This window comes from Quercus robur, chromosome 11, assembly GCF_932294415.1.
Source record: "Quercus robur chromosome 11, dhQueRobu3.1, whole genome shotgun sequence".
NCBI classification, from domain to species: Eukaryota; Viridiplantae; Streptophyta; class Magnoliopsida; order Fagales; family Fagaceae; genus Quercus; species Quercus robur.
Window position 1 is genome coordinate 17394611 of NC_065544.1, and position 288358 is coordinate 17682968.

General features: G+C 35.4%; 9 protein-coding genes, 5 long non-coding RNA genes and 4 pseudogenes across 30 annotated transcripts; 7 read left to right on the forward strand and 11 right to left on the reverse strand.

Moving 5' to 3' along the window:
• Window positions 1-8107: 8107 nt before the first annotated feature.
• LOC126706550 (uncharacterized) lies at window positions 8108-15942 on the reverse strand. 4 transcript variants are annotated; one of them, XR_007648642.1, is made up of 11 exons: window positions 15753-15942; window positions 15622-15656; window positions 14581-14782; window positions 14247-14477; window positions 13545-13829; window positions 12411-12532; window positions 10993-11069; window positions 10358-10494; window positions 10147-10282; window positions 9903-10034; window positions 8108-8478 (listed from the first exon to the last, which is right to left on the reverse strand). XR_007648642.1 is itself a non-coding variant. In XM_050406081.1 (10 exons), the coding sequence occupies exons 7-10, from the start codon at window positions 10360-10362 to the stop codon at window positions 8197-8199; spliced, it is 555 nt and encodes a 184-aa protein (XP_050262038.1). In that variant the 5' UTR covers window positions 10363-10494; window positions 12411-12532; window positions 13545-13833; window positions 14247-14477; window positions 14581-14782; window positions 15622-15656; window positions 15753-15942; the 3' UTR covers window positions 8108-8196. The 4 variants fall into 4 exon arrangements, 1 of the variants encoding a protein (XP_050262038.1); XR_007648643.1 differs by having other exon boundaries at window positions 10147-10239; window positions 13545-13833; XR_007648641.1 differs by having other exon boundaries at window positions 13545-13833.
• A 13340-nt stretch (window positions 15943-29282) lies between these two features.
• LOC126704780 (uncharacterized) lies at window positions 29283-29867 on the forward strand. The gene has a single exon (XM_050403787.1). The coding sequence runs from the start codon at window positions 29283-29285 to the stop codon at window positions 29865-29867; it is 585 nt and encodes a 194-aa protein (XP_050259744.1).
• A 13898-nt stretch (window positions 29868-43765) lies between these two features.
• On the forward strand, window positions 43766-49745 carry LOC126706555 (uncharacterized). 4 transcript variants are annotated; one of them, XR_007648647.1, is made up of 5 exons: window positions 43797-44282; window positions 45242-45499; window positions 46430-46548; window positions 48096-48347; window positions 49290-49745. It is a non-coding gene; the product is annotated as an uncharacterized LOC126706555 (long non-coding RNA). The 4 variants fall into 4 exon arrangements; XR_007648648.1 differs by having other exon boundaries at window positions 43802-44282; window positions 46430-46486; XR_007648645.1 differs by having other exon boundaries at window positions 43766-44282; window positions 46430-48347.
• A 1822-nt stretch (window positions 49746-51567) lies between these two features.
• On the reverse strand, window positions 51568-55307 carry LOC126704781 ((-)-germacrene D synthase-like; annotated as a pseudogene).
• Window positions 55308-57011: 1704 nt separating this feature from the next.
• On the reverse strand, window positions 57012-61787 carry LOC126706545 ((-)-germacrene D synthase-like; annotated as a pseudogene).
• A 4976-nt stretch (window positions 61788-66763) lies between these two features.
• LOC126706557 (uncharacterized) lies at window positions 66764-68418 on the reverse strand. Its single transcript, XR_007648651.1, has 2 exons — window positions 67547-68418; window positions 66764-67457 (listed from the first exon to the last, which is right to left on the reverse strand). It is a non-coding gene; the product is annotated as an uncharacterized LOC126706557 (long non-coding RNA).
• A 344-nt stretch (window positions 68419-68762) lies between these two features.
• Window positions 68763-70708, forward strand: LOC126706556 (uncharacterized). Of its 2 annotated transcripts, XR_007648650.1 has the most exons (4): window positions 68763-69159; window positions 69243-69422; window positions 69486-69883; window positions 69949-70708. It is a non-coding gene; the product is annotated as an uncharacterized LOC126706556 (long non-coding RNA). The 2 variants fall into 2 exon arrangements; XR_007648649.1 differs by having other exon boundaries at window positions 69243-69883.
• Window positions 70709-90544: 19836 nt separating this feature from the next.
• LOC126706540 (chaperonin 60 subunit alpha 2, chloroplastic-like) lies at window positions 90545-175006 on the forward strand. 7 transcript variants are annotated; one of them, XM_050406066.1, is made up of 9 exons: window positions 90545-90803; window positions 90886-91060; window positions 168729-168850; window positions 168951-169158; window positions 169276-169421; window positions 170544-170850; window positions 171912-172162; window positions 172475-172675; window positions 174310-175006. In XM_050406066.1, the coding sequence occupies exons 1-9, from the start codon at window positions 90750-90752 to the stop codon at window positions 174595-174597; spliced, it is 1752 nt and encodes a 583-aa protein (XP_050262023.1). In that variant the 5' UTR covers window positions 90545-90749; the 3' UTR covers window positions 174598-175006. The 7 variants fall into 7 exon arrangements, with proteins under 7 accessions (XP_050262023.1, XP_050262026.1, XP_050262028.1 ...); XM_050406067.1 differs by lacking the exons at window positions 90545-90803; window positions 90886-91060 and adding exons at window positions 166492-166689; window positions 166768-166942 and having other exon boundaries at window positions 171966-172162; XM_050406065.1 differs by lacking the exons at window positions 90545-90803; window positions 90886-91060 and adding exons at window positions 166495-166689; window positions 166768-166942.
• On the forward strand, window positions 124717-132966 carry LOC126706539 (serine/threonine-protein phosphatase 7 long form homolog). Of its 2 annotated transcripts, XM_050406064.1 has the most exons (8): window positions 124717-124964; window positions 125417-125523; window positions 125607-126364; window positions 126537-126624; window positions 130181-130579; window positions 131729-132413; window positions 132514-132573; window positions 132653-132966. In XM_050406064.1, the coding sequence occupies exons 2-7, from the start codon at window positions 125419-125421 to the stop codon at window positions 132561-132563; spliced, it is 2085 nt and encodes a 694-aa protein (XP_050262021.1). In that variant the 5' UTR covers window positions 124717-124964; window positions 125417-125418; the 3' UTR covers window positions 132564-132573; window positions 132653-132966. The 2 variants fall into 2 exon arrangements, with proteins under 2 accessions (XP_050262021.1, XP_050262020.1); XM_050406063.1 differs by having other exon boundaries at window positions 132514-132966.
• LOC126707751 (U6 spliceosomal RNA) lies at window positions 127745-127855 on the forward strand (annotated as a pseudogene).
• Window positions 132672-135037, forward strand: LOC126706553 (uncharacterized). Of its 2 annotated transcripts, none has more exons than XM_050406086.1 (4): window positions 132672-133208; window positions 133860-133963; window positions 134120-134188; window positions 134761-135037. In XM_050406086.1, the coding sequence occupies exons 1-4, from the start codon at window positions 133126-133128 to the stop codon at window positions 134763-134765; spliced, it is 261 nt and encodes an 86-aa protein (XP_050262043.1). In that variant the 5' UTR covers window positions 132672-133125; the 3' UTR covers window positions 134766-135037. The 2 variants fall into 2 exon arrangements, with proteins under 2 accessions (XP_050262043.1, XP_050262042.1); XM_050406085.1 differs by having other exon boundaries at window positions 132675-133208; window positions 134750-135037.
• On the reverse strand, window positions 157107-158527 carry LOC126706549 ((-)-germacrene D synthase-like; annotated as a pseudogene).
• LOC126706554 ((-)-germacrene D synthase-like) lies at window positions 158588-159281 on the reverse strand. Its single transcript, XM_050406087.1, has 2 exons — window positions 159020-159281; window positions 158588-158841 (listed from the first exon to the last, which is right to left on the reverse strand). Exons 1-2 carry the CDS (start codon window positions 159146-159148, stop codon window positions 158722-158724), a joined length of 249 nt encoding a protein of 82 aa, XP_050262044.1. The 5' UTR covers window positions 159149-159281; the 3' UTR covers window positions 158588-158721.
• Window positions 175007-175791: 785 nt separating the features above from the next.
• On the reverse strand, window positions 175792-178107 carry LOC126706546 (probable E3 ubiquitin-protein ligase ARI5). 2 transcript variants are annotated; one of them, XM_050406079.1, is made up of 2 exons: window positions 177888-178107; window positions 175792-177670 (listed from the first exon to the last, which is right to left on the reverse strand). In XM_050406079.1, the coding sequence occupies exon 2, from the start codon at window positions 177663-177665 to the stop codon at window positions 175989-175991; it is 1677 nt and encodes a 558-aa protein (XP_050262036.1). In that variant the 5' UTR covers window positions 177666-177670; window positions 177888-178107; the 3' UTR covers window positions 175792-175988. The 2 variants fall into 2 exon arrangements, with proteins under 2 accessions (XP_050262036.1, XP_050262035.1); XM_050406078.1 differs by having other exon boundaries at window positions 175792-177685.
• Window positions 178108-187360: 9253 nt separating this feature from the next.
• Window positions 187361-189241, reverse strand: LOC126704782 (AAA-ATPase At2g18193-like). The gene is made up of 2 exons (XM_050403788.1): window positions 188744-189241; window positions 187361-187936 (listed from the first exon to the last, which is right to left on the reverse strand). The coding sequence occupies exons 1-2, from the start codon at window positions 189239-189241 to the stop codon at window positions 187361-187363; spliced, it is 1074 nt and encodes a 357-aa protein (XP_050259745.1).
• A 1709-nt stretch (window positions 189242-190950) lies between these two features.
• LOC126706405 (uncharacterized) lies at window positions 190951-193660 on the reverse strand. The gene is made up of 4 exons (XR_007648587.1): window positions 193214-193660; window positions 193021-193088; window positions 191707-191875; window positions 190951-191342 (listed from the first exon to the last, which is right to left on the reverse strand). It is a non-coding gene; the product is annotated as an uncharacterized LOC126706405 (long non-coding RNA).
• Window positions 193661-261960: 68300 nt separating this feature from the next.
• On the reverse strand, window positions 261961-263390 carry LOC126707308 (uncharacterized). The gene is made up of 2 exons (XR_007648895.1): window positions 263358-263390; window positions 261961-262456 (listed from the first exon to the last, which is right to left on the reverse strand). It is a non-coding gene; the product is annotated as an uncharacterized LOC126707308 (long non-coding RNA).
• Window positions 263391-272062: 8672 nt separating this feature from the next.
• LOC126705938 (protein CYSTEINE-RICH TRANSMEMBRANE MODULE 11-like) lies at window positions 272063-275221 on the reverse strand. The gene is made up of 3 exons (XM_050405176.1): window positions 275014-275221; window positions 272620-272734; window positions 272063-272472 (listed from the first exon to the last, which is right to left on the reverse strand). The coding sequence occupies exons 1-3, from the start codon at window positions 275030-275032 to the stop codon at window positions 272346-272348; spliced, it is 261 nt and encodes an 86-aa protein (XP_050261133.1). The 5' UTR covers window positions 275033-275221; the 3' UTR covers window positions 272063-272345.
• Between the last annotated feature and the right edge of the window lie 13137 nt (window positions 275222-288358).

The window sequence follows — 288358 nt, forward strand, 5'->3', positions numbered from 1 at the left end:
TGCCACGACCCTGAGTGACTCAGATTCGTCTGACTCAGAATTTGAAGAAAGCTGTGATGGAGAAGGGAACTACTCAGCTTTCATGACTATTGCTCATGTTGAGTCATCGGATGAATTGAGTTTGCTTGTTCAAGACCTTGGAGAACATAGTGAGAATGACTCACTAGGAATTGTTGAAGAGTCGGAAGCTGAAGAAGAAGAAAGCACAGCAACTCTTCAAGAAAATTACAACTCACTTTTGGAGAAATCAGGTGAATACACAAGGGTAGCCAAGGCTGCTGTGAGAAAGATGAAGAAGGCTGAGGAGGACTACAAAAGTCTCCTAATCCGGTATAGGGAGGCCAAATGCGAGATTGAAACTCTTAATGGTGAGCTGTCCGAAGCCTACACTAAAGTGAGATTCCTTGAGAATGAGGTTGTTCAAGCAAATGCAAAAATAGAGAGGGTCACCACCAAGAAGCTTGATGATGTTATATCATCTCAAAAGAGCTTCTCAGACAAATCCGGACTGGGATATACCGGAGGAAGTAGCTCAACTGGAAATGTCACTAAAGAAGTGAAGTTTGTGAAGTCCAAAGATCCAGTTGTAGCTGACTCTACTAGTGTGAACCTCGAGGTGGAGAAAAAGAAGAATGTGGTGGACCAACGGATGATGAATCATCAGAATCAGTCTATGGGCAGGTCCGAGTCTCGTGCCAAGTCACGTCCACGACCACAAAGAGGTCCTAGAGGAATGTATGTGTGCCACTATTGCGGACTTCAAGGGCACACTCGACCAAATTGCCAAAAGCTGAGGGCAATGAACAGTGCAACTCCTCAAAGATCAGGAGGACCAAGAGTTGATAGGAGAACTTGGGCAGGTGATCAACCTAGAGAGCAACATGGAGATCCCGGAATGGTGAACGTGATGAAGATGATTGGTGCATTCACCAACTGCTTGGAAAGCTTCTCACGAAGGTTTGAAAGCCCTAACTCCCGTACCCAATCCTTTAAGGAAATCACCCCAAACGCAAGTGACGTGTGGGTGAAAAGGGGTACTCATGCATAAGCATTACAACATGTCCATGCATTAATACTTCCTATGCTTTGTGACTATGGTTGTTTGGTATGCTTGTTGTTTTTGTTTGATTATTCTTCTTGTGAATATTTCTTAATTGTGTTTTATCAGTCTTTTTGTGTCTTGAGTCAAAAATCCAAAAATTACATAAAAATTTGAAAATCAAAAAGCTTGATTGACTTTGTTGAGTTTTGTCTTAAAACTCGTTTTGCCTTGTACCTTTGTGCTAATGGCTTTGTGCATTTTCGAGCATTGCTTGTTTTCATGCACTCATATCACTATGGGAAAAATCTTGAAATCTATGTGATTGTTGTAAATAGATCTTCAAACTTGTCATGAATGATTAGTGAATGGTTATGTTGATCTTGAAACATGCATAGACTTGTGTCTATATCTCTTCCCATTTTTTAATTTTTTGCGAAAAAGAGCTCACTAAATGTAAATCTCCAAATGAAAAGAGATATTGAGCTGCAAAAGCCTGTCGCACATTCTAGTATTTGACTAGGAAAAAGGGTAAGCGACCTTATATCAAAAGTGAAATTTCTTTCAAAAAGGCCAAAGGCCTGTTATTCAAAGAAAAATGTTGTCTATACCTCTCACAATGAGAGATGATTGCCTCAAAAGATTAAATGTTATGGCTGAAAGTGGAGTCAAATGAAAGGCTCCAAGTTATGTTATCAAGTTGTGTGGGAAGTCATATATTCATATTTCTATAATTGAGATTGGTCATATGATCTAGTGCTAATTGTGTATGCCTTGGTTGAATTGATCATTGAAGCTTCACATTAGACAAAGGACTATTTCATTGTTGATATCCACACACAACACACAAGTTTATGTTCAATAAATGCCATATTCATTTGTGTGATTGTACTTGATAAAATGTGTTTTCACATGCTCAATCTTTGTTAATTCAAGCACAAAAAGATTTTTGAGTGTTTTAGGTGTTTTTGGAAAGTGTTTTGTTGGAAAAATCTGAAAATTTCAAAAATACAGTTTTGCCCTGTTTTGGCGGCTCAGTCGCGGGTATGTCAAGTCGCGAGTCTCAGTCGCATCTTCGCTGGTCAGCTTTGGCGACTTGTTCGCGAGTGGAAGGTCCAGTCGCGAGATTCACTCAGAGATTTTCGCGGCTTAGCTCGCGACTTACTCGCGGGTAGACCTTCCAGTCGCGAAAAACACTTAGAAAAATTTTTCAAAATTTTCCTCTTGAGTGCTTTGGCGGCTTGAGCTGGCGACTATGTGGCGACTTAATCTAGTCGCGAAAATCGCGTGTTTTGCAGAAACAGGAGCAGTTTTTAAACTTTTTTCAGTTTTTCCCTCGAATTTTTGTGACTGTTCATCTTCTCTCTAAACACTCTTCCTCCCAAACACTCCGTGCTCCCTTTTACAATCTCTTGTGTTGCGCTCTTACAGCCCAAAATCGTCAAGATACAGGTATGGGTTTTTCTGATTTTCACTCTTTTCTACTTGATTCTGTGCTTTTACCCTTGATTTTTCGCATTTGATTGTGTTTTTGAAATGGGTTTGTGCTTCGGTCTCTGCTCTTTGTTCTTGCTTAGCTTGTGGATGTTGTTGATATAGGTTGTGTTAATGATAGTCATATTCCTATTGCTCTTGTGCTTAGCTAAGTATTCCTTTCATTTCAATCTGAACTTTGAGCTGTTGAGTTGTTACTCTTGGTTCTGTTTGAGGTTGTGAGTTTTCCTTTGCTAGATTTGCATGTCTTAGTTTGTTAATCTGTGGGCAGATTCTGTTAGGCTCAATATATTGTGTGTATGTCATATCATTTTTCCATAATCTGCCTCAATGTCATTTATTTGCCTTCAGGATAGCTTCATCATGTTGTTCATGTGTTTCCTATCCTAGGCTTGGTTTATCCATATGTTTGAACTAAATTGCTTGCTGTTTAAGTGTTTGAAGTTCACTTGTTTGGTTGATATCTCTCTCTGTTTACTACATGGTTCTGACTGGTTCTGCACATATATTGCTATATGTTGTTGTGGCCTTTTCTGATTGTTCACAGATGGCTCCTTCACCCCAGAAGAAGAAATCTACTGCGAAAAAGGCTGACAAAAGACTTAAGATGGATCCTAGATTGTTTAGGTCAGTTCATCATTTTGAGAGATACAAGGATAACTTCTTGAATGCAGGAATCATTCAAGAAAGATTTGTGGATTTGGAAGATTTAAGGCAAACTTTTATTCCTAGTTGTTTTGAAGGAAGAGGATGGGAAAAACTTTTGGGTGGTTTCCCTGTTGTGTGTGAACCCTTAATAAGGGAATTCTACTCAAATGCTGTGATAAAGGACAATGAATTGAGTTGCTGGGTGAGGGGTAAAGAGTTTGTCTTAGATGCTCATGTCATAGATGATGCATTAGGACTTGAAGGATTAGATGATGAAGAATTCATCAATTACAAGGATAGGAGTGTGTCTATTGAAACAATTCAACAAAGGATAGGTGGGCAGAGAGAAGGGAAATGTTTGAATACCACTGCCTTTCCAGTGGACATGAGGTGCCTTACCATAATCATGATGTTTAACCTCTATCCCATTAGGAAATTGACTACAATCAACTGTGCTAGAGCAGTCTTTCTGATGGATCTCAAAGAGAAGAACTTCATAGACATAAGTTCCCACATTTATGACACCATTGTGGATGAGACTAGAACAACCTCTAGGCCTAAATTGATCTTTCCAAGTTTGCTTATGAGGATTTTTAGGAGTAAAGGAGTTCCAATCCCTCAAGACATCAGTCCCATGTCTACACCCTCTACAATCAACAAGCTTACCTGCAAAAGGATAAGTGTGAGGCTTCCAGGAGAAGAAGATGAAGGTGATGAAGGAGAGGCTGCTCCAATGGAGACTGAAGCAGAAGCAGCTGGACTTGCATCAACTTCAACACCTAGGAGAAGTGGCAAAAGACACAGAGCTTCAACCTCTGCAGACACACCTCCAGATGCTTTCCAGATCATTCTGGAGAGGCTTGATGGGATCAGGGCAGTCCAGACTGAACATTCTGACAGGATGAGAGCCATGCAAGACCAGATTGATGTCTTGGCTGCTACACTTGACAGCTTCACAACTCAGCATGACAAGTGACCCTTTGGCCTATTCCATGACAAAAAGGGGGAGTGATAGGCATAATCAGAGGGGGAGGATATTACCCTAAGGGGGAGTGTCACTATTTAAGGGGGAGTGTCTTTATTTTTTTGTTTCCTTCTTCTCTTTAAGTTGATATATTATGTTTTGTAAAACTGTTATTCAGGTATTTGTTGGTTTGTACCCATATGCTTCTGTAAGCTTTCAGGGTTTATGTTTTATGCATAGTTTGTAGGCCTTGTGGTATGTACCATGCTTAAGTGCAGCCTTTATGCTATGTTGAAATCAGTACCTTAATCTAAATGTTCTGCATTGTGATTATTGTACTGTCACTCTTGTGCCCTTGTAGGATTGTTCCTAGATGCATATGCCATGTGTGCTATGCATTGGTTGAGTGTTGAGCATACAAGTGTCTTGCCTTGTGCTTGTTAACTTGTATGTTCTTGTGTTCATTCCAAGTGTGAATGAGCACTGTGATCACTACTTTGTGGTGTTCACTTGGTTGATCAAGCCATGGTTTGTTCATTAACTCCATCTTATGCTTGATCTCTTTTTGCCTGTTTCATATGCATTTATAATTTTCTGCTTACAATGATCATGGTGTATTGTTGTGTTTCAGGAGTTTATGTTCATATGATTCAAGTGCTTCACAGCTTCTAGAATTAGGTGTGAGTGAGTTTTGATCAACTGTTCCCAACTCACATGTTAAGTCTAGAGTCTGTTTTAGGGTTTTGTCACGGAATAGCCAAAGGGGGAGATTGTAAGGTTGAAATTATTCAACCATCTAATTGGCTTTATTCCGTGCTAAATTTGCTTGTAATTCAGCATTTAGTAACCCTGTATTTAGGTGGGATTGTTGTAAGGGTAGTGAGTGAGATAGTGTGAAGATTGCTCAAGAGTGTGCAAGAAAACAGAGTGTCGCGGCTGGGACTCGCGGCTGGACTCGCGGCTTCAACCCGCCAGAAGATGCACACGTGCCAAGCATGCTGGAAGATGAACAGTCATGCCAGCTGGAGCACTACAGGACAAAACAGGACAACTGGCCATACGGTTAACTCGCGACTGGATCTCGCGACTTAGTCAAGCCGCGAGGTCAAGCCGCGAGCCACCCCTGTTTTGGAAAAACCTGACGTTTCGCATTCCTCTTCACTCCAGTATAAATACCCTTTTAACCCACGATTGAAAGAGAGCTTCGAGAGAGAATTTTGAGAGAAAAACCCTAAAGAAAAACCAGATTGTTTCACCCACAATCTCTACCTTAGAGTCTCATCAAATTCCCTCACTCTCTTCCTCTCCATTGTCAAATCCTTGAGAGGCCTTTATACCAAACCTGGTTCTCACCATTATCATCTCTGTGAGACAGACGTTTGGAGTTCTGGGAAGCAGTTAGGAAGGAGCCAATATTCATTGGTTGATGCTACGGTGTAGTAGCGGAATCCGGAAAGCTAGAAAAGAAAAAGGTTCGGCGCAACCTCGTTGGAGCAAGAAGCTTGGAGGGCTTAGGTGCATTGGGTAGATTAGGCTTGGAGGGTCTATTGCTGTCCTTGTATCCCAACTGTATTTTCTAGTGGATTGATTACCGTTTGGAGGGCGGCGGAGAGGTTTTTCGCCGAGGTCTTCGGTTTCCTCTTCGATAACATATCTGGTGTTATCGCTGTGTTTGCATCTTCCTTCCTCTCTATCTCTGCCTTTACATTATTTGCTGTGGTTTATATTGTTGTGGCTTAGATAGTTGTTTAATCAATTCCATGTTATAGCATATGTTAAGTTTCCGCACACTAGTTGTTTAACATATTGCATGTGTTGATTAAATTGGTTTTTGGGGGTCTAAACGTTCAAAAGTGTTTTTGTACACGTTTTTGAACTTTCATAAGAGCGTAGGGTGTCAAACGTTTCCTTGAGATCATCCAAATGGTCGTTCTCCCTTCGGCTTTTTACTACCATGTCGTCAATGTAGACTTGGACATTTCTCCCAATTTGGTGTGCGAATATCTTGTTCATGAGCTTTTGATATGTAACCCCCACATTCTTGAGGCCGAATGGCATCACTTTGTAGCAAAAGAGGCCTTGGCTGGTAACGAACGAAGTCTTCTCCTGATCCGCTTCGTCCATTTTGATCTGGTTATAACTTGAAAAAGCATCCATAAAGCTCAATAATTGGTGTTGAGCCATAGAGTCTACTAGGACGTCAACCTGTGGGAGGGGATAACTATCTTTAGGGCATGCTTTGTTCAAGTCCGTAAAGTCTACGCACATTCTCTACTTCCCGTTGGCTTTCTTGACCATCACCACATTCGCCAGCCAATCGGGGTAGTAAACTTCCCTGATGAAGTCTACTTCTTGTAACTTATAGACTTCTTCTGCTATAGCTCGGTCTCGTTCTTTGGTGAATACTCGTTTCTTCTGACAGATGGGTGGGAAGGAAGGCGACACATTCAACCTATGCACCATGACCAAAGGGTCGATTCCTAGCATATCTTCATGGCTCCAAGCAAATACATCCAGGTTCTCTTTGAGAAAAGTCACGAGTGCTTGGCGGACTGCCGGACTGGCCATGGTGCCGATCCTTGTTGTTCAGTCTAGTCTGGAATTGTCGAAGGGTATTTCCTCAAGTCTTTCAACGGGTTCTGCCACCGCCCGCTGCTCTTTTATGTTCATTGTTTGTAGATGATCGTCCATCTCCAACATTGTGATATAACATTTGTGTGTAGCCACTTTATCTCCACGTACTTCCCCTACCCCGTACTTGGTGAGAAATTTGATCATCAGGTGGTAGGTCGAGGTCACGGCTTTCCATGAGTTGAGGGTAGGCCGTCCAATGATGGCATTATAGGCGAACAAGCAGTCAACAACTAGAAATGTAACATCTTTAATAATTTGCTGAGGGTAATCACCAACCGTAACGGGCAGCGTGACTGCGCCGAGAGGGTATACTTTAGACCCCCCAAAACCAACGAGTGGGGCATTGGTTGGGACCAGCCGTTCTTTGTCGATCCTCAGCAAATTATTAAGAGTTGCCCATGCTATTGATGTAGCAATAGGTAGATATATCGCCTAAATATGCAATCTGCAAACATGCAGCACATAAAGCTGCAGAATTATATTAAGGACAAAAAAATAATTGTAGAATTATCTTTAGTTAGAATCAGATTCTTTGTCTGTTTTTTGGAATGTTATATATGGAGTCTCATTGAGAGGTATTGGTGGGGATAAGATGTGCTGGTCCAGCTGGACACCTGCTAAGAGCAAGGGTTTTGAGGTAAGTAGTTACTATCAGGCTTTGCTAGGTGTATGTACTCAATCCTTCCATTGGAGAAGTATTTGGAAGCAAAAGGTTCCCTCTAGAATTGCATTTTTTGTTTAGACTGCAGCTTTAGGAACGATATTGACTATTGATAATTTACATAAGAAGAAGGTGTTGATTCTAGATTGGTGTTATATGTGCAAAAGTAATGGAGAATCGGTAGACCATCTTTTACTACATTGTCCTATTGTTTATGAATTGTGGTCTATGGTGTTCACGTTGTTTGGTATCCACTGGGCGATGCCGAAGACTGTAGTTGAGCTCCTTGCTAGTTGGCAAGGAAATTTTGGTCATCATCATAATGGTGTTATTTGGATGGCTGTCCCTCATTGTTTGATGTGGTGCATTTGGCAGGAGAGAAACAATCGGTGTTTTAAAGATTCTGAAAGGACTATAGCTTGTTTAAAACTTTTCTTCTTTAAAACTCTATCGGATTGGATGTCTATCATAGGAAGTCATTCTATTTCTTCGATCTATGATTTGATGGATGCTTGTAATTTATGTATTTGATTATGTTGATCCCTGGCTGTATACTTCCTGTATACTCGGGTGACTCATTATTAAGTTTTTGAATAAATTTCCTTTTCTTATAAAAAAATAAAAAATAAATAATAATAATAATAATAATAATAATAATAATAATAATCTTTAGTTACAGAATCTATATCACTTAAAGCTCCAAAATTTTCACTACCAAATGTATGTGGATTACATAAAACATATTATTGTTAATGCCTAGTTATATGTGCTCAAATTAAGGTTTCTTCTTCTTCTTCTTCTTGGACTGCACCCTTGGAATGGCCTTTTCCACAGTTGGCACCACCACACGTTGACTGTTAGTACCACCACCAGTTGTTGAATTCCAACACTCGTAGCATCAACCACTGAATCTCCAGAACTTGCAACAACAACCCTTGCTTCTCCAGCCCTTGCAGTTGTTTCAGTTACAGCAAAAGCACTTGTAGTAGCAACAATTCCACCTCCAGCACCTTGCTTTCTGTTAGCATTCTTCTCGTTCTACATCACAACATTATATTAGTTATAGTTGAGTAAACAACAATCACATTAAACTATTATTAAACCTGCATTATAACAACTGCATTATTGTTATTAAACCTACAATATAACCTACTGCTAGGGGTGGCAATTGGGCAGGATGGATAGCTTTTGGGTTGGGTCATAAATGAGTGGGGTTTATAATTACCCATTTAAATATTTATTATAAATTTTAAAAAAAAATTAAATATCCACTACCCACCCATTTAAGCAATTATAAAATTCATATTATAAATTTTCTCACCCGTACTACACAAATCATGAGTTTTTTTTTCTAGGCAAAACTAATTCACCTTTCTCTCAAAACAATCAGAGCTAGGAGAACAAAAGTAAGAACACTGAAACTGAATCTAACTTGCAGATTTTCTTTTCTCCTAACTTTTCTTGGCAACCAAACAGAGGATAAGTAAAAAAAATATATATATTATAAGAACTGAGGAATTATTCTCAAATCTATCCATCTTGATCTAAAATGTGCAAACCATATAAAATTTTCAATCAAAAACAAATTCAAATTTTCCCAAAAAATACTTTCCTTCAGTACAAATTGTGCCCTAAAACAGAGCAAAATAGCACATACACAACCGTCGAACTAAACCTAATCTAACGATTTTTCCCTTTCCCCTAAATTTTCTTGGCAACCAAACATAGGATTAGTAAAAAATTAAGAAAAATAGAGTAATTACAGATTCGTAAGTGGATTTGAGTGTCTGAATCAAAGCACGACGTTTTGGATCCCTCCAATGTTGCTTTTGATGCCATGGAATCCGAATCATAGTCCAATGATTTGCCAACGATTTTCATTCTATGATTTCCTTCTTTCTGTGTGAGTGAGTGAGGTTTTGTGGTGTGTTCTACAGGACAAAGTTGAAGAGAGAGAGGTTTAGATTGTTTGTTTGGTAGTTGAGAAAAATGCCCAAGAAAATGAAGGAGAAAAGTTTCTGTTAGATGCAAGAAGTGGAGAAAGTGGCGGCTAGTTAGCATGTAAGGTTTTACGTTTCTTAGGCTTTTAGCTGTTTTTTTTTTAGTATTAAACTTTAAATTTTAGATGGGTAATTGGTATTCAGTGGTTTAACGATTAAGATATATTTAGTTGAACTACCCATTTGGGTGTTATCCATTGAATCCAAATATTTAATTGGGTTGAGTTAAGACTTACCCAAATTAAGTGAATCATTGAATGGGTTAATGGGTTTCGATAAAATGTAATTTCTCAAAAAATTATCTATTCCCTAGTTTCATTTATTTCAAAATCAAACATTTCTGCTTGGTGTTAAAATATAAAACATCCAAATAATTTCATTTTATGGATTGAAGAATAAATTGGAATATTTAAGAAAGAGGACACTGCACAAAATTAATGCTTATTACAATGAAGAACTTACCGATAGTTTATGCCAACAATTTGTCAAAATCATAAGGGATTGTGCTACACTTTTCCCACAATCTTTGATGTTTTTAGGATTGCCTAGCAATGACTTGAATTCTTTATTGCTAGGAAGACTTTCAAGTAAATTCTGCAAAGTCAATATAGTCAATATATACAATGATAAGACAAATGCTAGATAGGTACACTAGGAAAGATGACAGTTAGAATTTCTTAGAAATAGAATTTCGATGGAAGCATACACTGAGTTTCTTTAGACTTTTCAAGTCTGGATGGTCCCTTAATAAGTTGCTATAGGCAGTTTCAAACATTCTTTTTACATCACCATCAGCATTCTGAGCATAAAAGTGTAGAATAAGTGCTACGAACTTTAAAAACCTGAAATATTTTACAGATATTATGAGTGGTATATGAGCATGTATAGGCAAAAAGCAATTTACCAATCATAGTTACCTCATTAAAAAATTGATTCAACTTGTACAATTATCCTCCGCTAACTTTGTAGATGTGCTGCTGACATTGTCATCTTTAAATATCCACACCAATTTTCTATATTTAAATTGATCTTGTAGAAACTTTTATTCCACTGTCTGCAACGAGGAAGAAAACTAATACTCAACTATGCCAACAGTTAATGACAGGTTCAATTTTGTTTAGTGGAGTTCCACTGGTGGTTGACTGGATTGTTCATTTATATTCTATCAATGGCATTATGCTAGAGCTGATCTAATTAATGTAGGATATGACTGGTAACAAAAAATAACAGATGAGTATGCTTCATGGAAGATTTTTTGTTTAATACAGCAAGAAATTAATAGAAGACTTTTCAAATAAGAATTAATAGGATGTATTTGGCTTGATATGGTTTGATGCGTCTCATAGGGACAAGGTGGACCAATCATATGTCAGACGAGAAATTGCTATGCAAAATGAGTTGGCCATATGAATAAGAACAATGTAAGACTTTTCAATAAAATGCATTCAGTGCAATTTGTCATAGGAAAAAATAGCATAATATCACATTATTGATTTCTGGCTTAAATCTAGACCCATAATTTGAGCTTCAATATTCAATGGGATGAACTTACAAGAATTTGGTCCTTGATCATGGTCAAAAGGCTTGAAATGGCTTCACATTTTTCAGCCCTCGTATATAAATAAATATCTGGCATCATATACAATGCAAATCTTTTAGAGCATCCACAACAGTGGAACTAAATTTTTAGCTTTTTAGCACCACAAAAAGTCATTTATCTATTTTACATTCTCACATCCTACAGCAATGGAGCTATTTTAGCTTTTAACACAATAAAATAATATAAACACTACAATAAACCCATAAAAATCACTGCACAACCACAACCCCGCCATGCCCATCAAAACCAGTGAAGAACAAAAAAAGAAAGCAGAAAAATTGGCACAGCCAAACCGAAACCCATGCCCGAAACAAAAACCCAGCCTGAAACACAAACCCAAAACATAAGCACATCTCGAAACACAAGCACAGCCTGAAACACAAACCCGAAACATAAGCACAACCTGAAACACAAGCACATCTCGAAACACAAGCCAAGACGCCGAAAATAGAGAAGAGAGGCCGAGATGGGTCAAGTTGGCGGCCGAGCGTGGGTTGGCGGTGATGGGTCTGTGGCGGCTGGGCTCGTGCAGATCGGCAATGGGTTTGTGGAGGAAGAAAGAAGAGATGGAGAGGCAGTGAGGAGAGAGACACGGAGAAAGGAGAATGAAAGCAGAAAGAATAAAAAAATAATAATAATAATGTGAAAGCAAAATATATATATATATATTTTTTAGCTTTCAACTATAGTGCATAGCCATACATAGCTGTGCACTATAGCAATGAAGGTAAAAATTTTACCTTTAGCTCCACTGCTGTAGTGTGGATTTTTGTGTTTTGGTGAAGCTAAACTAGCTTTTTAGCTTTTTAGCACCACTGCTGCAAGTGCTCTTAGTAAGTAATTATATACGACCATCAATGCATCAAATTGTACCAACACTACTATAATACACGTAACAAATGTTACTTTTTGTATACCATCCAAGATCACTCCCAAAATCTTTGTTTGCATATATAGGAAATGCCAAAAGTTAAAAATGGTAAGCAATATATAGAGAAAGTAGGAAGAACCAAGGAAGTTTATAAAGAGTTTGAATTAATGCAACCTCGACCTCAAGGAATTCATACGCCAAAATGCACAGCTATAGATAGAATTTACTTTTCGCTTTTACTATCTGTCATATAAGTTCAAAATTCAAATAACCGGTGAAGCAAAGATTAATCAAGCAAACCATATTAAACTCAATTCTGTTTGTTTTCAAAAATAACTTGTTACATAGCTTTGTCCTTCCTAATTTTGTCATTTTCTTAATAGGCCATTTTGGGTTAGAAAGATTACTTAACTGTCATTGCATCTTTCTCACTTCAAAGAGGATGTATTACAAGGCACACACACATCACAAAGTATTATCAAGAGATGAACTACCATACCTATAAGAGAAAGAAATGATCTGCATATTTTCAAGAAATGCTCTGTTGCCAAATCATCATTTTCCAAGATGCAAAGCTTCAAAGTAGCTCTCCAATGACTGAGTAGATCTCCATACTTCTCACTAATATATTAGTATACAATAATCAATTAATTAGTACATGAAAACAAATGCTTTTTATTAAATAATATCTCATAATTCAACCTAATGGGTTTAACACCTTATTAATTTTTTTCTTCCAACAGTGGGTATATTTATCTATCTTCTAGGAAGGTTTTCTTCAAGGGACCATATATATTACAAAACACTTTTGATACACATATAAATCTACAAATATTGAATCATGTTTATTACAATTAATTACGAGAACAATTACTTGCATTGATCCCAAACATCTATTCCCTCATCAATTATAAATGAGTACAACCTTGTCAACAATTGTGGGAAGTAATCATTCAACTTTTTCTTAACTTGCTCACTAGTTTTCTGTAACAATATAAACAAACTTCAATGTATAGTATTTATAAAGTGATAATCATGCATTAAAAAATTATTTACAAAAAAAAGTCTTATTACTAAAAATACACCATCTAAGTATAAAGGAAGTGTACGAGAGAATCTCTTAAAGAATTGTAATTAAAAGTACATAGATTCAACAAAGTCAAGAAAAAGAGAATAATAAGCACTATCAAATACATTCCATTCCGTTATGATCATTACATTTCATTTCATTCCCTTGTGAACTCCCAAACGAAGCCTTATTGCAACCCTTCTACACGCACCCAAATCAACCTAGACATCTCTTGGAAATTTGATAAGCATTCAATCTACTTTTTTCATAAGCAAACCAAAAAAAAAATTGAAGAACCTCTCTCACTCTCACATGTAATATTAATCTACATATGATTTCTACAAAAGAAATAGATAAAAGAAAGTTAAAGGATAATCAACTAATATGCATTTAGTCAATAATAATAAGAAATTTGAAAACTTCTCTCACTCTTACTACCACATGTAATATTAATCTACATATGACTTCCGCAAAAGAAATTGATAAAAGAAAGTTAAATGATAATCAACTAATATGCATTTAATAATAATAATAATAAGATGATAGACAGATAAGAGTACATACACATTGCCTATCATCATTAATGTGTATTATGACATTCCGAGAGAAAATAATCTGGCTCGATGCACTATTTGAGAGAATTTTGTACTCGAACACCTTTTTATATTCTGGATCCTTCTCAACTCTTTTCACTATGTCAACCTTTTGCTCTTTATATAGACCATCATATTTAGCTCTCCAATCTGACGTCTTTCTGTCATAATTAAGCGACATAAGTGATAATACTTGGAATTGAAGTCTCTCTTGAGATGTCAACAGCATTGGATGATCTCTCAAATGAATAAGTTTCTGCCTTTAAAAAGTAAAAGGTAAAAATAATCAGAAAAGAAATTGACTTAGACATTGAAAAAATAATTTTATGCACATAAGAAAAACTATTTGTTTCAACATAAAATATTTCCCTCCAAAAGAAGTTTTCAACTAAAATTTTATGAGGAAAATAAGTTATTTACTTATTTTCAAGTGGAAGAAGAGTTTTAGTTGATTTTGTTTGGTTGAAAAATTTACAACATGAAGATAAAAGATCACCATCTAAAAAAAATGTATTACCATTTTCTAAGATCTTATTGGTTTTTTCAATTAATCCTAAAAATGTTTTTGTTGACTATGATTTTCAGTTTACCAAATATTGAAAAATAAGAAAAATATTTTCAAGAAAATACTTTATACAAAGCCAAACGGGTTTAAATGTAAATGAGTACTTACATTGACATTGTTTTCATATGAAAGTACAAATCGTTCAACTCCTTATTGTTACGATCATTTCCCAATAAGTCTTCCAATAGTTTTTGTAATCGGTCCCTTAGCTTACTCACTCCAAGTTCATTTGAGATTCTCATCAATTTGGCACGACCATTAATAATAGCAATGTCTTGAATCTTTAGTTCTCCCATATATCCTAGATTCACCAATTGAATAACACCAGCAATAAGGTCCCTTCAAATATGAAATTAAAAAAAGAAGAAGTGATCAATAAATCATTATATCACATGTTAATTTTACAAAGATCATGAAAATAAATTATAAGCTATTTTCATACCTTACAATGATCTTGTACTTATCATCCAATTGATAACAAGATCAAATCTCAGTCTTTATCTTTTTAAATTGGCCTAACGTGGAATCTATTTTCTGCACCACTAACGTGGAATAAATGATGCACAAACACCCCTCAAGGAGCCAGGACATACATCTCCACCTGAGTTTGAAATTTCGTACTCAAGTGTTGCTATACCTTTTTCCTGTAGTAAATAGAGAAGAATACCCAACTTTCAATTTAAAATAGAAAGCAAAGCAACAATTTAGGGAGGTGTAGTGAGCACAAGATAAGTTAATCAACTATCCATATGCTTTTAAAGAATGATTTACTATGATTTTTTTAGATATGCATTTTGGTTTAATTAATATGATTAGAAATATAGATCAATATGATGGACAGTCATATGAAAGTGGGCTAAATTTGAGTTACAAACATGTGCATTTCCCAAAAAAAAGACTTTAACAAGTGGAAGAAAAAACTTACCATTTCATTTTAGAATTTTGATGTATCGTAAGAATGAAAGTAAAATCACACACATGCATATAAGAAGTGTAATTTGAGAACATGTATAAAAAAAAAAATTGGCATTGTGAAAATTTGAACTATAATGGATCTATTTGGGAACAACTTATTTAATTGAAACTAAAACCTTTTTATTGAAAGGATAGAAAAAGAAAAAATTAGTTGAATAGTAAAAAGAGACCCATAAATAGTAAAAAAAGTACAATGACATTCATGAGCAGTAAAAAAAGATACTAAAAATTCAAATAAGCTGAAATTGCATTACATCCCAAACGGATTGAAGGGATGTTGTATATAATTCAAAACCCCGATCCACTTCAATTGAATTTTTTTTTTTTTTTTAACGAACAATTTAATTTAGTGATTCTTTCCAAATTCTTTTAATAGTTTAAACTAAGTAGCATCGTGTCCAAACAAGATCATTAGGTGAATCAAATGCCATAAATTTTGTTGATATCTTTCTCAACCTATTACACTAATTTAAATTTTGTTGTGCTGGAGCATAAAAGGAAATCTTACCACAGCAGGTTCTGTCGATGAAGTCTCAAGTAGCTCTGTCAAGACGGAGAAACAAAATGATAGTCAAGTTTTCTATAAAGCAAGTATATATATAATTGGAAGGAAAAGCCAAGGGTAAATCGGTAGCTTACTCGAAGAGGTTGACAAAGGTATTGAGGGCTTCGAAAATTCTGGAGATTCATTCTTAATTTCCTGTTGTCTCGCGCTTGGAGAGCTTGATGTTTTTTTTTTTTTTTTTTTTTAGCGAAAAACGGTAGTTGGAGAGCTTGATGTTGAAGCCTCTTTTTGAGAACCAGACAGTGGCTTTAGGATTTTTTTCTAGAGAGGTCAGCAGTGACAAAACAATGAATTTGTTGGTGAGGAAGTAAAAAAATAAAAATTATAATTATAATTTTTTTTCCTGTATATACTGCTTTTATTCTGTATACAATAACCTAAAATAGTATATATCGTATATTCTAAAATAGTAAATTTTTGTGACACCTGAGAGTTTTTGACGTACTTATTCTAAATTAGCTTTTTTTTTTTTTTTTTCTTTTTTCTTTTTTTAAATTTGATATTTTAAATAAGCTGTATTGAGAGTGTTATATTTGTTTTGTTCTGTTTTTAAGTTAGGAGTACAGGATAACAATGGGTGTCCGATTATTATTTTTGAAAACTTTCCATTGTTAAGGAATTTTTCTTCGTTGGCGTTTTGAAATCAAGAGGTATATAATATTATGAGTTTTACTATACAATTGGGTTTGGTTAAATGATCTACCTTTATGAAAGGGAGAGATTAGTCGTGCGTTTGGATACCGCTTATTTTGCTGAAAACTGAAACAATAAAAAAATAATTTCTAGTTACTGTTTATTATTGTTCACTACTGTTCAACACTGTTCATTGGCCTAAATACATTGTTCATGTGTCCCATGAACAGTGCACTAAGCGCTGGTTAAAAAAAAAAAAAAAAAAAAAAAAACGCCTGGAACACAGAACGTCCAAAACATGGATGTGATCCAGACAAACACCTAGGTGTGTGTTTGGCATAGCTTTATTTTACTAATTATTTTACTATTCAGTTTATTTTTGCTATTATTCATGGTTTCATTGTACTTTTTGGTACTATTTATTGGTCTCACTGTAATATTTCAGCTAACTTTTACTTTTATTTACAGTATTTTCAGCAAATTTTTTTTAATTTCAGCAAAATAAACAGATTCCAAACAAACCTAGGTAGGTGAAAGAAAACACGAGAGACTGAGAGGAACTGAATATCACATGAGAGGAATGAGTTCCAAAGAGAACAAGTGAGGGACTTGTGATGTTTTAAGAGATTAAAATGGGGGCAATTCAGTCTTTTGATATTGTAGCTGTCATGGTGCTTGCACGTGAGTCTAAATTCCTTCTATATTAATGGCTAACTAAATAGTGGGATGTAAACTGCTTAGGCATAATAGTTTAGGGAAGAAATTTATCTATTCAAAAAAGTTAATGCAACCACCGTGTATCTTTGGTTCGATGATCACTTCACAAATATAAGTATTTGTAGGGTGTAAAAAATAAGGGTCAGAGTTCAAGTTTTCAAAAGAGAAATTTACGCACATATAAAACATTTTATAAATTGACAAATAAATTGGTATATTTAAGAAAGACAGGACACTGCACCAGGGATTCTGCTACACTTTTCGCACAATCTCTGATGTTTTTAGGATTTCCTAGCAATGACTTGAATTCTTCGTTACTAGGAACACTTTCAAGTAAATTCTGCAAAGTCAATATATACAATGATAAGACAAATGCTAGATAGGTACACTAGGAAAGAGGACAGTTTAGGAATAGAATTTCGATGTTAGCATACACTGTTTCTCTAGACTTTCCAAGTCTGGATGGGCCATTAATAAGCTGCTATAGGCAGTTTCAAACAATCCTTTTACATCATCATCATCAGCATTCAGAGCATAATTGTGTAGAAAAAGTTCTATGAACTTTAAAAACTTGAAATATTTTACAGATATTATGAGTGGTATATGAGCGTGTAGAGGCAAAAAGCAATTTACCAATCATAGTTACCTCATTAAAAAATTGATGCAATTTGTACAACTATTCTCAGCTAACTTTCTGCAGACATTGTCATCTTTGAATATCCCCTCCAATTTTCTGTATTTGAATTGATCTTGTAGAAACTTTGATTCCACTGTCTGCAATAAGGAAGAACACTAATACTCAACTCTTCCAACGGTGAATGACAGGGTCAATTTTGTTTAGTGGAGTTCCACTGGTGGTTGACTGGATTGTTCATTTATATTCTATCAATGGCATTTTGCTAGAGCTGACCTAATTTATGTAGGATATGACTGGTAACAAAAATAACTGATGAGTATGCTTCACCGAAGGTTTTGAGTTTGATACAAGAAGAAATTAATACAATACTTTTGGAATAAGAAATAATAGGATGTATTTGGCATGATATGGTTTGATGCTTCTCATAAGGGCAAGGTGGACCAATCATATGCTAGATGAGAAATTGCTATGCAGTTGGCCATATGAACAAGAACAACGTAATATAAGACTTTTCAGTGAAGTGCATTCAGTGCAATTTGTCCACATAACATCACATTACTGATTTTTGGCTTAAATCTAGATCCATAATTTGAGCTTTAATAGTCAATGGGATGAACTTACAAGAATTCTGTCATTGATCTTGGTCACAAGACTTGAAATGGCTTCACTTTTATCAGCCTTCATATTTGTCATATGGATATAGATAGAGTTTTAATCAATGCAACCTCAACCTCAAGGAATTCATACGCCAAAAAGCATAGATATAGATAGAGTCTACTTCTTGCTTTTACTATCTGTCATATAAATTCAAAGTTCAAACACCTGGTGAAGGAAGATTAATCAAGCAAACCATAATAAACTAGGATGTATTACCATACCTATAAGAGAAAGAAATGATCTGCAAATTTTCAAGAAATGCTCTGTTGCCAAATCATCTTTTTCCAGGATGCAAAGCTTCAAAGTAGCTCTCCAACGGCTGAGTAGATCTCCTCCATACTTCTCACTAATATATTAATATACAATTATCAATTAATTAGTACAAGAACACAAATGCTTTTTATTAAAGAATTTCTCATAACTGAATCTGATAGATTTAACCCTTTATTAATTTTGTTCTTCCAACCAGGGGCATAGCCAGGAATTCGTACTTGGGGGGGCCAAATTGCAATATTGATAGAAAAATCATAATTCATAAATTTATAAATAAAAAATGATCAACTTTGATATGTTGTCATATTCTTAAATATTAATGGAAGTACAAAAGACAGTCTATTTTACCATACACATATACAAAATTTGCATACTATTATTTTAAGCACCATCAACCCATCATTATCCATAATATTGAAAATTTTCTTATTTTTTAATGAATTATTCAGCTCCTAATTTCAAATTAAAAAAAAAATGATGATATGGAAAGAGATATAATATATTATCATATAGCAATACAACAAATTGAACAACTTAATAAACAAAGCACATTCATAAAACTAAATGACCATTATCATATATATAAAAAGCATAAATCTAAATGCCCATATGATGTTGAAGAAGCAAACAAACTTGAAATACTGAGACACAAGAAGAAGTTGGAATTGAAAACAAATATGGATAGTTTTTTTTTAGATGAAAGGAGTTTATTTGATTTCTACCCTTATTGAGAAGAGAGTTAATGTGTTTAGAGCAATCAACAATGAGAGTAAAGAAACATGAAGCAGTGTGGGCTTGTATCAGTAGGAGAAAAAGTAGTAGTGATTACTTCTATTTTCTTTGAGAATTTCGTAGGTGGCTTCTTGAGATTGAGAATGATTGAAAAAATAAAAATAAAAGTAAATTTTTGTTTGAAAATGAGTGGTAAAAGATGATATTTTGAGGGTGTGGATTATTGTCTATTGGATATTTGGATCGACAACAAATCATTTGGACAATTGGGAGAGCTAACTAGTATTTTATTTGAGGACTCGGGTTATCTATTGGACTAAGTAGAGATCCTAGAAAGAATTGGGGGGGCCGGTCATTATTTTCTAGGGGGCATAGCCTTTTACCTATTTTTTGCTATCAGACTCATAACCTAAAAGTAGAAGAAATCAAAATTTTAGGGGGGCCCCCAAGAGACAACGTAGCTCCACCCCTACTTCCAAAAGTGTGTACATTTCTCTATCTCCTAGGAAGGTATTCTTCAAGAGGCCGTATATATTACAAAATACTTTTGATACACATATAAATCTATAAATATTGAATCATGTTTCTTACAATTAAGTAGGAGAACACTTACTTGTGTTGATCCTAAACATCAATCATAAGTGAGAACAATCTTGTCCATAAATCTGGGAAGTAATCATTCAACACTTTCTCAACTTGCTCACTAGTTTTCTGTCACAATATAAACAAACTTCAACGTATAGTATTTATTAAGTGATAAATATGCATTAAAAAATGATAAAAAAAAATATTATTACTAAATATAGTCTTAAGTATAAATCATTCCTTTACGATCATTTCATTTCATTCCCTTATGAACTCCCAAACGAAACCTTATTGGAACCAAAAAAAAATTAAAAATTGAAGGACTTCTCTCACTTTCACCGCCACAGTAATGTTAATCTATCATATGGCTTGTACAAAAGAAATTGCTGAAAGAAAGTTAAAGGACAATCATATAATATGCATTTAGTTAATAATAATAAAAAATTTGAAGAACTTCTCTCACTCTCATTGCCACATGTAATATTAACCTACATATGACTAGTTCTACAAAAGAAATTGGTAAAAGAAAGTTAAAGGGTAATCAACTAATATGCATTTAATAAAAAAAGAAGAAGATAGATATATAAGAGTACATACACATTACCCATCATCATTAATGTGTATTATGACATTCCGAGAGAAATAAATCTGGCTCGATGCATTATTTGAGTAACTTTTGTTCTCGTACACCTTCTTATATGCTTGATCTTTCTCAACTTTTGATGCTATGTAATTGACTAATTTAACTTCTCTCTTTCGGTAAATTTTGTACTCGTACACCACCTTATATTCTGGATCCTCCTCAAGTCTTTGGGCTTTGTTAACTTCTTCAGCTCTATATAGGTCATCATATTTACCTTTCCAATCTGACGTCTTTTTCTCATAATTAAGCGACATAAGTGATAATACTGGGAATTGAAGTCTCTCTTGAGATGTCAACAGCATCGGATGATCTCTCAAATGAATAAGTTTGCACCTTTAAAAAGTAAAAGGTAAAAATAATCAGAAAAGAAATTGACTTAGACTTTTTTTTTTTTTTGGGGAGAATCCAGCCGAAGCTTTTTATTAGATTGAAATAGAAATTTTGTCAAGAATTACAAAGCTGTTAGCCTCATAGTGAATATCTTCCCTCCATATCTGTGGAGTTGAAACTTTTTTGGCTAATTTAGCAAGCTTGTCCGCTACTGTATTACCACTACGCTTTACATGAGAGAAAGAAGCAAAGCAAAATTGAGAAACTAAATTTCGAGTTTCATCAGTTATGTGACCAAAAGAAGCCAAACTTGGCGAGGGTATCGTAAGGTGCTTGTATACTACTTCGGAGTCCCCCTCAAAAATTACCTCCTGGAAACCCAGTTCAATGGCAAAAGTGACTGTTCTACGCCAAGCCAAAGCCTCTAAGTCATCCACAGATGGAGGTAGCGCTACCTTCTCTGACAGAGCTGCAATCACCGATCCTTCCGAGTTCCATATCACAATTCCCAGGCCTGCACAATCCAAATCATTGAAGATTGCTCCATCACAATTGGCTTTAAGCTAAAGCGGTGAAGGTGGGAGCCAATGTGTTGGGTGACTTGCTGTAGCGAGAAGGGGCGATGGAATTGTGGCAGCCTGAAATTCATTAAGCCTCTCCAGTGCATCCTTGCAAATCTGAGACAATGGCAGCGATGGACTGCCCATTCTTGCTGCATTTTGGTTTGACCAAATTCTCCAAGCTACGTAGGCGACTGTTTTGGGCAGATTGGTTTCATTTAGAAGCAAGATGCCGTGAAACCAGTCCCTGAAGTTGACAAACCGTTCCGATAAGAAACCTCGGCATTCCTCAATTTCCCACCGAATCTCCTTCAGCCCGATACAACCCCATAATGCATGTGCTGAGTCTTCCACCTCACTGCCACACCTCTCACAGAGGGCATTTGGAATGGAAACACATTTGATTAAATTCATTTTTGTTGGGAGGGAATCAGTGCAGGCATGCCAGATGAAGTAACGTATTTTACTAGGGACATTGAGAGACCAAACTTGCTTCCAGAAATTTTTATTATCACCTCGGTTTGAAGGACCTGCTGTAATCTTTTCTCCCTCCTCCATGAGTAACTGGTAGGCTGTTTTTGTGGTGTAAACACCATTTTTTGTGGCAAACCAGATCAGTTTTTCTGCTGCACCACCTTGGTTGAGAGGTAAGCTTAGGATTGCGCTTGCTTCATGGGGTAGGAACTCACCTTGGACACGATCCTCTATCCAGCAAGGGTTTTCTTCATCAATCAAAGCATAAACCCAAGCATTGTTTGGAAAGTTTCTTTGTGGTGAGATTATGCAGCTGGCATGTGGAGTTGGCGGCCACTTGTCCTTTCTAATAATAACCGATTCCCCATTTCCTATCCTCCACCTTGCCCCCAATCTCACTACCTGCCTAGCTTTTAAGATACTTTGCCAAGCATATGACCCCTTTGTCTTTACTTCATCATCTAAAATTGAATAATTTAGGAAGTATTTCGATTTTAAAACTTTGTATAGTAGGGAATCGGTGTTGTGAAGAAGCCTCCATACCTGTTTTCCCAACAAAGCCAAATTAAAATTCACAATATCCTTGAAACCCAAACCCCCATTGTTCTTTGATAAACAAAGATTTCTCCAAGCTACCCAATGTATTTTCCTTGCTTCCCCCTTATACCCCCGCCAAAACTTCCGGATTAGAGTTTTGATATCCTTGCATAAAGATTTTGGTAGCAAGAAGCAACCCATGGTGTAGGTTGGCATGGCTTGAAGCACCCCTTTGATCAGAATTTCCCTACCCCCGTGTGAGAGTAGTTTTTCCTTCCACCCTTGGATCTTGTGCCAAATTTGCTCTCTGATGTAGTTAAAGCTTTGTTTTTTTGCTCTGCTTACAAAGGAAGGAACACCTAGATAGGACTCAATATGGGTGGTGGCTGAAACTCCTATTGCTGTTTTATTTGATCTCTCATGGTTTGATCTGTATTGGAACTGAAGAAAAGCTAAGTTTTGTCCCTGTTTATTTGTTGACCCGAAGCAGCCACATAAAGTTGTAGAATTTCTAGGATTGTGGTACATTCCTGTTGTGAAGCTCTACAAAAAAGCACGCTATCATCTATAAAAAAAATAGGTGAGTCACCTTAGGGCCATCTCTACATAGGGAGACTTCATGGAGGGTCCCAAAGTCTTGTTTTTGCTGAAGTAGAAAGTGTAGACCTTCTGCACATAATAGAAATAAATAAGGGGATAGGGGATCCCCTTGACGGAGTCCTCTTTTAGGAGTAAAATGACCATGGGGTGCACCATTAACCAAAACAAAGAAAGAAACAGAACGAATACATGAGCTTATGAGGGAGATCCATTTGTTATCAAAACCTAATTTCTCCATCATTTTTTTTTTTTTTAATACTAAAAAGACCCATTCCACCTTGTCATATGCTTTACTCATGTCAAGTTTTTAGGGCCATATAACCGGATTTCCCTTTTCTTTTATTTCTGAGGTGGTGAAGGGTTTCAAAAGCCATTAAAATATTATCTAAAATCAATCTATTAGACATAAAGGCACTTTGAGTTTCGAAGACCAGTTTTGGGATAATTTTTTTCCAATTGGTTTGCAATGGTTTTTGACACAATTTTGTATAGGACATTACAAAGGCTTATTGGTCTAAAATCCTTGGCTTTTTCTGGTGATTTTGTTTTTGTGATGAGGGAGATAAAAGTGTGGTTTAGGTTTTCTGGCATGTTCTTTGTATTTAGGACAGAGAGAGTAGCTGCAATAACCTCCTACCCAATAAAATTCCAACAAGATTTATAAAAAATTGGTGACATACCATCCGGTCCAGGAGCTAATAATGGCTTCATTTGTTTCAAAGCTTGCTCCACCTCATCTGCTGTAAATTCCCAGGTCAAATTTGAGTTCATGCTAGGAGTAACCTTCTTTTCAATCCCTTGGAGGATCGGCTCGAAATCTGTTGGCTGTACCGAAGTGAAAATATTGGTGAAATAATTCACCAACTCTTCCCCAATCAAATGTTCTTCCTCAATCACCGAACCATCTTCCCTCTCCAACTTTGAGATGTAATTTCTTCTATTTCTTTAAGTAGCTTGGCTGTGGAAGTAGGTAGTATTCATGTCCCCACTTTTTAGCCAATCCACCCTAGACCTTTGATGCCACAGACAATCTTCCTTCACCATAAGATCATATATTTCACCTTTGAGAATCTGTACCTATTCGTGATCGCCTCCCCTCATTGATAGTGCTTCGTCTTGTATCAGTTGTTTCTTTTTTCTCTCAAGCATTTGCCTAATATTGCCAAAGGATAATCGGCTCCAGCTCCTTAGGCTTGTGCTGCATGCATCGATCTTCCCCATCACTTTTTGCATCGGATTTCCTAATTTTTGCCTCACCCACGCATCCTTGATTACCCCCTCACACTTTTATCTTTCAACCAGACAACCTCAAAGCGAAATGGCCTGTTTCTTTTATAGAATCGAATATTTTCATCATCCGATCTTATCCATAAAGGGCAATGGTCCGATAAAGAGCCTTCTATATGATGAATCCTAACCGTAGGGAATAATTGTGACCATGCGGGTGTAGCTACTCCCCTATCCAATCGGATCCAAGTCACCATTTCATTAATCCTGTTGTTGCACCAAGTGAAAGGTGAACCCACAAAGCCTATATCTCGAAAACCACAGAAATCTAGTGCTTCTCTAAATTCTATCATCAATCTTTATCTTCTAGGTACTCCTCCCATTCATTTTTTCATCCGCTTTAACTATCTCGTTAAAATCCCCAACATAAATCCAAGGGAGATCCATCTCTTGAGACGAAGATGCTTTAGTAGTTCCCAAGAGTGTTTTCGGTTGGTTGTTACCAAATCCCCATAGAAACCCGTGAACTGCCAAGCGTCATCCTCTCCTGGGTTAACTACTGCATTAATATAGGATGTTGAAGAATTCATGACTTTGAGATCAATACCATTCCTCCAGTATTATGCCAATCCACCACTTGTGTTTATTCTTGGCACAATGAAAACATTTTCAAGATGGAGTTTAGCACATAACTTTTTCAGATAACCCTCTCTTGATTTCGTCTCCATAAGAAAAACAATTGATGGGGAATATTTCTTGACCAAATCAGTGAGCTCCAGAACTGCACGTGTTTAGCCTAAACCACAACAGTTCCAACTTATGCAATTCATTGTGGTTGGTGGGGCTGGCTGCCAGCCTCCACCACTTTGAATGAAGCATTCTCATACTTCTGTAATTTCTGTTGTTTTTTGGATCCCTGCTCTTGCCCAAACTCTATCAAGGTGAGCTTTCTTTTTTTTCCTATAGCAGGTGTGAAGGAATTGCCGAGTTCTGGGCGTTTGGACGAGATCTGCGTGACCAGGAAGGCTGTTTTCAAAAATTAGATGAGGTGTCATCAACCTTAGCCTTGGTAAGTGACTCATGTGCTTCATAAGGATGGGGTGGGTTCGGGATAAGTGTGTCACGTGCTAGGGTAGAGTTTGTTACCTGCTGCACCTCAATCTTCTTATACTTTGACAGCTTATCATCAATGCTCTTTAACTCGGATTCAAAACTAGTTTTAAGGCTCTCCAAAACGACATTAGTGTTTAAAACCCCATCTGAAATAGCAGAGTGATTACCATTTGTAGCAACGGTTTTCCTTGGTGCCACTTCAGGTAACGTTTCCCCCTCTTTATTGTCTTGACTGTTGGTTGAACTATCCCTTTGATGACTTTTCGGCTTCCTCACATTCTCATCAGAGCTTCCTTCGCCACACCCAGCCACCTGTTCACCACCGTGACTTGGGGAATGCTCGTGTGTTTCGGTTTCCCTTGATGGTTTAGGCACTCTTTGAGCACATTTTATCTTTGTTGAATAATATCCCTGCACCGTTACACAAGTGGTTCAAGACGGGACAAAGGCAAGTGCTCTTAAGTATGCCCTGAGTTGTCTATCTTCCAATTTTAGAGTTCCTTCACTATTAATCCAGTTTTCACAGTCTTTGTCATCATGAGTGAGTCATCCACACCAGTAGCACATGTTAGGAAGTTGTTCATATTTGAAACTCACCCATGTTTGTTTACTGTTTTCCAGAGAAATGAGTCGCCCTCGACACAAAGGCAAGGAAAGATCAATTGAAATTTTGAGGTGGAGGAAAGAGCCCCCATCGAATTCTTCTGGAGAAATAGAATGAGACACCTCTCCAATGACTAAGCTTATCTTAATCGCCGCTTCCATAGTTCTGTAACATAATGGAATGCCATGCAATTGAACCCAAAAATTAGTTCTATTGAAAAGAATTTCTTCAATGGCCGTTTCTTGTTCATACCTTTGCATAACTACTAGGTGTTTACCAAAACTCCATGGTTCACTTGCAAGAATACGATCCACATCAGCTTTGTTATCGAAAGTAAACAGCATAACGTGATCACCAAGATTTTGGATTTTAAAGCCATTATGAGGTCTCCATAAAGGATTGAAAGTCCTCGCGATGATATCCACGTTTAGAGCTCTTTTTGTCAGAAATTTGGCTACTATGGAGTGAGTCATGACGTCTTCCTTTTTGGTGAGACTGCAACCAGGGCCCTCCCTATCAGATAACGTCAGACGACTCCAATTTTGTATCAAGTCCTCCATTGACAAGTTGCTTGATTGTTGGAAGTACCAGACAGAAAAACTCCTAGTTCCCAATCCCCAGAAAGAGAAAACCCAACTAGCCTAGGAATAAACTTGTTATTCCAAGGAAACCTTACTACACCTTCGTGATGAAGGGACTCTAATTCTAATTCTACTGAGCACTAGGAAGTTGTCCGTATGCTTCAGAGAAACCTTTGCTTTGCAGTTAATGATTAGTAACTTAGTATGTGTATGATCTTGACTTAGACATTGAAAACATAATTTTATGCACATAAGAAAAACTATATGTTTCAATTTCAACATAAAATATTTCCCTTCAAAAAAAGTTTTCAACTAAAAAATTTTATGAGGAAAATAAGTTATTCTCAAGTGGAAGAAGAGTTCTAGTTTGTTTGGTTGAAAAATTTTACAACATGAAGATAAAAGATCACTATCTAAAAAAGAAATGCATTACCATTTTCTAAGATTTTATTGGTGTTTTCAATTAATCCTAAAAATGTTTTTGTTGACTATTGTGAGGGCTAGGGCCCAAAATAATGTATTGGGCCTTGAGCCTTATCTGAGGACACTAACGAGTCCGAGGAGAGAAACACGACTTAGATGATCTACGTTGCAAGTCTCATCAGTGGGAGACAAAGGGGAGAAGGTCCGAGGAGGAACTCCTCCTCGGACAAGTAGACCAAGTGTATACTCAAGCAGTTGAAGTATGCCCCCTGAACACGTGAGAGGGAAGAAAACTCAAAATATCTAAGGAAAAGCTGTCACCACCACATTAAATGCACTGCAACTACTTTTCTAGCTGCATTAGTGTGGAGAAGACCCCTGAACAGTGCTGCCTTGGCTGCCGCAACTCATAAAGGACTGAAAGGGGTGTCTGATGGGATGGGTACTCAAGTGGGGATCCAGGTGATCAACAAGTGTAAGGTCCATATGATCAGGAAGAGCCTATATAATGTGGAAGAGCCCCCATGAAGAAAGAATAGAAAAAGAGTGAGAGAGAATATTGTAGTATGCTAAATAACCATAATGTGGTGATCTGTATTTATACGTTAAATTCTAGTCTCCTCGGATGGAAGGTCCTTTAATCATAATAGCTTTTATTCGTGTTTGATTGCTTCTTAACTCCATGCAAGCCGTTGCTTAACTCATCTAAACCTAGTTCTTTGACCCATACTCTACAAAATTCATTGTATTGAGTTTTTTGGACCAGGATTCCATATAGTTTGTGGGCTTGGGCTCCAAACTTTTTCCCTACAATTGACACCGTCTATGGGAAGGAACTCGTGTGTTAGTGAGTGCGACGGTTAAACATGGTAAGGTCAGGTCCACACCAAGAAAACCCATGCCAAATAGATCCCCAGCGGACAAAACCCATAGGGCCTTTACAGTAGAGTAATCTTCCTGACCCTGAGCAAAATCAGGGCAATGAAACGAATCGAGAGGGGAGTGTGCATACTACCTAAACGAGCCAAAGCCATTCCCAAGTAGGTAGTCGCATATCCCAAAGACAAAACAACCGTCAGGCCATGCAGCGAGAGATAGACAACTTGAAAAAGAGACTGCGCCATGCACAGCAAAGGCAGTCCCCTTCTAGCTCCGACATATCCTCTAATGAGGAGGAGGACGTCAGTTACAGGCAAAGAACAAGAACTCCCCCAAGCGAAACCTTCTCTTATGAAAAGGAGCAGCATCATGGACGGAGACACAAAAGCCCATCTGGTAAGGGCCTGGGTAATGATGCCATGAATAAAGCTCTAGATCAGATCTCTAAATCACCCTTCACACACAAGATAGAAGGGGCTAGACTACCTTGGCGTTTCCACCAACCTACGTTCGCCATTTATAATGGCCGAACGGACCCTATGGAGCATGTGAGCCAATTTAACCAAAGAATGGCCATCCGTTCTCAAAACGAGGCTTTGATGTGCAAGGTTTTCACATCCAATCTAAGACCTGTGGTGAAGAGGTGGTTCAATAGCTTGAAAACAGACTCCATAGATTCCTGCAAGCAGCTCACCCAAGCCTTTGGCTCTTGTTTCATTACGAACAGCAAGGTTCCTCTACCTCTGAGTTCATTGCTGTCATTGTCTATGCGTGAAGAGGTAACTTTAAAAGCATACTCGGACAGATATTAGGAAATGTACAATGAGATGGACGGTAACTACGACGATGTCGCCATCAGCACATTTAAAAGTGGTCTCCCCACCGAGCATTGTTTGAGGAAATCCCTAACTAGTAAGCCTGTTACCAGCGTTCATCAACTTATGGACCAGATTGACAAATACAAAAAGGTGGAAGATGACCAACTGCAAGGGAAAGGAAAGGAGAAGATCATCCCTCACAAGAGGAATGATACAACAATAACCATCCTAGGAAAGATTTTGCGGGGCAATCTGGATCAGCCAACACGCAAACGGTTAACGCCGTATTTAGAGAACCGGTACAACAGGTTTTGGAGAAAGTAAAAAATGAGCCATTCTTCAAGTGGCCAAATAAGATGGCCGGAGACTCCTTAAAGCGCAACCAGAGTCTGTATTTTCAGTACCACCAAGACCACGGACGTACCACCGAAGACTGCAGGAACCTATGGAACCACCTGGATCAGTTGGTCCAAGAAGGAAAATTGTGGCTCCTTTAAGACATATCTTTAAGACCTCCCATGGGCACGATAAATGTTATCCTTGCCGCTCCAGGAAGAACTGGCTCTTTTCCCTCCAGGGTAATGTCTGTGGCTTGGCTCTCCACCGAGGACAACGATCGGGAATCCAAAAGGTATAAGAAGGGAGCCTCACCTGTTATGGGATTCTCGGACGAGGATAAGATTGGAACCATCCAACCCCATAATGATGCTCTGGTAGTTACACTTAGGATTGGGGGGTTTGACGTGAAGAAAGTACTGGTAGATCAGGGTAGTGCTATGGAAGTAATGTACCTTGATCTATATAAGGGGTTGAACCTAAAGCCTGAAGACCTAACGGCGTATGATTCCCCTTTAGTGAGTTTCAAAGGGAAGACTGTTACACCAAGGGGACAGATTAGATTGCCCATACAGACCGGTTCAGACGTGGTGGAGGTGGATTTCATTGTGGTCGACGCCTATTCGCCGTACACAGCCATAGTGGCCAGACCTTGGCTCCACGCCCTAGCAACCGTTTCTTCTACACTTCACCAGAAGTTGAAATACCCGTCGGAGGGCCAAGTAGAGGAGATTGTAGGAAATCAGGCCATGGCTAGACAATGCATGGTGGCTGCCATCTCACGCCAATCCAATGCAGAGTCCTCGGCCTCTATAAAAAAGGACTTATAGCAATCAACCACCTCGGCAATACCCGTTGATGAGCCAGCCGAGGAGGTGAAATGCGAGAGTCTAGAAAGGGTTAATTATTGACGATGATCCAGAGAAATTCTTTCAAGTTGGCTTAGAACTTTCCCTCTGAGAGAAAGAAGAATTGATTGGGTTTTTGAGAGAAAATGTTGACGTGTTTGAATGGGACGCCTACGATGCCCCAGGGGTTGATCTGAGTTTCATTTGCCACTACCTAAACGTTAACCTATCCTCCATTCCCAAAAAACAACCACCCCGACATCCGTCAAAAGAGCATGCCAACGCTGTTAGGGACGAAGTAACAAATCTAAAAAAGGCAAGGGCTATCAAAGAAGTCTTCTACCCTGAATGGTTGGCAAATATAGTGGTGGTAAAAAAGAAGAGTGGGAAGTGGTGAGTTTGCGTAGATTTCACAAACTTGAACAGGGTGTGCCCAAAAGACCCGTTCCCAATGCCTCGAATAGACCAGTTGGTAGATGCAACTGTAGGCCACCCTCGAATGAGCTTCTTGGATACCTTTTAGGGTTATCATCAAATACCACTAGCCTCGGGAGATCAAGAAAAAACAGCATTCATGACTCCTATCAGAAACTACCACTACAAAGTGATGCCTTTTGATTTGAAGAATGCAGAGTCTACCTACCAAAGAATGATGACTAGAATGTTTGAACCACAACTGGGCATGAGTATTGAAGTCTACATAGACGACATGGTAGTAAAGAGTAAAGTGGTATCCGAGCATGTGAGAGATCTTGGAGTCATCTTTGGCATCTTAAGAAAACACAAATTGCGTCTCAATGCCTCTAAGTGCTCATTCGGTGTCGGGTCCGGCAAATTTTTGGGCTATATGGTAACTCACAGGGGAATTGAGGTGAGCCCAGATCAGATCAAAGCGATTCACAATTTACAAGCTCCTCGGAACCCAAAAGAAATCCAGAAACTCACTGGAATGATCGCGGCTTTGGAATGATCTAAAATCTCCTGAGAAGATTACCATAGAAAAGTCATTGAGACTAGGATTCTCGGCTACAAACAACGAAGCCGAGTATGAAACTTTATTGCAAAAAATGGCCATGGTGTAGAAAATGGGAGGAAAGGCATTAGAAGTGTTCTCGGATTCCAGACTGGTTGTAGGCCAGGTGAGGGGTGAGTTGGAAGCCAGAGATGTAAGAATGCAGGAATACCTTAGTCAATTCAAGCGCTTGCAATCGGACTTTGAATTCTTCAACTTGACGCACGTCTCTAGAAGCGGGAACACATATGCGGATTCATTAGCCACTCTTGCCACATCCTCGGAGCAGGGTTTACCTCGACTCATCCTCATCGAGGATTTGTACAAGGCAGACATAATAAAAAAGGACATGGTTTGAATCCATCAAGTCAAAGTGAGTCTGATCTGGATGGATTCCATGGTGAGTTTTCTCAAGGATGATGTATTGCAGAAGAGAAATCAAAAGCCGAGAAAATACGAAGAAAAGCCCCTCGGTTCTGGCTATCAGAGGATCACAAGCTGTACAAGCGCTCCTATTCTGGGTCATACCTATTATGCGTACACCCCGAAGCATCAGAACTATTACTCGAAGAATTGCATGAGGGAATTTGTGAGAGTCACACAGGAGGAAGATCATTGGCACACAGAGCCCTCACTCAAGGGTACTGGTGGCCGGGTATGCAGAAAAAGGCCCAAGAATATGTCAAGAAGTGCCATCAATGCTAGAGGTTTGCCCTAAATATCCACCAACCGAGAGGGGTCCTTAATCCCCTCTCCAATCCTTGGTCATTCGCTCAATGAGGCCTGAATATTGTAGGTCTTTTCCCTAAAGCAGTAGGAAACAAGAGATACTTGATGGTCGACATAGACTACTTCACCAAATGGGTCGAAGCTGAGCCCTTGGCCAACATCAGGGACGTGGATGCAAAGAAATTCATCTGGAGGAACATCATTACACGATTTGGAATTCCTCATGCCCTCATCTCGGACAATGGCCTTCAATTTGATAGTAAGACCTTTAGGGGATACTACTACAACTTGGGAATTACGAACCGATATTCCACTCCAGCCTACCCTCAAGGAAATGGTCAAGCCGAGGCTATAAATAAGGTCATAGTTAATGGATTAAAGAAGAGATTGGATGATGCAAAGGGAAGATGGGTGGAAGAGCTGCCACACGTCCTATGGACCTATCGAACTACACCACGACGGTCAACGAAAGAGACTCCTTTTTCTATGACTTACGGGGCCGAAACTGTACTCCCCCTAGAGACTAGCTTTCCAACGTTGAAAACGGGCATCTTCACCCCAGGCAACAACAACGAACTGCTAGGAAGAAGTTTGGATTTAATCGAGGAGAAAAGAGAAAAGGTAATGATCCAACTGGCCTATTACCACCAGAAACTCAAGCAGGGGTATGATGCCCATGTAAAACTATGGCCACTGGTGCTAGGGGACCTAGTGTTGAGAAAAATTTTGGGTAACGCCAAGAACCCATCTTGGGGAAAGTTGGGACCTAATTGGGAAGGCCCGTATCGCATCACTTCAGTAGCAGGAATAGGTGCATATTATTTGGAAGACTTAGATGAGAAAGCTGTACCCCACCCATGGAATGTAAATAACCTAAGAAAGTATTATTATTAATAAAAGCGGTTTTGCTTACACTATATTTCATGGTAATTGCGCGTTATCTGGTTCACCATTATCCAAGTTTTAAACAGAACCTGAGTCCTGCATGGCTCTTCGGACCACACTGCATGGCTCCTCGGACCACAGGCTTAGGGGAAATTAATAACTTATGGCATCTATCCAAGTTTTAAACAGAACCTGAGTCTTGCATGGCTTCTTTGACCACAGGCTTAAAGGAAATTAATAACTTATGGCATCTATCCAAGTTTTAAACAGAACCTAAGTCTTGCATGGCTCCTCGAACCACAAGCTTAGGGGAAATTAATAACTTATGGCATTTATCCAAGTTTTAAACAGAACCTGAGTCCTGCATGGCTCCTCGGACCACAAGCTTAAGGGAAATTAATAACTTATGGCATCTATCCAAGTTTTAAACAGAACTTGAGTCCTGCATGGCTCCTCGAACCACAAGCTTAGGGGAAATTAATAACTTATGGCATCTATCCAAGTTTTAAACAGAACCTGAGTCTTGCATGGCTTCTTTGACCACAGGCTTAAAGGAAATTAATAACTTATGGCATCTATCCAAGTTTTAAACAGAACCTAAGTCCTGCATGGCTCCTCGGACCACAAGCTTAAGGGAAATTAATAACTTATGGCATCTATCCAAGTTTTAAACAGAACTTGAGTCCTGCATGGCTCCTCGAACCACAAGCTTAGGGGAAATTAATAACTTATGGCATCTATCCAAGTTTTAAACAGATCCTAAGTCCTGCATGGCAACCTTCACTTCCTAAGATTCGTTGCACAGTCCTACTCCTAACACTTAGTTATATTGGCAAAATGTTATTGTAAACTTCAACTAGAGGCACAGTTACATTTACTTGGAACAATGCAATAAAATCCAAACAACATCAAGCAGAAGAACAAAGAATGAGAGAAAGAGCATTCACATTAAGAAACGAAGATAATACAATACTATCGGATGAAAAGTCTTTGAAAAAAAAAATAAAATACAACTCCTCTTCAAAATAATACAAAAAGAAAAAAGAGAAAAACCCTAGGTACTAAGCCTCAGCAGAAGGATCTTCTTTTTGCTCTGGCTGAGAAGGAGGAACATCCTTGGCTTTTGGGTCAACCCCATAACCCTCAGCCTCAGCAACTTTCTCCTTGGAGGGATCCTTCGATTTGGAAGAGGGTTTTTTCCCTTTGTCCTTGCCTTTGCCTTTGCCTTTCTCTCCCTCGGCATCCTCACCTTGGTCGGTGACCTGGCTAGAACCCTTAGTAATCTCGGCTATTGGGATGGCATCAAGGGTAGCCGCAGGTTGCTCAGAAATTTCAGGGGCAACAACAAGGACCTCCCGAATCTCTAGAGGATAGAAGACATTTTCAGGCAGCCTCCAAGCAGAATCTGCAGGGACACCTACAACGTTGAGAGCCTTATCCCATGTAATGCTACAGTAGTCCCTGCATAGTTCTGACAGTTCCTCGGCAAGCCTTACTTGCATCTCCTCCACTCCAAGTTGATAAGCAGCCCTCTTCTCGGCCTTGGCTGCTTCCTTGGCTAGCTGGGCTTCCTCCTTAGCCTTCTACAACGCGGCTTTGAGATCTAGAACGGCTTGCTTCTCGATGGCAAGGTTGATCTCAGTCACGTACAACTTCTGGCGTTGGTTCTCAGCTTGTTTCTCAACATTTTTCAAGCCAGCCTCAGGGCTCTTACAGCCTGATTCCACCTCCTTAAACTTCTTAGTCAGCTCATGTTGTTCTTGCTTGATGGCCCCTAGCATCTTCTTTATCTCGGCACGAGAGAGGGCTTCAACATCAGCCAGCTTACGAGCACCGCGATACCACTTCTTGGCCACAAAAACCTGCTGAGTAATCTGCCCAAAGATCACAAAACGACATGAGTTAGAATAAAGTATGATTCAATAATTATGCCTGTAAAAGGTTAAGTTGCCTTACCATCACAAGGTCCCTTTTCAGGGACAGGAAGAGTTCATTCTGCGAAAAACGCCTGTAAGTGTCCATGTCCCTAGGAAGGAGCATGGGCTGCTCCAGGGCTTCAGCGATGTACCTTGCTCGACCCTTTTGGTATTCTCGGACCGAGGAATTATAGGGAATTGATGCCCCATCCACCTCGAGCCGAGGGCTCCAAGTACGTTGTGCCATGCACACTTCAGCCCTTTCCAGCTCATCGCGACTCTCCACCAACAGGGCCCTTTTGTCCTGAGGCTCTTGAGTCACCTTTTGTTGTTTCGCGCCATGGCGAGGATCCACCTCGCCTTCCTCAAGTGACTCAACTAGCCTTTTCTTTTTCAAGTCAGGATTAACTTTCAAGTCGAGGTCGGTGGGGACCTGTGGCTGTAGAGGGGCAGGAGGAAGGTTGGAGGGAGCTTGGGACTTAGTGGGCGCCTTCAAGGTTGACCCTTTACCTCGAGCAGCCATAAGCTCCCTTAAGCTTTTATTGCCTTTGTTTGAAGCCATATTGTCTACCTCTTCGTTGGAGGAATCATCCGGACAGGTAATAACAAGGGGAGAAATGCAAATGGCGGAGTTTCTATCTGGCTCACTCTCGGCGTCCGAGAGTTCAATCAGAGGAGCTTTTGGATTATCTTCCTCAAAATAGAACTCGTCTATCTCCTCCTCTAGTGAAAAGCGAAATGACTCAATCTCCTCTTCAACAGATGCTGCGGCTCTGGGATGGTCTTGTGGAGGTGGCTGTGCAGCTAGTGGAGGATTCTGAAGAATGGGCAAGGTAACCGGTGGAAGGTCCTTTCGAGCCAAAAATCCCGGCTTCGACATGTCAATCCGGGATAACCTTGAACTACCAACTAAGGCTGTCCAGACCCGACCGGAGCTTGACAACCTGGCCAAACCGCCCAACGCCGACCCGATTCCGGCCCGAATAGAAGGTCCAGTCGGTCGGCGGTGGGTTTCTATTCTTAAGAACCGACATCGGCGAGTCGAGTGCCGGTTTGCTTCTCCAAAACCCGAGCAACCCGAACCTGACTGGAGTTGTATAAAAAATTTGGCCAAATCCTGCAAAATCAAGCCAGATCCGACGAGATCTCGACCAAATCTGGCAAGATCTCGACCAGATTTGGCTAGATCTAGTGGTATTTAGCCAGATCCGGCCAATTCCAGCAATTTTTAGTGAAAAATTTTAGATTCTAGCGAGAAAAAATGAAGAAAACGGAGAGATTTTCCAGATTTCGGGGTGATTTTCCAGATCCCAGCAAGATTTTCCAAATTCTGGCATGATTTTCCAGATTCCGGTGACTTTTTTTTTTCATATTTCGATGATTTTTTTTACTCTGGCAACTGACCGAACCGACCGACACTCACCCTCACCCGAAACCGACTCGACTGATTTTTCCGGCGATCGGTTCCGGGTTCCTCTGCCCCTTCACTTGACGCGGTAGGTCGAGTCCCAGTTGGGCCCAAAACCGACCCGGCTCGACCATTGGACAGCCCTACTACCAGCACTTATTGATTGGCCGACGTCCAGGAAAGTGTGGGACAAGGGCTCGTAACCTAAGATCAGGTGAGCGGCACACAATTGTCCATCCTCGTGAACAAAAATCTCCAACCTCAGGAGGTAGTTAAGGGCTTGAACGTTGGTATGGCTGAGCCGAGGAGCAACGTAGGCTTTATCTGCAAAACAGCTGAGAAGGGAATTATGGTCAGATCGCTAAAAAGATATTTTCTACAAAAAAATAAAAAATAAAAGTTTGAAATTCCAAGCAAAAGGAATAAAACTAAAAGGTTAAATCCCCTTCCTAAGGGATTGATCCTAAAGGTACCGCACTTGGATTTCCTGCCCGAGTTGGACAATGAAGACCGTCGCTCCATTCCCCCGGACAATCAGGTAGTCATCCTTCATACCCTTATTGGACTTGGGAAGACAGGATATTAGCTTAATGACCTCGGACCGAGATTTAAGATAGTACCCCGCGTTGGCAAGTTTGTGGCACTCGTACATGTAAATCACATCGTGTCATGTGAGACCTAAGCCCATTTGCTCGTTCAAGGCATCTATGCAGTCCAAGACCCTAAATAGGTTGGGGGTGCACTAATAAGGTGTCAACTTATGGTTAAGCAAGTAATCTCGGGTAATCCTACGCATGGGAAGCATCATTCCTCCCTCTATGAAAGCAATCATGGGAATGACGACTTGACCCACATCTCTATCTGTCAGTACTAGGTCCGGAGGGCAATATTCTAAAACCACCTCCTGCAGAATACGGTACCTAGCTCTAAAAGCCTCCATTGTGGCTGGTGTATCTACTAAACTCTTGAATTTTCCCATCTAGATGAACTGAAGGGCCGAGGAGGAAGGCTGAGATGAAAATAGGGTAATGTAAAGGAATGAGAACTTACGAATATCCGTACAATAATCTCTAAAGCTTTCAGAGATCTTTTCAAAGAAAAACTTATCACAGGAATGACTACGGGAACTCGAAGGTCTGGTGTGTTTTATGAAGACTGGGCACTGAAATTCTCTGAAGTTCTTGGATGTTCGTAAAAAAGAAAGGCAAAGAGAGTTTCTTCAAGGCTTTATATAGCAAGAGAGGATGGAAAAGATTGCTCCTGCTCAAAATACTAGGAGGAATGCCAGCCATTGGATCTGCGCTTCGCCGTTGGATGTGGGGAACACAAAGCCGCCTAGAGCAATTAATAGCGCCTCGTAATCTACAACGCGTCAGAAGAAATCACTCCCACATATGTGAACCAAAAATTAATTGGTCTTATCTCTTAAAAAATCGAAACCCCGCTTTTCTCCTCGGATGGAAGAGAAAAATCGAAATTTTAAGGGGCTATTGTGGGGGCTAGGGCCCAAAATAATGTATTGGGCCTTGGGTCTTATTCGAGGACACTAACGAGTCCGAGGAGAGAAACACAACTTAGATGACCTTGCAAGTCTCATCAGTGGGAGACAAAGAGGAGAAGGTCCAAAGAGGAACTCCTCCTCGAACACGACAAACGCAGACCAAGTGTATACTCAAGCAGTTGAAGTACGCCCCCTAAACATGTGAGAGGGAAGAAAACTCAAAATATCTAAGGAAAAGCTGCCACCGCCACATTAAATACACTGCAGCTACTTATCTGGCCACATTAATGTGGAGAAGACTCTTGAACAGTGCTGCCTTGGCTACCGCAACTCACAGAAGACAGAAAGGGGTGTCTGATGGGATGGGTACTCAAGTGGGGATCCAGGTGATCAACAAGTATAAGGTCCAGATGATCAGGAAGAGCCTATATAATGTGGAAGAGCTCCCATGAAGAAAGGGGAGAAAAAGAGTGAGAGAGAATACTGTAGCATGCTAAATAACCCTAATGTGGTGATCTGTATTTATACGTTAAATTCTAGTCTCCTCGGATGGAAGGTCCTTTAATCATAATAGTTTTTATTTGTGTTTGATTGCTTCTTAACTCCATGCAAGCCGTTGCTCAACTCATCTAAACCTAGTTCTTTGACCCATACTCTACAAAATTCATTGTATTGGGCTTTTTGGATTAGGATTTCATACAGTTTGGGTTTGGGCTCCAAACTTTGTCCCTATAACTATGATTTTCAGTGTACCAAATATTGAAAAATAAGAAAAATACTTTCAAGAAAATACTTTATACAAAGCCAAACGGGTTTAAATGTAGATGAGTACTTACATTTGCATTGTTTTCAAATGAGAGTAGAAATTGATCAACTCCTTATTGTTAGGATCATTTCCCAATAAGCCTTCTAATAGATTCTGTAGTTGGTCCCTTAGCTTACTCACTCCAAGTTCATTTGAGATTCTCATCAATTTGGCACGACCATTAATAATAGCAATGTCTTGAATCTTTAGTTCTCCCATATACCTTTGATTCACTAATTGAATAAGTAATACCGGCAATAAGGTCCCTTCAAACATGAAATTAAATAAAAAAAGTAATCAATAAATCATTATATCACATGATAATTTTACAAAGATCATGAAAATGAATTATAAGCTATTTTCATACCTTAAAATGATCTTGTACTTATCATCCAATTGATAACAAGACCAAATCCCAGTAGCCAAACGTTGGGTTTACTTATAACCATGAGGGGATAAACAAATTCACCAGTTCTAAGTCCTTGGAGAAGGCTTTTGCTCATTTGAGCTTTTTCAGTATTATCAAATTGAATAAATGATGCACAAACACCACTGAAGGAGCCAAGACAAACATCTCCACCAGATCGAGTTTGAAATTTCGTACTCAAGTGTTGCTATACCTTTTTCCTGTAGTAAATAGAGAAGAATACCAAACTTTCAATTTAAAATAGAAAGCAAAGCAACAACTTAGGGAGGTGTAGTGAGCACAAGATATTTAATCAACTATCAATATGTGTGTGTTAAAAATACTTAATATTGTTAAATAAATAAAAAAACTATTAATATGCATTTTGTGGGGCCAGAGGATTTGTGACCTTGGCCCACTTTACATTGGGGCCCAAGGCCCGAGCCGAGGAGGGATATAGCCGGGGACCTACAGTGAAAGTCCAAATAGCTTTGAGACATGGCTGAGGATGACTCTATCCTCGACATCCCCAAGGCACTCCTAAAAGAAAGGGCAAGAACGGCATAGGAACAGTTTTGGGAAGAGCCGAACACATCCACGTTGATAGATAAAAGAGCCCTGGACAATATGGTGATAAAGGACAAAGGAAAGGCTCCCATTACTACAATCAAATACTCTGCGCCAGACAGAGCAATGCTTTTCAGCTTTTACAACCACCCCTAACCACTTTGGGTATGGGCTGATGGGACAAGTATCAGCCCTGAAAAGTTGAACCTATACGTGGACGTTGGAGGAGGGGTAAAGGCTAATATAAAAGGAGAAGTAAGCAATCAGAAAAGGGGGTTGGAAAAAAAAGGTCAAGAACCAGACCCTCCCAGATCGTATTGAGGAGAAAGACTCCTCGAGCGAATATAGTTTAATTTTGTATGAACACCATGACTAACCACCGTTCGATGACCAAGACTTAGCCTTTCAAACCCACGCTCTACAAATTATATTGTTTGGGCCCTTAACGTACGAACCCAATATCATTTTGGGGTCGTTACAAAAATTGAGTCCTTACAATTGGCGCCGTCTGTGGGGAGGCTTGTGCGTTGGCATAGGCGGTGGGTCGAGAAAGTCCCTCCACCACTTCCAACGGCCCGTTGTTATGCCCTAACATAAAGTTCCACTAGGAGCTACGCTTCGAAGTACCAGTGGCACGGGCAGTTCTTGGGGCTTCCAACGTTAGATCAACGTCCCACACCTTGGCTGAGGGGCTGGTCCCCCCAAACTTAAAGAAAATGTCTAAGTTTTGGACAGAACGAAGGTATTGTATGGTCCTCGGACTCAAACCTATGGGGAAACCAACTACTTAATGAAAATATCTAAGTTTTGGACAGAACTAAGGTATTGCATGGTCCTCGGACTCAAACTTATGGGGAAACCAACTACTTAATGAAAATATCTAAGTTTTGGACAGAACCAAGGTATTGTAGGGTCCTCGGACTCAAACCTATGGGGAAACCAACTACTTAAAGAAAATATCTAAGTTTTGGACAGAACCAAAAGTATTGTATGGTCCTCGGACTCAAACTTATGAGAAAATCAATCATTAGAAAATGGGTTAAGTCTTAGACAGAATGGAAATCCCGTCCTGTTCTCGGATCCCCAGCTCTAAGGAAACAAACGTAAACGAGTATTTAGGCCTGGTACAGTCATACCTTGGTCCTCGGACCGGATGCCAAAAATGGTCAAGACCATGAATGTTGTTAGGAACGTGGTAAAGCACCCTAGTACATAGCGACCATCTCGGATAGTTCATTTTGAGTTACCCATCCTCGGATGATCGCCTCATACGCAATACAGAACGTTCAGCTGTTATCTCGGTTAGTCTTATATGTATAACATTTTTCAGGTCGACATTATTGTGCCTGTTAGTCTCAGTAAGTTCAAAATAATATCTTTTTGTTAACAAGGGGTTCGGCCCTAAGTATCGTTCAGAAAAAAAAATATATATAGCACATCCATTCACAATATAGTTATTGCAGAAAAGAAAGAATGTTTAGACTAAGATAAAGTCATCTTTTTTTAATATCAAGAAATAGTACAGCATACAATGAAGGGCTTAAGCAAGCTTATACCAGAAGCTAATTACAAAGGCAAAAAGAGAAAGCAAAAAATGAAAAAGATACAAGGGAACGGTAAATCCTTCAAAATTCTGCTCTTGTGGTGACTAGGCGTGTCGGGTTGACCCCTTTCGACGGAAGGGGGGAAGAGGCAGAAGAAGAAGAAGTAGAAACACCAGGATGTCCCTAGTGATGGAAGAGAAGAAAAAGCGGAGGCAAAAGAAGGCACCAGAGAAGGAGAAGAGAAGGAAGCGAGGATGCCCAATCCCCGCATCAGCTTTGACTCCTAACACACGGGTGCCATATTAGCAGTGCTCGAGAGAGAGCGGATGGTACCGACGATGAGAAACCCCATTGCTATCGCACCGAAAATCTGGTGCGACCAGTATCTGCTTTGGATTTTGGCTGAAAGAAGAGGAGGCTTCTCCCCCGCCTTGCGAAAGGGGAGAGCTGTCTTGAGTCTCCGTCTCCCTTGCCCTGACCGCGCCATCTTGAATCTCGGAGAGATCCAGTGCTTCTGGAGAGGGTGTGGTCCCTTCACTCCCACTTTTGCCTCAAACATATCACTCACTAAGGCTTGAATTGCACTAATAATGAAAACTTTGAACGCAGCTGGAGGTTTAAGAATTTGAAAAGACTGAAGGGCCTGTACGTAGAAGAAGTGACCTCCTGCCTTGCTTCTTATACGAAAGGCAAGTCTGGTGGCATTTAATCTGTACAGATTTTCAAGAAAAGTTACAAACGAGATAATTCCCACTCAACTCCCAACGCCATCTACAACCGTTGGATGGGTGTTGCCTCGTAAAAGGAACTTATTAAAAACGCGCCTCGTACACTGAAACGACAGAGGCGCGACGTGAGTGAAGTTAAAGGAATGTCTCATGACTGGGAATGTTTCCCAGGCAAACTAAAAGACACCGATATTAATGAAGGACGAAGTTGGGCAAGCCATGATATAGGCCCGACATCACCAAAACCCTCCTCCCCGACCAAGAGGTCAGACAGTAGGATTTTGAGGGGCTATTGTGGGGCCAGAGGATTTGTGACCCTGGCCCACTTTACATTGGGGCCCAAGGTCCGAGCCGAGGAGGGATATAGCCGGGGACCTACAGTGAAAGTCCAAATAGCCTTGAGACATAGCCAAGGATGACTCTATCCTCAGCATCCCCAAGGCACTCCTAAAAGAAAGGGCAAGAACGGCATAGAAACAGTTTTGGGAAGAGCCGAACACATCCGCGTTGATAGATAAAAGAGCCCTGGACAATATGGTGATAAAGGACAAAGGAAAGGCTGTCATTACTGCAATTAAATACTCTGCGTCAAACAGAGCAATGCTTTTCAGTTTTTACAACCACCCCCAACCACTTTGGATATGGGCTGATGGAACAAGTATCAGCCCTGGAAAGTTGAACCTACACGTGGACGTTGGAGGAGGGGTAAAGACTAATATAAAAGGAGAAGTAAGCAGTCCAGAAAAGGGGGCTGGAAAAAAAAGGCCAAGAACCAAAGTCTCCCAGACCGTATCGAGGAGAAAGACTCCTTGAGCGAACATGGTTTAATTTTGTATGAACACCATGACTAACCACCATTCGGTGAGCAAGACCTAGCCTTTCAAGCCCACGCTCTACAAATTATATTGTTTGGGCCCTTAACGTACGAACCCAACATCATTTTGGGGTCTTTACAAAAATTGAGTCCTTACACATTTAAAGAATGACTTATTATGATTTTTTTAGATATGCATTTTGGTTCAATTAACATGATTAGAAATATAGATCAATATGGTGGACAGTCATATGAAAGTGGTCTAAATTTGAGTTACAACCATGTGCATTTCCAAAAAACACTTTACCAAGATGAAAAAACTACCATTTCATTTCAGGATTTTGATGCATAGTAAGAATGAAAGTAAAATCACACACATGCATATAAGAAGTGTAATTTAAGAATAAGAAAAAGGTGGGGGGACTGTGAAAATGTCAACTATAAAATTTAAGATAATTCTCACCAAAAAAAACAAAGTTAGTATTTTTTTTTTTTTTAGTATTTTTGTAATTTATTTGTATACGCTAGCAGTTATTGAAGCATCAGTTACGTTAACTGTAATAGGAAAATCAAAATCAATCATATCAACAGGTAGTTACAATATATGAAATCTACCTAAAAAAAAATACTCCCTTCTCAAAAAAAAAAAAAAAAAAAAAAACCTAAATAAATACTCCTTTTTTTAAAAAAAAAGCACACCCCATGTATTATATATATATATATATATATATCGTTTCCAACAAGATCATTATGTTAATCATATCCCATAAATTTTGTTTGTAATTAATGGAGCATAAAAAGAAATCTTGCCATTTGGGGTACTGTCAATGAACTCTTTGGTAAACCTGTCAAGCAAAAAAAAAAAAAAAAAAAAAAAAAAAAGAGTCAAGTTTTGTATAAAGCAAGTATAATTGAAAAGAAATGAAATAGTGATCGAAGCATGGAAAATGAGACTGAGCTTACTGGAAAATCCGGCTGACAAAGCTATCGAACATTTCCGCAATGGTTGAAATTCATCATTCTTATTTTCACCACCTTGCACTCTCACGCTTGGAGTTGGAGAGCTTGATGTAGAATCCTCTTTTTGGGAACTCGATACATTTTTAAATAGTGAGACATATGAACCCCTCATTTTGGGTGCCGCTTTGCAGTTGATTCATAAGAGCTTAGAACTTGAAAGCTTGTATGGTGAACGTGAACGTGTTCTTGGCAATATAACATGAGGGCTTACCTCACAAATAGCTTTTTTTTTTTTTAAATATAAAAAAATCCGTAAATATGACACTTGGCTCGTAAATAGGATAGTGGGTGGGGCCCTACTTGCATTGTTCCCCTTTGAGTAAGTATTTTGTCTTTTTCTTTTTCGCTGTCAATTGTACGCAACGGAAGATAAAATAAGGATTTAATTTTTCGTGACACTTTTTCCAATATTTTTCTTCTACTGGTCAATGAGTTTTTTTTTTTTTTTTAATTATTATTTTCTTTGCGTGCTGAAGTCAAAAGGCCTGATATTAAATTCATATTACTGTTTTTTATTAGGTTATTTATTAGGGTTCGGGGTTATTTATTTCGTTGACCTTTTACATCAATCGGCTTTATTTATCTATTTATATTTTTTAGTATTGTTTTTGATTTTGGGATTTTTGAATTTTAATAGCATGTTTGGATGAAAGAGAAAGAAGCGGAGGAAGAGAACAAAATAATGTAGTCTAAAAATAAGTTAATCCTGTACTAAATCTACTCTGTACCCTTCATCCAAACGGACAAGGTTTTAATGGAGGAATTGTGTCTTTGTTTACATATTTAATATTTGCAATTCAGAATCGAAGATGAGCATGGCCATGGCGATACGATGGTCTCCCCTTCCTTACAGAACACCCAACCGCCTCCAAAATTCTTTTCTCCTAACCCTACCAGGTATTATTGTAAGAGAAACAAAAAATATAGTGTTGCATGTTTCCGTTGACTCTTGAGGGAGAGAGAAACAGAAAAAAAGCCTTTTTTTTTTTAGGGGTTCAGATTTTAAATTTTCATCCAAACATGGCTTCAGGATCTCTGTGTTCCACCGAGGCTCTGCTTCTGGTATTTATCGGACTTTGCTTTGATGGGTTGTTCTTTATTTGCCTTTTATATATCAGTCAGAAAGACTCAGATGTGGATTTGGATCTCTCATTTATATTTTTGTATTAGTTGCTTGAAATGGTTGATCTATGATTCTTTGATCAGAATATTGGTTTTTGGTAATTTTTTTTTTTTTTTTTTAGTTCGTCATTGGCATCATATTTATTTACCAAATTTTGATTTTGATTAGTTCTGAGGTCAGTGGGTTCTTGAATCTGGATATTCATATATCAATATATTGTCTCTCTGTGTGAGGTCAGTTCATGTTGTACTGGAATTGTGATTAATGTTAGGCCAATTAGTACCATAGATCACCTAAACTCTTAAGAACCAGTGGGTTCTTTTCATTGTGATATTCTTATTATTGTGAATTCTACTCAGGTTGAACAGTCTGCTTACAATATAGTTCATCTCAATTCATCATTTGCACGCACGAGTGTTTGGATAAAGTTATGTAAAGACAATAGGCTGTTATTTTTTAAGTGTTCATACTCTGATTTCAAGGACCTCTCCATCTCAATTCAACTATTTACTTATATGAAAAAGCAGCTTATTTACTACTATTATTTATGATGCTCCAACAGTATGTGAGGGTGTCAAGAGTATTGTAAAAAAAAAAAAATGTAAAAGGGTTTTGAATGCTTCTGCAAGCATAACAAGCAACATTCTTCATTTGTCAGTGCATTACTCAGCTCTCTCTCTCTCTCTCTCTCTCTCTCTCTCTCTCTCTCAATTTTTTTATTGGAGTTTTGTTTTCTCAGTGCATTACTCAGCATTCTGCAATATCTTTTCATTTCTAGTTACAGAATCACTTTATTTAATATTGATTTTGGGAATTGTTGATATCACGTCTTTGTTGGATTCTTTGAAAATTGACCTACCTATTGTGCTTATACTTTTCTTCTGCATTTTACGTGCAGTTGTGAAGGATCTTAAGGATCTTGACTCTCATGAGTGGATTAACGTTGAGGGGAATTCTGATACTGTTGGCATAACCAACCGTGCTCAGGATTATTTAGGTGATGTTGTCTGTTGAATTACTAGAAATGGGGGCTCCTGTATCACAGGGCAGCAGCTTTGGTGTGGTTGAAAGTGTCAATACTACTAGTGATATTTATTGTCCCATTTTTTGGAAAGTGGTTGAAGTAAACTAAGAGCTCGATGACTCCCTGGGTCTGGTGAGTCTCCTTTTCTAATTTGAGTTTCAGTGCCTTATGCTATGTAGGTTTTTTTTTTTTTTTTTGGGGGGGGGGAGGGGGAGGGGGGGGGAGGGGGGTTGTCTGGATCCACATGTAAATTTATAGATTGGAACTGGAGAGAAAAGATAACCATATTTTCTTTTTCATTGTTGACTGAAACTGAATGTCTCTATATTGCCAATCATCTAGAAGCTACACTAGAGTTTCAGTACATTGCCAACCAATCTGAACTTGCTTTTGCATTTGCTAAGGATGTGATACCTGATGTTATGTTTGTTTATTTTACATGAGAATCCCTGCACAAGTGCTCTTGAGCCTGTTTTTTTCTTTCCCAATCAAAGTTTGTAGAGTCAGTCAACAAGCTTTGCTTACCACATTAAGCTGACTCTCTCATCTTTTATTCTTTTGGAGGTTCTTCTTTTCTTCGCATGTGTTGAAACATTGAAACACGATCACTTTCTGATAGCCTATTATATCCTTCCCTACCCCTCCTTGTCTCTCTCTCTCCAATGCAAGTAGCTCAATCAAACACCTATCTTCTTTTTATCAAAACCCTCCGCCTATCTATAGCCTTCCCATTAAGGGGAAGAGGTGCCACTGGGGTGCAAATGCTTGTGGCAGGTCAAACCAGCACTAGTTTTCTCCATGCTTGTGCTAGGTACCACTGCCCCTAAAACAGAACTAATGTTACAATTAAGTTTTCTGCCTTTCATTTCTAGTTTTCTCAATTGTTCTCGTGATAAATTACTTGCAGTTAAAGGCATAATATTATGGGTTTTATTATGCAATTGGGTTCAGCTTGATGGTTTTGTATTAGGGTTTCTGGGGTTAATTTATTTCATTGACTGTTTAGTTTAATTGGCTTTATTTTTTATGACTCTTTTTGATTTTGGGATTTTTGAATTTTAGGGTTTTATTGGAGGAATTGCGATTGCCATCATTAGGAGTGAATCTTAGCAAGCCTCTGTACGTTTGTGTCTCTGTGTACAAGGGCATTTCCTCTTATATCATCTATTCCATCAAATTGAGTAATGTACTACCATCCTGCAATGCACCAACATCAACATTAACCCAATGCCATATCAATTAGAAAAGCTGAGATTTGGATTTGGATCTCTCATATATGCATTAATTAGTTAAAATGGTTGATCTATGATTCTTTGATCAGAATGTTTCGTTTTTGGAAATTGGGTTGGTTTGTTTTTGTCATTGGTATCATATATACCATGTTTTTTTTTTTTAATTACTGCTGAGGTCAATGGGTTCTTGAATTTGGGCATTCATAAATCAACATACTCTGTGTATGTGAAAGCTATACTATACTGCTGTCAGTTTCTTGTTGTGCTGGAATTGTGATTAATCTTAGGTCGATTATTCCTATAATTTTTTTTTTCTTTTTAATGAAAAATGAAACCTAAGCCATTGTCTGTCACATATAATTTGTTGAAAATTCAAACCCAAGTGTGATTGTTTGGAGGTAGTTGCTGTCAGTATGGACAATGATCTTTTGCTATAGTGGTGGAAAGTGTGGTGTGTATTTTTTTAATTAAATCATATGAAATATAGGCTGTGTGATATCTCAAATGTAATATGATTGTTGAACACACCAATACCATGATTATTATTTGACTTATTGAACACACTTCTTTGAGATTTAAATTTGTCATGGGACTACTTATCCAAAAAAAAAAAAAAGGTCATGGGACTAAGATACTAGTGGCTCATTTTTTAAGAGAATTTCTAAGAACAAAGAAGGAATTGTATAGATGTAAAAGGGTTTTAAATGTTTTTGAAGCTTAACTCGCCAAATTCTTAATTTGTCAGTGCATTGCTCATCTCTCTCTCTCTTAATGCTTTTATTGGAGTTCTGTTTTCTCATAGGAAGTTATCTGATTAAATTTCTAATTGATATATCCATATGGAATAAAGATGGTTCTCCAATACAAATGATAATCTAGTTCATTGTCTTGTAGTATGCAGCAATATCTTTTCGTTTCTAGATATAGAATCACTTAAGGGGAAGAAGCTTTACTATAGTGGAGTGATGTTGTGTGTGTCGGTGTAGTGGAGAGGCAGTGGATCACTTGTTGGTTCACTGCAAGGTTGCGTACCAATTGTGGAGTTTTGCTCTGAGATCTTTTTGTGTCTCTTGTTTTACCTGAGAGAGTGGTTGACCTTTTGTTTGGGTGGTGCAATTGGTTGGGGAAGCACTCCTCGGGTATTAGGAACTTGGTGCCATTAAGCTTGATGTGGACAATCTGGAGGAACGAAACAGGCGTACATTTGAGGATTTGGAGAGTATGGGGGACAAGCTCATTGCCTCATTTATAGACACTTTGTTTGATTGGTCTCATGCTTAGGGATTCACATCTAGTGACTCCATTCCATGTTTTTTGAGTCTCTTTCTTGTTGTACATAGCTTCTGTTTTTTTGGCATAATTATTTTTGCTACTATATGGTTTCTTTTTTTAAATAAAGTATTCTTGTCTATCAAAAAATTAATTGTTGAGATGGGATCTTTTTTGGTTTATTAGAAAATTGATCTGCTTTCTCCATGTTACATGTGGTTGTGAAGGATCTTAAGTACCTTGACTCTCATGAGTGGGTGAAAGTTGAGGGAAATTCTGCTACCGTTGGTATAACCAACCATGCTCAGGATCATTTAGGTGATGTTGTCTACATTGAATTACCAGAAGTGGGAGCTCCAGTATCACAGGGCGACAGCTTTGGTGTGGTTGAAAGTGTCAAGGCTACTAATGATATTAATTCTCCCATTTAAGGGAAAGTGGTTGAAGTAAACGAAGAGCTCAATGACTCCCCTGGTCTGGTGAGTCTCCTTTTTTAATTTAAGTTTCAGTGCTGTATGTTTTTTCTTTTCTTTTTTTGTTTTGTTTGTTTTGCTTCTTTTTTTTTTTTTTTTTTTTTTTTTTTTTTTTTTGGTGTATTGGGTCTGGATCAACAAGTAAAGTCATAGATTGGAACAGGAGAGAAATAATAGCGGTATTTTCTTTTTCATGGTTGAATGAAACTGAATGTCTCAAAATTGAATTTTGTGCTAATGCACTTAAGAGTTGAGATTTTGGGGGAGGAGTGGTTATGAACTGATTTGAACCATGCCCAATCTTCATCTTTTGACATCAATGCATAAACGAAACATGTCAGAGGCTCAAATTTTGTCTCTGTTTATTTAAATGCTCTGAATTCAGAGAGTTCTGACTATGAACAAATTTTGCCTCCTGAATTGTGTGCTAGCTATTATAGCTGGGCATATTTTACTATTTCTCTTTGTTTTCTTCATCTTGCCCTGCATGTCTTGTCCCCATGTCGCTTTTTGTCTGGTGTTGCATGGTTCTTCTCTCCTTTTGGGTAGGGCTTCTAAGTCAAGTTTCCTTCTTCTTCCTGAAATATTTTTTTAGTTACCTTAAATGGCCTATAGTTAAATATAGTTCCTTCTAGTATGCAAGTTGTTAGGCAATGTCCCTAGTAGCCAATATTTGGAACACAATCAAGAGCAGAATAGACCATAAGGGAAACTCTCATGCTACTAAACTTATTGAGCTTAAGGTTGATGCTGGTAATCATCTGAATAAATTTATGTCTCTGAAAATGTTGGTTAACCACCTTCATTGTGTTAAAAAATTCATTCACAATTCCAGTTTCCTTTAATTGGTGAAGTTTGACATATTTGCTGCCATGAAGAATATGTTTCTTCCTTCATTTCTTTTATGCTTATTTCTGATGTATCTGTCTTGATGTGGATTAACTCAAGCCCATATGACAAAGGATAGATAATTAAGGTTGAGGTGAGCGATAGTGGTGAATTGAAGAGCTTGATGGATGCAGATAAGTACACCAAGTTCTGTGAAGAAGATAATATTCACTGAGTGACTATGGCCATGAAGAACTTTGGGCAATTTTCATGTAGGGGTTGTTCATGGATAATCACGATAAATTACACAATCCTTGAAGTGTGTGGTGCACATATCTTTCTTTCTATTTTTATCCAAACGTGTGCTTTCACGGTTCTTCTTTTGTTACCTAAGAGCTATAAATTTAGTGGATTTCTTAAGCAAATAATCATTCTGGGTTTTTAGTTTCATCTATTGGTGCTGTTTAGGCAGGTTTGTGGTTTGAGAACCATTTTCATAATATTCGTTTGAGTTGAATATTTATTCAACATATGGGATCTCATTTTCTTGATGCATGGAGAACGCTTTCTTATTCACTTTCTCTTGTTAATTACATGAAGTTCAGGTGGATGTCAAGGGATGCTAAAGAAATTTATATTCTTTGGAATTAAATCATTTTGGCTAAATATCATCGTTCACTAATTGCAACCTGTATTGCCATTTTTCTATATTGTCAGTGGTTTCATTCTCCCAAATTTGGTGTTAGGTTTTAATGACCAAATCACATTAATTTATTCAATTCCATTTCCATCTACTTCTTTTTCCCTGGATATTTCACTTTATCATTGTATCAAAGCAATGATACTGAGTTTGAATCTTGTCTCTATTTTAACTCCCGTTTAAAAATTAAAAATTTCGCATATTAGGTCTCACTTAGTGAAGGAAGCTTATACCCACGTGTCAGGGAGTATTAAAACAATGATTTGTGATTAAATTCATACTTTTTATCAAGCTTTAGGAATTGGCGATACTTTCCATTTTAAGTATTAGTCCTTTTCTTTTTCTTTTTTTCTTAAAAAAAAAAAAAAAAAAGATTGCATATTCATATTGAGCTTAAAATAAAAGTAAATAAAAACAGAACATGTACTGGACCCGTTAAGATGGTGACATGTGTTCAAAAGTGGACAATTGTTATAATCTCAACGGATCTAGTGCAATTGAACACTTGACCCAAACCTCACTCATAAAAACAAAGCTAAAACTACGAACAAAAGTAAATATAGATATAAATATGTGGAAGAGAGAGCCTTGGCACATTGAATAATCTCTTCACTGTTAGAACACATGCACAAGTGGAAAGTAATGTAGAAATAATACTTGTAAGTTAATCACTTATGGAAATTATACATTTTTTAAAGTACCAACACATACATATATAATCCACGGAACACTTACTTAAAAGTTCAAAAGCATTGAGCTCCTAATTTTAAGAGTAATTTGGAGTTCACATAAATTTGTGATTCACTCTAGTCACACATTTATTTTATTATTGAGTTGGTAGGACATCAAACCTTTATTTAAGGAACCAACTTAGTTATAATTTTGAAGTCATATTGAGACATTGCATCAATATCTTCAAATTGATACTGGATCAACAAGCATTAAAGTGACACGCTCTACCATCATTCCTCCAAGTTGTGTGTGCATATTCATCTTTGTAAAGTAGATCCATGACTCATGCGAAATTGACAACATGTGTGAGGAAAGGTACTGGCACTTTAGTAGGTCTAATGCACTCTTTGTTTATATCCTTCCATTTCCATACATTCACAGTTTGTTTCTGAAATTCGGCATGCACCTCTTGCTTTGTGGGTCCATTTGAAATGAATCCATTTCATGTTTTAAATAGTATAAATTAAAGGGGTATCTAATAACATGTTATTTAAAATTTTAAAATACACTACACTCTATACACTATTAGATTCAATAAAGTAAAAATTGAACCATGAAATAAGTCCATAGACAAGGATCATATTCCTTGCAGTACTAAACTAATGTCTCATATACCTTGTTGAAGTAAAGATACTGGGAAAAGAAATAAGATAATTATTTTGACTGAATTAGTATATCTTCTATATTATATATAATTTCAGTACATGTGGCAGTGACAAGACTGCATGTGAAGAATCTCTTAATTGGAATAAAATTCTGCACTATGTAGGGTTTTGCTGAGTCCCATATCACGCTTATATTGGGTTAATATGAGATTCATTAACAACTACAAAAGGCACCAATTGTGATTAGACTAATCTTTTTAGAGTACAACACAGATGTAACTAGCTTTTTTCCTCGGGTCAATAATTAATGTTCCTTGATTTTAGTCACAATCAAGAGCTAACATGTGCTCAATAAGATCCACTAACAATATATGCTATATAACATTTGTGAAACAAGGTCATCCATTAGCCTGTTTATGATTGATGCTGCAATAACAATCTTTGGCTCCTTGAAGACCCACTCCAACACTTCCTTGGTCACGATATCTCCCATGCCAACAAAAGATTTGGTGCCAAGTATGGGGTAACCACAGGATATTAGTGCATTACTCATATATCCCTCCATTGTGGGAATATATTTTTCTTTCAACCATATGGCTTCTTCAAAGTAGGCTTTAACAAGTTTTTTCATCCAGTTACATTAAAACATGGTTTCAAGTGAATTAATAGTGTCATACCGCAACTTTTGAATAGTGAACGTATAATTTTCCTTCTTTGCACATCTTTTCCTCAATTTCTTCAAAAACATCCAAGACTGCTTTATAACACAACTTCATGTAATCTCTGAGTTGGTCTATGCAATTGATATCCCACCTATAATTTAAACGTTGAAATGAAGCGTGTAATGTTGACTTGAAATTGAGAGAATCTTTGTCACAGTTAATACTTTATTTTTTTGATCTGGCAGTATGTATAGAATGCCACATTAATTAAAATTTTAAATGACATGGCACTAGATACATCTTTAAATTTATAATATTTTGAATGAACCATGACATGAATCCATTTCAAATGAAGAGAATTATATGTGCTTTTACTAAATCTTTTAATTGCATCTGTGAAGAGCATGAGTTCTTCATGTGTGCCATGTACATCATATATGTCATCTATAATTGATGTCATGCAAATTGTTTTAGTTAGTATCCTCCTAGCAAGAGAGTATTGGGATTCAAAGTACACTCCCAAAATCTAGAAGTATAACTCCACCACCTTGTCTATTGCAAAAGATAAGTTTGTGGCAACATCTATACCTTTACACCACCTAAATTATAATTTCAACAAAAATTGTCTGATCAAATCATGTCTTATGAAAGTGATGATCATGAAATATATACAATAAAATACTTTCATATTTGCATATTTAGCTGCACTTTTATATTAATTTGTGACTGATGGTAAGTTGTCCTTGATTTAGAGGTAATAAAGGCTTTACATACAAAGTGGCACCAGGCCAATTGTCAAGCTAACTTATGACCCAGATGTGAAGCACGAAGGAAAGATTCAGCCTAAAGTAAAGATCCAGCCCAAGTGTGAATTCAAGAGAAGACAGAAACAAAGAAAGAAAAAAAGAAAAAGAAAAAAAAAAAGCCCAAGATTCAATCCAACGTGGATGAAGTGTGCAAGGAAACAAAACTCAAATCAAACAATTCTTACACAGTTGACGTGGTGGGCTTTAGGGTCCAAATCAGTAATTGTATTGTTGTTGTGGGCCTCTTGACTTGTTCACCAAAACATCTACTTAGGGAGTACTTACTTTTGGGCCACGTTGGTTTTAATAATGAGCTTTTAGGTCTTAGTATAAATAGAGGGAAATAAGAAATATTGGGGGCGGGTAGAGGAGAGCTGAAACGCAGGCTAGAAGAAAGCTGAAACAGAGGACGGAGAAGGCTGAAACGCAGGAGCCGCATGTGGCTTTTTTCTTCACCCTTTCTCTATGCTAGCACTGTAGCTTTTCTCTTTCATTCTAGTTAGTAGTTTAATTGTCTAGTTTAATGTTCAATATTTATTTTGTGTGTCTTATTTCAGCTACCATGAATAGCTAAATTTTCAATTAAGGTTGAGGATGAAACATTCTTAAAGATTATCAATTTTATTTATGTGATTTGATTTTTCCCAAAATAGTTGTTCTTTAATGATTTAAATTGTTCTTGCTTCATTACAATCAACTAAGATATGATTCTTAATATGAGTTCAATCATGTTTTTCTTATGATTTTGGATTTATCTTAATAAATTGAATGCTTGTTTTATTATTGCTTTATTATAAAATTTGATATCTTTTGTGATTTGATTAGCTACAGATACAATTGATGATTTGATTTTATACATAGGAAGCAAAAAAGAGATTTTTTAAATAAGAATTTTAATGAGAATATTTTCCATGATAGCAAGATTGATTTCTAGATTATCATGCAGTAATTGAGAAAAATTAATGATCATAAATATATGTTGATATGACTTATAAGGCGGATTCTAAAACCTTAATTCATTTCTTTAGATTGTTTAAACTCTTTACTACTTTTGTATTATATATTTTGCTTAGTTTAATTATTTGCTTAGCTTTATTTAATTTCAAAACAATCAATTTTTATTAAACTAGATTAGGATTAATTTGGTTAAAATTTGATTAATTTTCCTACGTTCATACAAGTCACTGTGGGTTCAACCTTGTTCTTGTCAAACTATATTTAGGTACAGTTTGTACACTTGTGAATACTTTAAAATTTCACAACAAAAAGCTTAATTACAACACCAACATAGTGAGATATAGCTAATGAACTTACCTTGAAATATGGCTATGATCCTTCTTGTGTTGTTTTTGCAACATGTTAAAATCTTTTTTTTTTTTTTTTTTGGCAACATGTTAAAATCCAATTTTTCCAAGTTTAGTAGAACTTCATTATGTGAAGCAATTTCTTGGTAGATAGAAAAGTAATGTCTTGCCTCTACACTTGGCAAGGTTTTTCAAATAGGCCGATTTAAGGCACGACTTACTTGTATGGCAAGAGGAGGGCTTAAATTAATCACCATTGATTCGACGTGAGTGGTAGTAAACTTAAGTGTTTCATCAAGCATATCTTCTCCACGCACCATCATATGGCTTCATACAAGCTTAACATTCCTCGCACATCTTTAATAAGAGATTCCTTGAAGTTTCTCATATTGTCATTGAATTTATTGAAGACATCTACTTTACCACCCCCACACAAGACATGCACTAACCATTAGTAGATGATATAAACACATGTTTTACATTTTTGAAAGTGAAGAGTTCGATTAAACACTAGGTTTCATTTATCAACCGATAGTGATTTTAGGATTTTTTTTTTTTTTTTTTTTTCCTAAGGGGGCCAGGAAGAAAATGAATCTTAGGTTAGAGATATAAAAATTTTACAGTCTATGTGGTTTTCTTATTACAAATTTCTCCATAGAATGTACTAGCAAGAGAATAAGAGATAAACTACAAGTTCATTAAGCATATTGTTTCTTTATACAATGACTATACTGATTACTGTTACTAAAAATTAAATTAATCATATCAGTTTAGGACAATTATATGTTTACATTATACTATCAATGTAAGATTTACATTATAGATTAAATAAATGTGTACAGTTTTTTACACATTTGCAAAAAGTGTACAATATTATACACATTTGCATAAAAGTGTACAAAGTTATACATATTTGTTTAGAGGCACTGTAAATTTTACATTGATAATACAATGTAAATTAAGAATTTTTCATTAGTTTATTTAAAATTTGTTAAGATTTAAATGAGTTTTTTCTAAGTTTTAAGATGAACAAATTTCTAATTTTATTGTTAGGCTTACTATTTTTTACCCTCCAAATTTTAGATAAAATTGATTTGTTGTTGGAATTTTTATTTTGCGTTTAAAAAGACCAAAATATTATTAAGAAGATTATATAATTTAAGCTTATTTCAATTAGGCTTAAAAAAAAAAAAAAATTAGGGCCAAGATGTTAAAATTTTTATTTTATGAGGGTTAAATAAAAATAAATAAATAAATTATATGTTTTAAAAAACAATTGCCAGCCCAACGGTTCATTTGAACCCCTAAACAATACATAGTACCGCCCATTCAATCATATCGATCAATCTCTAAGTGTCAACGTACATGTGCTACACCATTGCGCACCCTTGGTGTGGTGGTCACTCCACAAGTATAAGTGTTTGTAGGGTGTGAGGAGTAAGGGCAGAGTTTAAGTCTTCTAGAGGGAGATTCATACACATATACACTTAGTTTAGACTAAAGTAAAATTCTATCTATCTCAAAAATAAATGTACATTTGCTATGGATACGTTACATTTCTAATTTAATTTGGAAAGTGTTGTTATCAATGCTTCACGATTCACTTCGCCATTGATGACTTTTGTACTTGTTTATTAGCTAGTTAGTCAAATTTCCAATTTTTATGACCAGATTCACATGTTTATATCATTAACAAAAAATAAAAATAAAAAAGAAGTCACATGCTTAATGTTAAAAAGATTACATGAAACAATGAAATGTTGTGAACGTACGTAGTTTTTAGTGACTGAATCACGTTAATTTCTTCAATGATTCCTTTTCATCTACCTTTTTTCCCTAATATTTCATTATTATGTCAAAGCAATGATGTTGAGTTGAATCTTGTCTCTATTCTACCTCCTACTCAAAAATTAAAAATTTCATAATTTAGGCCTCACTTAGTGTGGAGCAGTGGCGGCTCCAGGATATATTTTTAGGGGGTCAGTAAGAAGATGCATTTTGGGTAAAAAGAAATTAATCTTGTGATTTACATGATTTCTTTATTATAAATTTGTCCATAATACGTACTAACAAGAGAATAAAATATGAGAAGTGTTATCTCCACAATAGTTTTACAACACTTTCCTAACAAATTTTTGGTGATAAGTTGTTATAAGTTCTAATTTAAACTTACTACTGAAATTACTATTTTGCCAACATATAGTAACCAGTAATAATTTGTCACTTAGGATTTGTTATGAAAGTGCTGTAAACATATCGTTTCTCATATAAGATAAAATATAAGTTCATTATATATTGTTTATTATTATAATGAAAATACTAATTATTGTTGCTAATATTAAATCTTGGAAATCATCTATCGTTTTTAAATATAATAAACATATTGATTATTGTTATAAAGTGAACTCCAAGCGAGATCTAAATACAATACAATTTTATGTATTAGTTTATTTCAAATTTGTTAAGATCTACATGGATTTTTTTTTTTTTTTTTTTTAAGATTTAAGATGAAAAAATATACTTTTGTCCCCCCCCCCCCCCACCCAATATTTTAGATCAAATTGATTTGTTATGAGTTATTTTTTATTTTTTATTTTTTGTCAAGATGATAATATTCAAGTTTATTTTAGCTGGGTTTAAAAAAATATAAACCCAAGGTGTTCAAAATTTTATTTTAAGAGGGTTCAAATAAAACAAATTAGAAAATTATATATAAAATTATTTTTTGGCCCAGCTCATGGAGTACATTTGAACCCCCTGGGCTGTACCTAGAGCCGCTCATGGTGCAGAGAGTTTAAATCTACATTTGTGAGGAGCTATTAGAATAATGAATAAGTGAATAAAATAACTTCTTTTGTTATCACCTCAGGTTTTTGGGATTTTCAATATCTACAATTAAAAGAATTAATCCTTATTTTTTCTAAATTGCTTATTGAAATTCAGAGCTCAAATATAAACTAAATAAAAACAAGTTTAAAATTGCAAAAAAAAAAAAAAACGATAAATATTAATATATAGAAGAGACAGAGTGCGTTGTCGCATTGAATAATTTGTTCATTGTTAGAACACATGCACAAGAAACATATATTAATTATTGCGGATTAACAAAGCAGAGTTCTACAAAATGGAACCATATGAGAAAAGTAATGTAGAAATAATTCTCACACATTAATCACCTATTGAAACAATATTTATTCTAAAAAAACATTGGGCTCCTAATTTTTAGAGTAATTTGGAGTTCAAGTAAAATTTTCACTCTAGACACTTACACATTCATTTTATATTAACTTCGTAGGACAGTTTATCAAATCTTTATTTAAGGAACCAACTTAGTTATAATTTTGTGCTCATAATGAGCACTGGCATCAATATCTTCAAACTGGTACTGGATCAACAAGCATTGAGGTGATACCCTCTACCATCACTCCTCCAAGATGTGTGTATGCATCTTCATCCTTGTAGAGTAAATCCATAACTCGTGCAAGATTGACAACACGTGTAAGGAGAGGTTCTGGCACTTCAGTAGGTCTAAGACACTCTTTGTTTATATCCTTCCATGCATTCACGATTTGCTTTCGAAATTCTTCATGTACCTCTTGCTTTGAGACACCATATTGCCTCATGTAACACTCGATGCCCGAGACAACGTGCTCTCTCTCTTGCTCAAACTGTAAAAAAATAAATTCCCAAAATATGTAATGAGTGTCATTTTTTGTTAGGCCTAAATGGATTTGTGGATCCATTTGAAATGAATCAATTTCTTGCTTTAAATAGTAAAAATTTACAGGTGTATCTAATACCACATTATTTAAGACCTAACAATATGTACACTGTTATTTACTAGATTCAAAAACAAAATTTGAACCATGTCATAAATCTGCAGACGTGGATCTAATTCCTTGTAGTACTGAACTAGTCTTTCATATACACTGTTGAAGTAAAAATACTGAAAAAAGAAAGAAGATAGTTATTACGAGTGAATTTGTATATTCTCTATATATTTTTATAATTTTTGTACATACTACATGTAGAAGGATCTTTTAATTGGACTAAAATTGTGATACTCCAAATTGATTGAATATTAATTATGTGTTGTGCAGGTGTGTGTTGAGTCCTTCATTAGACATATATATTGGGTTACTCTGGAATTTATAATAGTAAAAAAAAACTCAATTGTGACTAGACTAATTATTTTAAGGTGTAGCACAAATGTGACTTAACAATTTTTCTCATTTTTTTTTTTTTAATATAGAATAATTAACGTCCCTTGATTTTAGTCACAATGCTCAATAAGATCCACTAATAATATGTGTGCTATATAACATTTGCTAAATGTACCTCATTGGAAACAATATCATCCATTAGCCTGCTTATGATTGATGCTGCTCTAACAATCTTCGGCTCCTTGATGACCCATTCCAATGCTTCCTTGGTCACGATATCTCCCATGCCAATAAAAGATATGGTGCTAAGCGTGAGGTAACCACAAGATATTAGTGCATTACTCATATATTCCTCCATTGTGGGAATATATTTTTCTTTCAACCATACGGCTTCTTCAAAGTAGGCTTGAACAAGTTTTTTCATCTAGTTACATTAACATATAAAATATTGATAACTATAAAATGAGAATTAATGGGAAAAAAATAGAGCGGTTTCAAGTGAATTAATAGTGTCTTACTGCAACTTTTGCATAGTAAACACAGTAAAGTCTTCCATCCTTGCACATCTCTTCTTCAATTTCTTCAAAAACATCCAAGAGTACTTTATAACACAACTTCATGTATTTTGGGAGTTGGTCTATGCAACTTATATCCCACCTGAAATTTAAACGTTTGAATCATGTTTGCAATGTTGACTTATACCCCAAAATGTTAAAAATAGGGCAGGGTCGACTTCATGTATTTTGGGGCTTAAGGCAATAACTAAATTGATTTTTATATATATATATATATATATATATATATATTTATTTATTTATTTATCAATTAAGTAATAATTTTTTAATATAAAATTATTCTACTTGCTTGTTTAATTAGATGAAAAATTATGAATTAAATTGTTTTATTGAACTTTTCTAACATCTATTTTTAAATTAATAATATAGTTAAATCACTTAATCTTTCTTAAAATGTTATATTTAATTGATTTTTTTCACAAAATTAATTTTTAAATTTGTCAACAACTACTATGAAACTCATGCTACATCACCCCCAAAACTATGAATGATTGAATGGGCTATGTCAAAAACAGTGAATGATGAACAGCATAATAAATATGGACTATGTAAAAGCTTAAAGCTAAGCTAAACAAGAGTGACTGAATAAATTTATTTTATCAAGATAAAACATTGGTCTCTTTCTTTATCTCCTACCACTACCAAGGGTAAAACAAACACAAAGTAAAAGATCTCCTATAAAAACAAGGAGAGAGAGAGAGAGAGAGAGAGAGAAATTTGAAGCTGAGCCAAACCCGAAAGGAACAAAAAAGAAGGTCCAATGTAGCTACAAAGAAGCTTAAATTACTTTTTATTCTTTAAATGGAGAGAGTGGCAAAATTTCTAGCAATATGTACCCAAAAAAATGAGGTTTGAGATTTTTTTATTTTATTTTATTTTTATTTATTTTTTTATATAATTTGCAGATTTCAATTTTGTTTTGTTGACAGAGAAAGAGAGAGTAAGTGATTTTCTAGCTTTTGTGTGTGGAACACTATGATTTCTATACTCTAAAACTTTCACATGAATAAAACCAATATTCAGTTATACATTAAAAGAAGATAATTTCTTTTATAAAAGTGGTAATAGTTTTAGTGTTTTAATTTTTAAAAACATTATTTTTCATCTATTGGTTAATATGGGCTTAATTAATATTTTTACAAGTAAAGATACATCCTTATTGGTAAAGATATGACCTTGAAAAATGATATTCTCCATTCTAATAGAAATTGAGAAAATCCATTTCATGGTTACGATTTTATTTTTTTAATTTGATAGTGCATAGAGTACTCCATCATTTAAAATTTTAAGTGATGTCGTATTGGATACATCTTTAGATTTATAATGTTTAATTTGAATCATGATATCAATCAATTTCAAATGGAGATGAAGATGATCTTATATGCTTGCATTAAACCTTTTAATTGCGTCTGTGAAGAGCTCGAGTTCTTCATGTGTGCCATATACATCATAAATGTCATCTATGATTGATGCCATGCAAATTGTTTTGGTAAGTATCCTCCGAGCAAGAGAGTATTGGGGTTCATAGTACACTCCCAAAATCCAGAAGTATAACTCCACCACCCTATCTCGTGCAAAGGATAGGTTTGTCGCAACATCTATACCTTTCCACCACCTAAATTACAATTTCAACAAAAACTAGCTGGTCAAATCATGTCTAATGAAAGCTTAATTACAACACCAATGTAGTGAGATATAGTTAATGAACTTACCTTGAGATATGGCTAAGTTCCTTCTGGTGTTGTTTTTGCAACATGTTAAAATCCAATTTTGCAAAGTTTAGTAGAATTTCATTATGTGAAGCATTTTCTTGGTAGATAGAAAAATATTGCCTAGCCTCTACCCTTGGCAAGCACTTTCGAATAGGTCGATTTAAAGCATGGCTTACTTGTGTAGCAAGAGGAGGGCTGAAATTAATCGCCATTGATTCAAGGTGAGTGGTAGTAAACTTAAGTGCTTCATCAAGTATATCTTCTCCATGCACCCTCATATGTGTAGCTTCATAAAAACTTAACATTCCTTTCACATCGTTAGTAAGTGATTCCTTGAAGTTTCCCATATTGTCTTTGAATTTGTTGAAGATATCTACTTTACCACCCAACACAAGACATGCATGAGCCATTAGTAGATGATATGAAAATAATGATGGAAGTGAATGCTTGATCATGAAAATTAACTTTTAGCTTGTTTGAGGATATGTTTGGAATGAAAAGAGATGGAGGGAGAGGTGAGGAGAATAGAGGGGAAGGATTTAAGGAAGCCAGAATATATTAAAATTTAGCAAATTCCAATCACCTGCTCCCTTCTCTCATCTCCCTCAATCCAAACATAAAGTAAGTTTTCTTAAATAAACAAAATAACCAACCAAAAGAGTGCTTACCACTTAGAATGTTATAACCTTGTTGTCTAAGTAATCGAAAATGAAGTGCAACGGTGTAAAGAGCATCATCACTTTCTTGGACATCACACGTATAATGATACTTGTGAATTTGTTGTAATACTTCATCAATCTCACCTTCAAAATGGTAGGACACTCCTAAGCTTTGGATTGCATCAATCAACTCCAACTTTTCTAGAAGATTATCGATGGGAGCCATCAACATCCTTTGCACTTCTTCCTTCAACCCTTGGATTTCTCCAAGTCATCAATAGTTTCCTAAAATTGGAAATCGAAATAAAAAATTAACATGTTACCACTGTTTATAAGCATCATTTGTCATTTAAAGATGATGTATTTTAAGACCATGACATTTGAATATTGGCTATGAAATGAATCACAATTTATATTAGAATATTAATTTTATTATGTAGCCTAACATGTCAGGTGGAAGACATATATACCTCGGATTTATTAGAATAAGAGAGGAAATGGTCTCCCCATAAGCTTGGACGAAAATTTGCTAAGCGACGATGTACCTTAGCATCTTGATTTTGGGTTTGAGCAGTAGCCATGGAAATTTGTTGAGACATTTTGGGAGGTGAGAGAACAACTTAGTGTTGAAATGGTGCAATTAGCAAAAGCTTTAATGTATGCTTCTTGTCCTTCAAAAGACTGGCATGAGAGGAAGAGCTTATGTGCTTAGGTATTTATAGATATAGCTGAGGCATGCACTTTGGTTACGTTTGGTAATTATTAATTTGTATGGGTGAGTGGTGCTATGTATAATCACACTCCTACTAATATTAGTGATTGGAAAATGCATAAATATTGTGGGACAAATTAATGCATATACCTTAATTGGGTTGAAATGCAAGTTTTGACATTAAACCAAAAAAAGAAAAGTCTCTAAGCACGTGTGATGAGACTCGTATTCCATAATTTTCATCCATTTGCTGCATTGCTTCTAATTTGATTGCTAGTTGGTTGATTTTTGAGAAAACTGTATAATTAGGATTAGAATTTTTAGAATACTAGTCAAAGGAAATGCCTCTTGAACTAATGACACCTGATACTATGCACGTGCCCCAAACCTCTCTTTTTGTTGGGCAATTGTTTTCAGTGACTTTTAATTAGTCACAATCAAAACTTATGTTTTTTTTCAAATAATATAAGTACAATATACAACAAACTCATGAATTAAACAATATTTTGGATCATGAATAAGTATTCTGAAAGATACATCCAACTAAATTATTATACCAAATTTAGTATAGAGACCTTTTGAAAAGAAATTGAGGGTTAGATGTATTTCGTTACCTATTTCAATAATTCTAACAAAATTTGCCATTAACCTGTTTTGAAAGTATGAAGGTAGAATAAATTTGTGTTTGAAATATCTAGAGAGACTAAACATAGACATTGTGATCACAAAACCAAATAAGCATATGCTTGGCAAGAATTATTAACTTCCACACCCTCCCCCACCCCCTCCTTTTTCTTTTTCTTTTTTCTAAATATATCCCTACACTGCTCCCATTTTACCGACATCATCTATCTGCAATGAAAAAGAGGGAGAGGGCCAGAGGGGGGCTCTTGAACACTGAAGCAAAGAATCGAAAGAGGGAAACAGTAGAATAGTTTTTAAAAGTAAATTAAAACGTAAAAAATTATTAAAAAAAATATTGTGATGTAGAAAATTATGAGGCTTCAAAACTAATGTGACAAACTTTTGTGAAGCCTAACAAAATAAATTAAATCATTCAATTTTATATTATATATAAATTTGTTACAAATGTATTTATTTAATAGTTATAAGTTATTCACTAGAGGAGCCTAGAACCCGGGAACTCAAACCCCAATTTCAAACCAAAACCAAAAAAATGAAACAATCAAAGTAGAGAAGCAAAAACCTGAATGTAATCGACGACGAAATTCTGGCCGGAACGACGATCTAGCTCGAAAGCAGAAATTTGTTGCGGTGCTGCAGAAAATTCAAATTGAGGTTTCCACGATCAGAGAAAAAAAATGTAGGAAGGTTGTTGATTGTGGGCGTGGAGAGAAGGAAAAAACCCTAGAAATTGTAGTACCTTTGGTGTCCTTCGTTGCCAGTGAGAGCTGAAACCCTAGCTAGTTAGAGAGAGCGAGAAATTGAGAGAGATAGAGGGTTTGTTGAATTAGAGAAAGGGTTCTTTATCACTAAACAATCCCTAGAGATTGGAGAGATGTAGGGTGACGGTGAGATTGGAGATGGAGGGTGAGGATTGAGATCGAGTCTTAGGGAGTGAGGATTGAGATTGGGCTCTTGAGAGGCTAGGGTTGAAAATGTCTGAAGGAATGGTATATAAACAAAGCCTAAAGCCGCATTTTTAACATGCAGCTATAGGCAAAATCTGAGGCCCCATTTTTAAAACACGGCCCCAGTTTGGTCTGACGCCGCGTCTATAAAACGCTACTTCAGATATGCTAGAGCCGCATTTTTAAAATGCGGCCACAGTTAAGGAAAAAAAAAAGTTTGCCAAAAAATTAAATATGGAGGTCCTTAGGCCACGTTTTTAGCTCAAAAAAACGCGGCCTAAGCACCCTTCTATGGCCCCGCGTAAAAAACGCGACTTTAAGGTTTTTTTAAACTGCGTTTTATAAAAACGCGGCTTCAGCCTATCTTGGGCCACGTTTTTTATAGTCACACCTTAAAAAACGCGGCCCAAGGCCCCCCCGTTTTGTAGTGTAAGTCTATTTAAGAATGCATTCCTTCATTTTTTTTTCTTTTTTAATAGATTATCTTTGGTGTTATTTTGGAACTTTTAATGAAGGTTGATTTTTTTTTTCAACCTTTAAGTAGGTATCTTGCATTAATTAACCACAGCTATAAAGCTTTATAATGATACAATTGACTATTGTATTTTCTGATTTTCTAGAAGCATGTGAGCAAAACTTATGGCAATAAGATTGTGGTTGATATGAAATTTGGAAGAGATTTTTTCAATTTTTCTTGGACTAAAAGAAAAATGAACAAACATATATCAGTGACAACTAGCTCCTTCCCTTTTCTCTTCTATCTTTGAGTTGAGAATCATAGTTTTCTCCTTTCTGATGTCATCTGAATGATATATGTGAAGATGGTTTACATGAATTTCATACTAAACTAAGTTAGTGTAGGAATTTGAATGTAAAGATGTTAGAATTATTGCTAAAAGCTTAAACTTTTCAGATGATGGGTAAATTAACATGATACTAAAACAAGAGAGTCTTGAGTTCGATTCATTTTTTTACTCTACAATCAGTAATTTGTCAAAAGAGATGTCACTTTTAACGTCTTCATTTTTTAGATGCAAAACAGTTTGTCTTGGTTACATACCTTATCTTATTATTTTATCCAAAAACACAAGCAACTGTTATCAAGCCTATTTTACATATGTACTTAATTAATGATAATTTTTCACGTAATATATATATACACACACCTCGGAGCCATTATAATAAGAGAGGAAATGGTCTCCCCATGATGTCTGGAAATGGAGCAGAGGCATAACTTAAGCCTTATTAATGTGTGCCTCTTGTCCTACAAAGTTCAAACACTAGCATGAACGAAAGAGATTCTGCGCTTAGGTACTTATAGATACAGCTGCGGCACGTAATTAGAACCTGCCCTTCATAGACCTTTTTTTTGTGCTAATTAATTAATTACCTCTATATAGAATGCAAATTAGATAAGCTTACTAACTCACCTAATACGTGTAAAAGAATAGTTCACAAAAGTCATTCTCTCTTATCTAGAATTATATGCTCTTATGTGGTTTTCCCACAAATTGAAATGTCAAATCCCTACATGTCGGTGGACAAAGCCATGCACAAAAGGACATATTGAGCAAGTGGGAGATGACAGCTGGTACATGTGCAATTTCACATTCAGAATAAATATTTTTCTCCCATTATTATAAATAAAAAATAAAAATCTAAGAAAGTTCATGTCAAGATGATCAATTTGATTTCCAAGTGTTAGTAATTGAGTCAGTTTGACCCAACTCATAGCGTATGGTCCATTGATTACTTGATAAGTGAATTTAAATTTGAGTTGCAATCTAAACTAATCTTGATATGAGTTGTCAAGATAACATGGTGGAGTTGGATTTTCAAATGGATATTAGAATTGATTAAATGTAATTGTGCTTATTTTTTAATATGTGATAAGATGACGTTACATGTTTGGATTGGAGGGTATAAGATTTTAGTTTTACACGACATTCTTATAGAATTTAAAATCTTTAAACATTAGCATGAATGAAAGAGCTATGCGCTTATATGCACTAATATTCATAAGTTATAACTGAGGCACATACTTAGAACCTCCCTGCATGGATTTTTTTTTTTCCTCTAATTAATTACCTTCCCACAATATTTCCTTTCAGATTATCAAGTTGTATTTTCCTCCCACTCAGAACCCGTCAAACTCAAGCTCTGCCTCAATATTAATATTGGAAAAGAAAGGAAAACTATAACCTAATTTTCATCTAGTAATCTCAGAACAATTGTATCAAGTTAACAACAAAAATAAATGGTAATAATATTCTTATGAGTTTCAATCTCTCTTTAATTTCTTTTTCTTTTTAAAAAAAAAAAACAAAAATTTAGTTATTTTCTCTCTCTTGAAATCTTTTTCATCCACCTTAATAGGTATCTTGCATTAACCATAGCATGGTCCATAACTATAAAGCTTTATAACGATATTTTTCTGACATTTTAGAATTATGTGAGCATATGTAACTTATCACAATAAAATTGTGGTCGATATGGAACTTGGAAGATTTTTTCTCACAAATTGAAAGGTCATGGCCCTATATGTGTACATAGACAAAAACTCATGCACAAAAGGACAGATGGCCTCCAAATTAAGTAAATTAGAGATGACAGGTATGTACACTTCCACAGGTGACTCTCACATCATTTTGGGGTTATAGATAAGGAGTAGTTGGCTTAAGCCTTTAATGGATGCCTCTTGTCCTTCAAACTCTAGCATGAAGGAAAAAGCTTGTGCGCTTATATGTACTTATATTTACAACCGAGGTTTGTACTTATAAATAATTGGAACCTTGCTCCTTGTTGCATGGACAATTTTTTAACGATAACGATACAGTTGTATTTTCTGACTTTCCTGAAGCATGTGAGCAAAACTTATGGCAATAAAATTGTGATCGATATGGAACAAGGAAGAGAATTTTAAAAAATTTAAAAGCAAAATGAACAAACATATATTAGGACTTTTTTGATTGTCTCTCTCTCTCCCTTTCTTTTCATTTACGTTAGTCGTGTCTATGGCACCTAAACGTAAGTCTACTCCATCCCAGAACACTCTTCGTTCTGGGGCATCTTTGTCTTTTAATCCTACTCCTTCATATATTCGTTTCCGTGATGAGGATGCTCGTAAGGCCTTCTCGGAGAACTTTTCTCGACGAGGCATTCATTCTGAACGCTGAGTCATTTTGGCGGATGTGAGAGACCGCGCCCCCGGCCCACTTTTTTTTAGGTTGTTGGACCAAACCCTCGTGAATGGGTGGAGTCGTGTTATTGCCTCTCAAAATGGAGGTTCGACTAGTTATATTTTCCCCTTTAGATTAAGGGTTTTACAATGGAGTCGCCACTTATTTAATTATTGGAAAAATAAGAAAACCATAATTGAAAAATTCCTCATTTTATTAATTTGAAATTGAATTTACATTGATCCTTGGAAAATTACACGGCTTGGTCTTAGATACAATCTAAGATAAAGTATATTGCTTTGTTTCCTAGTTACAATCTAGAAATTGAAAATTACATGGATAAGCATTTGATCTACTAACCCTTGATCTAAGCTCGGAGGCTATGTTACAAGGTGGGAAGGTGTTAAGCACCTACCTTGCCCGGTAAAACCGGTCATCTAGACTATAGTGGCCAATATTCATATCACATCATCCAATATGATATCAATCAATTTGCATGTTGAATTTAAAGTGCGTGCATGTGATGACCCTAATTCAATTTTAAGCATTGCATTTGGATTGAAAAATAAATTCTAGTGAATGTGTGTGTATGGTGATATCCTAGATTCAAAGATTTGAAAGAATTATGAAATAAACATGTTTTTCATATTTTTGATATGGATTTAGGATCAAAACTAGTGTTTATGTATAAACATGTGATGAACAACCAAGAACATGTGAAGAACACATAAGAAAATTTAAGAGCATTCAAATATATTCAAGAGAATTTAAATAATTACTGACGAAGCTTGAGTTCGTTAGTCAAAGTAGGCAGATGGAACCAACCTTCGGTCTGTGTGAATGTATCCTCAGAGATGGTCACCGGTGTGGTGCCTACCATGACGCCTCTGATACCAAAGTTAGAATAGGAAAATGCTCTATGAGATGAAATAGATAAGTAAGATAATAATAAGTGTTTTTCAGAGTGTGTATGTACCTTCTGTTGACAGTATGGGGGATTTATATATGTGGCTTTGGTTGCTAGCTGTTGTGGTCGTTAATGCCTTTCTTAGTGACGCCTCCTGCCTAATAATGGGGCTTTTAATAGGTTCCCAACAGTCTATCTGGCTGGTTTTGTAACTGCCCAAGTCATCGATTGATTATATTGAATGATTTCCCTATCTTTGTCAATGGTGACTGGTTTCTTCGTCGTTCAGGACGACTTCGTCATGAGTGTTGGCTTCGTCTAGGAGACGTAATCTCGTCATTCCCATTAGTTGCCCCCAGGTTCTGTGGTCGTTTATGATGTGTCATGAGGACCATAGAAGACGAAAAGTTTTCCTGAGCTGCCTATGACTCTTGGGGTTCTGCTTCGAATTTAATGTATAGTGGCGGCGCTACACGCAATGTGGCCACGTGGCGCGTGCTGATCGATGGAGTTAATGGCATGATCCTTGGGTTTCCCGCTATTTTTCAGTTTCCTTGGGTCTTGGTTTCAAAACTTTCCTTTCCTTCACTTTAATCATTTACTCTGAGTTTTATTTTTCCCGTTTATTCCTACGACCGTTCCGACCCTACTCCGGCGACATTTTTCTAATTTTTTTGGATTCAATTGTTTATTCTTCAAGGTACGTTCCTCTTTTCCTCCTCTTCTATTCTCTTTTCCTTCACAACCTATTATGAGTTCCTGATTTTTCTTTGCCCTTTGTTTTGTTGTGGTTGTGTTTGTTTTTTGGGTTTTTAGGATTTTATTCCCCTTTTCATGGTCAGTTCCTCTAAGGTTAGGGTAGCTTGCCCCTTGGTCTCTTTCTTTTTTGCTCGCTTAGGGGCGGCTTTAGGTGTTTCTGGTGACTTTTTTCCTTTGGTTAGGGATTTTTTTTTAAGGTTATGGGTTGAGTGTGGTTTTAGGGGAGCTATCTCCAATATTAGGCCAATCACTTGCTTGGTTTAAGGGTGAAGTGAAGAGGATGTCGGAGGTGAGATCTAGTGAACTTGAAACTGGGTTGTCATCTAGCGATGTCCCAGTGGAGGGTGATACGGCCATCTCTACCCCTCGTTCAGTTAGGGCTTTCTACGCCCTCAAGGAGGCGTGCGGGCTGGATGCTGATACTGTAGCTAGGTTTAAGGATAGATTTCAATTTCCTGAACGGGTTCGTGTTCGTTGGCCCAGTAGTAAGGATCAGGCATGCCATTTCTTCCCTGGTGAGGTATGTTTCTACGAGGCTACTCTCACTTGTGGGCTTAGGCTTCCCGTCCATCCGTTGGTGATGGAGCTTTTAGATTATTTTGGCATTGCTCCCGAGCAGCTTATGCCCAATTCATGGAGGATAGTGATCAACTGTATGGAAATATGGTTGGTCGCTAACGAGGATATGATCAAGGTGAGTGAGCTCGTCTACCTTTACCGTTTAAAAGAGTCAAAAGAATATGGATATTATGAGTTAGTACCTTGGGCGAGGAGGATTAGGATCGTCAAGGGTTTACCCTCGTCATTTAGGTATTGAAAGTCTCGTTTCTTTTTCGTGTCAGGTGACGATTTTGAAACCCCTTCTAGCGAGGCTTGGGGTGATATCCCAAGGTTGCTCCGTCGGTGGGGAACCCCGAACTTAGGTGCGTCAATGTTTCTCCTCGTTTGTTAATTTTCATTTTGCTTATGTGTCCGTCTCTAACTCTTGCAGTTATCTCTTTGGCAGTTAAGAGACGTCCTAAGTTAAAGTGCAAATACCAAGATCGTGTTGAAAAGGCGATAGAGTACGCCAGGACGATTGAAAGTTGCGAGGACCTTGTAGATCCACGGATGCTAGCATTCTATTGCTTAGGCCCGGACCCATCTCCCTACGTCTTGCGCAACATCGACATCAAGGGAAAAAATAGTAAGTATTGACTTCGTCAGTGTTAACCTCCTTTTTTTTTTTTTAAGTGTTTCCTTCTTGCAGAGATGACGACTAAGTTCAACAAGGACATGTATGCCAAGATGAGGTCTAAGAAGGACGAGCCTTTGTCCAATATCGGGAAGAAGGGAGTGTGCGTGACTGGGAAAGGCCAGTCCGCTACTCCAGTTGTTTCGGTTACTCCAGTCATCTTCGGTGCTGAGACCGTGAGGACGATCTCTCCAGCCGTTTCGGTTGAAGAGATTCCCACTCCTTCGTCAAAGAGGCAGCGAATATCAGGCAAGGAGAAGGAGAAGGCTGATTCTCATTCATCCACTGTATAGGGAGATCAAGGTCTAGCTGTGGACAGGGCACACGGAGTTGTTACGGTCGAGGACTTAAAGGTTTTTGCCGACATGCCTTTCAATGTGGTCGCAAATCAACAAGTCCACAAGCTCATCTAGGTAATCTGCCCGTGTGCTTTTGGTATTTATCCGTCTTTTACTAACGACTTAACCTTTCCTTTCAGGTGTTGGGGGAGAGTCTCCACATTGCTTCTAAGTACCTCACTCAGGAGGCCAATGTGGCATCACTAACGTCCAAAATGGAGGCCCTGGACAAGGAGAATTCTACAATGAAGAAAAAGCTCATTGATTCCATGCACGAGGTCAATACCTTGAAGGAAAGTACTAAGACTTTGTCCGACAATCTTCGTGCTGAGCGTTAGTTGACCTTGGAGAAGGACGAATAGCTTCTGGCAGCCAAGGAAAAGCTCAAGACTATTGCAGCAAGGTCCGTCAAGGCTTTCCAGTAGACTGATGAGTACAACACTGTGCTCTTCAATTGGTACTTCAAAGGCTTTGAGCTTTTAAGGCGGTATCTCATCAAGCATCCCACAAGAGTTGATTTGCAAAACTTGGATCTTGAGGTGGTGGACCAGGAGATGGCGACTGACGAGGCTTCCTAATCTTTTGTTCTTGAAGATGATGTCCCTGACAAGACTATTGCAGACGATGCTGATGCTGCCAGGAATGGTGCTCCTATAGGTGATGACGCTGTCGCTGGCCCCTGAATCTTCATACTTATGGAAATTTCTTCTTTTCTTTTGTTAGCCTGTCATGTTTTCGGCTTTTTTGTAAATCTAATTTTAGAACAATTTAATCTGTCCCGAGAACAATTTTTTGTGTTGCCCAGTGTTTATGGGTTTTTTGGGTATAACAACAATGGTAATTTGCCCTTGGTTTTTGGGCTTTTAATTGAATTTGCAACATACTTACTTGTTCGTCAAATGCTTGTGCTGTTTTACATTCGTCCATATCTTGTACTTAGCATAAATTTCTTGGCTGTGACCTCTCCATTCGTCAATGATTTGCTACTTACTCACAATCCTTCAAAGGGGCTTGGATACAACCTGAGTTTTGTTTTGATTTATTGCAAGGTTCTTGTCCCTTTTGTTTTGTTGCGTGGATTCGTCGGTAACCTGCATCCAACACGCGGGATCTTGTCACTTGCGCCTACTAAAGGATTGTGCCTGCGTCAGTGGCTTGCACCCGTCACGGCGGAATCTTGTTACTTGACTTATACCCATTCAAGGGCTGTTTGTTACGTTTATGGCTTTGTCAGTGGCTTAAATCCTTCAAAGCGGAATCTTGTCACTTAGCCTTTCGACTTACACTCTTTGTAGGGATTTTGTCATGTTTTTGGCTTCATTAGTAACTTACATCCGCCGAGGCGGAATCTTGTTACTTAAAATCACCTGGTGAGGTTTTTGCCGTATTGGTTTTCCTCATTCATAATCTCAGAACAACTGTATCAAGTTAACAACAAAAATAAACGGGCAATAATATTCTTATGAGTTTCAATCTCTCCTTAATTTCTTCTTCTTTTACAACAAAAAAACAAAAATTTAGTCATTTTCTCTCTCTTGAAATATTTTTCATCCACCTTAATAGGTATCTTGCATTAACTACAGCATGGTCCACAACTATAAAGCTTTATAACGATATTTACCTAACATTTTAGAATTATGTGAGCATATGTAACTTATCGCAATAAAATTGTGGTCGATATGGAACTTGGAAGATTTTTTCTCACAAATTGAAAGGTCATGGCCCTATATGTGTACATAGACAAAAACACATGCACAAAAGGACAGATGGCCTCCCAAATTAAGTAAATCAAAGATGACAAGTATGTACACTTCCACAGGTGACTCTCACAGCATTTTGGGGGTGTAGATAAGGAGCAGTTGGCTTAAGCCTTTACTTGTAACCGCTTGTTGTGATAATAGTGGAATTTTGGTAGTGGTGACCTTAAAATCACCTGGTATGGTTTTTGCCGTGTTGGTTTTCCTCATTCATAAATAAATCACCATGTCAATTTATTTTCCGCTACACTTAGTTTAATTGGTGATTTCTTTGTGCTACCACGCGTTTGCATATTAATTTGACTAATTAATAAACCTGGCTAATTAATCAATTAATTCATCACAAGGAGTCAATACGTTTTTGGCCAATCAAATATTGGAAAAGAAAGGAAAACTATAACCTAATTTTCATCTAGTAATCTCAGAACAACTGTATCAAGTTAACGACAAAAATAAATGGCAATAATATTCTTATGAGTTTCAATCTCTCCTTAATTTCTTTTTCTTTTAAAACAAAAAAACAAAAATTTAGTCATTTTCTCTCACTTGAAATCTTTTTCATCCACCTTAATAGGCATCATGCATTAACCACAGCATGGTCCACAACTATAAAGCTTTATAACAATATTTACCTAACATTTTAGAATTATGTGAGCATACGTAACTTATCGCAATAAAATTGTGGTCGATATGGAACTTGGAAGATTTTTTCTCACAAATTGAAAGGTCATGGCCCTATATGTGTACATAGACAAAAACCCATGCACAAAAAGACAGATGGCCTCCCAAATTAAGTAAATCAGAGATGACAAGAATGTACACTTCCACAGGTGACTCTCACAGCATTTTGGGGGTGTAGATAAGGAGCAGTTGGCTTAACCCTTTACTTGTAACCACTTGTTGTGATAATAGTGGAATTTCGGGAGTAGTGACCTTAAAATCACTTAGTGCGGTTTTTGCCGTATTGGTTTTCCTCATTCGTAAACAAATCACCGTGTCAATTCATTTTCCGCTGCACTTAGTTTAACTGGAAATTTGTTTGTGTTACCACGCGTTTGTATATTAATTTGATTAATTAATAAACTTGGCTAATTAATCAATTAATTCATCACAAGGAGTCAATACGTTTTTGGCCTATCAAATATTGGAAAAGAAAGGAAAACTATAACCTAATTTTCATCTAGTAATCTCAAAACAACTGTATTAAGTTAAATACAAAAATAAATGGCAATAATATTCTTATGAGTTTCAATCTCTCCTTAATTTCCTGTTCTTTTAAAACAAAAAAACAAAAAATTAGTCATTTTCTCTCTCTTGAACTCTTATTCATCCACCTTAATAGGTACCTGTATTAACCATAGCATGGTCCACAACTATAAAGCTTTATAACAATATTTACCTAACATTTTAGAATTATGTGAGGATATGTAACTTATCGCAATAAAATTGTGGTCGATATGGAACTTGGAAGATTTTTTCTCACAAATTGAAACGACATGGCCCTATATGTGTACATAGAAAAAAACCAATGCACAAAAGGACATATGGCCTCCCAAATTAAGTAAATCAGAGATGACAAGTATGTACACTTCCACAGGTGACTCTCACAGCATTTTGGGGGTGTAGATAAGGAGCAGTTGGCCTAAGCCTTTACTTGTAACCGCTTGCTGTGATAGTAGTGGAATTTTGGTAGTGGTGACCTTAAAATCACCTGGTGGGGTTTTTGCCGTGTTAGTTTTCCTCATTCATAAACAAATCACCGTGTCAATTTATTTTCCGCTGCACTTAGTTTAATTGGTGATTTTCTTGTGCTACCACACGTTTGCATATTAATTTGATTAATTAATAAACTTGGCTAATTAATGAATTAATTCATCACAAGGAGTCAATACGTTTTTGGCCTATCAAATATTGGAAAAGAAAGGAAAACTATAACCTAATTTTCATCTAGTAATCTCAAAACAACCGTATCAAGTTAACGACAAAAATAAATGGCAATAATATTCTTATCAGTTTCAATCTCTCCTTAATTTCTTTTTCTTTTAAAACAAAAAAAAAAAAAAAATTAGTCATTTTCTCTCTCTTGAAATCTTTTTCATCCACCATAATAGGTATCTTCATTAACCACAACATGGTTCACAACTATAAAGCTTTGCAACGATATTTACCTAACATTTTAGAATTATGTGAGCATATGTAACTTATCGCAATAAAATTGTGGTTGATATGGAACCTGGATGATTTTTTCTCACAAATTGAAAGGTCATGGCCCTATATGTGTACATAGACAAAAACCCATGCACAAAAGGACAGATGGCATCCCAAATTAAGTAAATCAGAGATGACAAGTATGTGCACATCCACATGTGACCCTCACAGCATTTTGGGGGTGTAAATAAGGAGCAGTTGGCTTAAGCCTTAATTGTAACTGCTTGTTGTGATAATAGTGGAATTTCGGGAGTACTGACCTTAAAATCACTTGGTGGGGATTTTGCCAAGTTGGTTTTCCTCATTCGTAAACAAATTACCGTGTCAATTCATTTTCCGCTGCACTTAGTTTAATTGATAATTTGTTTGTGCCACCACGCGTTTGTATATTAATTCAATTAATTAATAAACTTGGCTAATTAATCAATTAATTCATCACAAGGAGTCAATACGTTTTTGGCCTATCAAATATTGGAAAAGAAAGGAAAACTATAACCTAATTTTCAGCTAGTAATCTCAGAACAACTGTATCAAGTTAACGACAAAAATAAATGGCAATAATATTCTTAAGAGTTTCAATCTCTCCTTAATTTCTTTTTCTTTTAAAAAAAAAATTTAGTCATTTTCTCTCTCTTGAAATCTTTTTCATCCACCTTAATAGGTATCCTGCATTAACCACAGCATGGTCCACCACTATAAAGCTTTATAACGATATTTATCTAACATTTTAGAATTATGTAAGCATATGTAACTTATCTCAATAAAATTGTGGACGATATGGAACTTGGAAGATTTTTTCTCACAAATTGAAAGGTCATGGCCCTATATTTGCACATAGACAAAAACCCATGCACAAAAGGACAGATGGCCTCCTAAATTAAGTAAATCAGAGATGAAAAGTATGTACACTTCCACAGGTGACTCTCACAGCATTTTGGGGGTGTAGATAAGGAGCAGTTGGCATAAGCCTTTACTTGTAGCTGCTTATTGTGATAATAGTGGAATTTTGGTAGTGGTGACCTTAAAATCACCTAGTGGGGTTTTTGCCGTGTTGGTTTTTTTCATTCGTAAACAAATCACCATGTCAATTTATTTTCTGCTGCACTTAGTTTAATTGGTGATTTGTTTGTGCTACCACGCGTTTGCATATTAATTTGATTAATTAATAAACTTGGCTAATTAATCAATTAATTCATCACAAGGAGTCAATAAATTTTTGGCTATCAAATATTGGAAAAGAAAGGAAAACAATAACCTAATTTTCATCTAGTAATCTAAGAACAACTGCATCAAGTTAACGACAAAAATAAATGGCAATAATATTCTTATGAGTTTCAATCTCTCCTTAATTTCTTTTTCTTTTAAAACAAAATTTTAGTCATTTTCTCTCTCTTGAAATCTTTTTCATCCACCTTAATAGGTCTCCTGCACTAACCACACTATGGTCTACAACTATAAAGCTTTATAAGGATATTTATCTAACATTTTAGAATTATGTGAGCATATGTAACTTATCGCAATAAAATTGTGGTTGATATGGAACCTGGAAGATTTTTTCTCACAAATTGAAAGGTCATGGCCCTATATGTGTACATAGACAAAAACCCATGCACAAAAGGACAGATGGCCTCCCAAATTAAGTAAATCAGAGATGACAAGTATGTGCACTTCCAGAGGTGACCCTCACAGCATTTTGGGGGTGTAAATAAGGACCAGTTGGCTTAAGCCTTTACTTGTAACCATTTGTTGTGATAATAGTGGAATTTCGGGAGTACTGACCTTAAAATCACTTGGTGGGGTTTTTGCCAAGTTGGTTTTCCTCATTCGTAAACAAATAACCGTATCAATTCATTTTCCGCTGCACTTAGTTTAATTGGTAATTTGTTTGTGCTACCACGCTTTTGTATATTAATTCAATTAATTAATAAACTTGGCTAATTAATCAATTAATTCCTCACAAGGAGTCAATACATTTTTGGCCTATTAAATATTGGAAAAAAAAGGAAAAGTATAACCTAATTTTCATCTAGTAATCGTAGAACAACTGTATCAAGTTAACGACAAAAATAAATGGCAATAATATTCTTATGAGTTTCAATCTCTCCTTAATTTATTTTTCTTTTAAAACAAAAAAACAAAAATTTAGTAATTTTCTCTCTCTTGAAATCTTTTTCATCCACCTTAATAGGTATCCTGCATTAACCACAGCATGGTCCACAACTATAAAGCTTTATAACGATATTTATCTAACATTTTAGGATTATGTGAGCCTATATAACTTATCGCAATAAAATTGTGGTCGATATGGAACTTGGAAGATTTTTTCTCACAAATTGAAAGGTCATGGCCCTATATTTGTACATAGATAAAAACCCGTGCACAAAAGGACAGATGGCCTCCTAAATTAAGTAAATCAGAGATGAAAAGTATGTACACTTCCACAGGTGACTCTCACAGCATTTTGGGGGTGTAGATAAGGAGCAGTTGCCTTAAGCCTTTACTTGTAGCTGCTTATTGTGATAACAGTGGAATTTCGGTAGTGGCGACCTTAAAATCATCTGGTGGGGTTTTTGCCGTGTTGGTTTTTTTCATTCGTAAACAAATCACCGTGTCAATTTATTTTCCGCTGCACTTAGTTTAATTGGTAATTTGTTTGTGCTACCACGCGTTTGCAAATTAATTTGATTAATTAATAAACTTGGCTAATTAATCAATTAATTCATCACAAGGAGTCAATAAATTTTTGGCTATCAAATATTGGAAAAGAAAGGAAAACTATAACCTAATTTTCATCTAGTAATCTCAGAACAACTGCATCAAGTTAACGACAAAAATAAATGGCAATAATATTCTTATGAGTTTCAATCTCTCCTTAATTTCTTTTTCTTTTAAAACAAAAAAAAAAAAAAAACAAAAATTTAGTCATTTTCTCTGTCTTGAAATCTTTTTCATCCACCATAATAGGTATTTGCATTAACCACAGCATGGTCCACAACTATAAAGCATTATAACAATATTTACCTAACATTTTAGAATTATGTGAGGATATGTAACTGATCGCAATAAAATTGTGGTCGATATGGAACTTGGAAGATTTTTTCTCACAAATTGAAAGGACATGGCCCTATATGTGTACATCAACAAAAACCCATGCACAAAAGGACATATGGCCTCCCAAATTAAGTAAATCAGAGATGACAAGTATGTACACTTCCACAGGTGACTCTCATAGCATTTTGGGGGTGTAGATAAGGAGCAGTTGGCTTAAGCCTTTACTTGTAGCCGCTTGTTGTGATAATAGTGGAATTTTGGTAGTGGTGACCTTAAAATCACCTGGTGGGATTTTTGCCGTGTTAGTTTTCCTTATTCGTAAACAAATCACCGTGTCAATTTATTTTCCGCTGCACTTAGTTTAATTGGTGATTTTCTTGTGCTACCACACGTTTGCATATTAATTTGATTAATTAATAAACTTGGCTAATTAATCAATTAATTCATCACAAGGAGTCAATACGTTTTTGGCCTATCAAATATTGGAAAAGAAAGGAAAACTATAACCTAATTTTCATCTAGTAATCTCAGAACAACTGTATCAAGTTAACGACAAAAATAAATGGCAATAATATTCTTATGATTTTCAATCTCTCCTTAATTTCTTTTTCTTTTAAAACAAAAACAAAAAACAAAAATTTAGTCATTTTCTCTCTCTTGAAATCTTTTTCATCCACCATAATAGGTATCTGCATTAACCACAGCATGGTCCACAACTATAAAGCTTTGTAACGATATTTACCAAACATTTTAGAATTATGTGAGCATATGTAACTTATCGCAATAAAATTGTGGTTGATATGGAACCTGGATGATTTTTTCTCACAAATTGAAAGGTCATGGCCCTATATGTGTACATAGAAAAAATACTTGCACAAAAGGACAGATGGCATCCCAAATTAAGTAAATCAGAGATGACAAGTATGTGCACTTCCACAGGTGACCCTCACAGCATTTTGGGGTTGTAAATAAGGAGTAGTTGGCTTAAGCCTTTACTTGTAACTGCTTGTTGTGATAATAGTGGAATTTCTGGAGTACTGACCTTAAAATCACTTGGTGGGGTTTTTGCCATGTTGGTTTTCCTAATTCGTAAACAAATCACCGTGTCAATTCATTTTCCGTTGCACTTAGTTTAATTGGTAATTTGTTTGTGCTACCACGTGTTTGTATATTAATTCGATTAATTAATAAACTTGGCTAATTAATCAATTAATTCATCACAAGGAGTCAATACATTTTATTAAATATTGGAAAAGAAAGGAAAATTATAACCTAATTTTCATCTAGTAATCTCAGAACAACTGTATCAAGTTAACGACAAAAATAAATGGCAATAATATTCTTATGAGTTTCAATCTCACCTAAATTTCTTTTTCTTTTAAAACTAAAAAACAAAAATTTAGTCATTTTCTCTCTCTTGAAATCTTTTTCATCCACCTTAATAGGTATCCTGCATTAACCACAGCATGGTCCACAACTATTAAGCTTTATAGCATTATTTATCTAACATTTTAGGATTATGTGAGCATATATAACTTATCGCAATAAAATAGTGGTCGATATGGAACTTGGAAGATTTTTTCTCACAAATTGAAAGGTCATGGCCCTATATTTGTACATAGACAAATACCCATGCACAAAAGGACAGATGGCCTCCTAAATTAAGTAAATCAGAGATGAAAAGTATGTACACTTCCACAGGTGACTCTCACAGCATTTTGGGGGTGTAGATAAGGAGCAGTTGCCTTAAGCCTTTACTTGTAACCACTTGTTGTGATAATAGTAGAATTTCGGGAGTATTGACCTTAAAATCACTTGGTGGGGTTTTTGCCAAGTTGGTTTTCCTCATTCGTAAACAAATCACCGTGTCAATTTATTTTCCGCTGCACTTAGTTTAATTGGTGATTTGTTTGTACTACCACGCGTTTGCATATTAATTTGATTAATTAATAAACTTGGCTAATTAATCAATTAATTCATCACAAGGACTCAATACATTTTTGGCTATCAAATATTGGAAAAGAAAGGAAAACTATAACCTAATTTTCATCTAGTAATCTCAGAACAACTGTATCAAGTTAACGACAAAAATAAATGGCAATAATATTTTTATCAGTTTCAATCTCTCTTTAATTTCTTTTTCTTTTAAAACAAAAAAAAAAAAACAAAAATTTAGTCATTTTCTCTCTCTTGAAATCTTTTTCATCCACCTTAATAGGTATCCTGCATTAACCACAGTATGGTCCACAACTATAAAACTTTATAACGATATTTATCTAACATTTTAGAATTATGTGAGCATATGTAACTTATCGCAATAAAATTGTGGTTGATATGGAACCTGGAAGATTTTTTCTCACAAATTGAAAGGTCATGGCCCTATATGTGTACATAGACAAAAACCCATGCACAAAAGGACAGACGGCCTCCCAAATTAAGTAAATCACATATGACAAGTATGTGCACTTCCACAGGTGACCCTCACAACATTTTAGGGGTGTAAATAAGGAGCAGTTGGCTTAAGCCTTTACTTGTAACCATTTGTTGTGATAATAGTGGAATTTCGGGAGTATTGACCTTAAAATCACTTGGTGGGGTTTTTGCCAAGTTGGTTTTCCTCATTCGTAAACAAATCACCGTATCAATTCATTTTCTGCTGCACTTAATTTAATTGGTAATTTGTTTCTGCTACCACGCGTTTGTATATTAATTCGATTAATTAATAAACTTGACTAATTAATCAATTGATTCATCACAAGGAGTCAATACATTTTTGGCCTATTATATATTGGAAAAGAAAGGAAAACTATAACCTAATTTTCATCTAGTAATCTCAGGACAACTGTATCAAGTTAACGACAAAAATAAATGGCAATAATATTCTTAAGAGTTTCAATCTCTCCTTAATTTCTTTTTCTTTTAAAACAAAAAAACAAAAATTTAGTCATTTTCTCTCTATTGAAATCTTTTTCATCCACCTTAATAGGTATCCTGCATTAACCACAGCATGTTCGACAACTATAAAGCTTTATAATGATATTTATGTAACATTTTAGAATTATGTGAGCATATGTAACTTATCGCAATAAAATTGTGGTCGATATGGAACTTGAAAGATTTTTTCTCACAAATTGAAAGGTCATGGCCCTATATTTGTACATAGACAAAAACCCATGCACAAAAGGACAGATGGCCTCCTAAATTAAGTAAATCAGAGATGAAAAGTATGTACACTTCCACAGGTGACTCTCACAGCATTTTTGGGGTGTAGATAAGGAGCAGTTGGCTTAAGCCTTTACTTGTAGCTGCTTATTGTGATAATAGTGGAATTTCGGTAGTGGTGACCTTAAAATCACCTGGTGGGGTTTTTGCCGTGTTGGTTTTTTTCATTCATAAACAAATCACCATGTCAATTTATTTTCCGCTGCACTTAGTTTAATTGGTGATTTTCTTGTGCTACACAAGTTTGCATATTAATTTGATTAATTAATAAACTTGGCTAATTAATCAATTAATTCATCACAAGGAGTCAATACGTTTTTGGCCTATCAAATATTGGAAAAGAATGGAAAACTATAACCTAATTTTCATCTAGTAATCTCAGAACAACTGTATCAAGTTAACGACAAAAATAAATGGCAATAATATTCTTATGAGTTTCAATCTCTCCTTAATTTCTTTTTCTTTTAAAAAAAAAAAAAAAAACAAAACAAAAATTTAGTCATTTTCTCTCTCTTGAAATCTTTTTCATCCACCATGATAGGTATCTGCATTAACCACAGCATGGTCCACAACTATAAAGCTTTATAACGATATTTATCTAACATTTTAGAATTATGTGAGCATATGTAACTTATCGCAATAAAATTGTGGTCGATATGGAACTTGGAAGATTTTTTCTCACAAATTGAAAGGTCATGGCCCTATATTTGTACATAGACAAAAACACATGCACAAAAGGACAGATGGCCTCCTAAATTATGTAAATCAGAGATGAAAAGTATGTACACTTCCACAGGTGACTCTCACAGCATTTTGGGGGTGTAGATAAGGAGCAGTTGGCTTAAGCCTTTACTTGTAGCTGCTTATTGTGATAATAGTGGAATTTCAGTAGTGGTGACCTTAAAATCACCTAGTGGGGTTTTTGCCGTGTTGGTTTTTTTTATTCGTAAACAAATCACCGTGTCAATTTATTTTCCTCTGCACTTAGTTTAATTGGTGATTTGTTTGTGCTACCTCGCGTTTGCATATTAATTTGATTAATTAATAAACTTGACTAATTAATCAATTAATTCATCACAAGGAGTCAATACATTTTTGGCCTATCAAGTATTGGAAAAGAATGGAAAACTATAACCTAATTTTCATCTAGTAATCTCAGAACAACTGTATCAAGTTAACGACAAAAATAAATGGCAATAATATTCTTATGAGTTTCAATCTCTCCTTAATTTCCTTTTCTTTTAAAACAAAAAATCAAAAATTTAGTCATTTTCTCTCTCTTGAAATCTTTTTCATCCACCTTAATAGGTATCTGCATTAACCACAGCATGGTCCACAACTATAAAGCTTTATAACGATATTTACCTAACATTTTAGAATTATGTGAGCATATGTAACTTATCGCAATAAAATTGTGGTCGATATGGAACTTGGAAGATTTTTTCTCACAAATTGAAAGGTCATGGCCCTATATGTGTACATAGACAAAAACCCTTGCACAAAAGGACAGATGGCCTCCCAAATTAAGTAAATCAGAGATGACAAGTATGTACACTTCCACAGGTAACTCTCATAGCATTTTGGGGGTGTAGATAAGGAGCAGTTGGCTTAAGCCTTTACTTGTAACCGCTTGTTGTGATATTAGTGGAATTTCGGGAGTGTTGACCTTAAAATCACTTGGTGGGGTTTTTGCCAAGTTGGTTTTCCTCATTCCTAAACAAATCACCGTATCAATTCATTTTCCGCTGCACTTAATTTAATTGGTAATTTGTTTCTGCTACCACGCGTTTGTATATTAATTCGATTAATTAATAAACTTGACTAATTAATCAATTAATTCATCACAAGGAGTCAATACATTTTTGGCCTATTATATATTGGAAAAGAAAGGAAAACTATAACCTAATTTTCATCTAGTAATCTCAGGACAACTGTATCAAGTTAACGACAAAAATAAATGGCAATAATATTCTTAAGAGTTTCAATCTCTCCTTAATTTCTTTTTCTTTTAAAACAAAAAAACAAAAATTTAGTCATTTTCTCTCTATTGAAATCTTTTTCATCCACCTTAATAGGTATCCTGCATTAACCACAGCATGTTCGACAACTATAAAGCTTTATAATGATATTTATGTAACATTTTAGAATTATGTGAGCATATGTAACTTATCGCAATAAAATTGTGGTCGATATGGAACTTGAAAGATTTTTTCTCACAAATTGATAGGTCATGGCCCTATATTGTTACATAGACAAAAACCCATGCACAAAAGGACAGATGGCCTCCTAAATTAAGTAAATCAGAGATGAAAAGTATGTACATTTCCACAGGTGACTCTCACAGCATTTTTGGGGTGTAGATAAGGAGCAGTTGGCTTAAGCCTTTACTTGTAGCTGCTTATTGTGATAATAATGGAATTTCGGTAGTGGTGACCTTAAAATCACCTGGTGGGGTTTTTGCCGTGTTGGTTTTTTTCATTCATAAACAAATCACCGTGTCAATTTATTTTCCGCTGCACTTAGTTTAATTGGTGATTTTCTTGTGCTACCACAAGTTTGCATATTAATTTGATTAATTAATAAACTTGGCTAATTAATCAATTAATTCATCACAAGGAGTCAATACGTTTTTGGCCTATCAAATATCGGAAAAGAATGGAAAACTATAACCTAATTTTCATCTAGTAATCTCAGAACTACTGTATCAAGTTAACGACAAAAATAAATGGCAATAATATTCTTATGAGATTCAATCTCTCCTTAATTTCTTTTTCTTTTAAAAAAAAAAAAAAAAAAACAAAAATTTAGTCATTTTCTCTCTCTTGAAATCTTTTTCATCCACCATGATAGGTATCTGCATTAACCACAGCATGGTCCACAACTATAAAGCTTTATAACGATATTTATCTAACATTTTAGAATTATGTGAGCATATGTAACTTATCGCAATAAAATTGTGGTCGATATGGAACTTGGAAGATTTTTTCTCACAAATTGAAAGGTCATGGCCCTATATTTGTACATAGACAAAAACCCATGCACAAAAGGACAGATGGCCTCCTAAATTAAGTAAATCAGAGATGAAAAGTATGTACACTTCCACAGGTGACTCTCACAGCATTTTGGGGGTGTAGATAAGGAGCAGTTGGCTTAAGCCTTTACTTGTAGCTGCTTATTGTGATAATAGTGGAATTTCAGTAGTGGTGACCTTAAAATCACCTAGTGGGGTTTTTGCCGTGTTGGTTTTTTTTATTCGTAAACAAATCACCGTGTCAATTTATTTTCCTCTGCACTTAGTTTAATTGGTGATTTGTTTGTGCTACCTCGCGTTTGCATATTAATTTTATTAATTAATAAACTTGACTAATTAATCAATTAATTCATCACAAGGAGTCAATACATTTTTGGCCTATCAAGTATTGGAAAAGAATGGAAAACTATAACCTAATTTTCATCTAGTAATCTCAGAACTACTGTATCAAGTTAACGACAAAAATAAATGGCAATAATATTCTTATGAGATTCAATCTCTCCTTAATTTCTTTTTCTTTTAAAAAAAAAAAAAAAACAAAAATTTAGTCATTTTCTCTCTCTTGAAATCTTTTTCATCCACAATGATAGGTATCTGCATTAACCACAGCATGGTCCACAACTATAAAGCTTTATAACGATATTTATCTAACATTTTAGAATTATGTGAGCATATGTAACTTATCGCAATAAAATTGTGGTCGATATGGAACTTGGAAGATTTTTTCTCACAAATTGAAAGGTCATGGCCCTATATTTGTACATAGACAAAAACCCATGCACAAAAGGACAGATGGCCTCCTAAATTAAGTAAATCAGAGATGAAAAGTATGTACACTTCCACAGGTGACTCTCACAGCATTTTGGGGGTGTAGATAAGGAGCAGTTGGCTTAAGCCTTTACTTGTAGCTGCTTATTGTGATAATAGTGGAATTTCAGTAGTGGTGACCTTAAAATCACCTAGTGGGGTTTTTGCCGTGTTGGTTTTTTTTATTCGTAAACAAATCACCGTGTCAATTTATTTTCCTCTGCACTGAGTTTAATTGGTGATTTGTTTGTGCTACCTCGCGTTTGCATATTAATTTTATTAATTAATAAACTTGACTAATTAATCAATTAATTCATCACAAGGAGTCAATACATTTTTGGCCTATCAAGTATTGGAAAAGAATGGAAAACTATAACCTAATTTTCATCTAGTAATCTCAGAACAACTGTATCAAGTTAACGACAAAAATAAATGGCAATAATATTCTTATGAGTTTCAATCTCTCCTTAATTTCCTTTTCTTTTAAAACAAAAAATCAAAAATTTAGTCATTTTCTCTCTCTTGAAATCTTTTTCATCCACCTTGATAGGTATCTGCATTAACCACAGCATGGTCCACAACTATAAAGCTTTATAACGATATTTACCTAACATTTTAGAATTATGTGAGCATATGTAACTTATCGCAATAAAATTGTGGTCGATATGGAACTTGGAAGATTTTTTCTCACAAATTGAAAGGTCATGGCCCTATATGTGTACATAGACAAAAACCCTTGCACAAAAGGACAGATGGCCTCCCAAATTAAGTAAATCAGAGATGACAAGTATGTACACTTCCACAGGTAACTCTCATAGCATTTTGGGGGTGTAGATAAGGAGCAGTTGGCTTAAGCCTTTACTTGTAACCGCTTGTTGTGATATTAGTGGAATTTCGGGAGTGTTGACCTTAAAATCACTTGGTGGGGTTTTTGCCAAGTTGGTTTTCCTCATTCCTAAACAAATCACCGTATCAATTCATTTTCCGCTGCACTTAATTTAATTGGTAATTTGTTTCTGCTACCACGCGTTTGTATATTAATTCGATTAATTAATAAACTTGACTAATTAATCAATTAATTCATCACAAGGAGTCAATACATTTTTGGCCTATTATATATTGGAAAAGAAAGGAAAACTATAACCTAATTTTCATCTAGTAATCTCAGGACAACTGTATCAAGTTAACGACAAAAATAAATGGCAATAATATTCTTAAGAGTTTCAATCTCTCCTTAATTTCTTTTTCTTTTAAAACAAAAAAACAAAAATTTAGTCATTTTCTCTCTATTGAAATCTTTTTCATCCACCTTAATAGGTATCCTGCATTAACCATAGCATGTTCGACAACTATAAAGCTTTATAATGATATTTATGTAACATTTTAGAATTATGTGAGCATATGTAACTTATCGCAATAAAATTGTGGTCGATATGGAACTTGAAAGATTTTTTCTCACAAATTGAAAGGTCATGGCCCTATATTTGTACATAGACAAAAACCCATGCACAAAAGGACAGATGGCCTCCTAAATTAAGTAAATCAGAGATGAAAAGTATGTACATTTCCACAGGTGACTCTCACAGCATTTTTGGGGTGTAGATAAGGAGCAGTTGGCTTAAGCCTTTACTTGTAGCTGCTTATTGTGATAATAGTGGAATTTCGGTACTGGTGACCTTAAAATCACCTGGTGGGGTTTTTGCCGTGTTGGTTTTTTTCATTCATAAACAAATCACCGTGTCAATTTATTTTCCGCTGCACTTAGTTTAATTGGTGATTTTCTTGTGCTACCACAAGTTTGCATATTAATTTGATTAATTAATAAACTTGGCTAATTAATCAATTAATTCATCACAAGGAGTCAATACGTTTTTGGCCTATCAAATATTGGAAAAGAATGGAAAACTATAACCTAATTTTCATCTAGTAATCTCAGAACAACTGTATCAAGTTAACGACAAAAATAAATGGCAATAATATTCTTATGAGTTTCAATCTCTCCTTAATTTCTTTTTCTTTTAAAAAAAAAAAAAAAACAAAAATTTAGTCATTTTCTCTCTCTTGAAATCTTTTTCATCCACCATGATAGGTATCTGCATTAACCACAGCATGGTCCACAACTATAAAGCTTTATAACGATATTTATCTAACATTTTAGAATTATGTGAGCATATGTAACTTATCGCAATAAAATTGTGGTCGATATGGAACTTGGAAGATTTTTTCTCACAAATTGAAAGGTCATGGCCCTATATTTGTACATAGACAAAAACCCATGCACAAAAGGACAGATGGCCTCCTAAATTAAGTAAATCAGAGATGAAAAGTATGTACACTTCCACAGGTGACTCTCACAGCATTTTGGGGGTGTAGATAAGGAGCAGTTGGCTTAAGCCTTTACTTGTAGCTGCTTATTGTGATAATAGTGGAATTTCAGTAGTGGTGACCTTAAAATCACCTAGTGGGGTTTTTGCCGTGTTGGTTTTTTTTATTCGTAAACAAATCACCGTGTCAATTTATTTTCCTCTGCACTTAGTTTAATTGGTGATTTGTTTGTGCTACCTCGCGTTTGCATATTAATTTTATTAATTAATAAACTTGACTAATTAATCAATTAATTCATCACAAGGAGTCAATACATTTTTGGCCTATCAAGTATTGGAAAAGAATGGAAAACTATAACCTAATTTTCATCTAGTAATCTCAGAACAACTGTATCAAGTTAACGACAAAAATAAATGGCAATAATATTCTTATGAGTTTCAATCTCTCCTTAATTTCCTTTTCTTTTAAAACAAAAAATCAAAAATTTAGTCATTTTCTCTCTCTTGAAATCTTTTTCATCCACCTTAATAGGTATCTGCATTAACCACAGCATGGTCCACAACTATAAAGCTTTATAACGATATTTACCTAACATTTTAGAATTATGTGAGCATATGTAACTTATCGCAATAAAATTGTGGTCGATATGGAACTTGGAAGATTTTTTCTCACAAATTGAAAGGTCATGGCCCTATATGTGTACATAGACAAAAACCCTTGCACAAAAGGACAGATGGCCTCCCAAATTAAGTAAATCAGAGATGACAAGTATGTACACTTCCACAGGTAACTCTCATAGCATTTTGGGGGTGTAGATAAGGAGCAGTTGGCTTAAGCCTTTACTTGTAACCGCTTGTTGTGATATTAGTGGAATTTCGGGAGTGTTGACCTTAAAATCACTTGGTGGGGTTTTTGCCATGTTGGTTTACCTCATTCGTAAACAAATCACCGTGTCAATTCATTTTTCGTTGCACTTAGTTTAATTGGTGATTTGTTTGTGCTACCACGTGTTTGTATATTAATTTGATTAATTAATAAACTTGGCTAATTAATTAATTAATTCATCACAAAGAGTCAATACATTTTTGGCCTATTAAATATTGGTAAAGAAAGGAAAACTATAACATAATTTTCATCTAGTAATCTCAGAACTGTTATATCAAGTTAACGACAAAAATAAATGGCAATAATATTCTTATGAGTTTCAATCTCTCCTAAATTTCTTTTTCTTTTAAAACAAAAATTTAGTCATTTTCTCTCTCTTGAAATCTTTTTCATCCACCTTAATAGGTATCTTACATTAACCACAGCATGGTCCACAACTATAAAGCTTTATAACGATATTTATCTAACATTTTAGAATTATGTGAGCATATGTAACTTATCGCAATAAAATTGTGGTCGATATGGAACTTGGAAGATTTTTTCTCACAAATTGAAAGGTCATGGCCCTATATGTGTACATAGTCAAAAACCCATGCACAAAAGGACAGATGGCCTCCCAAATTAAGTAAATTAGAGATGACAGGTATGTACACTTCCAGAGGTGACTCTCATAGCATTTTGGGGTTATAGATAAGTAAATTAGGGTTTCAAATCAATTTCACATAGTATTTTTAAGGAAACTCTATGGTGCTGTGCCTTCTCCTTTCAAAGTCACTTACCAGATATCATTCTTATACCATTAGAATCAGTAGATTTAAAGTTGCTGCAACAAGATCAACGATTGCTAATGATCTAAAATCTTTGAGTTAGATTTCAAAGTCTCAAACGTGGGTATTTGTGAGCAACAGATTCAAGATAAAATTGTCCGTGGATTCGGAACTGCATGTGGTAGTGTGAGTAAGTTCTACAGAAGGTAGCTTTAGATTTTAGGGAGAAAATTTATTGTAAACTTCCATTCTATCATAGTGGATTTGTTTGTCTTGAGGATAAGTCAGGTTAAATCCTCCCCATATTTTTTACCTTGAAACTAACAATTTCATTAGTTTTCCTGGGTAATCATATCGTTGTCTTATTTATTTTTCCACACTGGACGATATGATATTTTGTTGATTAACCTAGATCTCATAATTAACCTAAGTAAACACTTGGCTAATTCATTAAATTAAACAATTTGTTTTAAGGGGTCTAAGCAGACAAACATATTATATCAATATACATCCAACATTATTTTAATTAAATAAATAATTATTGTTTCCAAGTAGAAAAATACAACAACAAAAGTTCAAAACTATACGAATTCAGTTGCTGAACATTATGTTATATAATATGTCTAATATACTTATAACATGGGGCCAAGTTTTAGGGAGGGAGAGAGGGGGGGGGGGGGGACCCCTATTGATCACCCTAGGACTGGAACTCTGCTAGTTAGCATACCTGTGAGATTTCAATGATGAATTTTAGGGTCTGTTTGGTAGGAGGGGTGGAAAAGTAGAATGATAGAAAATGGTGGGAGGATGGAAAAGTGGGAGGATAGAAAAGATTTTAATTTCTCTCATTTTTGTTTGGTAGGGAGAGGAAAAGTGGAAGGATGGAAAAAGTAAATTTGGATAAGTTTACTCATACACCCTTGTTAAAAAATGAAGGCCAATTAAAACAAAAAAGTGACAAATAACCAAAAAAAAAAAAAGAAAAGAAAAGAAGCAATCACCCAATTTGTTAAAAAATAAAAATCATGTGCCAAAAAAAAAATCATGTCTAGTTAAACCAAAAAAAAAAAAATATATTATCACACCCACGAAAAGAAAAAAGGCAACGTCCAAGAAAGAAAAGAAAGAAAAAAAAAAAGAAAGGAAAAAAAAGAAAAAAAAAAAAAAAAAAAAAAAAAAAAAAAAAAAAAAAGAGGCAACGTGCCCACCCATAGGAAAAAAAAAAATGAAAAAAAAAAAAAAAAAAAAAAAAAAAGAAAGAAAGCAATGTCCATGAAAAAAAAAGGAAAAAGAGGCAACGTGCCCAGCACACATACACACACACACCAAAAAAAAAAAAAAAAAAAAAAAAAGGGAAAGGAATTGAACATGGGCATTTTTGTCCATTAAGCAACCCCATTTTCTCCCTGTAGTTTTCTCTCCATTTTGGGGAGAAAACTTTTTGGTGGGTCCGGAGAGAAACACTCGGATCCCATCATTTATTTTCCTTCCTCTCCACCTAACCAAATACACTCAAAAAAGTTTTTCTTCCAATTTTCTCTCCAAAGTTTTCCATCCATCCTATTTCACCTCCAAACAAGCATACCCTTAAGGTGAGACAGTGTTTGTGGGGAAGATAGGATGACAATCCCTCTTTCTCACGATGCATCACATGGTTGTGTTGCTTGCACTGGCTATGCTCATGGTACTTGTGTGTGGGGTATGAGAAAGTGTGGAATCATCAACAATTATTGGGATTTCTAAAAATGTGATTGGTTATGTGAATTTTTTAAAACAATGATGGTTTTTTTTATTACTATAAATGTAGTTCCTCTAAGCTTAAATTAAATAAAATCATGTTTTGAACCATAAAAAAGTTTAAGGAGTTTAGTTGCGCGTTAAGAGCATTCGCATTAGCTTGTGCAAAAATTTCAGTTTATTTTGGCATAAGAACTTGCTTTTTTTATTTTACATACTCATTTTTCAAAACACCTCACATTAGATTGTTTATTTTAAACTATATTTTATTAAAATATCAATTTTCCTTAATATTTTTTAATTGTTTCTCTTTATTCACACACAGCAACCATTATCCACTCTAATCCTTTATTCTCGAGATACATAAAAAAATAATAAACAACTAAATGCAAAATGAATAGTGTTAGTGCATACATGGTTATTGTAGTAAACTTGTAAATTTACATAATTATATATGAACTGATATAAGTCATTTTTAAGTAAAACTGTATAAATTCTACACATTCTTTTCTATTATACGTAGACTGATGTGAATGCTCTTAATGTGCTAGATGCCTCACGACGTTGGGCCATCATCAGTACAATAATTTTGATTATTCCTTGAAAATGTTTGTTACGCGATATAAATAATTGTCCAGTCTTGAGGATATTTGTCTCCTAATTATTTGGTGGCGCATACAACAAATGGTTATCTCAACAGTCTTTTAGCATATTGTTTAAAAATTCATTCTTGTACTTTTGTTTTTCATTTTTTAGACCGGATTTTATTTGACATTTTATATATAGATACAATAGGATTAGAATATATGATAACTGATTCATAATTATTGTTTTTTTATCGTTAAGTCAACATACTAATGATTTTTTTTTTTTTTTTTATAGGCGAGATTCATCCCTAAAATTTTTATAATTGGAATACATTATATAGCATATATATTCAAGAAAATAAGATTTATTTGTTAGAAAATTAGATATTGATCGAGATGGTTAGAAAAATAATTCACTAATTTTTCTATTACCAATCGATAGTTGATAGCTGAATTTTATAACTTACTGAGAATGAGATTAAAAAATATATATCCATAATTTAACCCCTCTAACCCAAAACCAAAGCCCCAAAGCAAAACCATTTCTTCAACTATTATAGGGATATGTCTGTTTCCTTCTCTTCCCTTCAGCTCTTCCGTCAAAAACCTCTCTTTTCTGTAAGTACTCTCTCTCTCTCTCTCTGTGTATGTCTTTCTCTTTGTATTATTTTGTGTTTGAAGTAATGGGTTATTGTTGCAGAGCCTTTATTGGAACCAAAGGGCAACTGGGTTGTGGAGAAGCACAAATTTTGTGAGGAGTATTGCTGTTAAGGCAGGCCCAAAGAGGGTATCTTTTGGTAAAGAATGCAGGGAGGCCTTGCAAGATGGGACTGATAAGCTGGCTGATGCTGTTTCTCTCACCTTAGGACCTAGAGGTATCTGGGTATTCTTCATTTCTGTTTGTTTTGATAGCTTTTTTAGGTTGCTACCATTATATACCGTCTCTTACTCTCTTTATGCTTTAGTTTTTGAGAACAAGAGGGATTATTTCATTTTCTATCTATGCTTATATTGGTGAAGGGATCAATGATAAGCCTACAGGTTAAAAAATATCTTGTCGGTGATTCTTGCTCTATCATTTGCAATGGATACATTAGTTTCAATTGGATGATTGTTATTTGGTAATAGTTTGCCAAGTTTAATTTGTTTTGTTTATGTAGTGGTAATAGTAATGAGAAATGTGCTGGAGGCTACACATTAAATTGATTTCATCTATATCAGAGAAGTGAGCCAGCTAGAGATTTGACTTTGTCTTATCAAGTTGTGAAATTTTTCAGTGCATGGTGTAGTTGAGCCACCGAACAAAATTAGGCTAATGGAAGATTGCAGTGCCACTTTGCAGGACTTCAATTTGCAAGTTCACTGCAAAGTTTATTTATTTCGCATTTGCGTGAGATTGTGGTTTAGCTTGCACTTCTAATGCGTAAATTCAATTTAGTCCATGAAGTTGTACTAAATTTTATTTATATTATCATTTTAATTTTTCTCTCCCCTTTTTTTCCCCCTAGGGAGGATGGTTGGGGGGGGTAAAGATGTGAGTTGTTCTAAGACTATATGGAGTTTGAGAAAAATTCTATACCATTTGGGAAGAGTTCAGAATAGCAATGCTGCTTGAATTTATGTGTATTTGGTATTTTCTATCATAAAAATTTTCTTCACGAACATTTTGAATCTAGGACGAAATTGTATCATGAGATTCATTCTCACTGAATGGCAGAGTGTTTATTGGAGTAGGTGAATTTGAAATATTGAGAATTGTTGCATGTTTCTTTTTGTGGTTTTTTTTTTTTTTTTTTTTTTTTTTTTTGTGGGTGGGGGTGGGGGGGGGGGGGGGGGGGGGAATTGCCATCCCTGTGAAGGTTAGGAAGCAAAATGAAACAGGTTCATCCTGGTTTTTGCACATTGCAGCTGAATATTAACGAGATCAAGTTCATATACTTGAACTGTAGCTGTTATGGGACTTGCAACTTGCAAATTGGGGTCTGTCAATGTTAAGACTTAAGGATATTATTTAAGGGCCTTGGTCAAAAAAAAAAAAAAAAAACTATATTCTTCTCAAGTGAGCTAGATGGTGGATTGAGATTATTTGCAAATGCTTCTAACACCATAATTATAAGGAAGAACCCCAAAAAATGCCATTAATTGTGTTGCTTGTGTTAATGCCATTGATGGGGACTGGTTGAAGCCTAAAATAGTAAGATTGTAGGTATGAGGTCTTGGTTTTTCATGGTTTCAATGGCATGTCTATTAAAAATAATAATAATAGCAAAGTAAAAAAGGCTGTTGAAGGGGAAGCTAGCTCTGTTCATCATGAATATGGCATAAGATCAGTTGAAGCCTTGAAGGCTTGTAACTGAAGCTTTTCTTGAAGAGATATTAATTTATTTATGAAGAGATATTTATTTGCTTATTTTCTTAATAAGCTTCAGTCAGCTAGGGTGGCCTCACTTTGGCTATGTAAAATAGTTATGCTTGAGAACTTCTATTTTTCAATTTATGGGGTTGGCTCTGTTACGGCATAAGCCTTTATGACTTTTCTGACATTTTAAAAAAGCTATAATATGCTAGATATAACCATAGTTGTCAGTATCGTACGATACGTATCATATCGTGTGTAAAAAGTTCTGTATCGTAAATGCTCATGAATCGTACGATACAGTGTGTATCGTATGAATCGTATCATATCGTAAAATCATATGTATCATATGATATATAGACAAATGCTTTAAAATGATATTTTTTGGTTAAAATTTATACTTTTATTTGAATCTAACAAGTTTTTAGACTTGTTTTAAACATAAAATCATTAGGGTACTTAATTTAACCTATTTAAGTAACATATTCATAAGTTTCTTTCCCTCTCTTTCTTTTACAAAATTTGGACTACAGAGTATACACTTACACTTCACTTTAATATTTACAAATTTATTTTCTATACTATGAATAAGATATTAATTGAAAATATAATTTTTTTTCTCATTATTGTTATAAGTCCAAAAAACTAGAATGCCAAGAAGAAATTTTTTTTTAATTATTAAAATAAAAAGAACAAGAAAAGATAGTAAATGTTAATGACGATGAAGAAAATGTCAATGAAGAAATAAATCTGCAAAATAATAAACGTGATGATAGCATTGACTTAGACGGGGTTGATTAGCTAATATGATGAATATGATAAAATAAATTAATTTTTGGTTCATTTGTAATATATTATAACTTTTAAATTTAAGCAATTTGAATGTATATGTTATAAACACATGCTAGTTTGATTTATTTAGTTAGCTTGTTAAATATTATTGCATAAGTGATGAATAAATTACTCATTAGCTGAATATATTCAAAATTTATAATGAATATACCCTTTATATATGTATATCTATAATTTTTTATAGATTTTATTAAGTGTTTGTGTATTTTACGATACACGATACGATAAGATACACGATACACGATATAAAAAAATCAAAAATCGATTCACGATACGATTCACGTTTTGACAACTATGGATGTAACACATACTGAAATACTCAGAAGAGAATATAAGTATTTTTAAATCAAATTATTAAATTTTATGCTGCTAATTTGATAGAGGTATTGATTTTAAGTGAAAATATGCAGGCCATAATGTTATTCTTTTCGAGTCTGGATCGCTTAAAGTAATTAATGATGGCGTTACAATTGCTTGATCCATGGAGCTTTCAGATGCAATTGAGAATGCAGGAGCAATGCTAATCCAAGAGGTCATTCATGGTTGCTAGATAATTCTCTCCCTTGTTGTTGTATTGATGTTTTTTGAGACAAAAGCAATCATAGATATGTAAATCTTCATATCCTGCTTGCAGGTTGCAACCAAAATGAATGATTTGGCTGGTGATGGTACAACTACTGCAATTGTTTTGGCTCAAGCAATGATCAAATCTGGGATGCTGGCAGTTGCTTTTGGGGCTAACCTGGTTTCTTTGAATAAAGGAATGAATAAGACTGTGAAAGAATTGGTCAAGGTCTTGAAGAAGAAAAGTGTGCTAGTAAGAGGAAGAGATGATATAAAAGGTATTTAGAGCATGTCCTGTGAGTTACCATCAAAAGCAAAAGAGAAAAGCGCTTCAAGTTTTGGCCTCGTCCCCTCCAGCTGCTCCATTAGAAGCACCCTCAGGATCAGCAATATCGTCCTTTGGAGCATTCTCTTCGAGAGCAGCAGTAGCTTGGGCGGCCTCGTCAACCTCCATCTCCTTGTCCACTTCCTCGAAGTCCAAATCCTCCAAGTTTACTCCTGAGGGATGCTTGACCAAATACCGCCTGAGGAGTTTGAAGCCTTTGTAATACCAACTACAGAGCATGGTGTTGTACTCTTCAGTCAATTGAAAAGCTTGAACAGCCTTGGCAGCCATGGATTTAACCTTCTGGTTCGCAACCTGAAACTATTTGTCTTCTTTCACCATCAGCTGCTTCTCGACCTTAAGCTTGTTAGCCAAAGCCTTGGCCTTCTCCTTGGCTAAGTTGGCTTTGTCCATGGCAGTAATGAGATCCCTCCTCAACTTCGTGTTCTTAGCCTCCAAAGCCTCTACCTGGGACCCTGCCACCACTGCCTTCTCCTCATGACTCAGGTACTTAGAAGTTATGTAGATTGTCTCTCCCAGCACTTGAAAATTATAAGAAGACAAGAGTTATAAGCATCAAGAACCATCCCACTTCATGAGTTACACAACCAAATGAAAAGGAGCCTCACCTGGACGAGCTTGTGAATATGGCGGTTCACAACCTCGTGAAAAGGGACGCTAGAAAGCACCTTGAGGTCCTCGACAGTGACAGCAGAATGGGCCCTCACCAAGGCAAGGCCAACATCATCCCAAATGCTGGATATCTGGGAGGCTACCTTCTCCTTCCCTTTTGCCAACGTCCTCTACCTCTTTGGATAAGGACTAAGCTCTTCCAATGAAGTAGTAGGGGAGACCATCTTCATGGCCTTGGGGACGAAGGTGGCCAGAGTAATCGGGGTCCCCTTCTCAACAACCTGCACCACCTTCTTCCCCAGGCTGGAAAGAGGCTCATTCTTAGAAGGAGGGCTTCGGACCAAGGAAATGACGAGCTAAAGTTTGAGGATCGACAAGGTTGTCAAAATCGTCGATTGTTTTCGCATACTCAGTGGCCGCCTGGACACACTCCTTGTATCTACTCTTGAGCTTGGGATGCTCCTTAACTGCAAATACACAACAAGCAAAGGTTAATGACGAATCAAATTGAAAAGAGAAAGAACTGTTAAGAAATAAGCAAAGGACGACGCACCTAGCCTTAGAGACCACCACCGACGAAGCAATCTAAGAACCTTACCCTATAAGTCTTCAGAAAGAGTCTCCCATCCATCTCTAGACACGAAGAAGTATCTGGATTTCCAATACCAAAAAGACAAAGGAAGATCCATGATAATCTTCGCCTTCTTAACCTGGGGCACAAGCCTGTAGTACATATACTCCTTAGACTCCTTCAAACGATATAGGTGAACAAAGTCGTCTAACCTGATCATGTTACCTTCAGTGATGACCATCCAAATCTCCATACAACTAATCACTATCCTCCATGAGTTTGACATAAGTTGCCCTGGAGCAATGTTGAAGTGGTTCAAGAGTTCCATGATGAACGGATGGACGAGGAATCTAAGGCCATACTGGAAAGCAGCATCATAGAAGCACACTTCCCTAGGCGAAAAAGTATAAGCCTTTTCCCCTTCATGAGGAAGTCAAATCCTGACCTCCTCAAGGAATTGAAATCTATCCCTAAACCTAAAAAGGGTATCAGTGTCTAAGGCACACTCCTCCTTAAGGGCGTGGAAAGGCCTATTCTCCCTTTGTCTAGACGATGAAGGGCCAAACGTAGCGATATCTCCCTCCGCCTCGATAGGGTAATCACTAGATGACAATCCCATCTCAAGCTCACTAGACCTCACCTCAGATACCCCTTCTCTTTCACCTACCATCTCCCTAAACCAATTCAAAGACTGATGTAGCAAAGGATACAAATCAGCTAACATAAAACCTAAACCACTATTCCTAGACACAAAACCTTCAATTGGGGGGCAACTAGCACTGGAAGAACCCAAAGATGCTCCTAAGCAAGCAAAAAAGAAAGAAACATATGGATAAAGCTTTCTAATCTTAGAATTTTGGACCATGAAATTAGTACAGAGTCTTAAGTTGAAAAGGAAAGGTAGAAAAAACTTCGCTGTAAAAAGGAAAGGTAAAAGAAAGAGAAATCATACCTCCGAAATGGAAAAACCAAGCTTAGAAACGAAAAAGTTGCTAGAGTTCAAGGAGCTTGGAGAGGAAGAGTTCAGAGCAACAACGGCGAGAGAGAGAAGGAGAGGAACAACTAAGTAGTTTAAAAGCTAGGCTTGGAAGACTGAAAATCTACAGGAAACCCAAAAGTCCCTCGAATAAAACATTGCTATCCACCACTCAGAGTGCACCACGTGGCCACGACACGTATGGCGCTACCACTCTGCATTAAATGTAGACACAACAAAAATCTCAAGAGTCACATCTGAACAAATAACCTTTCATATTCTCAAGATCGTCATCACACGCAAGGACGATCTCAGAATAGGGGGGCTACTGATAGATCGAGTAATTACTCTCGTCCTGAAGAGCCAGCCTAGATGAGGATAGAGCGCCATAAAAACATCTATTCAATGCCCCGACGGTTACATATCAGTGATGAGACTGTTGGAACCTCCATTAAGGCTGAATTAAGTAGGCCTGAGGCATTACCAAAAAGCTTTCAAGTCACCATTTAAGAAGGACAACGGCTAGTAAGAAGAGTCTATTTATAGGACCTACCAAGTCCCAGACAAGGTAGATACACACTAATCATTTTTTACTCTTGTTACCAAATTCTCTCTATTTTTTGAGCTCCATTTATTGACTTTATCATCAGAGACTCCATGGCCAGCACCACACCGATGACCACCTAAGAGGATTTCCCTTTTTCACTCACCCCGTAGGAACTTGGTTGAGCTCATATTAGAAACCCTCTGGACTATTGACGATCTTAGCATTGTCAATATATATAAAATATATTTATATTAGAAAAAAAATTGGGGGCATTGCCTTTAAAGTCAATGACTAGCTACGTCCCTGGTCTCAACATTTGTATTTATCGTTTACTTGAATATTACTGCAAACGTGAAATTATAGCTTGAGTTATTTTGTATCGTGGAACCTATTATCGTCTCTATGTCTGTAGCCACGCAAAAGACATGCACAAAAAAAGAAGAAAAATGCTTGAAAAACATAGTGTCGGTGGGTGACTCTCAGAACATTTTGGGAGGTGAAAGAGGAACTTGGTTTAAAAATAGAGCAGTTGGCTTAAACCTTAAGGGATGCCTCTTGTCCTTCAATCACTAACATGAATGAAAGAGCTTATGCGTTTATATGTACTGGAATTTACAACTGAACTGAAGCACCTACTCTGAAGTCTGAACCTTCCTGAATGGATTTTTTTTTTTTTTTTTTTTTTTTTTGGGGGGGGGGGGGGGGGGGGGGCTAATTAATTGCCTTCTCACAATATTTTCTTTTCAGCTTATAAACTTGAATTTTCCTACCACTCAGAACCTCATAAAAATCAAGGTTTGCCTCAACATTAATGTTGGAAAAGAAAGGAAAAATATAACCTAATTTTCATCATAGGAGTCAGAACAACTAGATCAAGTTAACGACCAAAAAAAAAAAAAACCAAACACATTGGTAATAACATTCCTTATGAGTTCCAGTCTCTTTTTTATTTTTTCAAATGTTAAGTCATTAATTCACTCTCTTGAATTTCTTTTTCATCCACCTTTAATTAGTATCTTGCATTAATCACAACCATAAAGCTTTATAACGATATAGTCGGTTGTTGTATACTTGTATGTCTTTTTCTGACCTCTAGAAGTACGTGAACAACACTTGTGGCAAGAAAATTGTGGTCGATATGGAACTTGGAAGAGATTTTTTTTTTTTTTGTGACTAAAATCAAAATGAACAAACATATAACCGAGTCAGCTCCTCCCCTTTTCTCTTCCATATTTGAGATAAGAGTCATTATTTTCTCTTTTCTGATTTTATCTTAATGATATAAGTGAAGATGTTTTACCTAAATCCATATTAATTTAAGTTATCACTGGATTTTGGATGCATCGACTTTTATATCTTTATTTTTGAGATGCAAGTAAGTGGTTTGTCTTGGTCATATATATCTTCTCATTTTATCCAAAGTAACAAGGAATTGGTGTGATTTCTATTTTGCATATGTGCTTAATGACTTATTAACGATCAATTCTCATGTGTTTTATATTTTTGAAAGCAAAGAGTTCGATTAAACACTTGGCTTCATTTATTGATTAATAGTGGTTTTAGGATTTTTTTTTTTCTAAGGGGGCCAGTAAAAAAATGAATCTTAGGTTAGAGATATATAAATTTTACAGTTTATGTGGTTTTCTTATTACAATTTTTTCTATAGCATGTACTAGCAAGAGAATAAAAAATAAACTACAAGTTCATTAAACATATTGTTTCCTAACACAATGAATATGCTGATTATTGTTACTAAAAACTAAATTAATTATATTGGTTTAGGACAATTATATGTTTACATTGTACTATCAATGTAAGATTTACATTGCAGATTAAATTAATGTGTACAATGTTATACGTATTTGTTTAGAGGCAATGTAAATCTTACATTGAAAATACAATGTAAATTAAGAATTCTTCATTAGTTTATTTCAAATTTGTTAAGTTTTAAATGAATTTTTTCTAAGTTTTGAGAGGAACAAATTTCTACTTTTATTGTTAGGCTTACTATTTTTTATCTCCTAGATTTTAGATAAAATTGATTTGTTGTTAGAATTTTTATTTTGTGTTTAAAAGACCAAAATATTATTTAGAGGATCATAGAATTTAAGCTTATTCCAGCTAGGTTTAAAAAACAAAATTTAATGAGAGGGTGTTAAAATTTTTATTTTATGAGGGTAAAATAAAAGTAAATAAATAAATTATATATTATAAAAAAATAAAAAATAAAAACAATTGTCAGTTTAGGGGTTCATTTGAACCCGTAGACTATATATACATAGCTCTGCCCATCCAATCATATCGATCGATCTCTAAGTGTCAATGTAATATTTTACGTTATTGCGAATCCTTAGTGCGGTGGTCATTTTACAAGAATTAGTGCTTGTAGGGTACGGAAGGAAAAGGCAAAAGTGTCATTTGAACTCCTAGACTATATATACATAGCTCTGCCCATCCAATCATATCGATCAGTCTCTAAGTGTCAATGTAATGTGCTACGCTATTGTGAATCTTTGGTACAATGGTCACTTCACAAGTATAAGTACTTATAGGGTGTGGGAGGTAAAGGCAAAAGTTTTAGTCTCTAGAAGTGAGTTTCACACCAAGGAAGAGGAAATCCTACTGTATGGCCGGTATGACCGTTATGTACCATACCAATACATGCACCGATACTGAAACTCCAACGTTTCGTACTAGTTTAAATACCGGCTGAAAAAAAAAAAAAAAAAAAAAAAAAAAAAAAAAAAAAAAAAAAAAAAAAAAAAAAAAAACTTTTTTTGTTGTAATTTTTGAATTTTTGTAAGGGCAGAGTAATAACTTATTTGTTTTTTTAGTATGAAATGAACAATTAAGCTTTTTGTTTTTTATATTGTATTTTTTTTTCTATTTCTTTTAGTTGATGCGAAAGTCTAAAACCATAAATAAATTGTTCTTAATTGAGGTAATATTTTATGGTAAACTTTTATTTTATATATATATATATATATATATATATAATAACAGTAAACCCAAAACGGTATACTGGTACTGATCGGTACTGAAATATATCATTTCATTGGTCAAACCAGTACAATCTCCGATATGAGATTGACTCTCTTGCTTCATACACATATACACTTAGTTTAAACTAAAGTAAAATTTTATCTATTTCAAAAATAAATGTATAGTGCTATGGATACATTACATTTCTAATTAAATTTGGAAAGTGATGTTATCAATGCTCCATGATTCACTTCGCCATCAATGAATTTTGTACTTGTTAATTAGGTAGGTAGTCAACTTTCCAATTTTCATGACCAGATTCACATGTTTAGATCATTAACAATTTTTTTTTTTATTTTTTTTTTGAAATCACATGCTTAATGTTAAAAAGATTACAAAAAACAATGAAATGTTGTGAACATAGCTTTCAGTGACCGAATCATATTAATTTCTTCAATTATTCCTTTTCATCTACTTTTTTTTCCCCGATATTTCATTAGTATATCAAAGCAATGATGTTGAGTTGAATCTTGTCTCTGTTCTACCTCCTACTCAAAAATTAAAAATGTCATAATTTAGGCCTTACTTAGTACGGAGAGTTTAAATCCATAGTGAATAAAATAACTTTTTTTAATCACCTTAGGTTTTTGGGATTTTCAATGTCTACAATTAAAAGAAATAATCTTTATTTTTTCTAAATGGCATATTCAAATTCAGAGATTAAATATAAACTAAATAAAAACAAGTTTAAAACTGCCAAAAAAAAAAAAAAAAGAAGAGAAATATTATTATGTAGAAGAGACAGTGCATTGTCGCATTGAATCATTTGTTCATTGTTAGAACACATGCACAAGAAACATATATTAATGCGGATTAACAAAGCAGAGTTCTACAAAATGGAACAGTACGAGAAAAGTAATGTAGAAATAATTCTCACACATTAATCACCTATTGAAACAATATTTATTCTGAAGTACCACCACTTAACTTGGAGTAATTTGGAGTAAAATTTTCACTCTAGACACTTAGACATTTATTTTATAATGACTTCGTAGGACAGTTTATCAAATCTTTATTTAAGGAACCAACTTAGTTATAATTTTGTGCTCATAATGAGCACTAGCATCAATATCTTCAAATTGGTACTGGATCAACAAGTATTGAGGTGATACCCTCTACCATCACTCCTCCAAGATGTGTGTATGCATCTTCATCCTTGTAGAGTAAATCCATAACTCGTGCAAGATTGACAACACGTGTAAGGAGAGGTACTGGCACTTCAGTAGGTCTAATACACTCTGTGTTTATATCCTTCCATGCATTCACGATTTGCTTTCAAAATTCATCATGTACCTCTTGCTTTGAGACACCATATTGCTTCATGTAACATTCGACGCCCAAGACAACGTGCCCTCTCTCTTGCTCAAACTGTAAAAAAGGGGGGTGTTTGGTAGATGTTTTCAAACAACAATTTTTAGTTTTTAAACAACATTACACGTATTTTCACACATGTTTTCAAATAATAATTTTCAGTTTTTAAGTGCATTTACCAAACACCTCTTAAATTCCCAAAATATGTAATGAGTAAAAGAGTTAATATTGTACCGGAGGCCATTTTGTTTTAATTAGAGAAATGAAATTTTTCGGTATTGGTTAATACCGATGAATCATTTTAGGATTATCGCTAATTATATATATATATATATATATTATTTATATTTATATGTTTAGTAGTTAAAGTTCACATAATAATAATTTATTAAGAGCACTTAAATTTAAATTTATAAGCATATAATATTTCACTTATTGTTTATCTTTAGCTCACATATCAGCCTATTAATTAATAAAAATACTATAAAACTAGTGAGTGACAGTAGTTGAAAATTTGCAGGTGTATCTAATACCGTGTTATTTAAGACCTAACAATATATACACTATTATTTACCAGATTCAAAAACAAAATTTGAACCATGTCAATTCGTAGACGTGGATTTAATTCCTTGTAGTACTGAACTAGTCTCTCATATACATTGTTGAAGTCATCAATTCGTAGACGTGGATTTAATTCCTTGTAGTACTGAACTAGTCTCTCATATATATTGTTGAAGTAAAAATATTGGAAAAAGAAAGAAGATAGTTATTACGAGTGAATTTGTACATTCTCTATATTTTTTTTTATAATTTTTGTACATACTGCATGTAGGAGGATCTTTTAATTGGACTAAAATTGTGATGCCCCAAATTGATTGGGTATTGATTAAGTATGTGTTGTGCAGGTGTGTGTTGAGTCCCATGTTAGACATATATTGGGTAGATTTGGGATTTATATTAATAACAAAAAAACTCAATTGTGATTAGACTAATAATAATAATAATAATAAGTGAAATTGAGAGAAATATTTATTCCAAATATGGATTCAATTTTGTGCCATATATCCTAAAATATTTATTCTTAAAGAGTTTTATTTTTAAATTTTAGAATTAAATGTGGGACCACATTATAAATATTCATTCAAGTGAATTATTAAGTACAAAAATTAAAGAGTCTAGAATAAATGAATCGAAAAAAAAGTGCTTCACAATAATTAAAAAAAATTAGACAATTTACATTTTATACCTAATAATATACTTACAATTTTTTTTAGAAAGTTAACAAAATATAAAAATGACTATCAATAGTATTTAAATTATATATATATAAGTATTATAATATGCATCTTATAGTATATTTTTAAGTGTATTCATGTATATACATAGGATTACAAGCTACTTATATTAAAGTGTAGCACAAATGTGACTTAACGATTTTTCTCAATTTTTTTTATAAAAAATATAGAATAATTAACGTCCCTTGATTTTAGTCACAATGCTCAATAAGATCCACTAATAATATGTGTGCTATATAAAATTTGCTAAATGTACTTCATTGGAAACAATATCACCCATTAGCCTGTTTATGATTGATGCTGCTCTAACAATATTCTTCGGCTCCTTGATGACCCATTCCAATGCTTCCTTGGTCATGATATCTCCCATGCCAATAAAAGATATGGTGCTAAGCGTGAGATAACCACAAGATATTAGTGCATTACTCATATATTCCTCCACTGTGGGAATACATTTTTCTTTCAACCATACGGCTTCTTCAAAGTAGGCTTGAACAAGTTTTTTCATCTAGTTACATTAAAATATAAAATATTGATAGTTATAAAATGAGAATTAATGGGGGGGGGGGGGGGGGGGGGGGGGGGGGAAATAGAGTGGTTTCAAGTGAATTAATAGTGTCTTACTGCAACTTTTGCGTAGTAAACACAGTATAATCTTCCATTCTTGCACATCTCTTCTTCAATTTCTTCAAAAACATCCAAGAGTACTTTATAACACAACTTCATGTATTTTGGGAGTTGGTCTATGCAACTTATATCCCACCTGAAATTTAAACGTTTGAATCATGTTTGCAATGTTGACTTATACCCCAAAATTTTAAAAATAGGGCAGGGCCAACGTCATGTATTTTGGGGTTTAAGGTAATAACTAAATTGATGTTTATATATATATATATATATGTGTGTGTATCAATTAAGTAATAATTTTTTAATATAAAATTATTCTACTTGCTTGTTTAATTAGATGAAAAATTATGAATTAAATTGTTTTATTCAAGTTTTCTAAAATCTATTTTTAAATTAATAATATAGTTAAATCTCTAAATCTTTCTTAAAATGTTATATTTAATTGATTTTTTTCACAAAATTAATTTTTAAATTTGTCAACAACTACTATGAAACTCATGCTACATCACCCCCAACACTATGATTGGATGAATGGGCTATGTCAAAAACAGTGAATGATGAACAATGTAATAAATATGGATTGTGTAAAAGCTTAAAGCTAAGCTAAACAAGAGTGATTGAATAAATTTATTTTATCAGGATAAAACATTGGTCTCTTTCTTTATCTACTACCACTATCAAGGGTAAAACAAACACAAAGTAAAAGATCTCCTATATAAACAAGGGGGGAGAGAGAGAGAGAGAGAAATTTGAAGCTGAGCCAAACCTGAAAGGAACAAAAAAGAAGGTCCAATGTAGCTACAAAGAAGCTTAAATTACTTTTTATATTTTAAATGGAGAGAGTGGCAAAATTTCCAGCAATATGTACCCAAAAAAAATGAGGTTTGAGATTTTTTATTTTTTACTTTGCAGATTTCAAATTTTTTTTTTTGTTGAGAGAGAAAGAGAGAGATTTTCTAACTTCTGTGTGTGGAACACTATGAATTCTATACTCTAAAACTTTCACATGAATAAAACCAACAATCAGTTATACACTAAAAGAAGATAATTTTTTTTTTATAAAAGTGGTAATAGTTTTAGCATTTTAATTTTTAAAGACATTATTTTTTACTCACTTGGAAGAGAATTGTATATTTTTATTGATTGAAGTTAGTTGATGCCCATTTTTGCAAATCCATATCCAAAAGCCCATGAGGAAGAAAGCCCAATGAAAAAGCAAGGCCCAAAGGCCCACCAAGAAGACCAAAGAGCAAGCAAGGTCCAAAGAAAGAAATGCAAGGGAAAGCAATCTATAGCAAAACACAAATCTGCCGTAGAATACAGATTTGCTGCAGAATACAGATCTTCTGCATAATACAGATCCGCCTGTGAGAGACCGCACTCCCGGCCCCTTTTTATGGGTTGTTGGGCCAAACTCACGTAAATGGGTGAAGTAGTGTTATTGCCTCTCAAAATGGAGATTCGACTAGTTATATTTTTCCCTTTAGATCAAGGGTTTTACAATGGAGTCGCCACTTATTTAATTATTGGAAAAATAAGAAAACCATGAATGAAAAATTCCTCATTTTATTAATCTGTAATTCAATTTACATTGATCATAGGAAAATTACATGGTTTTGGTCCTAGATACAATCTAAGATAAAAGTACATGGCTTTGTTTCCTAGTTACAATCTAAAAATCGAAAATTACATGGATAAGCATTTGATCTACTAACCCTTGATCTAAGCTCGGAGGCTATGTTACAAGGTGGGAAGATGTTAGGCATCCGCCTTGCCCGGTGAAACCGGTCTTCTAGACTATGGTGGCCAACATTCATATCACATCATCCAATATGTCAATCAATTTGTATGTTGAATTTAATGTGTGTGCATGTGATGAATCCTAATTCAATTTATTAAGCATGTCATTTGAATTGAAAAATAAAATCTAGTGAATGGATAGTGATAACCTAGATTCAAGGATTTGAAAGAATTACTAAACAAACATGTTTTTCATATTTTTGATACGGATTTAAGATTAAATCTAGTGATATGCATGAACATGTGATGAACAACTAAGTACATATGAAGAACACATAAAAACAATTAAGAACATTCAAACATATTCAAGAGAATTATCATGCTTTAATCTTAAATTCTCATCATGGCAATATAAGCAAATAGTTAGGGAAGGGGATTATACCTTCATGCAAGATCCATATGATGAAGGAGGGGATTCTTGATGGAGGTCCTAAGGTGGAGGAAAAGAAGAGCTAGGAGAGGAAAATTGAGTCTCACTCAATACCTTGAGTCTCAGGAAGACCAAGATATGACAAGACTATTCAACTTCACTAGAACTCAAGAGAAGAGAAGAGAGGGGGATTTTTTGTGTCCTGCAATGAAGGAGAGGGGGAGTTTATATAGTAGTGGTGGAGGACATATGAATGGAAAGCCATTTAATGAGGGTTGACAAGGAATCATGAACCTAGATCTCATTTTAGCCTTTGGGCAAATCTGGTGCATTAAATGTGGAGATTTGTGGGAGTGAGGAGCAAGCCAAAATTCGGTTTTCCCGTAGCTGCTGTAACAGTCTATAGAGCCAATTTTGAAAAATCATATCTGCCTCAGTTCTAATCGGAATTGTCTCATTCTTGTGCTCAAATTGAAGCCCTGGATGTCTAGTTTCTGGGAAAAATAACTTCATTCACAGATTCAAAATATGCTGAGAGATATCGATGAAATGGTGAGCAGAGGTCATTTGTTAGAAAATGGTTTCAGCATAATTAACATTAATAGATCCCAAATTGGCTCCCAATTAACATTAAATGGCTTCAATCACTCCCATTTCAGACTTAATTGGTTCCAGATTTACGCTAATTAAAATATAATTGCACAAATTATTCATTGAATAATTAATGTTTAACTATCTAGTTAATTAGGTGTGTGCAACCTTACCATAAAATGTAGTCCTAACCAATCAAATTATGACACATCATCAATCTTAAACTGATTATACTTATAACCAATTGAAATCAATTGTTCATAATCACATATAGTTGGACTCAATTTGTGATAGTGCATCTCAGCCTTTAAAACTTGATTTGATGATAACTTTCAATCTAATGGTCCGATTAGGGCTTATGACCAGTCAATTTGATCGTTACAACATCAAGATCATTTTGGTAAAATGAGATTAAGGATATAATGACCAGAATCAAGATGCATATTTTCAATGTGAAATTACCTTTTTACCCTCCATGTGAGGTTAAATACGGGTTGCAAAATAGGGTGTCAACAGAATGCCCCTCATTGGTAGAGCTTGAAAAGTGAATGCCAATGTATAAAAGAGACACCTAACTTTGCAATCAGTATTTAACCATGGTGAATGTATGATACATGTAAATAAAAATGCAGACAATCATGTTCTGGATCAAATTGTGGACCGAATCTCGAGGGATATTACCTACGTACCTCTTAGTGGGAGGATCAGGTCTAAACATAGTTCATGCATGCAGCCCCCACCATCTTTTTTTTTTTTTTTTGGAAAAAAAATGAGTACAAGACATACTTACCAATGGTTTGATGGATTTGAAGTTTTGAACGTGCTTCCCAGAGGTCCGTGGATTTGAAATTTGGATGTGCTTCCCAGAGGTCCAATGATTTGAATTTTGGACGTGCTTCCCAGAGGTCCGATAGAATTGAAATTTGGACGTGCTTCCCAGAAGTCCGATGGATTGAAGTTTGGACGTGCTTCCCAGAGGTCCGATGGATTGAAGTTTTGGACGTGCTTCCCAGAGATCCAATGGTTTGAAGTTTGGACGTGCCTCCCAGAGGTCCATTGAAATTGAATTTTGGACGTGCTTCCTAGAGGTCCGATGGATTGAAGTTTGGACGTGCTTCCCAGAGGTCCAATGATTTGAATTTTGGACGTGCTTCCCAGAGGTCCGATGGAATTGAAATTTGGACGTGCTTCCCAGAGGTCCGATGGATTGGAATCTTGGACGTGCTTCCCAGAGGTCCAAGGATTTGAATTTTGGACGTGCTTCCCAAAGGTCCAATGGATTGAAGTTTGGACGTGCTTCCCAGAGGTCCAATGGATTGAAGTTTTGGACGTGCGTCCCAGAGGTCCGATGGATTGAAGTTATGGATGTGCTTCCCAGAGGTCCAATGGTTTGAAGTTTGGACGTGCTTCCCAGAGGTCCATTGAAATTGAATTTTGGACATGCTTCTTAGAGGTCTGATGGATTGAAGTTTGGACATGCTTCCCAGAGGTCCAATGATTTGAAAGGTATTATTCATATCGATGTGTGTGGGCCTTTGACCCTAATACCTGCAAAATAAATACTTTCAATTAGTAACAGAGTTATTCATTGAAAAGATTTTGGCTTACTTGGCGAATGCCCCTAGTTTGAGACATATTCCATGCTTCGATGAATGCTGAGGGTGGACAATTGACTTGATGTTGCACCACTGGAGAATATGGAAGAGGATGATAGCTTTCTGTTCCTGAAGAAGAATTTAATGAAGATTTTTTTTTTTGAATTTGGAAATCTCGAATTTTTGAAGGAATTGAAAATTTTGATTTATGATTTATGATTTTTTTTTTTTTTTTTGAAAAATTTGGAAATTTTGAATTTTTTCAAGGAATTGAAAATTTTGATTGATTTTTTTTTTTTTTTTTGAAATATGAAGATTTGTTCATTATCAAAAAGAAGGTGAAAATGAAGATGGAGTAAAAGTGATGAAGATTTATTCATGATGATTTTTTTTTTTTTTTTTGAAAAACATATCCTTTGAATGAGAATAACTTTGGCTGGAAGTTGATGCAGATTGCTGGATAAGTCCTTGCTCAATTCCTGCAAAAAGATAATTTCAATTAGCAACGGATTTATTCATTGAAATGAATTGGAAGTACTTACCCAATGCCCCTAGTTTGGGGCATATTCCATGCTTAGATTGAAGTTGAATTCATTTGATGTTGTGACCATTGGGGAACATGAAAGAAGATCACAGCCCGTCATCATTGGTTCCTGCAAAAAGGCTTTCTTTCTCTAGCTTGTTAGAAACCAATTATCATGAAAACTTGCATACAATATAAATAGGCGAATGTTCTAAGTTTAAACATGCTTAATGCAAAACAAATGAGTTTAGCCTAACATGCACCTAAACAATTTTGTCACATTATTTTGACTTTGTTCTCCAAGGTTGTTTGAGTGAAAGGGACCGGGCCTCTGCAAGGCTGCCTACGTACCTCTGTCACAGAGGATCAGGTCAAGACGCAGTTCAAGAGAACTGGATTTTGGAAAAGAATGATTTTTTTTTTTTTTTTAATTATGAATAAGAGGTGATCCTTTGAACAACCATTTTGGCAAATCAAAGTGTTTAAGAGTCAAACAAATCTCTTTGATTAGGAAGGATCAAGATCATTAAACTTATGTAATCAAATTTGCTTCATCCTTTTGAACATCGTCAGATTAAGTCTCCAAAGGCAATCAAGAAATGAAATGTGATAATATTTATGAATCACACTGTTGGGTGCAAACAAGGAGAGTGATCCAAGTTTGGAAGTTCTTTTGAGTCATTTTAAGGATTTGAGAATTTGATAAATTTTTTCTCGGGCATGTCATCTTGTAGGGTTTGAAAATTTTAAGCATTTTTTCTTTTTAATTCAGGAGAAAATATTATTAGAGTTTAAGATGCGCCTACAATTAGCAAGACTTCAAGGAGGTCTTATTCATGGGTTGTAATGTAGGCCGGGTTTGGGTTATGAACTGAAAGATATAAAAGGCTTAAAATTCCCTATGATGTTTCCCCCAACTATGCATTACTCAAAAATCAAGTATTAGAAGAGTTTTCCCATTTCTTTTTTGTCATCTTCTCACCAGTCTTCATTGGTCACTTGTATCAACATTTGTTTTTATGCTCATTCATCTTGAATCAAACCTCTAGACTTTCATCTTGTTCTTTTTAGATTACATCTTCAAGTCTCCAATTTGCTAGGATTTTACCTTTTTTTTTTTCTTCTTTGGCCCTAACTTTTGCCTAGACCGCCCTTTTGGGTTTTTAGCCTAGCGGACTTTTTTTCTTTTCTTTCCTTTTTGGCCCTAACTTTTGCCTAGACCGCCCTTTTGGGTTTTCAGCCTAGCGGGGGTTTTTTTTTTTTTTTGGTCTTTCATCTCTTGATTGAATGAACTCCTGGGGAACTTTTGCCCTCCTTGTATTTCTCAGCTTAATGATTTTTGGTCATTTTGATGCACTCTCTAGACTTCTTTCTTGCCTCAATGCATTTGCACATTTCTATGCTTGATGAAATCTCTTTTAGATGAATCTTGTATTCCTCTTTGTATGATGAATTTTAGGCTCTTCAAACTTGATGCACATTTTGTTTTCTCTCACATTGATAGAATTTCATTTCTCTTTCGTTGATTGAGTGAAAACTCCTTTTACTTTGATGATCTCTTATCTTTAGCTTAATGAATTCTCCACTTGTCTTTCATGTCTTCTAGGAGAGCTTTATCAATTAGCTTCAAAACTACAAGGTTGACTCCTCCTCAACATGAGATTTAAGCATGCATACTTTGAATTTTCCCACCCTAGGTTTAGATATTAGTGGGTTCATGTGAAAAAGAGGCTAAGTGTTTAAAGGCTCAAATGGGCTAGCAATGGATAATGATCATTCTAGGTATTAAGGTATAATCTTGTTTTACCAAAGACGGCCTCCTATCCCTAGTAATGCTTGCTTGCAGGCAGAGTGACTTGAGCTTTTTTAATAAATTCCTGTTAAAAGAAAAAGTATGAGTGCTCTATTGGAGACACCAAAGTTTTTAGAAATTTTGAATGAATGCATGAACTTTTTGAATTTTCTCATGGATAGATTTCCTTTGATTGCCTTGTAAGACCATTTCTTCTTTTATTCAAAGTAATTTAGCAAAAGTGTTTACACGAATCAAATGAAATTAATCGTTTCTCAGTACAAGTTGATTGTTCAAGCCTTTAAACATCACAATTTAGAAAAAGTTTTGTCCAAGGGATCTTTATGTACCATTTTGAAAAGAAGACTTTAAAGAATCTTGAAATTTTTGAAAGAAAAAAATGGGCCTTTTCGAAAAAGTCACTAGGAAGTCCAATGCCCCTAGTTCAAAGAATTTTTTTTTTTAAAATAACTTAAGGGCTCAATGCCCCTAGTCCAAAGATTTTTTTTCATTTGAAAATTTTTCTCTTTTTTTTGGGAAAGATTTGGAAATCTTGATTTTTTTTTTTTTTTGAATTTTTTTGTTTTTTTGTTTTAAATATATATACACAAACAAAGCTCATTAGATGCTACATGAAATTTTTGAATTCAAAAAAACATAGAAATAAAACTTTAAGCTTAACCATGATGTTGCAAACCAAATGTGGAGTAAGGCAAAGTTGGGCCACTTGCTTCTTCTTAGTCCATTTAGGATGCTTGAGGCTTGGTGTGCTTGAACCTTGATTATGATGAAATGGCTTGGGCTTGCACTTGAAAGGCTTGAACCATATGATCATTTGGAATTTGCTTGGAATGGCTTGACCTTACACTTGGAAGGCATGTATCTTGTGAGTTTTTAGCTTTTGATGTTGCTCATGTCTATACACCTTTGATGAGCTCAAGTGTTGGGCTTTGACTAATTCAAGAAACAATTTTGGGTTTCTATACCAAGTAGAGTTCAATCATAGCCTTTGGGCTTGAGTTCATTCATAGCATACAAGGTTCAAACAATTATGATGGGCTCAAGCGTTGGACTTAGACTCATCATGGTTCAAACAATGGCCAAGGACATGCATAATGCAATACAACTAACATGGAATGACCTAAAGGTAGGTTCTATGGGTCATTACAACATGGGTAGAAGGTAGGTTAAAGGTCCCCACAAGCTAGGACATCGTACCTCCCAACTTGTGACGCCAGGAGCGCCACGTTGGTCCGAACGGTACAGTTTGTCCCTATGAACCACCATGGCATAACCATGATGATCCTTGTCACGGTGGGTGGTAAGTTCACTGCTGGGTATGTGAGTCTCAGGAAGACCACAATCCACGGCTAATACTACCAGGCTTCTGGGCTAGCACACAAATCAAATGAATTTCATTCAAGCAAATGATGCATGACATGCAATATAATGACATATTAGACATATTATTTACAAAAAGTAATAAACAAACAATGACATGGTTGGCCATCATAGCCTAATTGAAGCTTAGCCCTCAATATCTCCAGTGAAGTCGCCGCCCCCAGCCCGTTTTTATGGGATGTTGGGCCAAACCCACGTGAATGGGTGGAGTCGTGTTATTGCCTCTCAAAGTGGAAGTTCGACTAGTTATATTTTTCCTTTTAGATCAAGGGTTTTACAATGGAGTTGTCACTTATTTAATTATTAGAAAAATAAGAAAACCATGAATGAAAAATTCCTCATTTTATTAATCTGTAATTCAATTTACATTGATCATAGGAAAATTACATGGTTTTGGTCCTAGATACAATCTAAGATAAAAGTACATGGCTTTGTTTCCTAGTTACAATCTAAAAATCGAAAATTACATGGATAAGTATTTGATCTACTAACCCTTGATCTAAGCTCGGAGGCTATGTTATAAGGTGGGAAGGTGTTAGGCACCCGCCTTACCCGGTGAAACCGGTCTTCTAGACTATGGTGGCCAACATTCATATTACATCATCCAATATGTCAATCAATTTGTATGTTGAATTTAATGTGTGTGCATGTGATAAACCCTAATTCAATTTATTAAGCATATTATTTGGATTGAAAAATAAAATCTAGTGAATGTGTGTGGATAGTGATAACCTCGATTCAAGGATTTGAAAGAATTACTAAACAAACATGTTTTTCATATTTTTGATATGGATTTAAGATTAAATCTAGTGATATGCATGAACATGTGATGAGCAACTAAGAACATGTGAAGAACACATAAAAACAATTAATAACATTCAAACATATTCAAGAGAATTATCATGCTTTAATCTTAAATTCTCATTATGGCAATATAAGCAAATAGTTAGGGAAGAGGATTATACCTTCATGCAAGATCCATATGATGAAGGAGGGGATTCTTGATGGAGGTCATAAGGGTGGAGGAAAAGAAGAGCTAGGAGAGGGAGAGTGAGTCTTACTCAATACCTTGAGTCTCAGGAAGACTAAGATATGACAAGACTACTCAACTTCACTAGAACTCAAGAGAAGAGAAGAGAGGGGGATTTATTGTGTCTTGCAATGAAGGAGATGGGGAATTTATATAGTAGTGGTGGAGGAAATATGAATGGAAGGTCATTTAATGAGGGTTGACAAGGAATCATGAACCTAGACCTCATTTTAGCCTTTGGGGAAATCTGGTGCATTAAATGTGGAGATTTGTGGGAGTGAGGAGCAAGCCAAAATTCGGTTTTCTTGTAGCTGCTGTAACAGCCTATAGAGCCAACTTTGAAAAATCATATCTGCCTCAATTCTAATCAGAATTGTCTCATTCTTGTGCTCAAATTGAAGCCTTGGATGTCTAGTTTCTGGGAAAAATAACCTCATTCATAGATTCAAAATATGCTAAGAGATATTGATGAAATGGTGAGCAGAGGTCATTTGTTAGAAAATGGTTTCAACACAATTAACATTAATAGGTCCCAAATTGGCTCACAATTAACATTAAATGGCTTCAATCACTCCCATTTCAGACTTAATTGGTTCCAAATTTACTCTAATTAAAAGATAATTGCACAAATTACTCATTGAATAATTAATGTTTAACTATCTAGTTAATTAGGTGTGTGCAACCCTATCATAAAATGTAGTCATAACCAATCAAATTATGACACATCATCAATCTCAAATTGATTATACTTATAACCAATTGAAATCAATTGTTCATAATCACATATAGTTAGACTCAATTTGTGATAGTGCATCTCAGCCATTAAAACTTGATTCGATGATAACTTTCAATCTAATGGTCCGATTAGGGCTCATGACCAGTCAATTTGATCGTTACAACATCAAGATCATTTTGGTAAAATGAGATTAAGGATATAATGACCAGAATCAAGATGCATATTTTCAATGTGAAATTACATTTTTGCCCTCCATGTGAGGTTAAATACGGGTTGTAAAATAGGGTGTCAACACCGTCGCATAATATAGTTCCCTGGCAGAATGACTTTGGTAGACAAAGACAAATTGGGCCCAAGACCTTTTTAGTCCAGTCAACATTATCTGGCCCACAAAGGCCCAAATTCTTTTGTATAAAAGGAAAAGCGTGAAAACTAATATGAAGAAGCACGATGAAAAGAAACAAGGAACGGCAGAAAGTGTCAGCAGTAGGAATCACGTGAAGGAAAGAAAAGCCAAACCAAAGGAAAATGACAAATGTAGCAGGAAACGCATGAAGAAATAAGACAAAACATGCAGCAGACCAAAACAAAGATAATTTGCTACGACAGAAACGACGTGGGAGGCAATCACAGAAGATAGCAGAGTAAGCACAGAAGGGTCAAGGCACCACCAACCTATATCCAGCCAATACAAGGGAGGTGGGCCCACGGTCAAGCGGATTCAGAGGATGTGGTTTGGTGGTAGGGGGAAAAGGGGGTCTATATTTGATTTCCTACCGTGACTTCTTTTGGGGAATATATCTTGTTGTGATGGTATCTTACCCAAAAGAAGTAATAAATGATTGAGACCATCTGTGATTTACAGTTGCCACAATTTGTGGATCCTCTATATTAATCACATCAGAACACTGGATTTGATAATCAAATAGAACACTAAGGGGTTTGCCTTTAAAGATTTCAAAGAACCTGCTTCTCTATAGTAACCTTGTGGACGCTTCAGCCTAAAATTGGCATCTTAGTCCTATAAGGTCTTTGGTAAACAGTTCTATTTGAAAGAAACTATCATGGCAAGTTCATCTTCAGAAGTCATTGATACCACTAAATCTACCTTTGATCTTTCTCTTCGAAAATCCACTGCAAATAGGTTAGACTACCTGTATGAAATTTCTCATGTTCCTGAAGATAGTAAAATGCCTATTACTGACTTTCCTATTGTAAATCCTTATATAGTATTTGATAAACCCCAAGTCTCTTTCAAAAAATCCATAAAAAAAAAAAAACTTTTAGGCCCTTCTCAACCTTCTACTATAAAAGTATATGTCCAAGCCTCCAAGTTTGATTAGTATAATATCCCAGCAAGTGAAACAGAAAACTTCATTAGCCTTGCCCTTCCCAGAGAATTTATAATCCCATGGCAGAAACAAGGATATACCCATCTTCATTTTGGAGCAGTCAGGTTGGCATTAACTTTCCATGGAAGAAAAGGACTCCCAGTAGTCTTTAGAGTTTCACTTCTTGATTCCAGATTCCTGGAATATCAAAATGCAGTTATAGGGACAGTTCAAACCACTTTAAATGCAGGAGCAGTCTTTGTCACACTTTTCCCTAATTTCAATATGTCCCTTAAAGATCTCCATCTTTGTGATGCTCTTAAGGTACAAGTCCAAATTACAGGAGCTTCCCAGGTGCAAGACACATTTGCAGCCACTCTCCACTACCAGCTTGCTTATAGACTACAGAATCATGTTTTCGACATAGCGGTCCCAGACATGGCTCAATCTAATGATGCCTTATTAATTCAAGTTGATCCTAGAATGACACCTATGTGTACATTCGTTCCAAGACAACTCAATAGAAAGCAGATGACTTCTCTCTTCCCAGAATCACGGATTACGAATTATGAGATGCTCCATCAAGCAGCTAAACCAATTGAATCAAAGACTCCTCTTTTTATCAGAAAAGAGAATGGGGAAGTAGAGACAAAGTTCCTAGTAGCTCCTTCAGAAAAGAAAGATGTAACAGTCTTTCCAACTCAGATTGCTATTCTCTAACCAGTCTCGTACGTTAAAGAAGATGGTCTTAAGATTCAAGGATTTTGAGAAGACGGGAAGCCTTTCTGTGAAGGAAAATCATCTACTGGCCACATCTGGTGGGATGTTTGTAATTGTATTGATTGCAAAGAAGAAGAGACATTTGAAGCAGATCCTCCGCAAAGAAAGAAAAAATCTTTCCAGCAAAAACTTAAAGAAAGATATGAAGCAGGAGATCCAGAAGTTGACCTCCTTGGAGAACCATTTGGAAAATTTGACTATTAAGTTCTTTATCCTAGAACCAGAAAACAAACCCTTACCCCCTTCCCTTCATGCAAAGAAAATCTAAACCAATACCAGAAACCTCCATTAATCCCATATTACCAGAAAGTCCTTCCACAAATACCAAAATACCAGTCACTCCCTACTACCCAAATACATAATCCTCCACCTTGTTACATGTTTGACCAAGCCTCACCTTCTTATTCTCAAAACTTTCCTCCACTAGAAAGTTTTGATCATCCCCAGACCAATACCAAACATATTTGGAAAATCAAAAACCCTGTTGGAACCAACCCAGATGGAACCAAGAAACAAGTCTCTTCTGCAGAAGCAGCCTTAAACTGGCAAGCAGAAAATGTTGTAGCTCAAAACAAAGTCCTTTCAAAGATACTTGATAATCAGCAAAAGATGGCAGTAGTTACTCACACTTTTTCTGCCTCAAATGCTCTAGTTCAAGATTTGAAGAAAAAAATTAAAACTGTTGAACAGGAGTTGGCCACAATTGCCTCCACAGTCAAAGACTTGTCTGTATCTTTTCCTCTCATTGGACAAAAAGAAAAGGAAAGGAAGTAGTTGTTGCTACAGCTTTAATCCATGGAAAGATCACAGAAGGAACCTACTCTCACTCCCCCTATACATGTCCATATGCCTCTCCAATCACGACAATCATTATACAAGGACTTGTCGGTACCATTGACCTCCCCATTTTCACCAACTTCTCCTTATCAAAACCTCCAACTACTGGTTATAACACATCCTGACCACAATCCCTTCAAATCAAGTGGAATTTTTCCAGCTATTACATATTCTACCCTACCTCAACCAGAGCCCCAAAGTAAACCACAAAATGAGCCTTCCCCAATAAAACAGGACAAAGAACTATTATACCAACTTCCAGATCCAACTATAGGAGCCTCTTCAAGACCTCCAGACATGAATATGTTAGCCATGAATCCTGATCCCCCAAACCCAATCTCTTCATTTCTCAGAACCCTCACCCTTGGAGACTCCAAAAAACCTTTTGTGCTCCTTATAATAGAAGACTCAGACTTAGACTTGTCTGATCTTGGTTTGGAGGAAGTATTTATGACTGATCCAAAAGAAGAAGAAGAGGATGATGTTCTTCGTCCTCAAAGGCCTCCATCTCCCCCACTAATCTTTTCTCCACCACATTTTGTTCCAGATCACCAAACCAGATTGTCTTACTCACCAACTACAAATTCAAAACATTTGTTCACTCTTGATAATGTTCCTCCCTCTAAATGGCATGATGAGTTTTTTAACATGTACTCCTGGTGCATAGTTGAACTTCAAGCTCCAAATGCCACTACTTCTCAGATTATTGCTAAGTTTGTTGCAAGGATTACAGGAAGATTAAGAGAATGGTGGATCAATTTGGGAGAATACAGTCAGAGACAGGTAGGTCAATGTAATACATTGGAAGATTTCTTTACAATTGTCCATAATGAATTTTTGGGTGCACCAACCCACTATAAAGAGGTAGCACGAGAGGAATTTTTGCTGATGAAATGTTGCTCATTTCATAGAAAAGATCTGGAGAAACATTTTGACAGAATGTCTAGAAGATATTACTCTTTCAATGGTATGGATGATGTCAATGCTAAGCATACCTTCCTCAATTCCCTCCCAGAACCACTAGGGGATGAGACACTTCACATGATGAATCTCCAGAAAATAACTCTGCAACAAGCCTCCTTAGGAGAAATTTACCAGCATGCTCTTATTGCCCTTGAAAAACTCTGCAACCAGAGAAAATTTCTTTCAAAAATAGACAAAATCCATAACAAACTCAGAGATAATTGTAAAAGAAAAGATTTGCAGATAAAGTGTTATGACAAGAATTGTTCCTATTCAACAAGGAGAAGAGATCATTTCAAGAAATATTCCTGGAAGAAAAAACATTATGCAAGCCACAAGAAAATATTTTCAAAGAAGAAAAATTGGAAGTTTCTTCGAAGAAAGCATTTTAAAGGGAAAACTTTAAAAGTCTGCTTTGTAAGCAGAAGGCCGGGACATTTTGCAAAAAATTGCACAAAGAAGGAGAAAGCAGCAAAGCTTCTAGAACAAGCCCAGATCCATGCAGAGGATACTCCATTTTCAGACGTAGAATCACTTTTCTCACTGGATGATGAGTATTCCCCTCAAGCTTTGGTTGTCATGGCCTATTCCACTTCAGAAGAAGATACAGATTCGGACAATGATGAAGACACAGGACAAGAAATCCAGACCATTTACACATCCCAACCTATTATAGCCTCTTTAACCAATCCTACCCCTATAGCCTAGGCACACATCCTCCTAGACACCTACTCTAGACCTATCCCAGTAATAGCCCTGTTTGATACGGGAGCAGCAGCAACAATTCTCCACCACAAGATTTTGTTTGCAGAATGTTGGTTACCCCATAATCAAATGCTCAGAGTAGCAAATGGTGAAACATTTCTTATCACCTTGAAAAGCAAACCTTTGTTCATTAGAATCTTTCCGACTCTCATCATTAGACATCAAGTCCTTGGATCCCCTCTCACAGGAAGAGACCTTCTCATAGGATTTGATCTCCTACATCAAATACCTAACCTCGAATGGTCCTCAAAAGGACTTATGCATAAACAACACCTTCTCACATGGACCCAAGTCCCCCATCTGTTCATAGTTGACCCCTTTCAGTCTTTAAAACTCCAAATTATCCATGACTGTTGTGCAAATACCCACTCTGAATTCCTCCTTAAGAATTCAAACCCTTTGTGGAAAAACCCGAACTTTTTCATATCCCTTCCCTTCAAGAAAAATGAAGACGTTAATCCCACAAAAGCCAGTCATCGGGGAATGAATCCAGAACATTTAACCTTAGCCAAACAAGAGCTCGCCACCCTCCTTTTCGAAGGCCTTATTGAACCAACAACGTCTCCATGGGCATGCGAAGCCTTTTATGTTAATAAGCATTCCGAACAAGTCAGAGGAAAACTCAGATTGGTGATTAATTATCAGGATCTAAATCACTTCCTCGTAGATGATAAATTGCCCCTGCCAAACAAAAGTGCACTCTTTCAACATCTTTCAAATGCAAAAATATTCTCAAAGTTCGATCTGAAAGCAGGGTTTTGGCAATTGGGAATTCATCGAGAAGAAAGATACAAAACAGCGTTTTGCATCCCTGATCACCACTATCAATGGACTGTCATGCCTTTTGGCCTCAAAAATGCCCCATCCCAATTCCAAAAAGCAATGGTGACGTTGTTCCAGCCACTCCTGAACAATGCATTGATTTACATAGACGATATTCTCCTATTTTCCAAGGATGAAGAATCCCATAAGAAATTGCTCACTGAATTTTATAATTTAGTGAAATCACAAGGGATTATGCTCTTGGAAAAGAAAATGATCATTGGACAATCCTCTATAGATTTTTTGGGAGTAAACATTTCAGATGGAAAGCACGTATTACAGCCTCACATAGCCACCTCCCTTGGTGAATTCCTAGATAGGCTCACAAGTACTAAACAGATACAGCAGTTTCTTGGAATTGTTAATTACATGTCAGATTTCATTCCAAAAATTTCCAAGTATAGAAACTCTCTAGCCCAACTGCTGAAAAAATCTCCTCCAGAATGAAATTCTGTCCATACAGAAGCAATCCAATAGTTGAAAAAATTGGCAGAAAAGCTTTCTCCTTTGCAGATCCCAGGAACAGGCAAACGGATATTGCAAACAGATGCAAGTGGTGAGTATTAGGCAGCAGCTCTTTTTGAAGAACTTGATGGTAAAAGAAGTATTTGCGGGTATAAGAGTGGTGCATTTAAACCTTCAGAATTGCACTACCACTCTACTTTTAAAGAGATTCTTGCAGTCTAACATGGAATTGAAAAATTCCAGTTTCATCTTCTTGGGCATCACTTCCTGGTAGAAATGGATATGTCTTCCTTCCCTAAAATGCTTCAGTTCAAAAGGAAAATGCTTCCACATCCTCAGTTACTCAGATGGTCAAATTGGTTTTCACAATGGTCTTTCCAAGTGAAGCACATCAAAGGAAAGATAACCTTATCACTGATTATCTTTCCAGAAAGCCTCCAGTCCTCAATACCACAATTCTTCCTTCCCTCTTATATGTATACCCTGTTACATATCCTTCCTCATCATCAGATCCTTCTCCAACAATTCCCAGTAATATCCTTAACATGATAGAGAATCTCCCTCTAGAAATAAAAGACCAAATAAAGACCTTAACCCTTCAAGCCAGAGCCAAAAGAATTATCAGAATCCTCCACAATTATCTTAGAAATCACCAGCCCCACTTCCTTGCTGTTTTCCCTGATATTGACCAACCATGAAAAACCCCTTTTGCCTTCTGGATAACAAATTGGACGATTGCACATTATCTCTACATGTGGTATTTACTCAATGAGTATCATTTGTGCATCCATTTTGAACCAGAATTTTACAAATATATTTTCCCACGTGAAAACAGATATTTCCATAAATTCTGGTTTGACATTTTGAAAAATGATGCCTATAATGGAGAATAGATAAAATGTCCTTCTACAGAACATCCAAGATTTGCAAGCAAGATTACTTCAACAACTTTGATTGTTAAGCTTAACTCCAAAAACGATGTTCGTGCAGAAGGACTTTTCTACCCTGCAGAAATACAGTGGCTTACTAATCAAGATGGCACTTTACACACGCATCGGGACCCATCTTGGCTATCCTGTTATTATGCTCTCACACTGACAGAATCTCTAAATAAAGGGATCTTATCTCAAATAGTACCCATAGATCCAGAAACCTGCAGAAAGCAGTTACCACATGAAGACCATTGGGAAATGCCAAATCCTCTTAAGGGGTATGACGACCCCTATTACCATAACCATGATCCAGATGTAAATGCTGATGTAGATGAAGATTGGTTCCAAGGAAGAGATGGATGGGACTAGACTTTCCTAATATATTGTACTTAAAAAAAAAAAAAAAAAAAAGCCCCTAGAAGCGTCTTCAGACGTTTCATCCTTATCCCTGCAACATACTTTACAGATCATATTCCCAACTGTCCATCTCTGCACTTAGGACCCCTACCATGCACCTGCTTCACAACCTAATCATGACAGGCTCAGGCCTCTGCCCTTTTGGCCAGTTGTCAACATGGAGCCGGCCCCTTCTTTCTCTTCAAAAATCTTTGTACTCTAAATGTAATATATTTCTATAAAGTTGTGCTTATAAATAGCCCCCAAAGGGCTTTGTATAAGAGTAGAGTGAACAAAGGAGAGAAGAGAATCCCTGTAAGATGTCCACAAGCATATCCAATGTAAAAAAGTTGTTAAGTTTAATAATATTATTGAGTTTGCTGTATTTAGTTCTGTGTTCAATCCCTTATTTTCATGTGATCTTTTATCTCTTCTTAGTCGTATACTTTGTAAACCAATTTCCATAATCTTCTTACACCCTCTATTTCAATCTTCCCTCTTGCTTCCCTCTTTTCCCTTGTATACAGCAGGAACAAACAAAAGGAAATTTTATCGTGAAATGGGTAGTGGGGCAGCAGACATGAACTAAACAATGGCAGTAGTCTGGGCAACCAATGGGTGAGTGGGTAATCTTGAAAGGATGCCCACAAAAAACCAAAAACAGTTGGTGAAGCCCTAGGGGTAAAAGGAGAAATCCCGTTGAATCAGTTTGCTATAAAAGGAAGGTAACCAGGCAGAAAAAAAGGAGGGAATGGAGGAGGAAAAAACAGAGGAAGAAAAGGAAAAACAGAGGAAGAGAGAAAAATACCGAAAGAGAGAAACCCAATAGAGGGAAGCATTTACGGGAGGAAAACTCATGGTAAGAGAATAGTAAGCACCCAGAGAGAGGTACCCAGGGAATGGAGGAGGAAAAAATAGAGGAAGAAAAGGAAAACCAAGGGAAGAGAGAAAAACACCGAAAGAGAGAAACCCAATGGAGGGAAGCACTTAAGGGAGAAAAACCCATGTTAAGAGAGTAGTAAGCACCCAGAGAGAGGTACCCAGGAAAAGGGAAGACCGAAAAGGGGGAACAACCCACGACAGGAGAGTAATAAGAAACTAAGAGTAAAGAAAGAATGGAGAGAAAGAAAGAAAGTGGTAAAACAAAGAGAAAATACGGCAGGAATAGAGGCATGCATCAATAGACCATCTTTTCCCTCCCTCTTAACAAACCCATTCTTTGATGTCTCCAAAAGTAATAACTAGTAGTCATTTAGGCTTATTCTCTAAAATGCACAACTTTGATAGCAAAAGCCTATAACAAGGTTGTTCAAGTTGGGGTTTAGGTTCTTTCTTGGTTTACTTATCCTATGGGAAGATTCAATATTTGATTTTGATTGCAAATATATTTGATGTCTCTCATGATAAATTATATCTATTGTATTTAGTCATCCCGCTGAAGCACCTTTTTATCACGTCTGCTGCATCAATTGTCCTGCTGTGGTATCTTTACTTTTTGTACTAGTTATTTGCCGTAACACCTTTTCATTATATGTACCGTGTTAGCTATTATACTAGCTAAACCTTTTCTGCGGAAGCTTTCTTTTTTATTTGTTATTACGTGTTTCACTGTTTACACAAACTAATCATTATCCTGCCATAAGTATATATATACATATATCTTGTTTCTCATGTTCTGCAAAATATATTTTATATATGTATATGTGAATACGTATAAGTATATATACTCATATATGTATGTATATATTTGAGAATATGCTAACCCATTTAAACTAACATTTGTTTGATGGGTATTTTCTTTGGGCTTTAGATTTGTTTATGTGTAGGAAGTAGAAAAGTATTTCTGCAGTAAAAACGAAGAGTAGTTATTTACATTGCAAAAGGTTTTATTGCACAGTAGACAGCTTTAAAGCACAGCAGACAGCTTTAAAGCACAGCAGACAGCTTTAATGCACAGTAGGAAGCTTTATTGCACTGCAGAAAGTTTTGCTATGTAAAGTCAGTCCTACGGCAGAAACTGGAGAAAAGTTCCTTTTGTGGCAGAAACTAGAGAAAAGTTACTTCTGCGGTAGAAACAGAAGATAAGCACCACATTCTGCCCGTCGTAAGAGTGCTCCTGGCAGACAAGACATAGTTTACACACAAGCCGGATCAAATTGAGTTGCAGTTGGACCGGTCTCAACTCCCTTACTTAGAATACTCGGGCTCAATACAGCAGGAGGCAGCCTAGCCCACTTTAACCACAAAAAGGCTCACCAAAAAGTTTCATGATAGGTGGATACAACGACACGCATCCATCTTGTGCCAGAGTTAGATTAAAACTTTGATCATTAGTTTGAAAGAGTGGGATAAATATTGGTTTTGATAGATTTTGAGCTCAATCAAAATTTCTTAGTGTTTTGGTACAACAACACGTCCATAATGCTCTAAACTCAAATCCAAAATCCGACCGTTGGATTGGAAAAATGTGGTGAGATATTGGTGTTGGCAAAGTATGACAACAGTTAGACGGATAGATTGTGAGAAATGAGTAGTCAAAGTTTGCAAAACTTGGTCAATATTTGGTCAAACATGGTCAGGCTTTGAAAAACTTTAAAAAAAATGTAATACTAAATATTTTAAAATAATCTTTAATTAAAATTTGAAATCAATGTATTTTTATTATGAAATAAGATGATTTTGGAAATTTGCGGGCAGGTTTGTACACAACATTCTTAATATTAATTTAACAAAATTCGGTTAATGAGATGTCAAGTGGAAAATGGTTTTTCCTTCAAATGGAGTGGTTTTGCCAAATAAAATACACAAATTTTATTTTTATTTATTTTTTAAATATTGAGGTTATATTTCTGTAAAATAAATCCACCTAAACAATATTGAGGTTATATTTCCCTGACATTTTTTAAAAGAACACTTGCTAAAAAATAATTGCAAGAAGTAAGATTTCATGGTGTTTCTATCTTTTATTAATAATAATAATAATTAAAAAAATGATATTTCAAAGTGACCAAAAAAAGAAAGTGACGTGGTTGTCATTAAAAAAAAAAACATAATTTTAATAAATAAAACAAAAAGAGAAGTCACATTGCAGTAAAATAAACCCAGTCCCCCCTTGTTAAAAAAACACACACGGCAATGTCATTTTAACTAAAAAAAAAAAAGAGAAGAAGAAGAAGAAGACAAAACCCTACCTCTCCCTATCACTGAAAAACAAGCGCCTACCTTTTTAGTTTTTCAATCCCACGCCTCCCTTTTTACTTGGTAATACTACACTCTATTTCACTCACTAAGAAATAAAGAAGAAAAAGCTCTCACCTCTATAGCCTAGGTTAGTTTTCTTAAATCCTTATACCTTGATTTATATATTTTGTTACTATAGTGGATTACTAAATGGATTTGTTGATTGATTTATTTTATCTAAATTTTGGGTTTGGTTTAGATATATCTCTTTCATAATATACAATCTCTGTCATCTCCCACTTGCTCAATATGTCCTTTTGTGCATGGCTTTGTCCACCGACATGTAGGGATTTGACATTTCAATTTGTGAGAAAACCACATAAGAACACATAATTCTAGATAAGAGAGAATGACTTTTGTGAACTGTTCTTTTACACGTATTAGGTGAGTTAGTAAGCTTATCTAAATTGCATTCTATATAGAGGTAATTAATCAATTAGCACACAAAAAAAGGTCTATGAAGGGGAGGTTCTAATTACGTGCCGCAGCTGTATCTAAAAGTACCTAAGTGCATAATCTCTTTCGTTCATGCTAGTGACAAGAGGCACACATTAATAAGGCTTAAGTTATGCCTCTGCTCCATTTCCAGACATCATGGGGAGACCATTTCCTCTCTTATTCTAATGGCTCCGAGGCGTGTGTGTGTATATATATATATATATATATATATATTACGTGAAAAATTATCATTAATTAAGTACATATGTAAAATAGGCTTGATAACAATTGCTTGTGTTTTTGGATAAAATAATAAGATAAGGTATGTAACCAAGACAAACTGTTTTGCATCTAAAAAATGAAGACGTTAAAAGTGACATCTCTTTTGACAAATTACCGATTGTAGAGTAAAAAAATGAATCGAACTCAAGACTCTCTTGTTTTAGGGAGAAAATGGGCAAATACCCTTTTTCTCGAAATTAAACATTCGTTTGCCCTCTTTCTGAAACTAAATAGGGAATTGCCCCTCTTTTGTAACTCGACAATATAGAAATCGAGTTTTAATAAATAACTCGATATTATTATAGTCGAGTTAGGCTGACCTTTCGAATTTTCCCGAATAAAAAAATGTTTGTGTAGACGGCCATAACTCGGGAAACTGGAAATCGAGTTATGTTCAGCGGTTTGAATCAATAGGACCCTAACGTCTCACAACGCTATTCAGTCACTCACTCTCTCTGTACACTCTCTTTCCCTCGCTCTCTGCCATCACTCTCTCTCCACACTCTGTCTCTCTCGCTCTGCGATCAGGCTTCCCCACTCTTCCTCGAGTCTCCATCAGTCGTCGTTGGTTCCCGCCGCCGCTGATTACAGGTACGGTCCTCTCCCTCTGAAATATTTTCTGACGTTGGTTAATGTTAGGTTGCGTTTTGTGTGGGATTTTGATTAGTTTGTTGAAACTTAAGGAAGTAGTAAATTTACTAATGAAGATGAGAATTTTGTTGTCTTTTATATGCTGCAATGATGATTTTCTCATTAATGAGTTTAAATGTGCTTGGGGTTTTGATGAGGGGTTTTGGCAAATCGAGTGGTGTTATAACTTATATTTTCATAAATAGTTAATTAATAATTATCCGAAGCTTTAAGAAGTGATTTAAATAGTTCTGAAATAATTTTTTTTATGGCAAGTTCTTATTTATTTAAGAAGTGATGTTGAAAATCTTGTGCTCAAAATATAATGTCTTACTGAATCTATGCTTTTATTTTATATTAAATGTGGTTTACTTGTTAGAAAATTGCTAACAATGTATTTGCTGCCATGTCAGATATGCAGGCACTAGATAGAGTGCGGCCTGGACCCGATGTGGATACCCAGTTGGCCCAGCAGCCGAATCATCGGTCAAGTCCACTTTGGAGGTGCGCCGCTGACGAGGTATGTAGTAGTATTATTAATACATGTTTGTTTTATAATTACCTCGTGTTTAATCTCCTAACAGAATACTCGTCCGTGTGCAGGAGGCGCCTGGCATGATAAAGGTTCGACGCCGTAAATGTGTATTGCCACAGGGTGGGTTAGATCCACGTATCATGCAACACATAGATGCAGCAGGGTTGACTGGTTTATTCAAGGTTCCTGATATGGAGGTCGACCACGCCTTGATCACGGCGTTGGTTGAGCGGTGGCGTCCGGAGACGCACACGTTCCACTTACCCCATGGAGAAATGGGTATCACCTTGCAAGATATGGAGGTGATGCTGGGGCTTCCGGTGGATGGGTTGCCTGTCACTGGGAAGACAGACTACAAATGGAGTGAGCTGTGCGAACAGTTGTTGGGCCATAAACCTCCACCCCCGATACCAAACTCAAACAAGTCTACCCTTGCTGGGGCGAGGATAAGATACACCTGGCTTGATGCACAGTTTGCCGCTCCCTTAGTTGTGGACGCTGCTGACGAAGTCGTGCAGCAATATGCCCGCTACCACCTACTTGTACGGATGGGGGCCCTCTTGTTCATGGACAGGTCTGCGGACCGGGTCTCACTGCTGCCTCTGCAGTTGCTCAACCCAGTCAGCAATGCGAGACGGTATAGCTGGGGTAGTGCAGCATTGGCCTGGCTGTATAGGCAACTTTGTGGTGCATCGAAGAAGGATGCGATGCAGATTGGAGGAGCACTCTTGTTGGTGCAGCTATGGGCCTATTCAAGGTTCCCACAATTATGCCCTGTTGTGAGGCCGCCTCTACCGCCAGTGCACTCAGGGCCCCTTGCCATTAGGTACGTTCATTGAGTTCTCGTTATTTGTCTCTTTCATATAATTAAAAATATGCCAAACTAACAAACGAAAGAAACTTATCAATGCTTAGTATATGGATGTGAAATATAAAAGCAAAGTTTGTTAAATGTAAGGTTCAGTAATGAGCATTTGTCGACATCTCATGTTTGGTAGGTGGAGCGGGCCAAAATGCACCGCAGAGCATGCCACACACGTCCTTGCTGCGTACCGGGCGTCACTGGCTACAGTACGGGCCGAGCAGGTATTCGGTTAATTTAGTTTGAATTCTTATGACCACGTTTCCCTCAATTCTTATAACTACGGGCCGAGCACGTTTTCCTCAAATGCACCGCACATGCTTTTATTTTCGTTTCCCTCAATTTTATATTATTTTGAATTCTTGGATTGTTGTAGGAATGAGTTGATTTCATAATACCATCCAATCATTTTGTTTGGTACTTGGATTTCCATCCCATCATTTAACTCAATTGGAATGTCCATCGTGAAGTACTTCACATTAGAACTTCCATTTGTAGCACCTGCATGAATACTTGCTCGTCCTTACATAAAGTAAAACAAAAGTAAAAAATTCTTGAATGTTAAATCAAAGGGTTTTTTCCAAATTGGGTTGGATTGAAGGGTTTTTTCCAATGCAACCCAACTAACATGACTCAGGTTAAGTTGGGTTAAATCAATGGGTTATATATAAATTTAGTCATATATATATAAAGTAGAATTTGGCTATATTCTTCATTATGTACGGAAACGTTTGTGATTTACACGGAAAAAAAAAAAAAAACACAGAATAAATTGTCCCTTTTCCAAGATGTTTGAAGCATGTGCAACATGCGCAAAACATTGAGCATGAAGTCTTCGTTTAGTGCAAGGCAGTGAGTTCAAACTTGTGTTGCAACCAAAAAACAAAAACTCCACCAATTGTTACAAATGTCATTAAGCTGATGCAATGAAGAGAAGACGCACATATTGGATTATGTAATTGGTTATAATTCAATGAGAAATGAATTTACCTAATAGTATACCAAAGATGATCAGATTTGTCTTTGGTTGTATTTGTGTGCTCAAGTAATTCATTTGATTTTAATGATGCATCTTCGAAACTGACGATGACATCTTTAAATTCTTTCCAGCTACTAACTGAATCAAAAGTTTGTGTTCATTTTCTGATTATGTTATTATACACCGTTTCAACCTACTTAACATGAGAAAATAGAACTTTTAGCCTGCTATGAAAATGAACTAAAAAATTTCAAAACAATATTTCTTAAGACTTTATATAAGGCGAATGATTGTAAACGCAGAACCACCATGGTCAATTAAATTCTAAACAACAAATTTCTAACTATAAACTTGACAAATATGGGTCTTTTCAGAACAAGGGAATCAAGGCATATTAGAATACAAATGATATTTTCAAAACGCATGGCCCCTGCGCAAGGATGACACGCATAAATCGAGAAATGGTCCAAATTTTTTTCTTTCCCTAATCCTTGTGTGAATTCTGCTTCACTGTCTTCTTCGTTGTTTTTGCACTTTCTGCTTCTTTACATGCGTTTTGGAGTCTTGCTCAACAGGTTAGCCCAGACTTGTGCTCATAATTCTTTTAGAGAGAGTTTGAATCTTTGATAGTTGTTATACTTCAATATTAAAGCTTTAAACTAGAAATTTTTTTTAGAACTGTTGAAGCTTATTAATATTTCACACCTTCTGGATTCGCTATAGTTTTGGTGGTTGACTTAGATATTACCACAATTATATTCCAGATTTTCGTTGAATTAAATTTGCTGAGTTAGAGCTGCTCTTCACTGTTGTAATATAGTTGGCTGTTAAATCTCATAAAATGATAAAATTCTTTAAATTTAGAACGTTGGGAAAGCTGCAAATGTTAAACTACGAAAATTTTATCTAATTATTGTGTAATCATGACATGAGAGCAAAAATATAACCCAAGTTTGCATTTTTGGCCTAAGTACAGAAACAGAGGGAATGATGACATTATTGATCATTGGCCCGTAAAACACATGATCACTTCTCTGGCTTTCATTGAAATTTGAAATTAAGCAAACTAAAGGATGGAGTTACTCTGACTTGAATGTCATAGAGTGACCATAGGCTAAGCCATTGCCATAGCTTGTCCTTGTCCAATGCTGGATGGTTGTCATTGCTTGGGTCCACACTGTGAAATTTCCAAAATACAAAGCCATTAGTGCCCTCCCAGTAGGAACTCGAGAGTCCAGGGTATAGGTTAAACCCTTTGTGAGATTTGGGGTTGTTTAGGATGCCAGAGTGAGCACCGAAGATAGTCTCAATTGTTGCTTTGCCTTCAAAAACTTACTAATGTTTGGAGTTTATGCATTTCACTACCCCTGTGACAGAACATAGCAATATTTAGTATTAAGTGACCATCTAAGGTTAATATAAACTTTTATGTTATCTAAACATCTGTTTGGGATGTTCTAGTTGATGGTGTTTTCATAGGTAGTCAATGTGAATCTAAGCTCTTTACAATTCATTGGTGCCACTGGTGCTGCAGGTGGTTTGTAATTTAAGCTTGTACGGTTTGTAATTAAGCTTGTGAAATCACTTGTAATTAATTAATAAAATGTTATGAGCTTAAAACCATAGTTATTGCTCTGCCTAATAAGTAGACAATTTAGTATTTCTTCTTCTAACATAGGGGTATCCAGGATTACAAAAATTGTTATTGTGATGCAAAAAACATTGTTACATTGTACGTTATAAATTACCTTTGCTGAATTGAAGGTTATATTTTTACAGTCTAGTAGAATACTGTTTGACTTCGATTTACGTATTCAAGTGGTATATTTTGAATATGCACAGCCTCGATTGTCTTCTTGGAAAACAATGGCCTAAGTTTAAAGAAACAAATAATTGTTAATCAGTGATATATGAGAAAACATAAAGACGCTTGACACATTACCTCTTGTTGTTTACCTAAATGAAAAGTTAGTTCGTGCTCCTTGCACCAAAGTTGGAGAGCACAATTTAATTGCAGCATGCAACTCCTTAAGTTGTCCCCACTTTAGCTGCCTTAATAGTCCTAAAATTATTAAAAGCTATGGATTATTAACGAGTACTTTATTCATATAATTTTAGAAGCGTGCAAAATATGCTGATCACCATATTCTTCAAGAGGAATGTAATTTTAGACATTGACATGATTAGTTTGAGATAACTAAAAGGCTTACGTAATTTCCAACACTAAAATTTATAAGAAATATATATTTACATAGAAATATAATAACAGTATTTGATGAGGATTATACCATGTAATAATTTACATAGCTTCCATTTCTTGCAATATAAAGTGGTACTTGAAATGCAATGTCTTCAGTAGACCTTATAATAGTCATTTTGTTCTCATTCATTGAAACATTGTTAATGACTAATGCAATTAATGTAGCACAATATTTCTATTACGATAAAAAGATTTTGCGAAATCATCAACTTGGATTCATCTTACAGCCATAAGGATGCTGTAGTACCCTCCTCTAAGTTTGGTTCAGATTGAAAACCCTAGTATTTGATGGTGTCAGTTAGCTTTGAACCCTGTCCAGCATATGAACATGGGGCTGAAAATGGTGGACATGAACAACCTAGATCTTTTAATATATTTTGCAGGTCAATTTTGTTGTTCTTTTAGTTTCTGCCCAATAATCCCTGAAGATTTTGTGTACGACTAGAAGCTAGAAATTCCATGCTTTGCATATTACATATCGCCTACATAATGTTAAATTAGTATGATGTCTCACTATCACAAACATAATCTACTTATGCAGATTGTATGGGAGCCGTACACGCATACGCTAGGCTCCCTACCTGCGTATTGCACTGCTGGGCAGCATATTTGGAGGGCCGAGGTGCCGTTGATATTCTTTTGGATAGTGGAGTGGCATCATCCTGAGCGAGTCCTCCGTCAGTTTGGGATGAAGCAACCAGTTCCAAGTGTCGTGGATACGTCGACTACCCTTCACAAGATATCCCTTCAGGGTAAATGGGAGAAGAACTGGGAGGTAGAACATGATCCCTTTATTCGGCAATGGGCCAACCGAGTGAATGTAGTTCGCGGGTCCGATCTCCTAGACGATGATGATACGTATCTCGTTGAGTACATGATGTGGTACAATCGCCACACAAGGCGGTACATAACACCAGAGTCTGCGTATTGGGAACTCATGGTGAGGCAACAATTCCTATTTTATGGATGAAACCATTGTTGGATTAAATATCCTCAGCAGATTTATCATGCATATTTTGAAGTCCACAATAGTTATTGTTGTTACATCTCTATAAGTTTCTCTGTCATTTTGTTTTAAAGTGAAAAAATACTGCATGACATGTCATTATGTTTTAAAGTCAAAATACTGCATGATTTAAGTTGTTCATAACAAACTGAATTTGTCTTGATCCAATTTGTTTGCATGAGGAATGGTTAATGGGCAATGACTAATGATGACCACACCTTTGTTCATATAATTACATTCAACTTTTAAAAAGGGTAGGTTGGGTTGGGTTTTATTGTATTTTACTTTAATTTTTTTTTTATTTTTTTTTGTTTTTGGTTGGCTTGTACTTTAAAATGGACGGTGCAACTCTGTGTAGTAGTGATAAATTCGCATTTCATGATAGTTTAGATAGCCTTTCCTCCAGGACTGATTAATGTATTACATATTCCTTGATAGATATTACCTCTAGGATTGGGAAGTCCCTTACTAAACTGTTGGTAGAATGCAATTCCCAACAGCTTAAAGGTCATTTAAAATCTTGCAAGTATGCAGCAAGGAGATGTGCATTTATACTAGATTCAAGTATGATATATGTTCTAAGTTTTTGGTACTTCCCTTAATTGAAACTTGAAGCTTGCGTTTGATATTTTCAATTCATTTGATTTGGGCGTGTACGTTAGGAAATAATAACTTCAAAATATGTGTCCTGATTGCAATGTGATATTAATGGAGTTGTAAATCTCGTGAAGCCTAGATACAGAAGTGAAATTCTGATATTTTCACTTATGCTAAGATTGAACTTATGTACAACCAACTATACGTGTTTTTTAGAAGTATTATCTCAATGTTTAGATTGCGTAGCGATAAACATAACAGGAAACATACAACCTCTTGAGTGTTGGGTTGGAACTATAAATTCTTGCACAGGGGGGGCCAACCCCTATTTGTATACACTGTCTTTTTAAAGATGCTTCATAATTATAAGTAATATAAGGATTTCATTAGCTATGTTTGCTACTTTTTCTTTTGATTTTGGAACAGATTTATCCAAGTTTTGCATCATACTTGCGTTCTTGCTTTTATGACGCCCTTGTTTTGTAGGTTCGGACGATGATTAGGTCTATACCGAGGTGCGATGAAGGTTCTGACATGCACACTGACCTTACATTTACACTAGAGCTTGTGGAGGAGCTAGGCCGACTTAAATTGGCGAATGCGCTTGCAGAAGCAGTTGACATTGATAGACAGGCCCCAGTTCGTGGCGGGCAACGTGGTGGGTCTCGTGGGGGTGGACATCGTGGAGGTGGTCAAGCTGGTCGCAGCCGTACGACCGAGTCGGCTCCCATCTACGAGGAAGGGAATGAGGAGGGTGTAGAAGAGGCATGGCTTGGCACTGATTGGGTACTGTCTGATGACGACGGCAGGACACCGCGATGCACGCCTGGCGATGGTGCTGGGCCATCCCATAGCGTCGATCATCAGGGCACTGTTCCAGCCCACACTACATCCCATGGTGCTAGCACGGACTTTGAGGGCCCTCCTCGTATGTCGCCCCCAGTTTTCAGTGGATCTGCCCATGATGGTGGATGCATATTTGTCCCCACACCAGGCATGCCCACCCCACCTCTAGTGCAAGTGGACCCCACCATGTCAGCTCCATCTCAAACCGCCCACGGAGAGGCTGTACAGATTGAGCAGATACCGGCTGAGGACATTGAGCCGGTGGAGGCTTTGCGGAGATCGCGACGCCCGCGTGCGCATGCTCCCGATTGCGGGACCGGTGATGGTATGTACTTCGTCTACACTTCCCATCTTCTTGAGCTACTTGTACTGTGCATTTGATTGATTATGTTAATTTAATTATGCTGTTGTGTCTGATGAAACAGGTAAGATTAGACCTGTCAGGGCATATGGGCGGAAACGAAAAGATCATTAAATGCCTTAGTGTATGCTTATACTTCCTACCTATAGGTGACTGCATAGTTACGTTTCACTTTTCTTCTAAAGTCGTATTTTTTTTTTTAGACCTAACTGCAATGGTGGACACGAAAAGGCCATTGAGCTGGATTGTCCTTGTGTGCTTATTCTTCATGTGTATAGGTGACTGGAATAAGCATGCAAAATGTTCTACTAATTGGGGAGAATCTTGGTGGCTGTGCATCTATTTCTGGATCATTGCTTGGGGAGAATACTGGCTGTCAATGTGTTTGTTGTCAAGAAATTGATATTTTGGAGAAAACCCATAAGGCGTATTGTATTTATTGATGTATTAGGAAGTTTTTCTGCACTTGGAGTTTTGATTGCAATTTGACAAATGTCTGGATTGGTATTCATTTGAAGCCAAACTTTCTTGTGTTTTTGTATGTTGTTAGCTACAGTAAAGTGGGTTGTAAGAGAGTAATTTGTTTTTTTATTTTTGTTAGTTTTGTGAGAAACAAATGTGTGGTATTGTTGATAAGCAAGAAGAAGTAATTTGATACTTTCTGTAAAAGAGTTTGATGACGAAGTTTATGCGGATCAATGGCAGAACCAACTCCTTTGTAGCAAATCATTTATCCGAGTCTCTACAATGCTTGGCTAGGTATGTGTCTCTCTCCTAATTTTCTGATTCGCCTTCCCTACAATTCCTAGATTGGTACATCCTCCTTCCCATTTTATTAATTTTAATCTCCTTTAAATCCCCTCCTCTCTAGAATGATTAGATCTGTGTACATTTGATTACAAGTTCGTTAGTAGGAACTTTGGAGAATAGAATTTATATTTTTTTCTAGCATTGTTCTAGAGCAGCTCACAATATAACTTACCCAAAGCTGAAAACGGCAAAAATCTTAGTTATGTGTGCATGTTTTGTTCCTTTTGCTTCTTGGGGTTTGTAATTGTTATTTATCATTGTATATATTACCTTTTCATTTTGGTAGCAAATTGGGAACCCAATGAGAAACATTTAATTGATTATTGATTTTTTCATCAATTAGCCTTCTTATTTTATGATTTTCAGTATATATATATATATATGTTGTGTGTGTCATTGGCCAATGAATCAAATATTGTCCATCATTTGCTTTAATGAAATGATGGAGGCATTAATGAAAAATTTGCATACTGTTTGAATGTTACTTTTATTGTTTGTGTATTGCCGTTTTTTGGGTTTGAATTATTATCTATGCTTACAAAGGTATATGCATTTTTCTCAATAATTTTCGGTTAGTATCTAATGTCTCCTTCACCACAGCACATTAAGACGTTGGAGAAGTGGCCAACCTTCAGAATCCTGGGAGGCTCATAAGGCAGCAATCCAAGCACTCATAAAGCTGCCTTCAGGCGAGCTTGTTACAGGTATAATATGATTAAGTAGATGACTGTTCTGCTAGATATTGTTTTAGATTTTGTTGGTAGTTGGAATTGGTTACATCAGATTGGAATGCATTATCAACTACGAATGTCTTTCACTATGAACTTATGGGGTTCATTTTTATGCTACCACGATTTTAGGTTCAAGTGATACAACTTTAAAACTTTGGAGAGGAAGCAAATGTACACATACTTTTGTTGGGCATACAGGTATTTTTTCCATTTATTTGCCTTCATTGTGCTTTATATATATATATATATATATATCCTTATTTGCAATGTGTTGAAATCATGTGGGAATGAAAATAATTGTAGATTTTGCAAACTAACGATGCTGTAAAATTTTCTTCTTACATGTCTGTTTGGTGATCATCAAACATATTTTCTTTGAGCTTCCTATAAGTTAGAAGTGGAAGAAGCATTTAATAAGACTTCTGATGTATAAGTTGGCATTAATTGACCAAACTGTTGACATGGGTAATCCTCATATGTTTAGTGCTTTACATGGTTTGATTGCTAAAAAATTTAGACATGATGATACCGAGTTTGTCTCTTGTGGAGTATTTAGTGGGAAAGGAATGCTTGCACTTTTGACGGAAGTGCAAGCATTCTTGATTTGAAGTTCTTCCGGACTTTATCTAAGCGGACTAATGCTTTGGCATTCATTACCAATCTGACTGGTTTTCTATTTATCTTCACATGATTGAGAGTTGTGTTATTTGCTTCAAACTTGCCTTTATAATATGGCTTTATATATCATTGATAAAACAGATCAAATATAGGCTGATGCACTTGTTCTGAGGGGGATCAGTTGCACATTTGAGGAAGGGCACAAAATACGTATTGTTGGCAGAATTGGCAGTGGCAAGACCACTCTCATAGAGATGAACCTGTTTTGTCCAGTGGAGCTAGCTAGAGGGACCATTGTAATGTATCTATTGAAACCTGTAGTATTCCATGTAATGTTCACGAGATTACGTAACTTTTAAATTTTAAGTGTTCATTTTTTTTCTAATTCAGAATAATACTACAAGGTACATCATAATTTTAGGGTTTTATTTACTGTGTTTGGGATTCAAGAACCTTTATATAGCTGTGTTATTTGTTTTTTTAGTTGGTTGGTGTCAATTTTTATTCATGGTCATTTTGTTCTGGACTTTCTATATTGTGGCTATTAAAATTTTCAGAATTGACTTGAAGAATTTAGATAATTTTCATATGTTGGACGATTTATCATGTATGAATAATTCCAATCCTAGCTTTTTTAAACTTTGAATTTTCTTTGATTGGTATGGATTGCAGTGAATCCTCCAACGAGGAGGATTTCCAAATCGTTCATGTAGAGGTTATGCAATTCATTGTTGTTTTTTACGTCATGTACATTCGTTAATCGTGGCTCATTGTGTATAGGCTGATGTAGTATTTTGTAAGTACACAATAATGGACTGCAGTGAATCAAATAGACGGGGTACGACCAAAGGTGACTGAATAGGATCAAATAGAGTAAATAGAATGTAGTACACCGATTTTCCTAGAAACCACAGTGGACCGAATAAGACCAAAGTAGATATAATGGACCGAATAAGACCAAAGTAGTCCAAAAACAAAAATAATAAGGTTATTTTTCCATATATACATATCTGCCAGTGAAACAATTGGAAAACGATGACACTTCTACTTAAAGCACACATGACAACAGATGGTACTTGGAAGTATACATATCTTACTAAATACCACAACAAGAAGTCGTACTTTTGCATTCATGCATCCGTACGTTGTCTCGTGGGTGCATCAACTTCATCATCCCCCACAACGTGAGCCACCACTTCATTCAACATGTTTGCACTCAACGTTGCGATCCTCCTTGCGTGGTCACGCTCCTCAATGGCAACTTCCAACTGATACCTTAACAAAGTGTGCCTAATGTCTCCACTGCCATAGTTGGTTCCTTCGCTTTGAGAAGTGCTAGGTGGAGTTGAGGTTGATATGTTTGGAGTTTCCCACGACGTAGACACACCACCATGCACGCCCATACCATTACCATGCAAATACTCCATGTATGCAGCTTCGGCTTCCCTTCGATCTTTATATGATTTGTGATTGGCGTTTGGGAATTTATGAACTTGTCTACTCGCATCTAGCCAACTGTCGTATATGCCTGGAACACGACCGTTAAACACAACATAGGTTCGTCCCATCCTGCTCTACAAAAACGCAATGGTGGGAACTCTTTGCACTAGAATAACATGGCTGCACCTTCTAACGTGTGAAGTGAGCTTTTGTAGTGGAAATGGGGCCACAACTCGATTCCATAGAAATCGAGTTATAGCATGCGGAGTTACATGTAACTCGACTTCTCATTAACCGAGTTTCTGAAATGCCGTCATTTCAATACGTCTTGTCAACAGTAACTCGATTTATGTGGTATCGAGTTTTATATAAAATCGATGTACTTAATATCGAGTCATGTTGTCCCCCTCCCCACATTTCAGAATCCATGCACGTGTCTGGCTCTATCTGTGTTGAAAACCTTCACTGTCTGGTCTCTGAAAAAGAAAGCCTATGAGGTGAACAAAGTTTGCTAACTCTTCTGCCATTTTCCTTGTCATTATTGCATCCTCACCAGGCGTGCTGTTGCTGTGGTCCCCTTCTTCTTTGTTCTGGCACATCTTCCCTGACAGGTATATATTCACTTACATAACTACTTATAAATGGATTGACTTACATAACTACTTAAGGGTTTGGATTGCTTTCTACAACTGTCTTATTCTGACATTATGTGTGTGTATATATATACATAAAGAAAACATTGTATAGATATATGTATATATAGACAAACGTACTTACCCATATAATAAGATGTATATGTGGCATTCCCAAATATATGTATATATATATACACACACACACACACACACACACACATATAAGGGGAAATATATATATATATATATATATACATGTATGTATGTATGTATATGCAAATATATGTAAATATAAACAAAGCTACCTACCCATATATGATCACATGTATATATATATATATATATATACACACACACACACATGTATAGGTATGTTTACATATAATGTATGTGCTTAGGGCACCAATTTTTTGAAACATTTTTGTTAGGAATTGCAAAAACTGTTAGTGCATTGAAAATCCTGCAAAAAATTGTCCAAGAAACGATTAATTATTGTGTGCTCTTATGTGTGTATGTGTGTGTGATAGTGACATTGTATACATATTGTTCCTAAATATGTTGAGTTTTATATAGTAATGTATATAATACTTTTTTTTGAGAACTCTTTTGGGAAATATGTATATAATCATTCTAAATAAACATATATATAAACAAACATTGTACGGTGAATTCATATGATGACATATGCATTCATTCGTAACTACACACTAATGATGTGTAATGTATACTGAGGTTTAAATTGTATGGCTCTTTCAGTTCTGAAAGTCTTTGCTGTGTGGGTTCTGAAAAAGAAAGCCTGCGAGGTGAACAAGTTTTGCTGACCATGTTTGCATTTTCCTACTCCATATTGCATCCTTACCAAGCGAGTTTACAAACACCCTAATTCTTTGTTGTGGCACGTCTCCCCTAAAAGGCCAATGTTTGTGTTCAAACGAATCAAGTGTGTACACCTATAATTAGGATAGCATCATAGTGCATCTGTAAAAGAGTAATTACTGTTGCATTAACATAACCCCCTATCTTCTGCATGATAACCACAATTAATTGTCCTTATCCAGGTCTGCCATGGGTCGTCACTGCTTCTACGTTTACTATGATGGGGAACAGTATTTCCATGACTTGCATGGGCTGTCCTATAAAGGCGAGTCAGTGAAGCAGAAGTTCATTGAGTTGAAATGGGGAACACACTTGAGAAAAATGCACCGGAAGATAATGGAAGCTCTACGGTTGGACAAGGAGTCACATAAGATATCCATTGTGTACCGTGCCCCCCAGATACTTGTGAGTACTCAGGTTGTCTACAACTCAAATCCGTTGGGTTGCGATGCTGACGTGGACATGATGTGGGCAGTGATTAAGCGGACCCCCCAGTTCATAGCGTCTGACTTGTATGTAACTGTTGAGGCTGTTGGGTTCCATGGTAGTGCAAGTTCACAGCATGCCAGTGGGGTGGAAGAGCCACACTCATTGTCGGTTGACGTGCATCCTCCCTTTGCCTATGCCACGCCTTTCCCCTACAATAATCAACCATGTGCAATAGATCATTTGGACAACACCGAAGTGGTGGGCGCCACCAATACACATGATGTGGGAGGGTCTACTCACACATATGAGCATGTCCAAGCTGATATGGACGGGGGAATTGATATTGATGCCAGCCGAGATGTGTATGAAGAGTTCATTGATACAGATGGACCAGTGGACGACGCGGAGGTCTTAGATGTACCACTGATTGAAAATAACGAGGAAGATTGCCTTACAACAGTTCCTATCCCAGAATGGTTCACATCAAACACATGGGACAATATTAATGACCCATCACCTGCATTGGGTACAGGACATCTTACAAGTTGGCATAAAGATGACCACCCAGCAAGGGGGATGCTATTCAAGAATAAAGCCTCTGTTCAATATGTGTTGACCCTCTACTCTGTGGAGCATAACAAGCAATACAAGGTCATCAAGTCTGACACCAATAGGCTGGTAGTGCGGTGTAAGAATGAGGCATGTCTGTGGTCAATTCGGGCCAATTGCAGCAAGAAGCACGGGATGTGGGTTATCAGTACATGTAAGGGTCCCCATAGTTGCTCATCCCTCCAGCTACCAACTGATGGGCGGATGATGGATTCAAAGTTCATCTCCATTGCACTTGAGAAGTATGTACGGGAAGACCTAACCCGAAAGGTAAGGGACTTGCGTAGTATGTTGCATGCAAGGCATGGGCATGATGTAACTATGTACAAGGTTTGGGAAGCCAAACAGAAGGCAGTTGCACGTATTTACGGGGATTTTGACGAGTCGTACGCAGAATTGCCACGATTTCTAGCTGCATTGTCTGATGCAGATCCGGATACTGTGACCACACTAAAGTGTGACCCCAATGTCCCGGGGACTTGTATATTCAACTCCGCGTTTTGGGCTTTCGGTCCGTGTATTAGAGGGTTTAGGCATTGCAGGCCGGTGATAAGCATAGATGCAACGCACCTTTATGGCAAGTACAAAGGAAAGCTGTTGATAGCAATGGCAACAGATGGTAACAACGAGGTTTATCCACTCGCATTTGCCGTTGTCGAAAGCGAGAGCACGGAGACATGGGGATGGTTCTTGGCATGCCTGTTGACCTATGTTACAGACCGCACCAATTTGTGTATAATATCCGACAGGCATCGTGGGATACAATCATGCTTCGATGACACCACTAGGGGCTACTTGCAACCGCCCTTAACCCATCACCGGTATTGCCTCCGCCATTTAGTAAGCAATGTTAACACTAACTTCAATAGTGTGGCCTTGAAGAACTTGGTATGGAACGCAGCAACTGCGAATCAAGTTAGGAAGTTTGAGAACACCATGGATTGCATCAAGAATGTCAACCCGGCTGCGTACGACTATCTTAAGGAGGTAAATCAAGAAAAGTGGACACTTGTACACGACCATGGGCACCGATATGGGGCAATGACAACCAACCTGTCAGAGTGCTTCAATGGGGTACTTAAGGGCGCACGTAGCTTGCCCATAACTGCAATGGTGAAGTTTACATTTTACAAGGTGAACTCATACTTTGACGAACGTCGAAACAAAACCCTAGAGAAGTTGGAAGAGGGGCAAGTGTGGTGCAAATATGCCTATGACAAGTTCGAGGAAAATCAAGAGAAGGCGAAGCTCCATATTGTTAGAAGGATGAGTGCGCAACAACGGTTATATACAGTGGAGACACAGTCTTCACTGTTGAACACTGGCGGGGGAGATCACACCCATAGGGTTTCCCTCATAGACATGACATGCACGTGCGGCAAATGGGAAGCAAACAAGATCCCTTGTTCCCACTTGATAGCAGTTTGTGCCAAACACAACCATGATGCCACTGAGTATATGGATCATTTCTACCGCCTTGAAGAACGCTATCACAGCTATGAGCCTATATTCCAACCACTAAAAGATAGGTTAGAATGGCCGGAGCCAGCAGAAAGGAGAACCGTAATGCCAAACCAGCGGTTGATCCGTGAAAAAGGTCGGCCCAAGTCCACGAGAATCCGCAATGAGATGGATGACGAGGATAGGGAGTTGCCAACCTCATTGTGGATTGAGAATGGACCAAAGTTGAAGTGTGGGTTGTGTCGCCAAGAGGGTCATAACCGTCGTACATGTCCAACTCGAAATGTGGCTTCAACAAGCCATGGTGCTATGTAGCAGGTAAGAATTACAAATCTTAGTAACAAGGGGGTATCATAAGTTATTCTTCTTTACATGTTTAGATATTACATTATATGAGTTATAATTAAGATGTGGGCAGTAATTTGTAGTATTCTTTCAATCTTATTGTTTGTGGTGTACATATTCTAGTATTCATGAGGTCTCTATTTCCCTAACTGTATATGTTTTGCTGCAGATTTGTATTCAATCCGCAAGGTGTAACTGTAGATGCTCCTCATTTAAGCAGGCAAGCTTGAATGCTCTTCTATATTTGTCAATTCAATTTATTGATTACCATGGGTTGTATACTAATTTCTGTGTTGGCTACTCCTCAGAAAGGAGGCAACTTCTGAAAAGAACAAAAAGAAGGTGTCACTCAAATGCTATGACTCCATGTTTGCCTAAAACCATTGTTGGCGGATGCTGTCCAAGTTTCAACTTACAATTGCTATGACTGTTTAAAATGCAGAAATGGAACTTTTTATTTTTGTACATCAACTGATTAAAGCTTTAGAGGCTCTTTACTTACAAATAAGCTTGTATATATGGATGATTTTTTCATTCGCGTAATGCAAATGGGGGAATGTTACTGATGGATGTGGTTGGTTATGATTTGTATGGATGACTTGTTGTTCACAGCATGGTTGTCAGCAGGTCCACTTTAACCATGAATAAGCACGTTACTGAATGCGTGTGAACAGTGCAAGTAGCAAGCAAAACTACAAGTAGAAAGGTTATACTAAATAAAACTCGATTTTCTAGATAACGAGTTACGTTGCAGTCCATTTTCAACCCCCTACGACTGTATCCACTCTCAATTGTCAAGTATCTGAGTTACTCGATATCTGGATATCCGAGTTACCTTCAACGTACCTCGATTTATAGGGTACCGAGTTACGTTGGAGATTCCTCTAGGCCTGCCTCTGGCACCAGTCCAAATATCTGGGCTGGAAGCCCAGTGAACTTAACTCGATTTCACCCTTACCGAGTTATGTTGAGAGTAACTCGATATATATAGAATCGAGATACGTTGAAGGCCGTTGTCTCCACTTAGATTCCTCTTGGACTGCCTCTGGCACCAGTCCAAATATCTGGGCTGGAAGCCCAGTGAACTTAACTCGATTTCATCCTTACCGAGTTATGTTGAGAGTAACTCGATATATATAGAATCGAGATACGTTGAAGACCGTTGTCTCCACTTAGATTCCTCTTGGACTGCCTCTGGACCAGTCCAAATATCTGGGCTGGTGCAGGAAGCCCAGTCAACTTAACTCGATTTCGTCGTAACCGAGTTATGTTGAGAGTAACTCGATTTATATAGCATCGAGATACGTTGAAGGCCGTTGTCTCCACTTAGATTCCTCTTGGACTGCCTCTGGACCAGTCCAACTAATCTGGGCTGGCTCAGGAAGCCCAGTCAACGTAACTCGATTTAGTGGTTACCGAGTTCTGTTGAGAGGAACTCGATATATGTAGAATCGAGATAAGTTGAAGACCGTTGTCTACAATTGTTGCCGAGTTATTCCCAATTTCCCATGTAATTTAACTCGATTTCTTTATAAGCGAGTTAGTCCCACATAACTCGATTTCTAGGGTATCGAGTAATTCTACTTTAACCTGATGTTCAGGATATCGAGTTACTTCAAATGGACTTCCAAACCACCACACACAACATGGATTCCTCTGAGATACACTGCGCACAGCATGGACTCCTTTTAGTCCCACTACACATAACTCGATTTCTGAATAGTCGGGTTATGTGTATGACCAACCCACTATTTAGTGCTCAAACGTACGAAGCAGCAACTGTTCAACTTCTTCTCAGCGAAAGTTTGGAGAACCAGAACAATGGCTTCTCAATGGAGGAGAGACAACGACGATGGTCCTGCTGATCGGTCCCCACACTTTTTCAAGATTATTCTGCAGAATGCTGTTCAGGAAGGAAAGCTTGTAAGTATGCTCAAATTTATAAATTCTATCATTGTCTGAAAATCATATGCTAATACACTTCGAACACTTCATCTTCTTTATTTGTGATTGTTGAAATATGTACATTTGTTACATGTAGTCAGAAAAACTTTCATTTTGCAATACGTAGGTTACACTTTAAGAAGAACACAGTCACATAACAGAGTACTTTTGCATCGTACAAGTAGATATGAACAAAAAATGGAACAGGGATATAAGCGCATGGTAGAGATTGAGGAAAAATATGAAGGAAATTCACAGTTTAAGATATATTCTTTTGCAGTGGACCTGTCAAATGTACAACATTTCCCCAAAATTTTTTACATTTCAACAACAACAGAGAAATGTAAAAGTGTAGAGGTTGATGGTTATTTTGGTTATAAGATTAGGTTGTATAAATTGGTTTCAAAATTCATAAGAGTTGTTACTGTTATAGCTATTAAATATAACGTCAATGTTGCAGGATTACATTTTATTTTGTTTGATTTTCTTTTCTTTTTTGTGTGGGGGTGGGGGGCTGTAACTAAGAAGTATAAGAGGGTCATTCAAACTTTTATTTTCTAGCATTGTGTATAAGGATTGATTGCATGTGTTTATTTCCCTAGCCTGCATTTATGTTATGGAGATTCTTTTTACAGCGGATTCCAGATAAGTTCGTGCAGAAATTTGGAGTGGACCTGTTAGATATGGCCTTTCTCACTATTCCAAATGGTAGAAAATGGAAAGTCAAGTTGGCACAACATGCTGGGGGGGTTTGGTTTCAAAATGGTTGGTCCGAATTTGCAAGCTCTCATGGTGTAGCCGTGGGGCACTTGCTGGTTTTCAAATATGAAGGAAATTCACAGTTTCATGTACTCATATTTGATGCCACTGCAACAGAAATAGACTATACTTTAGACGACGAACAACATGTACATCATAGGATCGAAGATGATGAGAGTGATGACAGCTCTGTTGAAATCATCAAACACTTTTATAGGGGAGAGGGTTCAGGTTTGAATGTTACACTTTTGTAAGCAACTGCTTGATTTGTTTAGCTTCTGCTCTATTAATTTTATGTGCATGACTTCGTATTTTCAACTTCTTTCAGGATCAGCCCATCCTAAGAAAGACGGTGGTGTAGCTAAAAATCTTGTTATAGCCAATGCTTTTAAATCAGAAAATCCCCTTTTCATTGTTACCATGCGTCCATCCTACATTAATGGCAAGGATCGTGCGGTAAGCTTTTAGCTTCAGTAAAATGGAATATTTTTGTAATTTAGAAATGCAACTCCCATTAACTGTCATTTTTCATAGATCAATTAGAAAGATTGTCACACTAGATACTTGTGGCTGGACATTTTGTTGGTAATGATTTTTTCTTATTTGTGTTTTTAGGTGAAAAGATGTAGATCAATTAGATACTTGTTGCTGGAATATATTTGTTAAATATCTATTATTGTTCCTTGTACAGAGTTTACCCCAACACATTATCAACTACTTACCAAGAGACGGGTTTACCAAGGACTACACCAAAGCAAGTATACTCCCTGTCAAGCTCCAGATTGTGGACCGAGTATGGCCTGTGAAGCTATACATTTATGAACGAAGTGGGGGTTCATCATGTGTCGTATCAGCTGGTTGGTCTGCGTTTGTGAGGGAAAATAGTTTGCAAGTAGGAGATGTTTGCGTATTTGAGCTGATTATGAGGGACGATGTTGTGTTCAACGTCCACATTTTCAAGTGCCAAGACTAAGTGGTTAGGGTGGATGCAAAGTGATGATAATATTATGTGATGTTTAGAGTGTGTTTTTTCTAATGTTGCAACTTTACTATTCATCCCTATTTTGTTCATCCCAGTTTGCAAGTTTATTGATTGGGTACTTTTGTGATGTTTAGAGTTTCACTCTTGGGAAATTTTTAATTACTATGATGAACTTTCATATGTATTTTAAAATGAATGTGATGCTGTATTTTTTTCTACGGTTTTGTTTGGATTTTGGCCTTTTTTGCATGGCGACTCTTGGATTTTATTTTAGGGGGGTCAACATTGTTATTGCTATAGGATTTTGTTCTTTTCAGATGACATTGTTGTATGTTTTGTATATATTGTAACACTTTAATACAATAACACCATGTGCAATAATTTGTAGTCATTATTATAGATGTTTGCAAATTTAGATGTTTATAAAATAAGTGAGAAGTTAATCCATCAATTGTGTCAATCAATATAATGTGGCAACTTGAAAAGCTTGAAAGCTAAATTTTCAAAATTTCACTTGGTAGCAATTTTTCAAATGTTATAGATGAAGTTGGAGGAACGTTACTTCAGTTACAACTCCTGGAGTAACGCCCGGATTAATGCTGCCCTCAGCCACGCAGCTGGATTGGGCTTCAGTGTCTGCAATTATTGAGGATTTAGTGCTGCCAAAGTCCACGCCAATTAGCAATAAGTCCAACTCAATTAATACACCTTCTATTTCGGTGGAGGTATTACAGGCGGATACGTTTTTGGCAAATATAAATAATAATGAAGAGTTATTATTGGCAAGAATTGTTACACCCAATTTGGAGTCTACCAGCCAGCTAGCATGTACAATTGGAGTTAATCCAATTAATGCCTTGAAAAAATATTCCAAGGGAAATCAATTTCAAGTGGCGGCAATAGTGGTAATTCGGGATAATAATGGAGTTGTGATGGCTTCTTGTTCAGAAAAAATTCATCAAGCTTACAAGCCTGATGAGGTTGAGGCGCTGGCTGCTCTGAAGGCAGTGACATTTGCGCGTGAGTTGGGTTTTCAAAGAGCTACTCTCGAAGGAGATTCTCTCGGTCAGATTAAAGGTTTGAAGTCAACAGAGTGTAGCCTATCTCCAATAGGTCTACTGGTAGATGATGTGAAAAGGGTTGCTAATAGTTTTGAACGATTGTTGTATTCTCATGTTAAGAGAAACGACAATAGGGTTGCTCATAGTCTGCCGAAAAATGCATTACGCATATCAGATTTTCAAGTATGGATAGAAGATGTCCCATCGCATATTGTTTCGATTTTAGATTTGGATGTAATTGTTTCAAGTTAATAAAATAAGTCAGCTTCTTTCTCAAAAAAAAAAAAAAAAAAACTTGATGAATCGTTGCTCAAAGAAAAATATCATTGTTTCCTGAAAAATCTTTGCTAATATACAAATGAATAACACAAAATACTGGTGAAATATGTACCAATACGCTATTTGCAGCCAAATTTTCCACGGCTCCTTTGCCAGCTAAAAAACCACAAGAGGACTGTATGGAACTATTCCAATGCCAAGTTCCCGTAATGTACAAAAACATTAAAATTCGAGAGACCATACTCATGCTTCTGGATAAGATAATTAAATTATATTGAAATCAAATCTACACAAAATGGATGATATTTTTTTTTTTTTTTGTTGCAGTAGCCCTTCAAAAGAACAGTAGTGTTGCAAACGCAAGGATGAATATAAGGGGAAAATAAAAAAGGAGAGAGATTTAGGATACACGGAAGCATTCAAAACACCAAAATTTATAGAAAAACATCATCTTTGAACTAAACAAACCTGCAAACAACATCTGTCAAACTCCTATCATAACTGCTGCCATTAACTGCTTATGAAAGTGGGTCATCCACACGGTAGAAATGCAAGTAATTCTATCATTGTCATAAGAAATCATGAGTCTGGATTATTTCTAAATCCATTTTCTTGCTGAAATTTTCATAAAAAGTGTGAAACTTACATTTTATTGAGAATCATACCACTAAAAAATAAGTAAATAAAAAATATTTAATAAAAAGGCTCCGCATGATTTTTGGAACATGTATTAGAAGACTACTTGTTATTGTCAATTAATGTTGACAAATGATTACACCTAACAGGAAGATTAAGGGAGACCAGTGAAAAGAACTCAAGTTCTACAAAATTGAGTAACTCTGCAAATAACTCGCTTTATGATGTCGCCATTTATATGCAAGCCATTACACACAGAAATTGCATTCTTGAGATATTCTACTGCAAATAACAGAGTACTATGTTATTTGTTCGGTTTTGTGCGAGGTAGCCATATACAGTTGGATTCCTCTTGGACTGCATCTGGACCAGTCCAAATATATGGGCTGGGTGGGTGCATGTGTACAATGTAACTCGATTTTCCAAATCTCGAGGAATTTGATTTCTTGTGAGTGTCCACTGCACAGAACTCGATTCAAGTAGAATCGAGTATTGTCGCAGGCCTACCTTTAAACTTCGATTCGTCTTGGACCGCATCTGGACCAGTCCAAATACCTGGGGGCCCATAAAAATAACTCGAGTTCTGTATAATCGAGTTATTTGAAATTAACTCGTTTTCTGTAACATCGAGTTATGAGAAAGCCGTTCCACCATTAACTGGATTCTTGTTATTTGTGCTACACATAACTCGATTTACGGACAGTCGGTTTATGTGGAAGCCCTTGTGCTGAAAATTTGATTGCATTTAACTCGATTATAGTAATATCGAGTTATATGGACATTACACTCTATTACCCATTTTTATTAACTCTTCCCCAGTTCTGCAGAACTTGCAGCTGTCCGAAATTACATCTTCGATTGCTCTCGCTTCATCCGGCTAGAACCCACAATTTCCCGCGCAAATTCGTCGAGGATTTTACATAGTAAGACTCTTTTAACGGTTGCTGTCTTTGAAATTACACATTGTTGGTGCATTATTCTCAAATTTTGCATTTTGATGCTTCACACTTCTATGTCTATGTCTATGAAGATTGTGATGAAATTGGGTGTTTGCCTAGTCAAATGCATTGTTGTTAGTAAGGTTGCCTATGTCATAGGTTGTCTTCCTTCCACAAAATGAACTTGCCAGTGGCTCCATATGTGTGTGGTATAGATATATGCTGGTTGTATGTCTGAACTGTACATTGTGCAATTTATTTTCTGTTTTTTGTAGAAGCTGGTGAAACTTACTACATGTAGCTACGATGGTATGATATATGTCAGTTCCTAAATCCACTTGTATGTTTCCTATATGATAAGACTTCTGTTATATACTCTAGGTCTCTAACTTCAAATTATTGACTCGGACCAAAATGCATTACAATTATTGCACCAACTAAACAACCCGTGAATAAGAATATTTGGTTTTCATTGTGTTGTTGTAAACTGCTCTAGACAGTATATTGTGTGCATGATTTTCTACACATGGTAGCTGGTTACTCTTCAATTTTTGTTCTCTGCTTCAAACTTCATTTTGGTTCTGTTTTTGTGTCAGCTGATCGTGTTTGCACTACTGACCATCGATTAGTTATGGGTCCGAAGAGGACTAAGAGGGGAAAATGCAAAGCTGCATCCGAACCTGAAGTGGTGTTTGATCAATTAAGGTTCCTCACGCCAGAAAATGAGCAAACCTTTGAAACCTTGATTAAGCGTAGGCGTATTTGGGGAGAAAGGCAAATCAATTTACAGGAGCTGCATCCTTTTGTTCGTGAGAATCTACAGTCTAGGCATTGGCTGTCCCTATGTACAAACATACAACCCCCTCCAGCTGACTTGATTAGAGAATTCTATTCGAATCTATCGGTGCATGAGGATCTTGGTGGTCACAAGGTGGCATCGTCCATACGTGGTGTACCGTTTACAATAACTAGGGAGCACGTATCTAAAGCCCTTGATGTACCTATAATTTGTACACCTACTTATCCAAACTCTATGTCTCCTCGTATTGATGATGTTATGGATGTTCTTTGTGGACGATCAAACATTCGGGATTCTGGCCGAAGTATTAGCTCAAGTGAGTTGACTGAGCTTAATTATATCTTCTTTAGGATAGCTTGTCACAATATTTTCCCTATCTCTCATATCCATACAATCCCTGTAGACAGGTGTATCTTGCTTTACGCCCTTGTCACCAATAGTTCCATTTGTTTTCCTTCCCTTTTCATCGAAACCATTGTCAAGGTGCGTAGGAGCAAGTATAAGAGGCATGCTTTGTTTTTCCCAGTTCTCATCCATAGGGTCCTCAAATATTTAGGATTAAAGAACTTTCCTTCCCACGAGTTGGTTCACATCCAAGCCCCTATAGGAGCCAAATTTCTGAAACAGCGAACTGCCCAAAAGAAGGTTGTCGACCTCAGTGTTGGTCCATCCAACAGACCACGAGTACGGTCTACTACTGGAGATGTTCAAGATGAGGACATGCATGGGGATCCCACATCTGTTGTTGCCGAGGATGGTGATGATGAGATAGATGTTGACACTGTTGATGCAGCGCATACATGCCCTCTTCCTCCCTCTCATCATGCTATGATGGAGACCATTATGACGACTCAGGCAGCCCATGGTCAGCTTCTACATGGTCTTCTTGCCGAGGTTGGAGCTATGCGAGCGGACTTAGCTCACTATAGACGTCTTGTTCCACCTTCTACACCATCTGACTCTTGATGATTCCCATTGGGTATTGTACCCAAGGGGGGGACGATTTTCAGTTCGTGGTTGCTATAACATATTTGGAGAATTGTATGACAGTTCTATATTTTTTTATTTTAGTGGCAATTTGAAGAACATGGTATCCGTTGAAAGTAATTTGATATATTAATATGATGGTTAGTTTCATGCCCATCGTTACTATCATTAGTATTATTGAAATGGATGTAATGGTCTAAGAATTTTTTATGTTATTATGTGATTCTATATAATATCAAGTAGATCCAAGTCTGTGTGTAAATAACATTTATTTCATAATTCTGTACGACGCTCACGTGTTTTTAGATTATAGTAATTATTAATACAAATGGAAGGTTTTGTGAAAGCACAATTCGTTTACAGGTTTTGATATTAACGATGAACCACCTAGGAGATTTTCCTTGGAACAATGGCTGAAGCTATATCTTGACTTCAGGCAACTATTTTTATTGGAGGTTTTGCTGAGCTTACATGTATTTTCCACTAATTGGATATTTTTGTCGATCTTAAATCAGCAATTATATTATTCTGAATTTGATCCTCGCCTGGACTATTCCTCATGCATCATATTTTCATTACAAAATTTATTGATGAAACCTTGCAGTGCAGACTCGTCGAAAAAGATAAAAGCGACACTTGGCATGACCTCATTCACTCTAGCATTAGGTCTAACGGATTTTTTTTAATCAAATATGAGGAATCCAAACCTGAAGTGGTTTGCTCTTCCCATGTATATTAGATAACAGTGAGCTGAAGATAATAAACATCGTGAAGTTTAAGTATGTTGTGAAGGACCAACCACGATTAAACAGATATAACAGTGACCTCAAGCCACTAACATCAAAGTTCTAAGAGCAAAGTGGTGCTTTCAACCTGTAAATTATTATGGCACGCGTTTGTTTGAGAGCTTAGTTTCAGGGTTGAACATGGTTTTACCTATATGCAATCTCTTCTAACCAACAGTCACGAATTATGGGAAGAGCGTTTTGACTACCATCCTTGAAAATGACCAACGACAATGACTAATGATGTTTAAGATTTTGTAAAGGTAAAGTCCACAATTAAACAGATATAACCAGGAGCTCAAGCCACCACCAACATCTACGGTATAACAGATGTGGTATTCAGACCAAATTGGGCCTCGCTTCAAACCGACAAGTCTTTGACCACGATGTTTGATCGAATAGTCGAGTAAGTAGGTATTCCCTCAAATGCAGTCTCACATCAATTGGCTACGATTACAAGAGAAAGTACACTTGTACATGACCTATGGCGCTACGTAATTTGTAAGAGTGATGGTTCTGAGACCAAAGTGATGCTTTTAACCTGTAAATGTTTAATGACCAAAGATAATGAACACCATCATATTTACACACCATCATGTTTACAGACATTCAAAATGACCAAATCACAGAAAACACTGTGATCTTCATAATTTATTTTGGGAAAGACCAAACATAATTAATAAATTAATATTGCGAACTTGCTGGTGAAAGACAAAACACAATTAATATAGCGAAGTTTGAAGGTGACCAAGTTCCAACTCTAAACACACGTCACCAGCCTGCTTCTGTAGCACCAACTGTAGTCATATCAAACTCCTTCAATCGCAGCACATGTGCCAACAGACGCTGCTGCTTAGTCAAGTCATGTTCGGTGCTCTACACGATGTGGATACCCAATTCGACACTGTTTCACACCCACACTCACGTGAATACAGAATTGTGAAATTGGATGCACAAATGTCTCATTTACATCTACTGTTGCAACTACTGCCCACCTTTGATGTGACATTAGGAACATTTAAAATCTTGTTCATATAGTGTTTTTCCTGAAGGGTTTGACATGACAGGCCCTAATAAGTGAAATTGTAATGCCTGGACCGTGAAATGAGGTTATAAATGCACCAGTGATATAATGTTAACTTTCTACCCCGCTAACTTCGTAGATTGATTAAGCTATGAGTCGCAATGCCTCAACATCAAATCGTACAATGCGAAACAAGTTTGGACCTACTTCAACAAATGCATCATCACAAGTTCCAACAGATCAACAACTACATACATACACAGACCACTATGGAGGAAAATGGGTTGGAAAGAAGAGAGATTTCGTTAATATGCCAATATACACGTATGAGAGTCTTGGAAGCGTCGGACACATCATGGTCGGCAAACCTACAAAACTAAGTACAGATACCACCGCAATAGAGTTCACTATAGCAGAACCACCATGGTCAACCCTATACGAGAAGAGGTGTGAGTTAGAGGTGTATTGTCGATGGCACGGGTTACGAGTTCCTAAGGCACGCTCTGCCGAGTTACCTAGAGATGAACCTGCCAACATACTTGCTCGTCTTGAACAAGAGAACAATCAAATGCAAAGGCGACTAGACCGTTTTCACGCAATCCAAAAAGCTAGGAAGCATCTAAAGGGGAAGGCGCAAGAGCGAGCCATGAAGTCTATTAATGAAATTACAGCGTTAGATGATGAAACAGATATTTCAGACTTCTCAGATTCAAGCAATGATGATTTCCAAAAATTTCTACCTACGAACATTAGACGTTGTTGTTAATGTCTACACATTATGTGCAATACATGATGTTATTGTTAATGTGTGACAAATGATGATTATGTATGTTCAACTTTTGCAACTCTAAAGATTAACTGTTTATTACTTTTGGCTAAGTTTATGTGAAATCACTTTCTCATTTTTTTCATACGTGTTCTTTGTTGCTACATTCAAGTAATGTGGGTCATGGACGAACAATGTCCTTTGCTTTGTAATGTAGGGAAAACCTTAGGAAGTGAAATGCCTCCAAATTATATTTATTGCACATTACTTGTAGGAAAATTTAATAGATTCAATACATACAGACTGATCCAAACCACATAGACCAACCGCGCATATGATTCAATAATTCGAATAATTCTTTTATATGAGTTCTTTGAGTCACGATATAATATGCACGTATCTGTGTATCTTAGTTCTAATAGTGTCCTACTTTATATAGATACATTACATAAAGACTCGTCCAAACCAGACTAACCACTCACTCACTGAAAATCCATATGGCTCACCCAACACACTCTCACAACGATATTTGGTTTGCTTAAAAATAGAGTAAAGGCCTAAAAGCCTGATCAGCCTTTGAAATATTTCATTCAAGTTATTGGTTTGTTGTAGCATTGCTTGAAAGCTCCCTAATATTGCAATTGTGATGATCGGAAGCCATTGATGTAAAACTTGGAAGCATAGTTTTCTTCATGTAATTTTACATTGATGTTGACAAAATGTAACTACATTTTCTACCTGCAAAGACTCCCTGAAAAGTTTGTAGGGAAACAGGGGGATAAAACTCAAGCCACTGTTGCTACACTCACTGCTCGTAATACTAGCATTTGGCAAGTGAGGTTGGAAAAGGCTAACACAGCTCGGCACTGTTCGGCGAAGTCATGTTCGCAGTTCTGCATGTGCTGCTCAACAACTCGACGGTAATGAACCCTGTCCAGTCATATCATCCATGCTCACGTGAATAAACAGATATGCAACATTTTGCAATGCACTATTTTCAAGGATGCAGAGGACCCTTCAAAAGTGTAAGCAAATTTTTGGGGGTAAGCTGTCCATCATTGCTACACTTGATTGATGTAGTTCTGCATGTGATACTCAACATCTCGAAACTATTGAACCCTGACCACACGTACCCATCCCCACTCACGTGAATACACATATGTGCAACCCTTTGCAATGCACCGTTTTCGAAGAGGCAGAGCATCCCTGAATTGGCTATGCATCAATTTTGGGTGTGAGCTGTCCAACATTGGTACACAGATGTTGTTTGTAGTGCTACATGTGCTGCTTAACAGCTTCGCACTGTTCAACCCTGTCCAGTCAATACACAGATATGCCTTCTTTTGCAATGCACCGTTTTCAAGGATGCAGAGCATGGCTGAAAAGTTTATGATACATTGAACACAGCTCAGTACTGTCTCAACAAGTCATGTCAGATGAAGCACAGGAATTCTGAATAGTTTTGAACAAGACATACCAAACTGGTCAGAGAAATAAACCATAGTACTGATCAAAGTCCCTAATTAAATATAAGCATAAACATCACTAGTTTAAATTTTAAATAGGTTATCCTTGTCCAAACTCTGATGGTCAACCAAGTGAAATATTGAGACACTAATCACAACAGGAGTCCTTTCGATCACCTCATTGGCAGTGACATCTCCTTTTTCTAAATTATTGTCTTTCGAAAATGCAACCCAGCCTTCCCCGAATCTCATTGCTTAATAGGTTTTGATGGAGGGTAATAGCACAAGACATTGATGTGTGACAAATTGCTTCCCAATAATATACTTGCTTCCCATATATGTTTCCAAGCCATATTTAAGAGAACATCATAATCACATTATGTATAAAGGCTCACCATATTATGTGGCCACGAGATACCCATGAAAGAAGGATTTTTAGGCTTCAATTTTTTGGCTGCTTGGATTGCTCTCTCTCTCTCTTCCTCTGGACATAATCTGTAATTTTTTAAGAACAAACTTTTCTCTGACTTCATGTTTTATGGGTTTGTACATTAAGGAAGAAATGTTTGTATGATCTTCATCTAAGTTTTTGATATTTTTACCTGATGATCTTCCAATTTACAATTCTTCCTACGTGGATATTGAATCTCAATGGCAGTCTTATCAAATATAACAATATGGAAGCTTGAATTTCCTTCATATCTGAAGACTAAAAAATAACCATAACAGATAGAATGGTATTCAGCGAAATCCTGCCAACCATTACAAAACCTAATGTTGTTATCAGCTTTCTTCAATCACACTTGCCAAATTCCACCATAGGGAGCAATGACTGTAGCTACGGTGGATAGCTCAGTATTGTTGAACCCTGACCAGAAGTACCCATCCACACTCACGTCAATACACATAGCAACGCAGAAAATTTTGTGCATCAATTTCGAGTGTTATTGGTCCTATTGCTACATTGATGTTCGTAGTGCTGCTCAATAGCTTTGCACTATTGAACCCTATCCAGTCATATCACCTACACGCATCCGTGGAGGAGTTCCAACTCAGTTCCAACTCGATATTCCAGGAATCGAGTTACATTGAAACACTCCACCTGACACCTGACACAGCTATGCATCCTTTTGCAATGCAGCATTTTTAAAGGATGTACCTATAGCATCCCTGAGAAGTTTATGATACATTTAACACAGCTCAACATTGTCTCGTCAAATCATGTCAGATGAAGCACATCAATGTTGAATAGTCTTCACGTGAATAAATACGCAACCTCTTTTGCAGTACACATCACCAGCCCGCTACTGTAGCACAAGCTATAGTGTAACTCGACAGCTACCTCAACGAATCACATGCACCAACAGACGCCACTGAACAATATACTGTCAACTCATATCATCTTTATTCACGTGAATACTTATACTCACATCCACCTGAATACTTGCCCTTGCAAAACCCCTATATAAAGTCCCATTTACATCTACCCTTGCAAAACATCTACACATACCGAAGTCCCATTTACATACATCTACCCTTGCAAAACTTCTACACATACCGATCTAAAGTCACATTTTCCAATGTCAATGCGTAATTGGATGCTACCTCGTTTTCCAAATAACTATAGAACGCAAAGAGATTCTGACGAGAGGGAATACTATGCCGGATTGCAACAGGAGTGGGACTTTCGCGTGAACAAGTCCAACGCTCTGCACAATGATCTCCTGCAAATCGGAGCGCCTCTTGTGGAGCGTAGCTCGCTCACACTGCCACGACAAAACATGCACCAATATGAGCGTGCAGTGACGAAAATAAAAAAAGAAAACAATCTTATGATACTTCGTAGGTCCAGGTATCATATGCTACAATTGGCGGAGGAGCAAGCCGTTGCAACAAACAGGCAACTCACTCCGGCAGAACGTAACAATGTCCTCAACTACGAGGACTACCTATCAGAATGAATGCCACTGTGGTGTGTGTGTGTGTGTGTTATGTCTATGGTTAAGTTAATAATGTTAGTGTAAGTTATTTTATGTTTTCTGTGTTATGTCGTACGTGCTTATTGAAAAACATCATGTGTGAGAATATTTGACTTTTATGACTTATGTGAGAATAATCTACATTACGAATAACGTGCATGCTTCTCATAATCAATAATAAGGTTTACATAGTACAAATGCAACCATACATATAACACATAGTTAAGCAAAATAGTTCTCCAACAAAATCTAATTACACCACGACACAACACGATTACTCCTCATCTGACATCTCCACGTCTGACTGATAAATGGGATCAGCAAGAAGTGATTGCATGAACTGTGCATGCTCGTACCACCCTTCCTGCACTGACTCTCGAATCTCAACTTGGGTCCGATATCGATTAAGACGTATCTTCATTCGATTATTTTCTTCTCTTATGTGGTTCAATGCTTTACGAAGTTCGTCGATGCTGTCTCTGGGCATTTCTGATGCGAGTCGCCGAGGCACTGGCAACTTAAAACCAACCAACTCATCATAAAACATTTGTTGTTCACGAAATAACCAAGCCCACTCCTGTCTCATGGTATTGTGAACGTAAGCACTATTTCGCAAATTCGGATTGATTGGATAGCTGAACTCATCTTCCAATACCCAACAACGACCCATAGCAGTGAACACATCATGAGGCCTATACAGTTGTGGGTTGCCAGAACCAGACATTGACACTGAATACAATAACACCAAATGATCAAGTTAACAGTGTGTATCAACTGTTGCTAAATAATGTAATCCTGCATAGAATGGTATACAACAAAGACATTCATAAACAATAGACATTGTTGGTAATGTCTACACATTGTCTTCAACACTAAATGTTGTTGTAAATGTCTGACCAATGATGATTATGTGCAATACAAAATGTTGCTATAGTAAAGAAATTATTTCATTCTCTTCTCACCAACGTTTACTACAACAAATAACCAAAATCACACCAATGTACTTACTTCACATTCATTCAACCTAAAAAATCAAAATTTAGTACAATATCAAATGAACATAACATTGCCCTAAAATTGTGATGTGAATTTTTTACCTGCGGTGATACAAATTTCAATTGAGTTTGAAGAAACCTGCTGTTGATCCGTGGAGGAGTTCCAACTCAGTTCAGCAGAAAGTCCTCAGTTCAGCAGAGAGCAAGGCACACTGAGTGGGAGAAGGTGTGCAGAAATTATAAGAGAATAACTCGACTTTACGGATATCAAGTATACTTTATAACTCGATATTCCAGGAATCGAGTTACATTGAAACACTCCACCTGACACAAAGACAGTACGAAATCAGGGTTTATAACAGTATAACTAACTCGATTTTTAACTAATCGAGTTATGTAGAGATTCAAAACAAAAAATGCCAGCAGTGCGGGAAAAACCTGTGTATAACTCGATACTTAAATAATCGAGTATTTCATATAACTCGATTTTAGTATCATCGAGTTACAAAAGAGGGGCATTTCCCTATTTAGTTTCAGAATGAGGGCACAAAGATGTTTAATTTCCGAAAAAAGGGCATTTGCCCATTTTGGCCCTTGTTTTAGTATCATGTTAATTTACCCATCATCTGAAAAGTTTAAGCTATTAGCAATAATTCTAACATCTTTACATTCAAATTCCTATACTAACTTAGTTTAGTATGAAATTCATGTAAACCATCTTCACATATATCATTCGGATGACATCAAAAAGGAGAAAACTATGATTCTCAACTCCAAGATAGAAGAGAAAACTGAAGGAGCTGTCACTGATATATGTTTGTTCATTTTTCTTTTAGTCCAAGAAAAATTGAAAAAATCTCTTTCAAATTTCATATCGACCACAATTTTATTGCCATAAGTTTTGCTCACATGCTTCTAGAAAATCAAAAAATACAATAGTCAATTGTATCATTATAAAGCTTTATAGCTGTGGTTAATTAATGCAAGATACCTACTTAAAGGTTGAAAAAAAAACCAACCTTCATTAAAAGTTCCAAAATAACACCAAAGATAATCTATTAAAAAAGAAAAAATGAAGGAATGCATTCTCAAATAGACTTACAAAACGTAACCAAAGCGCATGCCTCAGCTATATCTATAAATACCTAAGCACATATGCTCTTCCTCTCATGCCAGTCTTTTGAAGGACAAGAAGCGTACATTAAAGCTTTTGCTAATTGCACCATTTCAACACTAAGTTGTTCTCTCACCTCCCAAAATGTCTCACCAAATTTCCATGGCTACTACTCAAACCCAAAATCCAGATGCTAATGTATATCGTCGCTTAGCAAATTATCGACCAAGCTTATGGGGAGACAATTTCCTCTCTTATTCTAATAAATCCGAGGTATATATGTCTTCCACCTGACATGTTAGGCTACATAATAAAATTAATATTCTAATATAAATTGTGATTCATTTCATAGCCAATATTCAAATGTCATGTTCGTATCATCTTTAAATGACAAATGATGCTTATAAACAGTGGTAACATGCTAATTTTTTATTTCGATTTCCAATTTTAGGAAACCATTGATGACTTGGAGCAAGTTCAACGGTTGAAGGAAGAAGTGCAAAGAATGTTGATGGCTCCCATCGATAATCTTCTAGAAAAGTTGGAGTTGATTGATGCAATCCAACGCTTAGGACTGTCTTACCATTTTGAAGGTGAGATTGATGAAGTGTTACAACAAATTCACAGGAAACATCATACGCGTGATGTCCAAGAAAGTGATGATGCTCTTTAATTGCGTCTGTGAAGAGTTCGAGTTCTTCATGTGTGCCATATACATCATAAATGTCATCTATGATTGATGCCATGCAAATTGTTTTGGTAAGTATCCTCCGAGCAAGAGAGTATTGGGGTTCAAAGTACACTCCCAAAATCCAAAGTATAACTCCACCACCCTATCTCGTGCAAAAGATAGGTTTGTCGCAACATCTATATCTTTCCACCACCTAAATTACAATTTAACAAAAACTGGCTGGTCAAATCATGTCTAATGAAAGCATAATTACAACCCCAATGTAGTGAGGTATAGTTAATGAACTTACCTTGAGATATGGCTAAGTTCCTTCTGGTGTTGTTTTTGCAACATGTTAAAATCCAATTTTGCAAAGTTTAGTAGAACTTCATTATGTGAAGCATTTTCTTGGTAGATAGAAAAGTACTGCCTAGCCTCTACCCTTGGCAAGCACCTTTGAATAGGTCGATTTAAAGCATGGCTTACTTGTGTGGCGAGAGGAGGGCTCAAATTAATCGCCATTGATTCCAGGTGAGTGGTAGTAAACTTAAGTGCTTCATCAAGTATATCTTCTCCATGCACCCTCATATGTGTAGCTTCATAAAAGCTTAACATTCCTTTCACATCGTTAGTAAGTGATTCCTTGAAGTTTCCCATATTGTCTTTGAATTTGTTGGAGATATCTACTTTACCACCCAGCACAAGACATGCGTGAGCCATTAGTAGATGATATGAAAATAATTATGGAAGTGAATGCTTGATCATGAAAATTAACTTTTAGCTTGTTTAAGGATATGTTTGGAATGAAAAGAGATGGAGGGAGAGGTGAGGAGAATAGAGGGGAAGAATTTAAGAAAGCCAGAATATATTAAAATTTAGCAAATTCCAATCACCTTCTCACTTCTCTCATCTCCCTTCATCCAAACATAGATTGAGTTTTCTTAAATAAACAAATAACTAACCAAAAGAGTGCTTACCACTTAGAATGTTATAACCTTGTTGTCTAAGTAATCGAAAATGAAGTGCAACGGTGTAAAGAGCATCATCACTTTCTTGGACATCACACGTATGATGTTTCCTGTGAATTTGTTGTAATACTTCATCAATCTCACCTTCAAAATGGTAAGACACTCCTTAGCGTTGGATTGCATCAATCAACTCCAACTTTTCTAGAAGATTATCGATCGGAGCCATCAACATTCTTTGCACTTCTTCCTTCAACCGTTGAACTTGCTCCAAGTCATCAATGGTTTCCTAAAATTGGAAATCGAAATAAAAAATTAACATGTTACCACTGTTTATAAGCATCATTTGTCATTTAAAGATGATAAGAACATGACATTTGAATATTGGCTATGAAATGAATCACAATTTATATTAGAATATTAATTTTATTATGTAGCCTAACATGTCAGGTGGAAGACATATATACCTCGGATTTATTAGAATAAGAGAGGAAATGGTCTCCCCATAAGCTTGGTCGATAATTTGCTAAGCGACGATATACATTAGCATCTGGATTTTGGGTTTGAGTAGTAGCCATGGAAATTTGGTGAGACATTTTGGGAGGTGAGAGAACAACTTAGTGTTGAAATGGTGCAATTAGCAAAAGCTTTAATGTACGCTTCTTGTCCTTCAAAAGACTGGCATGAGAGGAAGAGCATATGTGCTTAGGTATTTATAGATATAGCTGAGGCATGCGCTTTGGTTACGTTTGGTAAGTCTATATAGAATGCAATTTAGATAAGCTTACTAACTCACCTAATACGTGTAAAAGAATAGTTCACAAAAGTCATTCTGTCTTATCTAGAATTATATGTTCTTATGTGGTTTTCTCACAAATTGAAATGTCAAATCCCTACATGTCGGTGGACAAAGCTATGCGCAAAAGGACATATTGAGCAAGTGGGAGATGACAGCTGGTACATGTGCAATTTCACATTCAGAATAAATATTTTTCTCCCATTATTATAAATAAAAAATAAAAATCTAAGAAAGTTCATGTCAAGATGATCAATTTGATTTCCAAGTGTTAGTAATTGAGTCAGTTTGACCCAACTCATAGCGTATAGTCCATTGATTACTTGATAAGTGAATTTAAATTTGAGTTGCAATCTAAACTAATCTTGATATGAGTTGTCAAGATAACATGGTGGAGTTGGATTTTCAAATGGATATTAGAATTGATTAAATGTGATTGTGCTTATTTTTTAATATGTGATAAGATGACATTACATGTTTGGATTGGAGGGTATAAAATTTTAGTACATCGGCATGAATGAAAGAGCTATGCGCTTATATGTACTAATATTTATAAGTTATAAATGAGGCATGTATTTAGAACCTCCCTGCATGGATTTTTTTTTTTTTTTTTTTTTGGGCTCTAATTAATTACCTTCCCACAATATTTTCCTTTCAGATTATCAAGTTGTATTTTCCTCCCACTCAGAACCCATCAAACTCAAGCTCTGTCTTAATATTAATATTGGAAAAGAAAGGAAAACTATAACCTAATTTTCATCTAGTAATCTCATAACAACTATATCAAGTTAGCGACAAAAATAAATGGCAATAATATTCTTATGAGTTTCAATCTCTCTTTAATTTCTTTTTCTTTTAAAAACAAAAAACAAAAATTTAGTCATTTTCTCTCTCTTGAAATCTTTTTCATCCACCTTAATAGGTATCTTGCATTAACCACAACATGGTCCACAACTATAAAGCTTTATAACGATATTTTTCTGACATTTTAGAATTATGTGAGCATATGTAACTTATCGCAATAAAATTGTGGTTGGTATGGAACTTGGAAGATTTTTTCTCACAAATTGAAAGGTCATGGCCCTATACGTGTACATAGACAAAAGCCCATGCACAAAAGGACAGATGGCCTCCCAAATTAAGTAAATTAGAGATGACAGGTATGTCCACTTCCACAGGTGACTCTCATAGCATTTTGGGGGTGTAGATAAGGAGCAGTTGGCTTAAGCCTTTAATGGAAGCCTCTTGTCCTTCAAACTCTAGCGTGAAGGAAAAAGCTTATGCGCTTATATGTACTTATATTTACAACTGAGGCTCGTACTTATAAATAATTGGAACCTTGCTCCCTGCTGCATGGACAATTTTTTAACAATAATGATACAGTTGTATTTTCTTTCCTGAAGCATGTGAGCAAAACTTATGGCAATAAAATTGTGGTCGATATGGAAAAAGGAAGAGAATTTTTAAAAAATTTATAGCAAAATGAACAAACATATATTGGAGTCAGCCCCTTCCCTTTTCTCTTCTATCTTTGAGTTGAGAATCATAGTTTTCTCCTTTCTGGTGTCATCTTAATGATATATGAGAGGAGAGTTTACATAAATTTCATATTAAACTAAGTACAGGAATTTGGATGTAAAAGATATTAGTTATATATATATATATAGTTAAATGATTGAATTCATTATTTTCTAACAATTTAAGCTTTTAGGACAATGTATAATTTGACCTGGTATCAAAACAAGAAGATCTTGAGTATAATTCCTATTTTCACTCTACAATCAGTAATTTATCGAAAGAGATGTCAACTTTTTATGACATCTATTTGAGAAAAATGCTATTATTATTAAGTTTTCTAAAGGCATAAGTTAAGGTGCATTTAATATTTTATTAAATTAAGTTAAATTGTGCACAAATATCAAGAATAATATATACAACTACAATAAATTTGTGCATACAAATTAAACCTATAAATTATTAACAAGTGCATTTTTGTTTATAATTGATTTCTCATCATTGTACATACAAAAGAAAGAGAAGAAGAGGGAGAGAAGATTTTATACACACACACATATATAAAGCATAAATTAAAATTTTTGAGGCTTAGTTGTTCAAGGTTAAAACTATGTAAAAAAAAAAATTAAAAAAAAAAACCACCTCGAGACTTTGTTAGTAGGGTTGTGCATAGGTTGGGTTGGAAAAATTCTCAACTCAACTCAATCCATCACGTGTAGAAAGTAGAAACCAACCAAACCCTAGTAGGGTTGGGTTAGGGATTTTGCATACATATTTTGTACGTTGTACATATATGTTATTAGCCTAATAATTTAGACCAAAGTCCAATTATTATTTGTGTGTAAGTCAAGTCTTATACTTCTATTACTAGTCAATTAATCATAGCTAATGTGTGGTTAATTAGTTTAGGATTTCGCCTGTCGGACCGTGTGCCTTACCAATCCATCCAACGACCAATTGGTGAATGATGAGGGGGCATAAATCTTTTATAGCATTCGATCGCAGACCAAGCTCATTGGTATTGGAGCGAATTGTGAAATCCCTCACATCGCCTATGATCATATTGGCTTCATTGTAACATATGAACTATGCTTTGCTCATATCATTTATCAAATATGTAGCCCTTAAGGGTTTTTTCTTTTTCCATGGATATATGTTGCCAGACAAAGCCACGTAACCCTCGTTTGTTCTTATGTTACTATTTTATGCTTCCGCATCTACAATATTTCTATATCTCCTCCGATTTATTTAACGTTTTCTTTGTTTGAACTTTTTGAAGAGATATACTTGTCATATTCACTTACCTTATTCCAATAAATCTAGAGGCATAAGTTTTTTCACAACAGTTAACGTGGTTTGTTGTAATTGATACATTATAAAAGTTGTATTAGTGGTGGACCAATTTACAAGTAATGTTATTTCAATATAACTTACCACTTAGAAAATTGTTAAAAAAAAAAAAAAAAAATTGTGAAAAAAGATTGTATCCCCTCCCTTCATTCACAAAATCTTTTTTGATTAAGTCAAGTTGCTTAGTTTCTCAAGGAAAAATAAAATATAAATAAATAAATAAAGAGAGGTAATTATCCTATATTTGTTTAATAGAGTGTATCGTGTAGTACTTTCCACTATAAGTTTGGCTTTTGAGTGAAGTTTATGATATGCATTTGTGTTAAAACATTATCCCCTCTTTGGTGTGTATTTCTTTCTAAAAAAAATACCTTTTTTTTTTTTTCTTTCTAATAAGTCGATAGTTAGAAGGGTAGATTTGAAAAGGTACTCATATCAAAAATAATATAAAAGATCAAGATTCCCAAGTTTCATGCAACAACATTAAAATTTCTCATATAAAAAATAATATAAAAGATCAAGATTCCCAAGTTTCATGCAATAACATTAAAATTTTAACACAGTCAATAATTCATTTTGAATAAATTTAACATTGGGTACATTCAGAATAACATTTTCCAAGATCATTCCGTTGCTTCCTCTCCTTTAAGGATGCACAGAAACAGGATTTCTCCTTAAGAGGATAAAAAACTTTTTTTTAATCATTGTAGAATAAATTAAAAAAAAAAATCAAAAGCAAGTTGATACATAAAATTCAAACTAATATAGTATAAATATTAACCAAATATAAATAATAATAAAAAGACAAAATAATTGTTCTTAATACATTTCTATTCATGTATCAAAATAGGACTTGACTTTTTTATTAAATCCTTAAAACTATCTATGATTGATTTGCATTAAAATTCATTGGCAACTTCCCTTTCATTAAAAAAAATATTTTGATAGTATTTTTTTATTTTGTTGTAAAACTTATTTTGACAATATTTATGGTTAGAAAAATCTATAAACCAAATAAATGTTATATATCTCTCTAAGAAAAATAAAAATAAAATTTACATATATTATTTTAGGATCTAAAAATTTAGAACAATTGGTAAATCGTGAACACAAACTTGTCTAGGTATAGATCTTAGAGTCTATAGAGTTTATTAGACAATACTCAAGGTGCTGCAAGTCAGAATACAAGAAAAAGGAAGCTGCAGGTTCAAAAAATTCAAAACATGCCAGGTTTGACAGATCGAGACTCGGGTTCTATAGAATTTTAATTAAGCTCAATAGCCCATTGGCCCATTAAGTGATTAGAGTTTCAAATCTATTTCACATAGTATTTTTAAGGAAACCCTAAGGTGATGTGCCTTCTCCTTTCAAAGTCACTAGCCACATATCATTCTTATACCATTAGAACTAGTAGATTTAAAGTTGCTACAACAAGATCAACAACTGCTAATGATCTAAAATCTTTGAGTGAGATGTCAAAGTCACAAACGTGGGTATTTGTGAGCAATAGATTCAAGATAAAAGTGTCTGTGGATTCGGAACTGCACGTGGTCGTATGAGTAAGTTCTACATAAGGTAGCTTTAGATTTTTGGAAGAAAACTTATTGTAAACTTCCATTCTATCATAGTTGATTTGTTTGTCTTGAGGATAGGTTAGGTTAAATCCTGCCCATGTTTTTTACCTTGAATCTAACAATTTCATTAGTTTTCCTGGGTAATCATATCGTTGTCTTATTTATTTTTTCGCACTAGATGATATGATATTTTGCTGATTAACCTAGATTTTATAATTAACCTAAGTAAACACTTGGCTAATTCATTAAGTTAAACAATCTGTTTTAAGGAGTCTAAACAAACAAACATATTATATCAATATCATTATTTTAATTAAATAAATAATTATTGTTTTCAAGTAAAAGAATACACCAACAAAAGTTCGAAACTATACGAATTCAGTTGTTGAACATTATATTATATAATATGTCTAACATACTTATAATATGGGGCCAAGTTTTTTTGGGGGGGGGGGGGGGGGGGGAGGGACCCCGTTGATCACCCTAGGACTGGAACCTTGATAGTTAGCATACCTGTGAGATTTTAATGATAAATTTTAGGGTCCGTTTGGTAGGAGGGGTGGAAAAGTGGAAGGATAGAAAATGGTGGGAGGATGGAAAAGTGGGAGGATAGAAAAAATTTTAATTTCTCTCATTTTTGTTTGGTAGGGAGTGGAAAATTGGAGGGATGAAAAAAGTAAATTTGTATAAGTTTACTCATACACCCTTGTTAAAAAATGAAGGCCAATTAAAACAAAAAAGTGACAAATAACCCAAAAAAAAAAAAAAAAAAAAAACAATCACCCAATTTGTTAAAAGATAAAAATCATGTCCCAAAAAAAAAATCATGTCTAATTAAAAAAAAAAATCAAAACAATTATCACACCCATGAAAAGAAAAAAAGGCAATGACCAAGAAAGAAAAGAAAGAAAAAAAAAGGAAAAAAAAAAAAAAAAAAAAAAAAAAAAAAAAAAAAAGGCAACATGCCCACCCATAGGAAATCAAAAAATGTAAAAAAAAGAAAAAGAAAAAGAAAAAGAAGCAATGTCCATGAAAAAAAGAAAGAAAAAGCGACAACGTGCCTAGCACACACACACACACAAAAAAGGGAAAGGAACTGAACATGGGCATTTTTGTCCATTAAGCGACCCCATTTTCTCCCTGCAGTTTTCTCTCCATTTTGGGGAGAAAACTTTTTAGTGGGTCCGGGGAGAAAACACTCGGATCCCACCATTTATTTTTTTTCCTCTCCACCCAACCAAACACACTTAAAAAAGTTTTCCTTCCTATTTTCTCTCCAAAGTTTTCCATCCATCTTATTTCACCTCCAAACAAACGCACCCTTAAGGTGAGACAATGTTTGTGGGGAAGATAGGATGACAATCCCTCTTTCTCATGATGCATCACATGGTTGTGTCGCTTGCACTGGCTATGCTCGCGGTACTTGTGTGTGGGGTATGAGAGAGTGTGGAATCATCAACAATTATTGGGATTTCTAAAAATGTGATTGGTTATGTGAATTTTTTAAAACAATGATGGTTTTTTTTTTTTAATTGCTATAAATGTAGTTCCTCTAAGCTTAAATTAAATAAAATCATGTTTTGAACCATAAAAAAGTTTAAGGAGTTTAGTTATGCGTTAAGAGCATTCGCATTAGCTTGTGCAAAAATTTCAGTTTATTTTGGCATAAGAACTTACTTTTTTTATTTTACATACTCATTTTTCAAAATACCTCACATTATACTGTCTATTTTAAACTACATTTTATTAAAATATCAATTTTCCTTAATATTTTTTAATTGTTTCTCTTTATTCACATACAGTAACCACTATCCACTCTATTCCTTCATTCTTAAGATACATAAAGAAATAATAAACAACTAAATGCAAAATGAATAGTATTAGTGTAAATTTACATAGTTATTGTAGCAAACTTGTAAATTATATAAGTGATTTTAAAACAAAACTGTATAAATTCTACACATTCTTTTCTATTATATGCAGACTGATGTGAATGCTCTTAATGTGCTAGATGCCTCACGACGTTGGGCCATCATCAGGACATAATTTTGATTATTCCTTGAAAATGTTTGTTACGCATATAAATAATTGTCCGGTCTTGAGGATATTTGTCTCATAATTATTTGGTGGCGCATACAACAAATGGTTATCTCAACGGTCTTTTAGCATATTGTTTAAAAACTCATTCTTGTACTTTTGTTTTTCATTTTTTAGACCGGATTTTATTTGTCTTTTTCTAGTATCCGTATGGTGAATGATTTTTATATAGATACAATAGGATTAGAATATATGATAGCTGATTCATAATTATTGTTTTTTTTATCGTTAAGTCAACATACTAATGATTTTTTATTTTTTTTTATAGGCGAGATTCATCCCTAAATTTTTTATAATTGGAATACATTATATAGCATATATATTCAAGAAAATAAGATTTATTTGTTAGAAAATTAGATATTGATCGAGATGGTTAGAAAAATAATTCACTAATTTTTCTATTACCAATCGATAGTTGATTGCTGAATTTTATAACTTACTGAGAATGAGATTAAAAAATATATATCCATAATTTGGAGGAAAAGTGAAAGGATGGTTTGTGCTAGCTTTTATAGGATGGCCCAAAAAGGTAATCGGGTCCAAGCCCAAACCCGCTCCAACGATGCAGCTAGTTCATGAGTTGACTCAGTTGAGTTGAGTTGAGTCACGTTAACTGGTCCGAGTCGCTATACTAAAACCCCTCAAACCCAAAACCTTTGAAAATCCTCAGAAACCTGTCTGTCATTGTTCTGTTTCCAATTTCAAAACCAAAGCCCCAAAGCAAAACCATTTCTTCAACTATTATAGGGATATGTCTGTTTCCTTCTCTTCCCTTCAGCTCTTCCATCAAAAACCTCTCTTTTCTGTAAGTAGTCTCTCTCTCTCTGTGTATTTCTTTCTCTTTGTATTATTTTGTGTTTGAAGTAATTGGTTATTGTTGCAGAGCCTTTATTGGAACCAAAGGGCAACTGGGTTGTGGAGAAGTACAAATTTTGTGAGGAGTATTGCTGTTAAGGCAGGCCCAAAGAGGGTATCTTTTGGTAAAGAATGCAGGGAGGCCTTGCAAGATGGGATTGATAAGCTGGCTGATGCTGTTTCTCTCACCTTAGGACCTAGAGGTATCTGGGTATTCTTCATTTCTGTTTGTTTTGATAGCTTTTTTAGGTTGCTACCATTATATATCGTCTCTTACTCTCTTTATGCTTTAGTTTTTGAGAACAAGAGGGATTATTTCATTTTCTATCCATGCTTATATTGGTGAAGGGATCAATGATAAGCCTTCAGGTTAAAAAATATCTTGTTGGTGATTCTTGCTCTATCATTTGCAATGCATACATTAGTTTCAGTTGGATGATTGTTATTTGGTAATAGTTTGCCAAGTTTAATTTGTTTTGTTTATGTAGTGGTAATAGTAATGAGAAATGTGCTGGAGGCTACACATTAAATTAATTTCATCTATTTCGGTGAAGTGAGCCAGCTAGAGATTTGACTTTGTCTTATCAAGTTGTGAAATTTTTCAGTGCATGGTGTAGTTGAGCCACCGAACAAAATTAGGCTAATGGAAGATTGCAGTGCCACTTTGCAGGACTTCAATTTGCAAGTTCACTGCAAAGTTTATTTATTTCGCATTTGCGTGAGATTGTGGTTTAGCTTGCACTTCTAATGCGTAAATTCAATTTAGTCCATGAAGTTGTACTAAATTTTATTTATATTATCATTTTAATTTTTCTCTCCCCTTTTTTTCCCCCTAGGGAGGATGGTTGGGGGGGTAAAGATGTGAGTTGTTCTAAGACTATAAGGAGTTTGAGAAAAATTCTATACCTTTTTGGAAGAGTTCAGAATAGCAATGCTGCTTGAATTTATGTGTATTTGCTATTTTCTATCATAAAAATTTCCTTCACGAACTTTTGAATCTAGGACAAAATTGTATCATGAGATTCATTCTCACTGAATGGCAGAGTGTTTATTGGAGTAGGTGAATTTGAAATATTGAAAATTGTTTCATGTTTCTTTTTGTGGGTTTTTTTTTTTTTTTTTTTGGTTGGGGGGGGGGGGGGGGTGGGGGGATTGCCATCCCTGTGAAGGTTAGGAAGCAAAATGAAACAGGTTCATCCTGGTTTTTGCACATTGCAGCTGAAAATTAACGAGATCAAGTTCATATACTTGAACTGTAGCTGTTATGGGACTTGCAACTTGCAAATTGGGGTCTGTCAATGTTAAGACTTAAGGATATTATTTAAGGGCCTTGGTCAAAAAAAAAAAAATTTATATTCTTCTGAAGTGAGCTAGATGGTGGATTGAGATTATTTGCAAATGCTTCTAACACCATAATTATAAGGAAGAACCCCAAAAAATGCCATTAATTGTGTAACTTGTGTTAATGCCATTGATGGGGACTGGTTGAAGCCTAAAATAGTAAGATTGTAGGTATGAGGTCTTGGTTTTTCATGGTTTCAGTGGCATGTCTATTAAAAATAATAATAATAATAGCAAAGTAAAAAAGGCTGTTGAAGGCGAAGCTAGCTCTGTTTGTCATGAATATGGCATAAGATCAGTTGAAGCCTTGAAGGCTTGTAACTGAAGCTTTTCTTGAAGAGATATTAATTTATTTATGAAGAGATATTTATTCGCTTATTTTCTTAATAAGCTTCAGTCAACTAGGGTGGCCTCACTTTGGCTATGTAAAATAGTTATACTTGAGAACTTCTATTTTTCAATTTATGGGGTTGGTTCTGTTACGGCATAAGACTTTATGACTTTTCTGACATTTTGAAAAAGCTATAATATGCTAGATGTAACACATACTGAAATACTCAGAAGAGAATATAAGTATTTTTAAATCAAATTATTAAATTTTATGCTGCTAATTTGATAGAGGTATTGATTTTAAGTGAAAATATGCAGGCCGTAATGTTATTCTTTCTGAGTCTGGATCGCTTAAAGTAATTAATGATGGTGTTACAATTGCTCAATCCATAGAGCTTTCAGATGCAATTGAGAATGCAGGAGCAATGCTAATCCAAGAGGTCATTCATGGTTGCTAGATAATTCTCTCCCCTGTTGTTGTATTGATGTTTTTTAAGACAAGCAATCATAGATATGTAAATCTTCGTATCCTGCTTGCAGGTTGCAACTAAAATGAATGATTTGGCTGGTGATGGTACAACTACTGCAATTGTTTTGGCTCGAGCAATGATCAAATCTGGGATGCTGGCAGTTGCTTTTGGGGCTAACCCAGTTTCTTTGAAGAAAGGAATGGATAAGACTGTGAAAGAATTGGTCAAGGTCTTGAAGAAGAAAAGTGTGCCAGTAAGAGGAAGAGATGATATAAAAGGTATTTAGAGCATGTCTTGTGAATTAGGTTTGTGCCCCTCTTTGCACTTTTTTTAATAAAAAATTATAATTACTCGTCAAAAACAAAATCTTGAAAGTGTCTTTTGCCACATTGCAGCTGTGGCCACAATTTCTTCTGGAAATGATGAATTTGTTGGGAACTTAATTGCTGAAGCTATAGAAAAGATTGGCCCTGATGGAGTTATCTCTATTGAGTCATCTTCATCATTTGAGACCTCTGTAATAATAGAAGAAGGAATGAAGGTAGGTCATTAAAGATGATTTTTAATTGAAAAGATTCACAACCATCTCAAAGAAAGAAAATTTTAATTTGGAAGGAAAGAAAATGGGTCAGAATGTAATTCGAATTGAACCATAATTTTAGAATGAAAATAAACTTTATAAACCAGCAATGAACTAATTACCCCACTGTTTGTTTTTTTTGGAAATAAACGGACTAAAGAGAACCCACATCAAGGTTATAGTCTCAATCTATTGAAAGTTCATTCCTTAAGGCACAGATAGATAAAATTCATAAAAGGTTGTACCCAGTTTAGAAAGCTCCCAATCTTTGGAGTCATGACACAAATAGATACAATTGAAAAATTGTTGTAATCATTCCTCAGCTCACAAGTAGATACTACTACTTTGAATCATGTTAATTAGTATTTCTTTTCATTTCTACATTTTCTTAGCAACAGAATGTATCATAAACTGAACAAGGACTACGTGCATATAACTGACGCCAACCTTTGGCCACCCTCAAAACCAAGAGATAACACAACCCCAAACTTTCACAACAAGCCCTAAACCACTACCTCTGGCTTAGATCTGACACCTACAGCTTCGGATTTGCCACCTCCACAACCCCAAAACACCACCCTTTGGCCACCACATTTTATCTAATCCAAATCCCTCCTATTTTTTGTCAAATCTTTGCCATGTGTGCCAGTTTTTGTAATGGTAAATTGTGGTTGTTCTTGGCTGCCGGGGATGGTGGTGTGGTTGTGTTGGCAGGAGTGAGAGAGGAAGAAGCAGATTAAGATAAGGGAGAAAAGAAAAGGAAAATAAAATTAAAACGGTTTTTCTATGGTAAATTTTACTTTAATATGTGAAGCACTTGACAACATTTTCCTTCCATTGAGCCATCAGAAGTAAGACGGAAGGACCAATTTGGCAGTTTCCCAAACTTCTGTGGTTAAAACTTGATATTAGAACATCAGAGGTCTATTTAATTTTGACCTAAAGTTGGAGGGGTCTTTTTGCATTTTTCCCTTTATCTCTGATTCCTAGTAGTTGTTGTTGTTGTTTCCTTCCACCCCCCCCCCCCCCCCCCCCCCCCCCCCCCTCCTCTTTCTTTTAATTCTATTAGATCTTTCTGGACAGATTGACAAGGGTTACATGTCACCCCATTTCATTACAAACCATGACAAATCTATAGTGGAGTTTGACAATGCCAAAGTCCTAGTAACTGATCAGAAGATTTCAACTGTCAAAGAAATTGTTCCTTTACTAGAAAAGACTACTCAACTGAGTGTCCCACTGCTAATCATTGCAGAGGATATCTCCAGGCAAGTACTGGAAACACTAGTGGTGAACAAAATGCAAGGTTTACTAAATGTTGCTGTTGTCAAATGTCCAGGATTTTTAGAAGGAAAGAAAGCTCTTTTGCAAGATATTGCACTTATGACAGGTCAAATTATGTACTGCATGTCAAACTTTATTTGCTTAATTATTTTATTTTTCCATGACATGTGCTAATAATAAGATAATGTTTATTCTGAATCAGTGGCTGTTATGATGTTAAGAAACTATCATGACTATGACCTGCTTTTCATTCACTAAATTTCTTAATTTTTTGCTTTGCGACACAGTCCGACTCATTTCCACTTAGCATTATATTAATATCTTTACATCTCAAAATGATGAGATAGTTCACTTTGTAGCCAGATGTTCACTGATATTTTTTATTTCCTACTTTGCTGGCCCTCATAGTCATGTAAAGAACCTCAGTGCCAGTTATGATAGTGGTTAATTCAAATTGAGCTCTCAAGTGTCTAATAATTGATGTAGAAAATTAGTGAATTTCTGGAATTCAAAAAATATATATATATGTAAAGAGAGTGCTGTTGTGATGTTTCTTTTTTCAGGATCTCAATGTAGGCTCCTTATATTGATGTGCTTTTCCTGTTAAATACACAATTTGGTAAAACTCAAGCTATTTTGTGGCCCTAATTTGTGTGAACTTTTGTGCCAAAATGTTGTTCAAGTGCATTTATTTAACCTATTTGCTATCAACTGTTAATCTCTGTTTTCTTGTTGGGAATGAGGGAACGGAGACAAAATCTTAGTACATTAAGATTTTCAAAACACTTTTCTTACCCTGTATTTTTTGGTGAGAAAGGGAATACAGAGATTTCAGAAAATGTGACTCTCTTTTCCAGCCCTGTTGAGATTAATAACTTCTATAGGTTTGGTCATTTGGTGCATCTTCTAAATAACATTCAAAAGGACAATACCTCTGTAACATATTACATGTAAACACTACACATGCTCCTACTTCTTTATGTGACTGTAAGCTATGGATAGAAACATATCTCACTATCTGCCTTTTTCTGAACTTTGGAAATATAAACACCATCATCATTTGTGTTTCCGGGGGCTGGATTACATTTGTCGTATAATTGTATTTCTTTGTGATGAGATTGCTATTTCAGCTTCAGTTTCTCATTGAGATAATTTTAAAGTCAATAGGTGCTGATTTTCTCTCTGGAGATTTGGGTCTGACGCTTGAAGGTGCAACTTCAGATCAGCTTGGTATTGCACGAAAAGTTACCATAACCTGTAATTCAACGACCATTGTTGCTGATCCTACTACTAAAGCCGAAATACAGGCAAGAATTTTGCAAATCAAGAAGGATCTAGCAGAAACAGATAATGCATCCTTGTCAAGAAAGCTCTCTGAAAGAATTGCTAAACTCTCTGGCGGTGTGGCTGTGATTAAGGTCTGCAATTTAAAAAAAGTGCTATTTCTTAAAGATTGTTAATGAAATCTTGTATAACTCTTCCTGGATGCTGGCTTCAATCAATATCTGTCTTGTCAAAAGTGAACAAGGCTTTTCCAGCCACACAGAGAGAGAGGGAGAGAGAGAGAGAGAGAGAGAGAGAGAGAAGAAAAGAAAAAGTGAACAAGGCTTTATCTTTGTTTTTTATGTAAATTTTGAAACTTTAATTTTTTTGTTGATCATGAATGATATTCAAAACCTTTGGTCATAATTGTTTTACCTTTCCTTTTATTTATCTTTCTATTATTTTAGGTAGGAGCACACACTGAGGTGGAGCTTGAAGATCGGAAACTCAAAATTGAAGATGCAAAAAATGCCACATTTGCTGCCATGGCTGAAGGAATAGTCCCTGGTGGTGGTGCTACGTACATTCATCTCTTGGAACTGATTCCCATCATAAAGAATTCTATGGAAGATCTAGATGAGCAGAGTGGTGCAGATATTGTGGCAAAGGTGTGGTATCCTCCCCCCTCCCTCTCTCGGTGTGTGTTGGATTTTTCCTTTGTTTTTAGTCAGAGTGGGATCAGTGTTAATCAAATAATGAGGTATACTTGAGTGCAAAGGCCTCCTAAGCCTTGCACCTTATAGAAGTAAAACGCATTCTGTAAAAATTAATATAGTAAATTTTAAAAATTAAAAAATATGACTATCAATTGATAAGCTAATCATATAATTTTTTTTTTTGATAAGATCTAATCATATAAAAATTAAACCTAGCATTTTACATAATGGCCTATGAAATTTAAATACAGCTGTAGAAGTTATCAGTTATCACTAAACAACTAGGTGGTGAAGGCTAGACTGTCCTGCATCGAAAACAATATATATATATATATATATATATATTTTTTTTTTTTTCATGAAAAAAAGGATATGGTTTCAGGAGAGACAGGAGGTAGAAAGACTGGTTAAAAAAGGGGGAGAAGAAGTAGCCATTGGTTCAAGAAGAAAGAGAGAGGGGTTATATCATATAAATAGTGCATCATACCACACGATTAGTATTGCATAACAAATCAAGGGCTCATATAAATAGTATTAAGATTTAAAGGTTATGTTTAATATGTTTATCTTTTTAAACAAAAAATAGTGCAAAAAGCACACTTTGAGCTTCATAGGAAAGTGAAAAAAGTGCGCTTTTTGAAACATATTTTGCTTTAGGTGTAAAAGGGGCTAACCCTTGGCAGTTTGCACTTTAAGCAGACTTCTACTAGCAGTCAGATGACAAGATCTGACCAGGAACATTCTAAGGTGGCCTACATGTAATATCTGGTGTTATTTTCTTCCTCAAATTTTGAGAGACCTGTTCTCAGGACAGGGAAGAGAAATTAAAAATAAAAATAGTACAGGACCTTGCATTATTGTAAATTCATCAAATCATCAACAATAATATAAGAGATGCCTTAAGAATGAATTGCTGCAAAAGCAGCTTCTGAACAATTCTGTTAGTGGGCCTATTTAATTGAGTTTTATAGACCTTTTTACAAATCTGTTAGGCTCATTGATTATTTAATTTAGATACTGAACCAGTAAACCCTTAAATCTATGATGTATATACACAATCAGATTTTCCTCATTTGTTATAACAGACAAGATCCCTTATCACCATACTGATATTTTGTTTTGGGAGGAGTAATCAATTAAAATGTTTTTAAAGATCGCTGGTGCCATGTTACATAAATTGGACACAGCCCAGAACGGAGATTGCCGGATAAAATTGTCAGAAAAGGTGTTTGATCCTATGGATTGGGTCTGCATGTGTCAACAACAAACTGGCAGTAGTTATAATACCAGCAATTGGTAAGAAATAGTTAGCATATTTGCTACTGCAAATAACAGTGAGTGAAAGATCCTGTCCCTCATTTGAGGCCTCCCCTTTTCTTAAATTGTTTCTTGGGTGTTTTTACTTTTTATTTGTTTGTTAGTTCAGAATTCAGCCAGATAATGTAAAATTTAGATTCTTAAGCTTTAAATTTGAAACTGTTAATTTTCATTTTTCATCTTTTGGTTTTTTAACATCTTTTAGGACCTTAATTTTGTGGACATTTACTGCTCTGATCATAGAAACTGTTGCTAATGTTGAATTGCAGGCTCTCCTTGCACCTGCAAAATCAATTGCTTCTAATGCTGGAGTCGATGGAGAAATTGTTGTAGAGAAGACTAGAACTTGTAATTGGCAAACTGGATACAATGCAATGACAGGCAGATACGAAGATCTTCTCAGTGCTGGAGTTGCAGATCCTTGTCGTGTTTCAAGGTGTGCACTTCAAAATGCAGTGTCAATTGCGGGTGTAGTTCTAACCACTCAAGCTGTGTTGGTGGAAAAGATAAAGAAGCCTGAGCCAGCTATCCCTCATGTTCCAGGCATAACTCCTTAAAGAAAAGATGGGAAGAGATTAGTTGTAAAGCTAGTTGAAAGAAGAGAGAGGCTCGTATGTGTCACATTGGTTTGAAACAAACAATTTGAATTTTCTTGGTTTGGACTTGAGATGATGATTAAAGAAGCTTTAGAAGCTGTCGAGAGGCTGGACAAGTCAGCTTTCAATCTGACTTTTGGATTGCGAGAGTATTAAAAGCCATACATGAAGAAAGGGATTGCATGTCCAGTAGCAGTCAGCCTATTAATCTTCGTAATCTCATTCAACATGTAAGATTCCTTTTTCTTTTTTCTTTTTTTTCCTTTTTTTTTGGTTTTGTTTTTGGGTACTCTGTTTTTGGACTTTGTATTATACTGCAATAATAATGATGAGGGTATCTTAAAGAAATTTCTTTATTCTTCTTCCTTAATCTTTTGTTCAGAAATCTTCAAAACCTGTTTCTGATTCTGTCCATATGTATGCTCCAACTTTGCTGTAGAAGTTATCACTAAGAACATTGCACAACTGGTCTACTAGGTATTGTTACAGATGTGGCAGTAAAATTAATTTTGGAATTAAAGCAATATACTTCCTCCTTGATAAACTCAATTGTCTGCCAATGTTGCAACATCATCCAGAATATAGCGTCTCTGTATACACAGCATACAAGTGATTTTATGCCAAGTTTGTTGATTTGAGCGTTATTCCAGACAGGTAATTCTGTCAAAATGAAGTTTTAAGTGAATTCTAACACAATCCCACATCCAAGAGGGTGTAATCAATCATGCATTTACAATGCTTTGCTTGCATCTTATTTCATTGTTCCAAATACATAAGCTAAGTAAGGACTTGTCTTTCACAGTATTATGTCATGAAGTACAACCTACTGCTAATAGTTGAGAATGCTCGAAAATCGAGTTTCAACCTATACTATTGAAGAATTTTGACCAAGCCACTTTTATGTGTATTTGTTTTACAATCTCAACTATTTTTTGGCAAAATTGTCAATTATATATGTTTAAACTGTGTGTATATTTTGAAAAGAAAAAAGAAAAATCTTCGACTTCCCATACAAATATCAAGCAAATATAGGGTTTAAGGTAACTAAAAAAGGATAGATGCCCATTTTGCAAGTTCACATTGTATATGATCAAGATAATAAAATTGAAAACTTATCAGACAATGCCAATGATCTTGAACATAATAATCAAGTGGTATAAGACAAGAAACACAATAGATTCCATAAAAATGATAAATATATAGTAAAAATAACAATAAATCAATCCAGAATGTGTTTGATCGATTACAAAGAATACTTAACATATATCTGAAGTCATACGAAAATTGCTTAGTACTGTTTTTTACTATGGAATTCTTTGTTCAAAGAAACATATTCTATTGAATATTTTTGATTAAGGTCTCCTCTTACCCTTAGTCCTTTCTCCCTTTCTTGATGTCCTACTATTTATCTTGCTGCAAGCCTCTTGTGAACTGCAAGCTTCTTGCGAACTGCAAGCCTCTTGAAAGCTAGTATCTTTTAGGCCATTCTCCAATGCCTTAACCAGATTCTCAAAGTAATTCCGTGTCACTGTGGTAAGATCGGATAGCTTTGCTCTGAAATTTTTGAATTCTTCTTCTGGATGCTCTTTGTTGAGGTAGTTATGTATATCCCTCTCCATACAATGATGAAGCCTTTCCAAATTAGACTCTGCCTCACCTTGCAAGTACTCAAAGAACCCCTTTTTTGATTTTGCTTTCTTGTCTCCATCCTCAGGGAGGTAATACCCATATGCATATGTCCACTTAAGCACTCTCCTACATTCAATTATCTGCAACCAGGCCTCTGTAATGAACTTAAGCTCGAGCGTAGTTGCCCCCCTTAGGTCACTAAGTCTTACCATGTAGTCATTTTGCATTTGCTTTAAATCCTTAACAGCTTGTTTCCTTGATGATTCATTGCCTGCCCATCTCTCGTAATAATGAGTATACTTTTCCAAATGCTTCTCAGCTCTTTTTCTGATATCTTCATCCTGATTATACTTACCCTCTTCCTTATTCTTTTGGAATGTATTACAAGCATAGAACCCACCTGTTCTCTCACCATGCTCCTTCCATGTTCCAAGGCACATCCAGCAAAACTCATGTTCACAAGGTTTCCGGCATGTCATGTGCATGCACCCTTGGTTCTTCTCAATGGGTTTTCCACACTTTGGACATGGCTTTGTATTGACCAACAACCATGCTGTATTCTCAGCCTCAGAACTATTCTTCAATTGCCACTTAGCCACAGTCTCACAATCCACTGGCCTATGTGCATCATCCATACAATTCCAACAAAACCCATTGTTACAATGGCAACAAACATCATAGCACTCTTCGTCACCTCCTTCACAAAACTCCATTGCGTACTCACAATCCGCACTCGGACACCACTTATACTTCTTATTACTCTCAATATAAGACCTTATCAAATACTGCGAATACCTCTCCTTATCTTCCTTTTTAGCAAACAAATCAATCGAATCACGATCCACCACCGCGTTACAGCACGGTTCGGGACATCTCAATGTCAAACATCCAACCCCATCCATAATTGCCACACTCACATACTTCTCCCAACACTCCCTACAAAAGGGATGACCACAACTAACCCAACTCATCATAGAAACACGAACATTCTCATAACATATAGAACAAGTTAGTTCAACTTTTCCAAGTTTATTGGGCAGCAAAAAAACCGGTTTTTCAAATAAACCTACTTTTTTTCTAATTCTCTCTTCATCAGCAAACCACTCATCTTGAACGTCACACGCTCTCCAATTGTAATTTAGGAGAAGCACCGTCGCGGCAGCTTTTGATATGGAAAGAACATTGGATACCTCGGTGATATCGTTCTCTTGACGTTGTTGGATATCTGATTCTTTCAATACAATGTAACTTTGCTTTGCCTTCTTGTTCCTTCTTGACTCATCGTCATCGTCACCAACAGCTATGTTCTCCTCTTCTTTGTCGCTGTAGTAGTAGGGATCGTCATCGTCGTAGGTTGTCTCCTCGACGTCACTGTCGTACATGTAATCCTCGGAGTCCATGGCAGCTGCAGCGACAAAAACTAGAAGGGAATTAATACATAATATTAGGGCTTTGTTTTTCACAACTCGATTATTGTTGTGTGTCTCTGAGTGGGTTATTGGGGTTATATATATATATTATATATGAGAGAAAGGTCGGCTAAGAAGTTCGGGTAGAACTGATTTCCTAATCCTAAACAAAAACAAACTTCGACTCAGAAAAAAAAAACATGGGTTTTGTACCTCGTCGCTCACGATGTTGCCGGAGACTGGTCTCGTGAAGAAAGCTACCCACTCGCCCCTTCTTCTGCTATTTTCTTCTTCTTCTTCTTCTGGGTTTCGCGTCCTCTCCTATGCTTCTGCCACGGCCAGAGTCTTTTATTCTTGTGTGTCGTGTTGTCCTTCCTTCGATGCCTCTCTTTGTTGTCCACTTCTCTCTTTTGTGTTTTAAATTGTTTTTTTCTTTGTTTTGTTTTTGTAAGCCACACGTCGCTAACAAATATAACAATATTAAAAAGGAAAGCTGATTCAAGTTTGTCTTGTCAATTCTATTGACTTCTTCCATTCCACGGTTTTCTATGGTTTGTAATCTTTTTCCTTTGCCTTTTTTTTTTTATTTAATTTAAAATTTTTTTTCTTCGTATTATTACTCTTGTTATATTCTATAAATGATTGAATTAATACTTTTTACTGTTATTACTATTATTGAACTGATATTTGGCCTTAAAAATTACATATTTCAACAATAATAAAAATAAATAAAAATAAAATAAAAAAACAATATGTATTTATAACTTTAAAACCCTTAATATTTATGAGTTTTTTTAATAAAAAAATTAATATAGGTAATTTCATGGTATTTTTATTCATGTTTTCAAGTAGGAGGGATGATAAATTTATAGAATGAGAATAAAAAATTTTCTCATACATATTAAGGGTGTTGTTAACTGGTGTTATATAACACGTTAATATGATAAAAATTAGAATAAACTATTCATGTTTTTTTAAGGAGTTTGAAAAGGTCGGAAATGTATTAAGCGTGTGTCAGTTTAGATGGAGAAAGTCAAATCATTTTACAACTGGACTAAAATGCTCTTTAATTTTGACCACTACTTAAGCCTCACCTTAAACAACTTTATCTTGAGTATTGAGAGTTGAGTCTTCTGACTTATTTGTTTTTTGGTTTTAGCATCTTTTCCTTCCTTTCAGTGATGCTAGGTTCTGTTTCTTTTTTTCTTATTCTTTTTTAAAGTAATGCTAATATTTTTAAAACAAAAATATTATAAAAATAATACTTTCACAACAAATTTTATAATATTTAAAGTAGTCGTTAGATGTTCTAAATTCAATTAGGCAAAGAAAATATTAAATTAATGAATTATATATATGAGGAAAAATTAAATATTAAAATAAAAAAAAAGGACATTAATACTTGAATGGGTGTTTATTTAATTTTTCTTTCTAATATGAAGAGGGGCGATTCTATAAAATTAATAGAAATAGACAATGGACCATGGACGATGTTAGGGGTTAAGGGGCAGAAATTTCTAATTCCACCATCTTAAAAAACAAGATTATCTTTTATGGTAGTAATCTAAGGTCCAAATTTCTTTGTTGGAAAATTAATCTTTAAACTTCATCTATTAATGATAAATAGATTTAGGGATTGATTCTTGTCTACTCAAAAAATTGATCAGTGTCTTAGCCTAAAAATAAAGAGCAATCATCAAGAGCAAACTTGTACTTATTCAATGTAATTTAAATTTTGTAAAATGTGATAGGAATCAAAGCTTAAAAAGTAATTTTACATTTCACATAATGAATGGCCTTTGTTATCTAAAACCAAATACAAGCCACGACCACTAAGAGCTGGAAAATTTCATTCTATCCTTGACAATTTTGTGCAAGGGCAAATATTCCTTGAAGATAGTGACTTTATCATACATGCTTTCTTATTTATTAAAATTCCCTTGTTTCTTTCATTGTTGTTGATTTGATATAAAATTTAAGGGTTAATTTGCAATTGTAGTCTTACAATTTTATTTATTTATTTATTTATTTTAATTTTGCTGCTCATTTTTCAAGAATATTTAATCATAATTAGTACAATTTAAAATATCATGATCACAACTGATCAAAATTAATAAGAGTACTTAGCTAACCAAAACATTTAAGTACAATGATATAATATTGTCAAAATGAAAATATAACACCCAAAAAAAAAAAAAAAAAACCAAGAGAAGCATCAATTAACAATGGCATAATATTGTCATAGTGAGGGAAGAAGCAATGTTATAAGATTGTCAAAAATAATATTGTCACAATTTTTGTTATACAAGTTCAAGAGCTTCTACCTAACATTTCAAACAAAATATTGGATTCAATCCCATTTCACTTGAAGTACATGTTTTCCTTTGTTTTGCACCATTTGAGGAGTACAAGTCTCTTTCTCCGGACACATAGAGATATTATGACCAACATTCTTGCAAAGGCCACTTCTTTTGCTTTCCTAATTCTCTTCCATCTTTCATTCATTTTTACTTTGGACAACCTTTTGTGTTTGATAGCAGAGGAAAATTAATGAAACAATCTCCATCAATCACACCATTAACATTGGCATTAACCACATTTTCCTTGCCTACTAAATTTTCATCATCCAACACTAGCAATTCTTTTTCACTTAATGAGGTTTCACAACACCAACGTGATGGTAAATACAATGGTGAAATATGGTAACAATCTTTGTGAAGGAATACTCTAAGAATGTGACAACAAAGTATAGCCCAAAATTCAAAATGCTTGCAACTACAATTAGTCATCTCACCATTCCATAAGACCTTGTGCTTTTGACTATTTTCATCTTTATAATACTGTAGCACAAATTCATATGGTTTTCTTGATGAACTGAATATTGTGTTGCTCTTTCAAACTCCTTTTGAACTTTTTTGAAAGCATAAGGCGTCAAAACATTGTGTGCTTGGTCTTTTATCGGTGATAATGTTCTTAGAGAAGAACCTCTAAATGTCTCTAACATTATATCATGTGATTGTGTTTGCTCAATATCTTCAATGGCAAGATCAACCTAAGATTATAAATAATAAAATAAATTAAAAACTTTTATATGACACATAAAGACTACAAATATTAACCAAAAAAAAAAATTTTAAAATTATACAACAACAGAAATCAATGGTAAGTATGGACTTACTTGTTTAATGAGTTGGATCAAGTTTATGTGAGAACTAACAAATCGTTTAATAAAGGCATTTATACTTTCCCATCTTCTAGTTGTCATTCCACCAAAAAAATGTCCATAAAGGTAACATGGTACCCAAAAGTACTTGATTTGATATAAACTAATTACTTGCTTACTAGTAAGCATGTCATACTTTTCCATAACTTGAGTCCATTGACCCTTAAATTCTTCACATGAGTCTAACTTGTAAAATTCTGTGCACCAATTTAAATATTGATTACAAAGAACCACTAAATTTAGCGGTAATATGCCATATACAAAAGACATGTTTTGTGAGTAGTAATTCTTTTGATATTGCCTTCGTAATCCATGGATCTTGATCTATCAAAATTGCCTTGGGTTGTTTCTTTATTAAACATGCAAAATTCTGCTAATTAAACAAAAATTTATTAGAATATGTAAACATTTTGAATGATATGTACTAATATTATAACACTAATTAATTAAATAAAATTGAAAAATAATTGTACAAATTTATAAGATAAACCTTCATTAACCATAGAAAAGTACTAGTTATTTCATTTCGAAGAAGTGCACAACCAAACAAAATCATCTTTCCATGATTATTGACACCAACAAAAATACCAAAAGGCATATTATAAGCATTTACCTTGTAAGTAGTATAAAAAACAACCACATCGTCATATTTTTGGTACCAACCAAAACTATGAGGGTGCGACCAAAAAATATGCTCTAACCTTTTCTCTTCATTGGTTGTGAATGCATATTGAAACTTAGAATTCCTTTCTTTAGCAACTTTACAAAATTGTAAGAGATCCATGGCATCATTGACAGCATGCATCTTTCTCATTTTCACATAAAAATTACAAATATCCTGTTGAAAAAATGGAAGATGTCCATGTTTCACATTTTTCTTAAGCTCTATAACACATATTATTTCTCTAACTGAAAGTCCAACTTCTTTGTATAAGAGAATGCAATTTTTATCATCTTCGGTGATAACTCGATTGGCTGAAAGAAATCGTACTCTCGAAGGGGACAACAATTCATGATTATGATCGACAACAAAAATAGTGACATGCCATTCTTTTGGGAAAATGTCTATGAACTTTTGCAATACAATAGTTAAATGAGTTTTGCATTCACATTTAAAGACTTCCTATTTTGTTGCTCCTTAGATGGATCCACTATTTTAGTGGTTGTCTACCTTCCCGATAACAAAAGAAACTACATCTTCCTATTTCTCCTTTTTTTTTTTTTTTCTCTAAACGACCTTTTCAAATTGTAAAACCATTGATTTGCATAATTTTTATAGAAAATGAAAACTTCTTCTTCACTAAGAAAACATTGACCAACAAAAGACTCAAATTCATTTTCTATTAAATTTATATCCTCGTATTCTTCAATAACCCCCGTTTCATCTATTGGACATTCATTCCAATCAATTATTTTCCCTCCACATGTGTTATTATTTTTTCTGTCATTCGGAAACACATTTAACCCAACACAATTCCTTGAAACATTTTCATGAATCTCACTTGCAATTAAATTATCATCAATTTGTGCTATATTAAAACAAGAATAAATAAATAAAAATCAATATCATATTATATGTTAAATGAAATATGGATTACAAATAAAATAAAAATAATAGTAACTTCTTGAGGTAGTTCATATAAGTCAAAGTAATTCATTGGAACAAGTTGATGAATCTCACTTGCAACTAAATTGTCATCCATTCGTGCTACATTAAAACAAGATTAAAACAATCAATATTCAATATCATATTTTAGGATAAATGAAAAAAATGATACAAATAAAATAAAATAAAAGTTCATTCTTGAAGTAATTCATTTAAGTTAAAACAATTCATTTTACCATCTTGATGAGTCTCATTTATAACTAAATTCTCATCCATTGGTGCTATATTAAAACAAGATTTAAACAATCCACATCATATTTTAGAATAAATGAAAAAAACATGATACAAATAAAATAAGATAATGACTAGATGCTATGTGCTCCAGCATAAAAATAAGAACAACATAATTTCACAGCACCACATTTACAATTCTTCCCATTTTTTCTTAGATTTTATCTCCTGCAACATTTATTTATGCCCTTAGTTTTTCCATGTTAATATGAAAGAAGAAAAAAATTCACTTTTTCTTTTGCCCTTTTCTTAGTTTTCCACTTATATCTTTTACCAAAGCTCCACCCACTTTGGTTTTTTTTTTTTTTTTTTTTTTTTTTTGGCATATGACTTACAAGTGCTCTACTTTACCTAGTTTGAGCAAGCATTTCAAGAAATTATTTGTCCCATGCATTTTCCTACTTCACAGGCACAATGAATTTCATGTTAAATAATTCTACATATTAATATTGTTTGTGGAGCCTTTTTTATTATTTGTGGACAGAGTCATGCCAGGAGGTAAGTGTGTGTATATTTTAAATTTCAGAGCACATATTCTTATATGTTACTTGGGTTATATAGTACTTGAGATTTCATGTTTTGTTGTACCTATAATATTGGTCTAGGAAGCTTTTTATTTATTTATTTATTTATTACATATAGAACTTTCAAGAGTACACAACAATTTCTTTTAACAACTTGATGAGTCTCACAACTAAATTCTCATCTATTGGTGCTATAATATACAACATGTATTAAACATAAAGATTAACCTCATTCAAATATATTTTAAAAAATAAATATGAATCTAATAAAATAAAATTATTGTACCTTGCAAAATAATTGCTGAATCCTTCATTGAACATTTGAACTTTTCTTCATCTTTTTTTTTCTTTTTTTTTATTTATTATTTATTTTTTTTATTTTAAGTGGGTTTGATAATGGTAAAGTGAAAGGAGATGATGAGTAAAATACTGATAAATTGGGTGGGAAATAAAAGTGAAATGGAGGGAAATGTGTTAAAGGTGTGTTAAAGGGGCATTTTTGTCATATATTTATTAGAGAAACCAAGCTTCACAGCTAAAATAAATTCATCTGAAAAGTGAATCTCCACCAATTTCCTATGCAAGTGGGGCCTAAAGCTGGTTTATTAACAGCTGCTGGCCAGCTCGTGTTAACAAAACCACAAATTTAAAACCACATATATTTATAGTAATAGAGATAAAACAAATGTGTGATTGCATTAAAGAAAAATTAATCTAGATGAATCTAAATACTTAGAAAGGCTTTTAGAAAAAAGGCCAAAAGATGAACTTAGGTCAGTTTGATACTTGCAAGGTCTGATAATTGTGACTCCTTAGGATTAAACATCCTATCCACCATAGTTAGACCCAAAACACTATTATGCCATCATAAAAAATAAAGGATTTTCAAAACTTTACCTAAACATCATTCTAGAATCCCATCTATTCTTTTTAAACACACGCCTCTAAATTCTAATAAACATGAAATATGAGTTTTGTTAGGACATATATAAATCATGTTAGGAACATATGTCAATATTTTATGTAATTGGCTAATCATTTGACAAAACGCACTTTACTTGTAATTTGGTAGATCTAGGATGTGTTTAATGCTTCAAGGAACAAAGTTTCAAGTTCAAGTGTTAAAACCATGCAAAGTCTGTTCAAGAAACAAGTGAAGAAGTGCTGAATTTTAAAGCTCAACAGCTAGTATCTATCGAGATTTAAAAGACTGCTAAAGCCCGATGCTTGACAGCTTCTCGACAGATAAGCTATCTATCGAGATTTATGAAAATAAGTTTTTCAGAGTTGATTTCACTCCAATCTATGAATAGATGTTTGGACTTTCTTTTCTCACAACCCTAAACATATATAAGGATTATTTTAAGGGCCATCACAACTGATGCAACTTAATGCAAAAGTTTTTCACAAGCATATTGTGAACCGGAGACATGTGCCCTAATTCATCTTTCTCTTGAAGAAGCTGCTGTGTTTGTACGCCGTTGGGTTTTGTAACCAAGGAGTTTCGTGATCTTCATCGTGTGATGAATTGAAGAACTTTGCAGCCAACATCTTTCTCAAGTTGGTGATTAAGTCACGTACTAGGATCTGCGCATCTATTGGTTAGACACGTATTAGGAGCTGTGCATTGAAAGGAGAGATTGTCACGACAGAACAAGTCCAATTAGGTATTGGGGTAAGGGTTCAATTGTAGGTTGGTATAAGGTACTGAAATTCCTTTACTTGTAACCGTTTGTTTTGATAATAGTGGATTCTCGAGAGTGGTGACCTTAAATTCACCCGGTGAGGTTTTGCCTCGGTGGTTTTCTCCATTCGTAAACAAATCACCCGTGTCATTTAATTTCCGCTGCATTTAGTTATTTGGTGATTTGTTTGTGCTATCACATGCTTATTGCATGCAAATTGAATTAATTAATTAACTTAGCTAATTAATTGGTTAATTTATCACAAGTGGTCAATACATTTTTGGCCTATCAAATTTAAAGTTAATCAAATTTCATAAGAGCCTAATTAGCCCAGCAATAATAAACTAAAAGAGAAAGAATTGTAGGTAATAAAAATGAATACAATAATTTTTTTTTTGAAAATTTAAAACAATGGGAAAACTATATGTGAAGGATTCTAACCTTTGTCAGTTTAATAGGCTCGAAGGCAAAATCTATATTTAGTTTTGCTACAAATCTATACAACTTCATATTACAAATAATTAACCACATTTTTTTAATGAATATTTACATACAAATTAATGCATTCTCCACTCTAATGTACTTTGAAGATCATTCACCTTTCTTTTCAAAACACTATTGCATTCATTGTCTCAAGAATTTCAACAAATACTACGGCAACATCTATATCTATTCTAGGCATCTAATCTATACAAAAGCCAATAGCGACCACAAGAGCTATCATGGGTGCAATTTCTTATTATTTTGCATTATTTAATAGTCATTATCCTTCAAGCCAACTGTATTGGAACAACATTGATCTTGGTTTGTAAAAGAACAAATCTGGACAAAGATAAGAACTTGGAAAAAAATGTTTGCTAATTGATCCCAACTGAACCCAAGAAAAGAAGAAAAGAAAAAGATGATAAGAGATTTATTGGCTATCATAACTCAAACTAAAGTGAAAATCAATTTCAACATTCGTTGATCGAGCATGGCAACGGGAGAGGTTTATTGGCCCCATTAATGTTATCCTTCATCCATTGCTTTGTTTTCAGTAACAATATTAGATTAACATTCGCATTTGGTTGTCTCCCTTGTTTCCAATATGAGCTCTAGGAATTGAAGGAATACATTTCATTAGTGAAGTGCACTTCCAAAAAGTATAATCCATGTTAGAGATATATATTAGACATATTAGCCCAATATAATAGGCCCAAGCCCATTCCTGCTTGTACTAGTAGTCTAGGGTTTAGTCACCTATATATACTCATGTTAGGGTTCATTGTAACACAGGAGGTTATTGTACTACACTCTCATATAATAAAGATGTAGCCCTTAAGGGATTCCTTCGTGGATGTAAGTCGTAAGGCTGAACCACGTAACCTTCGTGTTCTCAGTGTTCCTCTTCTATGCTTCCTCTTTCGCATCCACTCTAGCATACACAACATGGTATAACACATCACGTTGCTAATATTACTAACTAATATTTAACAATCCAAATGGAACATTGAAAAAGAAGTGGCATGTGTTGCCCTTTTTGACATGACATCCATTGATACTGTAAAGTCTACAGACAAAAAGAATTTTATTTCTAATCTTACTTTACATATTTGAGTAATGCTAGTGTAAACATGAAAGAAATTAAGTTATTTAAAAAAATAAAAAAAACCACCATTTTTTTTTAACTTCAGGATCCTCAAACAAACAGAAGACAAAAAGAAGGGAGAAGTGAAAGGGTGAGAGTCATACTACAACATATTATGCGATCAGTTCCTATTCTCTTACAGTACTGTAATCAAATAAGTAACACTGATATACATCTTTGACTTGCATAGTTTTTTTCAAAGAACATAAAATAACCTCCAAAGACTTTTTTATATGCTTTCTCACCAAAGCATTAAATGATTAAATACTAATTAAATATGAACATTCAATGGAGGTGGGGCTGTAACTAAATGAGAGAGGGGAGGGCTGTTACACATAAAAAGCGTGAGAGTCAAACATTACCAGCAATAAAAGTAAAGTGATCAGAGGCAAAAAGCAAAACACATAAAAAGCGTAATACAAAATATCCATTCAACAAACTAGTAATTCTTTTCTAAATCACCAACATCTCACACACATGGTCTCACAATTTGCATAAGTACATAATCAGATTCACAGCAGTGCACACCCGCACATTGATACAATACATATTATTTCACATAGAGAACAAAAACTCAGAAATGAGGAGAGGAACAAATAAGGATCACCACCAGCAGGGAGTCACTCATGGTCACCCAGATGAAAAGCTTAAATGCGATTTGACAAGTTCTAGAATGGCTTGGGAACATTACTAATTCCTTGAGAACACGAACCATCTCTTTTGAAATTACCTAATTAAGTTGTGAATAGTCAAAATATTTTCGCTTTAAAAGTTTGACAGATCCTTCATCAACATCAACATCAATATCATCACTGAAAAGTTGCCATGCCCCTGCAGCCTTTGCATTCTCAAGTTTTTTCTGCTTGAGAAATTTCACAAATCCTTCAACATCAACATCTGTTTCACCACTCTTCAAAAGTTCCTTTACCTTTGCGGCCTTTGCTTTCTCAAGTTTCTTTTGCTTGAAAAATTTGACAAGTCCTGCGAGAACAACATCATCACTATTACCACTACTCTTCAAAAGTTCCTCTGCAATTTCAGCTGGGGTAACCTCTACATTCGCCAACAATCCTTCAATCTGTCTATAGAGTTGGTGGTCACCATTGATATCCAGATAATTAGAAGTCAACAGCTTGAACCCATCCATGGTGCAGTATGACATGTGCACGTGCAAGTCCTTGCGCCCTGGGCACAACAAAGCAGGATCAAGCCGATCCTTATGATAGGTGGTGAACACAATAATGCGCTCATCTCCACAGCTCGACCATAATCCATCTATGATGTTCAATAAACCCGATAGTGTGAACTGAAAAAATAACATGAACGTAAATATTGGTAGATGAAATCATAAGATAATATCATTTACATCGGTAGTGTCATAGTGGTCATGGTTGTTGACATAGTCAATACATTAACTCTAATTACCATGAGATTTAAGAGAGATAATTGGAAGGCAATCTTTTTACCATTTTTTTTTTGGTGGAAACATACTAATTCTCAAACTCAAACCGGATGGTACATGTATCTAATGGTAGGAAAATTTTTCTTCCAGGGCAGAAACTAACTAGACTCATTGAGCTAAATATCTCATAAAAATTGTAGACAAATCTAACAAAAACAAACTCGCATACTTATTTTGTCATTGAAAAATGAATAATAGGTCCTAAAACTGATACCTAAATCAACAAAGTAAATTGACTGGCAATCAATTATATAGCTAGATAGAGATATTGTCAAAAGTAAAGTGCTACTTATATTTGCATTATACTCCAAAGAAATCTATTCAATTGATTAAGAGAAATTTCAATTATAACACTTTTTCCTATTAAAAAAAAGGTTATAATTGAAACTCAGTGTAATCATTTATAGTTCATTTTGATCTAATAAACATTCAATATAAGACTTTTTTTTATTTTATTTTATTTTATACATCATTCAATTAAATCCATGTAATTAGAATCACACAAAAACTGACCAAAGTGTATAATTATTAGACAATGTGATTCTTACATGAATTTAATTGAATAAGTGTGTATTGTTGGGATATGTATGGAGCCAATAAATATATTGGAGTAATTGCAGACTAGTTTTTATGAGAATAAAAAATGCTAACCAACTCATCACGTCGCTCTCGATCATTCAAGTCTGCAGCGCGATCTATATCCTCAAATTCAATTACCAGTATTGAACGATTAGATGTAGAAAGTAAAATTTTTCTCAACTGCAAATCAGACAACCTACTGGAAAGGTTCAAATCATAGATATTAAACTTGAGATAATTAGCCATGGCAGCAATCAAGCTTGATTTGCCGGTACCCGGAGGGCCATAAATCAAATACCCTCGCTTCCATGCCTTGCCAACTTTCTTATACAACTCCTTCCTTCTAACAAACCTGTCCAAATCATCCTTGACCATCTTCTTCAGCTCTGGTTCCATTGCCAGCTTCTCAAATGTAGCTGGATGTTCAAGATTAACAGACCTCCATGCACGACCGTCAAGACAGCCAGATTCACGGCTATAAAGCTTTACCATCTCTTCTTCTTTTTTAATTTCACTCTCTGCATGTTTCGCTCTATTGCATTGACATCCCTTTTTATAGACCAGCTGCATGCGTCACTACTAGTCCTGAGCTTGTCTCGCAAGGCTAAGGCAATTGATAAGAAACTTTTAACATGAATGACGCGGTTTCGTAACTCATTCTATTTAGTTTTACTGTTTACATAGTTAAGGAAATAAGACATAACTCTTGTTTATAGTTAGATTTTAGTCCAAACTTTCATCCATTGTTGTTGATTACTCCACTTCCTGTGTTGTTAAATGGTTCTTGAGCAACTATATAGTAAATTAGTAATTTTTTTTTTTTTTTTGCTGAAAGTAAATTAGTAATATATAGAGTGACTTCGTTAACAATTTTCATGTTTTTATTGGTTCCTGACCCGTGCATGCATGAAAATAACTGAATTTGAAGAAAAATATCATTATATTTGATCTGGATAGTAAATGCATAAAATAGATTTCTATCTAATTAATTAACATGGAAATCGTTAAAAAAAAAAATTATAATCACAATGGTAGTAACACTTTATAACTAAAAGATGCACAAAAAGGAATGGAACAATATGGCGTTGGCCAATATTAGACCTTGTTTGATAACTGTATTTAAACAATAAAACTTAAATAATGTTACTAGAAATCTCTTATTAAACAGCACTCCACCACCGAGAAAGAACACGCTTAAACGCCATTACCAGTCTTCGTCTCTTCCACTCAGTCTCTCACTCAGAAAAGAATAATTTCCTCTCTCAGCCAGTCAAAAACGGACACGCTTAGCACCAATTTTCAAAAGCAAAAGACTGTTCTGGTAGGCAGCAACTGAGCAAGGCAAAAGCTCAACTTTTGAGCTTCAAACAAAACTGGGTGCTCTGGATTACAAAAAGTTTCTCACTTTTTTTCTCTCGGTTTTGTCAATGTTCAATTATGAGCTAGTAATTTCAACCAACAAAAGTCTTTTGCTTTTGGAAAATTGTTGTACTCCAAACACGCTGAAGGTAAAAAGGAGAAAAGGCTGAAAAGTATAAGAGCATCCTGGATTTTATTAATGTGTGCCCTTAGGGCACACATTAATTTTCATTTTTGGAAATAATTTTCTGGAGAATTGAAAAAGTAATGACAGCTTTTTCAATTACCGAGAAAATGTTTCCAAAACTAGAAAGCTTAATGTGTGCTCTAAGGGCACACATTAACCGGACCCAATCCTAAATGCTAAAATATTTAAATACTAAAGCATTTACCGTTCTAAAATCCTACTTTATCAATTTTAACCTACCATTTTACAATCCACCAAACATCAAACATTCTATTTTTTTTCAACTTCATTTCAATAATATTATTTTTATTCATTCTTTTCTGTTTTCTTTATTCTTTCTTTATGTTTTCAAATAACTACAATTAACTACCATTTTTTCTGTACCCAGCAACAACCCTCACAACTCCTTCACCAACCTTCTCATCCTTGCAGCATCAACAAATGATCCACCTGATGCATACATGCTCAATGCATGCAAATAACCTGCTGAATTTAAAGGCTCCAATTGCTCAATGCAAGCAAATAACCTGATAACTTAGAATACATATCAATTAAAGAATTCCCCATATATACTTCAAAACCAAAACCTCTACTGATCACTAACCCGTGAACCATTCTTCCTATATTCAAGTCCCCTAAATTAGCGATTGCTTTAAGGAGACCCACCATAGTTATACCATCTGGTTCAATGCCAACCTCAAAAACCATCTCTCTGAACACCTGTAAACCAACCTGAGCTAGGAATAAATGGACGTGCTCTTGATATTTAATAAAGTGAGTTTTCCAGAATGGAACTTCCAAAATTGTCAGGCACAAAAAGTCGCTGTTGCAAATTCATCCAAAGCAAGAAAGAAAAAAATAAAAAAGAAACATTTAGAAAAGCTGGCCATATTTATCTTCTCAATTAAATTGTGCAGAAACTGGGTTTTACAGTACTCCTCAAGTTGTTGAACTTCCTGAGAGAAATTCTGAAAGTAAGGGAGCAAAAGACCAGCCTCAGCATACATTTGTCCAACACTTCACACACTTAGCTAAGCTTCCAGAGAGCCACACAGCTTTTATAAAGAGAAGAACTTTTGATTCGCTTCCCCCAAGACAAAACAAAGTGACAAAAGCAGAGCAGTCCTACAAAGAGAAATTGGCAACTAGCAATCAGCAACACTAAACTAGCAATGTAGTTCAATAAAAGTTCACATACATAGAATTTAAAGCACTTAAAGATGAAAGATAAACGCCAAGAATTGCAATAGCAGTTCAACCTTAGTTGTCAAAGCCAAATTCCAACAAAAAAATCCATAGAATTGCAATATAGCTACAAGAGCAAAACTATTGGCAAATACTAGAGTGAAAATGGAAATAAGTTTTCTTAATTCCTTTTTTATTATATATATATATATATATATATATTGTACTTGAATATTGAGTGTACCTATAAGATACAAGCATGAAACTCTGCAATGTAAAAACTGGGATAAATTTGTAAAATTACCAATCAGACTTCAATCTTCAATTACCAATCAGATAAATTTGTAATATTTTGTAATCTCCCACACCTTTCAGTTGATTGGCACCCAGGTTTACAGTAACCAGATATCCACTGTCAAATTTTCCATCAATTGTTCCAGTTACCGAACAGAGAGGTGATAGTATTGAAGAAGCTGCATATAAGATAAATAGAATGGATCTTTATTGCAGCAACACATGCTAACATATAACCAACCAATTGAAAAACTATATCACATAGGCATAATGCTCAAAATGGGAATCATGATGCAGGGAGCAAGTTTACAAATTTCACAGACAGCTTCCCTATTAAAATTTCTACAGCTGATTGACTTTCTTAAGTACAATTTGATGAAGTTAGTGCAAAGGGGCTCAGACACATGCACACCCTCATACACAACCAGCAGATCCTATTATTTAAATGGCACCAAAATCTCAAAGTCTCAATTTCACTGAATTCAAACATGATGTATGAAATTTCATACTAGTATAATGTTCATATGTGGATGTTGAACCCATAATATATAAATAAATAAAGGGCAGTAACCTGCGCACAATACTTCCACTGACCCCGTAATATATGATTACATTATTTGAAAAATGATTATTCTGCTTACTTAGAAGGTATAACTCTTGCTGAACCATTTAATTGAATTCTCAAAAGCTATCAAAGGAGAAAGTTATGGAGCATTGATGGGAACCATTTAGGTGTGCACAATAGCAAAGGAAAATAGTAAGTCTTAATTGTTCAAACATATGTATCTGAACTTGAGCATGAGGCAAAAGGGCTAAAACATCATTCGAGAGACAAAACTACAGGCAGCACAGGTAAACAATTTTTGTAGTAATCATATATGTGCATCATGATACGATATATAATGTGAATACACTGAATAACTTTCACACTGATACGATATATATGTCAGTACACTTGTCCAATATAAAATCTTAATTGTTAAATACACACTCTTTCAACTTCAGCCTACCATAAGCTCCATATACCTTAACTCAGACGTCTATTCTGAAAAGATGTTTGATAGAATTTTCATAAGCTCAATCTAGGAAACAAACCCAAATTGTAAATAATTACAACTATAGTAAATATTAGTTCTCAACAACCAAGGAAATGAAAATGAATGGGAAATAAGGATCGCAACAAATCCTATTATGGTTTATATGTTGAGCAAAGTTTAATTTCATGTGTGTAGAGAAAAATGCAAATCTGTCTAAAATCTGTTCAACATATAAAACTATAAAGATGATACTAGAATTTTAAGGAGGAATTTCAGCAAACACAAACCTGTGCTTCACGTTCAATGCTGTTATCCTGAGGAGTGAAGCAAGATTGCTGGTATCACTCTTTCAACTCTGAAAATACAAGAAGAAGAATGCTTTCCAATATATCATCATGATAAATTCCACAAAAACATTTCAAAAAGAAACAATTAAAGATTCAGACTAAAATCATAGAAAGATTGACAGATATAACTAACCTGTTTGGAGTTGAATCGGCTAAAGTTTTGCCCCAATCGGTGATGAACTTGTGACAAACTTCTGACAGCAATACAAGACCCACAAAATCCCTAACCCAAAACGAAACCTAAATGGAAGCCTGACCCATGGAGCTTCAGTCTGACCCAAATGGAAGCCTAATCCCCTCCCTTGAATCTTCGGTTTTGAGATGACAATATGGGTTTCAAGAATAGTTTTTGGGTTCGGTATGGGTTCACTCAGAGGAAGAAGAGCAGAGGCTGTGTTTGTGATGGTGGCTCGGTCAGAGGGAGTAGTGAAGCGGAGATGGATTTGGCGGCGTGGGTTGAGGGAAGGGAAGAGCGGCTTGGGTTGAAGGAGAACGAAGAAAAAAAAAAAAAGGAGAGGAGGCAGAGACGTAAGCGTGGGAGAAAGAGAGAACCAGAAAAAAAAAATGAGGGAAAACCAAAGGAGATAGGCGCAAAAAGGGAAGCGTGTTTTATTAAACCAATTTTTTTTTTTTTTTTTTTACAATCTTGCTACAGTGGGCTGCTAGAGATAGCAGTCCACTGTAGCTGGATTGCAAAAATTATAGGATTTAAAAGCTTTGATGTAGTATGTTTTTTGATATTTTGACGATAAAATTTAAGATTTATACCATTTGGCATTCTTAATGAGAATGCTCTAAAGAGAGTTAAACAGAGTTTTTTTACATTTTGGAACAGCTTTCGAGGTGCCACCGAATTAGAATTGGTATAGGGTGACCACAATGTTCTTTTTGAGTAAGAGCAACAAAAGAGTTAAAAATTATTAAAAATTATAATTTTTAGTAATTTAAAAAATAACTTTATTTATTTTAATAATTTACTTTACAAAACACCCACCATAAAATGCATCTATATTGTTAGGGACATATTGTATGTAGTTGGTTAATTCTTTAGCAAAACGCACTTTACTTGTATTTGAGTAGATCTAGGATGAGTTTAGTAATTCAAGAAACAAGTGTTCAAGTTAAGTACTGAAACCATGCAAGTCTGACCAAGAAACAAGTGAAAAAGTATTGTTCATTAAAACTCGACAGAAGTCTCAACAGAATCATTTCTATCGAGAATTACTGTTGAAGCTCGACATAAGTTGTATCTATCGAGAATTACGAAACCAAACTTTTCAAATCTGATTATATGCATAATATTGAGTAATTGTGTAGGGTTTCTTTTCTCACAACCCTAGACATATATAAAGATTATTTTAAGGGCCGTCACAAAGGATGCAAGGTTATGCAAAAGAATAATTCATGTATTGTGTGACCGAAGGCAGAAATTGCTCTAGTTCATCATATTCTTTATAGAAGCTACTGCGTCTTTACACCAAGGGTTTTGTGACTAAGGAGCTTCCTGATCTTCATTGTTGATGAACTGAAAAACTTTGCAGCCAACAATCTTCCTCAAGTTGGTGTGTTAGTCACGTACTGGGATTTGTGCATCATTGCTAAGTCACGTACTACGATTCGTGCATTGAACGGAGAGATTACCGCTACAATACAAGTCCAATTGAGTATTGGAGTAAGGGTTCAACTGTAGGTTGGTATTTCAGGATAGGCCAAAGGGTTTGGTAAGATTTCTTATACTTGTAACCGCTTGTGATTGATAATAGTAGATTCTCGGGAATGGTGACTTTAAATTCACCCCGTAGGGTTTTGCCTCGATGGTTTTCCCCATTTGTAAACAAATCACCTATGTCAAATTTATTTTTTACTACTTTTTAATTATTTGGTGATTTGTTTATGCTATCACACTATTGCATGTAATTTGACTAATTAATTAATTTACAAAGGGGTCAATTCATTTTAACCCAACAAGCGGTATCAGAGCACGCACACTCTGATTAGGTTTAATCTTTGCTGTGTGATCCATTAACTCTTGTTTGTCATGGATAGAGGACAGTCTCTTATTATAACTCCTTTATTTAATGGAACTAACTATGCATGCTGGAAAGTACGCATGAGAGCTTTCTTGCAGTCTTTAGATGAGAAGGTCTGGCAAGCTGTGGAAATCAGTTGGGTGAAGCCAAAGGAAGCGTCAGCTGATTGGGATGAGGCCAAGATCAAAGCGGCAAACTTCAACAGTAGAGCATTAAATGCCCTATTCAGTGCGATGACTAATGAGGAGTTCAAAAAGATATCCTCAACTAAAACTACTAAGGAAGCGTGGACCATTCTCCAGACAACCTATGAAGAGACTAAGGCTGCCAAGGATTCAAAGTTCAAAAGGCTCATTACTAGCTTTGAGGAGATAAAGATGGAGGAGGATGAGACATTTGATGAGTTCTATGCTAAGCTGAAGGACATAGTAAATTCAGCCTTCAATCTTGGAGAATAGATTCCCGAACCCAAGATTGTGAGAAAGGTACTTAGATCCCTACCTGAGAGATTCCATGCCAAGATCACTGTCATTGAAGAATCAAAGGACATTGACAAAATTCCTTTGACGGAGCTGATTGGCAACTTGCAAACCTATGAATTAGGTTTGACTAGACTTGGGAAAGGAAGCAAAAGTAAGAGCATGGCACTAAAGGCCAAGAGTAATGAGACTGATGAGTCTTCAGATGATGAAGATTCCAAAATGAAGTCCTACATCACTAGGCAATTCAAGAAGTTCATGAAAAATACCAATGTGAAAGGTTTTGATAAGGACCGTAAGCAATCCAGTTCTTCACAGTTTAAAAGTCAAGACAGAAGGAAGGAAGCTAAGGATGGCGGTCAGTATACTGTTCCCTCTGGACCAAAGTGTTTCAGATGTCATGGCTTTGGACACATGAAACAAGAATGTCCAACATATCTCAAGTCAATTGGGCAAATCAAGGCTCTTGCTACTACCTTGAGCGACACAAAGCCTGAGACTGAATCAGAAGACAGTGATGATGAGGGAATTTTAAGTGCTTTCAGTGCCACAGTGGATCCTATTGAGGGGATCGTAGAAGCAGTGGATGAAGGAGAGGACTTGGTGGAATCCAAATTTGAGAAAATTGATGAACAAGTTGATATCCATATAGCCTATGCTAAGTTGTACAAGGTTTTCGAGAAGTATGAGAAACTCTACAGGCTAGCCACCAAGAAGCTGAGTGATGTTGAGCTAGATCAAGAGGAGCTCTCTACCAAGGTTGATGAAGCCAATCAAACCATTGGCGCACTGCGGTTTGAGAACAATTTCTTGGCTAAAAGGACCAAGAAGTTTGAAGCGAAGTTTTTTCAAGTCAGAGCTCAATTGGAAGGACTTCCAATGCAAAACTCAATGAGATGCTAAACTTTCAGAAAACTGCTTCCGACAAAACTGGTTTGGGGTATGATTTCTCTTATCCTAATATTGCCTCATCTAGTACAACTGTGTATGTCTCACCTGTTGATAATGTTAATTCTAAGAATGATGAAACTAAAACTGAAATAGCTAGTGAGAACTTAGATAAAGGCAAATTTATTCTAGGAGTACCCTCTAAGATTGAAAAGAAAGAGACTAGAAACCTTAGGACAAAGAAGGAAAATAACAAAGAATCTCAACAAAAGAAGCTGCATTTCTGTTATCACTGCGAAACTTCAGGGCATACTCGTCCAAATTACTATAAGTGGTTAGCCATTTAACAAAGCAATAGTATGCTCTCGTTTAGAAACCAGAATCAGTTTCCATCATCTCTTACTCTTTTGGGAGATCTTCTTAAAGACATCATGTTCCTTTTGAGCTTGAACGGTTTCAATTCTTCCCCCTCTCCTCAAGATTAAAGGTTCGCGTAAAGGAAAGGTTCTTCTAAGGTGTGGAAGGAAAAAGGCTCAAAGTGATTCAGTCACTTTTTCTCTCTCTCCCCTTTTTGTTTATGCATTACTTGTTTGTTTTGCTTTCTTTTTTTGAGTCAGTCTAGTTTTATGCTTTGTGTGTTTCTCTTTCATGTTTTTGTTTTGGTTGTTTTTAGTTTTACTTTATTTGTTTTTCATAAAAATAAAAATTAAAAAATTAAAAAATCAGAAAAATACAAAAACAGTGTGTGTTTGTATATATTGGTACTTGTGTACCTTGGATGGCCATTAAAGCAAAGTTTTCTAAATTTTGTATCATTTGTAGCTTAGATGAGTATCTCAATGCACAACTAAGCAAGTGAGTTTTGTGGCTTGTGTTTGTGATGAGTACGATAAAGATTGTCTCTTATATCTCATACTCATATTACTCTTTTTGACGGGATGGATTAGAAAATCCTAAGAGAAAGGCATAAATAACCATCTCACCACTAAAACCCACTAATCATGAATAACATTTGTGTGCTTAGGTACAGCAAAATTGGGATGTTTTAGCTTACACAAATGGGTATTTCTTTTCTCTCTCTTATATGCCCATACATGATATGTTCAAAAGAAAATTATGTAAAGAAAAATAAAAGCAAAAAGAATCAAAATGCTTTTAAATATGATTGCAAGGGTGTTTCTAGGAGATGTGGGAGTTATAGGATGTACCTTAAAGGTGATAATCCCCATCAAGCAGTTATGATTATGTGTGAGTGTATTTGATTTTCTCATATCTTAAATCGTCATAATATGAGACACTTATGCACTCTTGCTATGTTTTCACACATAACCTGCAAATTCTTTGCTACTTTTGATACATGTGTAGTTACAATGTGATTTGGCCATCACAAGGAATACATGTATTAATATATGCTCACTAAACTGTCTTAACTTATTTTGAAATATAAAATTGGTTAGAATTGTTTAGTGTGTGTGTGTGTTTTGTATCTATGAATGCTTTGCATATTTGTTGAGAGATGTTTTGAGAGCTTAATATGTTGTTTGGATCTTTGGTTGAGTAGCTTGCTTGTTGCATTCATCTTTATGTGTTTTTCCCCCTTGAGAAACTCCTTTTCTTCAAGCTTGACAGCTTCTCGACAGATCCATCGAAGAAAATTTCTTTACTCTTTGTCTACTCAATAGCTTCTTGATAGTTTCTTGGTCCATCGAGATTTCTGGGTTTCTTCTCGATAGAATCTCGATAGCTTCTTTGATCCATCGAGCCAAAATTCCTTGCTCTCTGTCTACTCGATAGATGCTCGACAGATCCTCGATCGATCGAGCTCTTTGTTTTGCCGTCGACAGATCCTTGATAGCACCTCGAAAGATTAATTTTTGTCGAGATTTAGTGCTCGAAAGATCCTTAATAGAAACTTCAATCCATCGAGCTGTGTTTTCTATATATAGTTGAGGCGCAAATTAGATCTCACTTTTCTCATTCTCTCTCAACAGAAAATCGTTCTCTCTCGCTCCAAACACATGACTTTCGGCCTAGATCGAGCCTCAATCACTTGGTAAGTGTTCTTAAACCCTCATTTTTCATGCATTCATGCATTTTAGACCTAGGTTTTGGGGTTTTTGAAAATTTTTGGGGTTTTTGAGATTTTTGTGAAATTTTTGGGTTGGATGTTGTTGTTTTAGTGTTATATGCTCATGCATTGCATTCTCATTGCATTCTAACAATGTTTCATGCATTTTAGATGTGTGATTGATTATTGTTAATTGTGTGCTGGTAGGTTTGGATTGAGTTTTTACCTATGATGCTCTTAAATTTTGCACATCACATGTTCATGCATTTTTCATGAATACGTTGTTTCGTTTTCTTCCTATTCTTTGTTTTTGTGTTGTTATTATGTTCTGCTCTCTCTCTCTCTCTCTCGGATAGATGCACTATGGCACCCAAAGCGCATAAATCCACGCTGGCTCGAAATCCTTTTCAAGGTTCCACGCCATCTTCTTCCTCTGATCCTCTTCCTCCCCTCCACGTTCGGTTCTGTGATGAGAAGGCCCAAAAGGACTTCTCAGAGAACTTCCAGAAAAGTGGCGTTCATCCGAAGCGCCATGTTATCCTATCGAATTTCGCAGACACTCCTCTCCCCGCTGTCATTCAGACTCGGGGGTGGGAATCTCTTCTTGAGAGACCCATAAGGTATCCCATTGTGTTTATACAGGAGTTTTACTCCAATATAAACGGTATCGATCCCTCTATACCTCAGTTTACTATGACATTCCGAGGTACACATATTGTAGTTGCCCCGAATCTTATATTCGAGGTATTATACGTTCCGTGGGTAGCGCATCTTGACTACCTTGGCTGTGAGCGTCTTCGGACTATGTCTAGAGACGAGCTTCTGTGAGACGAGCTTCTGTGAGACACCTTCCACATGGGATGGTAAGCTAAACACCCCATGCTTGGGCTTCAAAAAAGGCCCAAGGTTCCTTAACATGGTGATGACATTTAATCTTACTCCTTTGTCTCACTATAACTCTATTACTGAGCCTCATGCTCATTTTCTTTTGTCTCTCCTTAAGGACTCTCTATCTACTTCCCTTCTCATTTCATCACATCTATTCTTGATGTGTATTTGGATATGGTTACACGTGATAAGCTCATTTTCCCTTCGGCTATCACGCGTATCCTCCGACACTTCTCCATCCCCATTCCTGATTCTCCTTATTTCACCACCATGGGTGCCATCAGCGTCAGTTCTGTTCTGCGGAGCGAGGCCCAGCTTCGACCGAAGCAGCCACGAGTGGAGACGAATGATCTTGCTACTACTACTGTTCCTCCCTCATTCTCGGCTCCTTCCACCTTTACTCATTCTTCTTCGGCAGCTGGTGTGACCCTAAAGGCCATCATGGCGTAGCTTTAAAGGATAGATGCTCGTCTTGACTATCTCACTGATGAGATGTGTCAGATGGACACTCGCGTCGGTCGCATTGCCCGCTGGCAAGCTCACCTTGGTGGTTTCACTCCTTCTCCATCTCCTTCTCCAGAGGCTTCAGTTGATGAGGATGATGTGCTCTTCTGGTGATAACGAGATGACGACCTCTCAGTGACTTGCCCTTTGTCATTCGTGACAAAAAAGGGAAGTAGTTTTTAATGAGAGTAGTCTTGTATTTAGGGGGAGAGTTAGTATAGGACAATTTTTTGATAGAGGGAGTGTGTATACTTTTTGAGGGATGTAGTGAAGTTCTTATGTACTTTTCTTTTCTTTCTTTTACATCTTGTATATCGGTCTTGTGACCATTTATTGACATACATTATATTTTACTTTTTACATATATATGATGATGATGTATATTTCTTCACCTATCTTTACACATGTGTTGTTTCTTTTCTCTCTCTTTATACACATGTTTCTTTATGTATGCAATCTTTATTTTTGTTTCGCACATAATGCCTTGATGAGTTTTGTTTAAATGTTTCAGAAAGACAGTTTGTGAAAGTCTACCATGCCATGAACTCTCTTCTTGCAAAGTTTTTCAAAAGTTTATATTAGGATTAGATTTGTTTTGTATTTTAACAAGTGATTATGAGTTTAGTGATTTAAGACTCCTCTCATGATTCATTTATTGTGGTTTTTTTCACGGATTGCTAAAGGGGGAGATTGTTAGGGACATATTGTATGTAGTTGGTTAATCCTTTGACAAAACGCACTTTACTTGTATTTGGGTAGATCTAGAATGAGTTTAGTACTTTAAGAAATAAGTGTTTAAGTTAAGTATTGAAACCATGCAAGTTTGACCAAGAAACAAGTGAAGAAGTGTTGTTCATTAAATCTCGACAGAAGTCTTGACAGAATCCTTTCTATCAAGAATTACTATTGAAGCTCGACAGAAGCTCGATATAAGCTGTATCTGTCGAGAATTACGAAATCAGACTTTTCAAATCTGATTACATGCATATCCTTGAATAATGCTAGTGTAAACATAAAAGAAATTAAGTTATTATATATTACAAAAAACCACCATTTTTTATTCAACTTCAGGATCATCAAACAAATAAAAGACAAAAGAAGGGAGAAGTGAATTGGTGAGAGCCATTAGTCATATCACAACATATTATGCGATCAATTCCTATTCTCTCACTACAGTTATCAAATAACACTGATATACATCTTTGACTTTTTTTTTGGACTGATATATCTTTGACTTGTATACATAGTTTTTTTTAAACAATAGAAAATAACCTCCAAAGACTTTTATGTGCTTTCTCACCGTTACCAAAGCATTAAATGATTAAATACTAATTAATATGAACACTCAATGGTGGTAGGGCTGTAACTAAATGAGAGAAGGGAAGGCTGTTAGATTAGGATCCAGTATAATACCCACTACATGCAATTCACCCATATCTTCTCACAATTTTTTTTTTCAATTTTTACCTTTTAAACTTTTACATTTTACTATTTAAAATTTTTTTCTTAATTTTTTTGAATTAGTAGTTGAGATTGAAAGTTTCTTTTTGTAATTATCAATTTTAACCATTTATTCATCAAGTGCAATACCTAGGTATTGTACATGATCTCAATCCCACTCTTCACTCTAATTTCCTGTCAGCCAGTACAAAAAGAACATGCTTAACACCAATTTTCAAAAGCAAAAGAATGTTCTGGCTAGTCTTTTGGCGGAATATTGTTGAAAATAAAGTTTATTTGAGATATGGGCACTGTTTAAACTTATTTAGGAAAATGAAATACCATTGTTGAAATTCTGAGAAAAAGTAGGATAGAGGAGAGAGAAATGATGGAGAGAGAAAAAGTAATTTCGGTATTGGTGTTGCCGAAATACCAAAAAAAAAATGACAAGTATTTCGGTAATTGTATTACCGAAATACTTTCCCTGGCTCTCTTAAATTTGACCATTGCCCATTAGTTTCAATTTCTTTCTACTTTTAGTTTCTTTTTGAGTTTTGACTTTTGACATCTAAAAAAGGGTAAAAGAGGGTTAAAAAAAAAAAAAAAAACAAATAGTTGCTTCAATTTATTACTAGTGATAGAACCTTAGAGGAAAAGGTTTATAACTTAATTTTTACCCCTTTCTCAAAAAGAAACTAACAATTAGAAATCGAAATTAACACCATTTTTTCAAAAAGAAACTAGCAGTTAGAAAATGAAACTATCGAGCAGATTTTTGTGGGCCATGAGGAAAGTATTTCAATAATACAATTACCGAAATACTTGTTTTTTTTTTTTTTTTTGGTATTTCGGCAACATCAATACCGAAATTACTTTTTTTTCTCTCCTCCCCATCGCATCATTCCTCTCTCCTCATTAAGTTTGAATAGTGCCCATATTACAAATAAACTTCATTTTTTACAATATTCAGCTAAAAGACTCATTCTGGCTACAAATGAAAACATTAGTTTTTTTTTTTTTCTTTCTTTTCCCATGTAATGGCAGTTTCATTGAAAGAACTATGAAAGAACAAGCTTATTATTTAGAGATGGAACTATCTTGGGGCTGAGGGGGGCAATGCCCCCCCCCCTCCCCCCCCCCCCCCCCCCCCCGGGGGCGGGAATCTTTGAAAAAAAACCCTTTAGTATACAAAAATTCATCAGACCACCCCTTACCGAGCTGCCTTCTTCAAAATTTTATCATCTTCTTTTTGTCTTTTGCTTCGTCTTCTTCTCTGTCCTTTTCTTTGTTTGTTCAACTGATCTGGTTTGGTTCCCTTAATTTTCATTTTTTGTTTTATCCGCTTAGCACATGTGAGAGTAATAAATGATGAAAGTAATTTCTATAACCCTTCACATATTGTCCTTTACAGCTTTGATTCCACCACCTTCAAGACACGTGCTAAGCATTTAACCTGTACCTTTTTGCTTCTAATTTTTTCAATATATCTATGCATACACGATTAAAAAGGAACATGTTATTATAATATAATAATTGGTTTCAAATATATATATATATATATATATATTGTTATTATTGTTTATATCATTTGTTTTTATTGATAAGATATATCATTTTTAAAGACTCTTAAAAGTCTTACAAATTATATAATAGTTCAAAAAAAATTAAGTTTATACCAAACTATTGTTATAAATAAACTTGAAATGGCATGTGATTGATATCCAAACATATTATTCCCTTAATCAAACTGAAACGGTCATCACCATACGAAATTGACTCATTTTTTGTTTTAAAACCATTCTCTCTTAGTCAAGAGCTCTCTACCCTCTCTCAACTCTCATTCATTCTCCTAATTGAATGAGTGATATTAAGTATAATATAGATTTTACTACATAAGTCTTATAAATTGATGTGTCATCAATTACAAAAATTAACATAAATACTAATTTATTATTTGTTGAAATGACACTAATTACATTAATTATCATATCAATTTGTAAATTTTTTGTTAAAAATTTTCTAGTAGTTTTAGCATTTTTCTAATTGCATATTAGCGCGTTGATAGTTTGTTAGTGCCAAATGGACAATAATTTGCATTTTCATTAAAAAAGAAATTATTCATATTCCAGCCCCCCTCAATCAAAATTATGGTTCTGTTCCTATTATTATTTGAACTTTATTACTTTTATATATATAAATGCATTTAGTTCTGTCAAATGCTCAATTATGAGCTTGTCCTTTCCAGCCGAAGTCATTTGCATTTGGAAAATTGGCGTACAAATGCACGAATTGAGATCCGGTGTAACAAAAACGTGCAATTAATCATTGGATGTGAGAAAGAAGTTACAAAATAAAATATAAATGTAAAATGATAAAAGTTGAAAGTTAATTTTTTTTATTAGTTAAGGGTTGAAGTTTTTCTTAGGGGGATTTAAGGGCTAAAGTTAAAAATTACTTTTAAAACTTTTAATCTCAACTATTGATTTGCTATTGTAGGGAATCTCAAATACGCTGAAAGAGAAAAAGAGAAGACTGAGAGTAAAAAAAAAAAAGTTTCAAGCTATGACTTTTTTTTTTTTTTTTTTTTTAGAAAGAAGACTAAAACTTTTATAAAATCAGCCAGGATCGGCAAAGAGTACATCAATTAAGTGTGGTGGAACATCCTCCACCCACACTGACAAATCTCTTACATTTCTTGCATGTCTAGCTAGGTTATGGGCTATTTTATTACCACTTCTACGTACATGGAAGAAGTTTATGCAAGTACTTGACACAAGCACTGATTTTGCTGATTCCAGTAGGTGTCCAAACGAAGAGAATGAGGCTTCATTGCTGCGAAGGGAGTTAATCACCACTTTTGAATCTCCTTCCAGAACAAAATCAGCTATACCCAGTTCTTGAGCAAAAACCAACATCCTTGCAGCTGCCATGGCTTCCACGATATCTGAGGAGAACGTTAGAGGTGCTTGTTCTGACAGTGAAGCAATCACGTTTCCTTGGCTATCATGGACGGCCACTCCTAGTTCGGCCTTACCCAACTCCAGAAAAGATGCCCCATCGAAATTCAGTTTGAAACAATTCCTATGGGACGGACTCCACTGTGCATGAAGGGGACGTCGTGGAGATGTAGGAAGCTGACATGAGGATCGTTGGCTTTGTTGGAAGGTCGCCAGGGACTGATTCGGTTGTTGGAGGACCTGCAATCTAGGGAAGTCATTTGAGCTGACTCGGAGCTGATTGCGTTGGTACCAAATTGTCCACATTATCATGGCCATTATTTCCAGATTTTTCTTTTTCTCATGAAGTACATTAATCAGGTCTCTAGTGTTTGAGATGGCATGTTGTCTTCGATCTTTAAAACCTGGAACAACCTCCCATATTTCATCGAGCATGGCACATTCCCAAAGTGCATGAATTGCCGTTTTCGGACTCCACGCCGCACTACTCACATTTATCTTCCGCTAAGATCTTCCTTCTCATTAAGTTATGCTTTGATGGTATCGCTTCCTTGCACATTCTCCATATGAAATGCCTCACTTTATTAGGAACATTAAGCCCCTAAATCTGGTTCCAAATGCCACTTTGCCGCTACTGGTTGGCTGAAGGAGTCTGCACAAAATTGGATTTAGTTAGAAATTTTGAACCCGAATTTACAGTATACTTACTTGAGGGGGTGAAAGGCCAAATGATCTTGTTCTCCACAGGTGTGCGGCTCAATGGGATGCTGAGAACTAAATCAGCTTCATCTGGTGACAATAAACCATGTACTAAATTGAGATCCCATGTTCTTGTGAGTGGATTGATAAGATCAGATACTCTCCCATCTTCAAAGCCTAGAACAATATCAGATAAGACTCGTGGATGCTCTAAGGATGGTAACCATGCATCATTCCATATGCTCACGGCTTCTCCACAGCCAATCCTCCATCTTGCACCCTTGAAAAGGACATCTCTTCCCTTTAAGATGCTATGCCAAGCATGCGAACCGGTGCTAGATTCCTGTGCCTCCCAGATGCTGCAATTTGGAAAAAACTTCGCTTTAAAGACTCTATAGAATAGGGAGTCCTTATTATGAAGTAATCTCCAAGCTTGCTTAGCCAAGAGAGCATCGTTGAAGTTGGCTAGATCCTTAAAACCCATACCACCTTCCTTTTTTGGGAGACAAAGTGTTTCCCATTTCGCCCAGTGCACTTTCCTCCTTTCACCTTTCTGGCCCCACCAAAATTTCCGTATTAGACTTTCAATTTCTAAGCAAAGACCCAAAGGAAGTTTGAAACAGCTCATGGTGTAGGTTGGGATAGCTTGGACAACTGCTTTGATTAAAATTTCTCTTCCTGCCTGTGAGAGGAGTTTCTCCTTCCAACCCTGTAGTTTTTTCCAAACTCGCTCCTTTATGTAATTGAAGCTTGCTTTTTTAATTAAATACTTTGAAGCAAATAATGAAGAGACAAAATGTTGTAATTACTTCACACAAAATAAAATTTCAACTTTTTCAAAAAGAATTACCAAACAAAATTTCTGTTTTTTTTTTTTTTTTGGATTTTTTTTTTCTTTTCTTCTAACCAAATGTGTTTTTCATTTTGAAAACACCAAAAAAAATTTTCTTTTCTCTTTAAAAAAAAGAAAACAAAATCAATTACCAAATATGACCTTAGTTTTTCAATAAATTTTCCAATGTATTTTCTCATGCAAAAAGGACGGAAAAAAAACAAAGGATAAAAAATTTGGGGGGATTTTGTTAGCTTGATTTTGGAGTCCATGGGCCCAGTTAGTTTAAGCTTAAGCCATAGACTGCGCACAATATTTTGAAAATCATTTTGCAAATGTATTTTTTAATGGAGAACAAGTTTTTGGAAATAGTACTATTTTCAAAAAGATGTTTGATTCATTTCTCTTTCGTTTTATCAAAAACGTATTTTGAATGGAGTTTTTAGATGAAAATTAAACATTTTATTTAACATTTTGCCATTTTTGGAAAAAAGAGGATTTTTGGTTAATGAAAATAGTTCCTTTGGATTTATTTTCGAGGGAAACTAAAATTTTGAAGATCCATTCTTGAAAAGGGAAAGTTCCACGGTTATTTTGGGAAAGAGAAGTTTAAAATTTTGAATAAGGAAATCCTTTTCAAAGAGGTGAAAATTCCCTTATAAAAAAAAGAGGGGAAAAGTTCAAAGGAATTTTAGAAAAAGTAATTTTGTTTTTAAAGGACAAAAAATTTTCATGGATTTTTGTAAATGCTTTTTTATGAGATAAAAATTTCCATGTAAAAAATGTTTTGGGGGTAAAAATTCTATAAAATCTTGTAAAACACTTTTTGAAAACATGCTAGTTGAAAATTATTTTGAAAATACTTTTGAACCAAGCCTTGATATGTGGTAATTGAATTTTAAACTACAACCTGAGAAGTTAGCATGTAAACCATATGCGTATGCCCCAGACATTGTGCAAAGAAAATAAACTATGCTATGTAAGGAAATAATGGCAGTGAAAAAAGCAAGTTCAAATGAATTACATACAATTAATCTCAAGATCGTGAGTGTCAGACAATCAAAAAAGGCTGCCTCTCATTGGATGCGGATGAACCCCAATTCGGTCCATGGCTTCGCACCATAGCCCCAAAAGTAAATAAAAAGAAAGGTAATGTCAATCAGACCAATCCTAGCGCAGATGATGATTAAGAAATTCAGGCACCTGAAAGGATTGGTGGTCCAATTAATTCCTCCCAAGTCCGACAACAACAAGCTGATGTTCAGTTGATCGGCAAAGCAGGTGCAAGGACAGTCCGTCTCCAACTGAGTGAGCACAAGGAAAACCCAGTTGAGCGGGAATTTTCAAATTCTTCGGATCCGATGCTTAATTCAAATTCTGAGCGGGTTAGTATTCTATCATTACCTAGATTAGCTGAAAATCAGGTTCCCTTATCAGATATGAATGAGATTTCATATCTGATAATTCAAAGATAATATCTCCGGATATCCCCAGAGATCACGTGGTTTCTCATTTTGAAAAGTCAAGTCTGAATTTGGAGGAAAGTATTTAAATACAAAAACTCCAACTGTTTGATAGGAAAGATATGACTAAATCTTTGAATCCTGGGCAAACTCTTATACGAGAAAAGCATCAGCTGAAAGCTTTTGAAGGAAATTTGAAAGCAGCCCCAAGATATGGATAATCAAAAGTTAAGGCCATGTTTAGTAACTGTTTTTATTTTTTATTTTTATTTTCTTGTTTTTAAGGAAAAAAGAAAATTCAAAAAGAAAAATACGTTTGGTGAGTTAAAAGGAAAAACATATTTTCCAAAAACAAAATTCAGGAAATTTGTTTGGTAGTTGTTTTTTAAAAAGTTGAATTTTGTTTTGTTCGGTTAATTTTTTTTTTTTAAATGTATATTTATTCTAATTCAAAAACAAATAGTTTTAAAAACCGGACCGAATCGTTCAGTCCGACCGGGAACTGGGAGTCAGTTTGGTCTGATTAAAACCCTCAAAACCAGTCAAAAACCGGGGTTGAACCGGAAATTAAAAAAAAACGGTTTGATGCCCGATTCGGTTTTTAAAACCATGCAAAAACACTTTTGCTTCAAAGTATTTAAAATCCTTACACCAATTGAGAAAAAATAAACGATTACCAAACATAGCTTAAATGGGGATTTTTCAAATACTAATATAGAGATGGAGATAATTCAGATTTACTTGAGAAATTATTAGGATTCAACACAACATCCCTATGATCTTGGAAATGAATTCTACAAAATCCCAACTTGTATTCTTCTAGTGAGATCTCGGCTAGCCAACCTTATCCTGGAAAACGTCCTCCCATAACCCCCACTACCTCTTATTTACCTTCACATAAAAAGCAAGTCATCAGGAGGGACACAGAGAATATTTCGAAACCTGTTTGTAGGGGTCCCTGTCACCCCACTATCTCCAACATAAAAATCCTAAGCCTTAACTGTAAAGGGCTTGGGATCCCAAAGGTAGTTAAAGAACTTCACTATTTGGCGAGTGAAGAAGGTCCCAAAGTTCTTTCTTTTTTTTTTTTCTTTTTTTTTTCTTTTTTTTTTTTTAATAATCTGAAACTCGTTTGGATAGAGATGGGTTAACTAGATTAATGAAGAAATCACGATTGAATAAAGGTTTTGTAGTCCCAAGAATTGGGTTGGGTGGTAGATTGGCTCTATTATGGTGGGATAATTTGGATATTGATGCCCAAACCTCTTCTCCAAATCACATTAATACCCTAGTTAACCAAGATGGTGTTGTTTGGTGCTTTATTGGTTTCTATGAATATCATGAAACTTCAAGGAGAGGTGAATCTTGGGATTTACTGTGCCATTTAAATACATTGTTTTATCTTCCTTGGCTCTTACTTGGTGACATTGGAATGAAATTTTACTAAGTTGGTAGACCTATTGAAGTCGGATAGAATTTTGTGCCCTTGAGGTTGCCTGGATCCTCGAAGACATTACTTTGCTTAAGGATAGTTTTGCTTTTATTTCTTTTGTTAGCATACTTTTACAATGTAATCGTGCTGCACTAACCTTAGTTAGTGCTGCAAAAGAGAAAGAGGTCATTGTTTGATTAGAAGAATGTAATTCTTTTCTCTTCCTCATTGTACAATGTGATTTTATAAATAAAGTCTACTATCGTTTCTACTATTAAAAAAAAAATATCAAAACCTACCACTTAAGAATCCAATCAAAACCCATGAAAGTACCAAAAAATAGAAAAATCCATACCAAATCAACAAAACTCATACCAATATGAACATATTGATATCCAAAAAATAACCCAAACCCATCAAAATTTCAAAACCTCAAGTTGAGGGATATATAACTAATCAAACAATAAACACAAAAGAACAAACCTTGAGGTTTGGTGCAGCGGCACTAGCTCCTGACCGACATGTGCAGCGGTGCCAACGGCGGGGTGGAGCTCCAGTGCTAAGAGGATAAGAGGAAGTGGAGCTCCAGTTGCGTTGTTGCTGTTATGTTTTCTCCCGGTGAATGTGTTTGAGGATTATAGGTTTAATTGGGTTATAATTGTGTGTTCTAGAGTGTATGTGTGTTTATTAAATATATGAGTTAGCATCCATTGATTGGTGGCGTAAATCAGAGGCTTTACTCCAGCTACTGACCAAATGTTTTCTCATCCAATAATTCCAATATATATATCATGCATGTTCATCAGACATTCTTATTTCTTAAGCATATTCACCCAATTTTTGAAAATACATGTGTTTATTGTCACAAAGGGAGAGATTGTACGTACTACATCATAGAGAGTCTTTGTGATTGTAATACATAATAGAGAAGTATAACATTTAATGCATAGCCATACTTATTGCATATAGTTCATCCATAAACCCATCACATGCTTATTGCATTCTCAAGTTCGTTTGTTTTTTCCTCGAGAAGTTCGACAACTCCTCTAAGAGCAACAACGGTATCTTCAGTCCTTGGAAGTTCCTCAGCAATTGCAGCTGGGGTAACCTCTGCTTTCTCAAACAATGGTTCAATCCGTCCATAGAGTTAGTGGTCACCATTAATATCAAGATAAGTAGAAGCCAACTGCTTGAACCCATACATGGTGCAATATGACATGTTCAAGCTGGTCAAGTTGGTCCTTATGATTGATGGTGAATACTATAATTCTCCCATCTCCATTGTTCGACCATAATCCATCTATGACGTTCAATAAACCCGATAGTGTGAAATGAAAAAAATTACATGATAGTAAATATTGTTAGATGAAATCATAAGATAATGTCATTTGCAAAGGTTAGTGTGATAGTACTGGTGAAGCAAATAATATACTAAACTTTTTTTGATAAGTACGTCGTGAGTCGTCATGCTAGTTAACTTTATATATAATGGACTATTTGCAACTAGTTTTTATGAGAAGAATGCAAACCTCAGCGTAATTGTCCTTCTTTTCTTCGCCTATTTTTTCCAACAGTACGTGCACAATCTATATCCTCAATAACCATCATTGAACGATTAGATATTGAAAGCAATATTCCTTTCAAGTCTGAATCTGACTTTATTATTGAAATGTCGAAATTATAGATATCAAACTTGAAATGTCCAAATTATACTCTCGCTTCCATGCTCTGCCAACTTTCTTATACCACTCCTTTCTTTTAACAAACCTGTCAAGATCATCTATGAGCCTCCTCTTCGGCTCTGGGTCCATTGCCAACTTCTCAAACGTAGCTGGATGTTCAATAATAATAGAATACCATTCACGACCAGTTTGAACACCATCAATATCACAGCTATAAAGTTTACCACCCTTCGTGCTTCTTGTATAACCTTGGAACAAGATATTACATGAGGTAAATAAGAGTTTAGCATAACCACTTTGAATTTCTTTTCAAATGAAAGCTCAAAATATGTCAAAAGAACATCGCCATCCTTTTTTTTTTTTTTTTGCACGTAACTTCCATATGAGTCAATTTAATGTCTTGAAAGGAATCCATAACCGATTGATCGATTACAATATCAGCGATTAGTCCCTGTTGCCTACTGGTTTTGCTTACTCTGAGATGGTTTAAGTTTGATGAATCACCAATCTTGGAACGTAGGTAGGTTGCAGCAGCTTCATAGATTTGATTGCTACTGATACCACATTTCTCTTCAATTAAGAGAGAGAGAGTTGAGACGTAAAGAAATATTTTCCACTGATGGAGACGAGATAATTTTTTACTACACAAGGTATGAGTTCTTGTCCTATGGGAGTTAGTACAATCACAATAGCAGCTGTGAACAATGGTTTTAACGATGAAAGCAGCTCCATGATGTTGGGTTTTGCGGAGGTTAGTAATGTTTGATCCGGTTAACGATTCGACTCGACCCAAATAATATTGCATGGTTTTTTAATGGGAGATTTTCTTAGGTTTAGTCTATGGAGCGAAGGCTTGGGCCAACAGACCCAAACCTGTGCGCAGGATGCAGAAAACGTTTTTTTGGTGATTAGGGTTTTTGTTGTTGTCGTTTTTCGAGAGATTGAAAACACTGTACTGCCGCACTTGTATTTTTTCCCTGATAATAGTGAAATTCCTGCAACTCTGTGGACGGAGGTAAATTGTCGAACCACATAAATATTGTCTTGTGCGTGTGATTATTTTTCTTTAGGGTGTGTTTTCTCTGATTTTTGTTTCTCACAGGTTAGGAATTCAGGAAAGAAAACATGGTTTGAGGATATCTATGTTTACTAATCACCTCTTCCAAATCCTTAAAAATAAAAATAATGTGGTTAATGATACAACCTTTTTTATGGCTTGAGGGCTACAGTATAGGATTTTGGACACCTAGTATTAATTTCTTGGTTTTGTTTATGCAATCTGGTTAAAATTATGAAAGTTTAGAGTCATTTCACAAAGAGAAAATCGGCCATAAATTTGTTGGGATAAATCACCATCTATGTGTTAATAAATTAAATAGAAACTTAAGGACAAAAAATTAAGAAAAAAAAAATTCACATAAGCACCAAGGAAATTAATAACACAAGAAAACATTAAGTGAAAAACAATCTAATATAGAGGGACCAATCTACTACAATAAAATAGGAATGCAATGCCCAAGTATATGTCCAAGACTTCAAGTTCACAATAAATTTTAAAAATACAATAATACCTATCTAGAAACTCAGTGAAACCAAGATTGCAACCAGATCTTCGCTCTGAACAAAGCACTTTTTTTTCCCTAGATCTGCACGTTTCTCCTATTACATCCCTGTTTATAGACCCAGCTGCATCACTATATTCCTGAGCTTGTCTCATAAGGCTAAGGCAATTGATGAGAAACTTCATGTAGTTGAGTAAGATTCAAATGTGGGGCTGAGAGCAAAAAATGTGTATAAAATAATAATAGCAAAATATCTAACCTGAACGATGCGGTGTCGTAATTCATTCTATTAAGAGTTTGTTATTGGGATGTGATGAAAAGTTTAGCTCATTTTTGATATTATTCATGGATCCTATTCAGGGTTGGCTGAATAGTAAAAGCAATAGATGTAATCGCCTAAGGCCCTAGCCCTCAAGTAAAAAAAAGGCCTCCAAAGTTTAACCAATAGTGTTATTTATAATCAATAAATAAAATAATTTTTTTTTTATCAAATGAAAAAAAAACAAAAAAGAGAGAAAAATGCTATGTCCATAATATTTTTCACAACACTTTTACAACAAATGCTAAATAATAGGTTGTTACAACCTATTATTGATGACAGAAAAATAATTATAGTGGTGTTTTCAAATAGAAAACAAGAAGCAACTTAAAAACTTAGGATTTGTTGTGAAAAATATTGTGAATGTTGCACTTTTAAAAAATAAAATAATAATAAGAGTTAATTTAGCAATCTTTTACTAGTTTTCATCTAGGTCTATCATTAACCCCACTTTTTTATTTACCACTATCAATATGTCACATCAACAAGTGTGAACAATTTTGTCAAATTTTTTTATGTTTATAAAATTTCTAAAAAAAGAAAAAAAAAATTACATTGTTCATGTTAATTAGTAGTAATTTTGCATCTAAAACAATATAATCAATTTTTACCTTGTGCTCCTAAATGCATCAAGCCGCCCCTAGTCCTTTTGCTCTATTTAACTAGCTTTTAACTCTCTCTTTTTTTCTACACTTTTAGTAAAAAAAATTTAGTTTCTACTAAATAAGTGGTTTCAAAACAGACCATTTACTTAATTAAGAATACGATACATGATTCTTGTTTATAGTTAGATTTTAGTCTAAAACTTTCATTCATTGTTTGTGATTACTCCACCTCTTGTGTTGTTACTTAAAAAAACCACTAACTTCAGGATCGTCAAACAAATAAAAGACAGAAGAAGGGAGAAGTGAAAGCGTGGGAGTCATATCACAACAAAGGATGTCATCAGCTCTTATATCAGTTATTTGATTAATGTACTGTGAGAGAAGCTCTAAACCATTTACTGATGTACATCTTTAGCTTTACATAGCTTTTTTCAAAGAACGGAAAATAACCTCCAAAGTCCGAAATGAGTACCAAAGCATCTCCGATGCCACCAACACTCAAAGGTGGCAGAAATTTGCGAAAGCATTAAATGCTTTAGTATCAATTAAATATGAACACTCAATAGTATTATGGCCGTAACAGAATAAGAGTAAGGCTGTTACACAAACTAAAACTATATATCCTCCATTTTTGTAAAAACCACCCTCTGCCCTCTGCCTCATCATCCTTAAAAACCAATAACAGAAAGAAGCCCCACAGATCTCAAACACAGAAAACCCACAGAGAATAAGAAACTCACAGAAACACTTTCAAAAACGTGACCACAACAACGAAAACAATCACAGGTACCTCACAGCAGAGGCAGGGATAGGAGATTAAGAGCGGGAGTCAACATTACCAGCAATAAAAATAAAGTGATCAGAAGCAAATAGCAGCACCCATATAAAGCGTAATGCAAAATATCCCTTCAACAAACATGTAATTCTTTTTTAAAACAACATCTCCCACAAACAGTCACACAATTTGCAAAGTACATAATCAGATTCACAGCAGTGCACACCCACACATTGATATGATACATATTATTTCATAAGGAAAAGAAAAACTCGGAAATGAGGGGAGGAACAGATGAGGATCACCACCAGCAGGGAGTCACTCAGGGTCACCAAGACGAAAAACTCAAATGCGATTTGACAAGTGCTAGAATGGCATGGGAACATAACTAATTCCTTGAGAACACGAACCATCTCTTTTGAAATTACCCATCAGTTAAGATTCGTTTGGATTATACACTTTGCCTCCGCAGCCTTTGCATCCTAAGTTTTTTTTGTTTGAAAAATTTGACGAGTCCTTCAACATCAACAGCAGTATCACCACTGTTCAAAAGTTGCTCTGCCTCTGCGGCCTTTGCATTCTCAAGTTTTTTCTGATTGAGAAATTTGACTAGTCCTTCAGCATCAACATCTATATCAGCAATCTTCAAAATTTCCTTTAACTCTGCAGCCTTTGCTTTCTCACATTCTTTTTGCTCGAGAAATTTGACAACTCCTCGGAGAACAACAATAGTACCACCACTTTTCAAAAGTTCCTCTGCAATTTCAGCTGGGGAACCTCTACATTCTTCAACAAACCTTCAATCTGCCTATAGAGTTGGTGGTCACCTTCGATTTTAAGATAAGTAGTAGCCAACAACTTGAACCCATCTATGGTGCAATATGACATGTGCACGTGTACATCCATGCGGCCTGGGCGCAACAAAGCGGGATCAAGCTTGTCCTTATCATTGGTGGTGAACACAATAATTCTCTCTTCTCCACAACTAGACCATAATCCATTTATGATGTTCAATGAACCCGATAGTGTGAACTAAAAAAAAAAAAAAAATGAAAGTAAATATTGTTAGATGAAGTGCATTAGATTTAGATAATATCATTTACATCACCTAGTGTAATACTGGTAATTGTTGTGGACATGGTGCACATATGTACTCGGTAAAAGTTACTAACGATACACAAAACTCACTTCCGTAGGGGTTTAGGAAAGATGATTAGTAGGCTGTCTTATTCCCATTTCTTTTCTAATTTTATGTTGAAAAATACTAGTTCTCGTACTCAAACCCAACAATACATGTATCCAATTATAGGAAAAATCTTCAACCAGGATTAAAATCTAATTGGACTCATTGAGCAACATATCTCATTAAAATTATAGCTAAATCTAACAGTAACCGGCTCGCTCACTTAAAAAAAAGTTTATATTGAAACTCACTGCACTCATTTATAGTCCATTTCAATTTAAAAAACATCGAATGTCAGAGTCAGTATATATTCACTCAAATCACAAATACTGCCTAAAGTGTATAATAATCTAACTAGCACGACAATAGTTGACTCTATAGGTATAGAGGTAATTAAAACAAGATTTTATGAGAATAAAGAATGCTAACTGAGTCATACTGTCTTGTTTGATAGTCCAACTCTGCACCGCATTCTATATCCTTAATTACCAATATTGAGCGATTAGTTGTTGAGAGCAATATACTTCTCAAGTCTTCCTCTATAAACCGACCGGAAAGGTTCAAATCATAGATATTAAACCTGAGGTAATTAGCCATGGCAGCAATCAAGCTTGATTTGCCGGTACCCGGTGGGCCATATAGCAAATACCCACGCTTCCATGTCTTGCCAACATTCTCATATAAGTCCTTCCTTCCAAGAAACCTGTCCAAATCATCCAAGAGCATCTCCTTCTGCTCTGGGTCCATTGCCAACTTCTCAAACGTAACTGGATGTTCAAGAATAACATAAACCCCAGGGGCGGAGCTACATGTTAAGGTGGCCCCCCCAAAATTTTTGAAATTTTTTTTTTACTATATAGAAATATTTAATATTTTAATAATTAGCCCTCAAAAATGGGACTTGGCCCCCCCAACCATTTGAGTTGGTCCAATAATGTTCTTAAAAAAATTTGTCCAATTTGTCTAGTAGTTATAGAGAATGTATTGTTTCTCAAATTCATTTTTTATGGTAAAATGCATTCCCGTATTTTCTAAAATTTTGAATCATTTATGTCTTTGAACACTTCATTAATTCAATTGAAATTTTTTTACTCACAACGGTAGACAATTTGGTAACTTATATTGAAAATGAAAACTGTAAGGATTTCACTATGGAAGATGGTGAAAGATTAATTTAATTATATGAAATATTTAGTTTTAAGGATTCATTACAAAAGATGCTAATTTTTTGTGTGTGTATAAATACATGTGTTTGTGTATGTGTATAAAAGTTTGTATAGACTAATAAATTAGCAACACAAATCAGCACCCCAAACAAAAATTTCTGGCTCCGCCCCTGCTCTCGATCAAGATGGACAGAACTACGAAAGCCATTATCACGGGTAGAAAGCTTTACCACGTTGTTGTCATTTTGAATTCTCTCATAACAATCTACTATATCAGGTAAATAAGGGGATGTTTGGCCAAGGTTTTTTCATTACTCAATTCTCATCCCTCATCACTCATAACTCATCACTCATCACTCAATTTTTCACACCCGTTTGGTATTATCACCCAATTTCCATCACTCAATATTTTTCACACTATTTGTGGGCCCATACCTCTCAGTTGGTGAAGCATTATCTCTCTCTCTCTTCTTCTTTTTTTTTTTTTTTTTTTTTTTTTTTTTTTTTTTTCCAGTACCCAAACTCACCGAAGTTTAAAAAAAAAAAAAAAGTCAAAAGGTGGTCAAAAGTTGCGATTGTGGATCCCTCCATGTGTGTTTATTTACGGAAATGCCACTAAGTTATAAGTTATGGAAATTGAAAATAACCTTTGGTTGTTTTCAATTTCCATAACTCATAACTCAAAAATCAGAGAATTGAGTGATGGAAACAGAGTTATCATTTGCCAAACAACCTTTTTGCTATGGGTCCCACCATTTTTGAGTTATGAGTTATGGAAACTAAGAATTGAGTTATGGAAACTTGCAATCCAAACAGCCCCTAAGACTCTAGCACTTTGTTTTCGAATCTCTTATCAAAGGAAAGCTCAAAATATCCATCAATATCATGGTAACCTTCCTCTCTTACAGCATATAACTTCCATTTGAGTCTAATTCCAATAAATTTATCAATAACCTCTTCATTCTCAATGATATCAATGGTTGATTCATTTTCCCATCTTCTTTGTTTACCTTGAAACATTTTGGTTTTGTTGAATTAGAAATCAGGGTACGTAGGTGGGCTCTAGAAGCTTCATAGATTTGGTTGCTAATGATAGTTTATAGACCCCTTAAAAACACAATTGGATTAACCTAAGTAATTAGCCAAGTTGTTACTTAGTCCAAATTAACAAATCTAGGTTATCACAATCAAAACAATCATATCATGCAAAGCAGCGGAAAGATAAATAAAACAATGATATGATCACCCAGGAAATCAAACCGGTAAAAACTTAGGGAGGATTTAACCTAGCTTTCCTCAAGGTAAACCTGAATCCACTATGACATAATCGAAGTTGTTCAACAAGACTTAGACCACTAACATCCTATTACTACCCACCAGTAGAAACTTACTGACACGGCCACGTGCAAGCTCTGAAACCACGGACTCCTTCTTTCTTGGATTCTCCAGCAAGTACAAGCACACCCGCTTGTGTTTCTTTAAGTTCTTATGGCAGCAACTAAATGATCATCAACCTCTTGAAGAAATCTCATTCTTGATAATCCTAAGCTTGTGTAAAGGAAAGCTCCTCACAGATCTCACAAGAGATTTACACAAACAACAATATGAGCAACACTAAAACGTAGCTAGGGTTTGCCTTATATACCTGGGACAAATTACAAAACCCTAAACGTTTTAAAACAAATTAGGGCTGAGTTGGAATTCTACAGAAAATGCATCTGACCCGATTTTCGATTGATCGAGCCTAAGCTTCGATCGATCGAACCAGGCCGAGAAGCATAATTAATTTCTGCATCAGCTTGTTCCAACTTTACATAAATGAACCAACTTTGAGCAAGTCTAAACAAGACTAAATATCTTGTTTTGATCATGGTTTGCCAATAATACACATTAGAATTCTAAATACATAAAATCCTAAGTTTTTAGAACCTAACAAACTCCCCCTTTGGCAATCTGTGACAAAACACAACTAAATCCGTGATAAAACGCATAAATATAAATCAATAAGCAGTTGAAAAAAAAAAACATATAAAGCAATAAAAGTATCTCCCCTTAACATGAATAGCCAAACAAAAATATGGCAAGAGCTAAAAAAGGTAAAATACAATGTGAAGCACCTAGATACAATCTAAACTCCACAAGCTCCAACCAACCAAAAATGCTCTCCCCCTGAAAACAAAAACTCTACAAGCTCAAATATGTACTCCTCCTTTTTGTGACGGAATGCCAATGGGCAATCAAAATCCATCATCAAAAGGAAGTGGCGGTGAAGATCGTAGAAACTATGCCAACTTTGTGCGCAAAGCATGGATCTCATCGAGCACGTCCACCAAAATCTGTCCATGAGCCGCCTGAACGGTCAAGACATGATCCAACGTACGTCGAATGTCTGAATAATCCGAAGTAGTTGATGGAAGAACATCAACATCAGCAGCACCACCACTAGACGCCTCAGCCGATCAACACCTGTAAAAGAGGGAGGAGGGGGAACAACACTAGCTAATGCACCTCTAGGACGCATAGGACCAACTCTCAAGTGAGCAGCCCTCTACCTAAGGAAGGTGGCACCTATGGGAGCTATGACATGAATAGGCTCACTGGAAAGGAAATCAGCTAGACCAAGAAGTAACAAAATCCTATAAACGAAAATAGGATGAATAAAAGCATGCGCTACGGCAGAACTCCTATGAACTTCGTTCAAAGAACGAAGAAACAGATGTGGAAAGCTGATAGACACACCAGAAAAAATAGCATACAAAAACATACATCGCTCAAGAGGGATGGTGTGGAGATGAGAAATAGACCACAAAGAATGACACACTATCCTAAAGAAAAGATAAGCAGTCTCAGTAAGCTCAACAGACGTGATCTGAGGATCAGAACCCCACTGGATAGAAGACCCAGTGATGTATGAAATCACGTCATCTGAAGGGGGCGACTCCTCATAGGGATAGACAGGCTCCCTAACGACTGGAACCTTTAGAGCATCAACCACTACCCGAGGAATAATGGTGAACTCAACACCTCGTATCCAACTCCGAACAAGGGTGTTGGAATCATAGATGTGGCAAGAGAGATTCGAGAAGAACTCTCTAATCTAGACGGTCGGGAGTGGATGATCTACCCTTAACAAGGACAGCCAACCTCTACTCTCAAGGTTTGCCCTAATGGCAGGATCTACCTCATCTAAAACAATAGAACGCTCAGCCAAAATCTTTCTTTTACAGTTCATTTTCTCATAGACCTCTCGGCTTTAGTCATTCCTAAACACCTTACTCCTAGAGGGAGACTCAAAGGAAGTGGAGGGGGTCCTATGGGCTCTAGTCTTCCTAGTCATCGTGCTAGGATAAGGACCAAGACACCAAAAAAAAAAAAAAAAAGCAAAAACCAAGGGTAGACTGCAAGTTAGCACAAAAAAATAGAACAAAAATCTATATGATGCATGAACAGTTTAAATGTCATGATGCATGCTCTAATGCAGTGAGACTAAGTCCAAGATAAGTTCAAATGAACAAAATTGGCTTGACCATAGAGCTTCTAACAAAAACCCCAAAATTTGAAAAAAAAACTTGTTCAATTTGTAATAAATTGACGAATTGATCATTACACATGAGAGAAAATAGATAAAAATATCAATTACATCAAAACAACAAGCCAATTTCATCAATTAAACCAAATTTGAACAAAATCCCCAATTCGGGTTCAATACAAGCCCTAGAATTTTTAATTTTCCACAAAATCCCAAATTGATCAAATTAACCATCATAGATCATGAATATATCAATATAGCAACAACACCTATTGATCAATTTCACAAAATAAGGCTTGATTAACCAAAAACCCCAATTTAGGCATAGTCCGAAAATTTGCTAAAAAACCATGAAATAATGCATGAAAACATAAAAAACAATGCAAAAGAAAGGGTAATATGGACATACCGGCTTCGGGAGAGAGAAACCTTGCAAGAATTTAGGAGGAAAACGACAAAAAAATTGTCGTGGAGCCTTACCAAGTCGGAGAGAGAGAAAATTTTTTGAAAGAGTGGTTTGAACAAGTCAAATATGAATTTTTAAAAAACCTTATTCCTGAAATTCGATTGATCGAAACAAACAGAGACTCCTTAAAAATTTTAAAACAATTTCAAAACAATTTCAATTGATCTAAAAACAGTTTGGATCAATCAAAACAGACAAAGGCTCCTTTAAACATTTTAAAACACTTTCGATTGATCGAAGAACAGATTGGATCAATTGAATCAAACAGAGGCTCACAAAATTTTTGAGAAAAAAACACAGTTTTGAAAATATCAAAGACACATTTTAGAAATACCTCAAAGCATTAAAATTGATGAACGAAATGCATGAGTATGTGATGAAATATATTTCAAAAACAAAGTTTTAAACCCAGTTTTCCCAAAAATTAAGATTATCAAACATTCTCCATAAATTCGTAAGCATCAAATCTGTTTTGCACAAAAACTCAAAGTATTTGCAAACTTGGTTAGTCAGACCAAAGACACACACAGTAACATGTACAATGTTTAGCAAAGAGTAACTCGTGTAGTGTGTGCAGCTAGCAAAAGTTTGAGATACATGTGAGGTGATATGTGTATAGAAATTAAACACAAAGTCTACAAAATTCATCACATAGAATTTGAAAGAGACTATTATCAAAAGAGTTACATCATATAACTCCCATATCTCCTAGATCATAAGCTTGCAATCATGTAAGTTTCTTGATTTTGTCTCATATTGTACACACAAATTTTAATTATTCAGAAACTTATTAAAATAGCTGGGATAATGTACACACCAATTTTATTTGATTGATTTAACATTAAGTCTAATAATGTATACACCAGTTTTAGCATTTAAACCGAGACTACACCTTATATTCTTTTTGTGCATGTGCTACACTTTCTCGAGCGCAAAATCTTATGATATGCACTAAGGTGTTCATGATTGGCTAGTGAACAGTGGTGGGATGGTTATTTATACTTTTCTTTAAAGGTTCAAGTCCGACAGTTAAAGACATGTGACTTCAAGATCAAGACAAAGTGATCAAAACCATAAACATCTTTCCCACACAACATGCGCTACAAAGCTTCAACTAGAAGTGTAATAAGTAAGCTCATCAAGACTAAATAAGGTACAAAAGACATGTTATGTGAAAATAAATTAACCAACCTTGTTTTCAAAAACCAAGAAAATAGTGTAAAACACAATTTGGTTCCTTTTTCTCCTTTTTTTTTTTTTTTAATTTAAAAAAAAAATAAACAAAACAACCTAGAATGAAATGCATGATGTTATGCAATGCAAATCCTAGAAATAGAGAAAACAAAAACCAAAGAACAATGGTCACAAAAAATAGCAATGAAGCACAAGGACCATGTCAGAAGGACTCAATTAGATTGAGTCTTTTGCATCCAAAACTTTTTAGATGCACTATGAGCATTGGAGTTCTTATTCACATGAGAATGATTATCAACTCCAGGATTGGAATAAAGGTTTAGAACCTTTACCGATTCACTAATGAGTACCATAGGATCTTGTGCTTGAGGCATAGGTACTTTTGGTTTGTTTGCTCTCTTAGCAGCTTGCAGCTTGTAACAGTTTGGACGAATGTGTCCACACTTTCCACAAAAATGACAAACCCATGCAGGCTTATCATGTGACTTATCCTTAGAAAGGGTAGGCTGCTTAAGTTTAGACTCTTTCAGATTAACCCTAATCTTCCTAGAATGTGTAACTTCTAAGGGCTTGACAATCTCACTCACAACCTCACTCACAGGGGGTTCAGAAGAAGATGAAGGAACAAAGATAGTGGAATTGGGTGCAGACACATTGATGCTTTCTACAAAACCTAACCCAGTTTTGTCAGAAGGAGACTTTTGAACACTCAGCATATGATCAAGTTTGGAACTAGCAGACCTATTAGATTGTTCTCTAGCAACAGAAAGCTCATGTTCCAAATTCTTAACTTTATCAATTAAAAGCATGTTCTCAGTCTTCACATTATTCAAAAGTTCAGTAGCATCAAACAGTTTAACAAGCAAATTTTTCTTATCAAACTCAAGAGATGCAATTTTCTTCAAACCTAATTCAACATTCATAACATCCTTTGCAGCAACTTTGCAAAGTTTATTGTAGGCTTCTTGAAAATCTGCGTCCTCAGAGAGTTCTCCATTAGAAGGGTTCTCTTTAGTAGATATGCTTTCATTGACTACAGCAGTAGCAATGAAAGCAATGAAGTTTCCATCCTCATCACAACCAAACTCATCATCAGAAATTTCATCATCACTAAGGGTTACAGTCATAGCCTTACCCTTAGACTTCAAGTAGGTAGGACATTCAGATTTCATGTGACCGTACCATTGACATCCAAAACACTGAAGACCCATAGAATTATTTGAAGATTGCTCTACTTTTTCTCTAAGTTTATCTATGTTGTTAACCTTAGTGGAATCATTCTTCCTAAAGTTTCTAGGTTTAGCAGTGTTCTTATCTCTTGCCCTTCTGTTGTTGTTTTTAAGGAAATTCCTAAAGTTCTTGACAAGGTAAGCAATTTCTATAGTAGAGAGCTCATCATCAAATCCACCAACATCAACATCATCAGCTGACTTAAGAGCCATTGATTTAGATTTGCTATTTTTAGGTAGGTCCAACTCATAAGATTGAAAAGATTCTACAAGTTCATCAACAGGGATGGAGTTCACATCCTTGCTCTCAATGATGGCAGTTACCTTGAGTCTAAAATCTTCAATAAAAAATCTAAGAATCTTCCTAACAATTTTAGGTTGATCATAGATTTCACTCAAGTTATATGCAGAATTAACAATATCATTAAGTTTAGTATAGAATTCATCAAAAGAATCATCATCAAAAATCCTAATGCTTTCAAATTTAGAAGTTAATTGCTGGAATTTATTGATTTTGACAGCCTTTGTGCCTTCATGCACAGTTTGAAGGATATTCCAAGCAGTGTGAGCAACCTCAACATTTGAGATTCTCTTAAATTCCTCCATAAAAACAGCGTTTAATATAGCATTCATATTTTTGCTATTAAACGCGGCTGCTTCTTTTTGAGAAGTTTGCCACTCACTAACAGGAGTAGTGGGCTTCTTCCATCCATATTCAACGGAGGTCCAGACTCTCTCGTCAATTGATTTCAGGAATGCTTTCATCCTTACTTTCCAATAAGCATAGTTATTCCCATCAAAGTGAGGAGGAATAACAAGAGAATGTCCATATTCCATAACAACAGGGGTCAAGGATCAACTCAGTGATCAAAAGATCAACAACAAGAAAGCAACCTACTATGATACCACTTGATAGTTTTTAGACCCCTTAAAAACACAATTGGATTAACCTAAGTAATTAGCCAAGTTGTTACTTAGTCCAAATTAACAAATTTAGGTTATCACAATCAAAACAATCATATCATGCAAAACAGCGGAAAGATAAATAAGACAATGATATGATCACCCAGGAAACCAAACCAGTAAAAACCTAGGAAGGATTTAACTTAACTATCCTTAAGGTAAACCTGAATCCACTATGAAAGAATCGAAATTGTTGAATAGGACTTAGACCACTAACATCCTATTGCTACCCACCAGTAGAAACTTATTGACACGACCACGTGCAACCTCCGAAACCACGGACTCCTTCTTTCTCGGATTCTCCAGCAAGTACAAGCACACCCGCTTGTGTTTCTTTAAGTTCTTTTGGCAGCAACTGAATGATCATCAAGCTCTTGAAGAAATCTCCTCCTTGATAATCTCAATCCTAAGCTTGTGTAAAAGAAAGCTCCTCACAGATCTCACAAAAAATTTACACAAACAGCAATATGAGCAACACTAAAACGTGGCTAGGGTTTGCCTTATATACCTGGGGCAAATTACAAAACCCTAAACGTTTTAAAACAAACTAGGGCTAAGTTGGAATTCTGCAAAAAACACATCTGACCCGATTTTCGATTGATCGAGCCTAAGTTTCGATCGATCGAACCAAGCCAAGAAGCATAATTAATTTCTGCATCAGCTTGTTCTAACTTTACATAAATGAACCAACTTTGAGCAAATCTAAACACAACTAAACATCTTGTTTTGATCATGGTTTGCCAACAATACACATTAGAGTTCTAAATACATAAAATCCTAAGTCTTTAGAACCTAACAGCTAATTTTGAGATTACCTTTCTCTTCAATGACGACAGTGACTTGAGGCGTTGAGAATCTAGAGAGCCACTTTTCATACATGGAGACGAGCTAATTGCTGACTGCAGAAGGTATGCATTCTTTTACAAAGGGACTTAGTACAATCACAACAGCAGCAGTGAAAAATGGTGCCAATGATGTAAACATCTCCCTGAAAGTAAACATGGTTTGAAGGTATGGTTGTTCTTTCAAATCCTGTAAAAATATGAAGAACGTGTTCAGTGATACAACTTTTTTATGGCTTGATGGCTGCAATATAGGAGTTTGGACACGAAGTATTTCTTGGTTTTGTTTATGCAATCTATTTAATATTATGAGAGTTTTGAGATACTTCGCAAAGAGGACATCTGCCATAAATTTGTTGTGATAAATCTCCATCTGTGTTAATGAAATTTCAATATAACTTGAAGCAAAAAATTAATAATAGAAATCACGCAAGCACTAAGAAAATTAATCACATGAGAACACATTACGCGGAAATCCTTGTAATAAAGAGGGACTATAATAAAATAGTTTGGGTTGGGGTTGGTGGGGGGTGAGTGGGTCGGGGTTTATGTCCAAAAATTAATTTCACAATAAAATTTGAAAAACACAATAATACCTTTCTAGATACCCAGTAAAGCCAATATCGCAACAAGATCTCAGCTCTGAACAACGCGACGTTTATTTTTTTATTTTTTTCACGTCACACAACTTGCACTCTCTGCATGTTTCTCCATTTACATCCCATTTTATAGGCCCAGCTGCGTCACTATTCCTGAACGTGTGAGAGATTAACTAAGTGTGAACTCCAAGGAGGTGAAAGGTAAATTGAGAAACTTTTGGGCACATTTAGGGGCCGTTTGGTATGTATGTTTAAATAACAGTTTTCAATTCTTTTGAAAATACATGTGGGTGACAAAGTGTGTGGTGAAAACATGTGTTTAAACACATGTACCAAACAATCCCTTAGTAGACTATGTTGATACAAACACAATAATAATGGAAATAGACCAAAATTGGAATTTAACCATGATTTCCCAACTATTTAGTTAGTAGGCATGGTTTCAAAAGTATATCATTTACTAATATCTCGAGTCTAAGAGACTCGATTTTGGGCCTATAAACTGAGTCTCAAAAACTTGGTTTTCACATTTGGATAAGATCTGATGTGGCAACAATGCCACTTGGCATCCACCTGGAAATCGAGTCTTAAAGGCTTGATTTCCACTTGTGTGTGACATGGCAATTTGTATGTGACGTGGATGATCCACGTGGAAGCCACCTAGAAACCAAGTCTCTAAGACTCGATTTCTAATAGGGCTTTTTTTAATTTAGCACACTCTGTCTCTAACCAACACCTCTCCACTTTCACTCACCCTCTCACTCTCTCAGCCTCACCGATCCCGACCCACTCTCACTCACCCTCTCACTATCAGAGCCTCACCGACCCCGGCCCCAACCCCGACCCACTCTCACTCACCCTCTCACTCTCTCAGCCTCACCAACCCCGACCCCGACCTATTCACCCTCTCACTCTCTCAGCCTCACTGACCCCGACCCCAACCCACTCTCACTCACCCCCTCACTCTTTCACTCACCGACCCACTCTCATGCCTCTCTCAGTCACCCTCTCCACCCTCACACAGACACCCTGTCACCCTTTCTACTCTCTCACTCACCCTCTCTACTCTCACTCAGTCTCCAGTCTCAGTCTCCACTATTTCACATTCATCAGCTTTGCCAAAAGAACAGAGATTGTATCAAATGCTCGTCACAAAGCTTTGAGTTCCTTCAGTCTATGTAGTCTCTGAAAACCAAAAAAAAAAAAAAAAGGTGAGTCCCTTTATGCAAAATGCAAAGTGTGTTTCACCATTTGGTTGCTGAGAAACAGTGGGAAAAATCAAAGAAACTTTGGTTTCAGTTCTTTTTTTTTCTATTTTGGTTTTTGTATTGAATTTCTAATAGAACTTTTAAAAAAGATAGAAGCTTTATTGTTTTTTGAGATTGAATTGGTATGTGGAATCAGATTATGTTTCTGGGTTTGTTTATATTTGCTGAGGATTTAATTTTAGTGCTTTGTTGATCAAAATTTACTTTGATCTAAGTTTGATTTGGTTAGTTATGGTAAATATGTTACTAAGAATGGAGAAATTGGAGATATATATATATATATATACATATATTTATATACTTGTTGGGTTGCTGAGGATTTAATTTTTAGTTTTTTTTTTTTTTTTTTTTTAACAATTACAGTAACGTTGGCCTGCTAGGTTACTAAGGATTTAATTTTAGTCATTTGTTGGAGAAAATATACTTTGATTTAGTGATTTTAGAGATGTTATTGAGTTTGCATCACCACATACTGCAACTAGAACTTTCTTTTTTATGGTTTTGTTTTGTTTTGTTGAATAAGACTAGACAACAAAGCTGCAACAAAAACTAGATCTTATAAAAAAAAAAAAAAAAAAAAAAAAAAAAAAAAAAAAAAAAGACAAAGGAACTCCCTCACAAACTACACAACACTCTGTTTTTAATACTATCTCTTACATTCTTACACAAAAACAATCTATATCTAACATCTCAAGTAATAGCATAAATGATCCACATCCTTTTATCTTTTTTAATACTACTCTGTTTTTTTTTTTTTTTTTAATAAGTGACTCACTATTACTTTTAATAAGTGACTCACTATTACTTTTTGTTGGATTGTTTTCATATGATGGCAAGACCCTATGGTTGATTTCCATTGGAGTTGCAATCTAGTTATAAGGCAATAAAGGGTTTTAGAACATTATCTTTGAATGATTTGGGAGCACCTTTATGTGTCACCTAACTTAGTTCTCATTGGCAATGACATTATTCCCCATCTTTTTGAAACTTTATGACAAGTAAATTTGCCAATGGGCTCTAACTCAAAGTACCTCCTCTCCTTGTAAGATTTCAATGGAGGGTGAGGTTGGGGTCTTGGATTCACTGGGTATATAAATTGCTCTTTGAATTAGTTGGCTTTAATTTTCTTGAGAAGTGCAGGAATTGCACATCTTATATATAATATGATATTTGTATGTGGTTAACTGAAGCTTGGGTAGGCAAGGCCCTAGCCTCTATCATGTGTCAATTGCTCTTTCTTTTTTCCTTATAAATTTGTATTAATTGCAAAATGTAGACCAATAAGTTGTATCAATTTTTCCTCTCTCTCTCTCTCTCTCTCTCTCTTACACGCTCACACACATACTATATTCCCTTTTTTTCCACATGAAACCATGCATTCATGTCACTTAATAAAAATTTGCATGCTACTTCTCATGTAAGAGCATTCCACAATTTATCACTTTCGCAACCTTTGGTAAGACTCCTCCCAATCCCCAAATATCTTAGCAATTGCCCTTTGTTTTGCATCTCATACCTTATAGTAAGAAAGCTCATGATTATACTTAGTACGTATGATCTCCCAGAGCTCATCAATACGAGCAGTGTGATTTTGTCGCAATTTTCGCACAATTTCTAATGCAACAAAATTAGAATCCATTGTTTTACCATCTCTTCGCAAGCCAAAGGGTATACAACTGTGTGGACCCACAAAAGACGTGACCATCCACAGACCATTAAGTTTAGCCTTCATGAATGCCTCAACGTACCATTTGCAGTTGGTGTCAATGCATGCGGCGCACAATTTAGTTTTGGTCAACCTCCGAATAAAAAAATTTCTATTCTCCTTTGCTGCATATATTATCAATAAACGCTTCACCGCCTCTTTATTTGCAAAAGTCAACCCTTTACTAAAATGCATCCTATCTTCCCAAGTAGAAACAAATGGTATCTGAAGACGTGAAGGATCAACCATATTTTCCCAAGTATTTGCGTAGAATGACTCGACAGGAGGTGTGTAGGCAATGATCGTATTTGTATCATGCTGGACACCAATTTCACCATTTGCATCACCTTCATCATGGTACTCCATATTTTCCTCTTCAAAATTGGGAACGAGTTCATTGTCATCCACATCCCTGTCAAAGTTGCCTCGCTCAATCCTCTCTTTGTACTCATCCATATCATCAAGATTTTCACCATTATTAACAGCATGATCTTCATCTTCGTCTTCCTCTCCTAAATGTGTCTCTTGAGGTTGGAGTGTTTCACCAATATTAACGACATGATCTTGAGATGGGAGCGTATAGCCTCCCATTGAAGTGCATCCCTCATCTAGGGTTGTAAATTGTAAAGATGTAGTTGTTTGTTGCACCTCCTCAGTATCAGCTTCTGCAAGCGGCTCCGAACTTACGTACAACTCAGCAGCATTTACTTGGGGCATTTTATGGATCCTATTAAACATGATCTTTGCGTGTTTGTCTTCTTTGATTGCCATATACCCATAATTTATCCGTTAATGAAGGACTTGGGTAATGATAAATAATCTGTATGTCATAACAAGCAGGTTTCAAATTCAATTCTTCCATTATTTTCTTCTTCAAATCATTTAACGTCTTCAACTTACGGCGTATCATCATGTAGTAGCATTCGATACTCGGCCTTCTAAATAGGAATCCATCAATCTCTCCAGGATTGACAAGGGGTCCACCGTAGTATACATTTATATCAATATTTTTCAGAGATTGTGAACCTATTAGAGTCAAGGGTAATATGTTAGTGACATATTTTATCTCTTTCATTTAACAGTGACAGCAAAACCTTTTCTATCTACTCAAAGTTCAAAAATTACAACTTGTCACCCCACATTTGCATATACTCACCCCGCATCACATACAAACACACTAAATCATTATCATTTCCTACTCAAACAAATAAAAATGCTAAAGACAATAAACACCCCCATTACAAAATTTCAACTCATTCTAACAAAAAAATTAAGAAAAATATTAAACTCAACAAAAAAATAGTCATGATAAAAAGCCTAACAATACATATATCTACTATATTTTTTACTTTTTATAAAAGCCTAACAAATATATACACTAACTTGTTAAATCATATGCATATACAAACCCCACATTTGCATATACTCACCCTATCACATACAAACACACTAACTTGTTAAATCATATGCATATACAAACCCCACATTTGCATATACGCACCCTAGCATATACACACACTCAATCATTATCATTTGTTCCTAAAATAAAAATTCATTAATCATACTCAAACCGAAAAAAAAAAAAAAAAAAAAAAAAAAAAAAAAAAAAAAAAAAAAAAAAAACACACACACACACACACACACACACTCAACTCACCCCATTACAAACCTTCAAATCATTCTATCAAAAATACAAAGAACAATATCAAACCAAACAAAAAAAAAAAATAGCCATGATATACATACCCATAAAAAAAAAAAAACCTAACAATACATATATATGTAACTAACAACTAAAGAGAGTGAGAAAACTTACCTGACATGAGGATGTGAAAATATGGAAGGTGAGTTTGATTTGAGGTTTTGAAATGGAGTGAGTTTTGTTTGAGAGTGAGAGAGAGAGAAAGAGTGAGAGAGGAAGAGAGAGATGCTGGGTTTTTTAGAGGAAAAAACGGAGAGACCCCAAACCCACATTATGAGGACTAAATTTCAGTAGCTGCCTTAACCACGTGGCAGCCCGTGGACCATAGATTGAAAATCGAGTCTCTAAGACTCAATTTCCACGTGGAAAAAGAGCCAGCTCAGACTCTGTTAGAACATTAAAACCGAGCCTAAAAAGGCTCGGTTTATAAGCCCAAAATCGAGCCTCTTAGGCTCGAGATGTTAGTTTGTAATATAATTTGAAAACATGACCTACTAATTATAATGTTTGAAAATCAGGGTTAATTTCCCATTTTGGCCATGGAAATAACACAACAAGAAATTGAATAATATTTCTGAATATTATGAATTTAAAGATGAAAGTTCAATTAGTGTGTAAAACACTATTAATGTTTAGACCTCCAATTACAAAATTATCAATGCAAGCTTATATTTAAACAATATATGTGCGGAATATGAAATATAAGTAATACCCAATTTGGCAAACTACTTTAACACATAATTAATCACAAACACAGTAGCAATTAATGGTTAAAGAGTAAGGGAAAAAAGATGCAAACACAAGGATAACACCGGCACGTGTTATCGAAGAGGAAACCGAAGAACTCGGCGAAAAACCTCTCCGCCGCCCTCCAAGTGGTAAAATGATCCACTAGAAAATAAAGTTGAGATACATGAATAGCAATAGACCCTCCAAGCCTAATCTACCCGATGCACCTAAGCCCTCCAAGCTTCTTGCTCCAATAGGTTTACGTCTTGTCTTCTCTAGTTTTCCGGATCTCGCAATAAGCTCCATATTGCTTCCACCATCCTTGGCATCTTCCAATGCTTCCCAAGCTCCAAAAACACTCTCAACACTCTAAATGGGTGCAGGTAGTGTTTGGGTATAAATCTTCTCTCAATGGGTATAACAATGGGAGAGGGAAAGAGAAGAGACTACAAAGATTTCTCTCTAAGAATGAGTAGCTCTATCTCTAATAAGGTAGGTGTGTTGTAGAAACCTCTTTTAGGGTTTTTCTCTCAATAGGCTCTCTTACCGTTTCTGTGAGTAATGAGGGTATATATAGTATGTGTGAGGAGAATACGAAAGGCCATGTGTTTTAGCAAAACAGGGGAAACTCGCGGCTCACTCGGGACTGGTTCAAGTGGCGACCCGAGTCACGAGTTAGCCAATTGACAGACTGTACTCTCTGGATAGCTGGCTTGACTCTTCACCTTCCTGTATGTGCTTCTCATGTGACTTTTAGCTGTCTTTGTCAAATCTCCACCACTTAATACTAAACCAATTACAAATATATCTCACAAAAATACAAGGAAAAAAATTTATACAATTACAACACTTTTTGTCATGGAATAAGCCAACACTAATGTTATGATAAAAATCATAACTTAACAAAAGAGAAAAATTACACAACACTATTTTCACACCTCCACCCTTCACCTCTCCCTAACGCACGTATTTAGCCCAATATTTGAGTCAATTCACATTAGCTCATTAATCACCACAACTAAAAAAAATAAAATAGTCTATCTCCTTTTCAATGTGGGATTAAACAATTTCACTAACTCCTCATCTTCCATATTCACTCACACATCTTTACATTTATGTTGTAATATTTATTCATTTTAATTGATTAGTATTAAAATGCTCCAACAGACTGTAACGGTAATTACATAGAAATAGGAACATGTATTACATGGAATACAAGATGCTGTAATATAATACTTATTACTATTCATTTGTTTAGTGACAACACAATAATAGAACCTAGAAGACAATGAAATGAAAACATTTTAAATCAAACTTAAAATATATTTTAGAAAATATCTTACTCATGTAATTATATATCGTAAAAAATAATATTTTTTAAAATTGAAAGAGAGATTAGTTATTTTTTATGATTTTTTATTTTTATAATTGTTATGTGCATATAGAAATTTTGTTTATTTGGAAATATATTAATTTTAGAAATTAATACATCTACTAATGAATATCTATTACAACCCTTTTAGAGATAAATAGTTATTTCTCATTTTAAAGAATAGCTATTTATTTAGCTTTATTCTATGACAGAAAGTATTGTAATTGCATTAAGTTATTTCTTTTTGTATTTTTTGGGATTTTATTATATTAAGTTAGTGAAGAATTAAGCATGCAATGAAGATCAATGCAATTTCACGACTAGCTAGCAAGAAGTTTGCGAGTAAAGATTTCCGCGAAAAGGCCACATGAGAAGCACATGCTGGAAGCTGAAGAGTCAAGTGCCAAGCTGTATTTCGCAAGTACTTTGCAAGACAAGCCATCTCGCGAGGTACCCATAAAACTCTCTGCCTTGAGGATTTTAAGTGTGACTTTCTTACCCTTTACCCATACTATATATACCCTCATTACCCACAAAAGTAAAGGAGGCTTTTCAAAGAGAAAACCTTAACAAATACACTTGAAAGTTAGAGATTGTTATACCCAAAATCATCTACACATTTCCTTATAGTTTTCCTCAACTCCTACCTCTCTATCTTTACATCTTTGAGAGGTTGATAGTCCAAACATTTACCACACTAGATCCGAGTGTTAAGTAAGGTTTTGGTGCTGTTGGGAAGCATTGGAAGGAGCCATTTAATGGCAAATGCAATTGGGCTGAATTGTGGGATCTAGAAAGCCAGAGAAATCAAGATTCCGAGAAGTCCGTTGGTAGCAAGAGCTTGGAGGGCTCAAGTACATGGGGTAGACTAGGCTTGGAGGGTTTTTTGTTATTCGTGTACTTTAACTTTATTCTCTAGTGGATCAATTTCGACTTGGAGGGTCGCGGAGAGGTTTTTCTTTGAGTTCTTCAATTTCCTCTTCAATAACACGTCTTGGTGTTATCTTGTATTTGCATCTCTCTTCCCTACACTTTAAGCTTTCATTTTTTTGTTAATTTTGGATGGATATGGCTTAGAGTAATGTAATCGGTTTATTGCACATATATACACTTGTTCCACATTTTGTTTAAGTTAGAGTAAAAGCATTTTAGCCATAATTTTTTATTGGGGGTCTGAACAAGCTCGTGTGTTCTCACACAAATCTAAGCTTTCAATATCAAAAGCTCAGTTTACGTTGGCACTATAAAAAGCCCAAGCTTGCTACTTGATACTATTTAGTAAAAAAATCCAAGGTTATCAATACTTGGCAAAATACTATATCATAAGTATTTTACATTTTTTTTTTTTATAGAAATGATAAGTATTTCACTTAAAGTCTAATGATGAATAGTGTTTTAATTTCTTAAACCTATTATTATAATATTACAGGACCATGGAATCTATCTTATAAATTCATGGTAACTATTTATTTTATGTAACACTATTTGTTTTTCCAAAACCCATGGCAAACATATATCAAGCCTATGGAGAATTATGAATTTGTGTTACTAATATAAAAGATCATGGAAAGTTATGATTATTTATCTTAAACCATGACATTTATTTATTTCATACCTTATTATAAAACCTATGGTAACTATTTATATTACGTAACACTATTCATTTTTCTAAAACTCATGGCAAACATTTATCAAGCCCACGTAGAATTATGAATTTGTGTTACTAATATAAAAGCCCATGGAAGGTTATAATTATTTATCTTAAACCCATGACATTTATATATTTCATACCATATTATAAACCCATGGAATTTATATAAGAACCCATTGTCACTATTTATCTTATATATTTATCTTATATCACAACATTCATAATATTTATTTCCAAAACTCATGGTTAGTTGGTAGGTATTCGCATGAAAAATTGACTCCAATTGACCTAATCGACCTCACCTCCAAAGCTCACTGTTCATCACCCTCCCCCCCTCTCTCAGATGTAGATCCGATGAGATTTGTCGAGAATCGGTGCGATCTTGACGAGATTCGTTGAGATCTAGCTAGTTCTTGACTAGATCCGACCAGATCTCTACCAGAGACATCAAGATTTGGCCAAATCTCTACCAACGTTGCTGCTCCATCAGTTTCGACTGAAATTGATCACTGCCCACCCAAACTGAATCCGACTCCACCTGTGGTTTCTGGCAGTCGGTAGTGAATCAGTTGCCCTTTATCTAGAAGTTATTGAGTCAATTCCAAGTTGGGCACAAACCCAACCCAAATCAACCCATGGACAACCCTAGTTCCCAAAATTTACTTCTAAAGTTAAATCTTAGCTATGTCACTGTCTTTAACCACACTTACCTAATCTTAACTACTTATCTATTATTATAAAAAATATATTTATTAAAGAGGCATCACTTTATATTCAGGGTTTCACTTTATATATGTTTAATTTACCCTTAAAAATATTTGTTCACACTCTAACTTAAAATCTTACACACTGAGATCAAATATCATCCTAACCTAAAACCAAACAACAGCATAAATCACAAATCTCTCTCTCTCTCTCTCTCTCTCTCTCTCTCTCTTATAAATTTTATCTCATCTCTCTTCTCTATTTGACTATGTTGTTATCTCTGACTCTGGGAATACAAAGTGAGTGTTTTGAGTCTTGAGTGTCACTCTCTTTGTTATAAAGTTATACTATATATGTGTGAATATGTGTCTGATACTGATTGTGTTTTTTTTTTTTTTTTGGTTATAATGTTATTTGTGTGAATTTTTTTTTTTTTTTTTTTTTTTGGGTGATATCTCACCTATCATAGAGCCCACCTCTAAGTGAGATGAAGGAAGCATATTCCCAGAATACCCAATAATTTTCTTATGTATTAATATAACATTGGTATCAATGGAGGGTTCAAATCAGGTCAGATGTCTTTTACTCCTTTGCTCTTGGCCACACATTTGATCTGTATGTGATTCAACTACACGTTAAATTTGTGTCTGTTTGAGAACGGCATATTTAACTCTTTTGTTGAAACTTTTTATTAAAAGTGTATTAAAGTATATTTACACTTAGCAAAAAGTGTAACAAAAAAATTAAGATATTTTGAGAAAAAAAAAATGAGATTTTAAAAAGTTATACATAAAAGTTAAAAGCTAAAAGCTAAGTTTATAAGCTCTAGCCAAACATAATTTTTCTGTTATTATTTCCCTTTAATTTAATATCTCTAGTATAAGGACAATCAATTTATTAAATAGCTTTCTAATTTATTTTCAAAATAATGATAAGTTGTTTTAATAGAAAAATGAATAAATAACTTAAATTTCTACATTAATAAAACACGCAGAGACTAATGATAGTTTCTATTAACACCACAAATATGTCAAAAAAGTGTAAAAACATTGAAGCTAGTAGCTAGGTGAAGGGGAAGGTACTATGAAGCAAGTTGACCAAAAAAAAAAAAAAGAAGAGATTTTAATAAGTTATACATAAAAGTTAAAAGCTAAGTTTATAAGCTCTAGTCAAATAGAATTTTTCTGTTATTATTTCCCTTTAATTTAATATCTCTAGTATAAGGACAATCAATTTATTAAATATCTTTTCTAATTTATTTTCAAAATAATGATAAGTTGTTTTAATAGAAAAATGAATAAATAACTTAAATTTCTACATTAATAAAACGCGTAGAGACTAATGATAGTTTCCATTAACACCACAAATATGTCAAAAAAGTGAAATAAAAACATTGAAGCTAGTAGCTAGGTGAAGGGGAAGGTGCTATGGAGTCAAGTCGTCAACTTGCTTCATAGCTAAATAACAAAAAACTTATATTAATATTTATTTATTTAGGGTCTGTTTAAGATTTGCTTATTTTGCTAAAATTGAAATTTTTTTTACTGAAAATAATGTAGATAAAGATAAAAGTTAGTTAAAATAGTACAGTAGAGTCTATGAATAAATAGTACCAAAAAATACAATGAGTCCCATGAATAATAATTAAAATAAATTAAATAATAAAATAAGCTAATTTTTTAATTTAGAGCTAAACATATAAAAAAATCAAAAAATCAAAATCAAAACTAGTAAATACAAACGCTATTAGCAATGAATAAGCAATATTCATTAAAAAAAAAAATCAAAACTAGTAAATATGTTATTTATAGATGCATTTACACCCGCATGAGAAGACAAAAAGAACGGACTCGATTAGCACCACAATTGAAGCCAGGCAGGTCGTAGGTGCCGTGAAAGTGCCATGGACTATGGAGTCGACTACATGGTTAAAAAACAAAAAACACTTCAAAGATTCTGAAAATATGCTGTAGAATCCATCATGAATATAGCAATAATTTGTGTTGACGTTAGGATGGCGAGGTCAAATATTTTTAACTCTTTTGCACTTGGCCAAACATTTGATTCAACCACATGAAGTTTCTCTGTTGTTGGATACTATGGGAAGGAGCACGTACACCCCCATTAAATTTCCAGTTTTCACACTGAGACTGATCGTCATTAAAAAAAAAAAAAAAAAAAGCTCAACTCCAATTTTCCGAAGCAAAACACTTTTTTGACAGGAAAGGACAAAGCTCACGAATTGAGCGTTTGACTCTCGACTCTTGACAAAACTGTGTGCAGAAATACAAAGTCCTATTTGGTAGAGGATTTTAAATATATATTTTCAGTTTTTAAATATTACATGTATTTTTGTATATTTTTTCACTCATATGTATATCAAAAAAATACAAATAACATTACTCAAACTCCTTTATCTAACGGCCAAAGGTTTTTTTTCCTAAACAAAATCTTTTACTGTTTTGTGATTTAGTGACGTGGTAACATGAAATAAGTAATCAAATTTGTTTAGTTTATTTCTTGCCACGTTAATTTGTGATATCACGTCAGTGTGGGAGTTTTACATTGCTACTAACGAGCAAAGTTGGGATCATTTTAATTCACACAATAAGCGTCAGATAGCCCTAGCTAGAATCCAAGTATAGACGTAATTATTATTTGTGAAAAAACTCAAAAAAAAAAACTTTTTTAGTGTACCCCACGCTACTATCATTATCTTATCTTCTCAAAGCATAGTGGGAAGATGTACCGGCATGGAGGTGTACTAACAGGGGCATGGGACCATCCAAATCTAGCTCTGTTGGATTTGGTGGCTCTGATTTGACAAAGTTCTATCTATGCTTGTCATTTCTCATTATGGGTCAATCAGTCAGGCAGTTTTTTACTTTTAAAAGTTGAACTCTTTGGTTTGGTTCATTTTCTTCTATTTTAGTCAAGTGTTGTAAGAGCATCCACGGCAATTGAGCTAAAAATTGAGCTTTTTAGTCCAGTTACTTTATCTATTTTACCTACACACGTATAATTCTTGATTAAGTTGTACATACAAGCATGTTTAGCCTCTTGTAGAATATTTCTAAAAATAATTTTAATCAAGTTTTGAAATTTTGAAAGAGAAAAACCTAAGGATATGTTAGTGCATCTCTAGCAGGCTTTTCAAATTTTTGTACTATTTGGAAAGTGAACAGTTTATTTTACCTTTCGCCTACCTACTTTTTCAAATACACTTTCCAACAAACTCTCTATCCCATTTAAATATTATTTCTTCATTCTTTCTTTAATATTTCTTTTTCAATCTTCTTTCATTCATCTATTTTTAATGAGAAGTGCTATGTTCTTAACATTTTACAATATTTTCACAATAAATCATATGTGGTAAGTTAGTACTGATTTTAATTTGAACACATCACAATAAATATTTTTCAAATTCCAAACAACATTAACAATTATATTTTTTTTAATGAGAAATGTTACGTCTATTACGTTTTTTCATAATACTTTCACAACAAAATCTTATATGGTAAGTTGTTACTAGTTCTAATTTGAACCAACCATTTAAATTATTTTTTTACTCACCAATATCAACTAATAACAATCTGTCACTTAAAAATTTGTTGTGAAAATATTGTTAAAATATCGTAGTAATGTTACTCAATTTTCCTTTCTTTCTTTAGTTTTTTTTTCATCCATACGTTTTTTTTTCTTTTTTTTTTTCATGTTTTTTCTCCTCCACACATGTACACCTACCCCCAATATCTATCTTCACTCTTTGTTTGACCTTTTGTTTTTCTAGTTATCTCCAGAACATTTCTCCCCTTCTCCCTCTCTCTTTCGTTCTCTTTCTCTTACACACACACACACAAATTTCTCTCCGGCCTCAATCTCACACAAACAAATTCTCTTTCATACACACATAGATCACCGGCAGAGAACAAAGATTAGAGTCCTCCCCACTTCTAAGAACATGCAGCTTAATCACCATATTGGTCAGATTGGCGATCTACTTGGTTTTTTTTTTTTTTTTTTTGGTTCTGGTTTGATTAGTTATATTTTATTGTTCGGATTTCATTAGGCTTATGAGAAAGATTGTTTTTGTGTTTCAAATCTTTCGATTGGGTTTTTGTTTTGATTGTGGTATGTTTTAGATTGTAACCGTTGAGATAGAGAAGCACAAGAGAGTGAAGATCGAAAGAGAAAAGGGATGAGAGAGAGAATTTTTTTTTATTCAACTTGGTATTATTTTAAGCTGGAATATTGTTTAGATGTGCTACAGTATTTGCTCAGTGCTCTCCATTCCTGGAGAGTGGAGAGCTATTGTAGTAAATCTATAAAAAAAAAAAAAAAAAATGGAGATAGAGAGGCTGTGGGAGGGGTTTTTTTGTGTGAACAGTGGCTTTTCTCTCCAAAATTTAGAGATAGCCAGCCTGCTGGTGATGCTAATTTTAATCAAGTTTTGAAATTTTGAAAGAGAAAAACCTAAGGATATGTTAGATAACTATTTTTGTTTTTTTGTCCAAAATTTGTTTCTATGAATATTTTTTTTAAATAATAATAATTTTTTTGTGTATTCAAAATCAAGGATTGGTTGATTCTCAACCAAAAAAAAAAAAAAAAAAAAGAAAAAGAAAAAGAAAAGAAAGAATCAAGGGCATGTTTAGTGTTACAAAAATTTTTACAACTTTTATAATGACTCGTCACGTGACTAGTTGTGAATGGTAGAGAAAAATTAGTGGATGTAACACCCGCCTCACTTAAATTTAATTTTATTGCTTCTAAAGTGAAATTGATGAATTATTTAATTTATTTTGAAGGTGATATTATTTTATATTATGATATCTACAAAGAAAATAAATAAAAGATGTAATGTGAGAGTTATTTTGTGGATTATTCATATTAAACTTTTAGTCTCCTCATAAGTTAAGGAAAAGGATAAGAGATTGCCTATTTGGATTAGGAGTTTAAGTGTTATTGGAATTCTTTAGAGTTCTGGCCCATCTAAACAACCTTAATATGAGTTTAGTGGGAATTAAAGTCTTGGGAAGCTTATTTAACTTTTTAGTGGGTTTTAAATTTGAGCCCAAGTGAGAACAGTTTTAACGTGCAAGTAAGTTAGGGTTTCCTGCTGAAAGATAGAGAGAGAGAGACGGCAAAATTACAAGAAACAAATCCTGCATCCGTGTGGTCGTGTGGTCGTGTGGTCAGGTATACCTCTCTCTCAAACCCTCATGGAAATAACCTACGTTGCTAGAGTAGTTTAATAGATTTGCTTTTAAGTCCCATATGAACTCTTGAATTTGGCATTAAGCTCTTGAGTGATAGTTGCTAGAGTTTACGCATGGTAGTGGGGCTGGACTTTTGAATCTTGTAATCTATATCATGGTCAAGTTTCTAAACTTTTATCAATACATGCTTCAGGTCACTAAGTCCTATGGGTAGGAATTAATTGGTAAATCTATTGTGATCTTTCTATGGCTTACGGGTAGGAAAATCCTTGGATATTATTTATATGTTAGATTAAATTTCTAACATTCAGTACATGCTATTGATTGCTATACTGGTAGAGATTTTTATGGATGCTATAAATATATTTGGATCTTATAGAGTATTTCATGGTGGTGTTGAAGTGTTATATGAAATCTTAAAGAAAATATAAATCTGACACTTAACTAGACAATGGTTGTATTGGTATTAACCTGTTAGGACTTGATGAAAATCTTGGGGAACCGCCAGCATGCATATTCTCATTAGATGATATCCTTACGTGTGGTAATACCTCTATTAGCCTCAAAGACATAATAGTAGTAAGGAGAAGTAATATGTTATAGAGGATTGTAGAGATGTTTATAGACTAATAAATTATTAGGAAGTGTCCCTTACATCCTTATGGTTTATGTCAAGGTGGATTAATTATATAATTATGTTACTCCTTTACTTTTAGGGGTGGAGGAAAAGCTCATTTGATTTTGGATCTAGACTACGAAAATTAGCAATTAAGGTAAGTGGACTTCAGAACATGACGTCTCTCAAGACATGTATATTCATATATATTCTTGGTAAAAATATATTTATATATACATAATTGCAAAGGTGAAGTTTCAAAAACTTATACTATTATCAATGCCTTGTACACATACCTGAATTTTATTATTTCTTAAGTGTTACCTTGAAACTGCATGTGTTAAGAATGACTCAAAACTATATTTTTGAGAAAGTATTTGTTATATGATATATGATTGGTATTGACAATATTGTAATAAAGTAAGAATGTTTTCAAACAGTTAGCTAGACAGTCTGCAACCTTTGCCAACACAGGGTTAAGTGTTGGCCTTCTGCCGATGTAGTGTTATTATGGTGTGGTGTAGTGTTATCGTTTGCTCTTCGGAGCCAGTGTTATCATTTGCTCTTTGGAGCCAGTGTTGCCTCTATGAGGTTAGTGTTATTGTTCCCTATGGGAATAACCCACCAAGTGTTTAGCAGCTTATGTCTTTGTCTAGCTAATGTTAATGTTTTCCATATCAAACTATTGTTTTATTGTTATCAACCATTACAAGTGGAAATTTTATTTATTACTATAATATATTGTTTCTACCTATTTAGTGTATTTTGGCTAACTAAAGTGGTTATTATTTTATTTAATGATTACAACATTATAGTAAATGTTTTATTCTTGACAGTTTTATAGAATATATTATATTACTATTAAAACTATATGCAAGTGCTTTATAAAGACTATATTTTGTCAATGATACTAATGTTTTGTTTTGAAAGACATCCTCATGTTATGTAGTCTCTTATTGGGCTTTTAGCTCACCCCCCTTTCTCCACCCTTTCAGATTAGAGCAATGCAATATCTTTTGGAGGTAAATCGTTGGAGCCATAGATTGAAGACTTCTTTTGAAGCTATGTTAGTAGATGGACTGTTTTAGTATATTTTCTTAGGATAGTGAGTTTGGCATTTGTGGAACCCTTTGAGATTGTATTTGGAGACAATATTGTTAAACTTTTGTTTTTATGGATTTCATAGGAAAGATTTTGATGGTTTGAAGTATATTTGTGGATATTTAATTACGCTATGTTTCATTATATTATTATTGATTATTTATAAAACAAGTTGTGCATCTAAATCCTTAGTATGGGTTTGGGGTGTTACAGTGGATCCTTAAAGGTTTACATCTTCATCACGCATAACTCACCATATGGCAAATTATGATCAAAGCTGAGAAACTTAATAGGCTATTTGGTAGGTTGTTTTAAACAATAGTTTTCAGTATTTAAATAACATTACACGTATTTTCAAAAAATACGAACAATATTACTAGAACAACATTACCAAACGGTCCAAATTTTGAAAGCTTGAAAATTTTGATAAAATTATTAATTTATTTTTTCCTATATATTATTATGAAATTATGACTAAAACATTTTCCATGAATTTTTACTACGATTAACTCTTTATATCATCCAGAAACTATAAATAACAATTTATTATCATTTGAACCAACAAATTTTCAGTGAGAAGGCGACCGCTAATGTGAAAACTGGGAAGTTTGACAGAAATAACAGAGAAACTTCAAACGTGTGGGCGAGTGCAAAAGAGTAAAAACGATCAGACCTTCTGACTTGTGCATCACGCTCAATGTCATAGTCATTGATGTGAACAGCTCAGCCAAACAGAAAATGCCCACCTCACCATCCCAATGTCATATACCCAACGTCGAAAAAAAAAAATTATTGCTATCCTCTTGTTCTACAACATAGTGTCAGAATCTTTCAAATAACTCATTGGGGTTTTGTTATAGACTGGCATACTCACTAATGAGTAATGCGAGTGCCACAATTTGTTCGTCAAGTTGTAAGTGATAAGTTGTAAGTGGTGAAAGGGTGATGGTAAGACAATGTGGGCAAATTTTAGTACTAGTACAACTTGTGGCACCAGCATAACTCCTTACTAATACACACTCTTTGGCCTTTGCACACACATAAATAGTAATTAAAACACAATTAATTTTTATGTGCTCAAAAGTGTGTGTATTAATATATGTATAACAAAATTTTCCCATTATGTATTTACTAGTTTTGAACTTTTTTTAAAAAATAAATAAATATTGATTCATTACCATGAATCATTACAAAAGGCAAAAGAGGAGAAACTCAACCCAACAAGTCTCTTCTCTAAGGCACCGGTGTTATGATCTTTTTTTTTTTTTTTTTTTTTTTTTTAAGTGTTATTTTAACGTACCTAAAAATTACCTTATCTATTTTAACATAACATTAAAAAATACACTTCATATCTCATCTCTTACTTATACATAATACATTAAAATAACTTAAAATAAAATCAACATTTTCTTTATAAGAAAAAAAAAAAAAAAAAAAAAAAAAAAAAAAAAAAAAAAAACACCTCAACTACTAAAGAGAGAGTCTTTTGGCTGAATATTGCTGAATCTGGAGTTTATTTGCGTTGTAGGCACTGTTCAAAGTTATTTAGGGAATTGAGGAAAGAGAGTGAATTTCGGCAACAATGTTGCCGAAATTCAACAAAAGAGAGAGAGAGAGAGAAAGAGAGAGAGAGAGAGAGAGAGAGAGAGAGAGAAAGTTGGAGAGAGAAAATTTTGAATTTCAGTAATCACATTACCGAAATTCTGCTGCCCAAACCTGCTGACCGAGTGGGAGTGAAGTGCTCGAAGTGTGCTAGTGCTAGGCTGGTTCCCAAAGGGAAACTAATTGTGGCAATGCCATTGTCGAAATAGGGGGGAAATTTTGGCAATTGTGGCAATGCCATTGCCGAAAATGGGAGAAAAAAAAAATAGTGGTTGCTGAAATCTGGGGAGGAATTAAAAAAAAATGTGCTACGTCCACAATATTTTTACAATATTTTCACAACAAATCACAGGTGATTAGTTATTATTAGTTCAAATTTGAATTTAACACTGAGATTACTTTTTTAATCCAACAATAACAACCTGCCTCTTAGGATTTGTTGTAAAAATTGTGTACACATATCATTTCTCAAAAAAAAAAATTGTGGAATGGATTTGTGGCAATGACATTGCCGAAACAGGAGGAAAAAAAATTGTTGCAATTGGTTTGTGGCAATGCCATTGCTGAAATAGGGAAAAATAAATTTGTGGCAATTATGGCAATGCCATTGCTAAAAATGGAAGGAAAAAAAATAGTGGTTGCCGAATTCTGGGGAGGAATTAAAAAAAAAAGTGCTACGTCCACAATATTTTTACAACATTTTCCAACAAATCACAGGTGATTAGTTATTATTAGTTCAAATTTGAATTTAACACTAAGATTACTTTTTTAATTCAATAATAACAACTAGTAACAACCTGCCACTTAAGATTTGTTGTAAAAATGTTGTAAAAATTGTATGCACATATCATTTCTCAAAAAAAAAAATTGTGGAATGGAATTGTGGGAATGGCATTGCCGAAATAGGAGGGAAAAAAAAATTGTTGCAATTGGTTTGTGGCAATGCCATTGCCAAAATAGAGGGGGGGAAAATGTGGCAATGAATTTGTGGTAATGGCATTGCCGAAATAGGAGGGAAAAAAAATTTGTTGCAATTGGTTTGTGGCAATGGCATTGCCGAGAGAGAGAGAGAGAGAGAGAGAGAGAGAGAGAGAGAGAGAGAGAGAGAGAGAGAGAGAGAGAGAGAGAGAGAGAGAGAGAGAGAGAGAGAGAGATGTCTGAATATAAAAAATATATATGTATATTCATTCTTCAGTATTTTTTTGACCAAAGCAGTTTGGTTTGTGTGTATGTCATGTTCTTTCCTTTCGTATTGTAAAAGTACCCTATGAAACAAATAAGGATAGATTCAAGTATAATAAAATAAAAGAAAAAAAATGATTGATGTGCATGCTGTAAATAAAAACAAAAAAAGTACATAGATTCTTATAGAAGAAAAAAATAATTGATGTGCACGCTGTAAACAAAAAAAAAATATATATATATATATATATATATAGATTCTTATAATAGAAAAGAAAAAAATGATTGATGTGAACACTGTAAACCAAAAAAAGCAAAAAACAATACATAGATTCTGACAATATGGAAGAAAAAATGATTGATGTGCACATTGTAAACCCAAAAAAGCAAAGAAAGTACATAGATTCTTACAATATGGAAGAAAAAAAATAATTGATGTGCACATTGGAAACCAAAAAAAAAAGTAAAGAAAGTACATAGATTCTCACAATACGAAAGACAAAAATGATTGTTGCGCACACTATAAACCCAAAAAAGCAAAGAAAGTACCTAGATTCTTACAATACGGAAGAAAAAAATAATTGATGTGCACGCTGTAAACAAAAAAAAAAAAAAAGTAAAAAAAGTACATAGATTCTTACGTGCACACTGTAAACAAAAAAAGTAAAGAAAGTAATGTGAGAGACCGCGCCCCTGGCCCCTTGTTTTAGGATGTTGGGCCAAACTCACATGAACGGGTGGAGTTGTGTTATTACCTCTCAAAATGAAGGTTCAACTAGTTATATTTTCCCCTTTAGATTAAAGGTTTTACAATGGAGTCGCCACTTATTTAATTATTGAAATAAATAAGAAAACCAAAATTAAAAATTCCTCATTTTATTAATTTGTAATTGAATTTACATTGATCATATGAAAATTACATGGCTTTGGTCGTAGATACAATCTAAGATAAAATACATGGCTTTGTTTTCTAGTTACAATCTAAAAATCGAAAATTACATGGATAAGCATTTGATCTACTAACCCTTGATCTAAGCTTAGAAACTACGTTACAAGGTAGGAAGGTGTTAGACACTCACCTTGTCCGGTGAAACTGGTCTTCAAGACTATGGTGACCAACATTCATATCATATCATCCAATATGTCAATCAATTTGCATGTTGAATTTAATGTGTGTACATGTGATAAACCCTGATTCAATTTATTAAGCATGGCATTTGGATTGAAAAATAAATTCTAGTGAATGTGTGTGGATGGTGATATCCTAGATTCAAGAATTTAAAAAAATTATTAAACAAACATCTTTTTCATGTTTTTTTATGTGGATTTAAGATCGAAGCTAGTTTTATGTATGAATATGTGATGAACAACTAAGAACATATGAAGAACACATAAGAACATTTAAGAGCATTCAAACATATTCAAGAGAATTAAATAGTTACTATCATGCTTTAATTCTAAATTCTCATCATGGCAATACAAAAAAACAAGTTAGGGAAAATGATTATATCTTCATGCAAGATCCATATGGTGGAGGAGAAGACTCTTGGTAGAGGTCTTAAGGGCGGAGAAAAAGAAGAGTTAGGAGAGGAAGAGTGAGTCATATTCAATACCTTAAGTTTTAGGAAGACCAAGATATGACAAGACTACTCAACTTCAATAGAACTCAAGAGAGAGAAGAGAGAGGGTTTTTTGTGAGTCTTGAAATGAAGGAAAGGAGGGTTTATATAGTAGTGGTGGAGGAAATATAAATGGAAGGCCATTTAATGAGGGTTGATAAAGAATCATGAACCTAGACCTCATTTTAACCTTGAGGGAAATTTGGTGCATTAAATGGAAAGATAGGTGGGAGTGAGGAGCAAGCCAAAATTCGGTTTTCCCATAACTGTTGTAATAGCCTGTAAAGCCAACTTCGAATAATCATACCTGACTTAATTCTGACCAGAATTGTCTTGTTCTTGTACTCAAATTGAAGCCCCGAATGTCTAGTTTCTGGAAAAATTAACCTCATTTACAGATTCAAAATATTCAGAGAGATATCAACAAAATGGTGAGCAGAGGTCATTTGTTAAAAAATTATTTCAGCACAATTAACATTAATAGGTCCCAAATTAGCTCCCAATTAATATTAAATGGCTCTAATCACTCCCATTTTAGACTTAATTGGTTCCAAATTTACTCTAATTAAAAGATAATTGCACAAATTACTCATTGAATAATTAATGTTTAACTATTTAGTTAATTAGGTGTGTGCAACCCTACCATATAATGTAGTCCTAACCAATCAAATTATGACACATCATTAATCTCAAATTGATTATACTTATAACCAATTAAAATCAATTGTTCATAATCACATATAGTGGAACTCAATTTGTGATGGTGCATTTCAATCATTAAAACTTAATTTGATGATAACTTTCAATCTGGTGGTCCGATTCGGGCTTATGACTAGTCGATTTGATCGTTACAACATCAAGATCATTTTGGTGAAATGAAATTAAGGATCTAATGACCAGAATCAAAATGCATATTTCCAATGTGAAATTACCCTTTTACCCTCCATGTGAGGTTAAATGCGGGTTGCAAAATAAAGTGTCAACAAGTAAACAAAAAAAAGAAGATTCAATCAAGCAATCACCTCAACTTCTCATCTCATCTAATTCTTATTCTCTGCATGGAATATATTTTGTCAGGCTCATATCACGCCTAAATCTCTAATATCGATTCTTTTTTTGTCTTTTTATTTCTCCTCCTTTGCTGAAGAATTGCATCTCCTGGATATTATCAATTATTACATCTATTACTTGGGAAAAATATATTGCATAATATGTTTGTTGGTTTATAATAAAGATATGTATGTGTATTATTTTTATTTTTATTTACTACAATAAATTGTACATTTGTGTTTCTTTTTCTTTAAAGTTTAGTTGGTATAAAAATTTATTAAGTTTCTTAAATCTTTACTTTTTAGGGTGGTTATAGGTTGGGAAATGAAAATTAATTATATGCTTTATAAATATTATATATGGTTATATTATAGTTAATACTAATTATTGTGTGTATGATTATTTTTGCTAAAACTATTATTATTATTAATAAAAAATTTTCCACAATTGCCACAAATTATTATTATTATTATTATTATTATTATTATGTGTACTTTTTTTTATATTCAGACAAATCTCTCTCTCTCTCTCTCTCTCTCTCTCTCTCTCTCTCTCTCTCTCTCTCTCTCTCTCTCTCGGCAATGGCATTGCCACAAACCAATTGCAAAATTTTTTTTTCCTCCTATTTCGGCAATGCCATTGCCACAAACCAATGGCAAAATTTTTTTTTCCTCCTATTTCGGCAATGCCATTGCCACAAATTCATTCCCACAATTTTTTTTTCCTCTATTTCGGTAATGCCATTGCCACAAACCAATTGCAACAATTTTTTTTCCCTCCTATTTCGGTAATGTCATTGCCACAATTCCATTCCACGAAAATTTTTTTCTTTAGAAATGATAAGTGAACACAATTTTTACAACATTTTTATTGGATTAAAAAAGTAATCTTAGTGTTAAATTCAAATTTCAACTAATAATAACTAATCACATGTGATTTGTTGTGAAAATGTTATAAAAATATTGTTGGCGTAGCACTTTTTTTTTTTAATTCCTCCCCAAATTTCGGCAACCACTATTTTTTTTTTCCTCCAATTTTCGGCAATGGCATTGCCACAATTGCCATAATTTTTTTTCCCTATTTCAGCAATGGCGTTGCCACAAACCAATTGCAACAATTTTTTTTTCCTCCTATTTCGGCAATGCCATTGCCACAAATCCTTTCCACAACTTTTTTTTTTTGAGAAATGATATGTGCATACAATTTTTACAATATTTTTACAACAAATCCTAAGTAGCAGGTTGTTACTAGTTGTTATTGTTGGATTAAAAAAGTAATTTCAGTGTTAAATTCAAATTTGAACTGATAATAACTAATCATATGTGATTTGTTGTAAAAATGTTGTAAAAATATTGTGAACATAGCACATTTTTTTTAATTCCTCCCCAGATTTCGACAACCACTATTTTTTTTCTCCCATTTTCGGCAATGGCTTTGCCAAAATTTCCAAAAAAAAAAAAATTCCCCCTTATTTCGGCAATGGCATTGCCACAATTAGTTTCTCTTTGGGCACCCGCTTAGAAGTAGCACACTTTGAGCACTTCACACCCACTCGGTCAGGAGGTTTGGGCAGCAGAATTTCGGTAATGTGATTACCGAAATTCAAAATTTTCTCTCTCCAACTTTTTCTCTTTCTTTCTCATACTTTAGTTGAGTTTCGACAACACCGTTGCCGAAATTCACTCTCTTTCCTTAATTCCCTAATTATTGCTGAAACTCACTCTCTTTCCTCAATTCCCTAATAAACTTGGAACAGTGCTTATAATGCAAATAAACTCCAGATTCAACAATATTCAGCCAAAAGACTCAAAGAGAGACATTAGTTAGAGGAGAGAGAATAAGAAAAAAAATAATAATAAAAAGTAGCATTGAGCTATAGTACAATTCTACTAGTAGCTCAAAATTAAATTAGCACATTCAATGCTAGTGCTTACTAACTTTGAATCTCTACTAACTTTACTCAAATTATTGAAAAGAGAAATGGAAACAAGCTTGGTGGAAGAAAGACCACACACACACACACATGCATCTCTCTCTCTCTCTCTCTCTCTCTCTCTCTCTCTCTCTCTCTATATATATATATATATATAGCCTCTCTCTCTCTATATATAGCCAAAATTCAGAGAAAATCTAATTAAATTTTAATTGGATTCTTAATTTTGTACTATGTGTTCAATCTAGTTTTTAATTTTGTGCCTTGTGAAATATTTTTGGGTAAAAACAGAAAAATCCAAATTCAATTATATTTTAAATTGGATTTTAATTGGAGTCTAATTTTCCACCACATGTCCATCTAATTTTATAATTTTTGTAGCAAGTGAATTTTTGTGTGCAAAAATTAAAAAATCTAAATTCAATTAAATTACACACATGTACACACACGTAATGAGAAACCATAATATATTTTTAAAATGTATAGTTTAAAGAAAATGTAAACTAATTATATGTATAATTTAAACCACTTCTCAAAAAAATTATAATTTAAATTATATTATTTTTATTATTTTTAATTGTACCCGTACATATGCACGGGACTACATACTAATGTGTGTGTATATATATATATATATATATATAGAGAAAGAGAGAGAGAGAGAGAGAGAGAGAGAGAGAGAGAGGGCTATAAGTATGTATAACTACAAATTAAAGACCTACACATAATAAAATTTAATTTAGCTATATGAATGAAACCCCGTTACATATACCAGCTTTGCTTGGCTGCGTTGATTTTATTAGAGCTCTTTTAGTTAAAAGAAAAATTATAATAATAAACATATGGTAATATAACTAAAAATATGCTAAAAATATTACAAAATTTATTATATAACTTTTACCAACTGGTATGACACTGCAAATAATGTGGCAAAAAAATACTTCCTCAAAAAAAGATGCGGCAAAAATAAATTTAAAATAATAAATAAATGAATCATAATGGAAATATTACAAAATTTATTACATAAAACTTATTATCCCTAAATCACCGAAAAATATTTTAAATATTAATTTATTATGTAGTTTAAATAGCACAAATCATATTTTAGACATTAATTTACAAACTTATTAAAATAATTCTAGCAATTTTCTTCCTAGGTCTCGAGTGAGGCTCAAAGAATTGAGACTTTAAAAAAAAAAATTATCTAATTTCCTTATTCTTTTAATAGAACTGCCATTCCATAGGAAAAGAAAATTGAGAAAAATGAAAATAAAAAAATAAAATAAAAACCTTCTAGGCAGAGTATTAAGAATCCAAGTAAAATACCACAACATTTAGCAGCTACTGATGTGATACCACAGCATGCAGCAGCTACTGATGAGAGATGCCTCAGCCAAGCTACAAGGGTAGAAGGCAGAGGCAATGCAGGAGTTGCTAATGACAAGTGTGTTGATCAAGCCACGAAGGCAGCTGTTGCTGATAAGGAGTGCATCTCTCAGAGCACAAGCATTGCATCAAATGGCTTGATAAGCACAGAAGTATTGGAAATGCTTGAAGCTATGCCAGATCACGATTTCTTCATCTAACAGCATTAAAGAAAGTTAGTTCCGCAAATCCAGGAGTCCTTTGATGTTGGATTGCCACGTGTACAGATTCTAGAAGGTTTCAAGTAACAGAATTTGGCGCCAATTGTAGGGCAGTTATGTTTACTGTGTATATAAGAAACAGAGTATAGAGATGTATAATTAATTCATTCCATTTTCTTGTAATTCACTTCTCCATCAATGAAAGCTCTCAATTCTATTTAGATTCTCTAGTTTTTACATGGTATCAGAGCGACTAGCACAGTTAATACTGATTTCCTAGTCTTGATTCTTTGATTACAAAAGATTCTCGTTTACCAAACAGAAATCTCTTCGAGAAAATTCTTGAATTTTGATTCACAGAGACTCGATTAATCTGTGTTGGTACTGTATCTTGAAGAATCTTTTGTTTTCTTTTCAAATTTCATTAGAAGTTTCATTCAAGCTCGAGAATAGCATCAATGGCTTCTGGAGAAGGAAGTGACTCTGTTCCTGCACACAACCAATCCACGCAGCAAATCCCTCAGTCCAATACAGAGACTAATTCTCCCAATCAATTTTTCCTTAGTGCTAGTGAGAATCCAGGGAATATCTTAGTCACTCAACCACTTTTGGGAATGAGGAACTATCAATCTTGGTCTAGGGCTATGGTTCTAGCATTAACCGCCAAGAAAAAGATAGGATTTGTGAATGGCAAAATTGCAAAACCTGAAGAAGATTCTCCTCTGTACGAAGATTGGGAAAGCTGTAATACAATGGTGCTTTCTTGGTTGATCAACTCTATGCATGTTGATGTGTCAAGTGGTATCATGTATTGTGAGACTGCAAGGGAGATGTGGCTTGAACTGCAACGTGTGTTTTCACAGGGAAATGGACCAAAGATTTATAATCTTCAACAGGAAATCTCACAGATAACTCAGAATCAATTAACAATGAGTGAGTATTACTCCAAATTCAAGAAGCTGTGGGATCAACTGATTCATTATGAGCCACTACCAGCTTGTACTTGTGGTGCAATGAAGATTCTAAGCATTACTCATGAGAAATCCTATGTAATGAGATTTCTAATGGGGCTCAATGAGAACTTTGAGACTGTGAGGAGTCACATTCTCATGCTTGAGCCATTTCCATCAATGAGCAAGGTGTATGCTTTGGTTCTTCAAGAAGAATCTCACAAAGGCATTGGTCATGGTTCTGCCTTCACACCTAAACCTGATTCAGTGGCAATGTATGCCAACACCAGAGGGAATTATGGAGGTAAAGCTGGTCCTAAGAAGGAAAGGCCTTTGTGCACCCATTGCAACATGCTTGGACACTGTGGACAAGTGTTACAAGCTGCATGGGTACCCACCAGGTTACAAACACAAAGGCAAGGTAAATTCCAATGCTAATCAAGTTTCATATCCTCAAGGCCAAGGTGTTGAAGCTCCTTCCAATGCATCTGCTCAATGTCCTATTTCTAAGGCACAATGTGAGCAATTGTTAGCCTTTTTCAATACGGGTACTGATCAAGGTACTAATCACCATGTTGCAACTGTGAGTACAAGTACTGCTGTCTCTAACATGATTCCTAGAGCGTCTGGTGTACCTGCTGCAACTGGTGTACATCCTTCATCCATTTCACCTTCAGACAGTACACATAACTCCTTTGTTGACACCATGACAGGTACAAATTCATTGTTACCTTTCACCCCTTCTTTTAAACATTCCATTTTTTCTGCCAAAGTAGTTGATAGAGAGGCCTTTCATGCCACTAATTGGGTCATAGACACAGGAGCTACTGATCACATGGTACATTCCATTGCATGTTTCACTACTGTCACTGCTACTTTAAACACCTTTGTTAATCTGCCCAATGGTGAAGTAGCTTCAGTCACTCATATTGGCATTGTGAAAATCTCAGAACATCTCACCCTTCATAATGTTCTATGTGTTCCATCCTTTAGCTTCAATCTTATTTTTGTCAGTCAGCTAGCCAAGTCCACTGTCTGTTGTCTTATTTTCTTTGGAAACCTATGCTTTATCCAGGACCTTGCTCATTGGAGCACACTTGGTCTGGGTAGAGAATGCAATGGGCTTTACTTGTTGGACAAAGGCAGCATCTCCACACCTTCCACACCTTCCATTGCAGCTTCTATTTCAGCTTTTGTACCTAGTTCACAGCTTCATATCTGGCACTCCAGATTGGGTCATCTGTCCAATACCAAATTGGCATCTATTAAACCAAATGATGTACCTTGTTTCACTTCTATTGAGAACTTCAATTGTGACATTTGTCCCCTTGCTAAACAGAAACGTTTACCTTTCAATAAAAGTTCTCATTTTTCTAATTCTTGCTTTGAATTGATCCATTGTGATTTGTGGGGACCTTTCTCAATTCCTACTATTGATCATTGCAAGTATTTTTTAACCATTGTTGATGATTATTCTAGGTGCACTTGGGTGTATTTGTTAAAGCATAAATCTCAAACTCAATCTGTTTTAGAACAGTTTTGCATAATGGTGGAGACTCAATTCTCTAAGAAAGTTAAAACCTTAAGATCTGATAATGGTACTGAATTTTTCATGAAAGATTTCTTTGCCAGGAAGGGTATTTTGCATCATTTGAGCTGTGTTGAAACCCCACAACAAAATGCCATTGTTGAGAGGAAACATCAACACATCTTGAATGTGGCAAGAGCTCTCATGTTTCAATCTCATTTACCTTTGCATTTGTGGGGCCATGCTATTCTTGCTGCTGTTTATTTGATCAACAGAATCCCTTCATCTGCTTTAGCAAATAAAATTCCTTTTGAAGTGTTATTTGGTCATCCACCTAGTTATGCACATTTAAAGGTGTTTGGTTGTTTATGCTTTGCCTCTACACTTTCTTCTCACAGATCCAAGTTTGCTCCTAGGGCTGTTAGATGTGTTTTCTTGGGATATCCTTTTGGGGTTAAAGGTTATAAAGTCCTTGATTTAGCCACTAATCGGGTGTTCCTCTCTAGAGATGTGGTTTTTCATGAACATTCCTTTCCTTTTGCCTCTACTTCAACTAACATTGCAGATCCTTTTGTTCCTGTTGCTGTTGAAGGTTCCTGCCTTGCTGATGTTGATGGTTTTGTTACTCCCATTAGCATACCTGATCTTGCTTCCTTGGATTTTGATGTTATCTCACCCCCTTCTACTTTTGTTCAAACTCCCTCTAGTGCTTTACCTTCTAATACTTCTTCTAGTCCTATTCAGGTGCCTAATTCTGCTCAGGTGCCACATTCCTCTACACCAGTTGCTTTGGTTCCTCATGTTCCTCTTAGGAAGTCATCTAGAGACATCAGACCTCCTGCCTACCTGCAGGACTATGCTTGTACTGCTGTTGCAGCTGGTGCTCCTTATGATCTTGCTCAGTGCCTTACTTATTCCCATTTGGAACCTTGTTATCATTCTTACTTGCTGGCAGTCAGTTCTAGCCCCAAAGAACCTCACAGCTTTTCCCAAGCAGTTCAAGACCCACTTTGGAGGGCTGCCATGGACAAAGAAATCCAAGCCCTTGAGTTGAATCATACATGGGATATGACTCCTTTACCTCCTGGTAAGTCTCCCATTGGATGCAAATGGGTCTACAAAGTGAAGTTGAATCCGGATGGTAGTGTTGAGAGGCTTAAAGCCAGACTGGTTGCCAAGGGTTATACCCAAAGGGAAGGTCTTGATTTCCTTGAAACCTTCTCTCCAGTTGCTAAAACTGTTTCAGTGAGGGTCTTGCTTGCTCTTGCTGCTGTTAGGCAGTGGCCTTTGCACCAATTGGACATCAACAATGCCTTTTTGCATGGAGATTTAGATGAGGAGGTCTATATGTCATTGCCCCCTGGTTTTCACAGTAAGGGGGAGTGTGGTTCTGGTTCTGGTTCAGCCTCTTCCACTGCTCCTAGGGTGTGTAAATTGGTTAAGTCCATCTATGGTTTAAGGCAAGCCTCAAGGCAGTGGTACACTAAGCTGTCAGCAACTATAAAGGAGCTTGGTTTTGCTCAATCTCAGGCTGATCACTCCTTATTTGTACACAGCAAAGGGCCTTTGTTCACTGCTTTACTTGTTTATGTTGATGATATGGTAATCACAGGCAATGATCATGCTTGTGTTGCTTCTCTTAAATCTGTTCTTGATCAGAAGTTTGGTATTAAGGATTTGGGATCACTCAAGTATTTCTTGGGTTTAGAAATTGCAAGAAACAAGAGTGGAATCAGTTTATCTCAAAGGAAGTATGCTTTGGAAGTTCTTGAGGAAACTGGTATGACAGGATGCAAACCAGTCCAAACTCCAATGGAACAACAACTCAAGTTGTCTAAAGACAGTGGAGATTTACTTACCAACTCAAGACAGTATAGAAGGCTCATTGGGAAGCTTATGTACTTGACTCTAAGTAGACCAGACATCACATATGCAGTGCATAGACTTAGCCAATTCTTGGCACAACCTAGAGCTCCTCATATGAAAGCAGCCACCAGGATTCTTCAATACATTAAAGGAACTCCTGGTCAAGGTGTTTTCTTCCCAACCAATTCTGATCTGCACCTAAAAGCTTACTGTGATGCGGATTGGGCTGGCTGCCCTGATACAAGGAAGTCCTTAACAGGCTATTGTGTGTTTCTTGGTGATGCACTAGTCTCTTGGAGGTCTAAGAAGCAAAGCATTGTGTCTAGGTCCAGTGCAGAGGCAGAGTATAGGTCTATGGCCACTACTACCTGTGAATTAACTTGGATTTTGCATTTATTACAGGATTTACATGTCAAACATGATAAGCCTGCATTAATGTACTGTGATAACCAGGCAGCCCTTCATATAGCTGCAAATCCTGTATTCCATGAGAGGTCAAAGCATATAGAGGCGGATTGTCATGTTGTGAGGAACAAGATTCTTGAAGGTGCACTTAAAACCTTCTATGTCTCCACCAAGGATCAGTTAGCAGATGTATTCACCAAAGCATTAGGAGTGGAAAGTTTTTCCAAACTGATCAGAAGGCTAGGTGTGATCAATATTTTTGCTTCTACAGTGACTTATCCTCATACAGGTTTGGAAGAGCCAAAGGCAAGAGCTGTGCTCTTGAGGGGGAGTATTAAGAATCCAAGTAAAATACCACAACATGTAGCAGCTACTGATGTGATACCACAGCATGCAGCAGCTACTGATGAGAGATGCCTCAGCCAAGCTACAAGGGTAGAAGGCAGAGGCAGTGCAGGAGTTGCTAATGACAAGTGTGTTGATCAAGCCACGAAGGCAGCTGTTGCTGATAAGGAGTGCATCTCTCAGAGCACAAGCATTGCATCAAATGGCTTGATAAGCACAGAAGTATTGGAAATGCTTGAAGCTATGCCAGATCACGATTTCTTCATCTAACAGCATTAAAGAAAGTTAGTTCCGCAAATCCAGGAGTCCTTTGATGTTGGATTGCCACGTGTACAGATTCTAGAAGGTTTCAAGTAACAGAATTTGGCGCCAATTGTAGGGCGGTTATGTTTACTGTGTATATAAGAAACAGAGTATAGAGATGTATAATTAATTCATTCCATTTTCTTGTAATTCACTTCTCTATCAATGAAAGCTCTCAATTCTATTTAGATTCTCTAGTTTTTACACAGAGATTGATAAAAAAAGAGTAAGAGCATTATTACTTACAAATTTTTTTTTTTTTTTAAAAAAAAAAATTGAATTCCAGGACTCAGTTGTGTCAAAAGCTCAATTAATGTGCTTGTAAATTGCTGCCATAAAAGTCTTTAGCTTTTCGAAAATTGGTGTCAACGAAGACTGAAACGGAATAGAGATTAGAGACTAGAGAGTCAATGAAAAACGACATTTCTTAACAGCTTTCGAGGGCGCTGTATAATGAGAATTTTTTTTTTTTTTTGCTGAATCACTGTATAATGAGAACCGGTGAAAACTGAGAAGTGAAAGGCATAAAAACCAAGGAAGTCAATTCCGTACCGTACAGGTTGTACCGGTACTTACGCCGGTACAGAAACAAGGTAATTTCATTCCGGTTTAAATACCGGCTTTACCGGGTCGTTTCGGCTGTATCGGAGATTTATATCGGATTTCGGCCAGTAAATTCATACCGGACGGAAACAAAATTCTTCCATTTCTCTGCACAACGTTGAGAGAGAGAGAGAGAGGGAGAGAGAGAGAGAGAAATCTATAGTTGATCCGTTTTCAATGTCGTATGTTCTTCAATCTTCACGCAACAAAAAAGAGAGATGTAGAGCTTCTGTTTAGATCTGATCTATGTAGGGGGAAAGAGAAAGACAATGAGAGAAAATGAGTAGAAGACCAAATGCAGAGGGAACGAGAGTGGAGGTAGGTGGGGTTTGTTGAAAATTAAATGAGGTTCAGTAGATAGAGTGACGGAGGGAGTGTCACGTGTTGTTTTGTTTTTTTGTTTTTTTTAAAAAAGTAAATAGAACCTCACGTTTCAACTTTCTATTAGATGGTCAAATCTAAGTAGTAGTTTTTTTTTTTTTTTTTTTTAAACAGCATAAAAGTAATCACATCAATTCGTTCAAATTTTTTTTCTATTTTACAAGAAAAAACTTATTTTTTCTATTTTACACCTCAACTTTTACAAAATACTTACATCAGTTCATTTATTCTAAATATCTATTCAATAAAATATTCATTCTTTTATATTTTTTATTATTTTCTCACTCATGGCCTCTCTCTCTCTCTCTCTCTCTCTCAGACCCAACCAACGTCATCATCACCCAACCACCATCAAGCCGAAACCCAAATCTCTCAGACCCAAGCTTTGTGATTTTTTTTGTTTCTCATTCTCATGGTTGATCGGAGCGAAGGTTGATCAGACCCATTTAAGCCAAAGTTGACGCCGACAAAGAGGACGCCATGTTCTCCGTTTACCAAATCGCCAACTCTGACCCACTCAAGGACTCGGCCACTGATTCACCGATCCTCCACAACAACAACAACACCTCTTCCTGGATCAAACAGTTTTATTTCGGCCCCTCCGATGGAGATGGAGCTTGAGGAAGGCTTCGCTCTCAGGGAATGGAGGAGGCTAGACTGAGGGATCGGAGAGAGAGAGAGGTGAGAGTAGAAGCTGGAAAGGAGAGAGTGAGATGAAGAGAGAGAAACAAATAATAAATTAAGGGATAAACGAGCTACAGTAACCGTGTAAATATACACGGTTACTGTAGCTCATGAAAATATATATACATTTTTACACATCTTTACACCCACTTATGTGGGTGTTTTTTTGCTCAAAATATGTAAAACTTGTACGTTTTTCTATTTTAGAAAACTTTACATGAGCTGATGAAGATGCTCTAAGCATTTGAAATTCATTAGAATTGTTTCCACTCTCAGACTAATAAAAAACTATATACCTATATAATATGGATTTTTCTTTTTGGTGAAAACCACATTTTCGCCCTTACATTTTCACGCGATTCCCACTTTGGTCTCTATTTTTTATTTTCACCACTTTTAGTCCTCATTTTGAAAAACGCATTCCGTTTTAGTCCCTACTATTACTCATTTAACAGAATTATCCTACATGGCAAACGGTTCAACAGTAAATACTAACATGTCCATTAAAATAATATTAAAAAAATTATTTACATTTTTAAAAATGCCACATCAGCAATTTTTTTTTTTTTTAAAAGCCACGTCAGATAAAAATAATATAAAAATTTCTAACCTAATTATTTTTTAAAAAAAGAAAAGAAATTATTTAAATTAATTTTTTTCTTTTTTTCTTTTTTTTTTTGGAAGAACATGAAGAACTTAGAACTATGTGTTCTTCATTTTCTTCCCTAACTAAACTTGCCCAAAAAATTAAAAATTAAAAATTTACTTTTCTTTTCTTGCATTTTCTTAGCAACCAAACCCATAAAATCACTTAGATTTACAAAATAAAAAGACACGCCCATAAAAATTTACAAAACACAAACATTCAACAAGATTTTCTTATGCTTTGAAACCAAACACAAAAAACAGAAAACAAAAACCCAGATTTTCAACTTCCATGCACAACCAAACCACAAACAACCCCACAACCTTAAATTCGACAACCCACACAACTTTAACCCCAGATCTGAAGCCGTCGATTTAGTTAGCCTATGGGTTTTGAGAGAAAGCCACCACTGGTTTCGGCTATCAATTTAGAGAGAGAAAGTTTGGGTTTTTGTCCATGGGTTTAGAAAGAGAGAACTAGGTTTTCACTTCAAACTCAACCCGATCCATGCAATCATCATCCTTATCCACAAACCCAGAAATCAACATCGGAATACAACATACACCACAAACCCAAAAATCAACATACACCACAAACCCAGATCAACAAAACTCACAACCCACAAACCCACCATCGGAATACACATCTCCACCACGATCTACACCACTAAGCTGAGAGATAGAGAGATGAAAGAGAGAGACTTACCGATCTGGGATAGAGAGACAACGATCTGTGAGTTAGAGAGAGTTTGAGCCATTTGGGTCTGAGTTTGAGCGAATCGTGAGAGAGATAGTAAGTCGTTTCAAAGAAAGAAAAGAAGAGAACCATCGCTGGTTGTGGTGGTGGCGGTAGTGGAAATGAGTAGAGGAGGTCAGCCATGGAGGTTGAAAGAGTTATGAGAGTTTTGGAAGAGAGAGGAAGGTTTTAGATTTAGAAGGGAGGGGAACTAGTTTGAAGGTTTTCTTTTGAGTGTGTGAAAATTTTTTGGGTTTGGATGCCAAGAAAATACATGAAAAAAAAGAAAAGAAAAGGAAGACAAAGAAAAGGGAAGAAAATAAGGATTAATTTGCTAAGAATATGAGTCAATCTTTTGGGGAAGAACACAAAGAAAATGAAGAACACATAGTTCTGAGTTCTTCATGTTCTTCCAAAAAAAGAAAAAAATTAATTTAACTAATTTCTTTTCTTTTTAAAAAAAATAATTAGGTTAGAAATTTTTATATTATTTTTATCAGACTTGGCTTTTTAAAAAAAAATAAATTGCTAATGTGGCATTTTTAAAAATGTAAATAATTTTTTAAATATTATTTTAATGGATATATCAGCATTTACTGTTGGACCGTTTGCCACGTAGGATAATTCTGTTAAATGAGTAACGGTAGGGACTAAAACGGAACGCGTTTTTCAAAATGAGGACTAAAAGTGGTGAAAATAAAATATATGGACCAAAGTGGGAATCAGGTGAAAATATAGGGACAAAAATGTGGTTTTCGCCTTTCTTTTTTTATGAAATATACCATATGGATTAATAAAAAGAAAGAAAAGGGATTTGGCTTTTTTTTTTTTTTTAAGACTTTACTCTTTTATTAAATATATTAATTTAAATATATAATATTTATATATAATACAGTAAACCCAAAATGGTACACCGGTATTGACCGGTACTCGAAATATATCGTACCGCTGGCTAAACCGATACAGCCTCTGGTACAGTATTGACTTCCTTGATAAAAACACACACGAAGCCGTGAACATGCATATACACTGAAGCAAATGCATTTTTACTATAGTAGCATCTAAAAATAAATGTTACTTTACATAATGTAGTGAGATTCAAATGTGAAGAAAGTTTACCTACAAACTACTCATAATTACTTATTATATTTTCCATATTTTCAAAATTCAAGATAATTAAAGATTAAAAGCTTTGTTATCGATCAAATATTTAAATTCAGGGACGGCTCTACAGCCAACTTAAGAGGTTGAACCCCCTAACCTAGCCAAAAAACAAAAATTATATATAATTTTTTTTGTTCATATCCCTAAAATAAAATTTTGAACACCCTAACCCAAAATTTTGTTTAATTCCAGTTGAAATAAACTTTAATATGATCATCTTAGTGTTATTTTCATAATATTATTTTCACAATGATTTTACAATAAAGGTTAAGTGGCAAGTTTTAATTGATTTTTATCTTGACCCACAAATAACATCACTTTTTTACATATCTTTAACAATTTGCCACTTAAATTTTGTTATGAAAGTGTTGTGTCAGTAGCTCTACTCTTAAAATTGCCGCTTCATTTTTAAAAAATAAATGAACAAATAAATCTTCACTCTAGACTCTGGCTTACTTTGCGATTGGCTGCAGAATGAAATTGTTTTTCCTTGCATATTTCTTCTTCATTAGCAAAAAATTAAAACTTTTAACACAAAAATTACAACACTATTAACCCCCTCTTGAAAAAAATTCTGAAGCTGCTATTGTTTAAATTATTCTTCTTTTTTTTTTTTGGCGTGAAGAACTAAAGAAGTACTATTAAAGACTTGCAACAATTATTTTTTAAATCATTCTTTTTTAGGTGGAGTATTATTGAAGACGTGCATGCGGGTGGGTTAATTTATTAGGTTAGTTTTTGAATAATCTTTTTTTCTTTTCATGAAAAGTTTTTGAATAATCTTTATCTACTTGTAAATAATAAATAAAAAAAATAAAAAAACAGGCAAAGAAAATATTAAGAGCGGGATTGATGAAGAAGAGAGACTCCAAATTTGATGATACATTAGCATTACATTGTATCTTTTAGTATCTTGACTGAATTTGTTAGCATTATATTGTGCACAACAATATCTCACAACATATTCAAAAACAAAAAAGGTGTCAACCCACCATAAGTCAATTTTTTTGTAGTCAAAAAATCATTCAAGTAGTCCTCCTCCATATTTTCTATCCCCAAAATGAAATGAGATTTTAGAAAAATAAAATAAAAGAAATTATATAAGAATTAATATCTTATGTCAAGAGTCTTTTTTTTTTTTTTTTTTTGAGAGGCAAGAGCCTTTGTAGTTCTTGATATTTCAAAATGAGACAACTCAATTTTCTATCCCCAAAATGAAATGAGATAAATTATATAAGAATTAATATCTTATGTCAAGAGCCTTTTTTTTTTTGAGAGGCAAGAGCCTTTGTAGTTCTTGATATTTCTAAATGAGACAACTAGATTCAAATTCCCCATCTTCATCAAAGTTAATTCATCAATTTGTAATTTACCCCCTCAAAAAAAATTTGTAATTTAAAAAGTTGATATTCAGCAAAACCTACCATATTTGCTGGGAATAGAAGTACTGCATACCACAAATATTTGCATAATGCAGATTTCACTTTCAATTATCAAATATTCCATGATACAAAGTGAGAAGTTCCTGAGTTCGCATTAATTTCCATGGATTATCAGAATGATTAAACAAAGTGAGAAGTCCTTATACTCAACAAGAACAGCTTATGACAAGCAAATTAAGCTGGATTACAGTTCATTCTTGTCTTCTCTTTCCTTTCCCCCTTCCATAAGAATTTAATCTGCTTAATCTTCTAGAGTGTGTCTCACGGCTTAAAGAAACTATTGCCATGATACACCAGAACGGCATTAACACTACCAAAAGATCATCCAGATTAGTATAAAGACAGTCGAATGTATCATTTTATCCCTTAATGAGGAAAAAATTAATAACTGAATACATTTATTTATTTATTTTCTTTTTTTTTTTGAGAAGGATAACTGAATACATTTTGGACATTACCTTTTCCACTCTAGCAAGCATTGCAGGTGACAAGAGTTTAGACAACCATGATTCTCTTGTGAAATTCAATCTCATTTACCTTTTCAACTCATTTGGTTTTCAGGTCCCTATCCAATATCCATGTCCAAGCCCATTGATTTTTGCATCATTTCCATGGTCTCAGTTTCAAGTTCTGGGCTCCCATCATGTACTTTATGCATTTAAATAGTAAAATTCAATCGATAACACCTGGTATATATTTACAACAACAAACATTCCAGAACCTGGAAGCCAATGAAATATTAACTTCGTTATCTGAAAGCGTATCAAATGACACCATATTTCCTTTCAAATAATGTCATGCTTCTCACCCCCAAAAATAAAGTCCATGCTTCAATAACAAAATTGATGCTCATTTCCAATAACAGGTGCAATTTTGAATTATAAATAGGCCTCAATCAGTTTCAATTGAAATAAAATATTCCAAATCTGCCAACATTAGTTTATGTTTACCCAAGGGCAATATCATTTTTCCATGATCATTTGCAAAGCTAAGATGTTGACAAGGATCTACTAAGATGCTTGTTTTAGTAGATCCATGTGACAAGGTATGCACACGATTAAATCCAACTAGCTTTTTAAATGGAGTGCCTTTAAATTTTTTTGGCACTTTAGAGAACAACATCACAACATGGCTTCCATCCATATCACCCAGGTTCATAACAGAAATTTGCACAGAAAATCTTAGTGAATTGCAAGATTCCACCTCATCAATGTGAATAAAACCAAGTTCATCTCCTACCTCGTGCGGTACATTTTTGCTGGAATCAGACTTGAGAGGTCCCAAAAAACTTATTTTGTTTGGTGCTGATAAGAACTTGTAGGTATAATTGGTGTAGCTTAGACCTTGTCCAAATCCATAGACTCTATGTCAAGTGTAAAATCTGTAGGTTCTTCCAGGATAATCACGAGAAGGGTCAGCCCGCAAGTTCATATCATTCATGAGTATGCTGGTGAATGCCTCAGGATACCAAGTCATTGCTAGTCTTCCACCTGTTATTCACATCCAAATATTACAACAAACTTCTGCATAAAAAACTTTGAAGTATTTAGCTTCCGCAGAGCAAGAGACAATCTTAAATCATTTTACACAGCAATATAAAAAAGCAAACCTCTGTCATGGCATTTATAGTTGAGTCTGTCTCCAAATCATGTGAGAACTGCAGAGACGGACTCATTTCATTGCCACTTGGTTATTACTTCTGGCCATAATAGAATGGCAGAAAAGAATACATGTGGCTGACCCAAATAATTTGTTGGGAATTCATAGTCGACCCCAATATTTTGGGATTAAGGTTTAATAATATTGTGTTGGTTATTGCTTCTGTACTTCTGGCAGTGATGCTATTCAAGAGGATCGATTCATAAGTTTAGATGTTATGCTAAGAGCATCCGTAGCAGTTGGTGTAAAAATTATGCCATTTTGCCACACTAAATGCCTACTTTATTATTTTACCACATCATTTTACAACATCTCATTTATCAGATGTTTTATAATTCAATTCTATACATTAAAATAATATTTACTACACATTAAAAATACATTAAAATAATATTTACTACACATTAAAATACATTATTTTGGTTTACCACATTTGTCCGTACCGTTGCAAATTTGCAATGGTACGGACACAAAATGGTATATGTGCCAAATATATGCAACATATGCAACATCTGCTAGGGAGCTATTTTTTGTGTTTGGTGTGGGATATGTGTCAAATATTTAGCATTTGACACATATCCCACATCTACTGTGGGTGCTCTAAACAAATTTTGAGGTTGAGGTTCATGCATATTCCTTGAGGTTGAGGTTGAGGTTGAGGTTGAGGATAATTTACGATCTTGAGGTTCATGTATATTCCTTTAAACCAAATTTAAAGTTTCTGACTCCAACCAGGATTATAATCTCCAAAGATGACTTCTCCAATACTAAGGTTCAATAAAATTGTGATGCCCCAATTTGATTGATTGTGTAATGTGCGTGAGTGTGTGATGAGTCTCATATCGGGTATTTACTATTTACTAGGTAGATCTAGACTTTATTAACAACTACAAAGAGTCTCAATTGTGACTAGTCCTTTTTAGGTATAGCGTAGATGTGGCTAGCGCTTTTTCTTGAGTTGTTACATATGGTATCAAAGCCAGCCTGGTAACCCCATGTGGGTTCAGAGACACTACCCACAAAGTGGGACTTAACAAGGACGTTAGGGATTTCAGTGGAGGAGATTGTGATGCCCCAATTTGATTAATTGTGTGATGTGTGTGGGTGTGTGATGAGTCCCACATTAAGTATTTACTGGGTAGATCTGAGCTTTATTAACAACTACAAGAAGCCTCAATTGTGACTAGTCCTTTTAAGGTATAGCGCAGATGTGACTAGCGCTTTTTCTTGGGTCGTTACATATGGTATCAGAGCCGGCCCGGTAATCCCGTGTGGGTTTAGAGACACTACCCACAAAGTAGGCCCTAACGATGACGTTAGGGATTTAAGTGGGGAAATTGTGATGCCCCAATTTGATTGATTGTGTGATGTGTGTGGGTGTGTGATGAGTCTCATATTGGGTATTTACTGGGTAGATTTGGGTTTTATAAACAATTACAAGAAGCTTTAATTGTGATTGGTATAGTATAGATGTGGCTAACGTTTTTCCTTGGATCGTTATAATAGGCCTATACTAGACAACACTCATTCTTAGCCAATCACATGGCGAGCATTAGTGGTATTTAAATGTCACGTTGGTTTTGTGACACTTACACTAGTATGACCCTATTTTCTTAATGTACAAAAAAAGAAAGGGTTTTAAAATACTTTCTAACCTCTTTCTTTCGTATTTCTTTTAGGACAAATAAAAGAATAAACGAAACATTTGAAAATAATTTTTGAATAAAACATAAACTCTTAGGCTTATAGTTTGGTTATTGATAGGCTAAAAATGAATTGACCCCTTGTGATGAATTAATTGATTAGTTAGTCAAGTTTATTAATTAATCAAATTAACATGCAAATACATGGTAGCAAAAACAAATCACCAATTAACTAAAGTGCAGTGGAAAATAAATTGACATAGTGATTTGTTTACGAATAGGGAAAACCAACACGGCAAAAACCCCACCGAGTGATTTTAAGGTCACCACTACCAAAAATCCACTATTATCAAAACAAGTGGTTACAAGTAAAGGAATCCTAATACCTTATACCAACCTACAGTTGAACCCTTACCTCAATACCCAATTGGATTTGTTCTGTAATGACAATCTCTCCTTGTAACGCACGGCTCCCAGTACATGACTAACTAATTGCGCGGATCCCAGTATACGACTTCAATCACCAACTAGAAAAGGTTGTTAATTGCAAAGTTCTTTAGTTCATCCGGACGATGAAGATCAAGAAGATGCTTAGTCATAAAACCCTACAGTGTACAAACACAGCAACTTCTTCACAAGAACGATGAACTAGGGCAAACTCTATCTCCGGTCACAATTTGCTTGAACAAACTTTTTCTTAACACTTGTGCAACTTGTGTCCCCTTTAACGGCTCTTAAAATAATCTTTTTATATATCTAGGGTTGTGAGAAAAGAAAACTCAAACACATAATCACGAATTAGAGTCAAAGTAGATCTGAAATTCTGTTTTTCATAAACCTCGACAGATACCCTATTGATCGAGCTACTGTTGAGCCACAGGGCTGGAACAACTCTTCAAGCTCAATAGATGGCTAGCTATCGAGCTTTAATTACAGACAATTTTCAGACTTGAATCTTGGACAAACTTGCATGGCTTCAACACATGATCTTAAAACAAAGTTTTTTGAAGTATTAAACACATCTTGGTTCTACCCAAATACAAGTAAAGTGCGTTTTGTCAAAGGATTAGCCAATTACATAAAATAGTGACATATGTTCCTAACAAGTGAATCACATATGTCCTAACAGTTATTAATAATAATAATAATAATATACTTGTCCAACAATTTCACAAAAGAAGAAAAGAAAAGGCACATACTTGTTATACATAAAACATGAAATAAAGTTAATTTACCAATAAAAATAATTATGAATTTGGATTAGTTTTTGGTTGAAAGCTTATTTACTTGCTAATAGCTAGTTAAGTATAATTGTACTTTAAATAATTGAGATTTTAAAAAGTTATGCATAAACAAATAAGCCTAAAAGTAAAAGATTTATATTTGAGAAATGCACAAATTTTCACCAACAATGCAGAAAGTCTAATATAATTTTAGTATATATACATTGAAAATGAGCCAATAAAAAAAATATAATTTATAATTTATGACAGATGCTTGGTGAGCAGGTTGAGTTCAGGTTCAACTTGGTTGAGTTAGGTTAATTTCAAGAATAGGTAAAGACAAGTTAAACTGAAATAGGTTGTTATTCCTATTCATTTCTTCTTCTCTTTTTTTTTTTTTTTTTTTTTTTTGTTGTAATTTAATCCAATTTCATCAAGTTTAATTACAAATTCCTCTCACAAAAACTTGAGCCCATATAAAGCTTGAATCGAATAAAGCTCAAGTTAACGTTGTTATTACATGGAACAATTACTTTTTCAAGATTGAGATTGAAAGCTAAAAAATTTTCTTTTAATTGTAGACCTTGGATCATAAATTCTTTAAAACCTTTTTTGCTGTTTACTTTTTAAATTTTTCTCTCTTACATGCATGATGCCTAAAGTACATATTTACATGACAAGAAAGGATTGAGATCAAATGATGCAACAACCTTTTTAATGGCTGAAATTGAAAATTGAAAAAAACCAACTTTCAATGTAATTGCACTAAGCGCAGTACCCTAGTTACTAGCATGACACGCTCCATGTCACCATAAATCCATTCAAATTTCAACGGATAACTTATACTATAAGAGCATTCCCATTGGCAATTGTATATGACATATGTTAGTGTATTTTACCATCAATGCACAAAAAACCCACTCCATGCGGCCATCTAAACTTGTAAACTTTTTTACAATACTGCTACAGTACCATCTTATATGTAGGATGGTACTATAGCAGGCTTGTATAATTATTATTTTTTCTCTCTCTCTCTTTCTCCCACTCAGCTATTTTGTTCTTTCTTTCTTTTTTCTCCAATTCTCTCTTTCTTTCATCCTCAGTTCTCTCTCTCTCTCTCTCTCTCTCTCTCTCTCGTTTAATGCATGCCACCGAAGTTGGGTTGGATTCGGCATGGTAACGATATGGTCACGGCGTGGCGAGACCGGCACGTGGCGTGTGGCATGGCCTCGATGGTGGCAGTGTGGGTCTAGGTCGATGATCAATGGCGGCGATGTGAGGAGGTCATGATGGTGGGTTAATCTGAGTTTATGGTATGGGTTGGTCTAGGTTTGTGTGGGTTTGCTTGGTTTGGGTTATGGGTTGTGATCCGGGTTGTGGGTTGATCTAGGTATGTGTGGATGCATGGAGGCATGGAGACGACGATGGTGAGGCGTGGAGACAACGACAATGGAGTTTTGATCTGGGTTTATTGGTTTTCTGATTCAATGGATTTAATTTCTTTTCATCGAGGTTTGTTGGTTTTTTGATTTAATGGCTTTTGGTGGTTGGTGATTGGTGTGTGGCATGGTGGTGGTGACTGCTTTTTGTGGCTGATGGTAGTGGCTAGTTAGGTTTGGGTGGTGGCTAGTTGCTGATTGTTGGTTGCTGGTGGCTAGTTGATGAGGTATTTGGCTTCGGGTGGATGGTGGTTCAAAGAAAGAGACACTAATGAATAGAAACAAACAGATGGGGGAGAAGAAAGAGGGAGTTTTTTTTTTTAATGAGAGAGAGGGAGAGTTGTATTGGAATATATTATATTATTTTAATGAGTAATATATAGTATTTTAATAAGTAGAATGAGAAAATAAAAGTTGGGATGTTGGGAATATTGTAAAATGATATGGTATAATTGATAAAGTAGTTTTTGAGATGGTAAAATAGTATAGGCATTTTCAAGTATGCACGCTCTAATGGATCTAACTAATTATTGGGCAAATTTCAAATTATTTTGGCTAAAGTTCCCAAGTCCCTGTACTATCTAGGGGTGGTAAAATTAGACATGACCTGCGAACCCGACATGACACGATACGAAATTAGTAGGTTATAAGTTGAGACTTAATGGGTTCGTGTCATATTCGGCTTGACATGACTGACCCGTTTAATAAATGGGTTAGGTTAGTGTCCATCACATGGAACCCATTTGACCTATTTGACCTGTTTAATTAAATGACATTTTACCAATATACCTTTCAAACCCTACGTATATAAACTTCTTAATTTTTGTGGTTTATTTTATTTGACATATTATGATTGATTATATGTGATATTGAGATATATTTTAGTTTTGAATTATTATTTGTAATGTAGTTATTAGTTTTTAATTTTTATATAAAAATATTTATTTGTTCGGGTTTTCATAATTCATATCAATTTGTTTAATACTAAGATTATTATTATTATTTTCGTTTTGATAAAATCTAATAAACGAGTCAACATGACTGACCCGTTTAATAAATGGGTTGTGTTAGGATTGAAGTATCTTGACCCATTTAATAAATATGTCAGGTTAGGATTGACCCATATAATATAATACTCATGACTTGACACGACACTAACCCGACATGCGAACACGAATTGCCACCCCTAGTACCCTCTGCCACCATTTCCATGAGGTGGACCCCATGGTTTTTTAAAAAAACCTACTGGTCAGTCTCTTGCAATAATTTGTAGTTCTCGGGTTTGCAGCCTAAATTGACCATTGTGACCTTTCTCGTCAATGTCATGACTCATGATTCCATTAAATCCACTCTAAATTTAATTAATAAAATTCAACATTATAGTATAAAAGAAGAAAATAAGATATTACACATTTTAATATATATATATATATATATATTTGTATAATTAGTTTCCATACCAAAAAAAAAAAAATTTTGAAAAAAGGAAGAAATTTTAATTATTTTTTGTAATGAATACAACTTATTCCAAAAACTTTTTTAATAAGTTGTGATTGATGAATAATTTTTTTCACATACATTTATTATTGACATTACTTTTATTTTCATTACTTAAAACTTATCACTTCAATACGTTGTGAAAAATATTTTATTAAAAGTTACAACTCTACATTTATTCAAATAAAAAAAATGGTAAATTGAAAAAATTAAATAATTTATGTTGATGAATCATGTTTGGGTAGGATCTATTAACTACACAAATCAACTCGAGCACTATTTATATAATATTTTGCATAATATTTGTGTACCAATTGATACAACATAACTAATCTCGATAAATTAATAAGTCCTCTTGGAGAACTGTTAAAATGATTCTCTTAACCAATGAAATAATGTCATTTATACAAATGTGTGAGTCAAATTCCTAATCAATACAAAAATAAAAAATTACTGGACAATGTCACATTTGCATAATGACAGCTTTTTAATGGTTAAAAAGATAAGGAAAACCACTTCAATAGTTCTCATGGTGGACCTAATAAATTCTCGATTGATCTCAACTTGTTTAATTAATATGACATAAAAATTATTATGAACAACATGCACAGGAACATAAATTATAATAATTATAAAAAATAGATCTTATAAAAATTATATTTCATAATATCAATTAAAATACAAATTGTGGGGGTAAAGTTCGCCAGTCAACGTTGGGCCATAGTACCTGTACTAGGCCCAACCACAATAAGAAGTGAAGACACGGGCGGAGGACCCCCCCAGCCCAATCATGTTGGGCCGGGCTTGCTCAGGGGCATCCGAGGAGGAGTACCTCCTCGGACGCACCAAATGGGAGTTCGATTCCCTCCCTTTACATGGCGCAAGGCCAACCAATATCAAGGAAGAGTGCATGACGTTCCAGGGGGGGGGGGCAACCACAACTGCCGCATTAAATGCCAAGGAGCAACTTTTCCAGCCACATTAATGTGGAAAGGACAAGAGAACAGGATTATCTTGGCCAGTGCAACTCACAGAAAAGAAGGAGGATGTCCTATGGGACAGGCACTCAAGTAGAGGCCCAGATGATTAACAAGTGTAGGGTCATTATCGTAGAAAGGATGCTATATAAGATAAGGAAATCCCCATGGTCAGAGGATGGCAAGCAAGAGGAAGAAAAACAGAGAAAAAGAGAAAGGAGTTGGAGGAAAAAAAGCAGAAGATACAGCCCCACGGACTGTTATCCCAAAAGCTTAGAGGAATATCCCCACGTCCAACTGGTTGCATGGCTTGTTCGTAACTACGTTCACGCTGTCAAGACCTAGTTCTGTAACCTACTCTCTACAAATTCATTGTTGAGGGACTTTTTGGGCCAGAATCGCCCGCCTGTTGGGCCAGAGCCCCAAAAACAGCCCCTACACAAATAATATATTATATAAACGTTTTTATTTGAACCCAAAAAAGTGTAACTATTTTTCATTTTGAGTAAAAGGGACAGGGCATCATATAAAAAACTATTGATTCACCGTTCAAATTCATTTAATTTTTTTAATTTATATTTAAAATTTAGACTTATAATGAACAAAAAAGACATTTATTTGTATAGATTAAATAAGTTAATACAATCAAAATAAATCAACTTGTCTTGACACAAAAAATAAATTGGGTAATTAGAGATTATAGATAATTAACACTATGAGCTTATTAGTCATACCAAAATAGATGTTTCCAACCATTTTAACACAAATCCAATTACGTTAAAAACTACTAACAATTATCGCATACCCGTGACGCAATGATTACTCCACAAGTATTAAGTACTTGTAGAGTGTGGGGAAAAAAGACCAAAATTCAAGTTTCTAAAAATGAACTTCATACACATATACACTTAAATTATGTTATAGTAGAATTTCTATCTTGTATTTAGAAAATAAAAGATTAAAAAAAATTAAAAAAAAAACTAAAAAAAAAAAATGAGTTAATTACTTGTGTTGTGTTCCACACTACAAATCATAGTGGATGCTTGCAACTTAAGGTTGCGTTTGGAATATGCTGAGAAAATGCAACTTCTTTTACGATTTAGCTTATTTTTGCATTGATAGGTCCTATTATACTTTTTTATTTTTTAGTATTATTCATGGTACCACTATACTATTTCAGCTAGTTTTTAGCTTTACCTACAATATTTTTTGATAAGCTAAAAACGTATTGACCCCTTATGAATAATTAACAAATTAATTAACCAAGTTAATTAATTAATTCAATTAACATGCAATACTGATAGCACAAACAAATCACCAATTAAATTAAATGCAACGGGAATTAAATTGACACAGAGATTTGTTTACGAATGGAGAAAACCTACACAACAAAAACCCTATCGAATGATTTTAAGGTCACTGCTCCCAAAAATCTATTATTATCACAACAAGCAGTTACAAGTAAAGGAATCTCAATACCTTATACCAACTTATAGTTAAACCCTTACCCCAATATCCAATCTCTCCTTTTCAATGCACAGCTCCCAGTACGTGACTAACCAATTCAATGAGCGAATCCCAGTACGCGACTTACTCACCAATTTAAGAAAGATGTTGGCTGTAAAATTCTTCAGTTCATCACACAATGAAGATCAAGAAGTTCCTTGGTTACAAAACCCTACGGTTTACAAATACAGTGGCTTCTTCAAAAGAAAGATGAACTAGGGCAAATTCTGTCTCCGGTCACAATTTGTATTAACAAAACTTTATTTCACACTTGTGCAACTTTTGACGATCCTTAAAATAATCTTTATATATATTTAGGATTATGAGAAAAAAAAGCCTAAACATATACACACAGATTGGATTGAAATTAGTTCTGAAAAACTAAATTTCATAAACCTCGACAGATAGGGTATCTATCGAGCTAACTGTCGAGCTACGGGCTAAAATAACTTTTAAACCTCGATAGAAACTAACTGTTGAACTTTAAAATCCAGCATTTCTTCACTTGTTTCTTGAACAGACTTGCATAACTTTAACACTAGAACTTGGAACCTTGTTCCTTGAAATATTAAACGCATCCTAGATCTACCCAATTACAAGTGAAGTGCATTTTGTCAAAGAATTAAAAGTCAATTACATAAAATATTGACATATATTCCTAATATTAAACCACATATGTCCAATACTTTTAATAAAAAAATTTCGATTTAAGCTAAATAGCCCGTTCCCAAAGCATTTAGTTTAAGTTTATTTCCTCAGCTTTTAGCTTTTAGTTTTCATGTACATTTTTTAAAACCTCTTTTATTTATTTCTTGAAGTACATATCTACTAAAGGCACACAGTGTCCGTTTGAAAACAACTTATTTAGCTGAAATTGATAACTTTTTGCTAAAAATATTGTAGATAAAAATAAAAGTTCGTATAAAACTCATTAATAGTACCAAAAATTACAATGAAACCCATAAATAATAGCAAAAAATAAACCAAAAGTAAAAATAAGCCAAAAAATCCAACACATCCCAAACACACAGTTAGTCAAACCGATTGATTATGAAAGTTTGTTACTACTAGCGATTCACGAGATCTGTGCGAAACAGAATTGGAGTCGTTCCTTCATCCACAACCCCAAAAAATAAAAATTAAAAAAAGTCAGAAAAAATAGCAACCCAACAATCCAGATAAAAGCTAAAATTGATGAATACAGTCTGAGAAGTACTCCACCACAATGATGAAGATAGACAAGAACTAACTAAAACGTAAAAGCATAAGTTTTGCTCACCAAAGAAAAAAAATTGAAAACATAAGCACGCATGGTGATCCAATAAGAACACGCTCAAGCATTACACTACAATTGAAAAAGTCTAGTGCCAAAAAAAAAAGACAACTTGTGCCGCAATTGGTCATGTTGTACTTTTTTTTAGTACTGGACCGGCCCCTAAAAGTTCTGCTCAACATTAAAGCTCTGCTCCTGATAATAATTATTATTAATTGGAGGAGGAGGTGGTGCAGGGTCGTCGCTGCAACACTCTTCAAAAAGGAAACAGCAACATAAAGCCGCTAGACTGTAACAAAACATTTAACCAAACCCCATCAGACATAATAAAGAACGAAATTTTTGTCACATAAAAATGATTATGTAAAATTATACTTTCTAAGAGAGAGAGAAATATATAATTCAGACACAGGATAGAGTAGAGAAATATATTTACCATCCCTCAAGGAAACCAGTTTCCTCGGGTCTTTGATATGGCGGTGCCGTCACTGGAGGTGGGGGTGTTTGATATTGTGGCTGTCCTTGATATGGTGGGGGTCCTTGATTATAACCTGGGATGGATTGGGAAGATTATTAACTCATCAACCCCACCGATTATGGGGGCAAATAAAATATATAAATTGATTAAAATTTAAAAGAGAAAAGGTAAAGGCATGAACTGGTTTTATTATATTCCAAAGAAGCAAAAATTAAAAACCCAAAAGTGCAGAATTTATTTTTCAAAACTAAAATCAAATTATTATACAAAAGACCATCTTCGATTATGAGCATATTGTGTCAAAAGAAATATATATATATATATATATATATATATAGTTTCAAAGAAAACTAAAGGCAGTCCCTATTGCAAATCCCAAAAACTAAGCAAAATAAATAAATAAAAAATTAGATAACTGGTAATTACACTAAGCTAAACTTTACCAACTAGGAGCATCCCCATCAACTATTCTAAAATATTTAGCATTTACCATCTCAGAACTTAATTTTATAACATATAAAACACTACTTTACAATACAATCTATATCAAAACTTCTATTTTTTTAAAAAAAAAATCATTTAAATAATGTTTCATTATTATTTTTCAATAATTTTTTATTTTTCCTCTCTCCTCTGTCTCTCTTTCTCACAGCACCGCCAGCACCACACTACCAACCACCCACCCACCCACCAAAAACCCACCACCTATGCCACAACCACCACTAACAAAAAAAAAAAAAGGAAAAAAAATATATAACACAGCAGAAAGAAACCTCCACATCCACCCACAACCACAGCCGAAAAAAAAAAAAAAAAAAAAAAAAAAAAAAAAAAAAAAAAAAAAAAACAAAAACAAAACAAAAAAAAACCCTCCACCATCGCTGCCACTAGTAGACCCATCACGTCGAACCAAAACCCACAGGATATGGACACCACTTCCCTCCCCTTGTCGTCATCTTCTTCCACTACGGAATAAATTGTTTACTAACCCAAAGGAATAAAGTGGATTTTTTTTAGTAAAACTATGTCGGTGTGTAAAAATAAAAAATAAAAAAGATAAAAGACAACCTAAGAAAATTGTGCATGAAATAGTGAATTTTAGCTCACCAAAATTGATCAAACCAAAAAGTTTAGGTGCAAAACAAAATGTCAAAATATTTTCACAATAACTTTATTTTTAGTTGTGGGAGTCTTGCTCGGTAATTTACTATTTTATTTTGACCTATAAGAAACTTATACCTGAGTAGTTGCGAAAAAATTTTGATAACAAAATCTCACGTCATTTTCACAATACATTTATTTTTAGTTGTGATAAGCCCTAGTCTAATAATTTTTTTATATTTTATTTTGACCTGTAAAAACTTGATTCTTCGCAGTTGTGAAAATATTGTGATAATAAAATGTCACATTTTCACAATATGTTAAGTTGCAATGGCTCATGGTATGATATTTTATTGTTTTCTTTTATTTTATTTTGATCTATAAGCTACTCACACCTCAGCAGTTACAGAAAGGTTGTGACAACAACAAAACCAACCTCCATTCTCTTTTTTCATCATTGAGAAATGCAAAGAACTAATAAAAACTACAATGCACAACAACAATGCTTGTTTATATTTGAATAAGTACTATAGCTAAAATGCATTTTGAACAATAGATGCATAAGCTGATGTAGGTGACTTTTGGAATTGGTTGGGCAAAATTTGGCTTTTATGCCATTTTGCATAATCACCTTAACAGTTGCAAAAATATTATGACAATAACAAAATATCACATTTTAACAATAACTTTATTTTAAGTTGTAGTAGGTCCTTGTATGATATTTTATATATATATATATATATATATATTTATCTATAAGCAACTGACCATTTAGAAATTGTAAAAATATTATGAAAACAACAAAAATTGTTATAACATTTTCACATGAGCTTTATTTTTAATTGTGGTTGGTTTCGATTGATGGTTTATTATTTTATTTTGTCTTATAAAAAATTGATACCTCATCAATTATGAAAATATTATAAGAATCTGTTACATTGCTAACAAAAACACTATCGCAACAAATAAATATTAAAAAAAAATGGAAATGATTTACACAACTACACATAGATGTAAAAGAAATAAAATAAAATAAAAAGAGGCCCAACGGCCAGCAAGCCCAGCAGGCGTTGAACGCGTCTGCATCAAATTTTGATTTGTTTTGCTATAGACACTTTTGTTTTGGTATAAAAGAACGAAAACAGAAAATAAGTAAATACTAATGAACAAATTAAAGAAGGTGGTACAAACTGGTTAACAAAATTAGGAGAAAAGATTAACTAGAGTTAAGGAAAAGAATAAAGAGCATACCTGGAGCAGGGTAGCTCATTTCTGCTTAGTTAACAATAACACAGATACAAAGACCAAGCTTTCTACTCTGAAAAACAGGCCGAACTAAAGAGAAAACTAAACTGGGAGTTTTCCGGAGGAGAGGAGGGTCTTGATTTGGCTATGTTTATGGTTGTTATATACTGTTGTCGTCGTAGTATATGAGTGGGATTTTGTCACTCAAGTGCGGTATTATGCGGTGATATTGAAAATAAGATGAGTGTTCTCGAGTCTCCTCCAAGTTAATATTACGTGGCAATTAATTGATAAAATTATATACGTGTACGTCATCAAAATATATATATATATATATATATATATACACACGTGTACGTCTAGTTAGTCAAAACCGATTTGGGTTTGTTGTTGTATATTGAATTTATTGGGATTTTTTTATTAAAAATAAAAAATTTATTGTAATTTAGATAAGTGTCAAATAAATGTCACGTGTTCATATTTTAATGAGTTTTTAGTATACAAAAACATTGAATTTGTCTAAATTTTAATGAGTCTAGTGCACAAAAACTTAGACCCAACTCTTACCCTATTCACAATGTCAACTAACTATTTAGTAAGTATTTGTTTTTTTTTTTTTTTTTTTTTTTGAGAAGGAACTATTTAGTAAGTTAAGTGATTGGTTTAAACCATACATCTCTTTTTTATCATAGAATATTATGAAAAGGAGTTGTTGTAAACTTTTGACACAGAATCACAAATACACCAAATCCACATTCATACGTATCCCACTTATTTCGTTGGTTATTTATTTTGCGTCGTGGAAAAAGTTTGTTCTTCTTTCTTTTTTTTCTCTTTTAGATTACTTTTGTAACAGTGAAACTAAATAGCTATATAGCTATTTTAGCTTCACCAAAACACAAAAATCAACCTACGTCAGTTTGTAAAACTTAGCTCCGTTTAGTAGGGCATTTCAAGCATACTTTTGGGTATTTTAAATAATATTAAACATTTTTTCACACATTTTTTAATTTACTAGTATATCAAAAACACTTAAATAATATTACTTAAATTCCTTTATCAAATGGACCCTTAATATTTTTAGTATTTTTTAGTTATAATTAAAGTGTTACTGCATTTATAATTACAATTTTTCTTTTATTGATTGCAGTGTTTATTGGATAGAGTTCTAATAAACATTTCTCACTTTTATAGGATGAAATTCTATTTCATGCATTTAATATTCTGGCTCAAATATGATTATATTTTCATGCATACATGTTTAAGGAGCCAATAAACATGAAAGTTGTCGATTAATTCACTCTATGTATTAATTACTATAATCAAGAGCATGTTTAGTATGTGTTTGGATTCGGCTGTAGCGTTTTACGTTTACGTTTTTTTTTTTTTTTTCTCTGCTGCTACGCACACATTTAGGAGGACAAACGGCTACTGTTCATGAATAGTAGCTATATATTGTTCACTTTTCAGCCTCTTTTATCAATCCCGTAGGTCCTGTGAACAGTGCACGGGACCTATAAACTTCACTTTTTAGCCACTTTTTCATTAAAAATGGGTCTCACGGTACTATTCACACATTTAAAAATTATTTTGTTACAGTGTTTTCAGTTTTCAGTTTTCAGTTTCAGTAAAATAAGTTCTATCCAAACGGACCTTTAATGTTACAAAATTTTTTACAACTTTTATAATAACTAGTCACGTGGCTAGTTGTGAATGGTAAAGAAAAATTAGTGGATCCTTAAGGATTTACATCATCATTACTCATAACTCATCATATAGCAACAGTTGTCAGTATTTAAATAATATTACACGTATTTTCATATATTTTGTTATTTACACATATTTTTTAAAAATACAAACAATATCACTAGAATAACATTACCAAATAGCTTCCAAATTTTTAAGACTTGAATAATTTAATATAATTATTAATTTATTTTTTCCTATATATTATAAAATTATGACTAAAACATTTCATCTCTTCAAAATTTCATGAATTTTTACTACGATTAACTCTTTATATCATCAAGAAACTATAAGGGTCTGTTTGGATACAACTTATTTTTGCTGAAACTAAAAATCGAAAACATCTTAGCAAAATAATTTTTAAATGTGTGAATAGTGCAGTGGACCCGTAAGTGAGTGTTTGGATTCACGTTTCAGCATCACGTTTGCATTTTCTGACTTTTTTTTTTTTGGCTTCATGTTCATGCACTGTTCACAAATTCATGTTACTATTTACACATTAAAAACTATTTTACTACTGTATTTTTAGTTTTTAATTTTTCATTTCAATAAAAATAAAATGTATCCAAACAAACTTAAATAACAATTTATTGTCATATAAACCGACAAATTTTCAGTGAGAAGACGACCACGAGTGTGAAAACTGGGAAGTTTGACGGAAATAAATATGTGGGCGAGAGCAAAAGAGTAAAAAAGATCAGACCTTGTGACTTGTGCATCACGCTCAATGTCAGTCATTGATGTGAACGTACAGCTCAGCCAAACAGAAAATACCCACCTCACCATCCCAACGTCATACAAAAAAAATTATTGCCATCACCATTCCAACGTCATACAAAAAAAAATTATTGCCATTTTCTTATTCTACAGCATAGTGTCAGAATCTTCTTTTTTATTATTATTTAGAAACGTGTTAGAATCTTTCAAATAACCCATTGGTGTTTGTTACAGACTGGCATACCCACTAATGAGTTCTGCGGGAGCTATAACTTCTAGTCCAATTCCGCCACGTGACCAGTAATAAATGGTAGAAGGGTGATGTTTGGGTTATTTAGGCTAATTGTGGTATAAATTATACAATAAATTGTTGCACCAGCATAACTTCTTACTAATACATACTCTTGGGTCTTTGCACACACATAAATAATAATTAGAACACAATTAATTTTTATGTTCACAAAAGTGTGTGTATTAATATATGTATAACGAAAATTTTCCATTATGCATTTACTAGTTTTGAATTTTTTTTTAAATAAATAAATATTGATTCATTATTATGGATCATTACAAAAGGCAAAAGAGGAGAAACTCAACCCAACAAGTCTCTTCTCTAAGGACACCGGTGACTCAACTACTCAAGAGAGAGACATTAGTTAGAGGAGAGAGAATAAGAAATCAAAGAATAAAAAAAAGTAGCATTGAGCTATAGTACACTTCTACTAGTAGCTCAAAATTAAATTAGCACATCCAATGCAAGTGCTTACTAACTTTGAATATGTACAAACTTTACTCAAATTATTGAAAAGAGAAATGGAAATAAGTTTGGTGGAAGAAAGACCACACACACGCATATCTCTCTCTCTCTCTCTCTCTATATATATATATATATATTAATAACCAAAACTCAGAAAAAATCAAATTAGATTTTAATTGGATTCTCAATTTTGTGCCACATGTCTCATCTAATTTTTAATTTTGTATCAAGTAAATTATTATTATTTTTTAAATTATTAAGTGTAAAAATCGAAAAAATCTAAATTCAATTATATTTTTAATTGGATTTCAATTTGAGTCTAATTTTCCACCACACGTCCATTTAATTTTAAAATTTTTGTGGCAAGATTGGGTGCAAAAATCAAAGAGTCTAAATTCAATAAAATTACACACACATGTAATGAGAAACCATAATATATGTTAAAAATGTATGGTTTAAAAAAAATGTAAATTAATACTATATATAATTTGAACCTCTTCTCAAAAAAAGTTGTAATTTGAACTCTATAATTTTTATTGTTTTTAATTGTACCAGTGCATATGCACGGGGCTACACACTAATGTGTGTGTGTGTGTGTATATATATATATATGGAGAGAGAGAGAGAGAAAGAGAGGTATTTATAACTACAAAGTAAAGACCTACACATACTTTTTTTTTTTTTTTTTTTGATGGGAAGACCAACACATACTTAATAAAATTTAATTTAGCTATATGAATGAAATCCCGTTACATATACCAGCTTTGCTTGGCTGCGTTGATTTTATTAGAGCTTTTTTAGTTAAAAGAAAAATTATAATCATAAACATATGGTAATATAACTAAAAATATGCTAAAAATATTACAAAATTTATTATATAACTTTTACAAATTGGTATAACACTACAAACTAATGTGGCAAAATATACTTCCTCAAAAAAAAATGTGGCAAAAAATAAGTTTAAAATAATAAATAAATGAATCGTAATGGAAATATTACAAATTTTATTACATAAAACTTATTATCGCTAAATAACCAAAAAATATTTTAAATATTAATTTATTATGTAGTTTAAATAGCACAAATCATATTTTAGACATTAATTTACAAACTTATTGTTGAAGGCCATTTGTGAGAATCTAGGTGGAAAGAAAGAAAGCCCAATAACAAAGGCAACAAAGAATTGACAAAGCAGACAGCAAAACCATTAGGCCCAAGCGGCAGGAATAATGGATCACAGGCCCAAGAAATAAACAAATGGGTCTTGAAGAGGCAAGTAGGCTCAAAGAAGCCTGGAAATAGAGAAATAGCATCCCATGGGCAGTGTATGAGGTAGAAAAGCGAGAAAGGGCTGCCGTAAACCCAAAGTAATGCAAATTAAGAAAGTAAGGGGTTTATGGCAGGCCCATAAACTCCAAGGATGAAAATAAGGTTATTGGGTTAGGGAAACCCAATGAAGTTAATAAAAAGCCCATGGGAATGTAGAATTAGCAAAAGGGCTGAGAAAGCCCAAAGAAAGCAAACGAGCCGAGGATGCCCAAAGGAAAGCCAAAAGGGACATAGGAGCCCATAAATAAAAGTAAACCGATGGCCATGCCAAGCCACTGAGAGAAGGAATAAATATCTGGCCTAAAAGAGACCAAGCAGGATTAAGTTATTACCGCAGAAATAACAGAACGACATTGCAAGAAATAAAGGAAACCAAGGAATGGGCCAAAGAAATGTAAGACCCATCATCAAATAAAGCCCAGCTCCTGAAAGGAGCGGAAAAACAAAAAGCAGCCCACATAAGAGGTCAAAAAACACGGACGGTGAGCCTCTAGACCACGACAGACGAATGGGCAGCAGGCAAGTTTTGGACACATATGGAATGAAGGCACGCGCAAGGCCCAGGCACCACCAGCCTATACCTAGCCAATACAGAGCATGGTGAGGTCGAGGGATCAGATGGCATGGTTTGGTGGTGGGGAGAGGGGAAAAATCTATTTTTATGGTTCCGGCTCAGGCTCTTTCGAGGATGTGTCCTGCTGAGATAGCTTACTACCAAAAAGAGGCAAGCTGAGTTGGAACAATTAAGTGCATGCCATGAGGGATAGGGAGAGAGAAATAACCCAGACCGTAGTAGGAAAGGGTGTCACGGCAGACTAGCAAACAAAATACTCTTCCTTGTCTGGCGATGGGAGGGCGACACACAAACGGAACAGTGATGGTCGACCAGTACACCCAGACCAGACAAAGGGAGTTAAGGGTTAAAACAGTAAAATCGGGTTACGACAGACACTATAAAAGGAGGATCTTGTCGCGAACAGAGGAAAGGGAGGAACAACGGAACTTTGACTAAGAGATAGAAAACTTAAAAGAAATAGCAAAGAAAACAAAGTGAGAAGAAAGAAAGAAATAGTGAGAATTAGAAAGATGGGCATGCACCGGTAGATTGGTCCCTTCTCACCCTCATGAAATTCGGCCCTCTATAAGAAAACTCGAGAGTATCTACACAGAAAACCACTCAGACCCGTTTCCCTTAGGGCGGTTAACCTCTACGGTAGGACTCTTTTCCTGAGAGATTAACTACTTTGAGGAGGAACGTTCTCCCTTTTGTGGTTCTGCTCCTGTGGATTGGATTTTCGACCGATTTCCTTTAATGTTCCGACTAACCCATGCTTGTTAACATTTGATGTCCTCTATTATGCCTTTTTCTCTTCCGTAAAAAAGAGAACAAATAGTATTGATGTTGTAATTGATTTTAAGGGCTACTTGGTCAATTCCCCATTAAAGTTGCTAGATATTTTCTATTTATATTATTATTATTATTATTATGTCTGCCATGATTTGTCTGAAACAGTTTCGTCTGTCGTGAACACGTCCCTGGCAGATTTGGCCTAGCTTGCGCACAAGCCGGACCAACTTAAGCTGAAGCTAGGCCGGTCCCGACTCTCTTATCTAGAAAACTTGGGCTTAGTGTAGCAGGAGGCAGCCCAACACCACTAGCACAGCCCACTCCCTTACAATTGACGACTTCGTTGGGGATTTGGGAAGCAGATAGGGGTAAAAGAAAAAAAAAAAAAAAAACAGAGCCCTTCGCAAACAATGCCACCAAAGTCTAAGACGACAAGGAATATGAGTGTCGTACCCTCGCAAGCAGAATCCAGGATAACAACGCCTCACCAACAGCAACTTAACCAAACAGAAGGTGCCAACAGAACGGGGGCTGATACTCAGCCTCAGACAAGAGTCCCACGGACAATGTCAACACCTTTATTGAAGTATTGCAATCACTGCAGCACTCACAGCAACAAATGATGGAAGAGATCCGTCAACTAAAGGCAGACAAAACAAAGGAGAAAGGCAGCTAGCATGACTCAGAGCATGTGGCAAACAGAGAGGAGACACTGGCAGGAGGTGTCCCACAGAATGCAGAACAACGCTTTATTACTATGGCTGAAGTAGCGGCTCTCCTGGAGCAAGAGAGAGTCAGAACACCAAAGGAGAGGCTTTACACGAAGACCTCCTTACCCTCTAAAGGTACTCAGCAAACCATACCCCGAGAGGTATGAACCAAGGGTCTTTGCACAATACGATGGCAGGAAGAGAAGTGCAGTTGAGCATGTAAGCAAATTTATTGATACCCTTGGCCCTTACGCAGCAGACAAAGACTTATGTCTGCAGGAGTTTTCAAAGTCATTGTGTGACTGGGCATACACCTGGTATATCGGCTTAAAACCAGGATCGATCCCAACTTGGGATGACATGGTGGATGTATTTTGTACTAAGTACTTCCATGGAGAGGAAAAAGTAACACTCGCCACCCTGCAAGCGACCAAGCAAAGGAATGGCGAGGATTTAATGGAATACATCAAGCGGTTCAGGGACATAGCACTTGATTGCTACGACCACTGTGAAGAAAGAACCTTAGTAAAAATGTGCATGACCAACATGATCCGGGAATTTAGAGCTGTCCTGAAAAATCTAGAAATTTCCTAGTTCGCATAGCTATTGCATAAAGTTAGGAAGACGACTCAGTCTGTAAAACCCAGTTCAGAAAAAAGAAACGCCTCGCAAGCTATGGCGGTGTCCACTGGAGAGCGGAGAAGGAAAACAAAGGGGAGGGAGTATGATATGCCCCCACCCTTACCATGTACTCCTAAGGAGCTGGATGTGCTGCTAGACAAATGGATAGCAAACGAGACCTTTAAACCCAACCAGGTTTCCAGAGAGCTCACAAAGGAAGAAAGGAGAAATCCTCGCTTCTGCCGCCTGCACAACTATGTACAACATCCCACCGCAGAATGCTTGGTAGGTTAGTGCACCGCAGGATTAAAGAAGGCACATTGGAGCTAACCCAGCAGGAAGTCCAAAGAAACCCACTCCCAAACTACAAGGGAAAGGGTGTAGCAGCAGTGGTAATATGTGCAGAACCGGGAGAGGACGAGGAAGAAAACTTGGTCCTGCCTGCTGCGGCGATTATCACTCTACAGCAGAGTGCCAAGTTCAAAAATCTATTTGACCAGTTGGGACTTACAGCAAAAGAAAGAAAAATAGCCACGGAGGCTTTGGTAAGTATCGCCTCTGGGGCAGGGGTGGAGTGCCTGTCAGCAGAAATGCTAGAAGACAAAGCCCTCATATAGGAATCAACAGAAATCACGTTCAGCAGTAAGGATATAGGGGTGGGACACCCGAATCACAGGAGGCCTCTCTATTTAGCGGCATCCATAAATCAAATCCCCATCAAGAGGGCCTTGATGGATACAGGTACTTCCATAAACCTCATTCCGTTGAGCACCTTGCAAGCAGCAGAGATTTTAGAAAGAAAAGATCCAAGGATGCCCGATGGAAGTAACGGGGTTCGGCGGAAGAGGTGAGTACACCGCAGGCCACATTTAGTTGTGGTTGAAAGTAGGCCCTATAGTTTCCTTAGCTCGTTTCCATGTGGTCAGAACGGAAGTATCCTATCATGTGCTTTTGGGAAGGCCCTGGTTACACAAATACCGACTGGTCCCATCCACCTACCACCAATGTGTGAAAGGAAGATTGAATGGTAGGATGATATGCATAGCTACAAACCCCTCGCCATTCGAGCAGGCAAAAGCCCACTCGGTGGAAACCATGTTTTATGACCAATGGGCTCCGTCTGGGGAAAACTCGGTTTCAAAGCTGCGAGGAACCTTCGTGCCTAGGTGGGAAGATGTCCAAGGTGACCTAGAACCCGATCTAAGAGAGCTATTGGCGTGAAAGAAGAAAAGAAAAGAAGCATTTGCCGTAGAGCCAGACGAAACACCACAGTGCATCATGGTTTGAGGCCTTGATGGCAGGATTGTGTATAAGTTATGAAGGCGCGTGGGGCCTACGAGTGAGATGCAAGTGGGTCCCACCCAAAAAGGGCAACACAATAGTTTGGCGTGTTGCGTCGCTGAAGAAAGTTTAGGAAAAGAAGAAGAGAAGGACGAGGAAGTTGCGGTAGAAAATGACACACAAGTTGTGGCAGAGCAAGAGTTGGAAGAAGTTGACCTAGGGTCTGATTCACGAGAACCAAGGTCTATCTCAATTAGTGCAAACTTGACAGAAAGGGAGAAGTTATAACTGATACTACTGTTGAAAGAATTCAAAGACGTTTTTGCTTGGGACTATAGTGAAATGTTAGGACTGGATCCCGGGCTAGTTACGCATATATTAAATGTAGACCCAGAGGCCAAGCTGGTGGCCCAGCGTCCAAGATATTTCACACAGAAATAGAATGGCAGATAGTCAAAAAGGTGCAGAAGTTGCTGGCTATAGGATTTATCAAGCCTATTCAGCATCCTCCCTGGCTATCCAACATAGTACCAGTAAAGAAGATGAACGGCCATATAAGATGCTGTGTAGATTTCAAAAATCTCAACAAAGTCTGTCCAAAGGACGAGTTCCCATTGCCAAACATGGATTTACTAATAGATTCCGCGGCAGGAAGCGCCATGTTTTCGTTCATGGATGGTTTCAGCGGATACAATTAGATCAGGATGGCACCAATGGATGTAGAGAAAACTGCTTTCAGAACGCCCATGGCCAATTTCTACTATATTGTAATGCCCTTCGGGTTAAAAAATACGGGTGCAACTTATTAACGAGCAATGACGGACATATTTCACCATATGATGCACTAGGAGCCAGAAGACTATGTGGATGACATAGTGGTTAAATCAAGAAGGAGAGAAGAACACTTTTGCGTGTTAAAAAGGGTATTCAAAAGATGCAAAACTTTTAAATTAAGGATGAATCCCCTCAAGTGCGCATTCGGAGTTTCCTCTAGGAAATTCTTGGGTTTCTTGGTTCACAGCAAGGGCATAGACGTGGACCCGACAAAAGTCACGACCATAGCAACTATGAGACCTCCGACCACAGTAAAAGAGTTGAAGAGCTTCTTAGGAAAAGTCTCATATATCTGGAGATTCATCCTTGGATTGGCATCAATCACCCCTGCCTTCACCAAGTTACTCAAAAAGGGGTAAAGTTTTGAGTGGGGGGAAGCGCAGCAGACGGCCTTCAAAAGGCTACAACAGATAATGATGAACCTCCCCACGGTGCAGGCTCCTATCCATAAAAGACCACTGCTACTTTATTTGGCCACCAACTCATATGCCATTAGTGCACTAATCGCTTAGGAAGATGGGAGTGGTGCTGAGCAGCCAATATACTACATCAGTCCTTCCTTAAAAGATGCAGAAACTCGTTAAACAAGGGTAGAGAGAGCATGCCTGGCCATTGTATTCGCTTTATAGAGGTTGCGTCACTATTTCTTGGCCTACGAAGTATGGCTGATGACTAAGTCCCATGCCATTAAAACTTTGTTACAACAGCCGATCCTCTCCAGCAGAATATCCCAATGGTTGCTATAGTTATCACAATATGACTTGAGAATGGGGACACCTAGGGCAGTGAAAAGTCAGGCTATAGCAGATTTATTGGCACAGTTTTCAGGAGAGGAAGAATTCTCGTTGGATGATGAAGTTCTAGGGGAAGTAGCCATGGCAGAAGAGATCAGGGAACAGTGGGTGATGAAATTTGATGGGTCTTCTACTACCCATTCCGGAGGGGTGGGAGTAGTTTTGTATCATGAAGAAGACAAGGCAGTGGCGCTGTTATTTAAGCTGGAATTCCCCTGTTCAAACAACACGGCCGGGTCTGAAGTCTACCTAACCGGGCTTGCCACGGCTCTTGAAATGGGAGTCAAATATTTGAGGGTATTGGGAGATTCGAACTTGCTTGTCTGCCAGGCCAAAGGAAGCTTTTCCTTAAAGGAGCCTAGCCTAGCCTAGCCCCATACAAAGCGATGGTCCAGAGAATGGAAGAAAAATTTTCAACCTTCGAAGTAGTGCATGCTCCGAGGAACGAAAACCGATTTGCAAACACATTAGCCACACTGGATCCTCGAATTAATGAGGGGCATTTTATTAATTTTCTTTGGTTATGATCACAGTGTGCTCATTAAGATGTGATACAAGGTTCAACTAGGTTCAAAAAATACAGACTTTGGTGGCTATTCAAGCCTCCAAGACTTGTAAAATTTGAATCCGAGCATGTGCTATAGTGGCTATCTTTGGGATACCGAGAGAAAATTACTCTGTTTTTCTTTGAACTTTATAGAGTTTCTTTCTAAAGCTCTATGATGCTATCTTTTCTCGAATCAAAATGATGATGAATCAATGCCCTTCAACATGGGTCTTCTCTTCCTTTTATAGTGCGACTCTAGGGCTCCAGGGTACCGGTGATTTATCTCTTTTGCCCCTTAGAGCTTGTGCTGTGTTAGTCACCCAAGGGCTGGTTCTTTCCTTCTTTCTCATAATTTCTTCCTTTCGGTCCAACCAAGCTGAAAGCTCCTAGCTAACTTTCTATTCTAAGATCCCCTCAGGTTGCTGATCTTAGCTATTTGGCCTTCTTCACCTTTTCAGCTTTTGGCTACCCTCCATCTTTGTCATTTTTCCCAAACAGTCAGAATCTTTTATTGCTAGGTCGAAAGTTTCCTTCCAACCACTTCTACTTATGGTTTTCTCGTTCTTGGTTCCTTGAGGTACAGCTCCTTTGTTCATGAATGTTTGCTTTATACTTTCTGATCCCTCACTGCATGGTTGGGCGCTTGAGACTTGTTTTGTCCTTCATCCTTTATGCTTTTTTTTTTTATTTGAGCCGTTTCAATCATACTTAGAGCGTGTTGTGCATCCTAGGGATCCCTGGGCCCTGGTAATCTCCGGGATCCCGGCCCAGTTCTCCCTATTAGGCTTCTTTTGGTTAACTGATCTTGGCCAGCTAGGCCTTTCCTTTGCTTCATGGATTTTAAAGCCTGTTCCTTCATGGGTCTTTGGATCCCAATTCTTTGTATTTTTCATCCTTTTCTTCTTTTCTTTACTGCGTGAGCCCAGCTCTTTTATTTTTCTAGTTTCATTTCCCATGAAGTTATCCCAATGTGTTATTTCTTTGGGCCTTGGGCTGCGATTAATTTTGAACCTCAACAGTTGGCAAGTATTCGCATGAAAAATTGACTCCGACTGACCCGACTGACCTCACCTCTAAAGCTCACTATTCATCACCCTCCCCCCTCTCTCAGATGCAGATCCTGCGAGATTTGTCGAGAACCGGCGCGATCTTGATGAGATTTGTTGAGATCCAGCTAGTTCTCAACTAGATCTGGCCAGATCTCGACCAGAGATATCAAGATTTGGCCAAATCTCTACCAACGTTACTACTCCATCAGTTTCGACTGAAACCAATCACTATCCACCCAAACTGAAACCGACTCCACCCATGGTTTCCAGCAGTTGGCAGTGAATCAGTTGCCCTATCACTAGAAGTTATTGAGTCAATTCCGAGTTGGGCACAAACCCAACCCAAATCAACCTTTGGACAACCCTAGTTCCCAAAATTTACTTCTAAAGTTAAATCTTAGCTATGTCAGTGTCTTTAACCACACTTACCTAATCTTAACTACTTATCTATTATTATAAAATATATATATATATATATATTATACAGGGGCGTCACTTTATGTTCAGGGGTTCACTTTATATATGTTTAATTTACCCTTAAAAATATTTGTGCACACTATAACTTAAAATCCTACACACTGAGATCAAATATCATCCCAACCCAAAACCAAACAATAACATAAATCACAAATCTCTCTCTCTCTCTCTCTCTCTCTCTCTCTTACTTATAAATTTCATCTTATCTCTCTTCTTTATCTAACTATCTCGGTATCTCTGACTCTGAGAATACAAAGTGAGTGTTTTGAGTCTTAAGTGTCACTCTCTTTGTTATAAAGTTATACTATATATGTGTGAATCTGTGTCTGATACTGATTATGTTTTTTTTTTTTTTTTTTTTTTTTTTTTTTTTTAATGTTATTCGTGTGATTTTTTTTTTTTTTTTTTGGTGATATCTCACCCACCATAGAGCCCACCTCTAAATGAGATGAAGGAAATATATTCCCAGAATATCCAATAATTTTCTTATGTATCAATATGACATTGGTATTAATGGAGGGGTCAGATTAGGTTAGATGTCTTTTACTCCTTTGCTCTTGGCCACACATTTGATTTGAATGTGATTCAACTACACATTAATTTGTGTCTGTTTGAGAACAACATATTTAACTCTTTTGTTGAAAACTTTTTATTAAAAGTGTATTAAAGTATATTTGCACTTTGAAAAAAGTGTAACAAAAAAATTAAGAAAATTTGAGAAACGAGGTTTTAAAAAGTTATACGTAAAAGTTAAAAGTTAAAAGCTAAATTTATAAGGTCTAGTCAAACATAATTTTTTTGTTATTATTTCCCTTTAATTTAATATCTCTAGTATAAGGACAATCAATTTATTAAATATCTTTTCTAATTTATTTTCAAAATAATGATAAATTGTTTTAATAGAAAAATGAATAAATAACTTAAATTTCTACATTAATAAAACGCGTAGAGACTAATGATAGTTTCCATTAACACCACAAATATGTCAAAAAAGTGAAGTAAAAACATTGAAGCTAGTAGCTAGGTGAAGGGAAGGTGCAATGGAGTCGAGTCGTCAACTTGCTTCATAGCTAAATAACAAAAAACTTAAATCAATATTTATTCATTTAGGGTTTGTTTAGGATCTGCTTATTTTGCTAAA

What these genes read in the sequence shown, in the direction of transcription:
- LOC126706550 (XM_050406081.1), bottom strand. An exon ending in AAAGTCTAAAGAAACTCAGT is followed by an intron (nt 10,035 to 10,146) that starts GTATGCTTCCAT and finishes TTGACTTTGCAG; the next exon opens with AATTTACTTGAAAGTCTTCC. An exon ending in ATTGTTGGCATAAACTATCG is followed by an intron (nt 8,479 to 9,902) that starts GTAAGTTCTTCA and finishes GTTGTGATGTAG; the next exon opens with AACGAGAAGAATGCTAACAG.
- LOC126704780 (XM_050403787.1), top strand. Translation starts at nt 29,283, where the DNA reads ATGTCTGTGGCTTGGCTCTCCACCGAGGACAACGATCGGGAATCCAAA.
- LOC126706540 (XM_050406066.1), top strand. Translation starts at nt 90,750, where the DNA reads ATGTCTGTTTCCTTCTCTTCCCTTCAGCTCTTCCGTCAAAAACCTCTC. An exon ending in GTCAAAAACCTCTCTTTTCT is followed by an intron (nt 90,804 to 90,885) that starts GTAAGTACTCTC and finishes TTATTGTTGCAG; the next exon opens with AGCCTTTATTGGAACCAAAG. An exon ending in TCTCACCTTAGGACCTAGAG is followed by an intron (nt 91,061 to 168,728) that starts GTATCTGGGTAT and finishes GAAAATATGCAG; the next exon opens with GCCGTAATGTTATTCTTTCT.
- LOC126706539 (XM_050406063.1), top strand. Translation starts at nt 125,419, where the DNA reads ATGCAGGCACTAGATAGAGTGCGGCCTGGACCCGATGTGGATACCCAG. An exon ending in GGAGGTGCGCCGCTGACGAG is followed by an intron (nt 125,524 to 125,606) that starts GTATGTAGTAGT and finishes GTCCGTGTGCAG; the next exon opens with GAGGCGCCTGGCATGATAAA. An exon ending in CTACAGTACGGGCCGAGCAG is followed by an intron (nt 126,625 to 130,180) that starts GTATTCGGTTAA and finishes CTACTTATGCAG; the next exon opens with ATTGTATGGGAGCCGTACAC.
- LOC126706553 (XM_050406085.1), top strand. Translation starts at nt 133,126, where the DNA reads ATGACGAAGTTTATGCGGATCAATGGCAGAACCAACTCCTTTGTAGCA. An exon ending in TCTCTACAATGCTTGGCTAG is followed by an intron (nt 133,209 to 133,859) that starts GTATGTGTCTCT and finishes CCTTCACCACAG; the next exon opens with CACATTAAGACGTTGGAGAA. An exon ending in TTCAGGCGAGCTTGTTACAG is followed by an intron (nt 133,964 to 134,119) that starts GTATAATATGAT and finishes CCACGATTTTAG; the next exon opens with GTTCAAGTGATACAACTTTA.
- LOC126706554 (XM_050406087.1), bottom strand. Translation starts at nt 159,148, where the DNA reads ATGTCTCACCAAATTTCCATGGCTACTACTCAAACCCAAAATCCAGAT. An exon ending in CTTATTCTAATAAATCCGAG is followed by an intron (nt 158,842 to 159,019) that starts GTATATATGTCT and finishes TTCCAATTTTAG; the next exon opens with GAAACCATTGATGACTTGGA.
- LOC126706546 (XM_050406079.1), bottom strand. Translation starts at nt 177,665, where the DNA reads ATGGACTCCGAGGATTACATGTACGACAGTGACGTCGAGGAGACAACC.
- LOC126704782 (XM_050403788.1), bottom strand. Translation starts at nt 189,241, where the DNA reads ATGCAGCTGGTCTATAAAAAGGGATGTCAATGCAATAGAGCGAAACAT. An exon ending in GAGAGCGACGTGATGAGTTG is followed by an intron (nt 187,937 to 188,743) that starts GTTAGCATTTTT and finishes TTATTTTTTCAG; the next exon opens with TTCACACTATCGGGTTTATT.
- LOC126705938 (XM_050405176.1), bottom strand. An exon ending in ACTGGTTTCCTTGAGGGATG is followed by an intron (nt 272,473 to 272,619) that starts GTAAATATATTT and finishes GTTTTGTTACAG; the next exon opens with TCTAGCGGCTTTATGTTGCT.